We start from the raw sequence: 288,358 nt of genomic DNA on the forward strand, positions 1-288,358 counted from the left end.
AATGATGTATCTTTGCAAGATTGATGTTTTTAGGAAGTAGGGCACCGATTTTCAATGGATATGCTTCTGTGCAATCTTTGAAACTTAGATTGCCGTTGGGGTAAATTTCATGTACTAATGAATATACTTAGGCTGGAGCAAATACGTGAATATTTTTTTCTTTGTTTGTATTGCTTCAATTTGTGATATTTGATGTAGTTTCCCGGGTGTTTTTGGACTGAAAGATTTCCAAACTGTATATACTTCAGTGGTTTTATATTTTTAAAATGTGAACATTCCTGGTTTTAGAATAATTCAAGGGAGGTTCTAATGTCTCCAATCAATAGGCATGATTAATTAATACAGATGAGTTGTTGCTAGGCTATGCAAACTTTGACAAGGTTTGAGGATGTCTCTGTTACATGAGGATACAGTATATTCATGAGATATGACTACCCTCTGAATTTAATTGCTTGGAATTACCACAAGACTTTGAGATGAAACCAAAGAGAGAGCTGGAGGGGGGGGGGGGGGGGGGGGGGAGGGAGGGGGGGGGGGCTGGTAGTGGTACTGTAGTCTGTTATCTACATGTATCTCTTGAAAATAAATGACACTTACTGTCTACACAATGAACATTCTAATACTGGTTGTCAACTATGTAACAACAAAAGAACCATACCTGCTATAGATAGTATCAAAATGTCAATATACACAGCTGTACCAGTGCATGGACAAAAGTTCAGACTATTGCAGGCCCCCTAAAACAAAGGGAAAACCAACAAAAACAAAACCCTTTTATGGTCTATAGTGAGTATACATTCCCTGATATACACAACTCAATGCAATTGTTTGTATACTTTTGGATTTTGTTGAAAGAGGTACAACTTTGTGAAGAAGTAAAAATGTCAAGTAAGAAGTTTTATTACTTTTTGTGTGTGTTGATGAAATGTAAACAGTTGTACACTGCTTTGTGAATGCCCTCTGAAGAATCCTTGCCTTTATACATATTGTATCTGAACATGTGTGCCTCTTTCTCTTTTTTTCTGTCGTTTCTGTGACCAGATTCTGGGAAGATTTCTGATTAGAGGTGGAAGCCCGAACCAAGATGTCCGCTCATTGTATGCCGACGATCTCACATTGCAGCTGAACTGTCATCAGTGAAATCAATCTCCGTAAGTAAGACATTTGTTTGACATTGCATGCATGTGTAGAATACAGTAAGTGGCACGGCTTACCCATTACACTACCCCTCTGTCTGTATAAGGGTTACATTGTTTCTAAAATTAACCCTTTGAATACAATGCTCAAGTGGGTGCAGAAGGCATTATTTCATCAAACAGTCTGATTAAAGAATGAATTCAAACTTACACCGAAGAGAGCTTTATCTTATGTTGATAATATGTTTTGCAGTAACAATGCTATAAACATCAAAAGATAGACTGAAATTAGATTTAGATAACAAGTCCTTTGCAACAGTTAGTGTAACATTTACTTATTTCCTAAGATAAGTATGCTTAGTTTTAGGTGTTTGTGTTTGTGTAAATTTTATAGATTTTTCATCGGGAACTCTTCTTGCTATCGTGAACGACTTCTTAGACCAGCCTGCCATCCTGTTCCTGAGGTGGTTCCATCATGTTGGTATCACAGCTCTGCCTGGGGGCGTGTCACCTCCCGTGGCTCTCATTGGTCGTCTTCTGCCTGAGCATTGTGGGAATGTACTGCCTGCCCAGCGAGCCGATGCTGATATTCTCCTACGATGACAGTAAGTTTCAGCGAATAGTGCATTGCAAGGGAGGCAGAGTCCAATTGCCCTTGCAGAATTCTTAAAGGAAAACTCTGGACCAGTGAAAAGTTATTCTGATAAGAAAGAGTAACATTTGTAAGCACAACAAATGAAAATTTGATCAAAATTGGATAAATATTAAGGAAGTTATGAAATTGTAAAGTTTTGCAAATTTTCACAAAACAGTTCTTGAACAGTCAACATGAATAATCCATGCAAACGAGTGTCATCTCCTTACAGTTTGTCAAATAGTTTGTACACAAAATCCTGAAATTCCAATTTTTTGTTTAAATGCAATTATACACCATTGTCTTATCCTTATATATCTGACTGAATATATTTTAGAGTTATTCAGCCAGGAATCTGACTTTGGTGATATTTCTGTAGCACAAAAATGTAATTTTTGTCTCTTTTTTGGTACATGAGTATTATGGAAAATTGTGATTTGATGACATTGTCAGCTTGCATATTCATATTAAATGTTTAAGAACTGTACAAAATGAGCAAAACTTCACAATTTTATAACCTCCCTACATATTTTCAAAGTTGTGCTCATAAGAAGTTTACTCTTTCTTTTCAGACTAAGTTTTACCCGGTCATGAATTCTCCCTTTCTGCTCCATGTAGGTGGTAGGTGCAGGGAGGTGGAAGAAAGACACCTCCCTGGTAGGTGGTACCAAAGAGATACTAGGTGAGCTTGTCTAGTACTTCCTTGGTGATAGTGAGGCTCTCATACTTTTTAGATATGTATGATCATACATTTTTGGGGAAAAATAGTGTTAAAAGAAACAAATGTGTGACAGTAGTGGAGGACTTTGCAGAGCATATGCCAACTGAATTGCGACATAACTGTACACATCAACATAAACGCAATTTCCAAGTTAATGCCAAAAATAATGCACTCTGCTCTTCAGTGTCAGATGCCATGGCACATTTGTGGCCTGAGACTACGAGTCAAAAAGAAAAATACATTTTTTTTGTAAGTGTGAAAAAAAAATTACAAGTAGCAAATTTGCCCTCACACAGTGTGACTCTGGCACCCCTGGAGAGATTTTTCATTTCTTTCTTTGGTTTCTTCCAATCCCCTTGGGCCCCAGGATCTCTATAAGCCGTACCCTTTCTCTACCCCCCCCCCCCCCCCCCATCCACCCCACCTCATTCCAAGTTCAATTTGATCTGCTTTAGCAGCCAAGAGGTTTGCAGGGGTTTGGGGAAACCGGAGACAAATCTACCTCACCAGTCATAAATTTGTGACATCGGATACGGGCCTCCGATCACTCCCGCGTCGATCATCCATCTTGACACGCTTGAACAGGTTCAGAGACAGGAGACGTAAAGACATTTGCTCCTCCTTCCAGGAGAATTAAAAAAAAAAGAAATATAAAATCCATGTATGAATGATTTAGGAGGATGCATAAAAGATTCCATACCTCCATGGATGCACAGAATCAGTCTTCCATGTGATGCAGCAAAGTTTCATACAAATCAGGAGGCAGTTATCATTTTTTTAGAAAAAAAAATATTTAGTTTGTCTTACCTAGTATTTAAGCAGATTTCTGAGATGATTTCAAGACCCTTTGATATATTTTCACTTACCGTGGTATTTTAAATCATTATTACAGGTGCAAAAGGGAATGCAGGTAGCACTTTAAGGATTCATACATTTATACATTGATACATAAATCTAGTACTGTATTGATTTGCTGCTTGGCCATAGCACTCTTAGCATTGGTTCTTCAGTCATTAAAATTTGTTATTTTAGTACGCCTTTTTATTCTCAAAATACTTTCAAATCTCAGAAACCTAGAAACCCCTAAACACTATACAGCTGTATGCAAATCTTTGATGTAAAGGGAGTTCTGATAGGACCTTGTCATTACCAGTCAAAAGAGTGTCACAGTTACCATAGAAAGCAATAGCCAGAAGGAGAGCTATTTCAGAACAAAGACATAGATTTCACCCACATTTTCATTACTTTCTATAAAAGCATCAGGGAAATCAAAATGTGTGAAAATAGAATGATAGCCAGTGTCTGTTTGAGGAGAATAATGAATTTGAAAGTGGGGAATGAGGTCCTCAGACGTGCAGCTTATGTGTGTGCATGTGTGTAGTTAGCATTCCAACCATGTGTGGAGCTTGTGAAAAAATGTATCTGCTCTCAACACAGGTAGCTTCTTAGGTTCGCTGCCATATGTTATCCATTTTAGGTGGGATTTCTCCAGGCGAGGGAGATGGAGGGAGAGAGGGAAGGGGGGAGAGAGGACAGCATATGTTTCATGCTTCGATGAAGCAATTTTTTGCTCACCACTCGTCTTACGGAGAGTGCTTGGATCCATCTTTCAGATTTTCACAGTTTGGGATGTCAATGCACTATATGGAATATGTACACTTCATATGCGGTATTATGCTTTACATATGGTTTTGCAGGTTCTCTGCCTTTCTGTTTTTGCTTTTGGTCTCCATCTTTGGTGCATTACCTCAGCTTTCACCTACATATATGATAGGAAGACTGTCAACTGAAAGTGTAAAATTAATGCTCTTTTTGATATTTAATTGTAATGGTACAGTTCGATAAACTATATGAATTTGCATGGTTTACTAGCTTTGTTGGATATGATATTATTACACATATGACATTTTTTCCGTAAGTCTTCCCAGAAAAACTCCAACATCAAGTGAAAAGACCAGACAGTAATTTCAATAATTTTTGTTATCTTTTGTAAAGAAGTGCTGTGCGATGTCATACAATCATTCATGTTATTGTGTCATGTATTTTGATTAGAAAGATAATTGATTAGACTGTTCATTATACCTATTTCCAAAGGAAAATATACTACATGAAAGTAGACTAAAATATGAAGTGTTGATACATTTAACTGAAAGCAGCACATTTGTGGAAGTTATAACAAAATTTGCTTGATACCGGTAGAGTCATAAACAGCCCTATTCGTGTACTGGTATTTATATGGAAATATATTTAGTTACAGGTGACTGACAGCATCAATATCATTTTTTTTTTTTAAATTCCCCTCTGTTCATCGTGGAATTCAACAAATCCACTTGGAAAGAAGAGTAGGATATTTTGGGGGATGAAGACTGATACAAAGTGTGGATTACAGAAAATATGTGTAATGTAAAAAGAGCATTTAAATCCATAAGGATGGAAGTTTCCTTGCAAACACGCCCACACCTCATGTAGAAAAAAAAAGTAATGACATCAAAAACAGTTTAGTGGTGAAAGAGTACTATCTCACACGCTGCATGGTAATACATATATACACAGCTGATGTGGCTCGGTATTGATGGAAGCTAGGGAAAACATTTCGCACAGTCCGCGCGAGATTACCACTCAGGTGATATGGAAGATTCCACATCTCCATCAAGCGTCGGCATTTCCAGCTTGTTGCCCCGGCCGGCCGCTTCTGCACTGAGCCGCTAATCTGCCGAATCCCACCTGATATGGGTCCCCGTTTCATTCTCGTTCCAGCAGACGCTCGTTGTGTGGGCAGCGTTGCTCCGCTACAAGGGTAGCTAGTCTACCTTCAAAGCTGATATTCCAAAAGTGGAAATCTTACGTCAGCAATTTACAGCGTACTTGTACTATGAAAATGAGATTGTAAAACAGTATTTGTCACACTCAGCATTACCCTTGGTGTCTTCCAGCAATTAACCATATCAATGCGCAGACCATTCCAAATTAATCAATATTTGTAGACTAAATATTGAAATTATCACAAAATCATTACTTGTAGTATTCAGAGGAAAATGATGTAGCAGAGGCGAGGATATTGTGGATGCCCTTCCTTATCAAGGGGAGCAACCCAGCTCACACAATCTACTGCTTTGTGGAGGGGATATTGTAATTGAAATCCCCTGCCATTACATATCTATGTAGGAGTTTTGCTGGAGCATCAGTGAATCCCCCATGTGAGATTTGAACTGAGGACCTGCCATGGAGATGCCAATTTAACACACAATGCACTGACCGAGCAATCTTTTGCTGTGTCTGTAGTAAAAAAAGCAGTTGGCTAAGCTGTAGAGATGAGCTGTAAGAGAAAATTAAAGCTATTGCCGAAATGGGGTCTGAATTTGGGGAGACTAGCAGTGTACCTGTTTCGGGCAGGTTTGCCCATGGTCTTGAACTTGGGGAGTACATGTCAACTTTGGATGTATTTTCACCCCAATCCCTGGAAGGGTTGTACCAGATGGTGTGGCCGCTGTGATGCAAGACCATCTCTCATCTCCTGATTAAATCCTTCCCCGACCCCATCAGTCCACCGCTTGGATCCTGGTTGGGACTCTTTTTCCCCTCTCTCTTTCTTTCACTTTTTCTTCTCTTTAGGAATGTCGTAGACTTGGCCCTTGTCGAGAAAAGTGAGGCAAATGGTGCATGAAATATCTGTGATGGGCTCTAGAACTGTCTGATGTGATTTATGGCTCGACAGAGCAGCCCTCAAGTCTATCAAAGTCTTGTTGTTGTTGTTGTTGTTTTCAATTCATTTTTTTTCTTCTAAAGATTGTTTGCTTGCATATGTCAGATACTGTATGAATATCCATGTCTATTGGCATTGTCATACATGATTGAGACTTTAAAAATTCCTTTGTATTTGTAAGTGAATTTTAATGGATGGATCAAATATGACAGAGATAAAGGGATTTGGATATACAATTTCAGCAAGCAGAAGTAGACAAAAACAACTTTACTGCTCAATATTTCCTTTTCTTTGTTTTGGAATACATCAAACTGCATAACATTTTATACAGACTGTACCTACAGATTTTAGTGTTGTTAGGATGACCAATTGCCCAAAGGGGTAAACACACAAAACAATGTTTAGTAGCTAATTATCTGTTATAGGTCTAATATTTTGATATAATGTGGTTCCAATATCATTGATAGTGAGTTATAAAAGAAGACTTTAGGTGTGTTAGTCAACAGTGAAGTGCTGTTTGTCTGTTGCTTCCACAACTGATCATACCATTTGAAAGTTATAAGATTAATAGAGATTTTTGTATTGTAGGCCAGTGTATGTATTGATTAATGTTTTACTGATGACATATTGGAATATGATAGTGAAATATGGTCATGATTTTCTTCACTGAATGAAAAGTTTTTGCAGTTCTTCAATCTCTCTCCTCTCTCTTTCTCTCCTCTTATTCAATCCCCTCCCCTCTCTCTCTGACTCCATCTCCTGTAAGATGCAATCATATACCGGGGTCCTCCTCCACACCCAGACATCCATCAATCTTAAAGGGATGGTATACACTGTAGGTTTGGTTGAGATGAGGATTCAGGTTTTAACTTTATGCGAAAATCATTATGAATCATTTACTTGAAATATCAAAGAGCATACAATTCTAAGAGGAATTAAAAGTTTACATGATCAAAATCAGTTTTGAAATGGCTGAGATATCCAAAAACAAAGAAAAACAAAATGATTATAATAAAAAAAATGTTGGTCCCACCTTTCATTAGGTCCTCTTTGTTTTGGGATATCTCAGCCATTTCAAAACCAATTTTCATCATATAAACTCTGGAATTCCACATAAAATTGTATGCTGTACAATATTTCATATAAATGATTTCCAATTATTTTACAACGAGTTAAAACCTAAATCCCCATCTCAACCAAAACTATACCATCCCTTTAACTGGCCATTCTATGGCTCATTTATTTCAAGTTATCCTCTTCAGCTATATGTCCCTCAGCTCGTTCACAGTCACATAATGTGGGAATTCTTTTCTTGAGTCAGTGCAATGTTAACAGTTGCCATTTTGCATGAGTGGGGGCATTTGTCAGAGTTGAATTGTTACGAGTTCAGGGGTCAGTCGCTGACCCATGAACCTCCAGGTACTTGGATCAATCATTTCTGCACCACGATGAAGAGAGTCAGTAGGAACAAGCTCTCTTTCTGTCCACTCTACCCAACCTCACTTCCACTTGAAGAATTGCTGATCAATTTTGAAATTGTATTTTTTTCTTTCAGCGGAGTGCTGTCCCTTGCGTTTATCATTCCAATATTGTGTCTTGAATATTAATGGTTTTTGCTTTCTTTGCAGCAGGCATCATTTGTGGGGTTTTTTTTTTTTGGTGTGTGTGTGGTTTTTTTTTTTTCAGTTCACACTGTATTGTACAGATGTTTCTGTGATAGATTTTTCAAGAATTGCTAATTTAAAAATTTTTTTGGGGGAGTATATACTGTATAAGCTGTTATTTTCACGAGGGTTTAATTTTCGCGAATTTCGCAAATCGCAGTTGGACCGTGAATTTAACAACACACGAAAATGTCACCATACGCTGTGGTAGTAGTGCGCTTTATGAAGGCCTCTGTGTCAATTTGCGAAAATGTCTGTGACCTCGACATTCGCGAAAATAACAGCATATACAGTATACTGTTTCGCTATCATATAAGAAGTTCACTCAGCTGTTATATCTTGCATGTTTCTTTTCTTTCACAGGTTGTTCTTCTTCTCCCCGTTTATCTCTCCTTCTTTCTCAGTTGCTTTCTCTCTTTGCTCTCAGCCAATCAGACGCAAGGATTTCGGTAGCTTTTAACATTTTGTCAGACTTTCTCTCTTCTACCCTCTCCCTCTGTGAGAAATACAATCATCATCTTGTCCCTCTGTCTTTTTTGTTTCATTCTTTCTTTCATGTACACACACACACACACACACACACACACACACACACACACACACACACACACACATACACAAACACACACACTCTGATATTCCATGTACATGTAATTGTGCCTTCTTGATACTGGTACTTCAGACCCTTATGCAGGAAAGTCATATGTTGGCTCGAATGATAAGATTAAATTTGATTAGATTGGTCTAGGTCCCATGATTAGTTGGTTCAAGTTTCATTTCCTCTGTTGTTGTTATATATTTTTTTTCTCTCTTTTTTCTTTTCTTCTATAGCAACCCCATTTCCAGATGCAATCAAGTGTTTCACTTGCAGTAACAAGAAGAACAACCAGGAGTGTAACAGGAGAGCGTATGATGCTTTTTGCCCGCAAGGTAATTGATGGAGTTAGCCTTTGTTCAAGGTGTAAAGATATCTATATGGAGACCCAGCTTTTACTCAACATTCCATCGCAGTGTAAAGACATTGCTTGTTTGATATATTTCATAGCAGATATATTGTGGACATTTTCATCACTATTTGTGTACAATGTTTATTGATAATTATGCACTTTTGGAAACAGAATATCACTTGATTTCAATTTCAATAAAACTATCCCCCACTATTCTTATTAAATCATATAATGTCAGACATTTTGCTCTTACATATATCATCAAAGAGGCATAAAGTCTATTCTGCATAGAAATGCAAGAAACTTCAAATTAAGGATTTCTTAGCAATTATAAAGTGATGCAATGTTGTGTTGTACTCTTATGGCAAACACAGTAATGGTATGGTAGCCAATGACTGACATGTTTGTGATGTTCTGCTGACATCAAAACAGGAATAACTTCCATATTTGTTTAATTTCCGCCAAATTTTAACGTGTTTGTTGCCTGTTATACCTGGCTGCTTCCTTTTCTTGAAAAAAAAAAACAACAACCAAGGGGTAGGGGGATTCTGTATACTGAAGTAAGTTTTCATCCTGTGGAACTCATCAAAATTCTTGGCTACCAGAAGTCTTTGTGAATAGATGTAGTTTGTTTGTACCCCTATTGGGGTATTATGGATAGCATCAAATACATGACGTAATGGCAATAGTTTGAAGTTAGTTACATTTGAACTGTTTTTTTGATAAAATCTGTGCTCACTACATGTAGTTTAGTGATTTTTATTACCAGAGTATGTTCGGGATTGTATTCCCCCTCCCCCTCTCTCCCCCTCTCCCCTCCCCCTCCCCCTCTCTCCCCCTCTCCCCCTCTCCCCTCCCCCTCCCCCTCCCCCCCCCCCCAAAAAAAAATGCAGCTCTGTATGCAAAGTGCATTTGCTAGTTTGTGACAGTGTATTTATATGCTTATTTGTAGAATGTCAGGGAGAAAAAAACCAACTGTCTAACAGAGATAGGTTTGTCCCAAGAAGGAATGGTTGCCTGCTGGTTGATAGGACGTGCAAACTCCCGGGAGGACTTTTTCCCTGATAAACAGACGAGGGCAGCATAACAGTTTTGATTGGACGTAGACGTGTTCACAGTCACACCATGGGATGCCTGGCTCAGATAACAATGTAGCAGCTTAATACTTACTGTATAAACCTGGATGGTAGAATATCAGGTGTTCAGGCATGTTTTCCATCTGCCCAAGGTAGAAAGTATTATTCTTGTTTGCTTGCCAGGGGCATCTGTCTGTGAGCATGTTTTAATAAACAGTCTCAATCACCAAAGAAAAAGATTGAATTTGTTGTTGTGCTGATCGTCTGAAATCATCAAGACATATAATGTTCCTTTCTGCGAATATACTTCTTGTCTTTCTTCTCTAGGATTAGTAATAAAGATTAGAAGCAGTTTTTCTGGTCAGAATTTCCAGGAGAGTTATCTTACAATACCTCCAACATAATTAAAGGACAAGTTCACCTTCATAAACATGAGGATTGAGAGAATGTAGCAATATTAGTAGAACACATCATTGAAAGTTTGAGGAAAATCAGACAATCCATTCAAAAGTTATGAATTTTTGAAGTTTTTGTGCAGTACCCGCTGGATGAGAAGACTACTGCAGTGTATGAAAAACTTAGATGTCACATGCGTACAACAATATAAGGAAAATATAAAGAGAATTTCACAAAATTCCATCTTTTGAAAAAAGTACACATTCCCCTGACTCGTTACCGACAAATGTTATGGGTAATATTATTCCCCCTGCCTTTAGAAAGAGGCAAGTCAAGTGCTCTTTTATTATGCGAAAAAAGTGAAAATATGTTGAATTTTCTTTTACATTTTCTTTATACTGTTGTACGCATATGACTCACAAACTGTAGTAGTCTCCCCATCCAGCGGTTCCAACACAAAAATTTAAAAAATTCCTAACTTTTGCATCGATTGTCCAATTTTCCTCAAACTTTCACTAATGTGTTCTACTAATATTGTTGCATTTTCTCAATCCTTATGTTTATGAAGGTGAACTTGTCCTTTAAACTCATAGACATGGTTTTCGAAGATGATTTGATGCCCCAAACCACTTAATATCTAAAACTTTTAACTTTCATGCTCTGACCAGTTATCATTGTTGGTTTTGTATACTGTACATGCCATAATTTTTGGAGTGTTTAATGATTTAGCCCCTAACAAATGAAGACGACATTTTGCAGAAATCAGTCGTTCAGAAAACAACAAGAGCTGAAATTGCATTTTAGCTCTTGTTGTTTTGTAAATAAGTAGTGCCTGAGTACAAAATTGTAATTTGCATTAATCATTTTAGGGGACTGCTACACATGCGAAGTGTATGAGGGTAACAAACTTTCCCATCCCACTAAAGGAGAAGCATGCAATCAATTGATTTTAATCCCCTGAGTGTGCTGTAATTGATTGCTATGGATTATGTGGATGAATGAATTGTGGTGCTGGTATATGTATCCGATAGATTACATTACAGTGCTTCGACCTTTACAAATTATGACTCTGTCAGTCAGACAAATAACCTCATGACCCTATTCTTGTTTTTTTTGGACTGCCATTGTAAATCTTGGATGCACATTTCCATGTACTGTGCCCACCCAACTGGTCCTATTTCATGTCATGTTCTGATAACTGCAACATCAGGTGGAAGCATATCTCATAATTCTCAACCAGGGGTCCTGGTTACAATATGATATGTTAGTTGTCCTAAGTTGAAGTAATCTTGGTTGCTATGGCAGTAGCCAAGAACCAATCAGCTGGTAGAATTTGAGTTATTGCCATTGCAATTTAAACTTGCATCCTGCTATTATTGCAATTTTGCCTCTGAAAGACAATTGCAAATATATTATATACATGTACAGGTATATAGTATTGGACCCAGGCCTCTGCAACAATCAAATAAAATTTTGTGTAACGAGCATGATTTATACCATCAAGTTATAGATACTACCAATTACAACAAGAATGGTTGTCATGTTCGATAAAGTAAAAGCTTGTGTACCCTTTGAGTCATGTACAGACGTAGAGTGTAGACTAAAATCTAATTCTGTATCTTTATGTGTTTTGCAGGTACAAAATACTGTTTTACAGCCCACCACTTAAACCATGTTTCCGGGGAGAGTGTTTTAGTCCAAAAATTGTGTGCTACCAATGGGGAATGTACGCCAGATGCTGTTGGCTGTTTTGACACCTACCAATCAGAAGTAAAGGTAAGACAAATCTTCAGATATGACAAGAACAAAAAAAAAATGACTCAAATATCACAAAGATTTCAGAAGTAAGATGTTTCATGTAGAGCATTCCAATATGCAGAAATGCAATACTCGGGTCTGAGTAAATCAGGGATGCTCTTATGAGGATGAATAATGACTTCAAGAGCACTTTTTATTTTTCTCCAAGCAAGGTAAGAGTTTTCATTCACACAATAGTAACAGAGGCAACCTAAACCACTTTAGAATTTAACTCTTTGATCATTCATGTTAAAGGAAAAAAAATCAATTCTACTCAGAGAGTAAGAAAACAAATTCAACTTTTCACATACAAAACAAATGAAGATTTTTTGGAGTGTTTTTCTCAGCTTTTACCGTTACTTGAACTTTTGTTTGGAAAGTTGCTGTTTACAGAGACTCCAACTCCAAGCACCTTCTGATCTGGAGATTCTCCCGCCCGAAACCCCTAGCAAACGGGAGACTCCAAGTTGATGTGTGCAAAGCGCGAAGTTCTTAGGGTTCATGGTGCTATCTAAGGCTAATTTTTTCAACATACGATAGCAATAAGTAAGAAATGCTTTCCACCGGGAGACACAGAGCCAGGGCGGGAGAAATCAAATCTTCAGCGGGAGAACGGGAGATTCTACAAAAATGGGCTTTCGGCGGGAGATCTCCCGTTGAAAACGGGAGAGTTGAAGTCTCTGTGTTTAGCTTATGCTGTTTTGATATATGATATGGACATTTTAAAGATTTAATCTCTACATTTTTTTTAGATTGGAAATTGTATGAAATGTATTAGATAGACCTAATTACCTTCTGGTGAAAAGGGCAGACTCATTGTGAATGCATAGAACTGTGCGTATATTTACACTTATCTTTTCTTCTCTCTCATCAGCGCTGTGTTTCATGCTGTGAGGGCTCACGGTGCAACGTCGAGGTCCCGACAAACTCGAGCACAGCGGTCTTTACGACAATAACGCCTTACAGCGGCGGGTCACTATTACAGTCTTCACGACTGTGTACAGCTCTGTGCTTACTCCTCTCGATAGTCCTCGTACGCGGATGGTTATGGTAACACTCCCAGCCGGGATACTTGACTGTGTTTTTACGCCCCAGCCCCGAAGGGTGCCGAGGATAATTACTTTTTTTTTAGTATGTGAAACATTACTTCTTCTCTTGTCAGAGATTGGAAGGAGAGTTAAACATTAATATGCTGACGTCATTCATCACGCACCACCGAATGTTTTCTACCTTGGCGCAAAGTGGCATGTTACGACTGCCACTCACATGCTCTCATTGTGTTTAGATTTCGCTCGACATTAAGGACACTTTTTTTTTTTAAAACTCAGCAGTTTGACTTTCTTCATGCCTGGCTACAAGTGTTTTTGCTTCTTTTCGTCTTTTGTGATAAGTGGCTAAATATATCACGCCGTAGTCTGAAGATTGTTTTATCCTGTGTTCACGTGCATCACAAGAGAGCTGGAATCATGCTTCATCACAGTGGAGAACTGGTGCATCACTGGTTGTGGATGTTTCCACTTAAGTAGAATACTATGGAGTTGCTCGTACCGTGCTGGTGTGAGAAATTTACCAACTAATTGGGCAAGGAAGGCACTGTAACTGATATGATCACAAATGCATTCCCTATAGGTGGACAATCAAAAAGGGGCGTGCTAAATTCCCATCAACTGTTACTCCTCTGGAATAAAAAGTTCACGCACAATAAGCATAAGAGTTTACACTTCAAATTGAAAGACATATATATGTCAGAAAATCAAAGTGTATTGCTCCCTCAAAACAAGAAAGAGTGACAAAATGAGGGCAAAGGCAAATAAATGTTCCATACAAGATGACTTTGTGGAGTTTATAGATTGAATCGAGTTGTTACCTATGCCACTTTTGTCTGCTTGTCTCGACCAATGAAGGTGTGGGTAGTGAGTGACTATGTTTAAACTCTGATAGTAAGATATTTGTTCCATGCAAAGTGCAAATTACTTGTATCTGTACATATGTACCATATTTCATAACTTATATGGACAGATTTATTGTCTTGTAAATGGATATGAGAAAGATGATATGTAATTGTTTAAATAAGTGTCACTAGTGTTGATATAGTTAGCCAGGGCAGAGTGTTAGTTCATTTTTCTCTTTCTCTTTTTCAAAGCAGAAGCCCAAAGTCTTGCAAATCATTCTTATTTTATTAAAGCTCCTCTAGCTTCTCTAGTTGTTAGCATTTGATGGGGTGATATCCCTCAATATTTTCATGCCAAAAATGGAAAAGGATGTACTCCAAACTTTAATAGTGAAAGTTTTTTTTAATTTGTGTATTTTCCAATTTCCTCTATGGGAAATCAGAACATATATGAATATAAGTCAGAAAATATGCTGATTTACTGGTATCAATTCACATATTTTCTGATTAACTGCAGAGGAAAACCTGTTTGTAATGTCATATGAATATGTGTGGGATGTGGCACTACAGTGACATTGAGTGTCAGTGTTCATGTACTATGTATGGTTATATCTCTTTTAAAGACATTGCCAGGGTGCTTTCAAGCACCAGTCATTTTGTATGCAGACTTAATGGTGGGGGTGGGAGGTAACTGTTATTCTATCACAAGAAGTACTGCAAGTACAGTGCGCTCCCGTTACGAACATAGTTATAAGGAAATTCTTGTAACAACGAAGTAAAAATTCATTTTAAAAAGTTATGATCTTCATATGCTTAGGAAACCTATGATTGTACTTTACTGTTATGGCTACAACAAATTTCAATTTAAGACTGTGGTCCAGAGAATTTCTTTTAAATAATGGGAGTCATCTGTAAAACAATGAATTTAGGAATTACGAAACAAAGATACAGCAGCAAACAACAAATATGTGGTTTGCGGGACTTGATGAGGGAAAGGAAACATTATCTTTGTTGCATTGTTTTTAGGCAAAGAATGGACACAAATGAAGGCAAAGAAGTTTTTTTCCTCCCCTTTTTATTGTGAGAGAAGTATTCTTACTTTATGTCATTGATTAGATGTATGCTTATGACCTTGGCAATCGGGAGTATCCATATACAGTATGTCCCCCCCCCAAAAAAAAAAAAAAAAAAAAATACAATCAGATTTTCGCTTGAAAACTGCCAATATGAATAAACTGTCTTAATGCTATTGCAGGGTCTTAGAATTTAAAATCCAACCGCTATATTTTGCAGAAAACCCCATTCAATTTGGTTAAGTGGTTACAGAGAAATGCGATGGGTCTGATTCTTCTGAGTTTAGCAGTTGTATGCCTTTGGAACTGCATATTAGTGTGTGAACACAATGGACAGAACTTGGAGGGAAGGGATTTATGACATGCTCTACAAAAATCCTAATTTCTCTTTCACCACTGATGCAAATCAGATGCGGTTTTCTGCAAGATGTTGGTAATAAGTTTACAGTTTCATACCCTGAAATTGTATTTGGATTGATTCACTTTTTTTAAAAGTTATCATTGTGGAGAGCTCTGTTGTAATTTTTTTTTTGGGGGGGACATACGGTATTTGCCCTGGTTTATACATTGAAGAGGACATTCCAGAGGCCACTTCACTCTGGGTACTCTATGCCCTTTGATCTGAGTAATGGTATTCAAGTGTTTTTCTTTCAAAGAAAGCATCTGATGTTTGCATTATTTATACGAGGTCTTTGTGGATTGCTTCCTAAATTGTATTACAACTGCATAAAGATAGGTCCATCTTGTACTTGCCAAATGACACTGTACCATGCCATTCACTTATAGTCTATAAAAACAGAACTCTGTTTTTGTTTTTAATCTAAAGTTTATTAGTTTTATGGATTTCTTGTAAGGGTATTCCCCCAGAGTATAAATTTTGTTCACCTTATTGTTTGCCACAATGTAAACTCTGTGTGCCACATGATTCAGAGACCACAACATGCAAGCAATTTAGGAATACAGCACGTTTTTCAAAGCCTTCCAACTTTTTATGGAAGAGTGAATGCTAAAAATGCTACACAGCGGTCACAGCGCGGTTGTAGAGGAAATTGCAAGTTTTACTGTGATGTAGATTTTATGACAAAGCTACGGCCATGACACTGTCAATGTACTGTGGCATATTGCAATTTATTTATTGTAAGTTTGTGCACGGTTATGACTGAGCAAAATATGCAATGATGGCAAGCTGTTGAATGAGTCTGGTGTATGAACGTGTCACACAAAGAGATACAAAGTCCCAGAATACAACTGTTTAAGGACATATGCATTAAAGGGATATGTCAAAACCCAGCAAGACATTCAACACACGTTTACAAGCTGATAATCATTAAATTGCTGTAGGTCCTAATCATGACAATCAAATTACTAATCATTTCTGCATGTGCAGTCCCACATACCTGTATCTTTGTTTTCACTGCAGTGGTTATTTAGCATGATGGTATATCACTTTGTGTCTACTGTGCTAGTCATCCAGTACAATGAAGAATGTTTGAATGAAGGTTTGGCAGCTGTATATTCTAGATAATTAAGAACTAAATCCATCTTCTTTCTCATAGAAATCTCTCTTTCAACACTGCACTGGGGCTCCATTGTTAAACTTTGTAGGGTTTTAATGGATAGAATCAACAGGGTATTGTAATATTGCAAAAAAAAAAAAGGTATGATTTTTATTAAAGTACCAGGTATGATAGACTGTCTTGCCACTCATCTCTGTACACTTTATAAAAGCACAATAGTCTCTGTGTAGCGTGAGTCGTGATAATAAAAAGACCAATGTTTTTTTCAGAGCTGTTGCAGTTCCGGTCTCATCCCCTTCAGTGTACAATGTATGTTGTTTTGTTCTACTTGTGTTGTGGACAAAGAATATAAGTTTTAACACAAAGCCATGAGCCTGTTTGAATACACAAACTAGTCCGTACAAGAGATGATTGTCGTACGTGTCATTTGGTTCGTTGTGATTGTAGTGGAGAGCCATATTCTGCTATCTCAGGTAATCATCATTGCCCTTGTCACGATCACTATAATCATCATAAATCTTCATCATTATTACCACCATAATCATCACCAACACCACCTTTATCCCCATTATCATCATCGTCGTCATCACCATCATCATCATTATCACCACCACCATCATCATCACCATCACCACCATCACCATCATCTTTATAGCCACCCGTCATTATCATCATCAACTTTCAAGATAGATGAAAGTTGAAAGTAGTTTCTTGTTCTCGGTTACTCTAATGACTGAAATGCAAATTTCTGTTGTCTGGAAGCAGTAGTCATGGTAACAAGAATATCCTGCAACATCACGTGTCTAGCTATGGGTCCCCTTTTCCTACTCAGTGAGGCTTGTTTTACCTTACTTCCTCCTTTATAAAATCACTGCATGACTGGACCAGCGATCAATGCCGTTTGATATGCTGTGACTGTGCATTCCAAAATGTACTGTACAATGTGAAATCATCTAATGTGTTCATTTACAGCCCAAATAGATAACTGAATGAATCTATGAGGATGATAGATTTTAAGGTTCTGTTTTTCAAAACTCTTCTCTTGCCCTTTAAATGTATCAATGCTGTGTACAAATCCTTCAAATATGCACATTTTTTTTTTTGCTAGGGAAAGGCCCAATCCAAGTAACCCTTTCTTTGATCTCCCCTAAACTCTAGACTGCCTAGTCCTTTGTAGGGTACTGCTGCCAGTCCCATGGTTACTTGCTTGTAAGCATTCAATGCTTCCTTAGCAGTCACATAAAACAAATAAATTCATAACCAATTTATCAAATCAAATCTCACATTCTAGACATGTATATTCCTTCTTTAGTAATTTTTTACAAGTCTCTCTTTTTTTTTTCATGAATAACTGTATATTGAACACTGTAATAAGCATATTAGAAGATTGTCACACTCAATTGCACCTTGTATTAGCATCGTTTATTATTCATATTCTGGAAATTTCTAGAAATTCATGAAAACTGCTGGTATCACATTATAAATGTCACATTTTCACATTGCTGTTGCAGAAAGTTCTCCATTGCCAATTGTATGTTGATAACAAGAGTGAGAGTCAATACTATAAAAGTGGAAATTTTTGCAAATTTCGCGCAAGAAGAATCCAGCGAGAAAATTAAAATACGCAAAAATTTTTGTACGACGTATATTATGTTCCACTAATTAATGTCTTGATTCTGCGGAATTAAAAACAAGTGAAATTCATCTCACCCAGTCGAGTGCGAAAAATTACTTGCGGGAAAATAATCACTTTTACAGTATGCAAAAGTACGCACAATGCATTGTAATGGAATTTCAAGCATATTTCGGTGTAACTAGACATGCTGATCACAATCTCATAGCCTTCCAAATATCTTCAAAGTGTTCGGTGTTGCTAAAGCATAGCTTTCAAAATGATTTTAACCAAAAGGCATTGATATACCTATAAGGCAGTTCCCAACTCTTTATATTACTTCATTTTTTTTACCCCTTTGCATAATGAGAAACATGATATGGTTTTTAGATCCTCTTTATGATATTGCAGTTTCCTGGTATTACAAAGATCTTTTGCCTATTATTAATGCAAATTGTCTATCCTTAACATTGTCATTACACAAATAAAGTAAAATTACTTCCATTCTGATTAAAACAAAATTCTGCAGATAATATTCTAACATCCCCAAAATCTCCAGATGGGTTCAACATATCTAAAGCAGGCTTTCCTCACTTTATTTCTTTATTAAAATGATAGTACTGATCATAATTCATGTCAAATTGTCATCATATAACAAGCAGACTGTCCAAGTTAACTTACTGTATTATTAATCGATGATACAGGACAATCTGTATATAAACATGTATACAATCTTTATAATAACTTACTGCATCTTTGTACATAGATCTGCGTGACATCCCTATGTGTCAAAGAGAAAATCACAAATTCCATTCCATATGTTTGCTACACTTTCTTCATTCTTTGTATCTTTTTGGTAAAGAGAGTTCAAATAAGAGAGAGAGAAATGGATGAGGGTGGAGTGAAGACAGATCTGCATATTGTCTTCTTCATGAATGAAGGGAAGAAATTAGAGATTTAGAGCACAAAGCAATAAAAATTCAAAATAGACCAAATAGCGAGAATTCAAAAATTGAAGGCATGGACTACATTATCTACATAGACCACAGACAGTAAAATGATACAATGTAAAGCTATTTAAAAGAGTCTTACCATCTGCAAAAGTGACATCAACTGAAATGCTACCAAACACTATGCTTCATTTGACCCAGGTATTCAACATCACCATGATTTACTCGATGGCGATTGGTCAACTTTCCAATGACAAGAACAAACATTGCGATACCAACTTAAATGAAATAACTTTCATCACTTGCATGTACCCCTATGTCTACACAGTGAGACTTCAAAACTCAAGCTAACCATTCTTTCATACTTAGTTCCATCTTACGGTTGAATGTCCAGTCAAATGTCAGTTGTGGACCACGTCTCCATCACTTACATGTACATTATTGCATTAGAAGACACAATTGACCACTAACCTTCCCAAAGTTTGCACAGATTCTAATCGGTGAATCACCCCAGATAAGATATCCATGTGCTGAATTTTACAATGTAATACTGAAAAAAATATTGAGTTATTAGACATGTAAGCAACATATCAAAACTGACCCAGTTAGGGCCATCCACAATGTTAGACCAATGATGGTGCTATATATCATTCAATATGAGCTTTACCTCTCATATGTGTAAGGAAATACACTTGTATCTCATGATAGTGCAGACAGGCCCATTAGGATCTCTAGAGGACTTAATGGGCTTGAACATATTCTTGGCAGCTTCAGACGACAGGATGCAGGCAAAGCAGGTGCCTCTCATACCACTTCTACATCACAAGTCCATTTTATCAACTAGATTTGCAATTATTTCATGCTGCAGGGATAGTAGTTAGCACTATGGCCATAATCAATCAACATTAAACATTAAAGCTGCTGTGATAACTGCAGTGACATCACAAAAGGCAGTCACATGACTGGGTAATCCCCCCAGTCAGATCAGATGACTTTCTTTTGGAAGTTTTGGAGATGGCCGTGAGACAGTGACCGTGGTAGAGCACTTGTCGGACATGATGGTACTTTCTCATAGATAGTGAGACTGAGACAAACTGCCCATTCTTGCAGGCTTACTGGATGCTGTTTGCATGGAGGTGGGGCAACTCTGGCGGTGAAGTGGCTTTGAGCATTTTCACTTTGTGCTGTGTCCATTATAAATCTATATATTATCTCTCCTCCATACACCATATGCGTATATGGCTTCTGCAGGGCATCGTAAACAAAGTAAACCACCAGGTCACAATACACCCTAATTCCTGAAATAATTAAACCAAATATGCACAGCAGTCCTAGCTGTAAGTAGCCTTGTTGGCCTTCCAGCTCATTTCAGGTCTGATTCTAGACTACGCAGACATCCAAATTCATTAACATAGTAGACATGGGGTAAGTATCAAACAATCAACTTTCCCCCACCACCCCCCCCCCCCAAAAAAAAAAAGAAAAAAAGATGAGGCAGAGTACATGTATATCATTAATCCCAGGTGCGAACCCCTTGGCACTAGTGCCCCTGAAGATATCTATAGCCAGGGCCTGTTTTATCAAAAGATATAATTGATTATACATTTCCTTTACACACAGACTCCCATAGACTTATGATAGAATTCAACTACATTGTATATAATCAATTGTAACTCTTCATAAAACAGAGCCCAAATCAGCTTAAGACTGATCATTTGTCCTTTTATCTTTATTAAAATAATTTTCATGTGCTCATTATTGAAACTGACAATAGTTTATAAATAATACACATTACTGAGGGCATTAGCAAGAATGACCCACACAAGGTACCTATGGAACAGTCTAACACGCCCAATGCGATAACCGAAGGTATTTGGACTGCTTTGAAGGTACTGTGTGTAAGTAATTAACCTAATGTCCACACAAAATGATGTGTATTATTTGTTTTTATAAAATTATGAAGCAGATCCTTGTCATTTGATAAATCACTTCGTCACAAAGTCAATACGTTGTTAAAGTAAATGCAACCATGAAAAGTCGCCCCAGTCACCATTGCAATGTGAAAGTGCTAATCACCTGCCATAAGCAAATTTCTGTGTTAGGCAATATAATTGCCTGGTCATGTGAACACTCTGAACCAATCATTTGATTAGGGTCTGCTTCATCATCATATGATATTGAAGATTAGGAATGGACCCCGGTAGCTGCTTGTCTTCACCCATGGGTACATCTGTCTGGATTGACGGGATATCATGTATTCTATTCTCAAAACAGCAAGAGTCATATACCACAAAGCAGCAAATTGAATTGAATATCACAATGACATCATTCTTTCAAGAAACAGCTGGACAACAACTGATCAGCTGCATGCATTTCACTCGTTACCACGGCAACTTCAACTATTGCAACTCGTAACAACTGCCAGCATCTTTTGGTGATGCACCAAGAGATCAAACTATGAGAATGGGACTGGAGCAGCACATATGTCCTTTTTGCACTTCCAAGCAGAGATGCTCTGTACATTTTTCTAATTCTATGCGATCAAAACAGAAATCTACTGTACGAGCTGAAATTTTCGCGGTGGTTTTATTTTCGCGAATTTTCTCGAATCGCCTTTGAACCGCGAAAATAACAACACGCGAAAATAACAATGCGCAAATAGTTACGTTCAGTTAGACCTTCGCAACCGCGAAATTAACAACACGCGCAAATGTCCTCCAAGTAGCAATTCGCGAAAATATCTGTACGCGAAAATTTCAGCTTGTACAGTAATCTTATGGTCATGCCATGTAACATTTAAATGGTCAATCTGAATACTTTGTTTGAATTGAGGTTTATGAGTAAACTCCAGTGGCTTCTCAAGAATTGTTATAATCACAACAAAAGAGCAGCATTCCAGCACTACGAATATCTTCTCACTACCATGTGAGACTGTGCAGTGAGCTTCCAACAGTGTTAGCTAGCATCATACACCTATGTCACTATTTACAACAAGGTTTCTTATAAGGGAGACTTAATTTTGTCAAATGGATTGCACGTTAAACCACATTCTTGTCATGCGTACCCCTTCCATACCCTCAAAGAGCTGTGGCTACGCTTCCGTGGAACCCTTGTAGAATTCTCTCTCTGTATCTAAACAGCGAATGACTATGCAGTACTCGGGCAAGGCATCGTGGGAAGGTTGAGACTGCAGCACGACTGGTCAGTTGCAGCTCACTGGAGGTGAACGACCTTCATGGCACAGGAGGCGGAGATGGTGAGGAAGAAAGGTGACTCCTGACCGGGGCTAAAGGTCGTAGGTCGTATGTTGTAAGTTCCACCCGGAATGTCTTCGAGCTCCATAATTGTAAAAACCATTTCTGTTGTAAGAAGACACAAATATTCTATTACAGAGTCTGGCTAAGTTATAACAAATCTGTCTTTGAGTGTCATATTTGTACAGACTACTATACAACCACATACAACAATACAGTCAATTTGGTCTATGATCCAGGGCTGCCAACATTCAAACAACAAAATTAGGAAGGTTCCAAAAAAGCTGTCAGGGAATTAGTTACATGTTATAATTGAAACCCAACAAGCAACAATAATGCCAAAATAAGGGAGGCTTTTATATTTTATGTCAGGACATGAAGAAGCTTTTAATTTATTAGGGAGTTGCAATGAGGGAGACTCCACAGCCCAAGTGTTCATTGATGTCAGTCACGTAACTTGAAATCAATACAGCTGTCATTAAAAAAAAGAAAGAAAGAAGAAGAAATAAAAATAACCCCTAAAAACTAAAACAAATCAACACAGAACAAAACTAAAGCTTAACTTTTTTTTTTTCATTCCCAACTTTAATATAGGACCTGTATAAACATTCTCCAACAGATTAAGACTTTGAATGAGTTGGATGAATGCATTTTGAATGAGTCTTTTGGTAAATCTGGGAGAGTTCGAGAGTTCTGACCCACATGCTAGCAGGAAACACAGACAGAAACAGTCCCTGCAGCAACTTTCATATTTCACAACCCTACAAAGAACCAATTGAATTCTCCCCATTGCAACACAACACTAGAACTATCAATTCACAGTGATGAATTTCCTGAATTTAATGCAGGGCGACCAGACTCTGCCGATTAAAAAATATTCTTGTGCACAGTGGAGAATAAAATTTGAAGATGACGATCCCATTTTGGTTCAAACATTTGAAAACAGCACCAACTATTGAAAGCATGCTAATCAAATATGATAGCAAGGATATATTTCATTCAGTAAAGCATACTTCCTTACTTTTAACCCATTGACGATGGACTGAGTTTTGCTACAACACGCATTTCCCATAGACAGCTGCCCGAGTATACTCGGGACTCGTCCTCAACGGGTTAAATGAAAAAAGAAAAAATCCAAGAAGGTGGTAAAAATATGCTACTCAGCAATACTTTTCATTGCTATCTACAGCCCTGTTCCCTACTCCTTGAACAGATTTCCCATTGCCAGGGGTCAGGGTATCATTTCTTTCAAATCTTATCACATTGCCAATTTGATGAATGCATCCAGATCTGCTGAGATCTACATGAACTCACCGATAGTCTCCACTCGTCTTTTTCTGGAAGCGTCCGTTGCCTTTTCCATCTGCTGCTATGCAGATGATCTCAAACCCAACGTGGTAGTTTCTATCAAAAGCAAAAATGGAAAGACACACTAATGCCACCAAACAAAGCAAAGGTAAAGGTATATAGTAAATCCCTCCTTTACAGACTTCTATGAATGTCAAATGTTAAAATTTCAAACATGCTACTTTATTTAGAAATTTACCTCCTCCACCCTGAATACTATTATATATACTACTGCATAAGCTGTTATTTTTGCGAACAGATATTTTCATGAATGAGGTCACAGGCATTTTCGTGAGATGTTGTTTCCGCAAATTGACACTGAGGCTATCAGTAAGTGCACTATTACCCTGCACATGGCAACATTTTTGCATGTTGTTAAATTTGCGATCCGACAGTAATTTATGAAATTTGCAAAAATTAAACCCCACAAAAATAACAGCTTAGACAGTACACTATATAAAGCAGCAGATGTCAGTTGTACTGGACCCTACAATGAATGGGCAATTACATTTTGATTAAGAATTTGGCTTTATTTTCTCCTTCTAATCATTTTTTTTTTCATTCTGAAGCTCAAGGCATGAGAAACAGATTACTCAAGTTTCACATTCAAATCTCTACCAAGAAATCTAAGGTTATGTGACCCACAAGGAGAGCTGAATGGGAAAGAAATTCAGTTTCGTTACAGCTCAGTTCATCTTACACTTGTACATCAAATGATACTAATTGTTCGATGACTTTTGATTCTTGCTTGAACACAAGAACTACTGGAAACAGATAGAGAAGAACAGTGACAAAATGGCTTATTGCCTTATACACTTCACAGCCGGTGCCACATTTTTAAAAGTATGGTGGGGGAGGGCAGTTTATATTCGGGGTTTCATCAGCTAACAATTAAAAAAAAAAGCTTTTGTCACAACTTCTGCCACTTCCGGGTTTCATCAGCTGACAAACAAAAAGTTGAGAGCTTCAAAGTGATGCAACCTCATGCATTTTAAGTGGAAATTCAATGAAAATTACAACTTGGCACAAATCATATGCTGTGTCCATGCTAGAATCTTGAAATGACAAAATATAAGACTTTTGCTCATTCCATAATGGGGAATACAACAAGAGCAAAAAGAAAATGCATACAATGTCTGGTGGTAATGAAAGCACTTCTGATGAATTAGAGAAAATTCAGTGAAGTTTACCTGATGTACAATGCAATAAAATAGACCAATTTAACAGCAGTGCATGAGAGACATGGAATTTTACCTTTTATTTGATAGATGGTGTTACTGTTGATGCAAAAGCAGATTATTCAAATGACATGGAAAAGCAATAGATTCACTTTGCATTGGTATGGCATTTATCATGGCTTGATATGAATACAACACTCAGCTAGGAAAACAGTTGCACCTTTGAACCTAGGCATTATTTATAGGACATAGTCTGCTTTTGCTTGCCGAGTCCATTCAGTGACGTCACAAATATCAGGCATGTTTGGCAGGTTTCGTTATGTTTTCAAAATAAAGGAAATTGTATTCTTCTAGCTTTATGTTGCACAAATCTTTTCTGAGAGGCTGGGAATCATAATAACTGGGGGTGGCTTAAACTCTTTTTGCAAGTTCATGAAATATTATACATGTACAGTATCTTGGAAAGTACAGTTTAACCTTAAAGTCAGGTCTACTCTGTGAAAAAGCCCGGTCTACTCTGTGAAAAAGCCCTTACACCAGGCACATACAATGGGCCTTGTGTCAACAGCCCACATCATTCTTTTATTGCCACCTCAACAATTAACCTTTGATCATCTAACCCATGACGTGAGCACTTTAATAACAGCAAGCACACCATCATACCGTATAAGCTAATACAACAAACAGATCAGTTTGTATTATGACTTATCTCCGGCTAGAAACATGCCCAATGATAATTGTGGAGCATATCATTCTTGGAATAGCAAATTCCCAGCAATCACAGTATATCTCATATTGGAATAAATGCTGACATGTTTGGTTTTCGTCTGTTTGATATTAACATATCCATGATCTGAAGCAAGAGACTAAGAAACCACGATATCAAAGTATCAAATCAATGTGATAGGTAATACAAGCCATCTTGCATACTTTCTACACTCTGCTGTGCTACATTATTGAAATAGAGACACCACTCAAGAACATTCTCTTTCTCTGCTCCCCCCTCCCCCATCCCTGACGTGAGAAAATAATGTAGCGTACATCGAATCCTTTTGTTACTGAAGGATAAGAGAAAGTATGTCTCTAATTCTATGAAACAACAGCAAAAGTATGTGCTTGAGTAATAATTATAGCAACATGCATTGATACATGTCATGTCTAGCATGATATACTACAGTATGAGATAAGCATGATATACATGTAATGAGATAAGCATGATATACATGTAATGAGATAAGCATGATATTATGAGATACATGTAAGCATGATATATGAGATAAGCATGATATGATTATATGAGATAAGCTGGAAAAAAAAATCAAATGTATCAAGTGAGAGTTGATCAAACATTTTTATGAATGTGCACAAAGGTAAGATCATTCAGTAAGACTGGAACTGAAGATATGATGTTGGTATAAAAAGGCTACACATGGGGGAGTTTTCCAGAGGAACACCGAGGCATTCATAAATAATGGTGGGGGGGGGGGGGATCCATAGAGCCAGCATGTCTTCAGAAGATTATATACAGTCAACCTCACCTAAGTCAACCTCGCATAAGTCGAAAAATTGGCTAAGACAACAAAAACTTCTATAGATGTAACAACTGTGAGTCAAAATTTGTATGACTCAAAGAATTTTTCTCCATTCCCCTTGGATTTGACTTGGGTGCAGAGGGTGACTGTACGTCCTTTTGTCAGAAAATGGGGCAGATAGAGGGGTTGGAGGAGAGCTGGTCAAGACTTACTTGGGTCCTTTAAGGTCCACGAGGAGACAGTTGCCCCTACTAGTATCCTGAAGGGTGACCTGGTAGATTGGGTTGTTGCTGAAGGTTTCCCTGTTGTTCGCACACCCACCTGCTGTCCTACCCTTCCACTCACCAGTCATCTGCAATGCAGGCGCAGACGTCAATATTTCATTTTGCATTTCATTTTCATTCACTTTTCAATTTCCAATGAATAAATTAAGTACAATCATAGACCCAACATGATTTAATATCTGAATGCAAAATATTTAACATATTTAGATCTGTACATGAATTGTTCTAAGCATATCAAATTTAAACCAATTCATATGGAATTGATTAACATTGTATTAAAACATGGATGTGGCTGATTTACCTTGATTATAATCAAACATTCAACTTTTGTCTACTGAGATGTAGAATCACATACAAGAGTCAACTAGTGTTCATCATTAAAGGAAAAACAGATACAGTGAATTACAATGTGTGTTTTTTCCAAATGTATCTTGAAACATTGCTGCAATGCTAATATGGGACATTGCCACTTGAAAATGTTGTACCGGTATTTCAGTCAACACAAGTGTTGTGATTTGCCATAAATATCATATAATTTTATCCACAATTGGAGCTTTGTATGATGTTTGGGGCTTGCGTACTAATAACTCAAGAAAAAAAACTACTATAATTCTATTTCTACTTACCGACTTTGTGTGCTTGTATGGATCGGCTATTTTTGACAGGCAGAAGTCACACGTTCCATAGGCCTAAAAGAGATTTTCATGCACACACACACATAAATACAAAAACTAGTCTCTCAAAATTGAATTATTACAATGATAACTAGAAAAGCACTCTGAGAGCGCAGACCTCCGCCAAGCATGCAGCTCATTTCCACCACTGATCTTGTTCTTCCATAGAGATATCAGTGATTTCCACCCATATAGATACGTACATATGTAGCATTGTGTGCTGAAAGTTGCCCGATTTCCTAACTGAAGCCTTTGTTACCTCACAAACCCTCAGCTGCACGGCGCGCCTCGCCCTAGTAGAAACTAGAGCACGCACTTTAGTGCGCGCATGCAAACCTCAAATACGTGCAGCCTGAACTCCCAAGTTCATTGACCCTACTTGCCAAAACATCAAAAATCCTTCATAAATTCCCCCAAAATTCTCAGATCACTACCAAAAGTTAATTGTTTGTTACTTGTGTCATTCTAAACCTTTCCTGCAAGTTTCATCCCAATCCGTTCACTACTTTTTGAGCTATTTTGCACACAGACAAACGAACTTACGAACTAACTAACGAACAAACCAACGGTAACGAAAACATAACCTCCTCCCTTGGCGGAGGTAATTAGTCTCAAGATTACAAGCACTGTATGTTAAATAAATCCACTGTAAAATGTAAATGAATCTTTGGCACCCGCAATGATTAGGTATAAAAAAGTGCTATCAAATATACATTTCCAAATGATGACAACTGTATTGCATGTAGAACAGTACAATTACAAGAAAATTGTTACTCTCATCCACGGTGTAAGACCCCAGTTTGTATTCAATACACAATGAATAATAGTATACCAGACACGCAAATTTTGGAATAACAAGGAAAAGTAGAAATTACGCGGTGCGTAATATATGTCCCCGCCGAAAGTAGCATTTAGTAGCAAAATGTACAATATAGGTAAAAAGATCAAGGTCAAAGGTCAAAGAAGTCAAAGGTCAAAATTCTGTGTAGAAGTTTTGAAGCCCTCACCTAGTGCCATCACATAAAGCAAACGGAATCGAAATCGGGTTAGAAATGGCGAAGGAGTAGCATTTTGTAGCCAATGTACAATATAGGTAAAAAATCAAGGTCAAAGGTCAAAGAAGTCAAAGGTCAAAATTCTGTGTAGAAGTTTTGAAGCCCTCACCTAGTGCCATCACATAAAGCAAACGGAATCGAAATCGGGTTAGAAATGGCGAAAGAGTAGCATTTGGTAGCAAAATGTACAATACAGGTCAAAAAATCAAGGTCAAAGGTCAAAGAAGTCAAAGGTCAAAATTCTGTGTAGAAGTTTTGAAGCCCTCACCTACTACCATCACATAAAGCAAACGGAATCGAAATCGGGTTAGAAATGGCGAAGGAGTAGCATTTTGTAGCCAATGTACAATATAGGTCAAAGGTCAAGGTCAAAGGTCACAACTGAAATTCTGTGTAGAAGTTTCAAAGCTCCCATGTAATGCTATCATATAAAGCAAACAGAATCAAAATTGGCTCATAAATGACAGAGAAGTAGCAAATTGAACATTTTGATCACACACGGACGCACAGACGGACAGACAGACAGACGGACAGACGGACAGACGGACAGACAGACGGACGGACGGACACACAGACACACACACGTACGGAGCCCGTTTCATAGTCCCCTGCTCGAACTCGTTCGGCGGGGACAAAAACCCACAGTTTGCCTTACAAGTTTGCACACTTTGCTCTGACGAAAACTTATTTTCTGAGTGGATTTTAGTGAAAATTGTGGCGATTTGAGGATGAATGCTACACTTTTTTAGCGTTACAAGAAGAGGACACAATCTTAAATTCATAAAGAGAGGGAAAAATGAAAGAACATATATTATATGACATTATGATAGAAATAATGTCATAATCATCCTGTCATTACCCTGAGGGTGTAGTGTATGGTGTTGTTCTTTTCAAACTGGGAGACAATGATTGTGAAGACGGACGAACTCTTGTCGTTGACGATCATCTTGCACAAGTAATGTGGGCTGTTGATGCGAGTCCCATCCAAATAAGGCCCTGGATCGTCTGGGTTCCACGTAAAACAAAGCAACAAAAAAAAAAAAAACAGTGCTTCACAACAGCTTTTGCTTTGTGCATCACATGAGTTTTTAGTAAAATACCGGTGAGAGATTGGATGAACATAATATCAGTTTATTTGTAATGTTTCCACACAGGCAGAACATTTGTGGTAATGTTCACCCCAAGAGTTCATGGAAACAAATACCAAATGAGGGAAGTAGCATAAAATAAAATTGAGGCACTCAGTTTGGATATGCCATGCATGCATAGCCACAACTGGTTACAGCTATAGATGCATGGTTAGCTAGCTATGGGTTTGTGAATGATAATGGAAAAATGGCTACTACAGAAAATTTAAGCTGAAGGTAAATGTTATGAGACTCTCAAACTACTTTCACTAGATGATGACTTCTGTTGTTGGAAACATTAAAAAAATGTTCTAACCCTTAGGGTTTGACATTTCATTTCTGAGAGGTTTTACTTGTCTTACAGTAGGACATTTCAAACCCTCTAGATAGATCACACTGCGTGGTCCCTTCCACACCAGTCTTCTGATTTTACATAGTAGCAGCTTACATTGCACTGGCTGGGCAACACACATTGAATAATGCACAATCATTTGTATGTTTGTTTATTTTTTCGTTCTTACAGTATACCAGGTATCAAATTTTGTATTTTGTAATTGTATGGTCTTTAAACTACACGGACTCACAGAGGAACAGCCAATGGCTGAAGTGAGTGACCCGTAGTGAAATAAAATAAACTCAAACTCAAACGCATTTTAATTCACTGATATAGTACCTACTGCTGTACTCACTGAGAATAATTGCAATTATCTTTGTGAAACAGGGCCCTCAAGATTTAATTGCATAATGAAGGATATATGATCACACCTCATCTACCTATATGCTGTGGCACATACAACATTTGACTGTTCCATATTAATGATTTCATTTTCATGCAAAATTATCTAAAATTCACAGAAGGTTTGGTGATATGACTATAAGGAGTAACACAAGTTTTGCTTTACATTGTGATTATGTGAAGGAAAGATGTGAAATTTGGTGAAGATGGCTATCAAAAACAAGCTCTGAGAGGCTAATTCTGTCTATGACGCTTGCTTACTTGGATAGTAGACCTTCTTCCCTCCTTTGTACACCAGCAATGTAATGAACTCCTTGTTGTCTGCAAAGTCATCCTAAAGAATATAAAAACCAAAACATCATTTGACTTGGAAAAATTATGCAGAAATAACTACACAATTCAATGCTGCTATTCTGAAAGCCAAAAACTTATATGAAAGTGTGATATATACAGCCAATCTCACTGACACAAGGAAGTTTACAACAGTTCAAGAATCAGCATTTTTCCCTTTTACCCCCTCGGTACATTACACTGGTATCTAAAACATACCAGCTAGGTCTAGGATTTGATCTGAAGAAATATGACAAACCATGAAAACCATCCCAACACATCAAAGTTTTCAAGAAATACATATATTATATCCATTCTCATTACGATGGTTAACCTGTTGAGGACAGGCTGATTTTGCTACAACATGCATTTCCTACAGACCCTTGCCCGAGTATACTCGGGACTCGTCCTCAACGGGTTAAAGATCACAGTGTACAGCATAGTAGAGAACATGTTATTTGTACCAAAGCAGACACACCTGTGGCACGTTGCATAAAAGTTACTATTATGGTAACTTTGCCATCCAATGGTAACTTCCATGGAATTCTTGATTTTGATTGGCTGTTGAGTATTGTTGCCATGGTAGTTACCATTGGATGGCAAAGTTACCATAATAGTAACTTTTATGCAACGGGCCCCTGGTGAATCAGAGAAGCCTACAAGGCACAACATAATAATGCACTGCTTGCAGTCATTTGGGAGAAAGAATCACATCACTTTGTTGGATATTAACCCACTGAGACTGGGCTGATTTTGCTACAACATGCATTTCCAATAGACACCTGCCCCAGCATACTCAGGACTCGTTCTCAATGGGTTAAAGTGAAATGGCCAAACAGACAACCCTACAAGACCTTTTTTTCTTGGGAAGGGGGAGATGAAAAGTTAGACAAAAGTGAAATGAACAAGGCGAGTCACCAACATGGCTTTGTAATGTCGCTGGACATTCACTGATTGTGTATTCAAAGCTACCTTACGTACTACGCTTGATTGTATTGACCGATTCTGTGACGCGCTATGTGTATTTTTAGCATAGGCGCAGCCATAGTGGGTGTATCAGCAGACCCCCCCCCTCCGCACTCCCCCACCCCTCTCCCTACATTAGCACGCGCGCAGAATGAAAAACTGCTTTAGCCAATGGGCGTCTCGTACTGAGTGCGCGTATGCTTGCTTAGTGCGCGAACCTTTGTTACAAGTGCGTGATAAACATGTTGCCCCGGGGTGGGGGAGAGCCGGGGGGGTCGCTGATACACCCACTATGGCTGCGCCCTGTGCCGTAAAATGTCTGCTGCCCTCAACGAACCCGAATCGGTCAATACTGTGTGATTGAAGGACATGATACAATGTGACACTCAATAAACATTGCCACCAAACCTGTAACCAGTTCCTGAGTCCTAACATTTATTTTTAGCGTATTTGTAAGACACAAATATCACAGGCTTGACATGGAAGGAGATAAATTTTGAGACAAAAGAGGAATAGGTGAAGGAAAAAGATCCAAACTGTACCTTGTCTGTGATGTGTCTCGTCAGGAGGACCCAGACCGCCCCCGTACCCTTCACCTCCAGCCGGTACTGAGGGTTGTTGCCGATGTTGATGTTGTCCTTCTTTGGACCCTCTGCAGCAGACCACATTCTACGGAGAAGAAAGCCAATTTTCAGCGACGGACCCATGGGACCAAATTTTAGTAATACCACTCAGCACACTCTGATAAATTGCTACTATGTGCAGTACTTATTCAAGCAATTCTGCCATATTGGTTAGCAGCTCTTGGAAAACATTGGCAATGTTCTGCCACTGTTGCAGATATTGATATTCCTTAATCTTTTGTTCTTGAGCTCACTTTTTGATAATAACATCATTTCCATCAGCCACATACAAGTAAAAGACAGCATGTATTCATATCTCACTACAGGACTGCACTAAACCCATAATACAACATTTAAAAACATTTCCTGGTCTTAATGTTGTCCAACTGATAAAAATGGTAACATGAATATACTATCACTATAATCAACTAATATTTTATTTAACACACATTACATGTGATGCTATTTCAAGGACCTGGTAATTGTCCAATACTACTTCACACAGCACATAAACCGCTCACTATACTTTCAGGCACATATTTTGTGCAATGTACATCAAGCATGTGTAATCCAGCTTAGAAAATCATGTATCACTTTAAAACAGAACGGAGACCACAGAGTTAATGCAATTCTGCTTCTTGGCTTGGATGTCTACTTTAAACAGGTAGAAGCTGAAAATTTTAAGTGAGAATTGACCCAGCTAAAGGTTGTTACAAAGAGAACAAACTCTTTAGCAAACATTCACAAGTGTATTAATCAGGACAAAAAAATTGGAGTAAGTTTGTTGTTGTTTTTGTGTTTCCACTTAATACAATATGTGACCCACTACAACAAAAGGATCTGAAAGTCGAGGGAGGTCGATTTTCTGAAAATCACATAACATTATTCCCTTACTCTCCTGCTTTAATTTAATATATACTGCGACTCATAAAATTCATATGTTGCGGAGATATTGATGATTGTATGAGAGCATGTTGAATGGTCTAGGAAATCAGCATTTTGAGAAAACCACCTTCAAAGTTTTCTTTCCGACGCAATCGTGATAAGGGGAGGTAAAACAGTTTACACCTCTTGACAATAGAAGGTCTGCTCATAGCAACATCTGCGATGTTCACTCAAGCTTAGCGCCAAGCAGTCTACGCACAATCAATCAGTAACCATGGTGCCATGCACCGACCAATAAGATCACTCCCTTGTTGCTTGGGGCAGAGTCTATCTGCGGCGCTAAATCTAAATTTTCTAACACGTTGTTCCATTCCAAGCCGGAAAATCATGGCCCAGAAAAATGTTAATTTCTTGCCTTTCCTTTGATCATTTAGCTTCGAAATTTTGGCAAATCATAGACAAAACATTAGACTACAACATCATGCCAAAAAAAGACATTCAATCATTTTTACTGATTTTGATGATCTTACTTTAAACTTGATTTTCGGCTCAGCCATCAGCGACTTTCGGATCCCTTTTTGGCGGGTCACAGATATACGGTATATTTATGTATTTTATGTCTTAATGTTCAATAAAAACTTGACTCACCCATGCATGACATATGTGTGTGGGAAGAGGCTTGGATTCCAATTCATGTAGATGACATCAAAAAAGTGACACATAGACTCTAGGTCAATCCAGAACACACCTAGAGCATGAGGCAAACAGACGTTGGAATTGAAACATATTTCTACCAAAGTATGACACATGGGATTCAAATCTTGCCACAGAAGCAAATGAAAACAAAAAGGCCATAGACTTTTAGCATACTATCTAAATATAAGGATGTGGATCAAAGAAACAACAAGACTGACGAAATTCTATACTGTATACGCTATAATTTTCGCGTACATAAATTTTCGTGAATTGCCGCTGTCACACATTTTCGCGAGTGGTTAAATTTGCGATTGGGGGACCAGAGAAAATATGAAGTGGCAAAGAAAGTGTGAATTTTCAACTTACTAGCAAATAAGAATGATACTAGTTATACACTGCATGAAAAAAACTTACCAAACTCTGCGAACTAGTAAGTTAGAATTCAACATTTTTGAAGTGGTTAAGTCCATCGCGCTAGATTTCTGACGAGTGGTCCCCTTGCGATAATGGATTGGCTCTCTACAGTATTCGTAAGTAGACGTGGACGTGCGTAAACAAGCTTAATAGCCAGTATGGTCTGTTCGGTAAGCCGTGACATGGTATACTAGTACTGAAATGTTCGTATCATCAAGGCAAGGGATTCATTTTGGAAGGTAATATTTTCATGTGTTGTTAATTTCGCGAATAGCTCCCGACTCGCGAAATTCGCGAAAATAAAACCCACGCGAAATATATAGCGTATACAGTATTATTCCTTAACACTGTGGTCTTGTAGACTTCGCTGATTTTGCACAGTCTTATCAAAGTATTCTATGATTTATCTTTTAGGGACAAAGAAAGAAACACACAGCAACAACAATAACTAATGTTCACATTAGTCCCTGGTGTTGTATATTGAGACATACAACATATAATAAAGTCATGCTGGTATATGTCAGAAAGATAATACTTGTGAGTTCAGGGCAGTCATACCATTGTCAAATTCTTGGGCATTCTTTGGGTCAAAGTTGAGGGCCTTCTGGAGTTCCGGCGTCCAGTTCTTGGTGTCCGCCTCTGAGAATCGTCCCTTCCACCTGAGATGACTCCATGGGTTCTTCAGTTGGAAAAGTTTCTTTCCCTGTTCCATCAGGAGAACAAAACAAACATTTCTGACTCAGTTGAAGTGCAATGCAGACAGATCATAACAATTTTGCTACAATATTTTGTCATTCTTACGACATGCCACCAGCTTAAATTTCCCTCTGCTACTCCACAATATCTCTCTACATCAAAGTAATTTTGTAGTTACCTTGTGATTTGATACAAGAAAGTTCTGCTGAATACTTGATAATTTCTGGTGCAGCATATCATAACATACATGTACGTTTCCTTTAATTCATAATTACGGGGGATATCGTAACACACATGAACTCTTCCTTTAATTCATAGACCAGAAATCTGTACAGCGTATAATAACTTTGGATTTCAAACATGCAAGTTTGTCATTGGTTGGGAATGAGTGGTACCAAAAGTTGAGTCTTCCTGTTACAAGAAAATTCTGACTGACAAACAAATCTGAACCATTACTATTCTTTCACATGCATGAAATGTAATGCCACTCCATGCTCAAGTTAGATCTTATAAATACTGTAAAACACAATATTTATCGCGGCATGAAATTTTTGCGAATTGGAGCCGACGGCCTTTTTCGTGGCATGAAATTTTTGCGAGTTGCCTCTAACATTCAATGCGTATAACTATAGTGTAGACAAGAACTTTCACGTGCATTTTAATTTTGCGAAGCTTGGCTCCCGCGAAATTCGCAAAATTAAAATGCATGCGAACATTCCTTGTTTAACAGTAGTGTAAAATCAGAAGAATGAAAAAGTAGAAAAATCATCTGAAACTTTATCAACTTGCGGAAATGTGCTGTAGGATTATGCGAGAAATCAAAACAGAGGGAGGCCTTGATTTGAAATATGCAAATGGTACAGAGGAAAAAGGTGGCTAGGAATGTCATTAAAACTATGCTTTTTTTATTCATCATCATAATGCAACAAAAGGCTTAAAAATCTGGGGCAGGGACTTGTCCCTTTACAACTGGATTTTTTTTTTATGTATTCACAGAAACTTGAAGGAAATTCAAAGAAGTTATATTTCTCCTTTACAAGACTCACTGGCATATTGAGCTAAGATAATAGCAACACCCAAATCTGAGAGTAAATTCAATCTTCACATGAAAATAAATTGGTATTGAGAGGATTTTTAAAAGAGGACTGCAATTATGGCATCTAAAAGTATGTTACATTGATCTTACTTTATCAGTATGATATCATATTCCCTGTTTCATAATCATCCTCTAAACTTGTTTATGAACTCAAAGCTTGCATGTTTACCTAAACCCTTGACGAATTTCTTGTTGACCAAACGCCCACCTACCTTTATCTCCCGGATGTCCAGCATGGCGTAGGCATGCGTTGGCACGAGTCCCGCCCGGTCAGCCTCCGATTCGGGCATCACGCCTGTTGCCACGGTCGCAAGGACGTCCCCCCGATGGAAGCGATCCTTCAGCTTGGTGAAGATTTTGTCGGCGTCAAAGTCTTTTGAGTCCGGCCTGATAGCCACTCTCTCTGGAATCCAGCCAGTCAGTGCATGGAGGTCAATGTTCTAAGAAGAAAAAAAACAACAAAATTTAAAACATGAAGTCTATGTTATAAAGTATGTAACCTAGAACCAACTTTAATTGGCCTATCAGTGCATAATATCGTATTTGATGAAGAAACAACTGTTTGAAAATATGTAATTAGCTTTATTGGCAACATTTTGCATTAAGCAACAATCTTCAGACAAGTTAAAAACATTGTCATCAGACATTGACTATCAATTAGCTGTTTTGGTCTCTTTTTTCTCATGATAGGGTTTCTCTTATTCCACATATCCTCAAAATCAACCAATGGCAAGCTTTAGACCTGCGATGGGAACGGTAAGACGACATTAATTAGGCAAAAAATGGTGTTCTGCACATGCAAGAGACATCTGTTTCCATTGTCCAACCTGGGAGGCTGCGTCATCTTATAGCATGTGTGCCCCAGATTTAAAGCTCGCTACTGATCTGTTCGAGATAAATCAGCACTCAGTGTTCTTGCACATTATCTCTGACCAAGGAAGTTACAATTTGTAAATCTTTCATCATGATTACAGAACATATTCATTGCTCCTATGAGTATGAAGCTAATTAGTTAGTATGTTAATGTTGTACTTCTTTAACCATATAATTATGATTATTTTTGATGTGCCCACAGGACAAAAAAAAATACAAATAACATTTGTATCAGTTATCCAATATTACTAAACTTTTCACAGAAGGCACAGTCAGACTGGCAAGAGAAAATAAGAAGTTTCAGATCTTGAAATTTTGCCAGTGTGACCTCAAACTTTCCGCAAAACTTCCTGTGAAACTTCTCACGAAAATTCCCACTCTAACTAGGGATAGTTCCCTCGCCCCCACCAAACTTCTTGATCTTTTGCCAGTCTGACCGTGCCATTAGATGTTGCTTCCATGCCACTGTCATGATTCAAACAACATCCTGAGAGTAAAGTTCCCTCACCCTCCCCCTCCCCATGCTCTCAAATTCCAAACAAACATGTAGAATGGTAGATTTCATTTAATAGCACAATAGGTTAGACAAACAATAAGATCAATATGGTATTTACACTTCACCTGTCAATCAAATCATAAAACAAAAGAAATCAATGAATGAGGTATTGATTTTTGCAGTTCAATGAAGGACTCCGCCCAGAAATCAACAACGTTTTTGCACATATTTCTGTACAGAGGTTAACACCTGTGAAAGTCATGAACTTGAATGAAGACAGGTGCATTAATTGACTGAAGTTTGTTACATGCTGTCGAACAAACTATAAACAACTTTTATTAGAGTTCATCAAACTTTTGGGAAGTCTTCTTCTGGAAATGGATACATGACACAAACATCTTCTAATCACTCTTTCAACCATGGTTTCACTAATACAACATACTAAATTATTTAGTTCTTGAAATTATGCAAAAAAATGTTTTTGCTGCATCTCAAACTAGAAAAGTACTCGGAGAGCACAGACCTCCGCCGAGCCAGCAACTTGTTTCCACCCTTACACGCATACAATTTCCCAAAATAGAAGCCTTTTGTTACGTCATTGCGCGGCGCCTTGCCCGAGCAGAGCACACGCTTTAGTGCGTGTATGTAAACCTCCAGTACGCAAAGCCTGAACCCCAAGTTCGTTGACCTTACATGCCAAAATATGAAAAATCCATAAAAACTCCATAAAAATACCCAGATCACTACCAAAATTGAATGAGGTGTTCCTTGTGTCAATATCGACTTTTTATGCAAGTTTCATTTTAATCCGTACACAACTTTTTGAGTTATTTTGCAAACAGACATACCAACACTGACGATCATTTAACCTCCTACCTTGGCGGAGGTAATTATAGATACTGAGAGAAAAAAATCTTAAAAGTAAAAAAATACCACAAGCATAATAACACATATATACATTCTACTATAGCTAATCATGGTTGTTGCTTACTGAATTTGATCCAGGGAAGTCGTATCCACCCATGACTTTCATGTAGGCCTTCTCCAGCAGCGACACCCAGAATTCATTGCGATTGGAAGAGAATGAACACAGGAGGTCGCCACGCTTGTCCACAGGGAGATAATCATCTATGATGACCTGTAGAAACAGAGAAATGGAGACTTGAAATAATAAAATGTCTTTCAAAAAATAGTGAATGGTTGGTAATTCAATATAAAATCTCAATTAACCACAGCTCTAAAAACTTAGCATTACTAGAAATAACACCCAATTATGGAAATACGCTTTAAATCCTTGCATAAATCATTATTTAATTACAGCAAGAAATTTCCAGTCTATCCTAAAGCTTTACAAGAGCAAACTCAGCACTCAACCATACAAATCATTTTTTTTTTTTTTTTTTACTACAGACGACTAAGCTATGACAATACAAAGGACAGAGAAGATAAGTCTGGTGGTACAAAGGAAATCATTGCAAAACCATTTGAGCGATCACCTTACCTTTCTCTTGACCCCATTTATCCAGAGTATGACCATGTATTTGCCACAAGGGTTGTAAATTGGCTTGTGACTCCGGTCCTGGGGGTAGATGATGCTGAAAAAAAAAAGAACAAAAAGATTACCATTTACACAGAGAAAACATTATATATCATGCTGCCCAAGAATTCTGCTGAAATTGAATACATTATGGTATGAAATACTTCTAACAACAGAATGATAAAACAAAACTGAATATGTCTACATATATTTCAGTTACTACACATTGTATCTCTTCAAACAAACTTCACTGAGTATAAGAGTTCATGAAAAAAAAAAAATTAAACCATTGAGGATGGACTAAATTTGCTACAACACGCATTTCCCATAGACCCCTGCTCGAGTATACTCGGGACTCGTCCTCAACGGGTTAACAACATGTTCAATACTCTGAGATGTCAAGTGTCTTGATTATGTGGTGGAACAATAATCAATGTTTATTCAATTTTGAATCCTGTGTATTCACCACGGCAGGAAAAAGTGCACAAACTTACATTGAAAATGCAGTTTCTGTATTCATCAATCTTAAAGATGCCTTCTTCATAATTTTCTTCTTATCTTCTTGGTCTTATAAAGGTTAACTTTGGACTTCTGTTGCCCACTAATAGAAGCAGGTGTTTGACTTAAATGTGGGGCTAGCCATGTCTAGACTCACTTTGTAAGGAGATGTTTCTTGAACCGCCTCTCGTAGTTGGCCGATATTGCTAGGGAGGCCAGAAATGAGCAGTCCTGCACTATTGTCTGAAGAGAAATATGAACAGAGAAAACAAAGTGAGCATTAGACATCAGGGGAAGAACAATAACTCAAGACAGACATGCATACCAAAACAGGAGCTACTAGTACTCTGACTTACCAGTTTTAACATTAATCCTCTTCAGGAAAAAGAAGAGAATTAGATTCAATTAACAGCAAAGATATTGAAATAAAATAATATAGAGAAAAGCTCACTGTAAAGTCAAATGTGATGATGTACTATTAATGTGACCAGTGCTTATCTTTTTAGATTAAAAGTTGAAGGTTTAATGGCCACAAAGATTTCTAAAATAAGGAATCATAAGTGCATTTCTTTTTTTTTCAAATTTGAGAAGCTCATCCCAAATATCATGCTCACACATCAATAGCTCAGTACTTTTTAAGCTCAGAATAAATGACTTACATACAGTCAGTGATGTGTATGCGTTACTCAAGAGACTTCAGCAGCTCTTCAATAGTCCCACCCTGTTGCATTTCATGTTGGGAACAACCTTTGGGATCACCTAATGGCAAATATCTACATACAGGGTGTGCATCATACTAACCTGTCTCACACTGAAGCTGGACACAGCATAGATCAGCTTGGGGTCGCTGGATATGTCTGATGGTCGCACCCACTTCCCCAGTCTCTCTTGTTGCTTGGCACACAACACAAGTTTACCATCTTTATCTCTGCAATGAATAGCATATAAAAACACATATCAAAACCAAAAATGTTCTAGAAAGGCACAACTGGAAATCAATCTCCTGTATCAAGCAATTATTGAGTTGTATTTTTATTCCACTCTTCTATTCCTTTTACTTGCTAAACTGACAAAACTCATCTACAGGTACACTTTATATCATGTTTTTCCTATGGTAACATACTATAATTTCAGCTTTAACTTCTTTGTGAAAAGGTCATTCTTATTGTTGGAACAAAACTGCAGTTCAGGCTGAGCGCTTACCAAATTTCAACACAAACAGAAACCAGTTCACAGCACCTATGTTTTGAGAAACTTTGATGATGTGACTGACGAACAAGACTGGTCAAGTTCCGAAATCAACACTTTGCTTCGGGATCTACGCACCATTTAAAAATCCACCACTGAATTTTATAAGACTTTCATACTATGACTGACATAATAATGGCTTTAAAGTTATTGTGTTATGAACACAGTACCCATACATCACTTAACTTCTACAAAGCAACATGAAAAATGTACACCAAATGAACCAAACACCATCTAGATTGTTTGTCATCATTTACAGGCTAACAGTGCTAAACCCACATGCTCGAAAGGAAAACTCAGGGCAATATTCATGAAGCTCAAATGCTCATCAAGAATCACCTTCAAGGAAACTGTTTCAGTGAGTATTTAATTACTCTGTAAAAACATTGATTACAATCACTGCATTTCACAACCACTTCATCTGAAGTACCTACAACTGTATTACTTCTCAAAGAATGCTTACAATTTAGTTAATTTGTCAAGTGCTGCACTTTGACTGTCATATGGATTTGGGGCGATCTTGACAAATCTTCTGGGGTACAAACACTCACGTGAAAGGCACTGGATAGGCGAACTTCTCTTTGAGGTCAGCCTGTGAGATGAATGGAAGGTATGAGCGGCCATTGATTTCTGATGTTTTCCTGTAAAACAAATTGGGGGGGGGGGGGGTGAAGTAAATATGTTAGAACCACTCAGTATATTTTTACCAACACACTGATATTTCTTTCCTCAAACCATAGCCAAACACATTAAAATATCAAAAATTCTTCATCATTTATATTCAATATTTAATTATCTGCATACATCAATTTTGGTTAAGATTCATCTCCATTGTTGAATTTCATGACTGCTTTATCTTTGTTCATTAAATGTAGATATATTCATAAACAGCCTCAACGGTGGAATGCGAGTTTTTTATGCGTGTCCAAATAGATAAAACAAACAAGCAATGTTCATAGAACCATCTTTTATATAATCACATTGTTGTGCCTAGTAATTCATAAGGTGTCCAGACACCCAGGCAAGTCATATTATGTAACCTCATACAGCCAAATGCTACTGGCCTGTTCCATATGTCATTATGCAAATAGCTTCAGCATTTGTCTCAGTATACATTCCAATATTCCAAACTATTGACAATCTTGCTCAAAAGTACTGGCACATAAGTGGAGACAGAGAGCAGGGAGGTGTTACAGAGATGGAGTGGCAACTCTTCGTAATTCATGCAAACACATGTTTCGGTTCAAGGCGTTACAATGGGATGTCTAGCATTCCACTACGCTTTGAAGTCACGTTCGGCACCGCTCTAGTTGCAAGACGAAGTTCGGAGACGAAGAACGCATTTCACCTTTCGTTGAATTACAAGCTTTATTTCACCGTAAAATTTTAAATGAAATACTCGAATTGATTTAGAATAATTTAGGAAAGAATTCGATATTATAAACATGTATTTCTAGTTTCTTTGTAATGCGCAAATCGAAAAGAAATGAAAATTAGGCCCTCTTAAAAACCTAATATTTTTCTATAATGCGCACATTTCCGCATGTTAGTTTTCTATTTTTTAATCGAGGATATTTTGATCTTTCAAATAAAGTTCTCCGCTAAAGCAAGTTCCAGCGTGCTTTTAAACTATTTGCTGTTAAAATTGTCAGTTTTACATGTTACGACCAAAATCACTCTGAGAATGATCGCACAAAAGAAACAATCAACTGATGTTCAGGCGGTTTATTAACAGTAATATTGTGGGTACAGACTAGTAATCGGCGTCATACCAGTACAACAATGATCAATAGAAACAATTACAAATCGGTAATGGGATCACTTACATGCATCCAAACTATCACAAAGTCGCTACAGTTCCCTGGTAGTATCCAGATATGATGTTCGATGCACAAATGAATGATCCGCGATGCACCGATGAATGATTCCTGCGACGTAAATCCAGAGGCACAGGTTACAATAGTCCGCGTTATAAATCCAGGGTATGTCCACAATAGATCCACGGTATAATGCTCACAGCGAAATGTGCAGAATCCAACGACCACGTCCAGTCGATGCGTTGAATGATGATTCACTTTATATTGTCCAGCTAGGAATCCAGCCCGTCACAGCTTTTCCGTAGCAATGTCCATTGACATAAAAATATGGAGTCTATCTTCAATGTAGGCAAATTAATTATCTGCAGGCAAAATGTCTCCCAGGCCTTATCTCCACAAACATAACAGGTCAGCAGGTAACCCAGGACTGACTATAACAAGTCGCTTCAGAGCCAGAAGTGACGTAACTCTCAGAGCAGAGGTGTTGGGTACTCTGCCTACTGCAGAATTTCTCTAGCTTATATACTATCTATTCACCCCTTCTAGCACATTCTATAACTCTCTCCAACCTACTAGCCAGTCCGAGTTCCAGGAAACCTGGATGACTCACTGCCTAACTATGTACAAAACATCACTGCCAAGAATAACTACCAATCACATTGGGCTACAGGGACAGTGCCTCACTCAGCCAAATATGTTAGCACTTCCCAGAACTTTCTGGAATGGGTGAAATCATTCTAGATTGAGTGAGCTATAATGTATTTCCTGTTACATGCATGTACTGTATAGCTACATTGTATACCACCTAGAAAATTCTCCACTTATCTGGTCAGCCTGTGTACATACACATTAAAACAATCATGCATGCAGTACATCATACATGTACATAACTACTAGTGTGTACATTTGTGACACCATCCCCCATGGGAAAAAGAAAGCCTTGCTGTAGCAAGGGTTTCTTTTACCTTCACAATTTCTCAATAATCACATACTATCACATGCCTTTTGGATAGCTGTTAGTATTAATTCCATGTTCTCTTTCCATGGGTACTATTTACAATGATATTACTTGGATTCTCGGAGCTTATACAATCATATCAAACTGTTTTGCACACATTAATGAATATGCTAAATACATACACTGGAAATGATATACAGTGAAAACTTTTCACCTTTGATACTCTCTTCATGTTACACTCTTGACAGAGCGTCGGCAATTACATTGTTCTTGCCTGCCACATGTTTGATTTTGAGTGCATATGGCTGCGTCATCATGCTCCATCTGAACAATCTGTTGTTCTTCATTTTGAACCGGTCTAAAAAGACCAAGGGGTTGTGGTCAGTATAGACTGTGATCTCCCCTTTGCTATTTGTCAAGTACACTTCGTATTGCTGGAGGGCAAGGATGAGACTGAGAGCCTCCTTCTCAATTGTGGAGTACTTCTTCTGGTATGTGTTCAATTTTTTGGAGAAGTAGCTAACTGGTCGTTCAGTGCCTTCTTCATCTTCTTGGAGCAAAACCGCTCCCACTCCTACATCGCTAGCATCTATTGCCACCTTGAATGGCTTTGCGAAGTCAGGAGCTGCCAAAACAGGCTCATTAGCAAGGACTGCCTTTAGTTTCTCGAAGGCTCTTTGACACTCATCAGTCCAGGTGTACTTTGCCTTGTCCTTCAGCAGGTTTGTTAAAGGGGTGACTACAGTGCTGAAATTCGGTACAAATTTCCTGTAGAAACCAGCCATGCCCAGAAATCTGAGCAACTCCTTCTTGGATTGGGGAATGGGAAAGCCTAGTATAGCCTCTACCTTGGCTTCTCTTGGCAATACTTGTCCCTGACCGACTACATGCCCGAGATACACCACTTTGGCCTTTGCAAATTCACTCTTTGCCAGATTAATCACCAATCCGGCCTCCCTGAGTAGATCAAAAAGTTGCCGCAAGTGTGTAATGTGCTCCTCCCACGTGTCACTATACACTAGGATGTCATCAATGTATACTACACAGTTGTCAAGTCCGGCAATGATTTGGTTTGTCAGCCGTTGGAAGGTGGCCGGAGCATTTTTCATGCCGAATGGCATTACTTTGCATTGGAACAAGCCATCTGGTGTAGCAAAGGCAGAAATCTCTCTGGCTTTGTCGGTCAAGGGCACCTGCCAGTATCCCTTTAGAAGGTCTATTTTACTGACATATGCAGAATTTCCGACTCTGTCAATGCAGTCTTCTAGTCTGGGAATGGGGAAAGAGTCTGTTTTTGTCACGGCATTCACCTTTCTGTAATCTATACAGAATCTTTGAGACCCATCCGGTTTGGGCACCATGACGATTGGGGAGCTCCAACTGCTTTTACTAGGTTCTATTATGTCATTGTCTAGCATGTATTGAACCTCTTCCCTTACTTTTTGCAGTTTGCTCGGGTTTAGTCTGTAAGGGTTTTGCTTGATAGGGTCAGCATCTCCTACATCAACTTCATGTACAGCCAGAGGGGTGCAGCCTGGTTTGTCTTTACACAATTCTTTGTACTCATGTAACAGACTAGTCACATCTTTCCTCTGATTTTCAGGTAGGTAGTTCAGTGCCTCATCTACTTTCCCTAACATCTCTGAGTTAGACAACCTGGCACTAGAGGGCTCACTTCCATTCTCATCTTGAGCTTCTCCCTCTTCATCTACTTCTTCTTCTACCACCTGAGTTACACCTACTGGCTGACTAGCCTTTCTCTCGTAGTACTCTTTCAGCATGTTTATGTGACACACCCTCTGATCTTTTCGTCTATCTGGCGTACTGATCACATAGTTCACATCATTGAGTTTCTTTTTGACACTGTATGGGCCACTGAACTTAGCTTTCAGTAGTTCACCTTGCATGGGCAGCAGTACAAGAACTTTGTCACCTGGGTTGAAAGTTCGGGCTTTGGCATTTTTGTCTGCCTTTCTCTTCATAGAGTCTTGTGACACTTTCAAGTGTTCCCTAGCTACCTCACAAGCCTTTGAAAGCCTTTCACGAAACTTTGACACATAGTCAAGTAGGTGGACCTCATCATCCTCAGTCATGAATTTCTCTTTGATGAGCTTCAGTGGGCCCCTAACTTCATGACCGTACACCAATTCAAATGGGCTGAAACCCGTCGACTCATTTGGGGAGTCCCTCATTGCAAACAGCAGGAAAGGGATGCCCTTATCCCAATCCTCGGGATACTCCTCACAAAATGCCCTAATCATTGTCTTTAGGGTCTGGTGGTAGCGCTCCAACGCACCTTGGGATTGGGGATGATAAGCTGACGACTTCAGCTGCTTCACACCCAAACGATACATCACCTCTTGAAATATGCCTGACATGAAATTTGACCCTTGGTCAGACTGCACTTCCTTGGGCAACCCATACCTAGTGAAAAACTGCACTAGAGCATCTACCACAGTCTTAGCAGTGATATTTCGCAATGGAATAGCCTCTGGAAACCGTGTAGACATATCCATGATTGTCAAGAGGTACTTATGACCCGACCTAGTCCTAGGCAAAGGTCCAACACAGTCGACTAGAACCCGACTGAATGGTTCTTCAAACGCAGGAATCGGAATCAATGGCGCCGGTTTCACTGAATGCTGTGGTTTACCAGCCACCTGACATGTGTGACAAGTCTTACAAAACTCAGCCACATCCACATTCAACCCTGGCCAATAGAAATGCCTCATGATCCGATCCTTTGTCTTTCTGACGCCTAAATGGCCGCCAACAGGTAACTCGTGAGCAATCCTCAAGATCTCACCGCGGTAACTAGGAGGGACAACAACTTGACGGACCACCGTCCAATCCTCATCAGCTGGCCTATGGGGAGGTCTCCACTTCCTCATCAAAATGCCATCTTTGACATAATAGCACTCAGGGACCTTTTCAGCCTCAGCCTCAGAACACGCCGTCTGAGACAAGCCTTTCAACTCAGAGTCTGCCTGCTGTGCTTCAACCAAGGAAGACTTGCTAAACAGCCCATCACTGTTAGCCTCGGAGCCTAATACAGCAACCCCATCATTCAAATCCTTGAAAAAGGTTTCTGCCAACCAAACACCGGAATTCTCCTCCACATCAACAGAATCCGCATCATCTTGAACAGCTCTACGAGCCTGAGACCTAGTCACAACACAATCTGGGAATATCCCAGGAAACTCCTCCTGCAACTGCTCAGTTTCAGCAACCACCACTGGTTTATCCGAAACAACTGGAGACGCAACCACCTTGTCCCCAGCCAAGTCATTCCCCAACAAAAAGTCAATGCCTGCCATGGGCAACTCAGGAACAACTCCAACAGTAACAGGACCAGAAACTAGGTCACACTTCAAATCCACTCTATACAGTGGCACTGACATATAACTGCCATCAACAGTCTGAATCAAGACTTTTGCATTCACTGCACTATCTGGTGGAAAAGTCATACCACCATCCACCATCAACGACTGAGAGGCCCCCGTATCCCGTAGGATGACCACTGGCTTACCTGCCTCACCAGAGGTACATGGGGTCACCTCACCATCAAACAAAAAGCTACGATAGCTCTCATCCACCTGCTTCATCCTATCTTTGAATTTGGGAGATTGACTTTCAACGGCCTGTGTTTCACTGAACGGGACACTGTTTTCGGGTAGGACACTTTTTGACATGACAAATCCCAAGTCCTTCTTTGTTTTGTTTTGCAACTTCCAACATTGTGACTTTACATGCCCTGTCTTGTTACAGTGAAAACATTTGATGACATTTGCACTTGTACTGGACCCTTTGTCAGATTGAGGCTTTGGTGCCGATGAAGTTTCAGAACTCGTGCCTTTTTCAGGACCAGCATTCTTTGGATTGCTCGACTGAATTTTGTCTCTCTTATTTCCAGAGAAATTCCTGAAAGGTGGTCTGTTGTCATTTCTGTGGGTCAGCTCATACTCATCAGCCATCAAGGCTGCTTTATGCAAACTTGTCACTTTGTGATCATCCAAATGCGACCTCACACTGAAAGCAACACTCTTTTTGAATTCTTCCAAGAGAACAACCTCACGTAGGTTATCAAAATCCTGATCCACTTTCAGGGATCTGTACCACCTATCAAACATCATTTCTTTTTCACGAGCAAACTCAACATGTGTCTGGCCTGGTTTGCGGTACGAATTTCTGAACTTGTGTCTGTACGCCTCTGGCACCAACTCATAAGCATTCAACACTGCTTTCTTGACTGTAGCATAGTCACGTGATTGCTCTTTTGAGAGAGATGAGTACACATCGGCTGCTTTGCCGACAAACACACTTTGAAGGAGCATGGGCCAAAATTCCTGTGGCCAGTTCAAACTGTCAGCCACCTTCTCAAATGACACAAAATATGCATCGACTCTGTTTTCTTCAAACTTTGGCACCAATCGAATGTTCTTGGCCAAATCAAATTCAGAGGGAGCCCTTTCATGATTTCCAACAGTCTGTGCATGAGTCAATTCCATCTCACGCAATTTCAGTTGTTGCTCCATTTCCTTTTCAATTCTCTTCATTTCTATTCTTTCCTTCATTTCTAATCTCATCTTCTCTTTCTCCATTTCCAATCTAGCAAGTTCAAGCCGTGTTTGATCAGAAATTTGAGCTTGATCTGGAGTGTCAATTTCTTCTTTGAGCTCCATGTGACCAGCTACTAAGTCAAGAATCTCTGCCTTTCTTGCACCTTGTGGAACATCTACATTCAAATGCTGTGCAACAGCAGTCAAATCACATTTGCGTAACCTTTGCAAATCTTTGAGGGACAAATCTGTCCTCTGAACAAATGCCTGAACATCCATTGTACTGATTGACATTGTCACAATGTATTACACACAATATACAATTGAACAATCAACTCAACTGGTATTTTGTCTGTACCAATATTCTGGCTTCCGGAACGTTCCAAATTCTAAGTTTTGGCTTTAAATTCAATTCTCGGACACAAGCCCCCAATTTTGTTACGACCAAAATCACTCTGAGAATGATCGCACAAAAGAAACAATCAACTGATGTTCAGGCGGTTTATTAACAGTAATATTGTGGGTACAGACTAGTAATCGGCGTCATATCAGTACAACAATGATCAATAGAAACAATTACAAATCGGTAATGGGATCACTTACATGCATCCAAACTATCACAAAGTCGCTACAGTTCCCTGGTAGTGTCCAGATATGATGTTCGATGCACAAATGAATGATCCGCGATGCACCGATGAATGATTCCTGCGACGTAAATCCAGAGGCACAGGTTACAATAGTCCGCGTTATAAATCCAGGGTATGTCCACAATAGATCCACGGTATAATGCTCACAGCGAAATGTGCAGAATCCAACGACCACGTCCAGTCGATGCGTTGAATGATGATTCACTTTATATTGTCCAGCTAGGAATCCAGCCCGTCACAGCTTTTCCGTAGCAATGTCCATTGACATAAAAATATGGAGTCTATCTTCAATGTAGGCAAATTAATTATCTGCAGGCAAAATGTCTCCCAGGCCTTATCTCCACAAACATAACAGGTCAGCAGGTAACCCAGGACTGACTATAACAAGTCGCTTCAGAGCCAGAAGTGACGTAACTCTCAGAGCAGAGGTGTTGGGTACTCTGCCTACTGCAGAATTTCTCTAGCTTATATACTATCTATTCACCCCTTCTAGCACATTCTATAACTCTCTCCAACCTACTAGCCAGTCCGAGTTCCAGGAAACCTGGATGACTCACTGCCTAACTATGTACAAAACATCACTGCCAAGAATAACTACCAATCACATTGGGCTACAGGGACAGTGCCTCACTCAGCCAAATATGTTAGCACTTCCCAGAACTTTCTGGAATGGGTGAAATCATTCTAGATTGAGTGAGCTATAATGTATTTCCTGTTACATGCATGTACTGTATAGCTACATTGTATACCACCTAGAAAATTCTCCACTTATCTGGTCAGCCTGTGTACATACACATTAAAACAATCATGCATGCAGTACATCATACATGTACATAACTACTAGTGTGTACATTTGTGACATACACTGCATTTTGATTCGCTGCTCCAATTCAAGGTACACAAATTCATTGTTGCCATCACACTGAAAGAGAGAGCGAATTGCAGTAGGGGCAAGTATTTCTAGATGTGAGAGCGCTAGTCCCGATTATTGATGCTCTCTTTTGTCAAAGCACATGGGTAACACCTGTAGTTGAACGCATAACTTCTCGGCTGTGCCGCGCATGACTTCAAAGGAGAGCAGTAGTTGTCTCTCCTTCTCTAGCACCTCCCTGCAGAGAGTCTGCAATAAACACAGGAAACAACCACACCTCTTTCTGTTCCCCCCTTATTTTGGAGTCACTATAGTTATGTTCTTGTAACCCACGATACAACACATATGACCAAGCTTTGATTTGGCAATCTCTTTATGTTTTCGTGGACATTTCACCATAGTTCTGTTCGGCTCCAACACATATAAAAAAGGGGAAAAAAAGAAGGTAAGTTTACCCACCTCAGGACTGCAATCTCTTCAGCGGTGTATTTACCACCACCACCACCACCACCACCTCCTCCTCCTGCTCCTCCTCCACCTCCTCCATTAAAGCCCCCCGCCCCGCCATAACCTCTTGCAGACCCTCCAGTGCCACTGCGACCTCTCCCATCTTCCCTGGGTGTGTTTGACCTTCCCGGGGTCGCAGAAGGCACCCCCGACCGGTCATCCACCTCAGGGAGGTCTCTGGGAATGGCCGGTAGACTGGACAGTACATTGTCCACCCCGGCACTGGTCTGACCCGCAGATGGCTTTTCTTGGGGAGGGGCTGGAAGACTGTGAGTTGGTGAGGATTTCTTCTTGATTGCTTCTGCCCTGAAGTCAAGTAATATGGGACATTTACACAAAAGTTTAAATACAAGAGCTTTCATAAACTTTGACATCATCGAATGCTTGCTTGTCTATGAAGTGGTTAGCATCACTTTCAACTGTATTATCACAATGGCTTTAAGATGAATTCATAAAGACTTTAATATTGTACATGACAGAACCATAGTTATGTCCACAGGAAAATTGAAGTCTTAAATGTCTTGTTTAGTGGAAACAATCATGACCCATCTGTAATTATACGATACACATGAGGATCAGAAAGGACTAGAGGTTATCACTCATTCTGGGGAGTAATCCTAGCTTGTAAAACATTGTATCATTGTCTCGATGTCTTTATCATAAAAATTTGAGAAACACACCACTAAGTGGCATCTATTACAGTTGAGTGCCAGTTTTTAATGTCAAGTACTAGTAGGGATGTCAAACATATTTTTAGAACAAGATGGTACCATCTCAATCATTAATGTAAGAACAAAAAGTAATGATATGGAAATGCATGTTATCAGTGAATAGTCAGATCACAACACACTTACCTGTCCAAGGCCTGCTTTGCTAATTTGTTGAGTTTTATCTTCTGCTCTGGGGTACTTGTTTTACTCTAGAGGGTAAGAATAAAAATTGAGCATTGCTACTTAATAATAGCTGAATAGCTTCAGTGTCTGAGGAGAGCACTTCTATTGCATTCTCTCAATAATCACACACAAATAGAAACATAATATGAATTTATCTATTTCTTTTTAGCTGCCCATCAAGCTACCTATCGGCTGGTTGTGTACCAATCAATCCAAATCAGATTTTTAATGAAGACCTTTCGATCGATCGATCGATCAATCAATCAATCAATCAATCAATCAATCAATCAATCAATCAATCAATCAATCAATCAATCAATCAATCAATCAATCAATCAATCAATCAATCAATCAATCAATCAATCAATCAATCAATCAATCAATCAATCAATCAATCAATCAATCAATCAATCAATGTCTATCAATTGCAAGGGTATGAAGGTGTAGCTTCTTACAGCCTTGATGCAAAGTTCTGCAGCATTCATGTACAGCTCCGCAGCTTCTTCCCGACTCCCATCGTCCCCAGAGTCCTCCAGTTCGAATGCCTGCCTCACCAGGAAGTTTGCCCGCTCTGCCTCTGCGCTGGTCTTTGGTGCCACGCTGCTGGAACCGGTCAGAACACTCCCCCCTGTCTGATTGACTAGATGGAGGTCAAAGTTCAAAGTGATTGTTACGTCGCAGCAGTTTTTGGCAGACAGTGTTAAAAACTATGAAAGTTCAGCTAAAGAGGGCACTACCCGAGTATTCATCTCATCAAAGGGCAGTAGAGCTTCTTGTTTTGTGTGTGTGTTGAAAGTACAATAAAGTATAATGTTCTTCTACATCCTATAAGCTCTCACTAGAAGAAAATAATATAATGAAATGAAGCAAACAGAGTCATTATCAAGACATGCTTGATTATTTGAATTTTAGGTCATGATTTAGTGTCAAGTTTAAGGGGCATTCAAAATATGGTTGATCATATGAGTTTGACACAATCATTGACATAAAGTGCACTCCCGTTATAACATGGTTATTAACGAAATTCTGGTTACAACAAACGAAAAATTCAGGCCACAGCATTATCCTGTGTTTTTTTATTATTTGTTCGGTTATAACGAAATCTCAATATAACAAAAGAAAAATGCCAGTCCTGAGGACTTTGTTATAATGGGAGTCCACTGTAGCTCCCACTTGCTTCTTTTATATTAAGTGTCATTTAAATGTAAATGATTTGGTAAAAATAATTGTGAATGTTGAAAATATTATTTTAGTTTCACTTACCGAGTTCCTTGAGTTCTTTGACTCGAGTGACATACTGTGAGTACTTCTCTGTGATGCTGCTGTTTGGTGTGGCTAAGGCTGCATTGTACATTGCTTGAATGGCTTCCTACAAGGAGACACATCATTATAATAACCAAACCATGAACATGACATGCAATATATACATTAATTGTACTACCAGAGTTGAATTTCCTTATTTGATATTTTCTTCAACTATGCTGCCATCGCTTTGTTTGAACAGTCTTCTCAGGGTTTGTTTGTTTGTTTTTGTTTTGATTTTGTTTTTGTTTTTTTACATATACATTGTAGGTATCACAAACATGCTTTGTTAATAACATCAACATCTAGTAACCGAGTCTTTCATCCCTACTAATCCTAGCTCATTGTGGTTGGGTCATTTGTGGTTTTACAGTGCAGTGTAACTGCTATACTGTTTGTCTGTTTTATTTTTGTACCCCTTCCTTGTACCTTGCACCTTGTGTTCATCACTTCTGAATGGTCCTCTAGGAACTACACTTAATAACTCTCAATAAACCTGATGACATAAAGTTAATAAAACTTTCATCATTTGCTTTTAGTTATGTAGGGATTTATTTTGAACAATTTATTAGCACTGTATCCTCCCTTCTGTTATTACATGTACCACCCCTCTACACACCAATACACCAACCCACATCACATACATATTCACAACCACACATGCATCCATACGCCCTACCCATCACAGACACTCCACACATCACATGACATTTTCCCGCTTTCACTTCTCACCCACTGGTCCCTGTAATACTGAAAACATGCCCAAATCACCCAGTCCCAAGCCTACACATCATTTACATATTATGAATATTTAATTTTAACCTTTGTTTCCTTATTTGCATGTTTTGTTATGAACATTTATGTTACATCCCAGATTTACATGTAAACCCATGCCAAATTATGTGAAGAATAAACTGGCTACAAGGCAGTTAGCCAGGGGACTCCTTCCAAGTATATACACGTGTGTGCTGCCCTAGTCTGCTTTTGGTGTGATGAGTGATAAGCCCTTTTTACACTTGTGTTTCTTAACCCCGGACTTTCTCTGACCCAGGACTATCGTTAGTCCCGTACCAATTTTTTCAGCTTTTTATACACTGGCCAATTAGTCCCGTATTATCTCTTGTCCGGGGCTAAGGAGAAAACTGACCTTTTTACACTCGTATTTCTTAGCCCCAGACTTTCCAAACCACATGAATATTCATGATTACGCTGTGCACTGTACACGTACACGCACGCACCGGCAGCACTTGATTACCTCGTTTCTGATTGGTCAGTGGGGGTCGGACTTCGTCTCCGTCGCTTAGCCCCGGATTATTTTTTCGTTCTGTTACACTCACTTGCTTGGCACCGCATGCAGTGCTAACCCTGCTATTTTGCAGGGCCAGATATTACCGGACTATCGGTGGGGCTAGCCCACTTTGGCAAAAACGAGTGTAAACAGAAAGTGGGCTAAGGATAGTCCCGTACCAACGGTGGGGCTAAGGCCCCCCCCCCCCCCCCCCCCCCCCTTAGCCCCACCGTTGGTACGGGACTAAGCAAAAATTTACAAGTGTAAAAAGCCCTCTAGAGAGCTAAGCGAACCTGAGCCCTATAGTTACATTAATGGTTGTGCAAAAGATGCTCCACCCATCTGTCCATGTTTCATTTAACTTTCACAAATCAGGACCAGTAGAATAGAATCTAGTCGTGTACAGAACAGTAAGTTTCACTAAGTAATATCTCAACATCCAATACTGATAACTTTATTCAACAGAAAAATCATGGGATTCAATAGTTTTGCATGTTTTTCAAGAAGGCATACAAGCAAATAACATTCTATGGTAAAGAGGAAATCAAGTTATTTGCTACATCATTGACAAAAACACAAACATGACATGATCAGATGATTATCTGAATTAAGACCATGGCATAAAGATCCATCCACAACTGTTTATGCCAAATATTTCGCAAGGTTTTTATTTCTTTAAATTTTGCAAGTCAGATGCTATTTGCGAATTAAAGACACATGAAAATATTGACTCTGATCTTGATATATGAATGATTGAATGTTACGTACGTGCACGTACACTCATTTCAATATTACTGTATTTACTATTTTAGATCTACTCCGCGAACGCGGATTTAACCACTTGCAAAATCGTTGGGAAGTCCCAATTAGCAAAAATTTAGACTTGCTAAATATATGGCATATACAGTATTTCACATTTAGATCTTAATACAGCGAATAACATGGACTATATGTAAACTTTAGTACCTACGTTAAAGTTAAACACAAAATTAATGGTAGAATCCTATATTGATGGTGGTAGCTCTGCTAAAATTCACATGCACATGCATAACCATAGCTGTCTACACCAGTCGTACACGTGAATTTCCTACAGTAGTGAATTCGATCGTGGTATCTGTATAAAAACCAACTTACGACATAGTAAAAAATTGCCGTCCGAAATTGGCCATTACGATCGCATTCCGTTGCCTTCATTGCGAAATCATATGCGTCACGTAGCAGCGCGTCATAATGTCCCCGTCCACCATTACCCCCGCCGAAGCTCCCGGCGCCCGGCGGTGGAGCACCGTCGTAATCCTCTATCATCTGGCTGCTACTTGACCAACTTGCATTTGGTGAGGAATCGTTACCGTGATAACGATTGAATTCGGACCAGAACATCGGAGAGTCTTCTTATCAAGGTTCTCCAAGAGACGAAGTTATAAACAAAATCTTGTCACCGATTAATATGTAATATTCGAATGTAGTTCGCCATTAAAGTCCTCCATCATCACCACGGAAGTCCCCGTTTTCATTTTGTGTCAGTTTTGAGCAAGAGAGGGCGCCAATTCTATTCTGCGGCGGATCTCCAAAACACATGCATGTCTGCTAGACTACTGCCAGAGTTTTCAGCTTCAAGGTTTAATTCAACTGTCTTGTATACTTGAGCTCGCTGACTGACAGGACTCGACTTTATGGTAGACCTAGGTGGCTAGGAAGGTAAGACTTTTGACTTTTCTGTATTCACTAGTAAGGAAGACATGGACGACATCAACACAAGTTGTCAGCAAAACTTGACTGCATCATGTGCATACACGTGAGAGCGCGAGGACTGCAGGCGATGGGGGCGCAGGCCGGCCGCCGTCCCCCAGCCCGGCCCGGGCGCAGCGCAGGCGCGCTTAGCTTATGCGGCTGGTCTGATTTTTATGATGGCGGGCAGCCTACCTTGAATTGAAACTTGATGAGATTAAATCCCTGAAGCAGCTCTTTCAGAACTGGGATGGGATGTGGTGTGACCATGTACACAGTTAGCTCAGTTCTGTATGCTGTGGGAGCAGCCCCACCCATGGCAATGCCAAGCGTTGGGGCTGGTCGCATCTCGCAGTTAATTTACAATAAAAATAGTGATGTGTGCACTTAAATTATGTAACTTTTAGTTTTGCAGCAACATGGAACCTTGACCGAAAGATCAGCCTATATCTGGTCATCAGGGATATGTTCTGCGGAGACTGCGTCTGAAGTCTGGCTTCGCGGATCCCCTTCGGAGGAGAGCGATAACTTCAAAAAATAAAAAATAAAAGACTCCTCCGGACAGACAGATCTTTCTGTATAGAACTACATGGAACCCACACTGGCCACAGTGCGGCTGTGTGTGGTGTGGGTTCCATCAACCATGCCGGGCACAGGAGGTTTTGAATTTAACCCTGGCGCGGGGCGCTGTAAACTAGTAGTAGAATCTAGTATGTGTTGGGGTCACTGGCATGGTGCGGTTAAGGAGGTTTCAGCTCTCTAATGACAGGAAGGACAGCCTCCTCGGACCCCGTTTTCAGTGCGGGGCTGGGCCGAGCTGCGGCCGAGCCCAGCCTCAATTGCGAGGCCGGGCCCCGCAATTTTGTCCATTTACACTGCCGGGCTCGGCCGCGCTTTTGATTCAAACCTTTCAATATTTTGTCGTAGTGGCGCTCTGCTTGTAAACAAATGCAATTTGGTATTGTCTGGTTTTCAGACCCTTTTCCAAATGAATTCCGTGGCGACGAAGTCGCCGTTCGGGCAAAGGCCTTTGCCGAAGGAAAAAATCCTTTGCAGGACAAAACCAACTTAATCTATACTAGTTTTCGACGTTGAGGGAGTTAATATCCTGAACAGCGAAATAGTACAGGCAGAGGGTTTGAAGCCAGACTAAAATTGGCCACGCATTTGGCCCAGTTTACGTTTACACTGCGAAAAGGCCGCGGCTGAGACCACCTCCAGAGATTGGCCAAATGCAAGGCCAATTTTGGCCTCGCATTTGGCCTTTTGCGCGTTTACACTGAAATGAAGGTGGGCTCAGCCGCGCCCGAGCTGCGCCCGAGCCTCGCACTGTAAACGGGGTTTAAAAGGCAGCGACTGTTTGGGCAGTAACTGCCATGGTTGGCAACTATCCAAGGTCGTAAACAAGGCAGGAATGAAATCCTGGTTCTCTCATTTGGAGTTGGGAGTCTCCGATCTTATCCACTACGCTACAGCACCCCTGATGTGTACATTGGGCTTTCGGGAAGGGCTCCTGAGAGCTGAAACTGTACAGACATCTCCATATGCATTACTGTATACGCGGATTATTTCGCAAGGTTTTTATTTTCACGAATTTCGTGAGTCTGCCGCTATTCGCTAAATTAAAAACACGTGAAAATATTGACTCTAATGCCAATATGAATGTGACGTACGCATACATTTCTCCGTTCAGTACAGGACTCCACGATGGTGAATTTAACCTCTCGCGAAATTGTTGTGAAGTCTTGATTCGCGAAAATTTAGACTCGCGAAATAAATTGAATTTGTGCTGTCAAAGGTACATACAATGTTAGAATTGTTATCCTAGGGTACATGAAGATGGAGAAAATGGATTAGTAAATTATGCCATACCCTTGTCAGGTAATCTTTGAAAGTACCATCAAGTTTAACTTTGCTCATCACTCCGATGTCAATCCGATGAGCATCAGCCACAAGATTCCTTCATTGTAATTTGTGTGTGACTGCTTTTGTTTTGCTTAGTTATTTATATTTGGGAATTTTGATGGATATGTATTGTGAGAACTAACACATTTTGGGCAATATCATATATAAATTGATGATAAAAAATGATGTATTTTGTTTGATATCTCTTCACTTTTTCATAATGTAGGGCCCTTCCAAGGTGCACGAAATAATGGGTCGTCACAAGAAACCGACAAGTCTAGGATTAACTCAGGGGTTGCAGAGGGATGTTGACGGCCTCCTCGCCAGATTCATCAACTCACAGAGTGTCCGCTATGAAGAATTCTCCAGAATTTGGCGTGAGCTAAATTTTCCTCTCATCTTCTGGTGAGTCACACTGGATGCAGGCTTTAAGAAGCTCTTTCCCCTTTTTTTACTTCTTTCTCTCTTTTTCTAGTCACATGGTCAATATCAATTCAGCATGCGGACATTTGTAATAATGGGTAGACAAAAACCAGAAAAATATCAATGTTAAATTGTTTGTGACTCAACATTTTGTAGATATAAACAGACATTTTGCTTTTCTTTTATTAAACCAAACATTGCATTTCATCACATTTTAATTCGTTTAAGTATTATTAAATAGATCTCTGCAGTTATTTGCAAGGAAATGTAAATTGAACTCAAACTTTTCACAGAATGATAAATTATCACAAGACAATCTTAGAAGTGTGCTTTCATCATTTTCATTTAATTTCGTGTACATGGTGATATCTATTTAGCTTTGTAGCATTAATTTGCATACAATGTATGTGCAACAAACGATTTTGTTCACATATAATGTCATGACATACAAATATATAAAGCATGTGTAGTTGTTGAAAGTGGAATGATACCAGACTCCTGTCGTCAAGAGAAAGAATCAGGGAAATTCTGGAAGAGCATTTATTTGTGTGGTACCGGTCATAATTTTACCCTCACATTGAAATGAATGTCTATCAAACCTAATTTGATTGGTAATTTCTGAAGTGTTAATGGGATTTGAAACACAGAAACAAGCAGTGAAAAGGTTCTGAAACTCAGGAAAGACCAACCAATGATTCTGTTGCAATCACAGAGCAGGACTTACGAGGTTTTGCTGGGTGAATTTGAGATTATCTTACTTGTTGATGCTATTCTCAAAGATTTTCTTTCTCTGTTTTTTCACAGTGGTCTGAAGAACTCTACGACTGAAAGAACGGTAAGCAGGTTTGATGATTTAAAAGAAAATTTCTTTAACTAGCAAACTGTATGTGCCATTATTCAGCGAGCCTATTTTTTTTTTTTTCAAAGTGGGATTTCCCGACAGTTCTGTGGTCATGTAGTGCCAGTAATAAACAGAGAAATAATGTACACTTGCACATCACATTCATGTCGGGGTCAGAGTTGATAATTTCATACAACCTGTATGTTGTTAACCTTGCAAATACCGCCATACTCTCGAAATATATGTGTGTGCAGTAAATTGATTCCTCATTCACATGTTTTCATTTCGCTATGAGGATGTTGATACATTTTTTGTTATTTTTGTCAATACACAAAAAGTTTGTCTTTTTTTAAAAGTTTCTAAAATATTTTTTCACTAGTCTTCTTATAATTGAAAAAAAATGTTAGAATTCTATGCAGTAGACATCCCGGTGAATTGTTATGATGTGTACATATAACCCAATGCAGGATTATTACATCAGAGACTGTAGGTCAAACATGTGCTTAAAATGTGCATTAGTGGTTCTGTCCATTTGTACCTCCATTATTGTTTTTTTTTTCGTCAAGGAATATGATGGTTGGAAACTAACAAGAATTTTAGTCCGCTGTGATATTAGCGTTACTGTATTTGCAGTTATGTAAATGACTGTACAAATGTATAATCAAGATAGGCAAACGTAACCACACATTAACGTATCATGTTTGACATTGAAAAATCTTTGTGTTTATCTGTTGTTTTTGTGTTACTCTACAGTTTGCAGGGGAAGTGTTTTTCATTGCTTTGAAGTATCTGCTGCCCCCTACTGACCTCCAGAGGAAAATATTTGGAATGTATCTGCTGTATGGTATTTACTACACACAGCCATGCAAGCCACCAATGAAGGTAAAATAGGTTCTGTAATTTTACGCTGCATGCTCAATGCTTTTTGCAGTTATATCGTATGAAGATTTTTTTTTTTTTTTTAAGGTGTCTCTATCTGTCCTGGGAGGCAATTTTGATCTTAGAGTTGGATTAAGAAGTCACTCAATGCCTATAGTCATAGCAGAAAGCCAAGTATTTTGTAGGCATATGGTAAAGCAATTAGATATTATGCTTACAGGATGTATTATTTTCTAAACAGGCAATGCAACTGCCGGGTACTTTGTATTACATCAGTGTACCACGGTATATCATGCACAAATCCACCTCCTTTGTCTAACCCGTTGAGGACGGACTGATTTTGCGACAGCACGCTTTTCCCATAGACCCCAGCCCAAGTATACTCAGGACTTGTCGTCAATGGGTTAAAATGGGTCAATGGGTGCTGTAATGCTCAAAATTTGGCGTGGTATGGTATATCGTTTGGTTTGGTTCAGTTTGCTATTGACTGCTGGAACGCAGCCTAATTTGCAAACTGAGCTATTTCAGGAGAAATTTTTTCACATGGTGTCATAAGTGTGATTGTAGAATGTTCTATTTTTGCAGTGGTCATGTTCACGTGGTCACTCTATCATAAATGATTTTGTAGGCAAATTAGAGTAGATCCTACCTGTGAGCTAAGTTCACATGGTGCCTGGCATCGATCAGCAGTTTAATAGCTAATGACAAGTTCCGCATGATTTATGATTCCAAAGTGAAGTGCCCTATATGCAGTGACTCTTGTTTTGTGCATGCTGTAAGGGGCAGTGCTCATTTACAGGATATTATTCAGCACTTAAGTGGTCAAGCCAAACCATGAGGTCATTGTTGATTGTGATCACATGGACCCACTTTATACAATGCCTCACAGGGGTGCCCTAATCACCAATTTGTGATCAAGCTAACCACAAGATTTCTTGTGGTAGCCCTAACTGTAAGTATGCTGAATATGAGTTCCATTCACATGCTCTGTAACTAGTTTAGTAATTTGGCTGTGTGGAAGTGTCTCTCTCCCCCAGATCCTTTGCATACTAATATTATGCCAAATATCAGCCACTGTTACAGGAGTGGTAGTGTAAACTCATCAGATAGTGAAATTAGCAATGTACACAGTACATTATTCTCAACTGTATTGATGTGAAAGATGAAGTTTTATGTGTGTGCCTAATGCATATTAGTTTGCTGCCCTCTTGTGGTGCTTTATACATCATATAGACGGACTTTCACTTTCAGACTAAATATGAGTAGTCTCTTCCACGCACTGAACACTGTTTTTGTTAATTGTTTAGAAATACAAAAGACTCTAAAATAAATGAAGGGGTATGGAGGGAGAGCAGACTTCATAAAGTTATTGAATACCAGCTTGATAATAATTAGCTATGGTCAGTGAAGGTGAATTTCTCTACAGAATCTATCCCATTAGGAGACTGGGCATACTATCCTTCAAGCCTAGAGAAACTACAATATTGTTTGTCTCATAGATTATATCCAGTGGTGAAATCTGCAGTCCACCTGAAGAGACCTCTGCACAGGGTTTTAGGAAAAATGCAAATGAACACAGGCATGACTTATCTGAAAAAAAAAAAGTAAAGCAAGTTAGTTTTCCTGTTTCTTACTTTGATACATGGCTGTTATTGGCAACACAAAACACATTGGATCTTGCTGTACATGTATCTTATAGTATGTATTGTGTTTTATATTCTATTTTGATCCTATGTCCCTATGGCAAATAACTTACAGCTTTTAGACCTTATGATGGCACCTGTAAAAATTTCCCAGCATAGAAATGACGCACAGGTCTGAGTGCGTCAGTCAGAATTGTGTGCATAAGGTAACTATGGAATGCTTAACCCACAAGGCGAAGTCGAGTGGGTTTAGGCTAAATTCCATAGTTACCGCATGCACACTATACTCCAAATGACACTTGAAAAGACGTGTGCGTCATCTGTGTTATAGAATGGGTAATTTTCTTGCCAAAAATCCATTTTTCTATCATAAATACCCAATGACGAATTTACTGGATGCATTTCCTTTTAGCTTGCAATAGACGAGAGCCCGAAAATTATGCGTCCAGTATTTACTGGATGCATTATTTTTTTTCAAAACCATGCATCCAGGAATTACTGGAGGCATGATTTTTATAGCCAATAGGCATCTCGTACCGAGTGCGCGAACGCTTGCTTGGTGCGCGAACCTTTGTTACAAGTGCGCGTACGCTTACTACAAGTGCGCGATAACATGTTTACCACTATGACTCAGCGTGCGGCCAGTACAAAATCAACACATAGCTCTTGACCAATGAGATCGCAGGATTCTCGCTACCCATTCTATAATGACAATTGTTACTGAAGAAGCAAATGATAAAAAAGTCTTTAAGATGCACAAAAGATTTAGGGGTTGTTTGTGTCTAGCTTTTGTTAGTTTATAAAAGATTTCTGGCTTTTTTGTACAGATGAACTCTGCTTCATCGACCATGGCTAATCGTAAAACGTTGAAATAGTTGGAGTGTACTTGTTGTCTTGGAGACAAATTTTGATAGATTCTAGAAAGGTCCAGTGATATTAAAGTGTAAGGCAAATATACAAATGCATGAATTTGTCCTGTCCATTGTATGTTTTCACCGTTTATGACATCAACCATTTTTTCTTTCCATTTTGGAAAATCTATTTCAAAAGTAAGAGGGTAACCATTGTATTCATATTTTGAGAGCTAACTATGTGAGACAGAAGATAACAATGTCACATATAGATCTCTCTAATGCCAGAACACACTGCAGTCGAAAACTCTCTTACAGTTTCATGATATACAGTGTGACACTATAAAGGAGGAGGTCATGTTTTCATTACCGTTGGTTTGTTTGTTTGTTTGTTTGCTTGTTTATTTGTCCATGTGCAAAATAACTTTAAAAGTTCTGCACGGATTTGGATGAAACTTGTAGGGAAGGTTGAGAATTACACATGGAACAGATCATTAAATTTTGGTAGTGATCCAGAAATTTCTATGGATTTTATGAAGGATTTTCGATATTTTGGCAGGTAGGGTCAATGAACTTTGGAGTTCAAGCTGCGCATTTTTTGAGGTTTTCATACGCGCACTAAAGTGTGTACTCTAGTTTCTGCTAGGGCGAGGAGCGCCTCGCAGCTGAGGGTTTGTGACATAACAAAGGCTTCTATATTGGGAAATCAGGCAATTTTTCAGCATGTATATGTATAGGTGGAAATCACTGATTTCTATGGAAGAACGAGATCATCGGTGGAAAGTAGCTTCTTGGTGGAGGTCTGCACTCTCAGAGTGCCTTTCTAGTTATTAGATAATGTCATTGCTCCTTTCAAGATTAAAAATAGATAATATCCATTCTAAAAAAAAGGAAGCCCATTGAAAAAAAGAGAAGGAATCCAAGGGGGGGGGGGGGGGGGGAGGAGAAATCCATTTTAAAGTAGAGCTGAAAAGGGGCATAACAAAAGAGCCATCTCATCTAGCATATAATTTTTTTCATAATTTCTAATTTGGTGTTGTTGTTATTATTTTTTTCATGCAGATAAGAATAGCATGAAATAAATACTGAGGTGTGGATTAACTGCTTGCCCCTGTTACCTTGTGTGGGTAATTTTGATGTCCATTTAAATATAGCGTGCAGCTGTTGGAAATATCAGCCGGATTGCTTCCAGCCAATGTCTGAAAGAGAGTGAGTCGGGGTAAGGGGGTGTGAAGAGTGGGTGAAAGTTGAGGTCAACATCTGGACAGCATGTCTTATGGCTGTACCATACCTGGGCACTCACGTTGCACATTATTTATACTTTGTTGTCGTGCATGGGAAAGGTTGAATAAAAGACAAGTCCATCGTATAGCACCATGATCTCTGTATACGTCGACAGGGAAGCAATGTTACACCACAGTTTCATTCCATGGAATAATTATGTGTAGTCTTGAGTAAATTCTATAGTACATCCATCATTTGGTCTAGATTATATTTTGATTAATCAGTTCATGTCAGAGCTTTCACTCAAACTTTTTTTAGCCTTCCCTTATGAAATGTGAAGTACCATACAATTTGTACAAGCTTCAAGGATATTTTGCATACACAAAAACATACTTTAATGGGAAAGTATAGTTTCGGTTGAGATGGGGCTTCAGGTTTCCAACATTTTTTGATGATGTTTGCTGAGATAATGAGAAACTTCTTATGAAATATGGAAGAGCGTATATTTCTAAGCGGAATTCAAAGTTTATTTGATGAAAATTGGTTTGAAATGGCTGAGATATTCAAAAACAAAGTATTCAAAACAATGCGATCCTAATTAAAGGTGAGTCCCACCTTTTCTTAAGAACTCTTTGTTTTGGAAAAAAAAACAACTTTGAATTCCTCTTAGAATTGTATGCTGAGTGACATTTTGTAAAGTGAGTCTAAGTATCTCACAAAAACATACAGTTTCTTTAGTTTGATGCAGTATCTTTTTATTAATAATTTTTATTGAATTTGTTATTCATATTCTGTAAGGTAGAATAAAAGTTTCTTTTTCATTTCAGCTCTAACTTTGTTATAAATGCAACATTGTTCATTTCTGTTGCCGAATCATGAAATGCTATCTATTTATTGTGTATTCTTAAATTGGCAACTACCAAAGCAGACTGAATCCATAAATGTTCCCATCTCAAATTGGCAAATTATTGCATTCTTTTTCTGTCTGTGTGCAGATTAACCCATTGAGGATTGGCTGATTTTGCTACAACACCCATTTCCCATAGACATTTGCCTGAGTATACTTGGGACTTGTCCTCATTGGGTTAAGTCACTTGAACCAGTCACATTCAGAATGTTTCTCCAATATACACGCTGTAAGATATTCATTGACATTCAAAGTTACCAATTTGGTAATGTCAAGAGGATCATATCTGCAGCAAATTCCCCCCTGGTCCTTGATGGGTTAAGGTGAAGAAGCTGTCAGTCTTCATAGGATATGGAGAAGGGGGTCGGCTTTCAGTGAGGATGGTCTCTCTCTGCCCTTCCCCTTAAAGGTTTGTGGTATCTTCCTGTGTTTACAGGACGTCGGACCAAAACAAGTCTGCATCCAGACGTTTGGAATCCTTCCAGAGGGATGAGTCATAAGCTTTGGCCATCGCTACCTCCTACTTGATGTCATTTATCAATCTCTGTCCCCCCCCCCCCCCCACCCCCATAGGTTCCTCCCCCTCTCTCTTTCTTGTAATTTATCAATCTTCTGGAATCAATCTAGATGACTCTTCGTAAATGCTTTTTCTTCTGTCCAGTTGGCTCGCCGTTCTTCACACGTGATAAAGCTTTTCTTCATCCAGCATTTTTAAGGCCTGGCCAAATAAGAGTGTCAAATAATATCAAAATCACTTGTCAGCCAGTGCATTGTTTGTTGCTCAACCATAACAACCTCTTCTTTCTCTCTCCTATATAAATGTAAAGCTACCAGTAACGAGTATCTGGTTTTTCTCCCTCTGTCCCATCTCTCCCTCTCCGTAAACTGTCTCTCTTTCTCTGTCACTATGATACCGCTTTCCTCATGTTCAAGTGATAACAGCAGCTGTTTTTATTCCTGAATGTGAACTTCATAAAATTGAGCAGACCCAGGGGTCCTTTAAATACTTTTCCTGGAAGGATGTCATTATCCATCTTCATACTTTATGATGTTTGGGATGTGTTGGTATGCTGCTATGGTAACTTTAGCTGTTCCTGGGCGGTTTCCATTAACTTTGTGGAAAGCAAGGGAAATCACACTTTAAATTTTTTTTTTTTTTCATGAAGAAACAATTTAGATGAAAAACTTTATCAATCAAGAGTATTAGATGTCTTAAAATCAATAGTATAGGATGTCAAAAGAATTTATTGTGATGTACGTTCATATACTAGTACTTTTGGTTGACAAAACTCGCCATTTTCTCCTTACTCGGTTGGTTTTCGATTCAGAGGTTTATAGGGGCAAAAGGTTCAGTTCTGATTTACTGACAGGAAACACTTAATAAGAGAGAATAACAATGATATGATCTTATTTATCCCGGGAAACCTTTTCAGTACCTGGCATGGCTATCCCAGAGGACCCCCGATATTATTACTATCACTTTAGCATTGACAGATTTAACCACTTAATAATCATCCTAGGGCAAGAGGGACCTATTGAGTGAGACATCTTGTCCGACGATGATGTTTGTGCTTGGATTTGACCTGAGGATACCTCATCGAAAAGTCCAGAGAATTGTCCACTAAACCACAGTGTTCTAACATTTGCACCTTCTATCTTACAACATGTAAATACATTTGTTTTTTTTTTTTTTTCAATATTAGTCTTTATTTGTGAAAAGATATAAAAGGAGTCTAAATCCAAGATGTATTCATTAGTATCAGTGCAGAGCCTTTTTCCCCCCGATAGTTTTGCAGACATCAACAAAGGCCATTTGTAGATTTAACATTACAAGAATAATTTCATACAAGTACAAAGACTGCATAGCAGACGATGTTAAAGTTCACAAACTTCTCATTCAGAGAATATTGAATTTCCAGACTTTGCTTTAATACATGTTCATCTGGAAAAACTGTAGAGGAAATTGAATGTTTCTTATAGCTATACTATGAGGCTGCTTAGGTTCACAATGAATCGTGATTTACACATATGCCAAAGTTTAACAAAAGTTCTTCGAGCATATTGGCAAACTAGGATAATGGGTGATGTTTGCTGAAGGAGGGTAAACAGCAGTCCCTGTCCAGGAAGTCTTTTGGGAGTGTAATAAAAGATGATGTACAGTCCTGTATATTTAGATGTCTTCAGAAGGAGAGTCGAGGAGGATGCAGTCTGTCAGAAATCGTTTTGATGAATGCCCAACCTATCCCTCCCCCTGGCAGCTTCACAAATTAGCCTGGAGCCCGGCCAAACCTGTCTTCCACGAGCACCACTCAGGGTCGGGACCGAGTAAACTTGACAAAGTGAGATAAGAAAAGGAAGAAAACAACAGCACTTTTCATCACCCTCTTCGCCAACCGCACCCTTGTTTTGATGGGCCCTTCTTTGTTTTCATGTTGAAAGCACGGCAATTTAACATGCCTCAGATTGTCACCTATCCTTTTGAATGGATTAAGACATTTTGGATGGAAGTGATGAGTAACTCATTTGTTTTTCATCTGCAGTCTTTTTTTTTTTGGGGGGGGGTTAGTTTTTTTACTTAATCTCGGCAGAGGTGCATGCCCTAAGGGAAACAAGCAATGCATGATGGGATTGTCATTCATAACAGTGTTACAATGTGAGACATAAATTAACCTAGCTTTAGAATATAACGAGAATCTCTGTTCTGTTGCTCATTGTATCATTGACCTATTTCTGCACCAAAGTCTTAAATATGTATATGTCAAGGATTCAAACTGTTTTCTTCAGAAATAGCACAAAAGCTCATTGATTTTTTTTTTTTGAGGTAATGATAAACATCTTATTAAAAGAAAATATGAAAGAATATGTAGAGGAATTCAATGTGTATTTGATGATAATCAGTTTTAAAATGGCTGAGATATGGCTGAGATGTGATGGCCGAAATATGTTTTTGAATATCTCAGCCATTTTAAAACCAATTTTCGTCAAATAAACTTTGAATTCCTCTTAGAATTCTTAGAATTGTATGTTCCTTAACCCGTTGAGGACGGTTTGATTTTGCTACAACACGCATTTCCCATAGACACCTGCCCGAGTATACTCGGGACTCGTCCTCAACGGGTTAATATTTCATGAAATGGTTTTTAAGTATCTTGCAAAAATTTAAAAGCTGAATCCTTACCTCAACCAATACTGTACCATCCCTTTAATGCATCAAGTTTTAGGGGAAATCTTGCTGTCATCCGTCCTCATAAAACTGGCAACTTTGATGAGAATTTTACTACATATCTTAGATAATTAGAGAAAGATTTGATGAAACTGGTTAAATTAATTAAATCTGCACACATACATGAAACAAGTAAAAACATTTGCCAATTTCAGACAGAAACACTTAATCTTCTGAATTGTGTTGCCAAATTAAGGATCACATATAGATTTTTAAAATGATTTATAGGCTGTGATTCAGCGACCAAATTAACAACGGTATGCCACTGAAATAGGTCTCAAATAATAAGAGAAATGTAATTTTACCCTATGAAATACTAGAACTAGGAATGAATGATGATTGTGATAAAAAGATGCTGCATAAAGTCACTAAATATGCGGTTTCTGGGGACATGATTGGTTAAATGTCGAAGGATTGATCATCAGAGTTTTTGGACAGTGGAGATGCACCTGTTTTTGTTGCCGGGAATGGCACACCTTGCAGACTTTGTGTCCTAATCCTCTGGCAGTGAATCACTGAAAACTTGGCCTCAGTGAGGTTGCATCCTTGTGTCTGTGTTAGGCAAACCCTTTCCCTTACACCTGCTCTTGATGCATTTTAATCTTTCTTTCCAATATTATATTCATAAGATATTTTTGCCATTGTCACATGTTTGCAAGTGGTCTCATCACAGCCTGCACTCTCCCCTCTTTTTTGGAAAGAGAAAGGGAAATTACCTAGCATCGCACCCTATTTTCTTATTCAGAATAGACAACAATCAACTTACTTGGATGGGGCACCCACAGTTAAAGGGCAATCATCCCCTCACAAAGGGAGCCATTGACACTGCAGTCAGTTATTAAAATCACATTCGGGTAAACATCGGTTGGCAACTGTACGGTACCTCATGTGGCTCAAAAACATCTCCAGAGATATCGTGGACCAGAATGTGATTTTTCTAATTTTCATGATGTTTTATGTGAAATGTTACAATAAGAATGCTCACCACAGAAAAACTATGGATTTGTCACATGACTTTTTGGTCTTTCATGCATGGGCACACAGAAAATGTGTAGCTAGCCAGCCAGGCTATTGTTCTATACTTCATAATCATAGTTTCATACAGCAGACTGGCAAGTCAATCACAGACAGTTTAAGTTTTAAAAACCTGTGATATTTCTAACTGTGAATTGTAATGGTGCGTTGTGAAAGGAGTTTGAGCAAACGTCATAAATTTCTAATGTTGCATTATTTGGCAATGGAAATAGGTGTACCCCTTAACATAGATTCAGCACAATGCAGAATTATTAGTGAACCCTCGGTGAAAGTTTGATGAGAATTGGGCAGTCCATTCAAAGTTTAGTGTTGTTTTTTTTTTTTAAGTTTTAATCCCATGTGCTGTCCCTTCAAAGTAGAAACTCTACAACAGTTTGTGATGCAAAAAGTCATTTGGCTTCAAGCAAACTGCACATATTATATGCCTAAAACAAAGCCCAGAACATGACCCCAGGCACCCTCAACTAAGACCAAGGGTGCTGAGTTATATCATCTGGGATTAATAACAGTTACTGTAGTGTTGTTGTTGTTCTTGTTTTGCAGGCTGTTCACACACACGACTGTGCATGGCAAATTATAATGAGCATTAAAAAAATCAAGTGGACTGATACTTGCATCATGATGTGGATCACAAGAGTGATTCTTTTGTGCCTGGGTCCGCACAAAAGCATCATTTATATGATTTGCATCATGCCAAATCAAGCTATTAAAATTCTAATTTCAGGTGTCAGTACAAGGGCCAAAAGCATGCTACGAAATGATAGCAACCTGTCCATACTGTGCAATGGAAAGCTTTCAGCTGATTTTTTTTTTTTTTAATGGAATATTCTGATGTCTGTACCTTGTGGTAAATTTTGTGCAATTTATGTCTTGGTACTATTATTGTCTGTCTGCATCTAAATATACATTAGCTCCATTATATGAATATAACCACATTTCCTGGATACAGTAGTTGCAAAGTCTATCTCCTTGTGTAGCACATCAAGTGGTGTAAAATTACCCATGTGGCGGAGTTGCAACTCAGCTTTGGACCCAGTCAAAGTGAGGAGTCAGTCCAAACAATGTACATAATGGGATAAAATTCATCGTACATAAACCAGCGTCTAATTTCTATTACTGGCACATCATTTAGTTGAAAATCTTTCACAGTTTTTGAACTAAGAATTATCACCATTAAACTTTGTGAAAGGGGGGATGAAGTCCATTATCAAGCATTTTTCAGTTTAGTAAATTCAACATCAGTGTTGTGACACCTCAAGATTTTCTACAGTGCCCCTAGCTTCTACTCAAAGCATATGTGCACACACACTCATGCACACACAGACACACCTGTACACTTGTATTGGGGATTATGTTCATGATATAATCTTATACAGAGTAGGTTTTGTTATTGTGTGGAATGATGCAGTTAAACATTGGTTTGAGCATCCTGTCTTCATTCATTCATTCATTCATTCTTTCATCCATTAATTTATTTATGCATTCATTCATTCATTCATTCATTCATTCATCCATCCATTCATTCATTTATTCATTCGTTTTTTTTCCATCTCCAACCAAACGTGTAGAATGCATTTTTTTTTTTACAGAAGATATCTTCATTCATTCATTCATGCATTCATGCACTCATTCATTTATTCATTCATTTTTTCCATCTCCAACAAAACGTGTAAAATGCATTTTTTTTTCTTTGTACAAGATATAAAACCCTAGATATATATAAATCGGTATTACAAAATATGATAAGTGTAATTTATGGATGTACCATTAATATGGCCAAAAAAAAAAAAAAAAATCATGCAGTGACAGAGACAAGAGCATATAGGCCTATACTATTGTATATCGCATCTTTTCCATTCTAATGCTGTCCAGTAGAAATGACTTCCCTTCACCCTATGACATTTCAAATGAGACAAATACGTCGGGTAGCCGATTTTTGTACCGTGATCAACAGGAAGACTGTGCTATTGTGTCATCCAAGAGGAGAAAATTTACCCCCCCCCCCCCCCTCCCTGTAGCTAGCTGAGCAGTCTTGCTAGTACCTCCTTGCTTGCATCAGAGATGAGAATTGTATACTAGGGGACTACTGCATGATAGATTGATCAATGATTACATTGACTGACTTTCAAATATGAAGCACCATTTGTAACAAGGAAGATGTTCAATGTGTGGTTAGGAAGCATGAGTTCAAATAGCTCTAGAAAAAAAAAAAGGTGTATAGACAGTCAGACAAACATGTCAGAGAAAGAGAGAAATAGATGGAGAGAGAGAGAGAGAGAGAGAGAGAGAGAGAGAGGGAGAGAGAACTTGAATCTCGGAGATGACAACTGTTTCTTTTGTGCAGTATGTAGTAAGTAACTGTTTTTCCACCAAAATATGTTTTTCCAACCCTACTGCAAGGCTGTTTTATAAGGTTGGCAACCCTGGAAATGTAAAGCAATTTTAAACTTAGTAACTGTATTGATGGACCAAATCCAATTATACCTTTAAATTTCAAAAACAGCTTTAAGTTTCTTTCTTTTTTAATCTACAGGGACTGTGCAGTACTGGTTGAGGTGGGGATTCATGTTTTGAACATTCCTAAGTGAGATAATGAGAAACCTCTACTGAAATATGAAAGAGCATGTAATTTTAAGAAGGATTCAACGTTTATTTGATGAAAATCGGTTTTCAAATGGCTGAGATATCAAAAAAAGTGATAATAATAAAAGGCGACAGGCCACGCCTTTTATTAGGATCTCTTTGTTTCACCTTGTTTTTGGATATCTCAGCCATTTCAAAACAGATTTTCATCAAATAAACTTTTGATACCCCTTAGAATTGCATGCTCTTTGACATCTCATAGAGTGGTTTCTGAATATCTCGCAAAACATTAAAAGCTAAATCCTCACCTCAACCAGAACTGTACACACCCTTTAAATCCATGTTATGTATGTACAGCTGCAGTGTGCCTTGTTTGTTGCATTTGATTGTTTTGTGTGATTTTTTTTTAAAGATTACATTGTACTTTAAAGTGGGGTTTTTTTAGCATGTGAAAATCATGTGGACTTTGGAATATGTCATTTGATGACATGCTGTGTTCATTTTTTATCACCAATTTCTTGACATTTTGTCTGTTGGACATGTCAATTTTCTTCAATTATCTTCCCTTCTGATGGAAAATATTGTGTTATGTGCTAAAATGAACAAATTAACTATGAGAAAAAAAATAGTTCATGTTCTCAGGAAGTTCACAATAATTTAATCTGTGGTACCTAGTGGTTTTGCGTGCAAGCTTTATAGCCCCTCTCAAAACTTTTATCATTAAACGTACCCCCTGTCGCTTAACATTAATGAATTAAGTTAGTGGATGATAGAACTAAGAATGGCAGAATGATGAAATCGATATTGGTATTGACTTTTTTGTTTGTTTGTTTTTGTGTTTTGGGCATGTGTGACAGTGAGTTATGTTTGTCATTTAATGAATGCATAGAGGACATTTTCTGGTATCTTTCTGGACACAGTGCCAAATGAATGAGGTGAAGGTCGTTGTATTCCAGGAAGGTTTCCATGTAGCACGGACACAGCAAAACAAACATTTTCAGTAAACCAGACAAGTATTCATATCTATAAGATTTCTTAAAGTCTCCCAAAGACAAAGAAAGTTAATACTTTCTCATTAATATGTAAAAATTGTCTTTTAATCTTTCCTGAAATTGAATGCACTTACAAGTGACATCATTTGTACTTTGTACCATGACATATCAGTGCTTCCATAGGATGTCATTTATCTTTTCAATAATGAAGTTGCTTATGTTCAAATCATCAGCTTTTTCAGTACCAGTCAGATTCTATGGAGGTATTGGGGGAGTTGTTATATTTGTATGCATTCAACAAATAGTTGGTTCACAAAAGAATAATCTTCTGACATATGAGCTATTTGTGATCAATCTTGATTAAGTGACAAGAATCTGTGCTAGATACTCTAAAAGTTGTTGCAAGAAGTGATCATCATTATAAAAATAAGTGTTGAAGATTGCATATTATACATTGGCCTTGCGCCTCTTGCTGCTTTCGCTAACTTCCTTTAATTCTCCTTCAAACTGATTTGTGGTCTCTGCGGATTTGACTTTTAGGGGATGGCTTGTTCTCTGTCCGCGTAGATGATAATTTCTGCACATGATTGTCAGTTTGTGTTTGTACTTTTAATGAGCATGCACATGAGCAATTGGAATTTGAAACTGAATTTCAATTTTGATTATGATTTGTTTTACTTGGCCGCTAATATGAGACTGCATGACGTCGTTACACTTCAATGTTACACGTCGGAGAGAATGACAACCATAATTTGGTTGGAAACATTAATACTTGATGTTCAAGTGATGGATACATGTTTGGGCAATACGTCTTGCCAAGAATGACTATCAAGGAAATCTGTCCGAATTCAATCAATAACATGCTGGTTTACGGAGTTTCCAGTCTCCTAAAACTACCCTCATACATATTGTAGCACAGATTTAGGGACATTGCATGAGGAATATGGCCTTGGGATCAGTTAACTCTTTATATGCCACGTTCGCACGTCCGACTCAGTCGACAGCGTGCCAACTTCGCATATTCTGCTCAACAAACAAAGCCGCCAAAACCTATCGATAAATCGCTAATCCCGCGGTACAATCAAAGCGTTTCTCGCTCTTTTGTTCCTCTCACGTACGGCTTGCATTCTATGTGGTGATTGACTATCAAGCGGTGTTCCCAACTAGATTCGCGAGTTCATTCTAAGTTTTCTGTCACTATTTTATGTGCAAAAGTCATGCCTTTACAGTAATGTAGCAATTGATAATTCAAAAGAAAAATTGAAAATAGAATTGTTATGCATTGTATATGGAAGCAAAGTTTGGCATTCCTCTTTAACTTTGCTCACTATTATGTCCAGCTTAACAGAAATTTGTAGAAATTATACAGATTGGAAAACCAGAATTCTTTCTCAAAGCATGACTACCTCCGTGTCTCAGAATAACGTGGCACACAGGGGCTTTCCACCATGGCACATAAAGAGTTAATAATATATAGTATGGTAATCAATACAGCTAGTTTTTGTTTGAATCTTATTCTTAATAATCGGGAAATAAAATTCAAACAAATCAGAATTATAGATTTATATAATTGTTCCTTTGTCGCTTGCACTCTTCTGGCTTTAGCAATGCAAAAGTTTGAGATTTTACATGTAAAATCATCTCAATTATCTTTTTTATTTTCATTACAATATCTAGAACAAAGACAGTTCTAAGTCAATGCTGCTGGCTTTGTTCTAGTTATTTTAATGAAATAGAACGTAAGATTGGAATGATTTTTCACTTAAAATCTCAGACTCTTGCATCGCCTTTAAGCCAGCAGTGCCAGGGACAAAGGAGAAGTAATTGTGTTGAGGGAGGATGTATTGCATTAGGCTACTGCTTGACAGTAATAAGCCCTGAAGGCCACTCAGCTCACACTTTTTAGCTGTGACAAGTGTTACAATGAAACTGAAAAAAAAAAAATGAAACTGAGTTGAAGAGCTAGTATCTTATCCCCTTTCAGACTGGAGTTATCTCGTATAAAAATATTTTATGTGCAATGCTCGGATATAGGACGTTTGTAGGTGTTTGAATGCTCTATTATATTCATACATCATACGAATATGGTATGTCGTATATCGACACAATTGTTTAAAGGGATGGTACAGTATTGGTGGAGATGAGAATTGGGCTTTTAACTTTTTGCGAGATACCAGAAAACACTTATGATATAGTACAGAACATACCATTTTAAGAGGAATTCGAAGTTTATTTGATGAAAATCGGGTTTGGAATGACTGAAACAACCAAAAACAAAGTAAAACAAAGTGATGGTAATAAAGTGTGGGTTCCACACTTTATTAGAATTGCTCTTTTTTCGATATCTCAGCCATTTCAAAACCAATTTTCATCAAATTAATGTTGAATTCCTCAAAGAATTACATGCTGTTACATATTTCATAAGAGGTTTCTCATTATCTCACCAAAAATTTTTAGAATATTGAAAGTAGGTCTCAACCAAAACTATATGATCCCTTTAAGCATCGCTCTGATTTATCTATACAATGTTCATTAGTGTCTGAATGCTCTCATATCTAAACATCATATGAGAAGGCTGGGCTTATTCACAACGTTTGCTAGGGTTAGCATGAACTACCAAATACATGCATGGTAAAATATTTATAAACACATTGCGCAAAGCCTGTGCAAAGTTCATTTTACGCAAGGTAAAGAATTTTACATATTTATGAGCTTCCCACGAAACATGACATTGTGCGAGGTCTGATGCTGCAATACACCTTACGTATTTTGGGATATTTTGTATGAATTGTCTTTTATAAATACAATGCACAATGTATGCATTCATATGACAAGCACGAAAAGTCGCTGTGTGTGAATGCAACCTAAAACTCTGAATGGTGCGTGTGCTTTTATTTGAAGATGTTTTCACTGCATTTTTGTGTGATGAGCTTTTTCTGCAAATTCCTTCCTTTCCCCAGTTTTCAAAGTTTTGACAGAGTCTTGTTTCAAATTGCTCCCAGAATTATATCAGTATGTATTTTTTAACCTAAATTGTCATGCATCTAGGCCTACTGTATGCATGCCTAAATGGGCTATCTTATAGGAGAGATACTTGTGATTTTAATTTGTAATTATATGCCTTTGAGACATATTCATATATTCTATTGAAATATATCTCATTCTGACAGACAAAAAGCTTTAAAGGGTGTTTTTATTCAACTTCTTTTTCTTCAAATAATGTACCATTAGCTGTGTATAATAGTAACCAGTGAAAGGTTTGTCAAGATTCAGATGTGACTCAAGGCCTGCGTAATACGGAAATTGTATTCATGTTCTCAAAAAATTTAGGTCAAGCTCTTCCCTCCCCCTTTTTTTCACGGAAGGGGATTGTTAAATGCTCTTTGGATCTGACTCAAATGTTGTATGATGAGTGATTATTTGTTCAAGGATGATTTTGCTCAAGACTGGGTAATTATTTCCTGAATAAATCTGAACCAATTGATTTAAGTAAGGCCACTTCAATGCCATATTTTTGCCAGATGGTGAAGTATTTGTATCTCAAATTTTGCATGTGTTTTGAAAATAAACCTGTGTAGGACATTGCCACCCCCCCCCCCCCCACATTTGTCCCCCACCATTTTCTTCCCCCACCATTTTCCCCAAGTGAGTTGTGAGTCAGATGTCCACTGTATTTTGTTGCAGACAAACAGCAATACTTTCAGATGGTTTGACAGGGAGTTTTGGTTGCCAATGGCAGCCATGGGGTTGCAGCATCCGGCATTGATAATCCATCCCATTCAGAAGGATGCAGAATTGTAAAAATCTCTTGGAATGCTCTTCTACGGAATCAAGTATTTTCATATGTCAACCTTTGTTTCATTTTTCCATCTGACGAGATGTCGAAATAGCTCACATTGAGCTTTGTTTTTGTTGTTGTTGTGTTTTTTTTGGGGGGGGGTGGGGGAGGTGGGCACTCTAACTCTGGTGTATTAGATTTGTGTGTCTCATTTAAAAGGCATTCTCTCATATGAGTAATGGTGATGTTCTGTAACAATGGTTCTGTAACAATATGGTTCTTGGATAGTCCTTGTGAGAATCAGTGAAAGCTCCATATTATTACAATGTATGTGTGCTGTGATAATGAATCTTGCAGCATTTTTCCATTGTATACCACAGAATTAAAGGAACCCACATGCTCATTTATATTTCTTATACTGTCTAAGATTTTTTTTTTCATCAGACATCTAGGAATGCATGCATGATTGCTATGTATGTCCCCAAGTCTGTGCAATTTCTTGCACAAAAGCCAAAAGAAAGTAAAAGGCAAATGGCAGTGACAGTGTGAATTCCACTCGATTCTAATGTTGTCCTGAATGTATAAAACATGAAATCATGTGAGTAAATTGGAAGTACTAGTTTTATGGAAACTGAACATGAAATAAGACAATGTTGTGATTACAAAGTTCCACATTTTACAAATATTGATGTTTGTTATCAACCACACACTTGTATTCATACAAGATATAGAGGATGATATAGAGGATGATATTTTTTCTTCAAATCTCATACTCGCTCATAATTCTCGACTAGATTTCCTTTAAAAAAAAATAGAATAGCCATAATGAAAGTTTTTGTGAATTTAACCAATGGGAAAGTTGTAAGCTAGTTTCATCATTGTCTTTAAATGTAATGTAATTGTAACCAAATATCAGAGTTTTAAGAAACTTGTGAAACTTTGAAATGCTGTACAACTTTCTTGTTTGATATCAGGTTGTATTGACACTTCTGTCATTCTACTTGGATAATTTATTCTCCAAGTACCATAAAGCTTCAACACAGAGTGGAATGCTTTTAAAAGATTTCATTTCTGCAGCAAGAATAGGGAGCTTTAGATTTTAACGTGCGGACGTTTGAGACGACGAGTGCGCTGGACGTTCTCCTCTTCCTTGCGTCGTGCTGAAAAGTAGCTTTAGATTACGCTTGGACGCAACGTATCAAAAATATAATCGCGCCCCCATATGATCGGTGCATGAAGTAGCTCTTTATGTTGCAAACTGTGCAGACGTAAAAATAGCCCAGTACGCGTAGTGAAAAACTCAGGCGACGCAAGCTAGAAATAGATCAACTTGACGCGCGCTTCTGCGCACGCTCAGAACATGTTTTTTTCCTTTGAACGTCCGTGCATCTAAAATCTAAAGCTCCCTATTAGCTGCTTGGAGACAGTGCTACAACTTCTTCACAACATCTCCCTCTCATGTTCTCCTCCATCCCACCCCACCCCACCCCACCCCCTCAGATCCGTGTCACAAAGGAGCACTGGGATGCGCTGCTGGAGTTATACCGGGAGCTGCAGAAGGCAGAGCATCTGGATGCGGCCTACATCTTCCTCAAGATGCGTCGGAACCAGATCTTCCACTTTGTGGTTCACACAAAGCCAGTACGTTGGTCTCTCATTTGTGCGAGCCATTGAGGAGTGAGGATGGTTGGTTTTTCAACTCTTTATGTGCCACGTTTGGATGCCTGATTCAGTTGACGGTGTGCCAAGTTTGCATATTTTGCTCAAACACGCAAACCTGAACCAATCGATAAATCGCCAAATGCCGTAGTACAATTGAAGCTTCATTCATGATTCCATTCCTCTCACATGTAGCTTATATTGTGGGATGATTGAATATCAATTTATGTTCCCTATTGGATGTGCAAATAAATTCTAGGTTTCTGTCTCTGTTTTGTGTGTACATGTAAAAATCATGCCTTGACAATAATGCATCTACTGGTCATTTGAAAGAAAAACAACAGATTATTGTCCTGAAAATTTATATTGTAGAAAAAGCTTGTCATTTGCTCTACAACTTTGCTCATTACATATCCGGTGTATCAAAATCTGTAAAGTTACATGGATTTGAAAAATGAAATGTTTTCTTAAAGCATGTCTACCTTACCATCTCAGAATAATGTGGCACATGTAAGGTTTTCACCGTGGCACATTTAAAGAGTTAAGAGAGGGATGTGTAGGACCTTCCTCCAACACAGGAAAAAGACAAAAAAGAAGTGTAATCAGCTGACAAGCAATAAAAAAGTCACTTCCTGGTTTCTTCGGCTGACAAGCACAAAAATTAGATAAATAAATAAAGGCTCAATGCAATTTTCTGGTGAACAAACTTAAAGGGGGGCACACACGCCATTTTCCCTTTTTTTGTTTCCTTTATTTTAACAAAAATTAAAGGGGGGCCCCCGGATCTGCCACTGATCCAGGCCCCATCACATGAAAAGATGTCTTTTTCTTCTGTCATATGAGGCTATACAAAGGGGAGATAATAGGATTATATCCAAGCTGCCGATACAGTCCAGGGCTGCATCACTTGGTTTAGCAAGTTCTGTATCAAAGCTCTCATGGAAACTTCCAAAGGTGGCAGTCCTCTGTGATGTGATGCAGGATATGGTCAGGATGGCCGCCGTCAACTCTTGCTTCAGTGGCATGGCGATGATGATGATGATGATTATGATGATGATGATTATGATTACGATGTGGTGTGTGGTGTGGTGTGGTGTGGTGTGGTGTGATGTGATGTGATGTGATGTGATGTGATGTGATGTGATGTGATGTGATGGTGATGTGGTGTGGTGTGGTGTGGTGTGGTGTGGTGTGGTGTGGTGTGGTGTGGTGTGGTGTGGTGTGGTGTGGTGTGGTGTGATGTGATGTGATGTGATGTGATGTGATGTGATGTGATGTGATGTGATGTGATGTGATGTGATGTGATGTGATGTGATGTGATGTGATGTGATGTGATGTGATGTGATGTGATGTGATGTGATGTGATGTGATGTGATGTGATGTGATGTGATGTGATGTGATGTGATGTGATGTGATGTGATGTGATGTGATGTGATGTGATATGATATAAATATACTGGTGGTGGTGGTGGTGATGGTGATGATGATGATGGAAATGATTATGAAGGGCTGAGATTTCAGAAGCACTTGAATACCTTTACATTTCCGCCTATTGATTTCTACAGCAGAATTGAGTGTAATTAACATGATGTAGTGAATAACCAAACAAGCACACACAAAAAAATAGAAACCGTCATTGGTATGCACATATTGTATCTCAGGCTTAGATAAAAAGCCATATAGTGCCAGTGAATTTATTTCCCATGTATCTAGATTTTGCCTGTGAATGACTGCATATTTTTTGTTTCTTTGGTCTTTGATTGTTGAATATATGAATATAAACTCTCATTTCTCTCTTTCCATCTATTTATCTGTCTTCTTTCTCTCTCTGAAAGATGTTGTACACTCGCACCTATAGAGACGATGCATATGACAAGTGGAAATCAGGAAAGGAAATTCTGACTGCAACTTTTCACGATGACCTTCTTGAGGTAAGTGCATTCTATAGCCCGTTTTACACTTGTGTTTCTTAACCCCGGACTTTCTCTGACCCAGGACTATCGTTAGTCCCGTACCAATTTTTTCAGCTTTTTACACTCGCCAATTAGTCCCGTACTATCTCTTGTCCGGGGCTAAGGAGAAAACTGACCTTTTTACACTCGTATTTCTTAGCCCCGGACTTTCCAAACCACATGAATATTCATGATTACGCTGTGTACTGTACACGTACACGCACGCACTGGCAGCACTTGATTACCTCGTTTCTGATTGGTCAGTGAGGGTCGGACTTCGTCTCCATCCCTAGCCCAGGATTATTTTTTCGTTCTGTTTACACTCACTTGCTTGGCACCACAATTGAGGTGCTAACCCTGCTATTTTGCAGGGCCAGATAGTACGGGATTATCGATGGGGCTAGCCCACTTTGGCAAAAATGAGTGTAAACAGAAAGTGGGCTAAGGATAGTCCCGTACCAACGATGGGGCTAAGGGCCCCCCCCCCCTTAGCCCCACCGTTGCTATGGGACTAAGCAAAAATTTACAAGTGTAAAAAGCCCTTAAAGCATTCCATTTCATAATTCACCACAGATAAATGGTCAGAAGATAACGTATTGTGGTCTGTTGAACACGGCCTGGGAGCTTACCGTATTTGCTGCACTGTTGTTTTGAAGGATTACATTTATGGCCACGTGATACTCCTAAGAATATGTTTACAATTTCCGGACTTCCGTCTGGTGTAGAATAGAGGGAAAAAAAGCATGTTATAAAAACACAGACATATCCTGTTCTTTCAGTAAAAACACAAATCTGTGCCCGATGAAAAACTGCAGGTTCATTCAGTTGATAATAAATCATGGATCAAGCCATTATGCTAGAAACACTCATTCTTTCAGTGCTCATTCTTTGGGTAGACATTCTTTCTGTTATGTATGTGCAATGTAAAAAATATATATATATTCCAGGAATGCTTGTGGAAAAGAATGTAGCTTCTCTTTTCACATAACAAGTGAGTTTGGATATCAAAGTGTTCATGACCAAAAGATATCTAGTTTAACTGTAAACTTTTTCTTTCTTTCAAAAATCATGTTTTTGTGGATTGTAGGGAGACCTGAAAAAAAAAAAGATCTTTGCAGATTTTGATACTGACTCTTCAAAGTTAGGAAAGATTGCCCATCAAAAGTACAGATACTTTGTTTCAATGACATGAGCCAGATTTCATCAGGTCATACCTTGAGCTCTAGTTTGACATCAAAATGATGGTGAATACACCCTTACTCTGTACAATTATTATACACAATATGCTTTTAAAATGTTTTTGGGACACAATGCGGCTAATGTATGAACAGTGTCCCATTAGCCCTAGTGCACATAAGATCTTTGACATAGTGAATAACTTTATTTGCTACACTAGTTGCCATAATTTGATGAAAGGCATATAAATACAATGGCATGAAGAAGCAGTGATTAACCTATTGAGGACGGAGTGATTTTTCGTTAACACATATTTCCTATAGACACCTGCCCAAGTATTCTTGGGACTCGTCTTCAACGAGTTAAAAGTTCATCATAGAAACTTCTCAGCAGCACCTGGTCAAAGTGACATCAGGGGGAAGGTTTTCATTTTCAGGGAATTTTCAGGGAATTCCTGAAAACCATCAAATTTTGTTTATTCTGTATGTCATCAGTCATTAGCTATCACAAGATTGATTTTTATTGTAACATTTAAAAATGACACTGCTGTTTTTGTGGTTTTTGGAAATTGAATGCAGCGCATTCACTGAATGGTTGTAATGTCATGAATTCTATCCTAATGCAGCTGTAAAGTTTATAACTATTCTGTCTGTTTGATTGTGATTGATTATTAGCAGGTTGTGGTGCGAACATGTTAAAAATCTCTCACTCCAAAAGAGTACAAGTGCTCCTGTGCAAACAGTGTTCCTGGAAATGTTTGAAATCATGAAACCGTCTAAGCACAAGAAATCCTGCATGCTCCCCGCATAATTTAAAGTCTTGATTGCTTAACTCAGTGTGATGGCCTGGAATGGGAAGGCATGTTCACAGCTAAACGGCAAACTTTGAATCATCCTGCTAGTTTACTCAATTCGATAACTTGGAATTAGAAGGCACATTTACAGCACACTAGCTCTCATAAATATGTTTTACATCTCTTTAAAGTCTCGTGTGGCTGTTTCTGGTGACGGCTCCCACTGGCATTAAAAACACTTCCCCTCCTAAAGCTTGGTTTAAGGCCCCAGTAAAATTCATTTCTGGAAATGCAAGTAGTTGGGAGCTAATCAGCGCCAAATGCCCTCGTCATTTTATAAAGATTGGCCAAGATGATCAAGAATGTGACGCCTTAAAGAGGAGTTCGCCCACATCTGACATTTTACTCATCTCGTCTTGCTGTCTGCCAGAACTGAAACATTTACAGATGCTCTCAATATATGTTATGTGCACATTGACTCTTCCGCTGGGGTGTTTCCATGGAAACCAAGCATCACAGCAACACTTAGATGCCACATGGGTTTTCAATGTGAAAAGTTCACATTGAAGAAGCGATATCAGTGCAGTTTCTCTCTGTTTGAGAATGGGCTGCATACCACGCGGAGATCATCTGAGCAGATTTCATATGATTCTTCAGTTGACTCACATCACCACTAATCTTAAAATGTGACATAGGTAATTACATACAAAATGTAACTTCGTTAGTTTTTTTTTCTCTCTCCCTCTCTCTTAAATTTCCATATGGAAAACTTTACAATAGGGACAGCTTTGCTCAATAAGGGTAAGAGATACTTTAGTATCCTATTTTATGTCCCAGCCACAAATATAAATACCGGTAAGGATACCTGATCTGTAGTTTTTCTTTCCATTTTAAAGTTGTCTTTATTTTAATTCATATCAGCCATCATATTAACAATGTTTATTTAAAACAAATCATCAAAACGACTTTTATTAGCTTGATGATAGCATGAAGTTGTCCACTGAAAACATGTGTGATCATACGAAAAGAGTCTTGTGAGGTTTTGACCCTTTCTTGAGGTCAGAGATCAAGGTCTAGGCGTGAAATTTTGCAATTACCTGTACTCACAAGGACTCAAGGAACATGTAATGAGATGTAACAGCTTGTATTAAAGAGGATTTATTACAATATCAAGAACAATTCCCTGGTCTAACCTCATGACTGATCTGGCTTCAGTCAAAGAATGAAGGACAGGGCATCATGGGAAATTAGACAATTCACACTGTAACAAATACAGTGCACTCCCGTTATAACGAACACGGTTATAACGAAGTAAAAATTCAAGCCGCAAAATTATCTGCTCTTTGTTCTTCGTTTATTTGTTCAGTTATTTCGGAAATTCCGATATAACAAAAAAAAAAAACTGCCGGTCCTGAGGGCTTCGTTATAATGGGAGTCCACTGTATGCAACACATGAAGTTTCACCAATATTGGGACCTAGGAAAAAAAAAGACACCTAATAGAGCAATTTTGTAATGACAGGATTGTGTTTTTGTTTTTTAATCTTTAAAACATCAAGCCATCATGATGAAAAATTATTTGATAAAATATGAAATCAAATTAGGAGAAAATATTCATTTATCACCTAACAGTCAGTTGTCCAGGTGTAAATTTGAATTTCTGATTTGTTTTTCTTTTTGCAAACTCAAGAAATACAATTCATAAATTTTAACAAAAATTACTTAAACAGATAAAAATACAGTTTCCTGAAGGTTACTGCTGATTTTCAAGCAGATATGTTGTCTTTGATAGTATGTACATAGTCCACCTGATTGGTCGAAATTGCATCCAAACTGTACAAAATAGATTGCATATTTACATCAGTACATTTGGTTTACATTAGGAGCAGCAGGGTGATATCAGTGCACTCATCATGAAATCATTTATACCCTTATCATCACTCTTTCGAAAATTCCTGGGTACAAGTTTCCAGCAAAGAATATTATTAAAGAAAAAGAAGAAAATAACACTTTCTCATCATTGAAGTGGCAGCATATGTCTAAAACATGATGTTAATCAGCCCTTTCAAGTAAGATTAACGAAAACATTGCAATCAATAGTTGTCTTCTTCCTGTCATTTTTCCTTTTTATTAGTGAAAAAATGAGCAAAGAAAATGAGATTTCATTTTTCCTTTTTACATGATGTCCAAGAGCAACATCATTGTGAATGCTTGGGACTGAGTGACAAGTTCACTTGACTCATTTCATTGGCAGAGTGTAAAACATAGCCTCTACTGTTTTGCTGACTGTAGTCCCAGTGAGGACACAATTCTTTAGCAAATAAATTTCTACTGGATTTCTTTGTTTTAAGTTCAGGGCTCTTGCATTGCATTCTTGTAGAGTGTGACAGAAAGTAAATATTCACATGGTAAATTACTATATAATGTATTTAATACGCTGACCTCCCTTCCTGTCTAATACTGTAAATTAGGGTTGGGGATGACTTGTCTCAAAAGTTGGAAAGAAAAAGCAGTTCCTGTAGATGTGTGTAGTGAAATTATCGAGAAAAATAAGAAACTCATATTGAAACAAGAGCTGGGAATGGCCAAAATTCAGATTCTTTCTTCCAAATTCAAAATGGTTGGGAGGTATGGATAATGTGGAACCATTTAAAACTCATGACTGCACAATACTGTAAACCTTGCCTTAAGCCCTCCACACACTATGACTCATGACTATACAACTGACAGACTTTGGATCTGAAATAAATCACAATAGGCTTAGAATAAACACTCTTGTTTATATCAGATCTATAGTCTCTCAGTCTTAATAGTCGTGAGTCATATATTGTGTGGCGGGCTTAAGTCAAATCCAAAGAGACTAGAGAAAATCCTGTGACATTTTAATGTTATACAACTGTATGTTGACTTACACATTAGAATGAACACATGTTGATATCCATCTGGGGTAGACGTTTTCTTCAAGATGAGCTAGTTTTTCACCTTACGTGAGGTCAGCGTAGGTGAGGTGAGACTGTATGGACATTACTCCCAGGAGAAAAGACGTGCACAGTTGCTATGATACTTCTGCCCTTCTGCATGTACAGTCACTTTGGATTTAATGCCAGTGACAGATTGTTGTGTAGTTCAGTGGCTGAGTGGATTCCCATACTGCAAACAGCCCAACAATGCCGCACTTGTCCCATCATTGAAAATTGTACATGTTTTAAAACTAGAGAAGCACTCTGAGAGCACAGACCTCCGCCAAGCAGCTAATTTCCACCAATTATCTTGTTTTTCCATGGAGATCAGTGATGTCCACCCATACGTGTGCACGCTGAAAATCGCCCGAATTCCCAATATAGAAGCCTTTTGTTACGTCATCAACCCTCACCTGCGCGGCACGCCTCGCCCTAGCAGAAACTAGAGCAGGCACTTCAGTGCACGTATGAAAACCTAAAAAATATGCAGCTTGACCTCCCAAGTTTATTGACCCTACCTGCCAAAATATCGAAAATCCTTCATAAAATCCATATAAATTTCCGGATCACTACCAAAATTTAATCATCTGTTCCCCTGTGTCATTCACAACTTTTCCTGCAAGTTTCATTCAAATCCATTCTCAACTTTTTGAGTTATTTTGTACATGGACAAACAAACAAACGGTAATGAAAACATAATCTTCTCCCTTGGTGGAGGTAAAAAGAAACACAGCTTTTACACTTTTGTCATTCCAGGGCACTCCATGCAAAGACATGAACGACGTAACAATACAATAACCTGATGAGTCCCATAATCTCTTTGTATGTTTTCATCTCAAGGACCTAGTAGAAAAGACATAAGATGGTATTAAAGACTTTGATTCGTCCCAAATCTAGATCTTTGATGTAGTTTCTGTTCCTGATTTTCTAGTCACTGGAAACTGCATGGCAGCTAGTATATGTACAGACAGTCTGTCTGTTGTCAGGCACACATTTTTAGAAGATTGTTCCAGTATGTCCAATGTGCGTTCAGTCCTCCATTACTAACCAACCACTGAAAGTCGTCATTCGTGCCAATCCTCCGTACACTTCATTATTGCTGTGAAGTTGTAGCCACACGCGATCACCACGTTGCAGGTGTAAGAGCAAGCTGTTACTGATACCGTCATAGTAGTCATAGCCGGCGTCCTCATAGATTGCACTCACCATCTCACCATTCAGCATCAGTTTGATGTAGAGGTTGCGCGAATTCGACCACTTGTTGGCGTGCATGACGAAGTAGTACGTCCCATTGATGCTGCAGGTAAAGACGCTGCGCTCCTGGTCGAAGTCGTCGCCGATGTTCACGAACTGGTGGTCAAAGTGGAGTATCATGTCGTCATGGCTTGACGCTGTGATGATGTTGGTGTTACCGAATGAGAATGCTGACCAGCGACCGCTGGACCTCAGGTTGTGGGAGCGACGGCCACCATCGCCCGGCTCGCCCTTTGGACCCCGGTGCCCCCTCGGCCCGCGTAGTCCCTGGATTCCAGTACCTGGCTTGCCGGGAGTCCCTGGTATTCCATTTGGACCAGCTGGACCCACTGTACCCACTTTACCAGGTAGTCCAATCAATCCTGGCTCACCTTTGATCCCAATAGGTCCAGGAGGGCCCATTGGCCCATGATCTCCTTTCGGCCCTTGGACCCCAGGGGGACCATTGTTGCCATTGTTGCCATGGTTGCCTGGTGATACAAAGGAAAACCAGAAAACAATTCAATATCTTTTCTACTATTAAGGTCTGAAACACCTTTATTTAGTTTGCTCTGTTAGCCTGTAGTATGTGCACATAGACAATTGCATTAGACATGTCTGTTGAAAGCAGGTGGCCACTAAGACAGGTTTGACTTTTTTTCATTGAATGTATGATAATGATGATAGATCTTGGGTCCAATACACTTTGAGACTTCAAAGTTGAAAATGTCAGCAGTAGATCGCTGGGTCTTGAACTTGCCAGAGTTAAAAGCCATGTAATTGCTGTCTTTCCGCCGTGCCCTTACGCGCTACATTCAGCAGCCAACGGTGTTGACAGCCATCTGCGCCCCAGGAGAATCCACTCTTTTGTGATGCCTTAGCAGGTCTGATAACCCCGCAAGCCTTGGAAAAAATTTGGGCTTTCCTCTACACTCCCCCCTTTTCCCCAATTGAGGGTGTCCTGACTTTTCGTAAGAAGTAAAACGCAGCGCTGGGAGTTCTTTTAAGAGTGCGGATAGACAACGGAGTACCAGACGGGAATTGATTTGAATATGAAACCTGTCATAACAAGGGCGTGGTGATGGTCTGGCCTCATTTGTTTTGCCCAGAGAGTTTTTTTTTTTTTTTTATAGTTAGGATATGAAATATTTGATATGATAAAAGCATTTTGATTTTATTAATTCAGTTTTAGATGTTACACTTCTGTCCAAATGAACTTGTGCCATATACACATTCGTTTAAGTTACATTAAATGCATGGGGAAATGATTACCACTTTGATGAAAGTTTTCATGTTATGTCTTGGATCATCAAAGTATCTACATGATATCTGTATTACATGCCTCACCTGCATTTTTTTTTTAACATGAATTGAACCATCAGCTGAAATGTATTAACACATTGAAAACAAGTCCTGAGAATACTCGGGCAGATATATATGGGAAGTACATATTATAGCAAAATCAGTCTGTCCTCAACAGGTTTTAAAAAACAAAACAATCAGTATTGGCTCTTTTGCCAATCTGACTCTCTTTCTCTTGACATGATGCACACTTTCTACAAATGAATTAAGTTATACACAATGTCGTCACAGTATTTTGACTCCCACACACACTGATACAGCATGTTCCTCTCCCAAAATGTTTGTGGCAAGTTATTCAAAACTTTGAAGCAATATTGAAATCCCTTGCAGTGGTCTTTCAAATTGGCTACCTTTAGATATTTTTATACAGATGATGTTTTTTGAAAGCAACGGTGTAGAGATTATGTCGTCAGCATTCATTGAGATCTTATTTCTTTACACTGACACATTCTCATATTGGATGCTGTGATGAAACAGGTTGCACACATGAATTTTTCAAATTCATGAAATTCAGTGCTTATTTACGTAAATGTAGGGCAATTTGTCAATCAGTTGCTTAAAAACACCTCTCTACCGAAGAATTTCAGGAATTTGAATAATTACGCAGTACCCGCTGCATGCTATAAGGATTAGAACCAACACTTAATGTCGCGCGGAAGCTCGGTGGTCTAGTGGAGATGACGCCTGTCCGGAGATCAGGATGTCGTAGGTTTGAATCCTGCTTGAGTACGTACGCCCATGATTTTTTTTTATCATGGCTACTATAACACTGATCAATTCAGTGCTTATTTGCATCGATGAATGGCAATTAGTCAATCAGTTGCTCTCTGATTTTGCTCTATAAAAACACAAAATTTCCTGTATGACTATGTACTAATTAACCACTTTTTTTCTTAATTTTGTTTAATTTTGTTATTGTTATCAAAATGTATATGGCAGTGGAAATAACCTTTCACAAAGTTTCATGATTGTCAAGTTTTTACATCCTCCAGGACTCATAATCATTTTAGTCATATTCAGTAAAACTTTATGGTTTATGTTTATTCTATGAATAATTCATCACATGACCATAAAGGATAATTCAAAGCCCCACTGGGTGCATGTCACCAATAGCCTGACATTCAAACTGTCACAGTGGTAATTTTCTATATGCTTACTAGAATTCACTCAAATATTTGCTCATCTGCTGCATGCATTTGCCCAGTTTCATTCAAAATAACTCCCTCGGCGGGTTGATCTCTCCTTTAAGTACCTGCTTTAATCTTAATGCACCTTTTACATGTATGTCGTTGAAAGCTCATTAAAGGGATCGTACATTTTTGGTTGAGACCTAATTTCAGGTTTCTAACATTTTTTGGTGAGATAATGAGAAACCTCTTATGAAATATGAAAGAGCATGTAATTCTATGAGGAATTCAACGTTTATTTGATGAAAATTGGTTTTGAAATGGCTGAGATATCCAAAAAAGAGCGATTCTAATAAAGTGTAGGACCCACACTTTATTGCAATCGCTTTGTTTTACTTTGTTTTTGGATGTTTCAGTCATTCCAAACCCGATTTTCATCAAATAAACTTTGAATTCCTCTTAAAATGGTATGCTCTGTACTATATCATAAGTGTTTTCTTGGTATCTTGAAAAAAAGTTAAAAGCCCAATTCTCATCTCCACCAATACTGTACTATCCCTTTAAAGGTGAGACTGCAATGATCATATCTCACAGATGCTTCGAAGTGAGTCATTTTTCTTGAACGCATAACTCCAGCCCCTTCAATTTACACATACTTTTATCTCTGCGAGCAAGTTGTCATCTTGGCACCATGTGACAATTCTGATCCAACGTGCCCTCCGATTTGGCGGTGAATGGCACAGATACTTTCTCTGATTTTCCTCTCATCTCTTCAAAAAACAAAAAACAAAAAAATATGTAATGGGGGATTCACCTCAAAGATAAAGTTAAACTGAATTAATGAGAGAAAATTCATAGAGCGGGGATGGTTCAAGTTAAATTTTGGTGTGGATAAAGTTTGAACATCTTGAACATCTGTGAGTCTTCAATTGCAGTGTATGACGGGGTCCTCAGAAATTACAGTCTTCATCTTTTGACGATGCTGTTGCTGGAGTACATTTCCTTGTTTACATTTGCCTATCATAGTATGAGATATAGAAATACCAAATATATTTTTCTTTCATTTTTATGTATTGGAATCACCTATTAGATGACATCAAGAAATAATGTCTACGAGGATGCAAGATAGCACGGTAACCTTCATGTGTCCTCTGTAGAATCTTGATGATATTAGTGGTTTTCCACTCACAAATTAGATAGAGAAGAAATATCCTGCTTTTAGAATTATCAGACACGTGACCCTGGTGATCATTTTGTGTTGGCTGCCATATAGGCTTGAAGCAAAATGCAAGATTCGAAAGGTCATACGTTTTGGAATTGATTGCCCAATTATTGTCGAAATTTCTATCATTTGCGCCGACTTTGTTAGTATTGCTGACTTTAATTGAGGTTGCTAGAAACATACTTGTGCTCTTAAAGCCCAGTCACACAGCGCTTTACGGCTTAATCATGGCCAAAACACGTCAAAAAGTGGTCTCCCGTGAAGCAGATGATGTTGTTCGCGTTGATGTCGAGTTAAAGATGAGCTACGGTCGATTTATAGACGTGGCAGGATTAGGGGAAAAATCGGAACGGCGTCAGACACGGTAAAAAGTTTTGAACTGCTCAAAATTTTATTCCGCGGACAACCACGGGCGGCACACGTGTTAAAGACGTGCAACACACATGAAACACATGTGATAATCCGTGTTCCGGCAGTGATTAAAACTTGGGGAGACGCGGTAAGACGCGTAAGTTTAGCGGTCTGTCATGGGCAGAGCACGGTCATCTGACGCGTGTTACGCGTTGGTATCACGGGAAATAACGTGTGTTTAGCGACTTATCGCTGACAAATGGATTTTTACATACACATGGCTGGACGTGGTTATAGCCGTGCTTAGGCAGTGCTTCAGCATTGGAACAGCCGCCAACGGCCATACCCCTTACAAAGCACGACCAAACCAAAATTGACCCAAAAATTACCACTTACAACCACGTCCACGAGATTTTCATAACTTTTTAGACGTGATTTAGACGTGGAGTGCTGTGTGACCGGGGCTTTACCTTGAGCAATGTGCATTATGTTCAGTAGGCAAGTAAAATGAATGGGTATCTGATTTTTTTTCCGCTTGCCTAAATGCACATTGGGGCAAGCTGAAAAATGTTTATGTATTTGTCATGTTTGTTGTTGCTATACCATAAACATTACCTTTGAATTTCAGCAGGTTTTTTTTTTTTCACGGAAATTGAAGAAGTGTTAAAACCACCTTGCTTTTATGTCACTTTTTAACAGTAATGTGCTTAATAGGAACAGGTGCCAAGTGTCAGTTTTCATTAAGATTTGATGAATTTTAATGGGGCACTTGATGATCACAAATTTACACTTCCTGAAGTTCAAATTTATTATTAGGCTTCACCACATGATTTTTGTGATTGTTTGTTTGTTTTCTTCTGAAACCAGGCAACAAACTGTTATCAGATCATCTGATATGAATGAATTCAACACGCTAAATGTGTACTGAGTTTCCATGTGACAGCGCACTTAAACATGATTTTCCAAAACATATTTTTCAGCATTTAGTTAATCCCTCCCAAACCCCCCCCAAAAAACAAACAAACAAAAACAAAAACAAACAAACAGGCAAACAAACAAGCAAACAAACAAACTTTATCTCAACACGAGTTTGGCAGCCTAGACTAGGTGTGATGATGGCACAGTCCGTCACTCAAAGCCATCTGTTATACAAAAAGAGATTTAACCAAATCTCTTTTCAATTGACTGCTAGTTTTTCACATCAAGACAAGGTAAGCCAGCAGATACATCACTGTGCAAACAGTTTACAATTCGTCGGGTGACCGTGCATTGGCCGTTAACGCAATACAAATTGTATTGCATTAACGGCCAATGCACGGGCACCCGACGAATTATAACCCCATGTCACATGATTATATGAATACTCTATGGCCTGAAGTCACAGAAGAAGTTGCCCATGGATATGCAAATTTTGTCTGTTGATCCGGGATATTCATACAAATTTTGTCTGTTAAGGCCCCTATCTCACTAGGAAGGCGACCATCACGACCATGGCGATCTGTGACGATTTAACAAATCATGGCGCGATCGCCGTCCGTCTCCATTTTTGCCCTCCAAGGCGATTACACTACGATTTCTCCACGCTCAACCTGCGCTGTAGGCAATAGCGCCACGATGATAATACGACTCTGCCATGTTGTTGCCGCGTTTCCAGGCTGACAAGATGCGCTGCTTCTGCGATTGAACCGACTGTGTTGCGATATTCATATGCTTATCAAGACCTCGCTACAACAGTGATACGATCGGAGCGACAGTGGTATGTTTGCGCCGGGCTCATGCTACGATCTCAAGCGATCGGGGTATAAAATAGGTTTCATGATTGAATTTCTCCAGGCAGATGTCAGTGTCAAACCAACATGGATATGCAGAATACGGTTTTGCCCTCACATCTTAACACTCTAGAACACACTAGTTAGAACCTGATGTGAAATTGCACTATTAGTTAAGTCATCCATTCAATTAAAAGGGTGAGATGTGTATATATAATATTAAAGTACAGGCTTACGAGCAAACTACAAATTGCATCCTGCAATGGGACAATTTTATGAATATATATTTGAAAAGATTACAACTTAATTTACTTTCATTGACTTGCAATGGTATATGACAAACAAACAATTTAATAAACAGAGTAGATTCGTACTGAGTGTATGTGGAAAATGAATTTTATACGTTTTTCTCCATGTCCTCCTTCCTGGTTTGTGCATCATTTTCTGTCGTTCATGGTTGGTTTGTGTTACGTAGTACTGTACAAGTGGTAATTTTCATGGGCGATGGGAGCCACTTTCGATGCGCTTGAGTTACGCCTAACGCGTTGCCACCCGCCAGAGTTACGAATGTGGCGCTTTTAATGCGCTCGTGAGGCGATTGTGATACGCTTTAAAACCACGGCGACCTCGCTACGGAAGTTTTGGACATGTTCAAAACTTCCGTAGCGAGGTCGCCGACCATGGCGATGGTGGCGACCCTCCGTGCTTCTGAACCGCTTAAGATACGATACGATGGAGAAGATTTAAAGCGATCAAGCCATGATCTGCTGCACTTTGTTGATTTTTAATGATCGTAGCAAAATCGCCGTCTAGTGAGATGGGGGTATAACCCATTCCTCCTGCAATTCTCCAGGAGCCTTCAATTCTCCCGAATGAGATTCTTTTTGCCCGTCGACAAAAAATGGACAGGTTGGTATCCACCTGTGCGAAAGCAGTCAAGCGGTACATGTATCCCCTTTCCATGGTCAACTACGTGTACATGTGCCATCGAACAATGTAAAATATTGATCAGGCACGAGGCATGAATTGAACGTGCGCTGATGTGCTCACAAGCTCTTTTGTTTTACACAAAGTAATCACCTGAATGGGGTCAGCGAAAGCGAATATCTACTGAGCTCAGCCTTGATTGCTATGTACATCTTCATACGAGTTTTACAGCAAAACAAGACCAGCCTCAATTGGGGGGCTGAGCCCCACAATTTTGTCGGTTTACACTGCCGGGTTCGGCCGCGCTTTTAATTCAAACCTTTCAATATTTTGTCATAGTGGCGCTCTGCTTGTAATCAAACGCAATTTGGTATAGTCTGGTTTTCAGACCCTTTGCCAACTGGATTCCGTGGCGACGAAGTCGCCGTTTGGGCAAAGGCCTTTACCGAAGGAAAATTCCTTTGCAGGGCGAAACCACCTTAAACTATACTAGTTTTGACGATGAGGGGGTTAATATCCTGAATAGCTAAATAGTACGGGCAGAGGGTCTGGAAGGCAGACTAAAATTTGCCGCGCATTTGGCCCAGTTTGCGTTTACACTGAGAAAGGCTGGGCTCGGCCGCGGTCTCCACCACGGCCGAGACCACCTCCAGAGCGTGGCCAAATGCGCAGCCAATTTTGGCCCCGCATTTGGCCTTTTGTGCGTTTACACTGAAATGAAGGCGGGCTCGGCCACGACCGAGCCGCGTCCCAGCCCCGCACTGTAAACGGGGTCTAGGGACTATATTTGAATTACATAAGGTGTATGTGAGTTTGGGGATGTGATTCCAAAAGCAGACCGAATGAGGCTTACCTGGTATTCCAGCTGGTCCTTGCACCCCGGGATACCCCGGGTTCCCTGGGGGCCCAGGCAGTCCCCTCTCACAGCAGGGCCGACAGACCTCTGGCTCTTCCTGTCTCGGAGGCTGGGGCTTGGTGGGCTTGATGACGTCCTGCCCACCAGCACCAGCAGGGGCCCTCATGAGGATAAGGGCCAGGGAAAGGCCCAGGAGGAGGTGCCCCACTGGTACAAACCATGTTGTCATGGTGACCACAAGTTAAACTGCAGGAGTAGAGTAGAACATGAGAAAACTTAGTGCTACATTTGTACTTGCAGAGTAATATTTGTGGAATATTTGTGGTGTGAAACTTTTGTGCATTGGAGCTGACAGCTTTTTCGCAGCATGGAACTTTCAAGAATTGCCACCGGCATTCAGTGCATTGTATAGACAAGTCCATTTTGTGTGCATTTTACTTTTGAGAATCTTGGCCCCTTACAAAATTCACAAAAGTTTAATGCATGCAAGCATTTCTGGATTTCATGATTCTTTTAGAAAGGTTGGCTGTTTCTTCTCTTGGAGAGGAAACTGCCCGAATAAAATCAGTGGAAATTGAAGTGACAATGTCAACACAGTCTCACGAATACGATATTCAAACAAGTTTTGGACGAGAAAATATCCTAAATTTCGATATCATGCAATCCTCTAAACGTGGTACCACACATTACCTTACCTTGAAGGAATCAAAACATCAAATCAATGAATTTATTGTTTGATCCATTTTCATTAAAAAAATGGGTTTTTTTGTTCAACATTGCTCCTTTTTATTGTTATTATTTGAGCATGGAATAGATTTCTTTGCTCTTTGCTTCACACTAATAAGAAGCAAGCACTCTAATTTGATTGTTCTTAAATGATACAAGCACAGCATATGACCACATGGAAAACTAGAGAAGCACTCTGAGAACGCAGACCTCCGCCACGCAGCTAATTTCCACTAATGATCCTGTTCTTGCATAGAGATCAGTGATTTCCACCCAGATTATGCATGCTGGAAATCACCAGATTTCCCAATATAGAAGCCCTTTGTTACGTCATCAGCTTCCAGCCACGCGGCGCGCTCGCCTCACCCTAGCAGAAACTAGAGCACGCACCTAAATAGTGGGCATATGAAAACCTAAAAAATGCGCAGCTTGAACTCCGAAGTTAATGAAATTTGTTGGCCCTTCCTGCCAAAATATCAAAATCCGTCATAAAATGCATAAAAATTCCCAGATCACTACCAAAATTTAATTATCTGTTCCTTGCGTCATTTCCAAACTTTCCTGCAAGTTTCATCTAAATCCGTTCACGACTTTTTGAGTTATTTTGCACACGGACAAACAAACCAACGGTGATGAAAACATAACCTCCTCCCTTGGCGGATGTAATGATGTTTATTGGTGATTAATTTTGTATTTTATATTACTTTTTTTTCCTGAGACTGTTATCAGATAGGGTAACAGGACTCTGATATCATTTCACAGCTAGTGGTTCAGTTTACCCCTTCGATTAAATCTTGCAAAAAGTCATTCAGAAACTTTAGTGAGGTATCCCTGAAATAATAATGCTGTCAAGGCAGATTTAAATGATGTCTAATGACAAGGAATTGATTGTCATCCCGCATTGGGTACCAGCAGATGAAGTCTCATGTTGCCACAGAATTTCCTCCCCAGTGGGTGGGGGAGGTTTTCCCCGTGTCATGACCCCTATCAGTGGATATGGCAGGAGAGATCAGTGTTTCATGCTTTTGACATTTCAATATCCTTGTGGTTTGGCACTGGGAATTAAGAACACTGTTATTTTCCTCTATCAATTTCTTTTCCAGTGTTTTTCTCTCTTTTTTAAGGTAAAAGACAGAATTTTTGGTGACAGCACTGTTGTTGTTTAGTGTGTGTAGCAACTGTGGAGCAGAAGAGTGATAACCTTTTTCAATGGGAAATCATTTAAAGGATGCGATGTAGTAGCATGAGTGTCTTCATTTGTATCTGTTCTGATCTCTTAAAGGGACTGTACAGTACTTGTTGAGGTGGGGATTCATGTTTTGAACATTCTTCAGTGAGATGATGAGAAAACTCGTATGAAATATGAAAGAGCATGTAATTTTAAGAAGGATTCAATGTTTATTTGATGAAAATTGGTTTTCAAATGGCTGAGATATCAAAAAAAAAGTGATAATAATTAGAGGCGACGTGCCACAACTTTATTAGGATGTCTTTGTTTCACCTTGTTTTTGGATTTCTCAGCCATTTCAAAACCGATTTTCATCAAATAAACTTTTGATACCCCTTAGAATTGCATGCCCTTTGACATCTCATCGAGTGGTTTCTGAATATCTTGCAAAACATTAAAAGCTGAATCCTCACCTCGACCAGAACTATACACACCCTTTTTAAAATGATCTCCATGACTACTTGTAAGGCCTACTTGAGTGAGCAGTGACTCTCATCTAGAAATTTTAGGATTTTTTTCTTTTGAATCCCAAACATACCTAGAATGCTACTTATGTTACACAATAGATCAAAAATGAAAAGATAGTGTCCAATTTTTGGATGCAGTTATTAAACTGCGATGAGAGAAACATGACTTTATCTGGACCAGGAAGACTCTGATGACGTCAGAAAAGAATGAGATTTAGGAGAGATATTTGCTGTATTTCAGCACCCTGGTCGATCATACAAGGCAAGGAGAAAGCATTAGAGAACCAGTTCTGCAGTGTGTGTGATATGATCCTCGGGTACAGTGGACTCCCATTATAATGAAGTCCTCGGGACCAGCAGTTTTCTTTCGTTATATCGAAATTTCATTATAACCAAACAAATAGACAATAAAAAACATAAAACGGATAATGTTGCAGCCTGAATTTTTACTTCATTGTAACCAGAATTTTGTTTTAACCATGTTCGTTATAATGGGAGTGTACTGTAATTGTATTTCATGTACAGGTGGGACAGCTTGATGAAAACTTTGGCTGTGAGGAATTTATGACAAAAGTCTCATCCATTTACAGGGCGTTCAGACGCAAAAAATTTACACTAGAACGGTAAAGCTATACCAAAACGGTACAGCTATACGATGAATTTATACGTCTGAACGCTGACTAATGAAACAACATATAATGAAACGACGTATAGCGAAACGACAGTCAGAGCATCGTTTCGAACTAGAACTTGATACAAATCTGCATTCCATCGTGTCCATTGTGTGTCTGAACGTATGGCGATCATAGAACGGTATAACTGGGTGGGGCTTAATGGGAGCGAGCACGAAAGGTGACCTTGTACCTGTCACTCATGACCAAAGAGTAGCTTCTATACTCTTTGCTCATGGCCATAACAACATGCGCAGTGAAAAACAGCACATCTATGCGACATTTTTCTGGAATGGTCAAAACTAGCGTCTGAACGGGCTAGACGATGATTCTTTATACGTCGTTTCTTTATCAAGTTTTGGTATAAACTGGGGGTAAGTGTCTCAGTCACCCTGCCACGAAGCCCAGGTTCGATTGTTCCTTTTTCCTGCCGGAAAGTGCAGTGACCTGATGGCCTACTTTTCCCACTCACACTCTTTTCTTAGATCACTGCAAATTGTCCTGCCTGTTCCTGTGTCTTTTCTTCACTCAGAAATTTCAGTGTCATTACAAATTTCCTAGGTCTATTCCAATATTGGGCGAATCCAGGAATTCTGTAAAGGTGGGGGGGGGGGGGGGGGCAAACAATATTTCTGGTGCTACTTTCAGGTTTCATCTCATTTTTTTCTTTTATTTCTTTTGTTTTTAACAACAAATAAAGAGGGATTGTAAGCCCAATGCACCCTCCCCCCCCCTTGATCCGCCACTGAATATGATCTTTACAGCAGCTACCCAATATACGGTGTATATAAAATTTTCACTAGCTGAAAATGTTCAATGTAAACCTCAGCTTTGCCTTTTCTAATGATGATTTCCTCAAGTTTAAGCTAAGCATGAGGTGATTGGTACTGGCAGGAAGACTTGGAAGATTTGTATAAAAAAATGAGATCAGTATATTGTGTTAATGCCAGTTAAATCACTATTTCAGTTTTCATGTGTGAATTGTGTTGGAACATTTGTATTTCCACTAATGTTTCTTGTCATGTTATGATGGTATTAGTGACTTCCCTGTACCTGAGGATATCTTATAACACTGTGTCTTGCAACAAAATAAGTAGAGCCATTGATAAACGATCTCACAAGAAAGGAAAAGTGATTTTATAGGGCAGATGAGAAGAACTTCACAAGTAGCTTTGCATCCATGTGACTTGAATTGCAGTTATAAATGCTAAAAGGACGTAACATTGGTGGAACTTAAGATTTCAAATGGCCATAACATTTATTGTATTTGGCTGGTTTTTTTTTCTTCTCAAGTCCAGTGTTACGTTTTGACAAAAGCATTTCCCTATTCTTGTTGTTTTGTAAGCAGTATCTAACTACTAGTTTTAAGCAAAAATGTATTACAGCTGTTAAAGTGTAAAGTTCACTAGGGGCTTGTTACTGCATTCGAAACAGAAGGGATGTGTATTTTTGACTTTGCAGATGCTACAAATTATCTTGGCCCTGCAAGAGACAAGGAAAAGACAATGACAAATCGCCCGGATGTCAATTATGGCAATGTTGTTTACAACAGCAGGGATGAATAATTGCTCTTGAGGATTGCCAGCAGTTATGGTAGAAAATGAAAACTCTTGTGTCACGTACTCGTCCGCCTGCTATGGCCAGTTACACTGACCCAGACCGCCTTCCTCCACGACCTAGTTTGACCTCATACCTCTGTCTCCCCCACCAGTGACTTAAAGGACAAGTCCACCTTCATATACGGATTGAGAGAATACAGCAATATTAGTAGAACACATCAGTGAAAGTTTGAGGAAAATTGGACAATCCGTTCAAAAGTTACGAATATTTTAAGTATCTGTGCAGTCACTGCTGGAAGAGAAGACGACTTCAGTGTATGATGTCACATGTGTACAACTATATAAAGAAAATAACAAGAGAATTTCACAAAACTTTACTTTTTGAATAAAGTGCACATTTCTTCGACTTACTACTGACGTATGTTAAGGGTAATATTATTCCCCCAGCCTTCTGAAAGAGAGAAGTCAAGTGTTCTTTTGTTATGCGAGAAAAATGGAAATATGTTGAATTTTCTTTATTCTTTCTTTATATCGTTGTACTCATGTGACATCACAAGTTATAGTAGTCTTTTCATCCAGGCGTGACTGAGCAGAAACTTCAAAAATTAATAACTTTTTAACGGATTGTCAAATTTTGCTCAAACTCTCACTGTTGTGTTCTACTAATATTGCTGCATTCACTCAACCCACATGTCTATGAAGGTGAACTTGTCCTTTAAGAAGGTGGAGAGGCTGTTCAGCCTGTGAATGTTGTATTTTCTACCCAAATTGCATCATCATTGCACAAGGTTTCCATGGTAACAATCATGCTGACATGCATTATTGCATACTGTCATGTCTCTTGTGCCCTAGTCTGGGATATTTTTATCAGGTGATTCTTAGAATTTATAAGTGGGTGTACGTATGCATTCATCACCAGGTATTTTGAACCTGTGCCATTTCTATGTGAAGAAAATAAGCAGCCTTTCCACAATATGCAATATTTCATCTTTTAAGGGGGCATTATTGTCATCATGGGGGGGGGGGGGGAGTCATGAAGCTGTTAGTAAAGTTACGAATGACTTAAAGAACGACTGGTGATCAGTTCTGATGTGCTATACCTATCAGAATTTCCATAGATTCAGCACATAGAACTGATCACCAGTTGTTCATAAGTCATGCATAACTTTAAGAACAGCTTTATGAAACACCCTTCAAGTTGCTGTGAGTTATGGAATATTTTCCTCTGTTGTGAATTTTGTAGTCTTTCCTTTTACCTACACATATTATTTAATGTCCCAAAATTATTGAAGTTAAAGTTACTGGGAGTATTTTATCAAAAGAGGTATAACTTGTAGGTAAAGTGCCAACACGAAAATGAGACCAAATGCAAATGTGCACAAGTGAACTGTGCTGCATGGCATTTGTATACTTTTTGTTACATTAATGTTAGGGCTAGTCTACATTCGTAGTAAGATATTTGCAAAGGTACGCAAAGGGAAAATACAGGTTTTGGCTGTATTCATAGTGATTAAATCAGTAGTATTTATCGGACTAAGTTAAATTTCCTAATAAAAAAACAAAATTGCCACCTTCAATAAAGTCCCTGTAGCAGAGCCATGAAAGAGGGGATCAATTTTGAAAGCATTTGAGTATTTCTGTAAATAATGCATATTACTTAGTAGTAAAAGTTCCTTAAAGATTATACCATAATTAGTAATGGGATTCATCTCCAATCTGACTGGATTCCAAATTCAAGGTTCTTTATTGTCTGATAAAGTACTTAAAGTCACCTTCGACTAGCAGAAAGAATATACCATGTATTTAGATTGCATGCTGATAAAAATATTGTACAAGCATGAACTGTGAAAGCATTTTTTTTTCACATCCAAATTGTTACAATGACAGCTAATAATCACAGGTATTTCATTATTCAAGTGCCCTTATTCACAAGAGAGTCAGCAACAAATAGTTAATATGGAAAGAAATTTAACGTAAATGTGTTACTTCCCCCTCTTTCCTTATGAATGCTCAATGATCATTCACAAAATCTCAGCACTGGTGAAGCATGATAGCAAGCACACTTTAAAGCGGACTCTAAGGACCCCGTAAACTGAGCCATGGTTTATGGTTTTGCATATTTTTGTTTATGTAAAGCGGAATAGACGCTCTTAGGATGTGGCTAACTTATGCACGCAAGAATCATTAAGGAGTGTTGGCAAGCAATTAAATAGCAATGGTGGAACTTTAAAGAGCAATAGAGGAACTTTAAAGAGCAATAGAGGAACTTTTAAGAGCCATGGAGCAGCTCTCTGAGATGTTAAAAGTACTGTTTACCATTGGGAGCAGTGGTTTTAAAAATGTTTGAGTTATCGAATTTGATGCATATGTGTAAGTCAGTGGTATCACAAAACATTCTACCATATAAAAGTTTTTCAATTAAGCCTAAAATATTAGGAAATATCACTATTTTTTCACTAAACCATTACTAGGCAGTTTAATCTAGAAACAATATTGTTATTACTATTCATATTTTGTATTATATTCAACAATACATAACATTGATTATACTGATTGACTTTTTTACATTGGTTGTTTTTATCCCTAAATCAGATGTTAGAACTATTTTGAAGCACTAAAGCTGGGTTTTGGTTTCATCTGCAAAGTAGATAATGTCTTTAAGAGTTGTTTTGTAACATTTCCCCATTCCGCTTCATGACAATGGGCGATGACAACACCATAGTTTCATCACGTTCACTCTAAACATCTAGGAAAATATCTGACTTATTTTGATTTAAAGTCAATGGGCAAACGAGATTTACTCCTTCCGTCAAATGAGAATGGCATAGATCTTGAGCACGACTCACCTTCAAAATGTGGAAAGCAGTCAGTCAATCAGTATTGCTAGGCAGTTGTCGCCAAGGGATGCTTAAATGTCCTAATTCCGTTCCTCGCTAGGAGCGAGCCAGATTCGAAGCAGAGATCTGTAAACCCAGACAGACATCCAGCGTATGAGCCCTGGCGCGTTGGCTGGCATTGCAGGAAGTTTGTGACTTGGTAGCATTAGTCCGTGGGGTGGAATGACCAACTCCAAACACGCAGCGGCGGCATAATCCTGGAAAGAAAGGCAGAACACCAGAAAGAGAGAGAGAGCGGGAGAGACAGACGGAGAAAGAGGAGAAGAGAGAGATTGTCAAATTGTTTGGGGGGGGGGGGGGGGGTGGGCAGAGAGGGAAAAAGATAGAGGGGGAGGGAAAGACTGGGAGTGGGATGGTAAAGATAGATGTATGCACAAGAGTAATGTTTTCATCCTCTCATTAATGTCTGATGTGTTTAGGGGCCTGTACTTGATGTCATTGACAGAAAAGTGAAAATTGTCCTGAAAAGGGATGAGGAAAACAGAGAGCGAGAGAGTATGTGTGTGTACGTGTACGTGTACGTGAACGTTTATGTGTACGTGTGTGTGTGTGTGCGTGTGTGTGTCTGTGTGTCTGTCTGTCTGTCTGTTTGGGTGTCCATTGAGCGAATGTCTGTATGTTCTAGGCTTAAACATGGAAGTGATTTTTTTTTTTTTTTTTTTTTTTAGCCATGCAGTGTGAAGTTTTCCAAATCAGTTGTCACTGTCAAAGTTCCCCTTTTAGATTGTGGTTGACTTTGTCAGCATGCCCACGGGAGAAAGGCTAGTTCTTTGGTAGTAAGCATGGGGTGTGGGGGTGGGACTAGGGGGAGGATTGTCTGTCAGGGGAAAGAGAGTTCACTGGGAGGGGTTGGGGTCAAGGAAAGAGGATGTTGTGATGAAGAGGATGGGTAAAAGGAAAACAGGGTTTTAGGATATGAGGGTTGATGACAGCAAAGAGGAGCTTATGTATGATGAGGAGGATTGGTAGAAGGAAAGAGGTATGTGGGGTGCTAAGTTTTAGCAGCAGTTATTAAAAGGATGGTATAGTTTTGCTTGAGGTGAGGATTCATCTTTTAATTTTGTGAGATGTTTAGAAACCTCTGCTATGAAATGTTAAAGAGCATACGAGGGGAACTGAAAGTTCATTTGTTGAAAATCGGTTTTGAAATGACTGAGATTATGCAAAAACAAGGTATTACATAGTGATCCTTTGAAAAGTTGTGGCCTGTCGCATTTTGTTAGGATCACTTTGTTACCTGGAAAGCTCAACCATTTTAAGACCAATTTTTATCAAATAAACTTTGAATTCCTTTTAGAATGATATGCTCTTTCATATTTCATAACAGGTTTCTCATTATCTTAGAAAAAAAAAATCATCATTAAAAACATTGGAAACCTGAAGTCCAATCTCAACTGAAGCTGTACCATCCCTTTAAATGAGTGGTTGTGGGAAGGATGATAGATTAAAGGAAACCAAAACCCAAAGAGCAATGTGGATTGAGTGAAAGCATTAGTAGAACACATCAGTTCAAAGTTTGAGGAAAATCGGTCAATTGATGCAAAAGTTATGAATTTTTAAAGTTTTGTATCGGAACCACTGGATCAGGAGACTACTAGAGTTCATGGCGTATGTGGACAACAGTATAAAGAAAATGTAAAGAAAATTCAACATGCTTTCACTTTTCTAGCGTAATGAAAGAGCACTTGACTGACCACTTTCAGAAAGCAGGGGGAATCATTACTACCCTTTAGTCAGTGTCAAGTTGATGGAATGTGTAATTTTTCTTTACATTTTCTTTATATTGTTGTCCACACATGGCAGTCCACACATGGCATCACAAACTCTAGTAGTCTCCTGATCCAGTGATTCCAACACCAAAACTGTAAAAATTCATCATAACTTTTGCAGTGATTGTCTGATTTTCCTCAAACTTTCACTGATGTGTTCTAGTTATGTTGCTGCTTTCGCTCAATCCACATTTCTCTTAGGGTTTTTGTTTCCTTTAATCTGGCCATTCAGGAAGGGATTAGTATCTGGGAGTAGTTGTGAAGAGGCTTGGGTTAAAGATACTGGCGAATGCTTGTTTTTGTGGAAAGATGGAGGGGTTTAAAGTGTTATGTGGTGAGGGAGATGAGTGAGAAGAGCTTTGGAATAAAAGACTTTGGGGAAAGAAGGATAAGAAGGTTGGATTTAACCCCTCTAAGGCCACTGTGACATTGTCATATACAAACAGATCATGAGTGGTAGTAAGAGACTTAGTGGAACTAGAGGAGGGTGTGTTCTGGGAAAGAAGTTTGTGGGAAAGGTTCAAGGAAAGGAGGCTTTGTCTTGAGGAAGGCTGGTTTAATGACATTTTTTGGTGTTTTCTTATCTTTTGCTTATATTGGAAAAGAGGATACAAGAGATTTGTGTTGTGCTGCATTCATTTTAAAAGAAATAGTGGTCCTGTTCAGATTGTAAGAAAACATATTTGTTGAATTGATTTGGAGTAAGTGAAGGAAATGGGAATTTCTCTTGGGATATCTGGTTTAAAGGGAGAGATAAGGATTCTTGTAGGAGAGGTTTAGAGTGCAATTTACATGTCCAAATTGACTTAACCCTTTCTTTGCCATTAGCCGCATTTACACTTACTAACATCGCAATTTTTAAAATCGCGATATTTTGGTTCCACCGTTTACACTTGCGCATAAGCACGCGAAGTTTGAGCTTCACGAAACATCGCGATTTTTTGGTCGGTAGTGCGCATGCGTAATTTACCTGTTTTCAACACGGTAGCTGAGTGGAAGCGCGTGCTATTCTGTTTGTTTTCACTGCAGTGGAGTGCAGTATATTTTGATCACAGCTGGCTGGTTGTAACGTTGAGCCAGGGCTTTTTATCAGTACAATGCACACATAAATTTGTGCTTCTCGAGACTGTTTACATACGGTAAAACTATATAGCTTGCTATATTAGATCACATACGTAGTAGGTGTGTAAAACTTCATCTACAGCAGCATTCAGGAGGATCATGAAATTTCACCGATATGACGAAAGTGGGAAGTAAGACTTGGAAGTTAGGACTGGTATTTTATCAGGTGACAGCAAGAACTTACACCTGTTATGTACTCCTGAGTCCTGTATTCCACAATCAACGTATATCGAGAGCGTAAGGGCACTCCCACAATCTGAATCAACGCATTTCTGGGAGAACATTATTTTGTTAAGTTGTCATGGGGTGATGATACGTGGTTGGAGAACTTCAGGTTTGCTACCAGTAGTAGTTTTCACGTACAGTGTACTAGTTTCATCAGGGAGGGGGAGGTGAGAGACCACGAGCCGACCGAGGATCGGCCGTTTAGACCTGTGGCTGTACACAGCTGTCTATACCGTGTACTAGTACAGTACTCTGGCCAGTGACCGACGTGCTCTTTACACGTTCCAAAGAGGGATCGGGAGCGCGCGTAAACTCCCGGTGCAATCCGATACCGAGAGTCACGTGATGAAAAATCGCGACATTTCTGCAGCTTGGGTTTACACTCGCTAACTTCGCCTCAAACTTCGCGATGTTTCAAAAAATCACACTCCGGCTGGCGATTTTTCTGGCGATGTTTCGAGGGCGTTTGGGTGTAGTTGCTTAGCAACTTACACCCAAATGTCGCGATTTTAGAAAAATTGCGATTTTTCCAAGCAAGTGTAAATGGGCCTAATGAGTCAAATATGTACAAATTTCAAGGACATACTAGTGGACTTAAAATAAATGTGGCACACAGAGTGTTAAATAAATGGAGTTAAATCAGATGGCATGAAACTTCTGCTGCGCTTTACACTGCATGTTCTTTAACCCATTGAGGACAGTTTGATTTTGCTACAACACGCATTTACCATAGGCACCTGCCCGAGTATACTCGGGACTCGGGACTCGTCTTCAATGGGTTAAAAATACTACTTGGAAAAATTGTGATGTTAATATCTTGGATGAAGAGATTGCAAAGTTTCTGGAAGTACTGCACACACCCTGTTTTACTCATTTGATCACTCTTGGTTCACATTCACTATGGTAGCACTGGTACAGATTCAGTTTAGTGCTACACACGCACTCGTACAGCTGTACGATACAGTCACCCATGTTTATTTTTTGTATGCTGGAGGTAACGCAAAATCACATGAGTAATGTCACAATTTTTCTGCTGTACACATTATCATACAAAACACCTTCCAAAGTTTTGTGGAAAGTTTAATAGAAAAATTGGACTCTGACTAGTAATTTTTATGACAGAGTTTCTGGTGGAATTGGTGCACTAGCTATGCAACCTTCCCTGTAAACTTTGTGATAATTCTGGTACAAAGTGTATTGTGTATGTTTTTTCGATCACAATGAGAATGGCGCTGTATATTCTATTTCAGTTTCAGATCTTTCTGTCAAATTTGTATTCATCCTCAGCTTAGCAGCCTCCAAGTCTTGTTCCATTGTCAACACTAACAGAAGGATGCATCTCTTCTTGCTAGTGTTTGCCTAATTCCTTCATCATCTGCATTTTAAGGTACTTTGTGTTCTCCCCCACAGTACCATTTTTCGCACGGCGATGCTGTTAAAGGGTGTGTACAGTTTTGGTTGAGGTGAGGATTTAGCTTTTAACTTTTTGCGAGATATTCAGAAACCACTCTATGAGATGTCAAAGAGCAGGCAATTCTAAGGTGTATCAAAAGTTTATTTGATGAAAATCGGTTTTGAAGTGGCCAAGATATCCAAAAACAAGGTGAAACAAAGGGCTCCTAATAAAGTTGTGGCCTGTAGTCTTTTATTATTATCACTTTTTTTGGATATCTCAGCCATTTGAAAACCAATTTTCATGAAATAAATGTTGAATCCTTCTTAAAATTACATGCTCTTTCATATTTCATAAGAGGTTTCTCATTATCTCACACAGGAATGTAAAAAGCATGAATCCCCACCTCAACCAGTACTGTACAGCCCCTTTAACCCATTAGTAAGTGAAACACCCAGAACTGCTCATCTTATTACTCTCTAAAACATTCAAAATTAGTGTATGCTTTACCATCTGTGTTTTCATGTAGAATATATAATTATGTAATTTGAAAAAGGTCAAAGGTCAACAAAAGCATGTCAGAACTGTGACACACCGTTCTCATGGTAGTCTTAATAGGCTTTCAAATAAACATAACTTATAATAGACAAAAATAAACATGCTTCGAGCTATTTTACATCAAATGAAAGTTGTCAAAATGAGAGCAATTGCTGTACCTTCTAGGGAATCATGTGTAGGTCATGTACGTACAGAATCTTCAGTTGCTAAAGGGTTAATGGTACAATTAAAGGTGTAATATGGTGAGTTTATTGTATCTTTCCCAGCAGCTCATGATGATGTGACTCACAGCTAGGTACCGGCAGGGCTGTTTCCAATCTCTTGGTTTTTGTGGTTCTCGGTACAGCTGAGTGAGGGGGAAATGGAAGTTAGCCACAATGGGAGTTTCTGTACCCCCCCCCCCACACACACACACACAAACATACCCCACACACAGACGCACACACAAGCATACACTCAAACAGACATTCAATTGACATCCACTGCCCATGTGTTGGGAACATCAAAGATGAAATTAGTCTCATGTTTTAACATCTGATGTTGATGTATATGTCATGTGATCATTTAATCCTTTATTTGGCAGAGAGTTTCAAGCTTGTGCTGTGATGCTACCCACTGATTCCAATTTAATTTTTAGGCAAACAAAAAGGGATTGTTTTCTAGATACGAGCATTAAAGGGATGGTATAGTATTGGTTGAGGTAAGGGTTCAGCTTTTAATTTTGTGCGAGATATTTAGAAAGCACTCTCTGAAATGTTAAAAAGCATACATTTCTATGAGGAATTAAAAGTTTATTTGATGAAAATTGGTTTTGAGGTGGCAGAGATATCCAAAAACAAAGTAAGACAAGGCGATCCTGATAACATGTGGGACCAACACCCTTTTGTTAGGTTTGCTTTGTTTGGATATATCAGCCATTTCAAAACCAATTTTCATCAAATAAACTTTGAATTCCTCTCAGAATTATATGCTCTGTCATATTTCATAAGTGGTTTCTCATTGTCTCTAGAAATTATCATTAAAAAAAATGTTTGAAACTTGAATCCCTATCTCACCTGAAACTTTACCAGCCCTTTAAAAGGAAACCGTCCTCCATGTTCAACCTGAGAAAATAAAAAAAGTCAGGCAAACGGATAAAAATATGGCACAGTGAGTGAAAGAAAAAGAAAAAAAAAGAAGAAAGAAAATAGAAAAAATGTATCTTGCCTTTTCTCATATTTCCAGGAAATAGGAATACCGACTGCAGTCACATATATGCAAATTAGCTTAACCAATATGAATAATAGCCTTGATAAAGATTGTATGCCCATGATTGTTATCATGACTATTTCTCAAAACACTGAAAGATTGATTGTTTATTTGCATCGATGAAGGGCACTTTTCATTCATTTGTAATAGGAATAAAACAGACACAAGAATCATAAATGCTAATAATTCTAATTTTGGTTTCCTTACAAAGACAAAAAAAAAAATAGAAAAGCACTCTGAGAGCACAGACCTCTGCCAAGCAGCTCATTTCCACAACTGATCTTGTTCTTCCATTGAGATCAGTGATTTCCACCCATACAAATAAATGCATACTGAAAATCGCCTGATTTACCAATATAGAAATCTTTTTTTAAGTCATCAACTTCTAGCTGCATGGCGCACCTCGCCCTAGCAGAATTACAGCATGCAACTTAGTACGCGTGTGCAAACCTGAAAAAATGTTCAGGTTGATCTCCGAAGTTCATTGACCCTACCTGCCAAAATATCAAAATTCCTTCATAAAATCCATAAAAATTCCTGGATCACTACCAAAATGTAATTATCTGTTCCTTTAAGTTCCATCCAAATCCATTCACTATTTTGGGGGTTATGTTGCACAGAGACAAACAAACCAGCAAACAAACAGACAAACAAACCAGCAATCAAACGAACAAATAAACCAACGCCAATGAAAACATAACCTCCTCCCTTGGCGGAGATAATAATGAAGTTGATATGATATTGCTCAACTGTTTACTGTAAAACGAGGAATGTTCGCATGCATTTTAATTTCGCGAATGTCGCGATCGCCAAGATTCGCAAAATTAAAATGCACGCGAAAGTTCTTGTCTACACTAAATGCATTGAATGCCAGTGGCAGTTCGCGAAAATTTCATGCTGCAAAAAAGGCCGTCGGCTCCAATCTGCGAAAAATTCATGCCGCGAATATATCATGTTTTACAGTATTTTGGATTCATGCATGTTTGTATCAGAGAATTCATTGGCCGTGGACAGCATGTCATAAGCAGTCTTGGAGAAAAAAAAAGTTTTTAGAAAAAGTTTCATGTCCCCACACTTAATTTGGAGATATTTTCCATAAAAGTCATGAGAACCAATACTCAGATGATTTCACAGTTGCAAAATTTAGGAGTCCCTACCTTTCTAATAACCTCATTTTGATTGAAGATTGATGTGGTATTCAGACATACATCATAATACATGCAAACCCATTTTAAGATGATATCACAGTATCATTGAATAGATTCTTCTATAGTTTAGAAATCATTCATGACACTCTCTATTGCTTGTTCCTTCTTTCTAAGAGATAATGATATGAAAATATGAGTACCATTATACCAGAGATGCCAGTGAATATGTTTTACATTTAAATTCAGAATTAATTCCTCCCCCCCATTTTTTTTTTGAAAATAGAGAAATGCCTTTTTTATTTTCTATTTGGTATCATGTTAAGTGTGAGCTAATTTCCCCATTTTTGTTAATCTTCAATTCAGTTTTTGCTTTCAAAATGTGTGTTGTTGTTGTTTTTTCTTCAAAACTGTACATCAGTATTCTTTTGTCTTTGTTATCTGCCAAGATTAGCAGCCCTGTAATACTGTTTGACCTTGCTTGGAAAACATCAGAAAATATTGACTTCCTTAGAATGATATTATCGCATTTTACTTCCAACTTTGCCCTGTTTTCTAAAGCTTGCTTCTAAATGTAAAGCTAGCCAGTAGTCCTACTGATACCTAGATGTCACCAACCATAGGTTCTCTAATGCCATTGAGGAATTAGTATCTTCCCAACAGTGGTCTTTCAAAGTCTTGCGGTGAAAATATTCTAAAATATTCCATGACAACCACAAAAATATTTACTCTACGCAAATGTGTCTTATCATCATGCAACATTTTGCTAAGCTTGTGGCATTGATCAAGGCAATATTACCTGTTGATATATAGTGTGTCAGTGCATATTTTCAGAGTATTTGGCACTAACCCTTATCAAGGTTGTATGAATTATATATATATATATATATATATATATATATATATGTGTGTATATATATATATATATATATACAGGTGTTAATCAAATTCTGTTCGTCACTGAGATTTAAAACACTGTGCCTCAACTTTTCAGTCGGTATTCTAACTTTCATGGGCGGCAAGCTAGTTAGCGTCCAATGCGTCACACCATATCTTGTGATTTCACCCTCGTGGCAGCTATCAACTTTATCTAGCCTTCAAGCCAATTTAAAAAGTCTAGCAGTGACATGTTTCCATAATGCTAGTGCTGCCTTCACTTACATCTAGGGTACTAATTGCAAAAGCAGTTGATCAGGTCAACAAATTGTGATATGATGGTGTGCCTCGTACAGAGATCATGAAGGTGACCCCAAAATTTGGTGATAGCAGGCCGCCACAGAAGTTCCAAGTTCATGGAAGAAGGTGGGAGTGAGAATTAAAAAGTTAAAGACGACATTTTGAATCTCTCTTCTTCGTGTATCAAAGCCAGAGGTGTGATGTGTGTGGGTTGTGTGTGTCAATCTGTCCAAGGTTCATTTGTAAACATCACAACCGCAAAAACTTACCTACAATGATGAGCTGACATGGTTTAGTACAGTAGTGGAAAGTTTCTATTCATGGCATTTCATCATTGGGGGAAAAAAATTAGAAGTACTAGATAGCCATTCTCATGGTAACCCATTCAAGACTCTGCTGTGTTGGTGCTTTTGATAGGTAATTCTGTTTGTGAATCTCTGACATAAATTGTGTAGGGGGAAGGGTTTTAATTTTTGTGATACAGTTTTGCTCGATCAGAAGGATGACATCATCTGACTGTTCTGTGTCCTATTCTCTCGCCACATAATGTCTGGAGCTGATCTGGCGAAGTTGCCAGGGTTGCGGTATATTTGGCCACAGTTTTAAACATTGTTTCCACTGGTCAGTCTGGTTTTGTAGCCACTGCTTACCTCAATGATTTCATGGTTATTTTTTTTTTCTCTCTCATTATTGCTAATTGACACATCCTAATTGAAGCATTCAAATGAAGGACATAAAAAAAAGTTCTGGTCACTATGCAATGAGTTATTCACTTTGGAGGTAAATGCATGAAACAGTACCAAGAAGTTTAAAGTGAATTCACTCAGACTACATTTGATTTGCCAAGCTTTCTGTACAGGTGTTGTGTTTGGGAAGGTTGTAAACTACTGACAATCCATGTTTCCATGTTGCAAAATAAATGTATGTTAGGTTTTATTAAAAAAATAGAAAACATCCTACAGTTGTAATTACACTCAATTCCATTACCATGAAACCAGTAAATTTTTCTGATCAAGGTTTGAATTTTTTCAATCCAATTTGCTGTTACCAATTCCAACTGCAAAACAAATTATGAGAAATAGTGCACAGAGTAGATGGCAATATTTTTTCCCTTAACTTATTGTTTTGAGTCATCCCTTGACCATTACATTCAAATCCACCTGCTACTTCTTGTCTACTACCATAAGTATGTAAAGCACTTTTTTCCTTTTTTTCTTTGTTCTTTTACATTTTAGGTAGTAGGCATGGAAATTTCCACTGGCCTACCCTTGTTTGCAGTCATCTGAAAATGATTACTGGAAAACATGATATTTTCACAGCATAAAATTTTTGCGAGTTGCCTCTAACATTCAATGCATATATAGTGTAAACACGACCTTTCATGTGCATTTTGAATATCACGAATCGTAGCTCTCGCGAAATTTGCGAAATTAAAATGCATGCAAACATTCCTCGTTTTACAGTATTCCTAAATTTCTGTAGGTGGTGCCCCGGAAAGTCTTTGATCTGTTTTTGTTTAATTTTCAAGCAGTAAGTTGCAGAATGTAACTAATTGAGGAGGTATATTTGCCATTATCCATGTAAACTTCTTGTCATTTTGTTCATTAAAATTTTAACATTACACAGTTCAAACAAAATAAGTTATCTTTACAGTTGTATTGGTTGTATTGAAATGCTGTCATGTGCTGTTGCTGTGGCATTTAAAAAGTGTCATAAAATCATTAGGTTTTATGCATGAGCATAGAGTGAATCATTTTCACTGACAATGTCATTACTATAAGCAATCCATTTGTCCCTCTCCAGCACCTACTCTAATTATTATTATTTTTTTAAAGTTTTTGCTCTCTCTTTGTCTCTTACTTCTAAGCACATTCTTCAACCTGGACTTTGCACCACCAAATTCTTTATAAGGTTTGCCACCTGCTGTGACTGTATGAACAGTCAGGTGAATTCCATCAGAAGCTGGTTAGGTATCTCCTGGATGTTCCAGTATTAAAGGCTGTTCTTTGATGATATCACATTTGGAGAGAAACCTTCTTTGAATGCTTTATTTTGTATAGATAAAAAAGATACCATGGGGTCATTTTGACAGACAAGCATTGAAATGAAAAGGAGAATTAATAGAATTTGTAAAAATGATAAAGTGGATTATAGAGAAGAAGTTGACAGGTATCAATAAGGATATTAGAGAGAAGTCCTTTTGTGTTGTGGAATGGAATATTGCTCTAACAAGCCTATGGTTATCCAAATACATCTACCATGATCTTAAAATAAGATTCTGTTCGTGGTTTCAATAGAAAATATACAGTTTTCTTATACAAATCCTGAATGAAGGTGAAATATATGTCATAGCTGATGCATATTTGTGCAATATTTTATTCATATGAGCACTGTGGTTGCCAAAAACTAATAGACCAGTTCGTAATTCCACTTTGCGCTTGAGCAGCAAAAAGGTAATTTGTACCAAGAGGCATTTTGGTTTATTAATTCACTGAGATAAGCATCTGTGATGTGATGATTATTCACATGATCCTTATCTAAATAGTGCTTGCTATCACATCCACCTGACAGCAAGCCTGGTATTTGGCAATATCAAAAGAAAAAGGTTGTTATTGCATTCAATACGAAACAATGAATTAGATGCCTGCTAAAGTGTCAACTGACGAACTATTCTGGTCACCTGGTCTGAACTCAAGTTCATACTTTGTTTGAACACGAATTCCATAAATTGTTATGTCGGGCAAGCTTATGCATTATACCGCTTTGAAAGTGAGTGAAGTGCCTAACCAACTGAGAAAACACAAAGGTCATTTGTACCAAGGTGTACATGAGCTAATTACGAACTGGCTTATTCACTTCATAATCCATCAAAATATCTATGGCCTTTAACAAACAGGTATCATGATTCATCTATACCAGACAAAGAAGCAAAATATATGTGTAGATTTCCAGTTGCAGCAACGAAGAGCTAAGACATCAAATTGCAGAAATTCCGTACCTCTCCACAGTTTCAGTGGGTGGCCAATGGCTGGAGTATTAAAAAAAGAGAGAAAAAAGTCATTACCCAATTTAACAGTTGGAAAGAAATCCAGATATAGCTGTGGTCTGTAATAGAAACCACGTTTGGATCAGTGACTCATCCAAACTTATACTGAATTAGAAATAAAGATTGAATACACATGCATGGATACACAAAATGTCACACAGACACACACTCACACACACACACACACACACACATATACATGTGTATTCTCTGTATTTTATAAATATTATAATTTAGGATATTAATGATTAAAATGACAAAAATGTATACATTTTCTCTGGTGTTCATGCTCTTCAGGCTCATCTGCAATTTAAGAGAATTGTAGAAAGTGGTTCTTCCCATGGATGCAACATATTTTTGAAGATGAAAGGCGTGATGGAAGCAAGGAGATTTCATCACTTGCAATGCTATCCAGTGATCTAGTACACATTGTGACATTGTACTATTATTTACCAGCTATGCTGCAGACAAGCAAATGGCAAACTAGTAACACTCTGGCTGCCTTTACCAGTCCTTAGTTTTGCCTCCATCTTGCCCTAAAATATTGGGGAAAGTGATAAATGACACTTTAACCCATTGAAGATGAGCTGATTTTGCTATCAACACACATTTTCTGTTGGCACCTGCCAAAGTATACTGGGCGCTGTTCGTTATTCCGAAGGTTCGCTATTCCAAATGTTCGTTATTCCGAAGGTTCGTTAATCCGAAACACACAAATTCCCTATACCCAGAGGTTCGTTAATCCAAACATTTGTGGCGTTATTCCGGAGGTTCGTTATTCCGGAGATTCATTATCGGAAAATGAAATTCGGAATAACGAACCTTCGGAATATCGAATCTTCGGACTAAAGAGCCTAACGAGCTGTAACCAGTACTGTAAAAGTGGATATTTTTGCGCGACTAATTTTTCGCGCTTGGCCGGGTAAGAAGAATTTCGCGTGTTTTTAATTCCGCGAAGTCAAGACATGACGCACAGGAACATATGGCTAGCAAAAATATTCGCATGCTTTTATTTTTGCGGTAGTTTCTGGTTGCGCGAAATGCGCGAAAATTTCAACACCGCGAAAATTTCCACTTTTACAGTATACTTGTGACTAGTCTTCAATTGCAGAGGAACTCCCTGCTGTTGTCAACTTGGGTTTGAACCCCACAACCTCATGATTTTGGGTCAACCACAATTCTGGGCCTGAAATTTAAATATATTTCATTCTTTGTCATTTTGAAGTTTCATACGATAATGGGGTTGAAGTGGAAATACAAACTATATAGATTCATATGACTTGAGGTTGTGGCTTCCACCAATCTGTTAATAGTAATTTTGGTGATGATCTTTTGTCCACTGAGATTCATTGAGATTAACCCATCAGTTGGTGAAACTACACCCTAAAGGAACATTAGAGGGAGCTACAGCACAAATTCTAATAAGCAATTCAGTCTTGAGACACCAATAGGTCATGGAACACTTCTCTAAACTAGAATCTTGTGGCAAGGTATTGATTCAAGATGTTCAGTGTAAATATTTGTTACAATATAACAGTGCCCCAGCAGTTTTGCAAAAGAAGTGATTGTTCAATATTGCAGGAAATGCAGCTCATTCTAATCAAATTATCCTTTGAACTGTAAAAGCAGACTTGATCACATTTCTCCCAAATTAGTTTCTAAATCATGTTTTTGTAGTGGTGTTTTAGACAGGGCTGGACTTTAGCAGTGGCCTGGTTTCCCAGGACCACTTAAAATAGATGTCGGGCCACTAAACTTTAAAAAAAAAATTAGCATTTGGTGGCCCAATTGGGTAACTAAGATTCTAAATGGATTGTTATGTTTCTTTTTATTTTGGACTACAAAAATTACAGGTTTTAAAGGTCCTGTTTACCTTTGGGAGCAGTGATTTTAAAAATGTTCAAGATATCACTTTTGATGCATATGTGTAGATCAGTTGTATCACAAAACATCCTACCATGTACAATTTTTTCAATAAAGCCTAAAATATAAGGAGATATCACTATTTTTCTCATTAAACCATAACTGTAGACAGTTTAGTCTGGAAACATTATACTTTTTATTATAAGTATTATTCACATTTTTTGTATTTATCAATACTTAGTATCAATTATACTGGTTCACATTTTTGCATTGGTTGATTCTATCCCTAACTCACATTTTAGAACTATTTTGAAGCACTAATGCTGGGTCTTTTGTTTCATGTGCAAATGGTAAATTATGCCTTTAATATTTTGTCGTCCTGAATGGACCACCAGGGGGATAAAAACAAAACTTAGTGTTAAACCAAGTTTTAGAGTAGTTTTCTTTTGGTCCAGAAGAAAAGTGTCTGTTTTGCACATAATTATATAACACACATTTTTGAAAGGCTCAAAATCACTGAAAGATTCTTGTCAAGTGCTTCAGTTTGTGATCTGTCAAGATTTTGTTTGAGTCATGCAAATATGCAAAGTTCAATCATTTATATGTTGTGCCTTTGAAACTTATAATGGAAGGATTAACGTGGTGTTTCCATTTTTGCATTCTTTGGTTGGCATTACAGCAACTTCACACCATCCACAGTCAATACCAGGAGATGAAGCAGAACCTGGGCCTCAACAACAACCTTTCCATGAAGCTGGTCCGAGACTCCATGGCGGACTACATCGTCAAGAGGTCTGTATTTTTTCTTACTCTGACAAGAAATTATGACAATTGTCATGAGATAGAACCTCCACCCCTCTTTTGTCAAAATAGTCATCTTGTATAATGAGCTCATGTTGCAATTAATATTAAAATTTTGATATGGGCAATTACTGAAATTTACAGATGAAGCATTAGTGCTGTTCAGAAAACAATTTTCCTGGTATCGCATCGCAATTTGCTATGCATTTTTACACCACTGCTATGCAAACTAGCTTTTGTGGAGCAGTTTTCTTACATAAAAGTGTACAGGATGAATCAGAACTTGCACCATTTGTACAGGATACCATTTGAAATACTGTTCATCAGCTGAAATTGCGAATCAAATTTGAGTTCGAAAAATTATTCCCTGCTGTTCATCGAAATCTTGTCGTGTAGCAAGAACTTGTTTGATTGAAGCTTTTCAGAACAAAGGGTCTGCTAAATGTATCATGACCATAACAGCTGCACATTGGGTCATTAGCCAAAGTTAAACATGAACTTCAGAAGTGATTATGTAGATCTTCTTCTTCTTCTTCTTCTTCTTCTTCTTCTTCTTCTTCTTCTTCTTCTTCTTCTTCTTCTTCTTCTTCTTCTTCTTCTTTGTCTTTGTATCTGCCTGCTTCTATCCTGAAGATTCTTGCAGATTTTGTGTGAGTTTTAGGGGACTGGGCACGTGCAAGTGCCATGATGAAGGGTGCTTATTATACAGGGTACGAGGAAAAACACCTTATAAGTTGCTGTATACACATTAGATCAATAATTTTGTATCCATGTTAGAGATAATTCTCTATTGGTATATTGTCTCTGGTATATATGTTATCATGCTGCTGCAGCAAAGAGCCTTGGGCAAGGATCACAAACAGGTGTAGGATGTAACAGGTGGTGCCATTTTTAAAATTTTTTCCTTCTATCCATCCATCCATCTGTCTGCAGAGTGCATTCCCACCTGCTGTCGGATGAGGAGGAGGAGGAGAGCGAGGTGGAGCCAGAAGCCAACCCTGTCCAGGAGAGAGCGGCCAGGATCGCCACCCTCAAGAATAAATCCTTTTCCACCCCCGGACAGGTGAGAAATCAAGAGAGAATTCAAGAGGGTCAAAACAACCAACCTCAATTATGCTCCAACTTAAAGCCAAAATATAGCTCTCATGTCAGGGCTCGAAATTAGCGGGTGCCCGGGTGCCAATGGCAACCTAAAATGCCAGCAGGCAACCCAAAAGTCCCATATTGGTTTCCCGGCGGGCAACCAAAGCAGGACTGTCTAGCGATGTCACGATTTCAACAACTGTCGAACACTTACTCAATGCCACACCAGCAGTCATATTGAAGAAAGTCCTTTTATATTCCAAAACACGACGTGTGTCTCGCCGAAAAATGCGCGATGATCAAGACCGTATTTTGGCAATAAAACAGAAGAAACTGCCTGCCGTTTTCTGCTCGCGGTAAGCTGCCAGCAGGTGAGTCGAGTGGTGACTTGCTATGCATCGTGCGTGCTCCACATGACTGTGGAGAATAGAGCACAGTGCATTATTCACAGAAAAAAGAACATTCCCACGATACCAAGGTGCCAGACTGGGGAATGGGGAGGGGTGGAGAGAGAGAGACCAATCAACGGAAGAAACCGCGCGTACTGGCGCATTCTTGGAGGTCATGAACTGTCTGGGGTGTTGGAGATGAACAGGGAAAGAATGTTTAATTAAAAGATAGCTCAAGTCGAAGCCCCAGGGGCGAAAATTGAGAATTACAAATGTCATGATTCTTTATTTCTTTCATTTAAGCTCCTTAAAATCACTCTCCTGCAATATTTGAGGAGCCAAAAAAGGTGTTAGAATGTCAAATTTAGCTACTGCAATATGTGTAATACAATACTCTACCTATTGATTTAATAATCTGTAAAACACGAATGTGACTACCAGTGACAATTATAAACTAGAAATGTCGCTACAGCGACTGGTTATACCCCCGCCAAACAACATTTCATAAGCTTTGGTCAAAACAACATTTCATAAGCTTTGGTCAAAAAACTGAGGAAGTAGTTAAATCCGCAAGATCTTTCCTTGATCTTCTGCCATTAATATGCCGTTACCATGGCAACGTACTTTCGGGTACTGTCGAAAAATGCGTCTTGCACATCTACAACCAAAGGCACACATCTGTACCAAGTTTCATGGAAATTGGGCAAAAACTGAGGAAGTAGTTTGCAACACAAAATTTTCCATCATTTTGGCTCATAATATGTGAGCTGTTACCATGGCAACATACTTTTTGTCACTGTCAAGAAATGTGTCATGCTGACCTATATCCTAAGACAAACATTCAATATGAATTCCATGAGAATTGGAAGAACACTGATGAAGCAGTTTTGCCATGAAGCATTTTGCCCTATATTTTACCAATAACATGCCGTTACCATGGCAACGCACTTTTTGCCACTGCGGAAATATGTGTCTTGCACATTAACATATTCAGATGAACATCTGTACCTAATTTCATAAAAATTGATCAAAAACTGTGGGAGGAGTTCGCGACGCAAGATTTGTACCCATTTTTGCCCATAATATGCCGTTACCATGGCAACGTACTTTTGGGTACTGTCAAAAAATACGTCTTGCACATCTACAACCCAAGGCACACATCTGTGCCAAGTTTTATGGGAATCAGTTGAAAACTGAGGAAGTAGTTCGCGACGCAAGATTTGCAACGGACCGACCGCCCGACCGCCCGACCGCCCGACCGCCCGACCGTCCGCTGATTCCTATATACCCCCTTCAAACTTCCTTTGGCGGGGGTATAAAAAGCTTTGTTTTGTGGAGAAATTTTTCTTTTTTTGTCTTTATCCTAACACTTCCAAGTTCATATGAAATTTCTTATGCTTTTTTTTTACTGCAGCATCAACAGCCTAAAATTAATTACTGAAAGACTGTGATAATGCTTTTGAAATGTCAAATTTAGAGGATGCAAATCTATGTGGAAGATCATCAGATGTGGATGATGATCATGGCCATCCACATTGATTTGTGCCCTCTAAATTTGACATTTCAAATGAATATAGTAGGCAATGTTTCAGTAAATTCTGAAGATTTGTGAATCATGAAATTTTTGGCAACCATTCATTTGAACTTCAATAGGCATGAAAAGCTCCTAAGAATCGGCAAAAACAACTCAACAAATCAGATATAAAGTTCCTTCGAAGTAGCACGCAGATTTGCTGGGCGTGATGTTTTGAGATTGTCACAATCGTGTTGTCTGAGTATCGCTATCGGGATGTTCTCACAAACTCCAGGATCACCCCTCCCTTGCCAACTCCAACATGTTGTTCCCCAACGCAAGGTTGAATGCATGGCATCTCGATGTCACCGTCTTATAGGTACCCGAGGCTGCTTTTTAGCTCACCTGAGCCAAAGGCTCAAGTGAGCTATTGCGATCGCCCTTCGTCCGGCGTCCGTCGTGCGTCGTGCGTCGTGCGTCGTGCGTCGTCCGTCGTCCGTCGTCCGTCGTCCGTCGTGCGTCGTGCGTAAACTTTTTACATTTTCATCTTCTTCTTGAAAACCCCAAGACCGATTTTCATCAAACTTGGCAGGTAGCATCCCTAGGGGGTTAGGAACTCAATTTGTTAAAATGGGCACCATGCCCCACCCAGGGGGCCCCCAGGGGGGCCCAAACCCCCCAAAATTAAGGAATCTGTAAAAATCTTCTTCTCTAGAACCAGAAGTGATAGAGCTAAGTTAATACTATGAGTTAGTACATTGATGACTGTAGTTTCAAGTTTGTTCATGGCAGAATCAGGGGTGCCCCCCTTGGGACCCAGGGGAGGGGGGTGTGGAGGGGTTCTAATGGGGCCTAAATTGTACATTTTCATCTTCTTCTTAAGAATCCCATGACCCATTTTCACCAAACTTGGCAGCTAGCATCCCTAGGGGGTTAGGAACCCAATTTGTTAAAATGGGCACCATGCCCCACCCAGGGGGCCCCAGGGGGCCCCAGGGGCCCCAAACCCCCCAAAATTAAGGAATCTGTAAAAATCTTCTTCTCTAGAACCATAAGTGATAGAGCTAAGTTAATACTATGAGTTTGTACATTGATGACTGTAGTTTCAAGTTTGTTCATGGCAGAATCAGGGGTGCCCCCCTTGGGACCCAGGGGAGGGGGGTGAGGAGGGATCCTAATGGGGCCTAAATTGTACATTTTTATCTTCTTGAGAACCCCATGACCCATTTTCACCAAACTTGGCAGGTAGCATCCCTAAGGGGTTAGGATCTCAATTTGTTAAAATGGGCACCATGCCCCACCCAGGGGGCCCCCGGGGGGCCCACACCCCCAAAATGAAGGAATCTTTTAAAATCTTCTCTAGTATCAGAAGTTATAGAGCTAAGATAATACTATGAGTGAGTACATTAATGACTGTAGTTTCAAGTTTGTTCATAGGAGATCCAGGGGTGCCCCTCGGGGAGGGGGGGGGGGTGGTTGGGAAGGTCCAAATGGGGGCCTAAATTGTACATTTTCATCTTCTTCCTGAAAACCTCATGATGGATTTTCGTCAAACTTGGCAAGTAGCATCCCTAGGGGATCAGGATCACAATTTATCAAAATGAGCACCATGCCCCACCCAGAGGGCCCCAAGGGGCCCCAATCCCCCCAAATTAAGGAATCTTTAAAAAAATGGGACCTTATATTGTACATTTTCATCTTCTACTTGAGAGTGCCTGGTCAAATTTTGGTAGAGCTGTGAATAATTTAGATTAGTGACTGCGTGAAAGGTGAACTTGCGATACTCAGGTGAGCGCTAGACCCGCGGGTCTCTTGTTATTGTCTTGGAATCTTGATTAATTTCTTGCCATGACATGAGTATAATAATCTTTTTGCATGACTATGTAAAAATTTGTGATACTCAACTCGTCATTGAGATGTTTTTCTTTCAGTCCAACAGGAACACAAAATGGTATCATGACATTTGCAATTGTTCAAAAGGTCTGCTGTTGATAACTCACAGACTAACCCTTGTTTCCCAGGCCCTCCATCCATCGAGCAATGAACACGCGCGCAAATTTCTGCCATGTGGTTTTGCCAGCCAGCTGTCGGAATGTGCTTTGAAGTTACATGGCAGCCTGGCCTGGCTGGCATGAATGGGTGTCGAGTTTCAATCAACATCTACTGTTGTTTTATTCTTGTAGAGCTGTATTCAAACAGGTCCCACCCCCCTGTTTCACCTGATAGAAACACGGAAATCTGAGGGAGGTGTAGGGGAGAGATTTTTGTTGTGTGTTGCAATGTGTGTGTGTATTTTTTCCTCGTTTCTTCTACTTATTTTTTTTTTTCCTATGGGATGGAGGCCAGGGTGGGGGAAAATTGGATTGAAATGAGTACTAGTTCTTTTCTGGATTATTGACTGAAGAAAGATAGATAGATTTTCCTTTAGTGCTGAAGTTTTTATCTGTTTAGACCTTCTGAAGGAATGAAAAGACTTGACTAGAAAGTAAGAAATCACTTGACTAGCTAGTCAAGTATAGTTGTTGATACTGTGCCAGGCCAGGCTTTGATAGTGATAGTAGGCCCTACCGCTACACAAATGTGTAATGTCGCACGGCATGATTAACTGGATTATTGACTGAACAAAGATTGAGTGTTTATCAACACTGCCTATTAAACTGATTATCATGTATTCTGTTTGCAACTTCTAAAGGAATAAAAACACTTGACTAGTAAGTTACTAGTTGAGAATCAGAGACTTAGAATTGCTATTTCACTTTCTATTTTTCATAATTTGTAGACAGCAGTGTAAACAGCAGTGTAAACAGTCATGTAAACAGCAATGTAAACAGCAGTGTAAACAGCCCTCTTTATTATCGTCATAATTATAACCTTGCAGATAATATTACGCATTACGCAATACTCTTCGAACATTATCACTGTGGCAACCTAAAACTGCCATTTGGCAACCTAAAAAACTCTACAGGTTGCCTGGCTGGCAACCAAGGAAAAAAGTTAAGTGAAAGCCCTGCATGTGCTTGCAAAACTGTCAGTTTTTATGCCTCCGCCACGAAGTGGTGCCGGAGGCATTATGTTTTCGGGTTGTCCGTCCGTCCGTCCGTCCGTCCTTCCGTCCGTCCTTCCGTCCGTCTGTCCGTCGGTCCGTCTTTCCGTCCGTCCGTAATGAATTTTGTGGACAAGGTAACTATCAAAACCTGTTGAGGTATCCTGAAGAAACTTGGCATGTATGTGTATTAGGGGGTGAAGTTGTGCCTATCAACTTTTGGGTGCACATGCTCAAGGTCAAAGGTCAAAGGGTCAAGGTCAAATACATAAAATTTCACTATTTCCACCACATCTATGCCATGCCTGAAGATATTTTCTTGAAACTTAGTGTATACATGTATTATCCAATTTAGATTCTCTGGTGGAAGTTTGGGTCGTGAGGTCAAAGGTCAAAGGTCAAAAGGTCGAGTAAAAGTATTAAAACGTCTTTTTTTTCTCTGTAAATTGGAAAATTGTTCAAGGTATCTTCATGGAACATAGTATATACATGTACTGACTGGCAGTGATTATCTAGAGAATGTAGGGTTCATGGGGTCAAAGGTCAGGGGTCAAAGGTCAAGTGCAACACTTCAAAATTTTACTATTTCCCTCATGTTCATGCAATGCCAGCAGGATTATTATTTTTTTTTACACTTGGTGTATGCATGTGTAACCTAATAGAAATTCTCTGGAGAGTTTTTTTTTTTTTCTTTTTCTTTTTTTTTGCCTCAAAGGTCAAAAGGTCAAAGATCAAGTGAAAGTGCTGAACTAACGTTTTCCTCCATATCTCGGAAGTGGCTCAATTTATCGTGAAACTTACTGCATATTTATGCATGTTCTACCTGAAAGTGATTATCTTATGAATTTTAGGGTCAAAGGCCAGATGAACATGGTAACAATTTACTATTCAGTACAGATATTGCACTTTTTCTCCATACCGGTACCATGAAAATTACTCAATGCATAAATGTATGAATGGGTCAAAGTCAAGTTAAAGTCCTTAAATCCCCAAATACATGCTCTCCTATTCATCTAATTAAACCAAGGTCAAGGAAGGTGAACATTCAACACATTTGTGACAAACTTGTCATTTCAATATTTTGCCAGTTTTGTGAAAATGTAATCACACATTGTCCACATGTACTATCTAGACCTGTTAGGAGAATCATGCATTATGGCGGAGGCATACCAGTCGCCATAGCGACATTTCTAGTTTGCTCTAATTTGTACATTCATGTATAAAAAATGTGTAAAATAATGCCATGATAACACGATCCCCATTGGGTAATGACAAAAATGTGAAATATTAACCAAAAAGTTTCACTGAAAGTACTGCAGTTTTGGAGCTTCCCCGATCATGGTAGCTATAGAATTTTCTTACATTCGATAACATCGATTACAAAATATCAGGCCATAGCAGTATCCATTGCTTGCAAGAGTGAATAACATTTAGTTTATTCTGCGTTTGATGCAATACAAACTAGTGGAAGGTGAATGTTAACCCGTTGAGGACGGGCTGATTTGACTACAACACGCATTTCCCACAGACACTTTCCCAAGAATACTCGGGACTCGTCCTCAACAAGTTAAGGTCCTGCCGAGTACTATGTATTAGCTTTAATTTCAAACCGTGGCCCAGCAGTGCAAGCACGGTCTTGCATGCTCTTCAGACTCTCTTCAGACTCTCTTCAGACTCTCTCTTCCTTTTCTTCTCTTTTTACGTTTTTCGACTGAACTACATGTTTTAATCATCGTCATCTGACTCTACAATACCTGGAGATTGTTTTAAGACCTATACCAAGTGAGTGGATCTACTACATTTAGAGACTTTTAACCGTCATTTTTATCCTGACAAGCTGCTGAGAATCGACTAGATAGCCTTACAGTCCCACATCATCGTTCCTGTGTTTGTGCCTTCTTCCGCCTTCCTTGCCAGCTACATAGCACTGGAACTATTCATTCATCAAGCCGAATTCTTGCCCATTATGTCGACTCGCAACACCAAAGCGCTGATAAAGGAAATTTTACAGGACAATGATGTACTCCATGTGATCAAAACAGCTGTCAAGGAGGCAGTCGACGCCAAGATGAATGAGGTGATCAGTAGGCTGGAACAACAGGAGGGCAGGGTACTTGACCTGGAAAGCAAATGCCAGTCTTTAGAAAAGGAAATCAGCCAACTGAGGAAGGAGAGGGAACAAAATGCAAATGAGGTGATCCGACTGAAAAACAAAACTGATGATCAGGAACAATACTCAAGGCGCAACTGTGTCAGATTTTTTGGAGTTCCTGAGGCTGACCAGGGCAACATCGAGAACACAGACGAGACCATTCTTCGCATCGCCAAGGAAGTGATGGGTGTGGACCTCCCCCTATCTGCAATCGACAGGAGCCATCGCATCAGACGCCAGAAGCCCCCAACTGACAGCGCTCCACAGAAGCCAAGAGCGATCATTGTGAAGCTGTCCTCGTACAGGTACCGGCAGATGCTCTTCAGGAATAGGAAGAAGCTCAAGGACGCCAAAGGGAAGCACAAAGGCATCAGCATGTTTGAGGACTTGACAGACTTGAGGAGAGCTCTGCTCTGGGAGGCGTTCTCCAAGATGAAGGCCCCCGACAGCAACATCAAGCATGCCTGGACGATGGATAGTCGGATCTACGTTTCAATGACCACAGAAGCTGGGGGGATGGTGAAAAAGGTGATCCACTCGAAAAGAGACCTTGATCTACTGTAAAGGCACATAGCACTGCTTCAACATTTCATAATTTACAGGTATATATATATATAAATTATTTTTTAACTTGTGCTATTTGTTAATATGAAATATACATAAAAGGTTAATATATAAGCAAAAAGAATTTATCTCCAGGGTCCCATATGCCATTTTGATTATTGTTTATAACTATATTTTTGTATGTTTTGATTGTATGTATCTATAATTTCCTACATTTTTTATTTGTTTGTATATGGTGTGTGTGAGTGTGCATGTGTGCATTGAAATATTCGATGATGACTGACATAGAAAGATATCAGCAATCACTAAGTTCGTGCAATATTGAAAGAATTTCTGAATATTTATCTCCGATTCACAGCGATGACCATGTAATTGAGCCTTCTCATTCCTTTTATACCCCAAATGAATTCAATAATCAAAATATTGTGTCATCAAATATGTTCTCTATTTTTCATTGCAATTGTCGAAGCTTAAACAAAAACTTTGACGGTATGTTAACCTTACTTAATATGTTGAATGTGGAATTTTCAGTGATATGTATTTCTGAAACGTGGCTGAGAAGCAATGATTCATTTTTTGATATTGATAATTATGTTTTTATTACAAAAGGAAGAGAAACAAAAAGAGGAGGAGGAGTCGGATTATACATAAATGATATTCTGAATTTTAAACAAAGGCCAGATTTAGATGTAAATACCTTGTACATGGAATCTGTATTTGTTGAGATACAGAATACTGATAGAAATATAATAGTTGGTGTGGTATACCGTCCACCTGATCAATCTGTGCAATTATTCAATGATGTTTTAGAAGAAATTTTGAGAGTTGTAAATAAAGAAAAGAAATTATTTTATCTTCTAGGGGATTATAATTTAAATTTATTTAATGTTTCATTTTCTCAGAATGTAAATAACTTTCTTGATATTTGTATGACAAATAGTGTTTATCCTTTGATCCATAGTCCAACACGCATCACCAGTAATTCAGCTACTTTGATAGATAACATTCTAACAAATGACCTTGAAGATGTCTTCTCAGGTGTCATTGTAGCAGACATTAGTGATCATTTCCCGATTTTTGCAATATCCAATGTATCTTTATGCCAAAATGAGAAGCCTGATATTAAGATGAAACGTGTTATGAATGAAGAAAATATTGCTCGTTTTATTACTGAGATGCAGAATTCTCGTTGGAATGTTTATGATAATGATGTAAATGTATCTTATGATGCTTTTTTGGAAAAGTTTATGTATATTTCTGATTTGTGTTTTTCAACTACGAGAGTCCTGAAAAAGAAGTTTAGAAATAAGCCATGGTTTGATAAATCATTAAGAAAATTATGTAATAAGAAATATTGTTTGTATAAGAGATGTAAGAAAAAATATACGTTAGTAAAGATATGTATGATAAGTATAAGATATTGAGAAATTAAGTGACACAGAAAATTAAAGAAGCTAAAAGATTGTATTTTGCAAAGAAATTTGAAAGTGCTGCAGGAAATATGAAGATTACTTGGAATATCATACATGGGATACTAGGCTGTGGGTCAAAGAAAACTTTACCAACCTCAATCAAGTGCAATAACAGTATTGTCACTGAAGAACATGCAATAAGTAACATTTTTAATGATTTTTTTATTAATATTGGTCCAAGTTTAGCCGCAAAATGTCAAGGCACTGGTAATTTTTTGCGGTATGTCAACCAAAACCAATCTACTCTTTTCTTTTTGCCATGTACCCCGAAAGAAGTTACTGACATTGTTTCTAAATTCAAGAATAATAAGAGTAATGGTTTTGATAATGTTAATGTTATGATATTGAAAAAAGTTATTCATATTTTATGTTATCCATTGAGTTCAATTATTAATTTATCTTTTACATCGGGCATTGTTCCAGATCAAATGAAAATTGCTAAGGTCATTCCAATTTATAAGGGAGGGTCAAAAGAAGAAGTTAGTAATTATCGCCCTATATCTATTCTTCCTCTTTTCTCAAAGATATTAGAAAAATTTGTGTATAATCGTTTATCTGTTTTTTTGGAAAAGTGCAATATAATTAGTAATAAGCAATTTGGCTTTCGAGCTGGACATTCTACATCTTCTGCCATTGTTGAATTTATACACAAGGTCGCTGACGCTTTTGATGATAAAGAAATAATGATTGGTCTTTTTTTAGATTTGAGTAAAGCCTTTGATTCATTAAACCATTCAATTTTATTGCAAAAGCTTAGTTTGTATGGTGTAAGAGGAGTGAATCTACAATGGTTTGATAGCTATCTAAGTGGAAGAAAGCAATATGTCGTGTATGGTGATATTGAATCTGATATGATGACAATAAGATGTGGTGTGCCACAAGGATCTATCCTTGGTCCTTTGCTTTTTTTGTTATATATAAATGATACGTGCAATGTTTCAGATTCTTTGCAATTGATAATGTTTGCGGACGACACCAGTATGTTCATGAAGGGTAGAGATCCAGTTGTACTTCAAAATGATTTTAATAAAGAATTTCTGAAATTTTTTGATTGGTTAGACTGTAATAAAGTTGTTCTTAATGCAAAGAAAACAAATTATATGGTATTCACGAAAAGACAGATAGATATCAACGATATTAAGATTGTAGTTAAAGATTTGAATTTTGACCAAGTTTGTTCGATCAAATTCCTTGGTGTGACAATTGATAACAAACTTAATTGGAACAAACATACTGGTGTCGTCTGCAATAGATTGTCAAAAAATGTAGGGATATTTTATAGATTGCGATTTCTGTCAAGAAAGGTGTTGCTCCTTCTTTATAATACTCTCGTATTACCTCATCTAAACTACTGTGCAATAGCTTGGGCAAACTCAGGTGTGACCAATGCCAGGAGATTGTTTTTATTGCAGAAAAAGCTGGTCCGTATTATTCATCACTGTGATTTTCTTGCCCATACATCGCCTATATTTTTTAATCTGAAGATCTTAAAATCTAATGATATATATTATTATCAAAGTGCAATTTTTATGTACTTATGCTTTAGGAAGATGCTTCCAAAATGTTTGATGAACTATTTTCAAATGAGTGATAATAGAAGATATGATATGAGAATCAAAGATAGATTTACATTGCCTTATGCCAGAACTATGCCATCATATAATTCTATATTTTTTAATGGACCCAAAATTTGGAATGCTATTCCGGTCGAAATAAGACAGAGTTCATCGCTGAATGTGTTTAAGAGAAAATTAAGATTGCATGTTTTAAATCAGTATGCCGAAATGGTGTGATAAACTTTTTTTCTTGTAAAATATGTCAGTGTGTGTATGTGTGTGTGCGCGTATGTATGTGTGTATTAACTCATAAAGAAATGTATTCATTCAATACTTTAATATCTTATGAATGAAATAGTATGGGGACAGGACTTTTATATAAGGCATAGCCTTTCTGTCTGTCTCCGAACACTTTCAAATGTACATGTATTGTATTTTCATACTGATGCTTATTGTGATCATTCTTTATGCCTCCGCAACGAAGTGGCCGGAGGCATTATGTTTTCGGGTCGTCCGTCCGTCCGTCCGTCCGTCCGTCCGTCCGTACGTCCGTACGTCCGTACGTCCGTCCGTCCCGTTTTGTTTTTGTCGATATCTCAAGAACCGTGTGGTGGTTTTACATCAAACTTGGTATGAGGGTATATCCTTGGGGGATAATACTTTGTGTGGATTTTAGGGTCACAGGGTCAAAGGTCAAAGGTCATAGGTTATTTTGTGAAGAAAAAAAAATTGAAATTTCATGTTTTTCTCCATATCTCGCAAATGGTTCAAGGTATCTTCATGGAACTTAGTATATATGCTTGTACCGATGGGCAGTGATTATCTAGGGAAGTTGGGGGTCATGGGTCAAAGGTCAGGGGGGTCAAAGGTCAAGGTCAACTCCTCAAAATATTACTACTTTCCTTAAAATGCAATATGCCTGAAGGTTTTTTTTTTTAAAACTTGATGTGTGGCATGTATTACCCAATATATATTTTTGGGGAAGTTTCTTGCCAAAAGGTCAAAGGTCAAAAGGTAAAAGGTCAAGTGAAAGTGCTAAATTGCACTTTTTCCTCCATATCTCGAAAGTAACTCCAGGTATCATCATGAAACTTACATATTTGTATGCATGTTCAACCTAACAGTGATTCTCTTTGGAACTGTGAGGTCAAAGGTCAAAGGCCAGGTTTAGATAATGCTATTTTCCCATTTGATACTGAAATTATACTTTTTCTCAATACCTTGAAAATTACTCAATGCATAAACTTATAAAAGGGTCAAAAGTCAAGTAAAAATCATCAGTTCCCCAAATACCTGCACTCTGACATTTTAATCATTCATCCAATTGAACCTAGTTCTCGGAAAGTGAACTTTCAGCACATTTGTGTCAAACCTGTCATTTTAATATTTTGCCAATTGTGTGAAACTGTCATCACACATTGTCAAGACATTGTACTATAGACCTATTAGGAGAACCATGCATTATGGCGGAGGCATATCAGTAGCCGTAGCGATATATCTAGTTTCTTGTTATTATGGTGTTAGTTGTCAATTTTCTGTATTCTCCTGTTTGTTTGTTTTTTACTGAAAGTGTTGAATAAATCTGAATCTGAATCTGAATCTGAGATATTACATTAAGTCTGATGGAATTTCTACACCCCCAGTGACATCTGATAGGCTTATCAGTTCAAGAATCATTGCTTCGGGATGTGTGTGAGTGGAGAGCTGCAGATTTCAAGTCTTCCCCCTGGTAGAGCCAGATCTTTTCTTCAAGCTGGTACGGCGAGTTGGTCCATGAATCAAGAAGAGTTTACTTGCAGGTCACTGCTGCTGGCCATGCTACTGCAGGACGGTCTTCTGTGCTTGGGGATAGGGCTGTCGTTGATGTGGCTGTTGCAGAGGGTAGAACTGCCGCTGGGCAGACTGGCAAGGCGTGGAGTTTTGGGTTTTGACTGTTGAACGCAGACCTGCTGAGGCTGTTGTTGCTGAGCAGGTGCCTTATTTTTCATGACTAGCACAAAAGCTTTAGCCTGGTACTGCTGCCACACTTGTTTAGGGATGTTTTGGTGGATACTAGTCATTCACTGCGTCCTTGCGTCTCTTTCGCTTATGGCGGGAATTGCTGGTCAGGATGCACAGCTTGCCTAAATCACACACAAAACAAAACATACAACATACCCTTAATGAGATTTGATGGAAAACTAGTAAGAATAGCTCCAATAGTATATTGTAAAGCTGATATGGAGAACAATAAATATTCTGTAAAGTGCATACCTAAGCTAGAGCAGCCTGAGACTCCTTTAGTTCCTGCTTACTTTCCGTCAGAGGTTGACAAGAACTTCTGTCAAATTCCTGTCTTCTCCTCCTTGGCCTTCTTGGATGGCTTCATCTCGGGAGAAGGGGGCGCGGAGTCGGTGCTTTGATGTCTGGTCAAGTTCTCTACTTCTGAGGCTGATCATCTGAAGTTTCTGGCTGCTGGATCTGAAGCATATTCACGCAATAATGAGTACAAATGTAAATGTACAATTGAAATACAGCAAAATATACATAACCAAGAGGCAAGAGTGCATGGCAAGATGGGAAAAAGCAAGAAGATAAGGTATAAATGGTAACAGACCAATCTTTGAAAATGCGTACCGAACCCAAGAACTTTGAAGAAGCCAGCTTCTTGTTGAAATGGTAAAACGGCTAGAGGAAAGCTATCTCTGAATCTTCCACAGTTGGAGAGGGGTGAAAAATTTGGAGGCACCAGATCCAGACATGCCCTTGGCCTCCCTCTCTCTCTCAGCTCTGGTAGTCTGTCAGGATGTTTCTGAAGTGTTTGTATATCTTGTTGGTAATCTCGGCTGTATAGAGAATGAAAGATAACCTTAAAAGATATTTGTAATTTACTTCAAAGTACATAAAAATGGGCATAACAAAAGGTGCAATACCCTTCAATGAAAAGAAAAAAGCAAAGAAAAGTTGAAAAGGTGCTTTAATCTCAACTTCAAACCCATGAGACTTTGATAGCCAGCTTCCCCAACAGATGCCTCTCTTCCTCTTATTTTCGTAGTCGTTGTTCCCCATGTCATAAAACAGTGTGTTGTCCTCGAAAAATTGGGCTATTTGTTCTTCTGGTCATCTCTGAAGCATTTGCTGGAGTTGAGTGACTGTTAGTTGCAAGATACAGTAGGTCCTCATCCACCCCACAGTGGTTGTCCCTGCCTTCCTGGCCCTCCATGTCTCCAGCCGAGTCCTCTTGACAAGTGGACTACAAGGGCTGCAGTTCCCTGTTTCTTCTTTCCTGGGGTAGACCCTAGTTCCTCCATGTCTCCAGTCGAGTCCTCTACTGACGAGTGGACTACCAGGGCTACAATTCCCTGTTTCTTCTTTCCTGGGGTAGACCGTGGTTCCTCCATGTCTCCAGCAGAGTCCTCTTCTGACGAGTAGAATACCAGGGCTACCGTTCCCTGCTTCTTTCCTGGGGTAGACCCTTGTTCCTCCATGTCTCCAGCAGAGTCCTCTTCTGATGAGTGGACTACCAGGGCTTCAGTTCCCTGTTTCTTCCTCCAGTGGTAGACCCTGGTGATGGTTGTCTTATCTTTTTCTCTCTTCATACCTGGTCGTGACAGCCCTGGCTCCTCCTCCTCTTCTTGTCACTTTGAATTGATTTTCCTTTGCACTTTCAGCATTTTCTTTAAGTAATGGAAACTGTTTGGAAAAACAGATGGAGTTAATGACTTCGTTCAGAAATCTTATTGTTTTCTCTTGGCGGTTGCTGAGCAGTGCTTCGTATATGCCCTTTGAGATGCTGCTTGAAATCAAGCAGTCGCCATCCAGACGCTGATCCATTTTAAACTCGCTGACTGGTGACTGACTGGTGACCGACCGATCTCCCATTGGTAACCAAGCAGCCACTGCTCGGCAACTGATTTTGTCACGGCCTCAGTCTTGTTTACCAAAACTGCTCAATGGCAACTACCCATTTAGACCGGTGCCCAGGTGGTGGCTGCCCAGGCACCGAACGTATTTTGAGCAGATAGTGAAAATTCTGCGAAAGTTCAGCGCTGTCCGACACATGCCCTAGAAATGAGCAGTATCCAGTCAGTCAACGGTCGGTGTCCAACCAAAATTTGCTATAAACACGCTAACAGGTTGTGGCCATAGCCTTACTGCACTTTTGGCTTGGCAACCATGCTGTGAAACTATTTTTTTTCTGCAACAATTCCATGTTGTCATCAACTGTGCTACTCCTTTTCAACCTTTTGTTTCTAGTCGCTGTCAAGTTATCTAGTTCTTTTCTCACCAGTTTTCCTCAAAGTGACCCATGTACTGTATACATGCGATGTGAGAGGATTCCTTCTTGGAGAAGATGATGATGATGATGATCCACAGCATTTATATGGCACCATATATCTGTTATAGAAACATTCAAAGGTGCAGACTCCTCCAAGACAGTTAGCAATTGAATGCCGGGTGAAAAATGTGAGTTTTGAGTGAGGCTTTGAAGTGATCCACTTTGTCAATTTCACAGAGAAAAGATGGAGAAGAGATCACTATATATTTCATTTGTTGCCAAAGTCATTGTCTTTCTTCACTTCTCACTGATATGGGAAAAAAGAAATGGTAATGTTGCCATGACAACATCATCTGTCTTCCATGCGATATTCATTAGAATCCATGTAAGAGCAGTAATCTGATATGATTGTGCCTACTGGGAAGCCTCTGAGTATCTGGAGTTCCTTTAAAGGCGTAATTTACCATTTGCAGATGAAACAAAAACACAACATTAGTGCTTTAAGATAATTATAAAATGTGAGTTAGGGATGGATACAACCACTGTAAAAATTAGTATCGGTAAAATAGATGTTAAGTATTGTTTTAAATTATACAAAATGTGAACAACAGTAAGTTTTTGTGCCTCCGCCACGAAGTGGTGCCGGAGGCATTATGTTTTCGGGTTGTCCGTCCGTCCGTCCGTCCGTCCGTCCGTCCGTCCGTCCATCCGTCCGTCTGTCCGTCTTTCCGTCCGTCCGTCCGTAATGAATTTTGTGGACAGGGTAACTACCAAAACCTTTTGAGGTATCCTAATGAAACTTGGCATGTATGTGTATTAGGGGGTGAAGTTGTGCCTATCAACTTTTGGGTGCACATGCTTGAGGTCAAAGGTCAAAAGGTCAAGGTCAAATGCTTAAAATTTTACTATTTCCCCCATATCTATGCAATGCCTGAAGATATTTTCTTGAAACTTAGTGTATACATGTACTACCCAATTAAGATTCTCTGGTGAAAGTTAGGGGTCATGAGGTCAAAAGGTCAAAGGTCAAAAGGTCAAGCAAAATGTTAAAATTTCACTTTTTTCTCTGTATCTTGGAAATTGTTCAAGGTATCTTCATGGAACATAGTATATATGCATCTACTGACTGGCAGTGGTTATCTAGGGAATTTAGGGTTCATGGGGTCAAAGGTCAGGGGTCAAAGGTCAAGGGCAATACTTCAAAATTTTACTATTTTCCTTATATTTATGCAATGCCAGCAGGATTTTTTTTTAACTCGATGTATGCATGTGTAACCCAATAGAGATTCTCTGGGATTTTTTTTTTTGCCAAGAACGTCAAAGGTCAAAAGGTCAAAGATCAAGTGAAAGTGCTGAACTTACTTCTTTCTCCATATCTCGGAAGTGGCTCAAGTTATCTTGAAACTTAGTACATGCTGAATTTATGTATGTTCTGCCTGACAGTGATTCTCTTATAAATCAAAGGCCAGATGAAAATGATAACAATTTACTGTTCAATACAGAAATTGTGCTTTTTCTCCATACCTTGAAAATTACTCAGTGCATAAACTTATGAAATGGTCAATGTCAAGTTAAAGTTCTTAAATCCCCAAATACATGCTCTCCTATTCATCCAATTAAACATTGGTCAAGGAAGGTAAACATTCAATACATTTGTGACAAACATGTCATTTTAATATTTTGCCAATTTTGTGAAAATGTAATCACACATTGTCCACATGTACTATAGACCTATTAGGAGAATCATGCATTATGGCGGAGGCATACCAGTCGCCATAGCGACATTTCTAGTTTAACAATGTGTCCAGACTAAACCATGTACAGTTACGGTTTATTGAGAAAAATACAGTTATCTCATTATATTCTATGCTTTATCTTTAGTACAACAGTATCGTGGTACAACAGACCTACCGATATGTATCAAATGTTATATCTTTAAAAAGAATTCAATCACTGTTCCCTATGGTAAACAGGACCTTTAACTATTCAGGCTGTAAGAATGATGGCAGTTCGATTCAAGAATGGATTTGATCAAGTGATGATATCATCTGGCGTTTCCACTTTCCTTGTCAGGCTTCCCGATCACAGCGCCACCTGGGCCAAGCGTCAGCCTCTTCGGAGACGGAGGAGCCAACTCAAGCAGAACAAGGACGTAAGAGGAAGAAGAAGAAGGGGCGTGGCCGAAAGCCAGGAGTGAAGGAACTGCCACCTTCTGAGCTTGATAAGAAGAAGGCGTGGTCCATTCTGCCAAGGAAGCGGCTGCAAGATGTCGAGGAGGAAAAGGAGGAGACGGAGAAAGAGGCTGATGATGAGGGTCAGACATAAATTTTCAAAATAACCAAAACTATCATTCAGGTGGATTGTGTGGTAGATGTGTATCTGCAAGGTCTTGCCTTCTGTAGAAGCAAAAATTTTTGCATGAATTATTGTTGTTGTTTTTTGTTTGTGTGTGTTTTTAGACTAAGCTGGGTCAGATGAATTTCACTGTTTTTTAAATTTCCACTGAAGCAAATATTATATGTTGTTGCAAATCATATGAATATAACCATTTGTGATGTTGCATTATTTAGTGGGGTCAAAATAGAGTACCTCAGATTTGGGACTGCATATTTGGGCCTGTATTCTTAGTGATTGCATGAATTTTATAAATTTGTTTACAAAAAAAGATGAAGAAAAAAGACTGACCCCAGCAAGGTGCTGATGGTTTTTGAAGAAAAAAAAAAACACCAAAACACCACCTCTAATTATTGAAGCTTGTAGCATACAACCATTACCAATAGTCTGTGCACTACTTTTGCATGAGTAATTTGCAAGTTGTTTTTTTTAATCAAATTATTTGATGTCAACCGTTCTCCATGAAGTGTAACAGGGAGCCACCATGTGATCAGTTCTTGAGAGCATAAGAGAAAATGTTATACTTTAATGAAAATCATGTTGTAGTTTCATTTTCAGCTGATTTGTCATTTCGAGGAGTTCATGAAGAATTTGATTCATTTAATTCTGACCACACAGAGTTTGCACAAATAATTATTGGGGGCACTGAGGGTTGGAAAGACATAGCAAGTATAACTTAATGGGATTCTGCTCGTGCCGAACATTTTGTGATAACCATTGTTACTCTCCTCTGTCTCCCTCTTTGACTCAGCTTCTGATGAGGAAAGAAGAAGGAAGAAGAGGCCAAGGAAAGCAGCAGCCAAAACTTCTACAAAGCAGAGTAAGAATAAAAAAGGTGAGACAACTTCACATGGCTTGGCTTTCAGTATTGGTTTTCTTCTCTAGATTTGTGTCTAATCACTAGACTAAAAAACTTGCAAATCCTTTCCTTGAAACAGAATGCTTGGTATGCAACAGTATACAAATAGTGAATGGTCGCAAGTGTGATTGTGCAAGATTTCGTGTGAGGTGTTCCCTTGAACAAGAAAAGATCATACACATTTTGTTTTATACAACACCTCAGGACTTCAACAGATTCTTGAATTTAGTATAGAAGTAGCAACAATTTTTGCGTGAAAGGTGAATAAGTAGCACAGCACAGTCAATCATACGCGAAACTGATCAGTCGAAGTTGTTCACAGTAAAATGACTGACAGAATGCACACTTAAAACTGTTGAGTGCACATGGCAAAGGTTTCTTTATTGTGACATCAGAGCCGTGCAATAGAATAAAGGAGTCGATCATGAGTTCAGCACCAGAGTCAATGGAAATTGGTGATGTCAGCTGTGTGATATCCATTTCTGCTCAAACAAAATTGCATGGCTGACAGTGACAGCATGCAATGGTGTTTTTAACTGCATGTCACGTGATGGGCAGTCAACCAGTTGGACAGCTACATTCTTTTTAGGTGTTGTTTGAGAGGAAGCATTTTGTCAAACAGTTGAAAACGCTGGTAGGGCATCATCTAATAGCACTTCAGCTTTTGAGGAAAAGGATTAGGGTATCATATTTGTAGCTCCAGTGGAAAATGCTTTCTTCTACTGATGTTCGTAAAGAGTGATAATACTGCAGAAAAGATGATGGTATGGTTACCGATGTGTTGGCTCAGTGAGTAGAGCGGCTGCCCTCACAATCGGGAGGTCGTGGGTTCAAACCCTGGCCGCGTCATACCAAAAGACGTTAAAAGATGGGAGTTGCTGCTACCTTGCTTGCTGTTCAACAGTTGAAAAGGTTAGAGCAACATCGATCTGGTGCTGCTCAGTGGCTGCCGGACCCACGATCAATTGGGCAAAAAGAATTTCCATTCTTGGACAATAAAATTTGGAGTTTATATCCAAAACAATTATTCTTATTATTATTATTGTTATTATGGTTAAGGTGTAAACACAGAGCGACTTGAACCACCTTTACTCTCAACTACAGGGCATGGCAGTTGATATATGAATACCATAAACACTCATGTATACATAAGGCGCTTTCATGTATAAGGCACACCCCGACTTTCAATATCGCATGGAAAAAAAAAAGAACACGGACACGGGTACTTTTCATATGTATATAAGGTGCACCCCCGACTTTCAATATTTTTCTAGACCAAAAAAAAAGAAAAGAAAAACGGTGCACCTGAGTGTTCGCCTGAGTATATGAGTGTTTACATTACTTGTGAATTTACTGCACCTAGCAAAACACCACTTAGCACACCACGCAGACAAAAACAGTGTATGTCTAGAATACCTGTACTTACACTGATGTGGTCTTGTCTGTGATGACTCTAATGCGAAGGCCAGTGGAAGGAGCCCATAAGGGTTTTTCAGTAAATGCAAACATCATAAATGTGGATGTTGCATGCCATTTTCATTGCTTGGACACATGTGTATCTGCAATAGCAGAGAGATCCCCATAAGAGATTGGGCTGCAGAAATGTTCCTTGGCATACCTGTAATGAATGGATACCACCCTTTGTGCAGTCATATGCCTCATGTATACAGTGCTAACTGTTCATATTAAAGAACACCAAAGGAAAGACAAAAACTGCATGTATGATCGTTGTGGGCAGGGGGTCCTCAAAAACAGGTTCGTTCACCTGTAAAATATGTCTAGTAAAATATGTCTGACAGGAAATAGATTCAGTGGTGTTAATAGACAGGTAGTTGCTATGGACAGGTGGTCACTACAGCAGGTTTGACTGTTTGTGCATGGTCTTTTCTCTTGTCATTCCCAGGTAAACAGAAATCTAAGAAAAAGAACTCCATGAAGGGGAAGACTCAAGACTCAACAAATGAAGCAGAATCAGTTGACGAGAGGAAAGACTCAGAACAAAGTGACAGCGTAACACCGGAGGGACTACGCAGATTAAGCAGCAGGCGTAGAAGAGCATCAGATGAGCAAGAAGACAGTTCAAACGTTACTGAAGCCCAGACCAGAGGTGATGGAGACCGCGATGGTGAGGCAGAGATCAGCAAGCAAAAACAAACATCTGGAAGAGGGCGGCAGCAGTCGCGGGTGAGATTCAGTGAGACTGAGACCGATGGAGATGACACTCTGGCATCGTCACCATCCTGGATCCAAAGTGGTAGTGACGGGACGGGCCCTTCACCACAGAAACGGGGACGCGGTAGACCCAGGAAGGTTCAGTCCTCGGAAAGTGAAGTGGGTCGTATCATCGGTGATGCTGAGGAAATCGTGTCTCAGAAGAGAGGGCGAGGGAGACCCAGGAAAGTTCAGTCCTCGGAAAGTGAAGTGGGTCGTATCATCAGTGATGCTAGTGATCAGCCTGTACCCGCAGGTTCTGAGGTCCAAAGGAAAACACCTACTGATGCTGAGGAAGTGGTGTCTCTGAAGAGAAAGCGAGGGAGACCCAGGAAAGTTCAGTCCTCGGAAAGTGAAGTGGGTCGTATCATCAGTGATGCTAGTGATCAGTCTGTGCCCGCAGGTTCTGAGGTCCAAAGGAAAATACCTAGTGATGCTGTGGAAATGGTGTTTCAGAAGAGAAAACGAGGGAGACCCAGGAAAGTTCAGTCCTCGGAAAGTGAAGTGGGTTGTACCACCAGTGATGCTGCAGGTTCTGAGGTCCAAAGGAAAACACCTAGTGATGCTGAGGAAGTGGTGTCTCGGAAGAGAAAGCAAGGGAGACCCAGGAAAGTTCAGTCCTCAGAAAGTGAAGTGGGTTGTTTCATCAGTGATGCTAGTGATTGACCTTGACCCTCTGGTTCTGAGGTCCAAGGGAGAATTCCTAGTGATGCTTGGGAAATCATGTCTGAGAAGAGAAGGCGAGGGAGGCCCAGGAAATCATCCTGGTTGCTCATATCTGACTTAACTCACAGAGAAAATTTTTCTTCCGGAATAAGAATTGGAAACACAAAGGGAAAGTGATCAGAGGACAGGTGAAGTTTCTGTGTGGGCTGTAAAAGTGAATTGATTTTAGATAAACATTTGAAGCAGAGGGCACTATCACTTCGAGGGTAATGAACTGCCTGGAGCACAGGTTTACAACTGTGTTGTGATATTCTTTTAAAGAGCCCAAAGTGTGAAATGTTCACAAACTAACCCACCCAGATAAAGAATACCTGCTGCTCTGCCTTAATTGTGCTAAATGTCCTATAAGAGTATGATACCTGGGGGTGTTTCATAAAGCCGTTCTTAACGTTATGAATGACTTTTAACGACTGGTGATCAGTTTTTGTGCTGAATTATTGAAAATCTGATAAGTATAGTACATAAGAACTGATCACCAGTCATTTTTAAGTTGTTTGTAACTTTAAGAACAATTTTATGAAACACCCCCTGCTTATTAGCAGGAGAAAGTCATGCAAGTCATCCAGGCTGGATGTATGCTGATATGAGTTTTGTTTGTATGTTTTTGTCATTGAGAGAAACCATAAGCTGTAGGTGGGAAAAAAAAACTAATGAGTATACACAGCCAGAAACACCCTTTCTCTCCAGAAGAATTGTAGTAGGGAAAGTGCACTCAAATTAATGGATGAGTGGATATGATGCCTGATCAATAGCAATCAGGAGGTTGTTGGTTCAAATCCCATGGGAGTATGTATGGCCCATGATTTTATCATGGCTACTACTGAAAAAAAAAAAACCTGAACTAGAGAGGGGCCGTCAAAGGCGGCAGACCCACGCCTAAGTACAAAGTCGGGGTAAACATAATGTGCATTCGGTCATCTACCAGAATTCGGCCACTTAATTGCCAGTGTGCTTTATCACCAGCCAGTGAGTTCTACCAAAGATCGTACACTGAAGTGTACGATCTTTGGTTCTACAGTCACATCACACGCAAATCACATCATTACACATACGGTATTAACACTCATTCACGTACAGGAAAGTCCTTAAGTCTCCTCCAAAAATCCATCGAAAATCCCAAATTCCACCGTCAAAAGTGCAGAATCGGAACTTTTCCAAGCGCGCGCGAATTAAGTCCAGTTTTAAGAGTATTGTCTACGCGACGGGTCGCGGAAAAAGCGCTAAAAATCGAGAAATACGCCGTTTTCTTGCGGGATATTTTGATTATAGCAAGCCGAGAGTGTGATGATATCAAAGGTCGTATGAGTGTACGATCTTTGATGGTATCCACAAAAGCAAAAAAGAAAAACAAAATTTACGTACCCCCTAGGCAATTACCCCTATGATTAGTGTCTACGGGAATTATTCAATGCAAGGGTTGAATGCAAATGTCTACTGCACCAGTATTCGGCCACCAACGAGTGCCGCAACGTCCCCGGTGCAATTTTGCACCAACAGTGTAGAGCGCGATGCATTTTCAGCGGCCTTGCACACGCATTGACATTGAGCACGCATATCGTGCAGTGTGACTGCGACCGAGCAAAATGCTCCTCCAACGAAAAAAACAATCAATGTTAATTTGAAAAATCATCAAATATCAAAGGTCGTATGAGTGTATGATCTTTGATGGTATCCACAAAAGCAAAAAAGAAAAACAAAATTTACGTACCCCCTAGGCAATTACCCCTATGATTAGTGTCTACGGGAATTATTCAATGCAAGGGTTGAATGCAAATGTCTACTGCACCAGTATTCGGCCACCAACGAGCGCCGCAACGTCCCCGGTGCAATTTTGCACCAACAGTGTAGAGCGCGATGCATTTTCAGCGGCCTTGCACACGCATTGACATTGAGCACGCATATCGTGCAGTGTGACTGCGACCGAGCAAAATGCTCCTCCAACGAAAAAAACAATCAATGTTCATTTGAAAAATCATCAAAATACGGGCCAGTTTGTGATGACGGAGAACGAACTTTCATAAATCTAGAAGGACATAGTCCCTCAAATAGGCCTAAACGTAAATTTCGGAATTCTTACGAACATTTGAGCAGCGAAGTCGGATCGTTGGGGAGTTTATGTGTTCGTATGGTAGCGGAAAATCGCAAAGTGAGAAACGGGAAATTTTCGGAATGGTCACTATACCATGGGGTCAAAACTTCAAGGTCACACAGAATTTGCAAGGGTCAACCGATTATCACCAAAATCTAATCGATTCTTTCCTGTCATTATCCAAACATTCCCTGAACATTTCGTGCAAATCCGTTTACCCGTTCTCTTGTTATCTTGTACACAAACAAACAAACAAACAAACAAACAAACAAACAAAAAAACAAACAAACAAACAAACAAACAAACAAACAAACATACGGAACCCTTTACATAACCCCCTGCCGATTTTCATCGGCGTGGGTAATAATCATTTTTAGCTCACCTGAGCCAAAGGCTCAAGTGAGCTATTGCCCCAAAAATCTTCTCTAGAATCAGAAGTTATAGAGCTAAGATAATACTATGAGTGAGTACATTAATGACTGTAGTTTCGAGTTTGTTCATAGGAGATCCAGGGGTGCCCCTCTTGGGGGCAGGGGTGGGGGGTGGTTGAGAAGGTTCCAAATAGGGGCCTGAATTGTACATTTTCATCTTCTTCCTGAAAACCTCATGATGGATTTTCGTCAAACTTGGCAGGTAGCATCCCTAGGGGGTCAGGGTCTCAATTTATCAAAATGGGCACCATGCCCCACCCAGAGGGCCCCAGGGGGCCCCAATCCCCCCAAATTAAGGAATCTTAAAAAATTTGGGCCCTTATTGTACATTTTCATCTTCTACTTGAGAATGCCTGGTCAAATTTTGGTAGAGCTGTGAATAATTTAGATTAGTAACTGCGTGAAAGGTGAACTTGCGATACTCAGGTGAGCGCTAGACCCGCGGGTCTCTTGTTTGAAGTGTCGTTTTACATGTGAAACATTTAGTTGTTTCCCAAGTAGTCCAAACTATTGACAATAATTGATTGAATAGTCCTCACCTACTAGTTTTTGCTATAATCTATACAAATTTTGTCCATTTTTTCTTTCTTGACGCCTCGAGAATAAAGTTGCTTGACAAAAAAAAAAAAATCATTTGTTGAAATAAAAGGAGTTGTGTGTAACATTTCTTCAAGGGCAATGTCATTTCAAACAATGTTGCCCTCAGGTGGCCCCATCACTCAATATTAAAAAATATCTGCTGGTCAGTGGCATATTTTGACTTGTGATGGGTTTACAAAGTCCTTATTGGCAGTATTGGTGTATAGGTGAGCATTGATGTTGGGTCCACATTTTTGCTTGTGATAAGAGTGAGGCATGCACATTTGGTATCAATTGCACTCTTCCAATGGCATTGTGCTGGATTTACATTTGCATTTTCCAAGTAGGTTCACTTGTGCTTCAGATTCAGTTCAGTTCAGTTCAGTTCAGTTCAGTTCAGTTCATTTTTTTTTTTTCATTTTAGCACAGAACGTGCTTCAGCCATGGGCTGTTCTTCAGGTGGTCAGTGCCTGATAAAGATGCATACATCATTATACATTATACAATAACAGAAATAACAATACAAACGAAACCAAAAATACGATGCATTGATAAAAATACAAAGAAAACTCAAAATATTTACCCTCCCCCATCCCCTGTTCATTCATAACAAAAAAAAAAAACCCTGAATATTCACATCTATAGTGTTTTTATTCATCAAAGTTTTATTTCATATATATCCATGCCATTCCAGTATAACAGGCCTGAGTCTAACACCTTGATGCACATCTTAAATCCAGGAATTTCTTATTTTCAAATTCACAGGAAGTTGATTCCATCACCTGATTCCACTGTTAGGTAAACTCTGTTTGTTGAAATTTGTTTCACCTGATTATGTCACATGATCACCTTTTGGGGCTATGTTCTCTTGGATGTACTTGCTTTTCTGTCTGTAACATTGACGCTGACATTCATCCGATGCTCTTCCACCCATGTCCATATATGGACAAGGCCCTCTTTCTGCGTAAAGTTTGCTTTGTTTCCTCCTATTTTTTTTTTTTTTCAATATCAGCAAGTATCCTTTTGCTCTTATCAGGACAATTAACCCCTCCCCCCTCCTCCTCCCCCCCCCCCCCCCCCATCCCCGGGCTAAATACTGATTAGTAATAGGGTTAGAATTTGGGTTAGAATCAGGTTTAGGATTAGTGTTAGGGTCAGGCTCGAACCTCTCAAACATCTTCACACTAAGTATTGTTGCATTTGCTCCCGTATCTACTAAAGAGTGAATTTCTTGCCCATTGAATTGTCCAGGTATAATGATGCCGTCTGTTTCTCCACTGCAAAAGCGCGTAAACACTGTATGGGGCCGTGAGCTATCTACTGCCGGTCCCCGACCCCTGGACTCGGCTGGGCTGAGTTTCCCTGCCTGCTTTCTGCAGTTCCACCGTGTTGTGCATGCATTCTACCTCCGGGGCTCTGACTCTTACAGTCTTTCTGCAAATGCCCAAGCCTTCCACATTTCCAGCATCTCGGCGAACCAGATGAATGCCCGCCCAATTGTGTGGGCTCAGAATCTCTGTGGAAGCCAGTCTTTTTTGTCACCCCTGCCTTTGACAGCTCTGCCATAACTGCAGCTACAATTTTCTCCACTGCATCTGAAGAAATGACTGCCCCATCATCCTTTTCATTGCTCATCTTATTCCCAATGTTAACGTTACGGACCAGTTTCCTTTGCGGGAAATTTCGCCTACGCTCTGCTATTTGGAAAACCTCAACTTCTACAGCTGCCCCAATAGCCTCCGTAAGTGAAGTAGGATGAGCGTCATACACTCCGAATCGGATATCACAGTCCTGATTCACATCTATGAAATGGTCTCTAGCCAGAACATCTTGCAGCTCCACCTTTGCTGTAGGATACGTCCTCCTAGTAAGGCGCCGCACCGCTTGCCCTAGCTCTTGCAACGATTCATCTTTCCTCCTCCTCCTGTTTCTTAATTCTTCGTGATGCATCTCGGTTTGGTTTTCGGGTTGAAACCTAGCCTTTAGTGCTGCCTCCAATGACTTGAAATCATGCCTTTTCTCTGAATCAAGATCGCTCAAGACGGCTTGAGCATCTCCCCTCACACTGGCTGCTAGCTGCATTGATTTTGTCTAGGAACCCCATCCATTCAGTTCTGCAATAACATCAAACTGGACTGCAAAATCATCCCAAGCTGACGATCCATCATAAGTGGGAGCCTTAGCTGTGTTACTGCGTTTGGTTTTGGGAGCTTTGTTCTGCTTTAAGAGCCTGCCAAGCATTGTTGCCAAATCCTCATTTTCCTCCCTGTCAGATACATCTGTTTCCGATGAATCTCTGGCTTCATTACCCTCATCTTGCCTGCCTTGTGGTTGAAAAATAATTTCATCACTTTCCATGCCTGGGCTGCCAACTACATTCTCCATTATGGTAGTATGGGCTTCGTATCACTGGATCTTGGGATTTCAAAATGCTTTTCTCAACGTATTTCCCTGTATACTACAATTGCCTGTCTCAAAATCTTCCCCAATTCCCACCGCTGCCACCAATTTTTGTAGCGAAGCCGGGAGCGGTCTAAGAGCCTAAGGGACAAGAATAGTAATTCTTGTCCCTACGTGTATATGTGTACGATGTGTACTTCTTGGGAATAATGCATCAGCAGTACCTCAGCACCTTAGTCAGATAGCTCTCACTCTCCACGTCTATATACGTCCATTAGGAGTCACAAGGCGCATTAAAAAAAAGGCATATCACTCTACCATTCAACCGTACATCAACCCATTCAGCGGGGTCTAGTACGAAAGACTAGCAGTTGCAAGAAGGAGGCTGGCGTGGAAACATCAGGCCAAAATACGGTTCAGTGCAGCATGGGCTATATTCTGGTTTCTGCTGTTACAACCGTCGCTTTTCTTTCTGCAGTCACAGCCAATTTCTTTAGAAGTCTTAGACTTCTTTAACCCGTTAAGGACAGACTGACTTTGCTACAACACGCATTTCCCATAGACACCTGCCCGAGAACACTCGGGACTCATCCTCAGTGGGTTAGTATTTGGCTGATTTCCCCAATTCACAAAGAGTTAAAGATTGTGTGCAGACTTTTTACCAACGCATTTCATGAATAATGCACAAGTGGCTTCACATTGAATTATCCTATAAAGCCAAATATGCCATCATGGAAATACTACTTCCATAAGACAAAAGGAAAGGACAAAGGAAAACATGCATTGTTGGCCAGCCCCATAATATACCATTGATTTTTCAGCCAGAAATCAATCTCGATCCCGACTACGACACAAATCACAAGTATATCACTCTCACTGCCTCCGTCAGCACAATGCTCGTGGAACCATTCCTGTCAAGAAAATTACTGAATCCAGTCTTCAGTGATAGATTCTAGCTGTGCAATGCTCAGAGCAGAAAAGGCACCGATATTCTGGAGTAGTTGTAGTCTCTGCAGCATCTACCACCTTGTTAGCACCTTTTGACTGGCCCTTCCAACCTCTCATTCTCTTTCTTCCACCTTGGTCCTTGGTTAGTTGTCTTTTGATTTTGTTGACAGATTTGTAACCTTTTGTTTTCCAACTTTTCAAGGAGCTTGGCTTTGTATGGACTGCTCGTCAGTTCCTCTCCCTTTCCTGCGACACGTTTGCGTGTGTTATTGCATCATTCAACTCAAGGAGTTAGAAAGATATCTTCCATGGAAACGCCTGAACTGGATCCTGAAGGAACTGATGGAACACAAAGCCTGACAGTCAATGAACGCTAATCGTATGTCGTGATTGGTGTTCCATCATCAGCAGCATGTAACATTAATGACGATACATTTTGCGCTCTTAACATGAAGGGGGAATAACACTAATTGCAGTACAAATGTTAATTAGATATTAAATCCCAGTGAAAACATTGATTCTGTAGCGTGAAATAAGCAACCTGCAGTAATCATAGGACCAGTCACGGCGTATGAACACTAGTCTAGGCGTTTCTTGCAGCTTGCTCAAAGGTACATGGTGGTTGGCTTTTGTGCGCCTTCGTGCCCCAACGTTCATGGTGTTGTGTTATGGGGTAGGACTATGTGGCAGTTTCATAACACAAAAGTAAAGAGAGACGCAGAAATAAGGTTTGATTCGGAGACGGTACTAGAGGTACATCTTGCTGGCTTGAGGCTTTATTGGTACGGACCTCCCGGCCCTGGTTACGGTGGTGTACATGCGCGTACAATATAGTGCCATTGCCAAGGGCATACTATAACTGGTTACATTATACAACATCCCCCTCTCCTTAAAGAAAGTTACAGAGTGTACCTTTTATCACACCAAGTTTGTTTTCTATGCCAGTACCAATACTTTTGAAATTCGCTTTCAAACTAACAAACTGCAACGCTTTTGTCGTTTTCATATAACAGCTGAAACAGTATAGTGTATGCATGCTTCTCAAACTTCTCAAAACATTCCATTTAGGTTGCACACTTATGACAGTTACATAATACACATTTCAGCTAACTTCATTCATCTAGTGATTGCTAGTTGTATGCGTCGGTGTGTATGCAACCGAATGATGCAAAGGTACCTCTTTTGCTTGCTAGTTAACACAGAAACCTTCAACGTTAAACAATTCAGAGTTAATAATGAATTACAAGACTCTATTGACCAGAATTTGTCGTATAGTTAACAAAGGCTCTCTGATAGAGCTGTTCTGCAGTTAACAAAGATCAACAAAATTGATAAGTTGGGTGTCTGAAGACTGAAATGGATACTGTTTAACACATTGTGTTATCACAATTTCAACTCTTGTATTCTTATGTATATACAATTGTAAGTGTCCACATTAATCACTTCTCACATAAAAGAGTAGGACATTATAATAATCCATCAGTGTTGTTTATAACAGTACAACCTGGTATATCATAATGTAACAACAATGTTCAGGAGTCTACCCAGTCTTTGGGGCTATGCAATTATGTTGCATGACTCATTATCAAAATTTAGAACTTATATACATCATCTCCTCCCACATTACGCATTTGAAGATATCTCATCTATGCGTGTATGTACACTATGTGTCTCGATAACGCAGTGGCTTTCTGACCACTCTACCGGACCTAGTAACTGTGGTACCTGGCTCCAACTGCTGGTAACCAGTCCTTCCAGTTTTTAGGATTGGTTTGGGAGGGAGTTGTGTTGGAGTGTTCTGTGGTTCTGTTACATCTCCATCAGCGAAGCTCACACGTCTACGTACTGGAAGCATTGCTTCTGTGCTTTGTGGAGGGGTTTTGACGGAAGGAACTTCGCGAAGGTGGGAACGGTTCCTCCTGAGCCGTGTTCCATTGGGTGTCTCCACCTCATAGGAGTGTGGTTTCTTGCAGACTTTTGTCACCCGGGCAGGGATCCATGTTTGGTCCTGGGCATCTTGGAGTCTAACTCTCTGTCCCATGTGTAGTGCCGGAAGACTGGGTCCCGCCATCTTGTCATGGTCATCCTTCATTCGCTGCTGTCGTTTCACCAGATTGTCATAGATCTCATCTGAGTTACGATGACTGGAGACGTGGTGACTGGGAAGGGTAGTGCGTATCTGTCTTCCGAGCAGGAGTTCTGCTGGGGAGGGAAGATTGGATCCCAGTGGGGTTGCACGGTAGTGAAGAAGTGCAATCTGGATATCTTGACCAGTTTCCTTGCATTTCTTCATGAGGGATTTGATGGTCCTCACATTCCTTTCAGCCATCCCGTTCGACCGGGGGTATCTCGGCGATGAGGTTGTGTTCTTGATTCTTCACTTCTCGCACATGGTTTGAACGGTTGACCAGCATATTGGGGTCCATTGTCTGAAACAATCTGTGCTGGTACTCCAAAGAGGCTGAATGTTGCGCTGACTATATTTGCAACTGTCCTACTACTCGTGTTTGGGAGTTTGTGGACAAGGGGATACTTTGAATAGTAGTCTGTTATCAGCAGATTGTCTTCTCCTTCCAGGGTGAACAGATCAGTGGCTAATTTGGTCCACGGGGAAGGTGGGATCTCGTGTGGTTGAAGTGGTTCCTTCTTGTTCCTAGCTTGGTGGGCTTGGCATGCCTCACATGCTTTCACGAGTTTCTCAATGTCACTGTCTATTCCAGGCCAGTATACTGTCTCTCTTGCCAGCCTTCTCATTCTCTCTATCCCCATGTACCAACACAGCTCGCTGTCCACTGCCCCATAAGCTGGGGGGCTAGACAAGTACATGTAGGTCCCACTGGGGCTGACAGGTGCCACTGTCTGAAATTGAGGCTTATTGGAAGGTCACTCGTGGCTATGACTGGGACTGCTGCTGTTGAGTTACCGCTGAAGGGAGAGAACAAGCTCTGTCAATCTGACTTGACCAGTCAGGTGGGTCACTGAGACCCACTGGTCTAGATAGCAAGTCACAACAAGTAACACAAGTACCTCAGTAACTGAAATGAATGAAACACTGTAAGACCGTTTTCAAGAGCAAATTTACAGTTTACACTTTATTTCCATTTACTTATATTAAGTGCACTAGCATACGATGACATTTCAGCGAAACCTTGCTGGAAGTCTCACTTCATGCCTGCCTTGTGATCGATGATCGACTCGGATGGTCAAGGGCTTCTAGGTGCTTCCCAAGCTGAGCGTCCTCTCCTTAAGCGACGCAGGCCGGGCTGGCGTCGGCGCTGACACTGGTGCTTGTATCGGCTCTGGTGTTGCCGCAGTTGGACCTGGCATTGGCAGCGTTGTTGCACTAGCTTCTCGCCGGACGGGCTGGAGTTCATCCAGTGCAGCACAGGGTTCCTGTTAGATCCATATTATGAAAGGAGAGAAATCAGTCACCATGGTGTGATCATCAACGTAACTGCACGTAGTTTGTGTAATGCAAAAATAGTATACTGCGCCTATAATCAAATCTTCTTTAGAAGACTTATTTATTTGTGAATTGATTTTTTTTTTCTTTGTATGTGTGTGTGTGTGTGTGTATTGAAAATAAATTGTTGATGACATTATGTTTTGTGATGAGATTGTAAAGCACGTAGGGAACATTCATTTGTTATATTATATGCACTATAAAGATTTCATTATTATTATAGTCTACACAAGACAAAAGATTTAGCACAGTATATGTTAGCATATGAGCGAGATGGAAAGAAATGGCAACACAGGAAACATACATTACTATCTGGGGGGCGTTTCATCAACGAGTTCGTCGGAGTTTTCACCGACGAATTTGCTATCAGCCAATCAGACACAAGGATTTTATTAGCTTTTAACAGTTGTCAGTGTAAATCCTTGCGTCTGATTGGCTGATAGCAAATTCGTCGGCAAAAACCTCCGACGAACTCGTTGATGAAACGCCCCCCTGGTTAAAGATGTTTGAACGGATTTCATGCATAGGCCCTACTCTCGAAAACGGAATCAAGTGCACATATTTACAGTATTGCCATACACTGAAGAAATCTCCCATCAAAATTCTCCCGAAAGTACTTTGCGTGTAGTTCTCACCTTGGTTTCCTATGCTGCTTGGTGTTGTAGATGGCGTTTCTGATATCTCTGCGTACCTGGTCGTAGACCTCGTGACTCTTCTCTAGGCCGTTCCACTCCATAAGACTTGTGATCATCCCATGAAGGCATTGGTCTCTAAGGCTGGTGAGATTTGAACTCCCGAGGACGTCGTGTATCAGCCTCTGAAAGAACAAGGAGTATGAAAAGAGCATAGAAATGGAATTCATTTACAGTACCAAAAGAGACATGTTAAAGACGCAATGATTGAGGCCAATCACATGTGGAAAGAGGGGGAAGAAATACTCTGATCATTAATGAATGTGAAGAAGAAAAGTATGGCTTGCAATTCAGCAACAACTTAACATCACACAATGTCGACAACGAGTAGCCAAACAATTTGATTATGAAGTGGTACGTAAATGCTTCATACCTTGTACGCCTTTCTCTCCACAGACATCTTGCAGTGATGTTGATGGGGTGTCAGTACACCCCTCCCTCCATCTCTAGTGGCTGGCTGGTGCGGGGTGGATATACCATTCATGGATCAGGGTCTCCACCGCCTCCACAAATCCGTAATACAACGCCATCGTACAGTGAGAGTAAACGTTGACGAGGGTTGATAAGAGCGATGATTAAGCAGGAATGCAGAAAATGATGATTATGGTGGATTCACCAGCTCTTAAAGAACAAGTTCCCGAAACATTTCGACGACGAACACTGGGAACCAGCCGTATGATTATCATTGGCTGACGCTGTAATTACTGCTAATCTCTGCGTTTCTGTTGCTCTGTGATGCTATTGGTAATTTACGAACAAGTCGCAACAGGAACAGTTGTTAATTCTCATTGGCTGATGCCTTAATCTCCGACAAACTCTTTGCATTCCTTTGCTCATTTCTTTTCTCGCCATTTTTTCTTTGTTGTGTGTGTGTGCGTGTGGGGGGGGGGGGTCGTTCTCTTTCAATTGTATCACGCACAGAGCGAAGATGTCACCACTGTCTGCTTTGCCGCACTAATAACAACAAAAAAAGCACGTAAGATGTAAACACTTGTATGCTTATTCACACCTATGAACACGAGGAAAAAAAAGAGAGAGAGTTGCAAAATCAGTAGATGTACTCATTTTCTGAGCCTGCAATCTGTTCAAGTCTCAAGTGAGCAGAGTGGTTTGCACTTGTTGGCTTTGTTTCCTAATGTGAAGTGGTACCAGCATAGGTCTGGGAGAAGGCTCTGCAGTGGGGGAACTGTCATTGCTGAGTTGATTTGTCCCTTTGTTGCAGTCCCCAGACAGCCGACGAAACCTGGGACTATGACAACGAGCACAATGGCGACTGTGCTCACGGAGTTGTCCTTGCAGGGAGCGCACCAAATCAAATTGGCGATGGCCGATTCAAACATGGAAACAATACTAGTGTCAGTAGGGGTAGGTGGTGGGGCATGCACACTTTGCACCGCAGGAATGGGCGGGCACGTCCAAGATGTGGTCTGCAGATTCAGCTAGCTGCTCATTTTTTAGAGTAGTGCTAGCAGTCCACAGAATGAGTTGCCTATTGGAAGGCAAAGGCTGGATGAAAAGCTGCTTTAAAATGCTGGTTTCCAATTTGCGCTCACCAAGCAGCTGTTGCATTTTGTGCAGTAACTGCGAGGGTTTGCGATCCCCTAGCTCCTTTTTGGTAGGGAGGAGCTGGAAGCGCCGCTGCTCTGCATGATTCCGACATCCTGCGGAGGAGTTGCTCCTTTAAATCATTATACAGGTTATCCACGGGGGGGGGGGGGGGGGGGGGGGGGGGGGGGGTTAATTAAGGAGCAAATCGCGGACTTCGTGGGCGACTTCTGGCTGCAAAGTCTTCAAATTTTTGTTCAAAGAAAACAAATAATGCACCCCAAACACACGCAGACACAAACATATTAGTGTATTTAGTGTTTTACACAGTTCCACCATGATCCAATCATCTTACAACATGCAGGCAATAAAGAGTCTCGACAAAGCACATGATTTACAAATTAACACTGTCTGGTGTGAGTTCTAAGGTACCATGTGACAGTAAGGCATTCTGATAATTTAGAGGTAGAAGCTCCAGCATGAAGGGCCATGTACATTGTATATTGACTTCTTTGCAGCCAGCAAGACATCATCACTGTATGTTGTGCTATAGCATTTCAGGCTTCTGTTCTGCATACTTTGTTTGTGTGTGAGAAGAGGACTCGTAGTTCTCGTGCTCATATTGCCACGATGTTTCGTCTTGATCTTATCTACCATCAAGAAGACCCTCTCTGCATTGCTATTGCTGTGAAATGTCACCCAAACACACTTCATCGCTTGTGAGAGCAGGGAATAGGCCTACTTTCTCTGTTTTCTTGACAGTTCCATCATCTGCCCAATTACGTGCCACTTCTGGTTGATTATTGTTTTTTTATTTTATTTATTTTATTTATTTACTCTCCACTCATGGGATGGATTGCCCTGGTCAGCTAAAAGCTGGTTTTCACAGGGGTCCAACCAAAATACAAAACATGCCATCAGTACAAACAACAAATCAATCAATAATATACAACTGAAATTACATAAAAAAGCCAGAATGGCATAAGCTATACAATTTAACTAAGGAAAAAAAAAACTACATACTAAGAAATTAGAAACCATATAATATAATCAACATCAAAAATCGAGGAATAGGGGTGGGGGATGGGTGAGAAAAATTGTTCTTGTACAAACTCAACTAATAATCTACTGATTTCGTTGACTCATTATCCTGCAAAAATATGTATGTCGGGGCTGTGATTTACGTAGCGTTTGAATGCTTCAATTGATACAATTGTTGAAGAGGGATAATGAAGCTCATTCCAAAGTTTGGCCCCTCGATAAGATAGGGACCGTTTACCATAGTTGGTCTTCGGTTGAATGAGTTTCAATTTGGACGGGCCGGACCTTGTGCTATAAGCAGTCTGTCGAAAACAAAACATTTGATTTAAATAGGGAGGGTATAATTCATGTAATGAACGGTACATTGTACATGCTAGTTGTTTAGCCCATCTCACATGTAGCCGATCTAATTTCAATGTATCATATAAATTATCAGAAGGATGCATATAATCAACATTCATAACAATACGAAGTGATCTATTTTGTAGTATTTGTAATTGCGAAAGGTAAGATTTGGAGGCATTTGCCCAAACCGGACTACAATAATCAAAGTGACATTGCAAAACTGATTTATAGAATAACAAGGCAGTGTCATTACTAATATACGGCCGCAATCTCTTGAGAAGATACATACATTTAATAACCTTTTTCTTAACATGATCGACCTGATTATGCCATAAAAGGTTTTGGTCAATAACAACCCCTAAATACTTACAAGCTTCAACCTTTCTAATTTCACTGTCATCTATATAAACATGGCAATCATTAAAAAGGTTATTAACTCTTTGTAGCCTTTGGCGTGAACCAATAAACATCACTTCACATTTCTTTGGATTCACCATAAGCTTATTATCTTTTAACCAATTTGACAAACTCAACAAATCTTCATTCAATTTTCTTGTAATGTCCCTTGGATCTTTGGATGAGGTGAATAAACAAGTATCGTCAGCGTATAAAGCTAGATCACAACAGTGTGCATTATTCGGCATATCATTAACAAAAATAGAGAAAAGTAGGGGGCCCAATAAAGAACCCTGGGGTACTCCGCATACTATATCTTCTTCATCAGAAATGTAGCCATTTACAGAAGTGAATTGTTTCCTACCAACAAAATAATTCTTAAACCACTCCAAAGTTATTTCACTGAAACCATACATTTCTAATTTTTCTAATAATGTTTTATGATCTACCGTATCGAATGCCTTTTTTAGATCAATCATTACCACCCCAACTATATTACCATTATCAATTGCAATCAACCATTTATCACAAACATTTAGAAGGGCACTCTGAGTCGAATACATTGGCCTAAAACCCGAGTGACAATCAGATAAAATGTTGTTCTCCGTTACATAATGAAATAATTGCTTATAAACAATCTTCTCCATTATCTTAGCTAGGATAGGAATGACAGAAATCGGACGATAATTCTCCATGCATGTCTTATCACCTCCTTTAAAAATTGGGGTTACACGTGCACATTTCCATTGACTGGGAATCATACCCGTACGTAAAGATTGATTAATGATGTGTGTTACTGGAGGGGAAATAATAAGAGCTACATGTCTAAGGAGCTTGGCTGGGAGATTATCCGGTCCAGTTGCTTTATTCAGCGGCAACGTCTTAATTATATTTTCAATCTCATCCACTGTAACATCATTAAAAACAAATTGAGCCTTATAAGAACTGGGGGATTCAGTGTGACGCCTCTTTACATTACCATCAAAATTATCACGCAAAACATTACCAATTGTTACGAAATATTCATTAAAGGCATTTGACACCTCTTGACCATGAATGTAATTATCATTCACCTTGATAGAAGAAGCACCGCTGTCAGCTTTCTTTTCAGGCGCTAAGTAGCGAAGAGTTTTCCATACCTTTTTAATATCTCCTACGGCAGATTCAATATTAGTGGAAATGAAATTACGTTTTGCTTGACGAATATGGCTTGTAACTATATTTCGAGCTTTTTTATATTTTTCCCAATCATCTATGCTTTTAGATTTTTTGGCTTTATATTTCAAACGATCTCTTTTGCGAATTAATTGTAATATGTCGATTGTCATCCAGGGAGATTCTTTTTGTTTAATTCGTGTATTCCTGAGTGGGGCGTGTTTATCAACAATTGGCATTATTAATGAGAAGAAAAGCTGAACAAGCTGCTTCTGGATCTTCAATTTGATAAAGTGAATCAAAATCAATATCTTTCATATCCTTCCTAAAGACCTCCTCATCGAATCTCTTTAAACTTCTACCTTTTTTGTATTTATGACTTACATTATCACTGCAACTTAGCTTTCCTAAGACACAATATATCATGTAATGATCACTCATCGATACTTCGACCACTCCGCTTTTGCTTATCTTTGATTTACTATTACCAAATATCAAATCAACTGTTGTCGACGAGTTGCTTGTGATTCGAGTATAATCATTATCACACTGTCACATCTTTGATGCAGTCATCTGTTGTTACAACTATTTGATACAAATTGAACTCTTCCTTGAGTTAATCCATCTTGTCAGCTGGTATTAAGTTGAATCTAGAGGTAAAATATTCCACTACAGTGAACTTCGTTGTGCATCTCTGAGAAATGTCTAGCACCTCTGCATTCACAAGGACCTCCTCATTGAAAGGATAGTTGTGAATCATGAACTGAAGACTCTTTCCACTTTTCTTTGCAGACAGATGCATGAGATGGCAAGAACAACCAAAAATACACACATTGGGATTTTCCTTGTGAATATGCTTCCACTTCCTTAAGCTTGCCCAACATCACTGATGTATTGTCAGTTTCAATACTTACACAATCTTTCCAAGATATGCCTCAGTTTTTCAGTTCACTGTCGATTACTCTGAAAATATTCTCGCCCGTAGAACTTTCAGAACATTCCCTGAGTGACAGAAGTTCACACACTACCTGCTGCCAACATTCTCATCAAATGATCTTGGTAGAACAGGAAAGAGTTTGACTGCATCTTGGTCTGTGCTACCTTTGGTAGCGATGCTGTAAGGGTGATTTTTCACCTTTCTTGTCAGACTTTTATCATCATTGTCGCTGAACAATGCAGAACATGTCTTTGCAATTTTTTAGTCTGGGAACATATTACAAAACAGTTGTCCAACATGATCAGATGAATTTAATTTAGAGCCATGTTGTGCTCTACTTAAAAAAAAAAAAAAAAAAAATGGCAAAACATACCTCTGCACTAATAATGAAAGTGTCTTCCTCTTCACCGAAGAACGATGTCATTTTCTATGATATTGTAAACGCATTCACTTCAGCCTTCTCATTGTCTTGATGCTTTTCCTTCGATATGGATGTAAGATGTGCTAGATTACATTTGGAAATTCAGTAATTTTGAAAAAACCTTACCACAATCATTAAGATTTATTACCGACCATGAACACATGACATAAAATCGCCATATTGATTAAATTACTTTCCATCCACTCGGCTGAAGAAACCCGGAAGTGCAAGGAGACCAAAAGTTGCGCTGAAGGCTTTTTTTTTTTTTGCTTGTAAGCTCATGAAACCTGGAAGTGCCCCCCCCCCTCCCCCTCCCCCCCCCCCCCCCCCCCCCACTTTTGAAAATGCTCTGCTGGCCCTGCTTTGTCCCTTGGGTTTGTATCTTCATGAAAAATTATGCTGCATATTACCGCATATCATAATCATATATGTTAAAGGCATACTGGTCACAAGTTTTTTATTTCTAGAGATGTGCCCCCAGCATTTTCGAATTGATCACATTGTTATCTCCCCTGCACTTATATATACAATATATTTACATGTGCCTGAAATAAATGTCATTGAACTGAACTGAACTGAATAGCATCACTTACTGATCTTTAAATGCTTTAATGACCCTTATCTTAGATATTGCTTATGTTGACTTTTGATTATTTGACCTGCCTAAGCTTGAGTGCAAAACGTTGTTTTCTTACTTATCACATACAACTCCAAAAGTGACATTATGCATCATCACTGTGGACCTGAAAGACAAAGGGCTGACAAATTGAAATGATATTGATCTTGGGACTGACGTGTGCAAGCCTAAGGCCTCATGAATGTGGATATTATATGTTTAAGATGTTGCTTCTCGGATATGAGAACTGCCCGTAGATTTGATACCTGTAGCATCTAATATCTGTAAACAGAGGGTTAAACTATAAACATACGTCTTAACCCATGTCCACCAGAGGAGCAAGTAAAATAACTAGCTTTCAAGATTTTGTTTGTGTTGTTTTTCCTTCTAAAAACTAAATTCTTTGCCTTCTGTGAGTCATAAGCCAAAGATCAAACCATATCAGAAATATTGCAAACCTTGATTGGATGTGCTTACAAAAGTTGTTGGATTGCAAGTGGCAAATATGAGTCTTGTTGTTGAAATAAAGCATGCAAACACTGATTTGTTGTAAATGTAAAAACAGTGAAAATAAAATGTTTAAAATGTAGAATTCTATGTCTTTCTTTCATTGTGATTAGCATATCTGTGTAAGTCTTGCCAGAGACTCAAGGCCTCACACCTTCAGTCCTAGAATTTTGATATCTAATACTGGATGACAATCCTTCCAATCATTCTGAATTTATAAGAGGGAAAAAATAAATTATGACACTCCTAGCTCTTGTTTTGACAGGAGTGTTGTATTTTTCTTACTAGTTTTACTACACATTCAACTCCCATGGGAACTGCTCTTTCTTTCTTTTGTTGAGCCAATAATCCCTATCAGTCAGAAAGAATGGAAGGTATGGGATGATGAAGAAATGTGTGTGTGTGTGTGTGTGTGTGTGTCTTTTTCATTTGTAATATTGACAATGTGGAATTTATGTTGTCACTAATGAAGTTTGTATTAACTTGCAGTTAACTACATGTAATTTGTATATTATTGGTCATATGAAAAAGAAAGAAAAAAAAAAGATTGACAAAAACCAAAGTAAAAGTGCGTGCAATTTCAAATGTGTTAGTAGGCCCTCCTGTTCTCTGTTGCATGTTCAGTTTCTCCTCAAGGGGCTAAAGATCTTCTGTGAAAGTCACATGTAGGCCTGCAGCTGATATCTTGTTTTTTGTTTTTAATGAGAAGAAATAAACAATGAGTTTAGAATACACATCAAAACTGCAAAGAATGTGAACAAATTCACAGACATAATTGGTCAAAAATACACAGGAATAGAACTACATTGTAAAAACAATAAAATTGTTGGAACATTCAGAAAACACAGAAATTATTTTTACTTTTATGTTGCAGGATGAAAATGCATGGGGAAAACAGCAAGTTGAAATACTGAGTGATTCTGAGATTGAAAGAAACCAGTTAAAGAAATCGAAGATCCTTTTTTTTTTTTTGTCTAAGAGTATTTCATATCTCTATGTTATTGTGTGCTCAGTAGCCTTGGTATGTTTGCAGGTGAATTTGAATTGAATTTGAATTTATTCATTTAATTTCCAATTTTACATTTACATTGCATTGTTGTTTACATATTGACACAATATTACAGTAATATATCAGCATGAATTGACATGATATAGGGTACTTTATATACAAGCAGAAATGGGGTGACCCAATTAACTGAAAGCATAGCTTGTCAAATTTGTAGGTCAGCATGACGAGTAATAAACATAATTATGTACAGAGTAATTGAGAATATAACATATATACAGACTCCTGAAACATATTTACATAACTTGTACATATTTACATCTTAGAGGTAGTAAACATGAATGAGAAAGAGAGGGAGAGAAGGAGAGAAATAGAGGAAATAAAGTGAGAATCGAAGGGGGGAGAGAGGGGGAAGAAAAAGAAAGAAAGAAAGAGACAAAATAAACAGTAGAATTAAAATGAATAGGAATTCCACATGAATAATATACCATGTAAAAATTGATATAAGATAACCTTTAAGGGTAAAACAAGTGTATGTGAAGGTGTATGTGAAGCACCTTCTTTTCTCCTATTACTAGTAATTGGACAGTTGTCGGTAATTTCCGAAAAGCAATAACTCGCAGAAGTCAGTTGACACTTGTTCGGCGGTTGGTTGCGTCAAACTCGAGGGTTACAAACTTAGCATATATCACTGATTTCTTTGGTTCGGACGTGCACGTGCTGACAAAATCCATGGACAGGCCAATCAAATAGCCGTATTACCGGCATTTTCCAAATAAGGAAGGTGACCTTCGGTCAGGGTCCACATGTAGGACAAGATTGAACAGCGTGCGTCCGTACGTGCGTAGGGTAGGAAAGGTGACGCATACAATTTATTCATAGTTTATTCAACATCCGGGCGTCTTGCATTTTAACGTACAGCTGTCGCGCGAATACCGACTGCACAGTGCTTCAAACGGACAACATGAATTTCGTACCACATGTACATTAATGAACTTTTTTTTTTTTTTTTGAGGGGGGGGGGGGGGGGGGGGGGGGTGGGGGGGGAGGGGGGACCGCCACCGGGAGTGAGTAAAATTGGGTTTCACTCTGTCTCTTGGATAGCAAATATCAACAGTCCAATTACAGAAATTTGACTGCTGAAATAATACACAAATTTGATGAAAACATAACACATTACTAACAAATTGAAAACTTTTTTTTGAGTGGTTTTCTGATATTTCAAGTGATATTTGAGTGATATTTGAGTGGTAATTCAAGTGATATTTGAGTGGTTTTCTGATATTTGTGTGTGGTACCTGTATAATTTAAGTTTTGAACACTGTTTGTCCGTCCTTGCTATAAAAATTGAGCCTAATGATAATACCATGACGGTATTGCTAATGACCTTGCTTTCTTGTACAAATCATGGACATGGCGAGTGAAAGTCAAACCCGGAAGGTGAGCTCACCTTACCGGTACAACAGTAGTCCGGAGTCATGGTGTACTCGTTTACGGTACGGAAAATATAACTCGCCGCTTCCTTCGTGGGTATGGCCGCGTCATGACCCCAAACGTCACACATTTCGTAGCAGGACGCGTACGCCCACCATCAAAATGACACACTTTCAGCGTGTTTCTACAGAGAATCCGATAGACCTAGCATTTGCAAGCGCGTAATCAAACAGTGCGCTAACGCGGAACCGGGTTGTTTCTACAGAAAGCGCATAATCGGATTGAATCCGATTCTCCACCTGAATGCAGGTGTGACCGGATGTCTGGAAAGTTGGCTGGTGCATTGTGGGCCTGGTTCAAGGTCAAGCATCTACTGATGATGCGGATGCGATCACCGATTGAACGAAACTGAGCACAGGGCCTGCCTAGCTAGCCTAGCCCTGGGCCGGCCGGCCCGGCCTAGTGTGGGTACAAGTTACGACCGGCTGCTGGACGAATTTGTTTTCATCTAACTTAACGTTAGGGCTCCTACTCTAACGTTAGCTCCAACGTTTATATGGATTAGAAACTAGTTTTGTTTTCTACCAATTCTTTGGTTCGTCAATTTTTCACGGATCTTAAGGTTGGATTTTTATAACTGGATTAGCCTATCACATGTGACGAGACAACAGCAGTTCACAGAGACACAGCTTCTGTCGCGTCTGACTGAGTTCTGTAAGTTCTATCATCAATTTAACTAGTTTCTAGAGTAGAAGTAGAACCTCCTACTCAACTGTTGGGATAGGCCCAACGTTAGGCATATTTCTAGTCTAACATTTAACGCTAAAAAGTTAAGATAAAAAAAATTATTAGATTAGGGCCTAGCAGTTACACGTTACTTTTATTAGGCGTAAAGAGTCGTTGGGCCTACTGCGACTGGATACTAGCGTTAGTCTATCTTACTACTAGTATACGCACTAGTTACAAGTTAGCTCTAATGTTAGACTATTCATGTTAGTGATTTCCACATTTCTACTTGTCATTAGGCCTAACGTTAGATTCTAACGTTACTAAGTACTATGAATATAGGCCTAGTACTTTTACTAACGTTCTTAAAGGGGCCCTGAAATCCAATTTTATTTGAAAACATCACTTTTGGGAATATAATTATAAGGGTAGTTCTAAGAAACATTCCATATTATAGGCTCTATTTTGATTAGATTGATTAGAAATGTCTTAAAGTCAATCTAGAACTAGTTTGGAAGGTGTTTTTTTTTATAGTTTTGTTAAATATTTCAGTAGACGTACTTTTCTACTGCATTACATAGATCTAGATCTACTGATGTCTTTACCAATGACTGACAGATGAGGAATAATATTGATTAGAAATGTCTTAAAGTAGATCTAACGTTAGAACTCGTAACGTGTTAGTTTGGAAGGTGGTTTTTTTTTTGTGGGCGTTCCCAAGTAACGGCTAGAGTCTAACGTTAATCTGGACAATAAAAAGAAAAAGTCGTTAAAAATAAATAGAATGTTTCTATTACTAACGTTAATCGTGTTAGATATCCGTTTCACCACAAAAGTGGTATTGAGAACTTGAGGGTATTTTAAATCAACACAAATCAACATGCATTTGAATTTCAGGGCCCCTTTAAATTAGGCCCTAGACCTAGAGAACCACTCTAACTTAACAAGTTAAAACGTTCAGTATAACGTTTGTCTAACTGTCAGAGTCTTAAACACAAACGGCCTAACGTTACAACTAAAAGGATCGACTGTGTGTCATTGGATTTATAAGTAACGTTAGAACAAAGGCCTATTAAACGTGAGGGCTAACGTTGACTGTTTGTGTTAACTGTGTTAACTGCTGCTAGACCTCTTTCTTCGGGCAGGTAGGATTTAATTCGGGTAGAAACTCGGGTTTATGGAACATTAAAGAACTGTTAGTTATATTCCAAGTCAACGTTAGACTTTAGAACAGAAGCAGCTGTTGTTAGGATGCCTAACAAAACACTTAACGGTTAACGTTAGATAGCGTCAATTCTATTAAACGTACGGTAAAGTTTGTTTAATAGGTAGGCACCTTGCCTCTAAAATCTAACGTTAACTAGGTCTAGACATATTCTAACGTTACACCCCAAGTGGACTCACTTTTTCCACTTTTGGATTGACAAAATGTGCTTCAATTATAATATTTCGATACTCAGTAAATGAATGTTTGAATTTCCTTTCATTTTCGGACTAACGAAACGTCGTATTTTTATAGGCCCTACCAAGATCAATATTTCTATTTGATTCTTTGTCGGATTAACAAACTAGACCCTAGTAACGAACCTTTAGAATAACGACAAAAAGTTCGTAAAACAAACCCGAACACTAGTTTGCTAATGCTAGACTTTAGAGTTTGTCTTTTCCGAACTAAAAAGTATTAGGCCTAGAGAATATCTAGTTTTAATAGACCCCTACTAGATTCTATGTGCATCTCACACGTATTGTTAGCGCTAGTTAGTATAAGTATTGTCAATTAGAATGTAACAAGTTAGTCGTACTCGTAGAACTATAGGTTCTAGTAGCTCGAATCTAACGTTAAAAAGTATTAGGCCTAACTATATGAGAACGGTTACTATTAATACTAGATCTAGTGTTCTGTTAGTTGCCTTGGTTTTAAAATTAGGTCCTACAGCGCAACTGTGTAAAAATAACACCCCTGCCCCTGTTCGTGTGTATTTTCTTTATGTTAAAATTCAGAGTATTTTCTTTACAAGTTTGTCAAATCTGAGGCAAATTGTGACTAGTAACGTTAGAACCTGATACTCGGACGTTTTGGAGACACCCAACTACAGTAAAAGTGGATAATTCAACGTTCGATAGATGCAACATGCATGCACATAAAAGTCATGGCCACATTACCGTACACATGTCTGTCAAACTGGTGATTGTCTTCCGGGTCAGTATCGGATTATTGAACCTGGCGTGTTTCTACAGCGCTGACACTGGAAACTGCCCCGGAAAGAACTACCTCATTAGACGGTTAAGTTAAGCGGAATCGGTATCGGAATCTGCATCGGAAAGAAACCGTTACTGGTGTGTTTCTACAGCCCCCTCTATCGGATACAATCCGATAGACCCGGAATTTGGGGTTCTGTAGAAACACGCTGATACAGTAACACCACATGGAGAGCACGTAGTACTGCGCGCACGCAAAGGAAAGGTTATGAAGCACACTATGCATAGACTTACATTACATCAGCTAGATTACAGAATAGGAAACTTACGTGTGTGTGCGATCAGTTTAGTCTTGTGCGTACGCCGCCATTATTACTCATACACCGAATTCTGTATCGTCCATCACTACCATTTGATCAGAAGTCGAAACTCCTGAGTTGAACAGTGCGGTTGAAACTTTTTAGTTTTAGATTCTAAAGGTAAGATTTTATGTCTTGTGTTTGACAGTATTATTGAAAGTACTGCGATTGTCATTTAGATCACAGAAATTGGGAAAATTTTCCATCGAATTTTAGTTACATCAGCGTGCTTTCAGTCGGTAGCCGGCTACGTCCGCAGGGCGACCTGACAGTCGACACTGACTGACGCATTTATGCCTTCATTGATTTCACGATCACACAAAACTGTCAAAATGTCTCAGCTTGCGGTGCAAATCATATTGTAATTTAATCATACAATTCCCGGCCTGTACACCTATACTTACCTGTTTATGCCTTTAAAAAGGCATAAACAGTAACACTAGCTTAACAGAGTGTAGACGGACAGTGAGTGTAATTGTTAAAGGACAAGTTCACCTTCATAAACATAAGGATTGAGAGAATGTAGCAATATTAGTAGAACACATCATTGAAAGTTTGAGGAAAATCGGACAATCCGTTCAAAAGTTACGAATTTTTGAAGTTTTTGTGCAGTAACCGCTGGATGAGAAGACTACTGCAGTGTGTGAATAACTTAGATGTCACATGCGTACAACAATATAAGGAAAATATAAAGAGAATTTCACAAAATTTCATCTTTTGAAAAAAGTACACATTCCCCCTACTCGTTACCGACAAATGTTATGTGTAATATTATTCCCCCTGCCTTTCGAAAGAGGCAAGTCAAGTGCTCTTTTATTACGCGAAAAAAGTGAAAATATGTTGAATTTTCTTTACATTTTCTTTATACTGTTGTACGCATATGACTCACAGGCTGTAGTAGTCTCCTCATCCAGCGGTTCCAACACAAAAATTTTAAAAATTCATAACTTTTGCATCGATTGTCCAATTTTCCTCAAACTTTCACTGATGTGCTCTACTAATATTGTTGCATTCTCTCAATCCTTATGTTTATGAAGGTGAACTTGTCCTTTAAAGAGGTAGAGTCAGAGAGATAGATTCACAGTCAGTGAGTAGAAGTGGCCTGAGCTGACCTGATCATACGTGTCAAGAGTCGGACATCGCCTTTTGATTGTCGCCACTACGATAAAGGCACTAAATGTGTCATTGTCTGTATGATAGGTGATGTGCAATATGTGTGGGTCAAGGTCAAGTGTGCCGCAACTATGGCCTACATTATGTACCACCAGTTTGGGTACTGTAAAAGTGGATATTTTCGCACAACTATTTTTTTTTTTTTGCGCTTGGCCAGGCGAGAAGACTGAAGAGTTTCGTGTGTTTTTCATTCCTCGGAATCAATACATTGTGCACAGGAATGTACATATATGGCAAGGAAAAATATTTGCGTGCTTTTATTTTCGCGTTGATTTCTGGCTGCGCGAAATACATGAAAATTTCAACACCGCAAAAATTTCCACTTAGTTTTACGGTACAGCTGAACCTCTCGTATCCGGACAAGTCGGGACCGAGGCTCATCCGGATAAGGGATTTGGCCGGATACGGGAGACTCAATGCTTTATACATGTACATATACATACACATGTACTGATGTAGCCCATTGTAGTACCACATGTAGTAATGTGTATACTGCCACCTTTTCATTGTTACACTCAGTAACAGACCCCAAAATAGAGGACTGTGTTTGCAAGAATGAAATCATTTTCTTTTATAGATTCTTGGGATGATTTACCTAAATAATTATTAAGAAATGTATCAAGTATGTAATCCATGTGTGTTTGTGTAGGAGTTCTCAAGGAGTTGGGAATCCCCCTTTCCTCCCGTAATTATTTTTTTAAAAAAATCACTGCGAGATTGCGTCCGTATAATAGAGAGATCCGGATAAAGGGAGGCCGGATAAGAGAGGTTCAACTGTATTTGGACCAGACAGGGAGGTGCAGGCTACTGTTTGAGGACAAGAAACAAAAATCTCTCCTTTGTAACGCCAAACGTTGCGGTGCTGAGCTCTGTGCTGCCGAGAAGTTATGTGTTCTACAGTCAGATCTATCACTGGTGTTGCTTTCCTTTGCTTTGACTTTGAGTTGACAAAATACAACACTTCAAATGTTTTTAGACCCTCCTAGCTCAAAAGCAGCTACATGTAGCAGCCTATGGATCAAGTTCTGTTTTTTTAAATGCATCATTCCTAAAATGCAACTTACCAAACCAGCAATGCAGCTTCAATTTGCTGCCCCTTCAACATTTTTGGAAACATGAATTTTGTAATAACAGTGTGTAAAGAATGCAGGACACTTACAGAAAATTTGTAAAAGTTGCACTTCTTTAAGTTAACTCTCAACATGTGGAATCAAAATCTTCTACATTGATTCACCAATTTCACCAATTACTATTAAATTCAAAAGCTTAACATTCAAGTGCTAAACCTGCCAAACAATATTATCTTTAAGATCTATGCACAATGAAAGTGTTGTACTGAACTTGTAGTAATACTACTGTACGAGCTGAAATTTTCGCGAATTTCGCGAATCGCCTTTGAACCGCGAAAATAACACGCGAAAATAACAACACGTAAATAGTTACGTTCAGTTAGACCGTCGCAACCGCGAAATTAACAACACCCGCAAATGTCCTCCAAGTAGCAATTCGCGAAAATATCCGTACGCGAAAATTTCAGCTCGTACAGTATATAGATCTGGTCTATAGTAGATAGAAGATTAGAATAATGTTAACCTTTTTATGAGATACGATGTACTAGTAGTAGTACCTGTATGATGTACTCCTTTTTCAGCCCAGGGGTATTTACAAAATTCTTTTAAACAAGCTCTACCACAAAGTTACACACAAGATTTCAACATTTCCTGTGGAATACACCATAGAATTGTTCAAATCACAAACCTCTTCTTTGGTCTCTATTTCTAAACTCTGTGGAAGAGCGGCTTGGAGCATTGAACATCAAAGCCAGTGAGATGCTGAGCTTTCAATTGTCATAATATTATATAGTACTATAGAACCTACTCACAAATTTGCACAGAGTACAATTAGATTCCACTCCTCTAACACGTCCCTGTTTGGACTTCAAACACTTCGAGTCTATGTACACTATGTGTAACCAGATGTGGTCTACATTGTACACATGTGTGTAAAATCCTTCTGTAGTACTTTGCAAGCAACCTGTTTTTATTAGTGTTTCTGTTGTCGTCATGGTCATGTAGTTATTATAAAATTCTTTGTAGAATAAGCGGTCCACAGTTGTGACTTTTTTTTTGTTGGGAAAATGCTTGATATCTTAATATTTTAGGCTGTTAATTTATTGCATAATGCTTTATGTGGTAGGATATTTTGTGATACAACTGACCTACACATTGCACATCAAAAGTGATAGCTTTAAAAAATTTTTAATCACTGCTCCCAATGGTTAACAATACCTTTCAGAATGTGTTCCCTCAGTCCTCTAACTGATAAGAATATTTTGGTGGTAAGTTAACACCACTTCTAATTTTCTGATCTCCTTTGTTTCCCCCTGTACTCTGGTTCTTGCCAACATGTGCTTCTCCAGTGATACTAGATACCTCATCCTGTCACAATGGGCAAAACAGTAGAGCCAAACTTCGGAGACCCAGACAAGGGTGCAAAGATCTTCAAAGTGAAGTGCACACAGTGTCATCAGATTGACAACAGCGGGAAGCATAAGCAGGGCCCAAACCTCATGGGGCTTTGGGGCAGGAAAACGGGCCAGGCTGAGGGGTTCAAGTACACGGATGCCAACAAGAACAAAGGTGAGGCCAGCTGAAATTTTTTCTCTCTCTTTTTCAGAGAGCATTGTATCATGAGCGTGTAGTGTGTTGTCATATTTTTTCTTTTTGGGGGTGGGGAGGGATGGACACAGAGAAGTCTCAGTGCATGGAAACCCTGTTGACTCCTACAGTAACATTAAATGGGAAAATATTCTGGAAGTACAGCATGTGTATTCACCTTATGGGCAGGATTAACATAAAGAGAAAGTGACGTTACCTGTCCAACGGATGGATAAGTGCATTATACATGCGACCAGGAACGGCAATTTTCTTTGTCTTACATTGGAAATTGTGCCATAGCCAAACAAATTTTAGGGATCTGAATTAATATTTTGTTTGGACAAAATGTTATTATATGCGTGTTTGTTTCAATGAGAGCACACTGTAATTGTGTACTGATTTTTCTGTGCAGTTGATAAAACATGTAGGATGTGTCCTGTGAAGTGATCTGGAAGATGAATATATCTTGACCATTATTGTTTTTGTATTTTTTTTTTCTCTATCTCTCTGTTTTCCCCTACAGGTATCACATGGGGCTTGGACACGTTATGGATCTATCTGGAAAATCCCAAGGCATACATCCCTGGAACGAAGATGGTGTTCGCTGGCCTGAAGAAGCCCAAAGAGCGTGCAGACCTCATCGCATATTTAAAGGAGAAGACGACGGGGAATTATACCAAGGACAATTAATGACACGCTACTTAGTTGGTTTGGAAAGACCTCAAGCATTTCATGGAATAACTGTATTAATATATTTATACAAAGTTTTTATTGGATACCTAAATGTGTGTACATGTGACCATGTTATTAAGACTTGCCGTGACTGCTGGCAAGTCTATTTCATTGTATGCACAGTACTTGTGTCCAATTAGAGTATATTATACAGTTACGATTCAAAAATTGTATGCCATTTGCAGTGCATTGAGACAGGCCAAGTTGTTGGTTTGGTATTGAATTGAATCATGCTGGCCCCTAATATGCGATCATTTTACTAATACTTAGGGCGCGAGATTGTTTTCTTTATTCATGTATTTATTTGTTATTTATTCATTTATTCATTTATTGTGTATGTTTTTGACATTTTCCTATATGTTTTTCTTCCAGAGTTGTATACTGCTGGGACTAAGTAGGAATTGTCTTATTCAAAATTTAAAAACTTCAGAATTGAAGAACACATACTTGTTCTGTATAGCAAGTTACATGTTTGATGTGATTTATGCGTGTGATGTCTTAGAAGCCATGTCTAGGCCAGTTTTTAAAGTATATCTTGGTGGATAAAAATTGATATCTGCATTGGCTTCATTTCTGCTCAGTGTTCAGGAACAAGAAGGCATGAAGAATGATAGTTTATTCATGTTCATGTCATTGTGTTTTACATAATTGCAATAGCGGTGCATGTAGCTGCATAATTTTCAGGAGCTCAGGTAGGAATGCACATTTTTGTTTTTGTGCTTCAATTATGTTTGGAGAGTTAGTCAAATTACAGAAAGAAATGGAGCAGAGACAAAGATATTGAAAGTGAAAATGTGTAACTTTGTGTAAACTCTGTGATTCAGGGGTGTGAGAGTCCAGTTTAATCTGACTTCAGACTTTTTTTCTTTTTTTTTTTGCAGTTCAAATGCATTGAAATGTTCAGTTTAATATTCAGTCAAACCTTTGTCATAAGTTTTTGTTTTTGTTTTTAGACTTTTTTTTGTACAAGAACTCTCACACCCCTGATGATCATTCGGTATGCCATAGTCCGTGTGCCGTACATACTTGCAGACAAACTGAATATGACCTATTTTGAGGTTTTTATCAAGCCCTTCCAGTATATAAGTCATTGTCCCATTGAGCATTACTGTACTTCAAAGAAACATCACAAATGTTCACCTATGGATGTGTGTCGATACCTTGGGTCGAAACTGAATCATGTTCTTCAATACCATCATGAACGAGGATTAAAAGCCTGTGATGTTGTACAATTTATTCAGGTTGTCCCCCTTTTTTCTCGTCTTTCAACGACCTAGCAATGTTAAACATTTGTAATATACTAATTCACCCAAAGCCGTGTGCTAATGTCAGATTGGCTTCACTCAGTGTGAGAGGACAATGGATTAGAGTAAAGCTTTTACTAAGAACCTTCATCTGAAGGCAGCAGCCTATTAAGATAGATCCTTGATTCCGACAGACTGGTTTTGCTTTGTACTGTGGAGCATTTTGTGAAGGTGAGCCCTGTGGAGTCTTTGGAATCTTTCAAGGATTTGTCATTCACGGCTGGGTGACTGCCTATTGATTTTACCTTCCCAATTAGGGCAACCCTCTTGGCAAAATGCGCCCTGCTTCAGAGCTGTTTTGAACAGCATGTACCAGTATATACATGTACTACTGTATGTGTACCAAACAAGTAAACAACTTTTGTACATGTACACACATGAACTAACTTCAATGCAAATGTTGCATATTGTGTAAGCCATGAAACAGAAACGGTCACAAGATGTGTGAACACTTAGACAAACACTGCATATACAACAATAATTGCATCATGACACATGGAAATTACAGTAATTTTCTGAGGATACTGTATGTTCTGTGATTCTGTGCGGAGTATACATGTAGCTACTACAGCAATATTGCATGTGTAGATGTGTATGAGTGGTGTGTTTATGTGTTTGTGTGTGTGTGTGTGTGTGTGTGTGTGTGTGTGTGTGTGTGTGAGAAGGTCAAATCCTAATATATCAGCATTTGCTAAGTATTCAATTTTTACAAGGTTAGTACATACACAGTACATACAGGATTTCATTAAATTTGTTTGCGGAGTTACGACACTTATACATTTATTTGGGGGTTGGGCAGAAGGCTAGGGACGAAGTGGTCGAAGGTCAAAGGCTTTTCTGAAATGTTTTTGTTCAACCTGAGTACATTGTTCAAGTCGCCACCTCTATCATTCAAGTTTCAAGCAAATTATATGACTGATTCACGTGTCTTTGTATATGGTTTTATATTGACACAATCATGAAAGCAAGAAGAATAAACGTTCATTTTGCAAATGTAACCGCTTATCGTCGCTAAGTCAACACAACCTCCATTATGATGAATCCAAGGATACGATTCTAAGGCGGGTAGCTTTATTGAAACTGTGTGTGTGCTCAGGTCTTCTCTCCTCCATAACTCTTCTTTTCTTTCTGCGTCTTATTCTGTATACATGTATCTATTTTCCATCAGTCTATCTACCTACTGTACAACATTGGGCAAAATGTACAATTACTTTATACGTCGTGTAATTTCCGTCCCTGTTTGATGAGTAAACATTTGCGTCATAACTGCTTTTGATATTACAAAGCACCGTTGCTGAGAGTCATCCATTCCAGTTTGGAGATTAGTTTTGTTTCTCGTTATCGACAGGCTGTGAGTAATAATTGCAAAATTTGCGTGATAATTAACCGGGAAACGCCAATGATAGTTAGGCGATGCGTTTTATTGACACTGAAGGGTTAACAAGTCATTAGACGGAAATTTCAGATTATTCAATGTTCAAGGGTTATGGCGTTAATTGCGCTTACGAAAGACTGTTTGTCTAGAAACAGAAGAACTAACACTGCAGGGGATAACATAGTATTGTACGTTGTTGTGCCATGATATTTGATAATTTATTTCAAAGTGAGATACATGTATCTTGATACATGTATTTTCGTACAACATGTAGAAAGTCAAAACCTGCCTTATAGCGGCCACCTGTCTATAACGGGCATTGTCTCGTCGTCTTTGGATATAGCCGATATGGGTATAGGTTTGATTGTACAGTAGATGTATAACATTATGATTCACATACTGTCAGGATTTTTATTTAAAACTCTTTTTCTTCCTGAGTATAATGGCTTACTTTATATCATCAATTTGGTCTCTTAAAGTTAGTAGTTTAGAAACACTTTCACTGGTTATTTATCAAAGATAACTTCAAACAAGAGCTCAATAAACCATTAAACTGTATTTCTCTGAACATATTTTGGTAAGAGAAGTTCTTCACGCATGAAGCACTTGATATTTTATTTGAGGCGCCGGCCAGTGCATCGTCGGAAGTTGTTTGTTGTAGATAGATAAATATCAATGACGTTTCGTAAAAAGTACTTCACGAATTTTCCTCGAATTCTGTACAGATTATACAGAACAATTCAATGAAAGCGTGTTGGACAAACAAGAATGGCCAGAGGTTTACACATTCATGAACGGAATCACAGATTGGGTAAGACACTGAACAAATGAAACTTTTAGATCAGTTGCCTATTATGTATTTATCCTTTGATGTTTCAGGGATACTCAAGGAGTACAGTATAGGCCAATATACCCACATATAAACGTCATAAATTATTGCACTACAACCTTAAAGTATTTTGCGTCACTGTTACATCGGACTTGATGCGTGGGTTACCCCTTGAAAAGCAGGCGGAGATTCCATTCTGGTCGGCAAGGGGTGCTCCTAGCTCCTCTTGGTTTCGTTCTCTTGTTCAACGCTGCACATCGGATTAGAAATTTCATTATTACATATATATTTCACATTTTCCTTCATTGTAATAAAATGTGTAGGCCTGTATTTTTACCTTTTTCCGCTTTGGTAACACTTGCTTTTCTAAAGACTGTGTGGTTAACTGGTTTAACTGTTGTAAATGACAATTGTGTTTCATCAGATTTTATGCGATCAGGATATAGAGCGCGTCTCACTCTCGAGGCGTGATTTGACAAAGCCTTTTCAACTCATGTCTGAAAAACAACGGTTTGGGCGTGGCCTGGTACCTGTACCACAGCGAATCGTTTAATAAACAATGAGAGTTAAAAGCTATAGGCCTACTTATCGTTGCAGTTTCTCATGAGCACCAAAGAGGTCGGGGACTCGAGCGCCATGCTGGGGAATAATAGGATTAATTTACATTCAGTGTTTTTCAAAGCTGAAGAGGTGACGTGAAGCCAATTCTGCCACATTATCCAGTCCTTTTGTTTGAAGGCTGCCTCTTTATTGTAGAATGACTTGTTATAAGGGCGCTTAAATCTTGGCTATAGGCCTATCCCATAGTTGTTTAATAGGGTCCTATATAATACATTCAAGGTTGTCTTATCCCAACATTGCGTATTAGGCCTAATTCGAGTAAGCTGTAGATGGAAGGACCTTTATATACCTTGAAGCCTTCTTTCATTCTTGTGACGACATCATGATTATGTCTGCCTATATACTGATTGTGATCCGTAAACACAAGGAGGTATCCTTGGTATAAAATACAATCTTCAAGGCTTTCGGAAATAGACCTATGACTTCACGTCCTTTAATTCAGTTCCGAATTCGGTCAATGGATGCGATAAACTTTAGGCTCACAAGTCCTACATGCGAACTTTAAAAAACGTAGCAGATTATACAAGAAGTATAACACCTTAACTTATGGGTGATAAGAGCGACCGGAAAGAGAGAACACTTTTCGCGCTCGCAGTTAATAGGATAATGTTAAAATACAACAGAAAGGACTTTTGTCCACGAAATGTTAACTTTTTTTTAATGAACGATGATTTGGTTGCCAAAAAAAAAAAAAAAAAGGTTCTTGCTCTCAGTGACAGCACGATGACAGTCTAGCCAGTGCTTGTTATATCACAAACGACACAGTAATAGCGACTGCAAGCTCTACTACATAGTATTTAATAATATTTTAAAAGCCTATACACTGCAGTCATGCAAGCATGAAATATAAACTGACGATTTCAATATCAAGTATAAGGTGCTTGTAGTCTTTATCTTTCATTTGTCCTTTTGTGGAAAATATTTAAAGGTGAAAAAGATCAGGGAGGAGGGAATGAACCTCTCTGAGAAGATAAAGACAAATATCTGGATAGTCATTTTAAATCAGGGGAATGAGACGACTAATTAGAGCTAGCATGCACCTGTTGAAGAACAGCATCCTCGCAAGTATTTGATAGGCCCATACTCCAAAATAAATGATTTGCTGAGATATGTAGGCCTACAATATTTAATTTCTGCCGGGATGGATGCAATTTGTGGAATGACTTATATGAATTGATTAATGACCTGCGAAAGATCTTCATTGCAAAACAGAAAGTATAGGCATACTTGCATGCAAACATAAATGAGGGTTTTGCGAAGTTTCATGTGGATGGACTGTCGATCGAATTTCATGAATGACAGGGAATTGTCTTAATTCATTTCCAAGTTTTCATTCGCGCCTCGGTATCTCCTTCTATGTGATTAGTGACTTATAAACTAGACCTAAGAATTATAAATCGTGTATGGCATGAATCCGTGCTCACGAAATCATCGTCATGCGCGTTTTTCGAGTACCATTATAGTGAAGAAATACCGAAATAACTGGAAATCGGTGTTTCCAGGGAAACCAGAAATATTGTGTTTCTTCTTCTTCTTCTTCTTCTTCTTCTTCTTCTTCTTCTTCTTCTTCTTCCTCCTCCTTTTCTCCTCCTCCTCCTCCTCCTTCGTCTTCTTTGTCTTCCATTCTGCATCACTCTCAGCAGAGTATACGTCGTTTACTTCGGGACAGTAACGTGCGCGGTCACGGAACGTGTACCGCGGTAGTGCAGAATACAGTTTGTCAAGCCACACACAAATAAAAAGAGAACAAAAATAAGCCTGCAAGTGCATGGAAATACATGTAGAATATCTTCATATAATATAAATATTTTTTTTTCTTCTTCTTCTTCGGAGGGTGCTTAAAGACCTCAATGGATGGGGCCAAATGACACTGCTTCAGCTGAGAGAACATTCCAGAGCAAATTAACTGGGGAAGAAGTTATACTGCATGGTATGCTAATTAAGATTCTGCAATGATGTTGCCTGATTTGTAGAATGTCATGGTGACCTCCCTTTCCTTCTGAAGCTGGGAACAGTATATGAATTTATGAATTTAGGAATATATGAATATATTAGTATATGTATAAATGAATGTATGAATATGTTATGGAGAGGCCAAGGTTAAATATTTGATTAATACCAAATGAATAATAGTAATTTGTAATGCACCGACATAAAAGTTGTTACCAGTAGTTAATTGTAATCGGTTCGTAATGCATCATGCGTTTACATGATACAGTGTATTAAAACATTGGAGTAATTAGAGGTAGGCCCTAAAACTGTATAGCCGGGATGAGAATTTACTATTCATGGTATGCATGTAGGGCAAGTTCTGAAATTTAGGGGATTTTTTCGAATTGTATGTTGTTATGAATTTCCGAAACTAGAGAGAAACTCATCTATGGTTTTATCGAGGTTTTATGGCTCAGGGCCGGCAGAACCGGGGGGGGGGGGGGGGGGGGGATTGAGCTCGCCTCCTCCTCCCCCCCCCCCCCCCCCCCCGTAAGTGGCACTAGAAAGAAAGAAATTAAGACTTTTTTTTGGGGGGGGGGGAACTTGTCAGCTGAAGAAACCCGGAAGTGCATGGCACCAGAAGTTGATTCGCTGAAGGCTTATTTTATCTGTTTGTTTGTTAGCTTACGAAACCCGGAAGTGCCCCCACCCCACTTTTGTTTGTTAATTTCATTTAATTTCATTTATTTCCATTATTCCACAAGGGTAAAAAACACATAACATACAAATCAAAACAACATTAACACATTAATACCTTCACATACTATACAAATCAGCACAAAGTATATAACTTGTTCATAACTGTCAATGATGAAAAATGGAATAGGGAAGCCTTTAAATGGCTTGCAGGACTGTACATACCTAATAGTGTAAAGAAACACATTTGAACTGAAAAACAAAAACAAAACAGAAACAAACAAACAAATTGGCATTGTCAAAATACATAGGGATATCACCCAAAATCTAAGACTGAATATACTTTCACACGGAACTTCAATATGAACTCAGAAGAATCTTTTTATACTTCTTTTTTTTATATATTATTAAATTGTAGATTAAAAACATGGTTCACGTTCAAATCATTCCACAATACAGGTCCAGTATACCGTAATGAATATTTAGACTTATCATTTGAAAAAGACCATCGGTGAAACTGGTGACATGATCTAGTAATGAGTGTGAACATCAGCATTAATTACAAACATTTTCATAAAAAACAAGGAAGAGTTTTTGAATGATAACGTTGCATCAACGAAGCAATTTGCATCATGTTTATATCTATTTACTGAAAAGTTTTTAATGATTTGAATAATTCAGATATGGGTGTATGATATGCAGAGCCAGTAGTGCAGATACGTATAGCTTTCTTTTGTAATACTATCAACTTTTGCAAATGGGAAGATATATGACGGTGTGTTCCCCCAGATATAGAGTTACAATTATGTCAAATGTGATAAAATATAAGAATTATATAAAATAAATAATAGTATAAATAGGCTTTGGCAATTCATACTTCAACCGGTTTGAAATTCCGACTTTTTAAAACGTTTCGCCGGTGGTGTGGTTTTATCCATATTATGGAATGTATGCAGATAATCAATTATTAATTTTGTCCAACAAATTATCGAAGTCGCATGTCCAACAAATTGCTATGGCGCGCTTTGCTCCCCATCCCTTGAATTGGAAGGAAAGGCGCGCGGCGCGGTAAATACAAAGTCCATTCTTTCACGGGGAACAGGATAGGAATGGGTGGTCGGAAAGTCAGTGCGTAAAATTTTAAGTAGTTTTAGTGACATTTTTCTGAAACTTAGTACAAATGTACAATATCCTACCGTCAGGGACTCGCCGCTCGACAAGCTGAGTTTCAACGAGGTTGGCAGAAGTTGTACTTCATTATCATTCTTGATGTGATGATGATGGAATGCGCACCAACTTCCTGGACGAGAACGTTCACTCTCAAGTCCCACATGTGCTAAATGGTGTGAAGTTTGGTAAAGCGGACCAACAAGCAACATCCTGATGATCATCTGCAGATTTATCCTGGATCCTAGTCGTAAGTCCCAAATCTTCGACAACTTCTGTTTCGTTACGTAAAATTTCATATCGAATACCACTGTATAGGTCTTGTGCTTCCCATTTCAGAGAGCATTTCTAAGCAATGACAGTGTGGTCAGTGACACATCAAACTTTCAAGCAATCACTGTAAATTTATCACGACTATCACTAAGATTCTAGACTAGTATGGATTAGTAAGTACTGAAGTAGTATCACTAGTATCACTGATCACTGAAAGCAGTCTTTGAATTCAAATTTACTGTATTTCATAAATTATAGTAATACGATCAAAATTGCCTTGTATTTACAATGTCATGATACAATGTATAAATTAACTATGTTTTAGGAATTATACAGTTGAAGTGTATCTAGATATAGATTAGATAAGATCCATACTTCAATTTTTTAGTTGTAAGCTGTCTTGTAAGTAGGCCTAGTTGTAAGAGATTTGTAACGATATGACTGGAGGCCAAAGAGTTGCCTTTTAAAATACTGCCTGTGCTAGGCCTACAATCAGCCGGCAAACCATCCCAGGCACCACTAGTTACCAGTCTTTAAAGGTTCACTGACTTTGGATTTTTTGTTTGTTTGTTCTGTTTCATTTTTTTTTTTTTAGTAAAACAAAGATTTATGCAGGAAACCAATCATGACTCATGATGAGGAGGAGTTGTGGTCACATTTGTTTCTTCCAACATATTGCATTGCTTACACAAAAAAAAAAAAAAGAGTGATGTGAATGGAAGGAAATGAGAAAGTGAGTGAATACTTGTAAATGCTATCTAACATCATGATCCTTCCTGCAAGATCAAATCAGCTGATTTAACAGACTCAACAGCCTGTGTCCCCTAAAATAAGATGATGTAATTATACAAAGTCAGCCATCTCTTTTCTACAACCCAGCCGGTATTAAAGTAAGCGAGCATGAAGAAGCTATCAGGAGAGACAGTCCGGCTCATCTCCAGTGGCCAGGTTATCACATCAGTTTCCAGTGTCGTCAAAGAACTTGTGGAGAATTCTCTGGATGCAAATGCGGACAACATAGAAGTCAAATTGGTGAGAAAAGCAATTGATATTAAGATTGAACGTTACAACTGTCTTTTGCAGCCCATCCCAATGCTCGAAGAAAGGGATATTGAATAATGAGTTGCATTATCACTGCATCTGGCATGAATCCTGAAACAGTTCTTTAATCTACAGGAGTTTTTAGCAAAACTATAAAGATGCTCACCATATTTACAAGTGAAATAAGTATAGAGTCTGAGAAAATACCTGTGCTTTTACTAGAAATCATAGTCATACTGTGTGACAGACACAGATGCAGTTTCATTTTCAAAGTTTTCAAATGAGTGCATGTTCTTATTCAAGAAAAATATATATATATATCTGTTTGGGTGTCTGATTTAGTGCAGGCTTAACAATCTGACTAAAAATAATTGATGAAATGAAATGAAATTTGATTTAATTGCATTGATTAAATGTAGACTGTCCATATCTAACCATGGACCTGTGGTAGGTCCATGATCTGACAGTCAGTATTGATTTACATTTTGTTTGTAGGAGAATTTTGGTGTTGACAAAGTAGAGGTGCGGGATAACGGAGATGGTATTAGGCCCTGTGACAGAGACTTCATGGCTCAGAAGCACTTCACGTCCAAGATAACTAGCCACAGTGATCTGGAGTCTCTCACAACTTATGGATTCAGGGGCGAGGCTCTGGGCTCCCTATGTGCCATCTCCAATGTTACCATAGCAACCAAGACAAAGCTGGAGGACTTTGGGCGATCCTACGTGTTGAACCAACATGGAATGATAGCATCTTCCAAGCCAGCCCAGTATGGAACAGGTGAAATGATATTCAGCATTCCAGAGGTCATAATACCGAGCAGGAAACAATTCATTTGAAGATTCATTTTTGCCTCTGGAAAATTCATTTAGCAAGTGTCACAGAATGGACTCTTGTTACTGTTCGTGGTAACAATGGTCAGGAAAGAACATAAATTGGTATAAAGATATTATTTATTTATTGTAGAGTTTAATACATCCGTTATCATCAGCCACATAAATAGAGTTCATCATTTCAGATTAGTATAGCCAATTATCTCATCCTGTCTGTCGTTGATGGGAAATTTCTCAAACAATAACTTACGTAAGTAGATTTTTTTAAAGTGACACAACAATATCACTGGCCAGTGTCATTAACTTGTCAGCTTGAAATGAAATTTGATGAGACTCTGACCACTTCTTGAAAACACAGGTACAACCGTTACTGCCACGAGGCTGTTCCACAACATACCCGTCCGCAAGCAGTACTACGGCAGCGCCAAACGGCGTCAAGAAGAGCTTAGGCGAGTGGAGGACCTTCTGCTGACCTTTGGGGTTGTGCGTCCCTCGGTCCGATTCTCCCTCAGTCACAACAAGTGTGTCATCTGGCAGAAGAACAAAGCACCCGACCTCAGAGCTGCCCTGCTGAACACAGTGGGGTCAAATGTCATGGGTCAACTGCAATATGTTGAGAAGAGTCATGCAGAAAGCCAAGTGAGTTGTGAGGATACAAAAGACAAATTTTGTACCATGAAATTGTTGATGAATATAACAGTGCTTGTGGGCATGCAAATATAATTTATGTTTTTGAGATTTTTTCCCCTTGACAGTTCAAACATATTTGAGCAAAGATTGCATGAAACATTAATGCGCTATTATCAATGAAATGTCATGATGACATAACTACAATACTAAATATTGCCAGAGAAAAGAGAAAGTGGAAACATTTATGTAACTGAAATATGGTGACGCGTGATTAAAGACAATCAGTACTTGGAATTCACACAATATACTCTTTTTTCCAAGTCCGATGTACATAACAAAATTAAAAACGTCATACATTAAATGACATCCCAAATCATTACAATATTCAGTTGGCAGTGCTTATACACAAAACTTACAGAATTTTCTCAATTATTGGTTTGAAACAGTAGATTTTAGATTTAAACAGTTTCATCTTCGTGGGCTACACATGCAATGTTGCGATAACATTTCATATGACCGTGTAGTCGAATGTTAATCACATCAAAATACGATGAAGTGTTGCCAAAATCAAGTACAACTATATGATTCCTTTCAAGTACCATTTAAAAGTCATTGATAATATTTGCCACAATGAAAACCCTCAAAGCATGAATTGTGGGCATTATTTGGCATTCTCTTTGAATATTCTTAAACTGCAAGTTTGTACCACGTTTTAAACTGGCTTTGTTTTCAAGGAACTGATATTAGAAGCTACCAAGTATGCAACTTGTGTGAGGTGATGATGTCATGACTTAACTAGTTTCCCAATGACCTATACAGATCTTCACTTAATGTCCCCTTTAATCTTTGATAATAATAGAAATGATAAAACAACAACTTTTCTTCACATAGATTTTTGGAGGTAGCAACAACCTGGCCTTACAAGCTGTGTTTTTAATGTAGGTGGCAAAAAATGTTAGAATTGTTTATTTATTGATTCATGATATGATTTTTAGCATAATTTCTATTCACAAATTGATTAGAGAGTTGTATAATGAGTATTCAGATCGTGTTTAATGGCACTTTCATTTTTGTTAGAAATGAAATAAATGAAATTAATGAAATGAAAATGACGACATCAGCACCTCATTTAATTTCCATATGTGTATGGCGAACAGTATCACTGGACTATGTGACAAAAGCATGAGAAACATTAAAATGTCACAACTTTTTTATTTTAAGTCTAATCTTGATGAAACTTACACCATTCTCTTCATCAATCTTTCTCTAGCTGTTGCAGTTGACTTCATAAATTCCTCCTTACCCTGTTGAGGACGAGTCCCGATTATACTCGGGCAGGTGTCTATGGGAAATGCGTGTTGTAGCAAAATCAGCCCGTCCTCAACAGGTTAATGTGTCAGATCGAAACAGAATGATTCCTCTCACTCCTTTTTTGTAGCTCTTCACTTAGTTACTATTTCTGTCATTCTATAGACCTTCATTGATTTGTTTGTCAAGACAGGTTGAGATCCAGGGCTACCTACCCAAACTGCATTCAGATCCACACCTGGTCACGAGAAGCACTGATGACCGAGTGTGGACCTCCGTGAATGGCCGGCCAGTTTTCCTCAAAAATATGACCAAGGTAACAGGATGGGGTCATTAAGCAGTCTTCATCTCCGAAGCCCATCTGAGTGTCAACTTGTTTTGCCAAAAATACTTTCGCATGGAATTCTAATACTTTGACATGTTAAAACGATTACCTGTATTCTATGAAGTATGAGGTTCATGTTGGATTTGTGTCATATGTTGCAAGAAATCAATAGTGTCCTATATGTGGGGGGCACATTCATGCATGGAAACAAAACAAAGACAAGAAAGTAAAGCAATGTGACTTAACTATATTGTAACAAAAGTGTTTTCAACAATGAAACATAACATCTGGCGTTCAATGAGCTTGCATCTTCATTTACTGTTTACAAATGTGATCGCAGACCATGCTGTGTCGAATACTATATGAATGAGGCAAAATTGTTTGCATTATAGCAATTTTGCATAGCTCTGAGAGTATTGGTATGGCTTGTCATAGTCTCCATGGAACAGGCTTGTTCTTCTCTGGTTCAAGCAGAATATTTTTGTATGTGAACGAGTAATTGATCGATTGTTGTTGTTGTTTTTTGAACTGAAGAGATTATTTTTTTTTTGGTTGAATTTATTTCATTATATGGAACAGGTTGTAAAGCAGTATTACAACCAGGCTCATCCGAATGCGGTCACTGTTCGCCACCTGGTCATGTGCCTGTCAATCAAAACGCCACCACATCTTTTAGACATCAATCTGGAACCAAACAAAACCAAAGTTCTGATGCAAAATAAGGTATGGTATCATTCTCAGGTGGCTTCTTGTATTCTAATTGTGGTTGGGGCATTTAAATTACCGGTACCAAGTCACAGCGCATTAAAATCCTCCCCCCCCCCCCCCCCCACTGTCAATTGGGATAAATGAAAGAATGAAAGAGAAGCTTCAAACTGAATGGCATTTCTGTGAAAGATGGCAGTAAATCATAGGATGATCTAGAAAGATATAGAAACATATGGCGCAGTCAGGCTGGCAAAAGATTGAGAAGTTTAAGATCGCGAAGTTTGGACCATTGGTACGCGCGCAAGAAAGAGTGTGCCGTCCGATGGCTAGTGATTGTGACGTAACAATGCACATCTGTACATGACATTGGCCTCGCGCTTCGGAGGCACCGCCCGCAAACAGATTGAGAGGTTTCGTGGGAAGTTTACGGTCACACTGGCAAAACTTTGAGATCTTAATCTTCTCAATCTTTTGCCAGTCTGACTGCACCTATAGAGATCTTGTGTATTGACTAAAAAAGTCCTGTCAAAGTGGTAATGCTCAAAGAGTTGTTTAATAAGTGAAATCAGCCCCATCCTTTCTTGCCATAAAAGAGATGTTGAAATCATGGCATTGATTTCAAAGGTATTTTATGAGGTAGAGTCATAGTTGCATTGTGCTCAGGTATTCACGATGGTACTATAATAAGCATTTTGTATATTATGGAATTCCCTGAACCGATAAACCTGTTTGATAGCTGTGCTTAAAGTCTATTATGTATCCTGGTTAGGACATGTCACATTTGCCCTTTTTGAGGTGTGAGATTTTTTTTTCTCTTATCTATTTCTTTGCATTTGCCTGTTTTTACATAGGAAGCAGTGTTATCTTTGGTCACTGAAATTCTCGAAGAACTTTACAATCAGCCACCCTCGCCTACCAAAGGCGACTGCTCTGGTCAAGTTTTGGCATGCGAGCAAATGGAAAATGGAGAGTCTGAAAACGTGCAACTCGTCCCCCAAGTAGAGCATCAGCTAACATCAGACAACAACAAAATTACAGTCTCCATGGCAGAGAGTGAGATGCGAAGTGATCAAAGTGGCCATCAGAAGGAGTGTGTGAGTAGTGGAGAGGAAAAGATGGAAACCGATAGGACTGGAAACTCAGAGGCATCAATAAATGGTGGAAACGGTGTCACTGTCAATGGAATTGAGGTTAAGAACACGACAACGTGTGCTGGAGATACACAGCCCACCTTTTCCCTATCTGATGGAGAAGATGATGATTTGCTTGCCATGTGCCTGGAGGATTTCGCAGCCTTTGATTCTCCAGATTCTGTTGGCCGGGAGATGGCAGCTCTCGATGGTGTTGAAAGCAACATTTCCAAGACCTGTGACAGTGCAGATATTGATGGCGTCAAACCGTGTAGTGACGAAACAGGACACACGATGAGAAACGACAGTAGACACGATGACGGCGATGCTGTTGGTTGGAGTAAAGGTCTCGCGCTGAGTGACCAGAGTGGACGTAGCGTGCAGCCGTCTGTGCTCTTGGTCCCTGGCAAGACCCTGTCGTTGCAAGGGGAAAACGATAAGCACTCAGAGCGTAATAGCGCAGGCCCAAAGTTGCCACAGACAACCGAAGGAGACTCAGTGTCTGCTCTGCATTCACCGACCAATCAGGAAATGGCACACAGGCCCAGAGGGGATTCCAGTGGGAATGATGTTGGACCCAGTGAGGAGTCAGCAGGCCTGGTCCAGAGTAACCAGAGTCCAGGAAGACAAAATTCAGCAAGTGTGGAGGAGAAGACGTCTGGAACGAATTATGAATGCATCGGTCCTTCTCCTACCAGACACTCACAGGAGGCGTTTACATTCTTTGCAAAGGAACACAAGTCTGATGGTAAGGCATAGAAACAACAAAAACAACAGATCACAAAAACAAATATATCAGAAAAACAAAACCAGAAAACACTGGAAAGCAAATTCTGCTTTCCTGCAAAGATATCACAAGCTATATATTTTCTGTGATGATTAGTCGAACACAGAATTTATTAGGTGATCCGAGCATCCTCTCGGATCACCTTCTGTTTCTGTACGGATTCTTTCTTCTTCTTTTTCTTATTTCTCCCCAAAAGTTGTGCATCGATTAGCTCAGAAAGTACTCTTCCTATCAATTTCAAACTTATACCATATATGTATCGTCTCCCAAAGACGGCAATCGAACTAAAATCAAAGTGATCCGTCGACCGTGACGTCACTATGACGTCATTATATGAAAACACATTCTCAATCATATCTCATTATTGAAATGGAATTTTTCAATGAAATTTACGTCACATATATTTCAAGTCAAGCGCATTCTACTCATATTCTCAAAATTCATCTACCTTAAAACGTGCGCGTACGCGCGCGTTGAAATATTTGTATGTTCAAATTGAGCTCAAATTTTTTTTGCACACGTTTCAGACCATTTAAAGCATTTTTTTAAAAATTAAAAAAATCGGACGGACGCGTACGCGCGTGCGCATATACGCACGCACAGCTCATATGCAATAGAAATTTCCTGTTTTTTTCACACTTATCGGCTGCCTGAAATGTCAAGGAATATTTCTACCAAGTTTCAAGTCAATCCGACTCAATATGACGTCATACGGGCCCGTCAAAGTTGAAATTACGCGCGCGCGTCAATGGCGATATACAGTGCAACAATGCCAAAAAACCGCCAATTTTAAAACCGATTTTACTCGTCAGGATGGACGGTGACCCCCCATTTTCTTTACATATTCTGAAAGCTGATGAGTTGGAAATGTCATTTCATGGGTTGGCGATGCTGGAAAAATGATTAAAAGATATCAAATTTCTTAATGAAATAAAAAAAGTAATTTTTCAAAATGACGTCATCAAATTTCAAGTTCACTCGAGCGTATCTCCCTTATCCTTTGCCAATTTTCACCCAAATTTCAGTATGTTGTAGCTTATTAAATGATCTTTCATTAATATTATAACAACATATTGACTGGATGACGGCATCACCTCGTAAAAATGGATTGAAAGTAATATTGTCAAATTTGACCAGTTTACGTGTTATCTCTATGGGAGAGCAGTTTTTCTGGCAGTGAAAATTGACATGACTCTCTTTTTCGAGCACTAGCTCACTTTTGCTTCGGTGAATTTCTCCCAGATTTTAGTATGTTGTAGCTGAGGCTTTGGGCTATCATTGATGTGCCCTCCATTTTTTCATAGGACGTCGGCATCACGTCGAAAAACTTGGTTGAAAATGGCACGAGGCTTCGATGCAGCGTCATTTTGCTTAATACACAGGGCCTATGGAGAATGAAATAGGTCATTGCGTAGCGCATCCAACTCGTAATCCTAAGGTCCCTGGTTCGAGGCTCACCCCTGCGAATATTTTTTTTTAATTTTTAAAACACTTTTTTTCTTCTTTTTCTTTAGTTAATCTTAATCTCCCTTTCCTTACTTTATCTTTTTCTGATTTTTTTATGCTTCTTCAAATTTCTATAAAAAAACATAATTTTTTCTTTATTTTACTTTCTTTCTACTACTTTCTGTGCAATAGATGAACAACAACAATGGCTATCAATCCCATATTTTGCACATGTTTAGTACATGTCACGTACATTATTTCATAAAATAACAACTACTTGATCGGACACCATCTCGGGTATGTAAATTAGGGTCAAAGGTCATAAATGTTTCATCCTTTATCTTGGTGAATACATGTCCTATCTTTCCCATATTTTGCACACGCAAAGACCATGTTACAAGAATCATTTCATAAAATAATCACTTTTTGCTTAGACGCCATCTTGGGTGTGCAAAGTGTGGTCAAAGGTCAAATATACTTCATTCTGTATTTCCGTTAGTGTATACGGAATTCGGTACCAAAGATGGCAGGTCTCACTCCCTTTTCTAAATGAGAATCCAAATACCACACGGCCAATGTCTCTAAACAAGGATGAAACCTATATGGTCATGCCTATTGCGATCAGGACTCGAATCATTGATTAAAAAGAAATTGGATCACCTAATTTGTCAGTGTTGACAAATTCCGGTTCTAGTTGATTTTGATGTGTTAGTAGATTTTGGACACATTTTTTACTTCTCTGCATATGCCTAAATAAACGCAACCATATGTTGTATGTTTGTTTGTTCGTTTGTTACTCAAATTCAATTTAGCGCTTGTAACGATAGTTGTCTTGTTCAGGGTTGCAATTTTTCGTGTCACAGTAGTGGAACAATACTAAAAAAGATACGAAGACAGCTCAACATATATTTATTTGTTTAAGATATTGTAAGAGTTCTTGTCTTCCCTCCTACAGAAGGCAGGGGGAATGATACTACTTCTCAGCAGTTTATCAGTAACAAGTCAGGGGAATATGCGTCTTCTCCTTGAAAACACATGGTCTAATTTGTCACCAAACCAGGTGCATTGATACTAGGGTGACAATTTATGTGCTTACTTAATACAAGGACCCCAGAACACCCTACATATAAATTGAGAGGGAGAAAAAAAAAAAATGTCAAACCAGAAATACTCTGAGTAGATATATATTCATTTAGTGAATGTACTTCCAAAGTTATATATGGGTGATCCAGGGGTCGGATGAGGATTGAATGTTGGGGGGGGGGGGGGGGGAGGCAGTTTGTGTCCAGCCCACAGGAGGTGAGGGGAGACCAAGGGATCGCCTGCGGCGTCTGTCCGTAACGCTACAAAAACTTGAATAACTCTCTACTGAGGACTTCAATTTCAATCAAACTTGGAGGGAAGAGTGGTTATACAAAGTTACACAGTTTACCAAACATGAAGGTCACCTCAAGGTCACAAGTCACAGGCAGGGGTCAATGAACTGTAGGACCCAATGTTAAGTTTGTACGGCACGTTTTGATTATGGCTCATAACTTTTGATCCCTATGTCCGTTTGTGACAAAACTTGTATGGTAGATGTCCCTTAGGGAGTTGAAGTCATCACAAGGTCAAAGGTCACAGACAGGGGTAAGCAAACTTTGAGGGCCCAATGTTAAGTTTTTACGGCGCATTTCGATCATGGCTCATTACTTTTGATCCGTATGTCCGTTTGTGACCAGACTTGGCTGGTAAATGTCCATTGGGGAGTTGAAGGTCACCCAAGGTCAAAGGTCATAGGCGGGGTCAATGAAATTCTGGGAGTTTGAAAAACATTAATTTCTTCTACACGAGTGGGCGAGACACATTTTGGCACTTGCCTTGTTACTTTTTAGTCTATTTTTTTTTAACTGCATAGTCAAATTGTCTGTTTATACAGTGTACTAGTACTTGGCAGGTATTTTTACCAGTGTGATTGAATATGCAGTGCTGCCCCCACCCTCACCTCTTTCCCCCCCCCCCCCCCCCCCAAAAAAAAAAAAAATGAAAAAAATGAAAAAAAAAAAAAAAATAGATAAATAAAGGTTTCGATGTTTTCAGGTAGTAGTCTGCAAGAATGTGTGGAAGGTTACCTTGAGATACTTGGGGTGAGCGCAAGAGACCCTTGGGTTTCTTGTTTGAATTGTAGCCTTGATATCTTGCAATAGCAGCACATGGATTTCACCAAAGTGTTGAATAAACATAACCTTTGAACGGCTTGTCCAGATGTCCCCAATCTTAACTGGTGTGCTCGAATAATATTTTTGCCTTCACAGAATTCACATGTATATCTGGAGTAAACTGCCTGGGGGGTTTTATCTGCCAATTATTTATTTCATGTCCACAGTGCATAATACGCTCTCTGTTCCGTTACAAGATTTTGGTTAGACCAATCAGTCATGTTCACTGAGCTCAAGAAGACAAGGTTTATGTTTTCAAGTGATCATTTGTCGTTGATGCCAATCCATTTGTTATGCAGTGAAAAAGAAGCATCCAAACTTGGACTTTGTGGCCATCAACAAAATATTGAAGACTTGTTGGGACCAGCTGAATGAGGAAGAGAGGGAGAATTACAGGGAATTACAGCTCAAGGAAAAGCAAAGGTGAAGTATTGTAAAACCAGACATTTTTGTGTGTATGAAACTTTCATTAATTTTGCGAGAAGACAAGATGTACAAAAGCAAAATGCATGTGAAAGTGTCTGTCTCCAGAAAATGCATTAAATGGCAGGGGCAATTTGCAAAAGTTTCGTGTCACAAAAAAAAAAAAAAGGCCATCAGCTCCAACTCGCAAGAGTTTCATGTCACAAAAAAAGCCATCAGCTCTAATTCCCGACAGTTTCATGCCGCTAATTTTTCTGGTTTTACAGTATTGTAGTTAATTCATTGCTCAGTCAAATCTGCATGCATGAATTCTGATTTTATTGTGTGCAAATGTGGTTCAGTAGGTCAATGAAATTATTTGTGATACTCGATCTATTTTGTTTCTGAACCACAACACCAAACCTGAAGCAGGTATTATATTCTTGCAGCCTAGCCAACCCACCTCCTGCCATCAGAAGGCCAGTATCGCAGTTTTAGGGGGTATTGAATTATTGGTATTACATTGTAGAGCTTGATCTCCTTTACATTATGTTGTCATTTTCACAAAAATTTAAAAGTCAAGACCACAAGAATGCTATTTTTACCTAATATGTAACACAATGCTGATAAATCTATTCACTTTTGATTGAGTGAAAATTTTGTTTAATGAAAATTGATTGTTTCATTTTAATTTATGCTCAAATTTTAGAAACTGATAGCTCCTTAAGGTTCTCAGCCAACCATATGAAATGTAGTGAAGATTGCATAGTGACACATTTTAGCCTGTTGATGGTCCCTTCTTAGGTAACCCTGTACATGTACACAGGCTACATCACTTTAAATCTCCAGAGAGTATCAAGCTCATTACATCAAAGATTAAAAACTCTGTGTATATTCCAGTACTTATGAATGTTTTGAAAGTTTAATAAACATTCCCTTATTTCAGGCACAAAGATCAAATGAAGTCTGCAAAGCTTTTCTCAACATCCATCAACTCAGGTCTGCCAGCCAAGAAGAAGAAAAGAACGGAGAAGGTAAAGCAGTGTAGGACTTGTTGATTGGCTTAATGTGATTTGTAGTCACCTCGAAAGCTGTCTAGTATCCTACAGAAAATATGTGGGATAGGTTTGTGTAGACATTTTTTTTTTCTGAAATTTGATGGAGCATGCAGAATATGTGCAATGTCTTTATCCTTAACCCTAACTAGGCCAGGCTTTTTTGGGTGTTCTGTGGCCGGGGGAAGTTTGATTACCCCCCCTCGAGGTCTCGGCCTTCGATCGTGCAATCACCATGAAAGTTGGCACATGCATTACCTGTGGCGTAATCTTCCAAACTGTAAAAGAAAAAAATGAATTTTTCATTTTTTATACAGTCAAACCTGCCTTAGCGGCCACCTCTCTATAGCGGCCACTGAAAAATCCCCCCGAGAGAAAAGCCATGTTAAAGACCCTGTGTATAGCGGCCACCTGTCTAACGCGGCCAGCGGTCACAAATTTTGTTTCCCGCGGTAGATTTTAACCTGTCTATAGCGGCCAAAAACCCTATGGAGCCGTAGCCGAGCTGATAATTCAGGGTGTTTTTCTGCTTTTTAGCCGTGTTAGTCATTTCTGGGCAACATTCAGTGATCGCCACCGTTGCATTTATCACTTATTCAGTCACAATAATGCACTAATTCATGACTGTGCACATGCTACATCTAGTGTACTGTGCAACAATTTCATAAACACCGGCATTGTTCTATGCATGATACACACGTGTGCATACGTACACACATTTAATGTACATGTATATACAACGATGATACTTGTACATGTAGGCAATGCACACAAAGTTGGATTACCTGTCTATAGCGGCCACCTGTCTATAACGGCCACTTTTTCCGTATCCCTTGGGTGGCCGCTATAGACAGGTTTGACTGTATTTTACATTACATTTATATGCGTGAAATCATAAATTTTGCTCTAATTCAGAAAGTAAAGCTCCTGGAATCCTAATTTTTGGTGATAACATTCTTTGTAGCATTCCTAACAATGTACTTGAAAAAAAAAATCTGGTATCAAAATTAATTTCTTATGTATTTTATTGTTTTATGAATTTCTTATGTATTTCTTTGATTTTTGACCTTTGTTTTATCTTTTTTTTCCACAAAATTTATGACAGAACTTACTTCAAGCATAATCATGCTGAAATTAATTGATTTCAGCCTTTGACAGTGAAAATAATCATATCTTTATGAATTAAGGTGAGAAAACTAGACTTTATACACAAAATCACGTTTTTGAGCCATTTTCGGTCTGTCAGGACGTGCAGCGTCGTAGCGGTATGCGCGATTTTCCCGAAAATGGTCTCAAAAGTTGCACGAGACTTGAAAATAAAAAGTCAGCGAATGGCGTGGTCAAAAAATTTCGCACAGCGGAATAGTCTCGAAATATGTCGAGGGGGGGGGGTTGATTCAACCCCCCGCAGCCCTTTTAGGGTTGAACCAAAATGCAATCTTTGCCTTCCAATTATGCTTTTGTGTGTGTGTGTGTGTGTTTTTGTTTGTGTGTTTTCCCTATGCACCAATATGTATTTAGCACGGCAGAAGTTGATAGCCCTGATACTGTAGACATAATAGCAGAGCATCAAAGGACCCATTTCATTAAAAAAAAAGATATGATAGCAACTCTTGCTGGAATGGCAATTGTCATGGTGATGACAAGAATCCGGCTTCCTGATTGGCTGTTGCTATGGGAAGTTGCCATTCCAGCAAGAGTTGCTTTGCTATAAACATTTTTTTTGTGTGAAATGGGGCTCAGATCCCATTAAAAGCCATTACAAAAAAGCAGAAGCCTCAAAACTTTGCTCAGATACAGGTTTACAAAACTGGAATGCGTCGTTCTATTTGGAAGTATAAAATCTGACATGTTCGTGGTGTTTTTCCGTCCTGCAGCTGAGCAATCAGAGCCTAATTGATGAGATGCTTGCCTCTCAGAGAGAACGCAAGAGACAGGAGATTGAAGCCAGTCGCAAGACAGAAGATGCGGCTTCTCAAAGACCGGAGCTGACAGTAGCTTTCTCCATTAATGCTCTCCAAAGAGCTCCCTCTCACACCAGAAAGAGGTAAAGCATTTCAAAAATCAAACTCTCTTGGGAGGACTCCTAACCCTTTTCTGTATACTGGTAGTTAAACTTGTGTAATTGCATAAGATTGCATATTCATTTGCTGTGCTAAGTCATAGTCATCTGGTGCTTGGTGATCATCAGTGACAGAAAGGATGAGACATGATTAAAAAAACAACAACAACAACAACAATCAAAGCACAGTATTAAAACCAGCACCATTATTATTTCATATGATGTTTTTCTTCCCTGCATTGTTGTCAGTCAGGAAATGAATTTATTTTACAGCTTCTCAAAATTTGTTGTATTTTATGACACACTAAAGTTACCTTCAATTCTTCATTGTGCACGGTTGGCTTGTTCTCCAAGTCCAAGAATCAATGTGAAGTTTGCTTTTGGTTTATATTAATCACATGTGCATTTATTAGCTAGATCTTCCTAGTACTGTAAAAGTGGTTATTTTCACGCGACTAATTTTTCGCACTCGGCCCGGTAAGAAGAGTTTCGCATGTTTTTAATTCCGCGGAGTCAAGGGAGTAAGTACTGGAACATATGGCATGAAAGAATATTCGCGTGCTTTTATTATCGTGCTAGATTCTGGTTGCGCGAAATGCACGAAAATTTCAACACCGCGAAAATTTCCACTTTTACAGTACATTGTTGCATATTTATCTCATCAGCTACATACACATTTTACACATTGCTGACCATATATGCAAATACATGATTTGCATGTATGCAGGACATAAAAGGAAAACTTTGTTACCTCGCTTGATCAGCACTTCTTGTAACAAGTGTCACAATATTATGATACAGCAAATTCCCTCTGACATATACATGTTCCTATTGTATACTTACCAGCTTTCGTGATGACGAAAGGCATCTGATTGGACGGTTGCCCGGCTACGGGATCTGGCTGGCCATCCGAGCCAACCACCTGACCGTTTTCAACCAATATCGGGCCCAGGAGGTGGTGTTGTACCACCACCTGCTAGCCAGCCACAAGCTGCCGCGAGAGAGACTGCCGGTTCCCATCACCTTGTCCCCCAGGTAGCCCTTTGCTGTCTTACTGTCATTAGCCATTATTATCTACTACTACTGGCACTTCAAGGATGTGCTCTTGTGATGATCGCACAAGAAACCTCAGGGTTTCTCTTAAAAAGGGGGGAAAATGATGACAACAGAACACTTCAGTGCTTCCTATATAAAGGAACTGTTTAAGATTAAAATTTATGATTATACATTTGTTTAGCTTTCACTTTGTTTACTTAATTAGCACATATTTTCACCAAGTTTTGCTCCACAGCAAATTACCTTCAATTTGATACTCATCCAACCACTCACAAAATTATTCTAACATCCTAACATTTGTGAAATATTATCCTCACAAAATATATGGCATAAACAGTATAAGAGCATAAAATTCATCTCACTCAAATTAAGACAAAAGCAAATCTAGTAGCAAATGTCATGTTTACAATAATGCGGATTATGTTGCTGCCACTGCTTGTAATTCCACTACTTTGTGTGAACACCAACATCACACCTTACATTATTAATGACCTCTGTCATATAATGAGTCCATTTGTCTGATGAAAGAACTTTATCTACATCACATGTCTTTTCCGTGTCTGTCTGCCAGCATGTTTGGAGATCGAAACTGGAGTGCGCTCCTCGGAATGCGCAGTCTAGTGACCCTGGCTAACCAATCACATCCATTCATCGATAGCAGGCTGCTTGGCAATGGATTCGGAATCAGAGAGTTGATCGGTGAGGAACACTTTATAATGCTGATGCAGTCTATAATGGCTATAACATAGTGAGGTTTTGAAACACATCGAAAGAAGAATTTTCTGGTTACGGCTTTGACATTCCATACAATATTCATGAGGCTGTTGGATGCAGGAATGATCATACATTACTTGTTGGCATAAAATGTACTGGAAAGCAAAGAGGTTAAGGTTGGGAGCAAGGAAAAAAAAAAGACAGCGATATATTTCTAGATGTGAGATATTATGTGCTCAGTTATGATGTTTGAATGTGACAAGAAAGAAACGTGTGTACCAACCGTCTGAAATCTGCTGCGTTATCACATAATTAATCTGGGGTTCCAAAGAGTGTGACATTAATATCTGAACTGATCAATAAATCAATAATTTGCACATTATAGGCTTCTGAATGAATTAGTGCAATATGCACATTGTGCTTCAAAGAAAGTGCCAAAATTGGAGAGTGTTTCACACCTTAAATGAAAGCAAGAGATTATTAAGCAGAAGGGTGAAGATATGAGGTATGGGCTTTCTTCAATTTGTCTGCCCTCTGTTCAAATGAAATTTGTAAAATCGCAACTACTGATCTACAATGTAAATTGTAGATCAGCAGTTGCAATCTTACAGATATCATTCGTACAGAGGGCGGACAAATTGAAGAAAACTCATACCTCATATTTCACACCTGTTGTTTCATGTTACGGTATAATTCAGACCAGCGTGAAGATTCTTGTCTTTGTATTGTCGCACTGAATGGTGCGTGCAACCAATTGAGTAACCTGATGTTGTATCCAATAGGCACAGATTGAGAAAGTCACTTTAATGCCTTCCCTGTCATCCCCTCCCACACCCCCCCCCCCCCATACCAATTTATCCTCACATTCCCAACTCTGCAGATCCCGATGCCAAAGATGCCAGGTTGGAGATTGTTGACATGGCATCAAACATCCCATGTTACGGCTTGGACGACCTGAAGGAGGTCGTGGAAGCCGTGGCAACAAAGTCAACTGCGACTTTGGCAGAATGCAGGTCACTCAAGGTGTCCAATTACCTCATGGTAAGCAAAAACAAGTTACTGCATAGATACAATACCACACAAATCAGAATTTGATCTTTCCTGTACTTTGTTCATCGATTGGTTCACATGTTGGACTGCTTTCTTTGCTGATTTTCACAGATAGATATGTGACCCGCTACAACAAAATGATCCTAAAGTCGGGCGAGGTCGATTATTTGAAAATTGCATGACACAATTCCCTAATCTTTCTGCTTTAAATTGATATATAACACGTCTTATAAAAATAATCGGCTGCAGAGATATCGATGTCTAAAAGAGAGCATGTCAAGACGTCTGGGAAATCACTGTTTCGAGAAAAGCTCCCTAAAAGTTCTCCTTGCGACGCAATCACAATCAAGAGACACGCAAGTCAGTATTCACCTCCCGACAATAGAAGTTAAGCCCTAGCAACCCCCGAAATGCTCATTCAAAGACAGCGTCGGCGGTCTCCTCACCAACCAATCAGTGACCAGGATGTCAGGAGAAGCGGCTAGGCATAGTGCAACCCGCCCGCACGAACCAGTCGACTGGGCAGTGTGCGAGCTTCACGCTTCGGTTAGCGGCAAGCAGCAAACTGACCAATGAGATCACTCTGGTCATTGTTAGGGGCGGAGCCTATGTGTGGCGCTCAATCCAAATGTTCGAACCAGTTTCTGCTTCGTTGAAACGCCAAAAAAACATGGCCCAGAAAAACGCTATTTTTTGGTCTTTCCTTTCATCATTTTGCTTCAAAATTTCGACAGATGATAGAAGACATGTCAGACTCTAATAATATGTCAAATTCAGAAAATCGTAAGTTTTGACCAATTTTGATGCTCTAACTTCAAACTCGATTTTCACGGCTTCGACCGTGCGCGAGTTTAGGACCATTTTGTTGTAGCGGGTCACATATCTTGAAATTAATTGGCAATGAATAGAGATTGCCTAATCCCCTTAATCTCTATTGATTATGTCACCATGGATTGCCTGTGGGACTTAGACACATTGCTAGATTGCTATATCTGTATGGTGTGTCTGACACTCAGTATTCAGATATAATAATTGAATTGAATTGAATTGAATTGAAAAGGTGTTATATCGATCAATATCCATCGCAGCCCGCAGGCTAAATTGCAAACATTGATATTTAAAGGACCATGAATACATTAAAAATACACACAAGGTACAACGCAGTAATTTAAAAAAAAAATACCCCCAAAAAAGTGATCTATGCTCACATATTGAGGAGTCCATCATCCTTGATGTTTCGTGAAAACTATTTTTCCTCATTCTGTGTGACTATCTTTTTTTTTCATCTTTTTCTTTTTTAATTAAATGTAATATCTGGCTCAGTTGGGAAGCACATTATACCAGTATGTACTGTCCTAATCAGAATTACAGATCAGCCTCTTTCAAAGTTGTAGGCTCCTCATAAATTGTACATCATTTATTATCATCAATAAGTCTGCAAATCTCATTGACTAAACTTTAATCTCTTGTCCACATGTACAAGTAACAATAATTTATTGACCTCGAAAAGGAGAGGTTCTATTCAAACAATGTCAAACCTGAAACAAGTTTCACAAATTAATATGGCTATAATACCTCCAGCGCCATGTAGTCTGAAGTTTACATGAAACATTGAGGATGGTGGGCTCCTCAATTAGTGAGCTTAGATCTTTGGACTGACTGTCAGTGACATTTTACAACTCTTTGAGGTAATAAAATGTTTGGTTGTATACAAACTATTGTAAAATTGCACACTTGAACTTTGGATCTGAGTGTGACGATGAATTGCAAGAAAGGGGTCAGAGACACACAGGCATAATGGCGTGGTTAGATGTGCACAGTTATCTGTGACTGCCCTCACCTAAGGCAGGCATGTGGCAGTTGCCAATGTTACAACCTGTTAATGGACAGTTTTTCAAGCTCTGTGAATTATTAACCTATATTCATTTTTTGTTACAATGCATAAGTCATTTTATCAGTTCTCACTGACTGCAGGCTGGCTTTCCACAAAATACTATTTTTACTATTATTCACCTCAGTGTTTGTTTGCTTGGCTGAGGGAAATATTAAAGAGAAAATACAATTATAGAATATATATACTCACTTTATTTTCAGCAATTTCTGTCTGTATTAGCTTTATTCAATTCAGTTCAATTCAATTCAATTCAATTCAATTCAATTCAATTCAATTCAATTCAATTCAATTCATTTCATCTCAATTCAATGCAATCCAATCCAATAGACAGTGACCTTTTCCAACGCTGTGCGTGCTTGTCAGCTTGCCACTAAAACATTACTGATGGTGCTCATGAAATAAAATCAAGTCTAAATCTCTCCTGGTCCCTGACACTTTGGATACTAATGTATCTTTCGCACGGTGCACCCATTGCTAAATGTTCAGATGTCTGTAAGCATGCCAACCTCTCACCAGACAGGTTGTAATGTGTACTGAATGCCCAATTTCCAGTAGGCCTGAAAAAAAATATGTGTGTTACATCATCGACTGACCCACCGTCAGTTTAAGCTGGTTTCTAAAAGAGTTCAGTATTCTCCTATCTATATCTGCAGTCTCATACACTGTAATTATTGAGTGAACAGAAGTTGTTGTTGTTTAATTTTACAGGCAAGTACATTCATGTTTTTGGTTTGATTTTTTTCTGTATTTTCTATGTATGTTGTGAAGCAAAGTGCTTGTGAAAACCCTAAAAAAAGACCAACAACAACAAAAGCAGAGTATTCAGCAGCATCAATACCTTCTTTAGTCCTGAACATTCTATTTTTTGTCATGCATAATAAAGAGTCAATCATTCTTTTCCTTGAGGTTGATTTTTCTTTCTCTACTTTCAGTGTGCTGGGAGTATTGACTTTGATTGAGGTGTGTATGGGGCATACCATTTCACTTCTGAGAATCTCTTATATTATCCTGATGCATAGGCTTTAAAAGAATAATAAATTGTGTTGCGAAAATTTATTGGTTTTGTGATGCAAAGTTAATTTTTGGAAAGAAGAGCTTGACAAGACATGACATGTTGACCAATCTCCCCCCCCCCCCCCCCCCTTACAGGGAGAAGCTGTGCGAATGGCGCGGTGTTTACCAGAGGTCATGACCTGGGAGGAGGTCGTTGACATCATGAACGCCGTCGACAACCTCGCCTCCTGGAAGAGCAAGCTGTGTCTGCATGGCAAGTCATTTGAGAAGGATCTCTACACCATCCCAGATATCATTGCCTCTGAGTAGAATGGAGCTGAGGTTGTCGACCTCTTCCAGAATGGATGCATAACTTTTAACAGCTTTTCGTCTCTTCTGTGGACATTCATTCCATCAATCAAACCTTCAGGACTAGCACTGTGTGTCCATTTTACAGTGCGCTGCCGTTATAACGAACATGGTTACATTGAAATTTTGTTTCAACAAAGTAAGAATTCAGGTCCCCAGATTATCTATTTATCTTTACTGTATGACTATTTGTTTGGCTATTACCAAAAAAAGAAAGAAAAAAAAGACAGAAAATGATGCTCCCGAGGACTTTGTTGTAACAGGAGTCACATATGCGTGTCATAGCGTATGAAGACTGAAAGCAAATTTTATGTTGTCTTTACTGCCATATTCTGGGAAATGGGTTTGATGTATAATGCAAAGGCTATGTTGTCATTTCAGGACATTTTTAATACCTGTAGAATATTCATACAGTACTACTTCTTTCATTATGTAAATAATGCAGAATTTCATGCGAGTGGTCACTGGTAGTACATTGTATAAGATCCTTTGTGTGTGGCCAGACAATCCAAGCATAATCTGTAAAAAGAAAGAACTTCCAAATTTCCACTGAGTGTCATTTGAAATGGCATTGAGCATACTGTGATCAGTTGTCAAATTTCAGCTCAAATTATTAGCATCATGGGTAATTAGAGCATTCCAAAGATTCCTCTGTACCTTCTTTGATAGCTACTGTACATACATCTGAAAATAAAACTATTTTTCTCTATCAGTGGAGTTTTCTGTTATTTCTGCTATTAAAAGGTGAATGTCATTTTTCTCATCGATAATTCATGTTAAACAGAAATACCCATGCAAGGGCATTGATGTGACTTTGTAAGTGTTAGATACAAGTGCTGAGGGTTCCTTGACCTTTTCTCCTGCGACAGTTGCTCCCATAAATATCTGCTCACAAAGTCAAACATAAATTCTAGCCACAAACATAACCCTAACCCTAATCCTAATCCTCGCATCAAATTAAACATAAAACCCTTCACAACCCAAACCCAAACTCCTTGGAGAAAAAAAAAACAGGAGCAATTGTCACAGGAGCAAATGTCATGTCACCAGTGCAGAGTGCATGCTAGGTACGTATGCGTGTGTCTGTTTTTGTGAATATGTTCGTATGTGCATGTATGTGTGTTAGATTTTTCTCAAGCCTATTACTTCTGTAAATGAGACATGCCTTGCTCTATATCTCACTTTCAGAATGAAGGTCTCTGATTTGTTGACTGCTGAGTGAGGTCATAAGAAAAGGATGTTAATTTTATCCTTTCCTCGTACAAACAGCCACTCTTATAGCTGTGATACGATGCCAGTGATCACTATCTTTTCCACAGTACAGTAGTGCTTTCATTATAAATAGAATATGCAAGATAAAAATTCTTACCTTGTAAGCGAGCTAATTATGTAATGGGGTTACCCTACACCCCACTGGTGACACGACATTCCATATATAAAACAAATGTTGACCAATTTATCATTGGGGTCACAGTGCAAATCTTCAACACACATGATTCTAAGCGACATGCTTTAACCAGACTCAGCTCTGCCTCGGGCTGCAGTCTGTTTGTTAGAATCAACTTGTGTCAAAATTTTCAGTGATCACCCTCACAGCAGTCAATAGGGAGCTTTAGATTTTAGACGCGCGGACGTTCAAAGGAAAAAAACATGATCTGAGCTTGCGCAGTAGCGCGCGTAAAGTCAATCTATTTTTAGCTTGCGTTGCCCGAGTTGTTTACTACGCGTACTGGGCTATTTTCACGTCCGCACAGTTTGCGACGCAGAGAGCTTCTTCATGCACTGATCATATGGGGGCGCGATTTTATTTTTTATACGTTGCGTCCCAGCGTAATCTAAAGCTACTTTTCCACACGACGCAGGGAGAGGAGAACGTCCAGCGCAAGCGTCTGCTCAAACGTCCGCGCGTCAAAATCTAAAGCTCCCTAATATTGTAGTACAGAAGAAACTCATTATAAGGAGTTGCTCAAGACCACTGAAATTTGGTCATATCAGGTACAGGGTAACCCAATTATAATGAGCTTTCTTACAAGGTACCACTTTTATTGAGGTGAATTCGACGGATCAGATTTTTTGTTACTGTTTTACAACAAGGTACCAGTTATAAGGAGGTAAAATTGGTTGTCGCAGCAACTTCGTAATGGCGTTTCCCTGTATCTTTTTACATCAGGGATAAAAACAGAAGAATATGACAGGAATGGGACATGCTAATATACCTCATTACATCTGGTATCTCGCTATATCCGACCTCACTGTAACAGGGTTCCACTATGAATACTAATAGGCGCAAGAGTCCACTGCCCCACTTCAACTGATAATGCAAAGAGATCTATGATAAAATGGAAGAACAGAACTTCAGGATAGATGTCAATACCTCTGCCATCCACTTTCCCAGCCCACTTGAAAAGTGTGGTGTGCATTGGTAGCAAAACTTCACCTCAACAGCATTCCATTGCAGACATACTCACGCGTACACTTTCTCTACAATCACAACTGGAATATTCAGGCATGACTGACGTTTGTTCAGTTTTTTAATAACAGTATTTATTAATTAAAGCTATGTATTTCTACCCTACAGCAGTATCACCACACCCAAGTGTAAAGCAATACCTAAATTGTTGCCTTACATATTTGCATTCATAAACCCATAATCTCCAAGACAGTCTTTCTTTCTTTTTCTTTGTTAAACAATAACTTCTACTTAAATAACTGATACAGATGCTCACATCATGAAACATTAAAATATTTGCCTTCTTATAAACATGAATTACCATGGAAGAAATGTAATATGAAAGAAACATGATGAAGAAGACGAACACCTGAAAATCTATTTTGCAACAGGAAGAAGAAAAAGACTATTAAATGACTTCTGGACAGAACAGCCATAGCACACTCTTTCTGATTAAAGTGCCATAGTCTCTGGTGGTGGTCAAATAATCAAAAAATCAAATTAGTGATTTGAAGCAAAGCCATGAAGAAAAAAATAACATCAAAAGCTAGTTGAATGATGCTAACTCAAACCTTTATGGTAACCACTTAAAACGAGAAAAATGTAATGATGCAGTGATTTGAAGCAAAGCCATGAAGAAAAAAATAACAACAAAAGCTAGTTGAATGATGCTAACTCAAACCTTTATGGTAACCACTTAAAACGAGAAAAATGTAATGATGCAGAGATACTTTGCATGGCAGCATTCTTAAAACTCCAAATAGTTCAACACTGTATAGTCCCATAAATATCTACACATTTCAGGTGAAGTTCCATTGGTATGTAATCTACAGGAAATGTGACTGTGATGTCACACTTCAAACACTAATAAAGAAATTACAACACGCAACCTTGCATTTAAAACAGTACAATACTTACTTCCCTTAATATCACTAGTGTTGCGCATACATGGCCTTTACATAATGAATAATTAACAACACACACAGCCACAGACACAGAACTCTAAGAGAACAATTGTTACTGTCGTCACCAAACAAGGAAGGCACTTGATTGCTTAAACCCATCGTCGGCATGATTAAAAATAAACACAAGTACAATGTCACAAATATTACACTCTAATATAAAATGCTTTCATATCTTAGAAATGCCATGAAATCATAGAATATACTCATTTGATGAAACTTCCACAGTATGCTATTTTCCACCAGTACTTCCACATAACACTATTTTCCTTCAAATGCAGACCACGAAAGCTGTACTGAGTGTGTTTATCTACGATAAGGACTGAAATTCTGTGCTGACCCTAACATCGCATGCATTGCCTTACCTTTAATGATAAACTCAATTAAGTTACTGGCTTGTTTGGCCACTGAAACATTGGATACATTTTACACTTTAAAAAAAAAATACATAAAAGTTTATGGAAAGGAAATACCGATTACTTGTGTGGTAGATATGAAACGACACCTTTTATGCACTTATACTTCACTTCTTATCCCTCTTTGTATATTGCTGTAATTTTGTGCAACCGTTGAACCTGCTACAACCTGAACCATTAGCGTGTACATGCCAAGGTGTAGTTCAATGACATTCAACTCCCTGAAACACAACGTGTGGAAGAATGGACAGTTTGTGTCAAATCTACACGTAACAGCTCACAGAATATATAAAAGTGAATATAATTCAATCTCTTCGAATAATGCAAGCACTTGCTCAGTCGAAATGCAATTAGACAATGCCCAAATTGCATGACTTCTTTATCTAACATAGGGATATATCAAAAACAACAAACTACATGTAGTAGGACTTTTGAAGAAAAAAACAAAAAACCCACAAATGATGTGAAAGTCGTAGTTAATACCATGACATCATTCATTGCATCACCCAATAATCCAAAACAAAAATGTTCAAACCAACTACCTTGGAGTAGACTACTGCATGTATGTACTGCTTTGCATACTTTGCACAACATTAAAATTATCAAAATGCATAACTCTTCATTTTCATTTACAAATGACAACGCATATGTCAGAATAAGCTGGTATCATTATCTTGTGCACCTTGTTCATTGATTCATCGCCAATATCAAAAGAAAAATTAATCAGATGCTGAAAAATATCTGCTTTTCAAGTTGGGGTTATACACATTTCACCCAATTTTGCTGCTCTCTTTCCAAACCTTGCCGGGGTTACCTAACCCCATCTCCTTCAAAACTTCCTCTGACAGTCTTATTTTTTAAAAACCCTTTGTGTGCTCTGGGTGCAATTGACACAGGAACCTCCATAGCATTGTACACACTGTCTGAAGTCCCTGGTACAGAAAGGGTTAAAGGCTAAAACTGACTTTTCATAGGGTAATTTAAAGAGGTTATCACAAATGGATAAGAGGAGTTCTCAGTTTGTTTTTATGGAGTGAAAACAGAAAATCTTCACATTCCTTTCTGTGCAACCCAATCGCAAAATAAAGAGTTAAAATACTTTTCATTGAGTCAAAAGGGGCTTGAGCTTTCAATCCTAAAAGAATCTACATCAGAGATGTAGATTGTGACATAGATTCTGCTAGGATCAAAAGGTCAGGCCCTTTTGACTCCATTGGCTCGCCACTATTGGATAAGCAGTTTTCAGCAGCCTTTTTTTTTTTTTTCCTAATATACTTTTCATCAGTACAATGCTCAATATATACACAACCTGTCTCCCACAAAACCGACTAAATATCACGCACACACCATAAATACATGTAGCTGGCAGCAAAAAACGGTATACAGCCTACATCAGCTGTACTACATACTATTACCCTTTGGTTTGAAAAGTGTAATTTCGATGATTCTCTGGTTCAAATTCCTGGCAATCTAGCATTCTCAAAACACGACTCCATAGAGCCTGTAGAAACACCTCCTCACGCATACAAGTAGACATCTTTTCATACACTGACCATTCTCCCTAATCAACCTCGTCTTTTCATTATTCTCATTGGGGGAACTCATCAGGGGAAAAAAAAATTAACATGCTTGACTTCTTCACACATGCAAAGAGAGTTTCCTATCCAATGCTAAGGAACACACTGGAATTTCACCATGTTGTGTGTAGATACATTTGAAAAGGAAGTCATTTGGGGCATCTGAATTTATCAAGGAATTAAAAACAAACAAACACATGTTGTTGCATAACATGTAACTTTTTCCAACATTCTCATAATCAAACTCTGTCAACCACAAACCACACTGAAAATTATTCTGGGCAGAGAATAGATGTACTAATCGTTTGTACAACATTACGCAGTGTTCTAACACATAAAAACCTAATGTCATTTTCAGATCATGAAGAGGTATGTGGCATCTAATATCTGTGATCTTTGCACTATTTGAATGATTTTCCCTGGAAACTGGGACAATGCTTTGAAACTAGGAGCATTTCTAAAGAAACTTGTGCCATTTTCCCATCACCTGAGTGGGGTCGAAATCATCTCAAATTCACACACACATTGACATGTAGAGTCTTTGCAGACATCACTGGAGAAAGAGAGAGAGAGCTTAATGAGCGAGGTGAAGAACAAAGCACTTGGATGGCAAAAAGATGGAATAGGTTTCCAACACACAAAATGAGTGTTACCTAAAGGCATCGACTAGGTGACTACAGTTGTACCAACTTACGCCCACTGCCATGGCAACCAAACCAAGCACACTTTTCTAATGTTTGTATCATATTTCAGGCGCAAAAAGTGGGTTTGTCAGACTGGAACCATTCAGAGTGTGATTTTCCATACTCGTTACGAGATACGAGATCACAATAGACCCGCGGTATTGCAAGCTCAGGCGTATTTAGGGTCTACGATGTCAATACAGTTGTATTGAATTGAATACAAGAAGTATACCTCACAAAATATATACATATTGAGAACATCACCTCTAAATTAAAAGATACAAGACTCTAAATTGCGACAACACTGCACATTCTTAGTGTCTTTCATTCCTAGCCATATAACTCACAATAAATGCTGGGAAGTCTCAAAATAAAAACACTTGCAAATAAACATGGTTGAGCCCCGATTATGAAAACTGAAAGTCACAATTTCTTTACCTTCTTTTTTAAAATATAAACCCATTGAGAGGATGAATGACAATAGTAGAAGTTCTGAAACAATGTAATTCTGACAGCTATGCTGACAGTAAAGACATGAGTGTACAAACACACTTCACACACACACACACACATGGACACAGAGTTCACTATCAAAGTCAAAATTATGTGTTACAGCCATATTAAAAAGTTATTCGCTAGCATAGCATATCCAGTAACCCCGTAACACATGTACAGTTATGTTTCTCCTCTTATTTTTCACAGTACTACAAATTCAGCATTTTTTTTTTTGCTTAGAAAACACAGCATTTCATTCATTTATCAAAATTGTACACATATATACATATTTGATACAATTGACTTTATAAGACAAACATCATGTAAACATTTACTTTTACTTAATAGAAATTAGGTGAATAATATGTCTTTCTTTTAAAAAAGATGAGGAAAAAGGAGTTGTTTCTAAGTGGTGATCGATGCAAAAGAATGAGCAAAAAAAAGAAAAAATCTGTGCAATTTAACACAAAAGACTCAAGTTCACATATTTACATTCATTCAGCAATACTTGTGATATTTTTTTTGACATTACCTTGATTAAAAATTTATTACATAGACAAAAAACAAAAAATAAAAATATACATACATATAATGTAACAGCACCATATTTGAAGGTACATAGTTGGAGCCGATTTCACGACTTCCAACCAGATTTAGATTTTACTTGTCTGCACAAAGTTATCTCTTTTAGTTTTTGTTTTAAAGAAGTGGTAATACGACGGCAAAACATGGCAAATTATTGCCAGATGTATTACCAGCCAAAAGGATCTCCTTTAACTTGTTCCAGTCATGATGAATTAGTACACCCACATACTGCTATTAAAGCTACCTTGTGAATGTACGTACTGAGATTATTATTCGTCAGTCAATATCATATAGGTTGGTCAAGTACAAGAAAATGATTGGATAAATATGATCATGTGACAGTGAATCATTATCTTATATATGATTAATATTGATAGCTGCAGAAATGGCTACCATGGAAATTGCAGTTGAAGATACACATGTACCACCAATCCTCAAGTACTAAACCCTATCTCAGCTAACTTCTGTTTTCTGGATTACACTAAATGTTCTACCAGTAAATCTCAGGGTTTGACATCCGTTCTGTGGTGGGTTAAAGCTAAAATATAGTTCTCAGAAAGGCTCAAAGTTCACCTTCTGCTTTGTTCACCATATTCCTGCATCATCAACATGAGGATTTTCAAATGAATACCACCACCTTTAAAGGGCAAATTAATCACAAGCTCCTTCAACTCATAAACCGTTAGAACAATCCTATGGTACTGACAGTTTTAAAGAGATGTTATCACATATCACTGTCATTCCTATGGATGGACTGCAAAATACCAAAATACTTTGAGAGTCTTTTTCAGTACAGAGACTTATCCTAAAATCACTTTTTATCAGTACTGATATGGTGCCAGATTCCTTGTATTCTTTCCATTTTGTGAAAACTAAAGCTGAACATTATTGCCATGATTTGGTTCACAAGGATACTTCAAATTCACTTCAGCTATCACTTTTGGCACCCGCTGTCTACAAAAAGGAGATTTCAGTCAATTTAGCGTAATCACGTGCACACAGCTGTAGCTTACAAGGTAAAATTTGGCTGACCGCTCCCCTCTAGCTGAGAGGGTACTGATAATGGAAACCAAAAGTACTGATTATGATCATAACGTTTCTTTGGCTATGTAACCTATGAAAATACCATCTTTCATCTATCACTCTATTCGGCTTCTTCGAGAAACCAAAATATAAATTATTCCCAACATAATACTTACGACAGTTAACATTTTAAAAAGAAGCTCAGCATATACAAACATGAGACCTATCAGCTCTGTAGTGAGAAGAGTTTTAGACTACGAGCACAATGAAGCCAAAATCAAATCAATTTGCGGCCGATTATGTTTCCTTCTGTACATTACCTAAAAAATCTGAAAAATGTTCCAGTAATGATGGCTCACTGAAAAAAGGGAGATGTTACAAAAGTTCTGCATATACAGACAAGAGAGAGAAAGAGACGAGTATTGATATCCCAGAAGCAAGTATTAAAGGTGAGCTTGGAAGACCCACGAAGTCTCGTGCCAAACTCAGTTCATCTTGTACGTGGGGTTCTGGAAGCGTGAGGTTGATGATTTGTAAATTGGATTCTCTCCTGCCTCCCAAGTCGGGTTGGCCCGCTCCTTCTCGAACTGCTGGAACTCCCGCCGGTCGTGGATGTACGTGAGGAGTCGCCATATGAGGAGCAGGGCTAGACCCACCAGGATGATGCCGATGATGATGCCCAGGATCACCCAGAGCATCCCGGCGGCGCTGGGGCAGACTGCGATGAGTAGCGACAGGTGGAAGGCAATGGTGGAAGGTGTGGCAAGTGGGCAGAATAGGTGTGCAGTAGAGGCAGACAGACAGACAGAAGGACAGAGAGACAGACAGACAAGATGGACAGAAACAGAGAGAGAAGGAAAAAAAGAGACAATTCAAGTAATGCTTGAGAAGTTTCAACAGAAAACATATTTCACTGATTTCAACAGGTTAGGTTGGAAATGACTCAAATACAGAAGCTAATGCCTGAGATATAATTATCCTACCAGGTATGAGCATGATAAGAAAAACAGTATATACTGTATACGCCATATATTTAGTGAGTCTAAATTTTTGCGAATTAGGAATTCCTGACAAGTTTGCAAGTGGATAAATTCGCGATCATGGAGTCCCGTACTGAACGGACAAGTGTACACGCGTATGTCACATTCACATCGGGATCAGAGTCAATATTTTGTGTGTCTTTAATTTTTTGAAATTAAAACAGCACCTGACTCGCGAAATTCATGAAAATAAAAACCTTGCAAAATATTCGGCGTATACAGTATATCACAGACAATTCTGGATACTATACTTGCTATGATTCAATACTCAAGATTATGAATTCATTCTGGAAAAGCAACAAAAGGAAGCTTGAGCAAGCAGTATGGAATGTTCCAATGTACTTTTTATTTTGAAATATGACTCTGGACTCAGAAATAACAATGCTATTATGATGATTCTGTGAGTTTTCGGCTTCTCGTTATGTATGTTTTTCTTTCTTTATGAACTTTTCAGGTCAGAGACACTATTTAATCAAAAGGTTTTGTGTGTCTTTTAATCAAATATTTACAACTACAAATATTGCCATGCAACTACTGTGCAACAGCACTTCAGCTCAACATTAAATAATTGAAGCTTCTGTTAAAGACAATCCTTTCCTAAGTTTAAATGGTGTTGATATAAAAAAGAGACAGAAGATCTTGACAAAGTTAATTGCCCATAATGAGGAAAGTTACAAAGATAAAACAAGCATTGCCAGTAAATCTAAAACAGTCATACTTACTGGGGTACTCTTGCACTTCAAGGTAGTATGTGCCATTAGGAAGAATTTCATAGGTGAATATGACTGTACATCCATTGTCATCTGTATACCTGCATTCTGTATGACCTGTAATTTGCAGATGGGGGGAAGAGAGAATGAGAATAAAATGCACCTAACTCTGGAATGTCTACTTTTAAATAATAATGAACTATGTCTTCACAACTCAAGTTAGGAATGAGCTTCACTGGGTCTCATCATTCTCATGATGCATTCCATATTTATCTGTATCTGTGAAACACTAAATAGAGCAAGTCACTGCTTAGAACACCTCTCCCAAGACAATTCAACATCATCTGGCAATAAGAACTGGCCAACAGAAATAAAATGAGATGTTTTCAAGAAAATTGACCATTTCTAGAGAATTTGGTGAACCACATACAAGGTCACATCATTATCCAATATGGTGCAAGTAAAATCATATCCCCTTGCTTTTTGCTGTTCCCTCTGTCCAGTAATGTTTCATTGTCTACCAGCGCATAGAAATGACATTTTATGTTATTCCATCCGAGAGCAAAGTATCAGATAGTTATAGGGGTGGCCAGTCTTGCCATGCAGTCTCAGCCCAGCTGAGCAATAGTGTACATCCCCTGGATAGGACCTGGTGTGGAGGTCCCATGCTTGACAGAAACAAAATTCATGTTCTTAACAAAGCTCAAGTCACTTCTTGCAAGGAGTGGGATACAAACCCAGTAAAGCGGCCAATCCCTCACACACCCCATAAAATGAGTGAACAATGCCGATCCCGTTTGTAGCTGTAGTTTGCAACATGCGACTAGCAGTAGTTAGCAAACACTGATTCAAGCATGTTGTGCCAGAAGAATAGAAGAAAGATAAAAGGAAGGGAGGAAAGAAGAGAGGGAAGAACAAACAAAGGAATGAGTGAATGAGTGAATGAATGAATGAATGAATGAATGAATGAATGAATGAATGAATGAATGAATGAATGAATGAATGAATGAATGAATGAATGAATGAATGAATGAATGAATGAATGAATGAATGAATGAATGAATGAATGAATGAATGAATGAATGAATGAATGAATGAATGAATGAATGAATGAATGAATGAATGAGCAGAAAGATACGCTTACCATCCGATCTCCTGAGCTCCTTCACAATATAAATAGGATGGGGGCATTTCTTGCACTGAGACTTGTTGTATGCTCCATTGTGGAAGGCCCTGCACTGGACGCATGGCTGGTTGATCTCACACTCTCCAGGACAATCCTGCGAATGCACCACAAACAATGCTTGACAGCATGACATGATATTTGCTAATGACAACAGTGGCATGAAATACTATAATTATGATGATGATATAATTTTGATTGTCATCAATACCATCATTAGTCCAACTCATCAAAATCAACTCCAAGATATTAAAAACATGACAGTTGGGAATTTACAGAGACACAGATTAAACTAGAAAAGCACTCTGAAAGCACAGACCTCCGCCAAGCAGCTACTTTCCATTGATGATCTTGCTCTTCCACAGAGATTCCACCCATATGCATGCGTGCTGAAAAAGTGTCTCATTTCCCAATATAGAAGCCTTTGTTACGTCATAAACCCTCAGCTGCGCAGCGCGCCTTGCCCTATCAGAAACTAGTGCACGCATGCAAACCTCAAAGTGCGCAGCTTGAACTCCCAAGTTCATTGACCCTTCCTGCCAAAATATCGAAAATCCCTCATAAAATCCATAAAAATTCCCGGATCATTACAAAAATTTAATTATCTGTTCCTTGTGTCATTCTCAACCTTTCCTGCAAGTTTCATCCAAATCCGTGCACAACTTTTTGAGTTATTTTGCACACGGACAAACAAACAAACAAGCTAACTAACTAACAAAAAACCAATGGTTACGAAAACATAACCTCCTCCCTTGGCGGAGGTAATTAGTTTACCATATTGCTAATCAAAAGATTGAGTTCAATCCTTGCAATGCAAACACTAATGGTTAAAAAAAACAAGAATGAAAGGTTTTCCTAATCCATTTGGGGAACATCTTCACAAACATAACACAAAATTGACTCTCAAAGAAGCTTGTAACCTCACCATGAGAAATCAGAAAAATCTCGTGTGTAAGAGGAATGCACCATGACCTGAGATTTGAAAGACAACTTTTTTTTCCACTGAGCGAGACGAATGCGCCATCAACTCCTGTAATCATTACTGGCAAGGACACTGCATGAGAGGTCATGATCAGTGGTACCTTTACGTCGCATTTCTCGAATGGGTCACTTAATTCACTTACTGGACAGATCTGGCAGGTTGCCCCTGAGTACTTATCGTCCGAACACTGACATTCTCCACAGACACATTCCCCGACTCCGTTGCAAATCTCCTGTGAAGTCGTGATGAAATCAAATCAGTGATGCAAAGGTGAACATTTCTTCTGTGTATCTGTTTTTATGTATCTAGCACAGCAGATCTTGGGTGTAAATTCATTTGCAAATCACCTACAAATCAGTACTCTTGACAATATAGAGCTGAAATAATGTACCATGGTATTCCCTCACTTTTCATTTATTGTATCTAACACTCACCCACTTCTCAGTAGTATTTTCTTGTTTTACTTTAAAACTATTAATCATAATACCTCTTTTGTAAGAGAAAGATTATAGACCAAATGTGTCATAGAATAAATGGATTGTACGCCTTCTTCCAACAATTTCCTTTGCTCTGGGCAAAAGCAACATGCGACCATGATAAGTAGTACATCAAGGAATATTGGCCAGTTCTGCTTACTTCCTGGATATTACCTATCTAATTTCCTGAATCAGTTTAATAGAACCAGGAGGTTTACTGCTTAGTTCAAGGAAAGCAGAGACAAAAATACATCAGGACATCTGATAAGCATATTTCCTTCACCAGATCCCCTAACTGACTCCACTGTAGGAGTGGCTACAGTATCCCCAAGAAACTTGATAGTCATACATGTATGTTTGCCTACAACCAACGGTATAGTCACAAATGGGATCATCTCGTCAGCTGATATACATTTGTGATTGCAAAAAATATCATTCTTCACTGAAATGTGTGGAACTTTTAACTATTCATGTCTGATTCTGATGAAACTTCTCCCATTTTGTTCATGTGATTTATCTGTTTATCGAAGTAAATCTGAACATTGTGTGGAATTACTGTAGCACCAGAAACATTCATGCAATATGAAACTTTTGTACATTGTTGCAGGCAATGAAGTACATCCACAGTATTGCAGTGACATTCAATGCATAGTATAAACAGAAACTTCTGCATTTTTTTAATCTATTTATTTTTTTATTATTTTTTTGTGAATCTTGGCTCCTTGCAAAATTTGCAATAGTTTCATGCACTTAAAAATGTTTGGTTTTACAGTAGACTTGATTTCTCTCAACAGAGACACCAGAGCACAAGAACTAAAAGTGACATTGGTGCCAAACTGAAATGCAGAATAGATATGCCTGCTTCGAGATTTCTGATGGTTTGTTGCCAGTAGGCCTATACATGACGAATATGTCTTTTAAATCTAGTCGAGTTTGACAACAAAGTGGGCTAAAAGAATATGAAATATGTGGTTTGTGGGAATTCCTGGGTTAATTATTTAATTATTCAATTAAAGAAGGACGCTGTTAGCTTACCCCATTGGGAGCTCTGCAGGTGTCATTGGATATAGGGCACTCACAGGCCAGGCCTTCATAACCCTCTAAACAATCACAGTAGTTCTTGCCTGTATCAAGATCACACTTGCACACTCCCCTGTCTGGTCCTTTAGAATAAATCAATAAATACACAACAACTGCATTAAAAAAACAACAACAAAAAGATCAGCACAGAACATCAAACCCACTTCTTGAAAAAGGCTGTTCCTCAAATACAGCATGTACAACTGAACTTAATGTTCTTGGTCTCAAAAGGGCTAAAAAGCATACTTCACTAAAACTTAATAACAGAAAATGCATAAATGTACCAGGGATACAAATGAAAGCATGATTAAAAACATGATCAAAAGCATAAAGACAATACCCAACAAAAAATTCCTACACACTCACATTTTAAATTCTCCAGAGGCTACAATTGTATTAAGCTTTTTGATTATGTAAACTCTACTCAGAATGAATCACAGTAAATAAACAAATAAAGATGGTCACGAGGAAAACTAACATTTTTCCAGTTACAGCTAGAAAAGCAGTCAAGTGTAAAGGATATATGACATGCAAAAATTATGGTAACATGTTTGGTTTTTCTTTGTTCTTTGAAGTACTGAATACTTAAAAGGGCTGACAGGGGGTAGTTACTAAAGTTTCAGTAGGCCCTACCTGAACTAATGCCTTCTCTTTTTTTGGTGTGTTTTTTCAGGAAAAATTAAAATATCATTATAAATTGTAGTTTCCTCTGCCTTGATGTCTACATCTTTTATAAGGGTGATGTGATAATGGGTCACATATAAAAACGAGGACCATAACTCTTACCATCATGGTGACTAATAAACTTACCCCCACATATTTTTCCATTATAACTCCGGCATCGATAGTTGTCGCAGTGACAGTATGCCCCGAATATCGATTCCGTGGGATTGTCCCTGCTATCACATTCGCACTGGCCGCACACACACGTCCCGCGGCCGGAGCACTCCTCGGACGAGGAATTGGTACTGTAAACAGACGATGGGGGAAAGCAATCATTTCATTTGTCACCTTCAAATCACTAAAGCAGCAGGAGATTTTTTGAGCTAACAATGAACAGTAAACTATGACAGCACAAAACCAAAAAGATACATTGGGTGGTAGAAGGCTTAATAGTGCACCACGTACTGTATAAGCTGTTATTTTTGTGAGAATTTCATTTTCGCGAATTTCGCGAATCACAGCTGGACCGTGAATTTAACAGCACACGAAAATATCACCATGTGCTATAGTGCGCTTATGAAGGCCTCCATGTCAATTCGCAAAAACAACATCTCACGAAAATGTCTGTGACCTCCTCATTCGCGAAAATATCTGTACGCAATAATAACAGCGTATACAGTATGCTTTCTTGGGTACATATGTAGCCCTGAAAAGGGCCTACAAACTCTCCACATTTCGGTGTTAAAGCATGTTCTTGCCATTTTCTAGAGAACAAGAAAATTGAAAACGGCAATTTTTCAACATAACTATGCATTCCTTTTAGGTGTACTCACAAGACACAGCTGGGATCCAGGCCCTCCGCCTCGGCCCTATCACATTCACAGTTCCTCCCGGACCGGCCCTGGTCACAGACACACGCTCCACAGACGTATGTCCCAAAGTTACTGCAGTACTCAGGGCCCCGCGCCTAGGATATGAGGAAATACACACACGCTCGTTTCTGAGCCACTGATGGATACACCAAGACAGATACAAGCTTTGTCAACACGAAGGAAAAAAAATGAACACTGAATGTGTTCTTCCGTTTCAAGGGCTCTCTCTCCAGGAATATGTGTTCATATTATTTTGTATCAATCCATAATTATCTACACTTGTATCATGTTATTATATTTATAGGCACTTATCATTCAACCAAGTGTCAAGCAATTGACTTGCTGCTGAACTAAATATTGGTTGTCTTAATTTTATTTCATGAATTCAGTTTCATGTACACATACTGTAAAACATGATATATTCGCGGCATGAATTTTTCGCGAATTGGAGCCGACGGCCTTTTTTGCGGCATGAAATTTTCGCGAATTGCCACTGGCATTCAATGCATATCAAGAGTAGAAAAGAACTTTCGCGTGCATTTTAATTTCGCGAATCTTGGCGCTCGCGAAATTCGCGAAATTAAAATGCACGCGAAAATTCCTCGTTTCACAGTAATCTTATACACCTTGTCTTTTCCACTTTATTATGTAAAGGATTATCAAATCATATACATGTACACACACATGCAAAATCAAAGATGAAATGCAGACAGAACTTAAAGAGTCCCTTGCCAAACAACATTCAATTTAATTCATAACATCCTCTTCTTAATTCTATAACTTCTCACGGGGAAACAAAATATAATACCTGTACAAATTAAGACATGAGAAGTTCCTCTGGAGTCTAGAGAAGCATTCTGGTGAATTAAATATGCCAGGTATTATCTTCTGATCAGGGGTTTACTGTGGACTAAAATGGGTGTCCTAAGTGGTAGCATGACATTTGCGCCTGCAACAATTGCTCCGGACTTATCTTCTCCATGTACATAGGGTTAGGGTTGTGATAGGGTTTTAGGTTTAGTTTGATGTGAGGCTTAGGATTTTTTACGGTTAGGGTCATGTTTGTGGGTAGAATTTTTAAGTTTGGCTTTAATAGCGGGCAGATATTTAATGGGAGCAATTGTTGCAGGAGCAAATGTCATGGAACCGTCTTAACTACACAAATGGACTTGATTTTAAAAGTCAAGATGTCTTACCGTTTCATTGGCACAGTCACAACTGCAGATGGGTCTTACCCTCACGGTGAGCTGTTCTCCCAGTGACGGTGGTTCAATTTTGAAGCTACAGACAAATGTCAATTATTAAAGCCATAGTAATTATGAAGATGAACATGGCAACATTCAATATCAATATGAAACACTACAGGCTTAATAGACAAAACTGCTCCACAAAATCGATCTATAGGATAGAGAAAAACCAAACTAACCTATATACATGTATTAAGCTATACTACATAGTCAAGTTGATAATATAGTAGGGATCAAATACAATATAACCGCAAATGAAAGAAAGAAACAGCATATTGCAGACATATGAAGTCAAATACAACAATGCACATCTAGGGTCAAATACAGGCATTACATTCTAACCTATATCCAAACTTACCTGAGTGATCATAATGATCAGTTAACATCTACTGTAAAACGAGGAATTTTCACGTGCATTTTAATTTCGCGAATTTCGCGAGCGCCAAAATTCGCGAAATTAAAATGCACGCGAAAGTTTTTATCTACACTACATGCATTGAACACCAGTGGTAATTCGCGAAAATTTCATGCCACGAAAAGGGCTGTCGGCTCCAATTCGCGAAAATTTTATGCCGCGAATATATCCTGTTTTACAGTATAATCAAAAACATACATACAAATAAATGCAGCATTGAGATATAGTTCGTTCATCATGTGTTTATTCCCAAAGTTATTGCATCAAACTGGTTTAAAGTGCATGAACTAACTGGAGAACATCCTTATGCTAACACCAGCCCCATAAAATCTAAAGTAATGTCAGGCTGCACAGTCTCAAAGTTTGCTAGCATCGCAAGGAACACACAAACTAATGTCAATCCCTAACCCCCACAGCCACATCACAATTAAGACAACATAGTACAACAGAATTTTCGATCACAACGTAAAATATTGCGTCAACATAAAAAAACCCAACTTACATAAACTCATCTTTTTCAGAGGTACAGGCCTCTTCGTTCATGGTGACGTCCACCATGAAGGTGACGTTGTCCCCCAGCTTGAGGCCAGAGCACTCGCTGACCCCCTTGTAGACACCCCCATCCACACACATCGCTGTGTACTCCAGGTCGAAAACCGACGTCGAATTATCCTCCACCTTTACTGCTGACGTGATATTCTGAATGTAAAAAAGTATGGTTGCCAATTTGTTTCAGAAATCTTTCAGTTCATATTGGATGGCAATGAATGGGTTACCACGGAATGTTGCACCAGTTATATAATGTTGCACAAAGCGAAAATGAGCACAATTTTTCCTGGTATTCCATGAAATAAAGGAAATCCAAAATAATCATTATCTGATATGCGTAATTATTATCTGAAGAAAGCATAAGCTGCAAAAATCAGTTGTGGGAATTTGAAGCAGAATCTGCACTACATTGGACATGCATTTGTTGCAAGAGTTTGTACACTTAGCAAGCATTTCCACAACAGATGAGACAAGATTCCGTGTATTATTGCACAGCCACTTTACTGCACTAGCCTATGGAGAATTTGGTGTTACACTAAATATGGTTTGGTATTGCAAATGCAAGACAGCGGCAAAAAATTTTGTATATACCTAGGATGATAGGTACCTCATATTTGTAATGCCAAGTCACAACTCTTCCCCCATAGTATAACTGAGTAATTTGAAGACAGCCTCATGTCATGCATTCACAGCAACATGATACTGTACTGTCTTAATTCACATGTACATCAAATGAAAGGAAATTTTCCTATATGGAACTGAAATAACAATAAATATATAAAAAATTACGAATTCTGTAGGAACAAAAATGACCCTTCACCTTTTATTTTTTCATAAACTTAGGCACTGTACATTTAACTACAAAACAGTAACACTTTTATATAAAAGATGTTAATTTTATTTCTTGAATTGAATGTGAAAGCATCCTACAAACTGCATAAGAGACCAAAATTTAAACACCTACATTTCATACTTTTGAAACTAGCATCAATGCATGCAGAATATTTTCTCATATTTATGTAATTTATCATGTACAATTCATGATAAAGGAAAAAAAACCTGTGCTTCCTCTCGCAATACTACAACTTACCCGGTAAATGTCTTTAACCAGCTTAACAATGTTTGATGAATCTGCTGACAGTCTCGCTGTAACAGCCTCACTGAAATACTGAGGAAGATCCTGTACAAAAACAAAGACATACCAAAAATAGAAAATAACTAGAAATGTCGCTATGGCGACTGATGCCTCCGCCATAATGCATGATTCTCCCAATAGGTGTATATAGTACAATGTCTTCACAATGTGTGATGACAGTTTCACATAACTGGCAAAATGCTGAAATGACAGGTTTGTCAGAAATATCTTGAATTTTCACTTTCCTTGAACTGGGTTTGTTATAATTGTCTAAGAGTGCAGGTACACGTATATTGGGGAATTGAGGATTTTTACTTGACTTCTGACCAACCCTTTTGTAAGTTTATGCATTGAGTAATTTTCAAGGTATGAAGAAAGAGTGTAATTACAGTACAAAATAGATTTTTTTTTTTTGCATTCAAACCTGGCCTTTGACCCTTAACCTTTGACCTTCCGGCTGGAAATTTCCCAGAGAATCTCCGTTAGGTAATACATGTATATATTAAGTTTTAAAACTAATAATGCAAGCATTGCATACATTAGTATATGAGGAAAATAATAAAATTTTGAGGAGTTGACCTTGACCTTTGACCCCCGACTATTGACCCATGACCCCTAAATTCCCTAGATAATCCCTGCCAGTCAGTACATGCGTATACCAAGTTCCATGAAGATACATTGAATCATTAGCGAGAAAAGTGATAACATTTTCACCTAACCTTTGACCTTTTGACCTTTTGAACTTTTGATGTTTACTCTAAGTTCCAAGAAAATATATTTGGGCATTGCATAGATATAGGGGAAATAACATTTTTAGCATTTGACCTTGACCTTTTGACCTTTGATCTCATACCAATGTCACAAAAATCTACTCAACTAATTGCCCCATCATACATCATCCTTGGACCAAGTTTGGTGAAAGCTGCTTCATCCAGTTTTGAGTTATCACGTAAACAGATAAATTTTAGGATTTGACCTTGATCTTTGACCTTTGACCTCTGTCTGATTTCACTAAAAAACTAATCAAGTAATTGTCCCATCATACATCATCCTCAGACAAAGTTTGGTGAAATTTGCTCGACCCAGTCTTGAGTTATCGCGTAAACGGATACAATTTCATGATTTGACCTTGACCTTTGACCTTTGGCCTTAGGCCGATTTCACCCAAAATCTAACCAAGTAATTGCCCTATCATACTTTATACATGGACCAAGTTTGGTAAAATTCCAGTCAATATTACTCAAGTTATCGCGTAAACGAATGCGGACGGACGTACAGACGTACGGACGTACAGACGTACGGACGTACGAACGGACGGACAACCCGAAAACATAATGCCTCCGGCACCACTTCGTGGTGGCATAAAAATGTTTATAAATATCACAGTGTGTTCTAAGGAGATATCTTGAGTACAAATTACCCCATTGAGGACGGACTGATTTTGTTACAACACACATTTCCCTTACACACTTGTCCGAGTATACTCGGGACTCGTCCTCAACATTACGGCGAAGCCGAGTCCCATTTAGACGATTATTTTTGCTCCAAATGTTCATACAAAAAGGGAGTGTGAAACATCATTGCAGTATTCTGAGGGCTGGAGAGGTACAGTTTTGGTAGAGAAACAATATTTTTCACACCTTTCCAACAATAGACATGCATAGGAACACAATTTTTTTGGGGAAAATGTATTTTCCATGAAACCTGCAGTATTTTTGAAAAAAAAAAAAAAACTCTCTGTACAACATACAGTGTACCACAAAAAAAGAGTAACAGTTGGCAACTCTGTGCAAATATCAATGTCCCCTAGATGCTGAAAAAAACTACAACACGAGGTAGATATCAGAGTTTGGCTGTTTGAATGTCATCTTTATTAATCAACCAAAAAATACCTCTGACATGAAGTGGTGGAAAAACATGGCTGCCAACATTCCCTTAACCCGTTGAGGACAGGTCCTGAGTATACTCAGGCAATTGTCTATGGGAAATGTGTGTTGCAGAAAAATCAAACCGTTCTCAATGGGTTAATCAAAATATAAAGAGAGATTTAGAGAGTAGTAACCAGGAACATACTAATATGTCATATGCATCTCAACGGACAAATATGATTCCTAAATCACGCAGGTTTTTTATATTCTCCAGTCATGATGATGATGACAATTAAAGAATAAAAACAAAAGCAACCATGCGAAAAGGATAGCAGCAACAATCGGCGAAACATTCTCCAAGTGGCAGCTAGGGGGCAATCTCACCTCATAGAATACGTATGGATCTTGCTTGGTAGGACCAGCCTTTCCAATGGCAAAAATGGGTAAGATGCTCCTTTCCTGCATCGCAGCGCTGAGTCGACTGATGGATGGATAATCCTGGGAGAGGAAATGGGGGGGGGGGGGGGAAAGAACAGTTTTACAGGTCACTACTATGGGATACCAAAGCATAACTGGTAGATGTGTTTGCACTGCCCTTTATATACTGATATGCAAGAATGTCAGATCTTTCAGTTGTGAATTTAAACAGCCTTAATGCTGTGAAATTATGGCTTGCCTCAAGGATAGGAAATCTTCTTTGCCTTTCCCTAATTCAGAGATGCCAACCTTGTATACAGCATTGTAGTTTTCTGAGGGCTGTAGAGGCATGTAATTTTTGTTGGAAAAACAGCATTTTTACCTTTCCTGCAACAGACGTGTAGTCATACAATTTGAGAAAAGAATATCTTGAATGAAACCTCCAGCATTTTGTCAAAATAACAGTTGGCATCTCTGCTAATCTATCTTGTGTAATGGACTGAGAAGGCTTATTTGTGTGAAACATCGCCTGACCTCACAGGCAGAAAAATTACAAAAATGTACACAAGTGGGACTACACAAAAATCGATTGGCTATGCTAGTATACATTTTTTTTTTCTGTTGAACATCTCTTACAGCTCATCCAAGAGCGAAGAAAAATATTTCAAGTCTCCTTCTGCATACTGCATCCACCATGATGTCCTAAAGTCACACTTTGTTGTACTATAGCTCATCCCAACAGTTGAGGAATACAAGCTCTGTGATGAGCACACCACGCTTTTGGGATGACTTACTGAGAATTCCCTTGTTTGAGGAATACAAGCTCTGTGATGAGCACACCACACATTTGTTGGGGCTAATGTCACACTATTGTATAGGCAGGTATCCTATTACCGAACAGTATCCTATTACCGAACGCGTACATTTTCAATGGAAACCTGTTAAACAACTCGTATACGCGCGCATCCATTGCACTACGCACGCGCTGTTGCTCACAAAGGAGGCCGGTGCAGAAAATTGCTAAACTGCAGCAAAAAACGTTAAGTATGCAGTACAAATTTTAGTAATAATCGCTGAAATGTTGATGTTTGTTATTCTGTGTTAATAACATTGACCGAAAATGCAATGCCTAAATTTCCCCATACTGAGGGGGCATATTCGGTAAATACAATACGATTTGCGTCGGTAAAAAGACACGGTTTTTGTGGAATGGTTATTTGAAATACTGATTTTGTTAAGTGCGTGGCTTAGTTTTCAAATAATACTGTTACAGCCAAATTTATCAGAATTTTAACTATCTTCTAGGAGATCTTTAGCTAAATTGAAGCATAATGTTGCGCGTCTGGAGAAATTAAATAAAAATCGTTCGGTAATAGGATACACCTCCATATGTGCAGCAACTACTGACAGCAAAACTGGCTCCTCACAGCTCATCACTTTTTCTTTCTCTCTATCACACCCCACACACAGGAGCTCTGAATTCAGCACAGTGCTGCTTCTGTTTAACGAAAACTTGATATTCTACACAGCAAGAGAAATTTGTCTATCCAAGTCATTCTCTTTTCCCCTCACCTGTTCGTCAGCCATGGTGTACATACCATCACGCATGTGACACTTTCCATCATTGGGTGTGACAATACCACCGAGCTGAGGGGATAGAAACATGAGATAATAAAAGAAAGCATGAATAGGGAGGACACATTCTTGGAATTAAAACAGTAAAAAATGTCAAAAGTTGCCACCCAAGGGAAACAAAAAGAATGGCCATTGTAGACAGGTGGCCACTGTAGGCAGGTTCTCCAACATTTTGCATGTATCACTTTAATAAACTAGAAAAGCGCTCTGAGAGCACAGACCTCCGCCAAACATGCAGCTCATTTCCACCACTGATCTTGTTCTTCCATAAAGATATCAGTGATTTCCACCCATACGTACTTGTAGCATTGTGTGCTGAAAGCCGCCCAATTTCCCAATATAGAAGCCTTTGTTACGTCATAAACCCTCAGCTGCACCGCGCCTCGCCCTAGCAGAAACTAGAGCACACACTTTAGTGCGCGCATGCAAACCTCAAATACGCGCAGCGTGAACTCCCAAGTTCATTGACCCTACGTGCCAAAATATAAAAAATCCTTCATAAATTCCCCAAAAATTCTCGGATCACCACCTATCCGTTAACTACTTTTTGAGTTATTTTGCACAAGGACAAACGAACTAACTAACTAACTAACTAACAAACCAACGGTAACGAAAACATAACCTCCCCCCTTGGCGGAGGTAACAAGCACATTAATACGCAGGAATGGCAGTGGCTATCACTGTAACTGCATGACTGGCACAACTGCAAAGCAGAAGAAAACACTGAATTTTCAACTCGCCTGGCAGCCCTATTTCTACAGGTGTTTAATACAGCAACTCAGAAAAAATCATTAGAAACTTCTTTCAACTCATGTCAATGAATGATTTCCACTTGCAATATTCTTACAAATATGAATCTCAGATTAACAAGACTGGGATATGCCAAAGTATAGAAAAAATGTAAAAAGAAGACAAACATGAAAGAAATAATTCAGAGGGGTGAAGGTTCAGGCGCGTGTTTCTCAAATTTGTCTCTCTCTACAAATTAAATTTGTTAAGATCTCAGTAGCAGTAGATGACAGGTTCGAGTCCCACTGGTTCCTTTTTTCTAACACGTTTGTTAATTCACAGATCAGCAGTTGCGATCTTAACAAATCTAATTTTTTGAGGGAGACAAAGTGAAGAAACTCACACCTGAAGAAGACAAACAGTTTGTAACAGGCGACTCACCTTTCCATCTCCAGCTATGTGGAAACTGGCATCTGTGGTGTAGAGCAGTAAATGCCTGGCTCGATCCCGCCAGCCGATTTCTTGCTGTTGGTGAGAGGTCCAGATGCAGATAGAGAGAAATTAGTGTAGAGAGAAATTAGTGTAGAGGGAAAAAGTACTTGAAGGCACTTCAGAGAAAAGGGTATGACTTTCAATGGTCAAAAGAAATACAATATGGACTGGGAAAGTCATTGGTATATTTCTCACAAATACATGTGTCTGTTTGTGTTTTATTGTAAAGCGAAAGAGGGGAATTTTCTAATTGACACACAATGCATAGTCACATGTCACTTAATACACATACTTACTTTCATATTCTTTCCTAAAATCCTGCTCCTAGCGTATCATAAAAAGAAAATACACCATCAATAACTTTTGTCATTTAAGTTCAAAACAAGTCACGTAATCGTTATCATAATTTGAAGTCACAGAAACCTTTTTTGTGTGTTCTTGGTGCGCATTCAGTTTTATCAGAACTTTTCCTGTTTATTGCCAATTTCTAAGAATGGAGGGGGAAAATGTGTATAATTGGAGGCCTTTGTCGAACATTGTTTCTTTCAACAGCAAACTTCAAGACTGATTCTTAGACTGTAAATGAATTTTAGAAGATGTTATAAGTTCCAGCTTCTCTCTGACATTGGAACATTTTTCTTTTCAATTTGTAAAGATCTAATAAATTTACCCTCTTCTATCTAGTCTTTCTCCGAAATAAAATAAGCAAGAGGTGCCAATTAAATGATCAAATGGTGATAATTTTAGAAGCACAATTTCCAGGACTTGATATCTTGGAATCAGACTTACTGTGCATACTGTTGCCTGCATCATTGCATCCATACCACCCTCTGGGCTGTCTAGATTTCCTGAGCTGTTCACTTTGGACACTTCCTCCTGTCAGGGTTAGAAGATGATCAAACATTTCAGAAGAATGCATCACAAGTTTAACATCTAACATGCTCCTCTCTAATTATACTTTGCTCATTTTAACTTGATCTCATACAAACGACTCTTTCGTGTCAGTCTACCAGGCTTTGTACAGAAATGGAAATCATCTCTCACTTTCATTTTTCTTTTATTGTGGGTCATTAAAACAGGAATGATTTATCAAGGCATTGAAAGTCTACTTACAACTGTACAAAAATAGATCACCATGATCTCTAGTATGTCATCTCAAGCATCATTTTACAAGCATTTTGTCCAACTGAATGTCCTGCCTTGCTTTCACCACTGGTTTTGGTAAAAATCAGCAGTATGCTTCAATCTAACAAAACTGCAGTTTGTCTAATCTTGTAGGGCCTACTGGGCCTTTGATCAGTTCATTTGGTATATTTCTAATTTTCATACAATAAACTGTGCTGAACTATGCACAATATGTGGGTTAATGCAATTCCTACATCATGTGATTTACAACCATTCACTCAGTAGCAGCATTGTGCTGTTACTTCTTCAGTTTTTTCTATTTCCATGATGATTTTCCAAAATCTAATTTGTCTAAATTGAATGCTGATTCAACCAAGGAGATATCTGCTGCCAAAACTATTTTGAACTTAGTTATCAAGAATTATTATGGTTGTTGTTGTTTGTTTTTGTTTTTTGGAGAAATTGCTATCAAAATTAAGTGATGTTCTGTATACTTGGGTGATATCCCATAACTGGACTAGCATACTTTGCTTTTGTCCCAGTATTTTGGGATGACTTACTGAGAATTCCCTTGTTTCCAGAGTGAGAGGAAGAAAGTTGTGGAAGGAGAAGGCGGGTCCACACTCCTTGTTGAGACAAGGGTTCTTCACCCTGAAATCGACCACAAAATGTTGCAGATTATGTCACAAAAAACCATTAAATGGCGTCAGCATGAAAAAAAGTGGACCCATTTCCACAAAAACCTCATATTCTTTCATATATCTCCCCACCTCTCCCCCCCCCCCCAACACACACACACATACACTCACACCTTTAAAAGGAATCTGTACTGATATTTTCTTTTCAAATATGTTATTCTTCCAAGTCTCATAGACCAAGCTGCACAAATAAGAACAGAACTTCATACCAATATAGTCAATAATTTCACCTTCAAAATGAGCCTTTTTAGGTGCAATTTATGCTAATGAGCTGATGAGCCTCAATGCCGTGACATCAAAGCAGCACCAATAGATCTGAAGGACTCGGAATCAGAGCCCTGGATGTTTTATCTAGTGGGTGCTGGGCCAAATGTGCGGCTAAAGTGGATTGGCAAGCCAAAACTGTGATTACTGCCATTGGCACTGCCATTTTTGTAGTTTCTTCCTGCTGAAAATGCAGTTGGGTAGGTGCAAAATAGTATGGGATAGGATCATTTTGCTTTCTTATAGTTGCCTCTCCTCAATGCCAACCAATTAAGGGAAGTATCAGATCTCTCTTTGTACCATTGATTGTTTCTTTTTAAAGAGAACTTTGACTTAAACAAGACTTTCAGATATTCACTTACTAAAAAAAATGTACAAGAATAAAAGAAATTGGTGAGTGCTGTCATAATGAATAAATTGATGCAAAAAAAAAAAAGTGATTGCAATGTACAAAAGTTCCTGAAAAGAGCATTGCATGGATATTTCTATTAGTACATTTCTCAGAAACACTTATTACTTTGTCTGTGATAAAGAGCAAAAGATGGCCAATGGGGACAAGACAGAGTTACATAATGAAAAGGAGAACATCATTTTAAATACATGAATCTAATAACGATCAACATTTCTACTACATTTGTACTGCAGTAATGACGAAGTCATTATACTTTTCAGATAGCTAGTGAATGAAATACTAGAGTGGAAATATTTCAATGCAATTAAATTGCAATGCCCATATTGCAATCAAGTGCTGAAGAATCAACTTACTTCTTGGGGTGGATGTCAATGTATGGCATGACAGTCTTGTCAATAAAGGCACCAAAGCCAAGCCTAAAGTCCCTAGTGATGTTACTCATCTCAGCAACTAGAGGAGGCACCACAGACAAGTGACAGAGACAGACAAACAGACATACAGTTGGGAGACACACAGACAGAGAAAGAAAAAAATCAAAGTGTAGTCAGGTGAAAAATGATGTCATCTTCAAAGCATCATAGGGTTGCTATGAACATGAAAATCGTGCAAAATTTCAACAACTTATCTTGTATGCAACTTTACATTTTCTGCTACCTGTCCTTGTTCACATGTGTCCCCTTGACAAGGCATACATATACGGATCAATAAACCATAGAATAATTTTCTAGTTTTTTCACTTGGGTGTCCATGGAGTAAGTATGTATTCTATCACCCTCATGATAACTTCCAAGTTTGGTGACAATTTGCCAATGCACTTTCAAGGAATATATAAAAATGTGAGAGTAGACTCCAAGTTTATTTCATGTGTATCTTTTATCTTTAAGTATCCAGAGCTTTTATGTAATCATTTTCTCTACTTTAATTACATGTCAATTTGTCTTTTATGTATCTCTGTAAAGGTGATCATGATCTTTTATGTAATCATTTTCTCTACTTTAATTACATGCCAATTTGTCTTTTATGTATCTCTGTAAAGGTGATCATGATCTTCAAGCCACTGCCTTTTAGTGGTTTCCTTGACAATTGATTATTGTTCATGAAATATTGGATGCGTTGCTTTTATGAAATCACTGAATGGAATGGAACGGAATGAAACGGAACGGAACGGAACGGAACGGAACGGAATGAAACGGAATGGAATGGAATGGAATGGAATGGAATGGAATGGAATGGAATGGAATGGAAAGGAATGGAATGGAATGGAATGGAATGGAATGGAATGGAATGAAATGGAATGGAATGGAACTGAATGGAATGGAATTGAATTGAATTGAATTGAATTGAACTGAATTGAACTGAACTGAACTGAATCGAATTGAACTGAATTGAAACTCCCTAAGTTGCTTCTTAATATGCACAGAGACACTGTGGATGATGAGGCAGAGGCACAAGGAAGGAGATGAAGATACGCCAGAGAGTGGTTACCTAGAACTGGTCCCAGTCTCCTCAGCTCCACCAAATCATCATTCATGGAATCAGACAGGTCCATAAGATAGTAGAGATCTACAGGGAAGTCCTCTGCTTGCCGGATCTGGAGGTTGATGGGAATGGTCTCCCCTGAATCAGGGACAAAAATTATTCAAAAATTATCTTTTAAAGTTCATGTCATCAACCCCATAGAAAAAATGACTTTTATGTAAGAGTGGGTTTAAAGACCCATGACTGGTATCATTTAAAAAGATAACTTTTAATCCTTCATTTTAAAAGCTACACACTGATTGAGGTACTTCAGCCACTCTTGTATGATACAAGTTAGTTTGGCACTGTAATAAATAAACATAGGACATGCTGTCAGGCACAGAAAAAAAAAAGAAGTCGTATACTTGAATTTCAGATGGGAAAAAATACCAAAATAAATTATCAGCAAATTGCCTTGGATGTCTTCCTTTCACATGTCATCACAATCAAGAACATGACCCTTCATTTACAAACTAACTTTGTGAATTCAGGCCGACAAGAACAAATCAGCAGTATTTGCTCACCTGGCCTCATGGCAACGTTGATTGACTGAGGATAGACTTGGACCAAATCTTCTAGGGGATCTCCAGCCTTACTCAAAGGTTTATCCTGTAAAGAAACAAAAATCCCTCAATGAGTTATCATATCTGCCCATACGGTTTTGTTCTATTTTTTCATGTTTGTTATATACCAATACCTGTTTTGCACTTTATATCAAGTGTGGCATTTATTCTTCATTCAACAAGTCTATATTTCATGAAGAATTACAACTGTTGCTTTATTAGAAGAACCAAATTGTCAACTAGAATGAAAACAAAGCTTCTTACAATGAGAAAGAAATGACAGGAAAACAAAAACCAATGTTCATGGTTAAAAGTGTGTACTAATTCACATCAACAAATGACATGCCATACCAGACTATGAAATCAAGTCTCATTGTCTAAAAATTGCAACTAAAAATTTAGACATGGAATCTAACTGATCCTGCCTGTCAGAAACTAAAATAAATTATGACTGAACATGGAATGGAGGAGTGGTCTACAATGTATCAAATTCAGGCAGGCCTACTTAAAACACTGTTTCTAAGTTGGACACAGCATGTAACAAAACCAGACCTCAGAATAAGGGCCAGAATGTCTGGGACGAGACTATAATGAATACAATGTGGACATCTGTATGTACTGGCCTCTGTTTGATGTCAAAAAATACAACACACTGCCTGTATGGATATTGTACACAAGGAGTGTTTTCAGCAGCATCACGAGCCTTGCTCCTTAGTCCTTGCTTAATCCATAACAGCAGTTGACTTATGCAGGATTTCTTTCTTCTGAAAACACCATCCATATCGTCACATTTTTGCAAAATATCTTTTATAATCAAAACTACAAACTTAATTTTCCTATAATTGTCCGTGTCACTTTTTACTTCAACAAATAAGATGAAAAAACTGTTTCCATATGTCTTTAAATGCTTAAAGTTGTGCATCATTTGAATATGAAGCTCCTAACTTTAAACCTCATTTCCATCCAACAAATGTATAAAACAAGATTAAATTTATAGGGATTGTAAGGGCTTAAGTTGTCACACAAAAAGTGTACTTTTTTTTCAAAATATAAAGTACAAACATTTCATGGTCTTTTCATTCTTACATATTTTGTAAGTCTACTGAAGAATTTACAAACTTGTGAAAATATTCTTCTCTGTAATAAAGATGCAATGCTGATTATGTCCAAGGTGGGAATTCATTAATTTTTCTCTTGGAAAGAGATGATACTTTTTTCCTTGTTCCATCCACCGAGTGGTTCTCGATGGCAAATTGAGAACTCGCCAAAATTGCCTCTCAAGTCCAAATTAGCAAAATATAGCATATGATACATTAAAATTCTGTATTGTGGCAGTGTTGGCAAATGCATCAAGTACTAAAAGACAACTTACGTCTATGATATCCACTGAACTGAGTGGGTTTTCAATGTAGTTTTCCTGGCAGCCTCTCTCTCGAAGCACTTGAGGATTATCACAGCGTGCGACGTTCTCATTGTCTTGAAAATCCTGACCATTGAAACACGAAGGACACGTATTATAAGTGCATGATGAATTACAGAACAAAGATAAACTGCTGTACAGTCACCACCATTTACTAAGGACTTCTAGAAAATGGATTAGCACATTCATGAGAAAACATTGCAGCAATAATGTCAAGGCACATCGTTTCTACTTCATAAATATGACAAAATATCAGTAAAAAGAGGTATTTTCACCATAAAAGCATGAACAAATCTCATTTTTTTTCTTCAAAACAATCAAGACGTACAGAAGCGGAGATAGAGAAAATGTCGTACATGCATTTTTAAAGTGTAGTCATGGGCATTTTTTACATTTACCAGCCGTAAGAGTGGATGGATAGAGGAATATCCAACAGGAGAAATGTATGATAAATTACTTCATGGCCCACGTACAAAAACCCGTTATGGTGACCGAGCCTTCTCTTCCATTGCTCCCACTCTTTGGAATAAACTCCCTCTGTATATTCAGAATGCCTCATCTGTCGAATCATTTAAAATTCTTCTTAAAACTCACCTGTTTAATCAGTTGTAATTTTTTTTTTTTCCTGGAGGCGCACACAGTTATCAATTATTGTACCATTGTATCACATGTATTTTTCTTTTCTTTTCTTTTCTTTCTTCTTCTTTTGTTACTGTTAACGCTGATTTTGTTAATGTTGTTGTGTTTTCTAATCTATTTGTATGAGTAGCAAAGTGCGCTTAGAAACGTCAGTATGAAGCGCCATATAAATGCATTATTATTATTATTATTATTATAAATTGTTTCACAATGCATTATTTAAGGGTGTGTAAGTTAGGTTACTTGGAACTTGTCTGTATCATATGAATGACTAAATCTTTTAACTGCATTTGATCCCATAAGTGCAGTAACTACTCTTATGTGGTTTGGTGCTCAGAAAGTCTGTTCATAAGGTAGAGTCCAACTTCTCTTTAGTTTTATACCTGTTTTCATTCATACAACAGTGCAAATAGTTTTGTTTTGGGTTTGTTTGTTTGTTTGTTCTTTTTTCAATGGCTGCCCAATTATCAGAAGTTTGTAAATCACTAAACTTTCAAATTGTTATCATATCAAAAAATAACGTTCATCATCCTGTCTCAATTTAGCAAATTTCTTTTAAGTTTCTTTGAAGTGATTTTGTGGACATTTGATAAATGTACCCTGTTCTATTTAACCTTCTCCCAAAATAGGATTTGCAGGAAAAACTAAGTATTGCCAATTTGATGTGGAAAGATGGTGATCTTATAGGCAAATCTATTCTCAAAAGGCTTGATGGTTTAATTGGGATAGTTAACTAGGACAGATGTCTTACTTCCTAGTCATCCTGTACAAGCAGACTCAACTGTAACCCCTGTGAGACTCCACTGACACAATCAAGTACTTTCTCTTCTGTATGAGCACATTAATTCTGAATTGGTCTTATTGTTCAACTGAGTGGATCATAAGAAATGAAAACTATGATGGCTGTTATTCATTTCTACGTTTACAAGGGTTCTGTCTCACCAATGTTTTCTAATGAGACAGCTATTTGCCTTGAGACAGACAATTCAAATTGCACTAATGTGAATCATACACAAAATGAATATACTATTTGTTACAGGGAAAAGGCTTGCAATTCAAACATGCCACATTACAGGATTACTTAGGAAATTACTACTTGGGGTGAGCTGTTTCAGTTTCTGATTTCCATGTTCAAGTATGTAAGTTTCTGCTGGTTTCTAATTACTCAACATTTAAATTTAATTTTTCTTTCACTCATCACAGTGCAATTTTACATTGCACTCATGTTGAATTTGATAAATACAGTATGAAATTGAGGCAAATAAAAGGGGTGGATTTTTTATCACAATTTGACTCATAATGAGAAAAGAGTGTAGAACCTTAGAGTTCTACATGTTTTTATAACATAATACTGTTGCAACCATGCACACACTATTTGGCTAGTGTGATCAACTCAATCCTCTCACTGGTATGTGCAGAAAATTACTAATTTTTCTGGTTGAGTTTTACACTGCAGTTGATAGCAACATCTGTCATCCTTTGGCCTTCTATGATCAGCATTACTACACTATAGGTTTACGTTGCAAAAATAAAGAGGAAATGTTTAATGAAAAAAAACAACAATCATGCTCCCTTTCTCAATTCATGTCAAGAATGGACATTCTGTGAATATTTGTGTTGAGGTTAATTGAAGACTTGTGAGGCCATGACATCATCAATACAGCTCATTTGCATATCATCTGCTGAGAACAAGAAGGGCATTATTGCAATTTTGGGGTAATTGAGTTATTGGTATCACATTGTTGAGCTTGATCTCATCGACATCATGGTGTCGATCTTAAATCACTTTCATTTTCAGGAAAATATTAAAAGCCAAAATCACAAGGGCACATTTTTACCTGATATTTGGAATGATACTTATAGAGCTACCCACTTCTGATCAAGTAGACTTTTCACTTCATGAAATTTGATTGTTTCATTCTCATTTGTGCTCAAATGTTAGCATGTAATTTAGTGCCCTTCTGGCTCTCAGCTGATAATGATGATTGCAGCGACTAAAATATCACTGTTTTATGAAATCAGAAAACTTTGAATTGCCACAACCTTACAATCTTACAATTCTGCTCGGTTTTACTCAAGTACTTATTTTTGCCATTTATGTGGAATTGGAAGTCCTTCAGAATGCATCAGAATCAAGAGATGTGATATCTGTTTTTTTCTTTTTCCCCTGCATCAGTATTTCAGTGACTTCTGCAACCATTTCAATAAACCAGTGCACTAGTTCACACAATAATGTGATGAATTCTTGGAAGTTTATGTGCAGGAAATTACAGCAATACAGGGAATAATTTTCCAGGTATCGCATCACAATTTGCTACGCATTTTTACACCACTGCTACACAAACTAACTTTTGTGTAGCAGTTTTCTTTACATAGAAGTGTACACGATATCATTGAAGATATTTTTCACCAGCTGAAATTGCTAATCAAATTTGAATTTGAAAATTATTCCCTTCAATAACAACCCAAAATTACTCTCTTTTTTTTGTATTCATGACTTCTTCTTGTATTCACAGGAACCAGCTTGGCCATGCATCAATTTGACAAGGCATAATCATGGATCAAATTGTAAACATGAAAATTCCCATAAAGCTTATAAATGTCTCATGAAAAGCAAATGTAAAAATTTGACAAAAGGTCTACAATTCATTTTTCAGCATGCTGGTCTTGTCTAAATTTCAAAAAGTTTATGCATAACATTTTTCTTCTTATGATACTGAAAGAATATTCAATGTTGCCCATATTCAGGTGTTTAAACACACACACAAACCCAAAGTACTTGTGCTTCAAATTGCGGAAATACGGCTATTTCAAGTAAATGGCGCACTGATCACTGGCCGAGAGAATGAGTCTCACTGCTTTCTCTGCGTGCCGTCTTCCTAATGACCGGCATCCATCAGCGAGAAGCAATCATGACATCTAAATTGGGCTTGTGTTTGAACAGGGCTTCATCATGGCCCGTGTGTTGGCAGTGTCTTACTGCTCTACATATTTGCATTATCATAAGAGCACAGCACAATTATCTCATCATCAAGCCACGGGTACGGGCAAACTGGACACACACGCAACACAGCCGCATTTCATTAGCCTCATTGTGTTTCCTGCAATTTCCTGGACATCTGTATCAAATCTGTAGAGGTTGATGAATCAATCATGATTTGATAAAACCATCATTTAACATTCATGTAACTTGGGGCATAATCATCATGTCACATTCCCATAACTCCTCCATAAAAAATGCCTAATTTATATTCAAGTTGCTTCTTTGACGAAGTTTCCTTTGATCAATTCTGTGCAAAAGCCGCTTCTTGAATTCAATGATTCTTTTGCAAAGCGATGTGGAATAATTATGAATAATAATGAATGAGCATATAATTCTAAATGCATCAATTTGAAAAGATCCTTGGTGTAACAACATGACGTAACTTGATGATTTCCAAAAATATTTCATATCTATTCTTTTGAAAAGTATCACCTAAACCATGTTATCATTCTGGTCGTTCATGGCTCAATCATAAAAAATGTTGCACATTAATTGATTTTAATCAGCTTTGACAAAAGGATTTTTATTATGCAGTTCAACATACACAACACTCTTTTTCATCCTATTCATAACTCTCCTCTGAATTTCATATTCAAATTTGAGACCATGCACAATAAAAAGAGAAATATGGTTTGCTTTGAGCAGAAATCATTTCAATGATAGGAAATGCATACTTGTAGGGAGTGCATGTACATTGTATGTCAGCATATTTACTTACATATATATAAAATAAAAATGCTTCAATAGAAATTTGAGAAATCAGAGGTGTATTATGTTTAGTCTGTTTATCATTTTAAGTGTCTGAGTACATGCCCATTTTTTTCTCAAGATAAATAATGATACATCTTAGCTATATCACCCACAGCAGAAGTTTTGCAGAGTAAGGATGGATGCGTGGTAAGGTTGTTGGAGTCTGATGGAACGTCTAGCTACCAACTTCAAAAACACTCTCCCACATGTGTAAGTGGTCCTGAAAAATCATTCACCTCCCATGGGCACATCTGCATCTCTGATGGAAATGTGACAAGTGATTGAAATAAAGCAGGGTTTGGGTTGTTGTTGTTTTTTCACTGTCTTGAGGTATTTCGGGAATGTATCTATTACAAAAAGTTTCATATATACGATGCATCACCTGCCATGGAAGTGTGAGGGTTATGTGTGTTCCATAAGTCTCTCTCTACATGTAACAGTATTTTTTCCCATACCCCTTCTGACATTTGGCTTTATATACTCACAGGTTGGCCACACCATGCGCATGATGGGTTTTGAGTTATACAATCACCACATGTCTTGGCTTTGGTGCACAATGCTGAGCCTGTTGAAAGAAAATTACAAGTAATATAGCAATATTCAATATCATCAGAGTTTGACAGTTTAATCAACATAAACCATTACATGCATAGAGATAACAACAAAATAATGAAAAACAAATATACACCAGCTTAATATCTATAACTTCGTGTGAGCCTAAAAATGGCTTTGGTAAGGGTCTTTCAATGTTATTTCATAGCAGGCATTTGTTTCATCCCAGAATGCCTGATTCTTCTCTACTTGGAAGTTTTTTTCTTTAAAAAACTGAATAAACAATTATATATCCTACATTAATGAATCGCATATTAGTCAAACTCAAGTACAGGATTTCACTATATATTTGACATACACTCAACACAAAAACATACTGAAGGTGTGTTTTTTACTTTGAGCTGCCTTACAAAGGTGCATGAACGATACCGTTTTACACATTATGACTAACACAGGGTTTTCCGTGCAGAAATATGACAATGGGGCTACAAATGTATTTCAATAGTTTAAAATAGTAAATATTAACACTTCAAACATACTAAATAGTGGGGGGGGGGAACCTTCATATGGTTTTGGTTTGCTGAACTCATCTGTGTGAAGTAGGGAATTATATGTGGTTATTTCCCTAACAGACAATCCTTGGTGTGCATGGCAACCAATGCACTAGATGGGCATGGGTATTTGTGTTTCAATACTGGAATATAATCTATGATAGTATAATCATAATTTCAAAGATTTTAGATTTTAGTTGAGTGTGAGAAAGAGTGAGAATATTCCCTACTGATGGACTTGGGGAAAAAAAAAACTTGTGAGGGTAATAATCTACAGGAAGCAGAATGTACAGATCCTCATCCCAGATTACAGTGCGTAAACTCTGACAGCCTTACAAATAGACATTTTATATTTAAAAAAATTCATCAACAACAACAAAAAAAAATCGTAAGGCTTGTAGCTGTGTTTGATACTGAGTTACGAAAAACTTGACAAGTTGATGACTGGTGCATATGACAGGTACTTGCTAATGAAAGATGAAGTGCAGGCCAAAGTTGACTCTTTTGCCTAACCCTCAATTACCCTAGTAGTGGGTCAAATTTCGCAGGGCTTGCCTCTCTCTCTACATCGTACAGGACCCTGTAACACTGTGATATCAGATCAAGGAGCTACAACAGCTCCATGGTACGAGTACCTGGTACATATATAGACATTGGCTGTGTTGGTGGTATGTCCACGTCTACATTGGTTGAATTCAGTTAGTCTAGATGCACTGATTCCTGCTGAGTTTGAGTTTTGGAGACATTTATTGTGAGAGTTTAACTTCCACAAAAGGTGTATATTCGAAGAAATGGGTTGCCAGTAGCAGCAATCAAACTGTGTGATGGTCACACAGGTCACTTCTCAGCTGATTGTGCTTTCACAAAATTAATTGCATCATGTATTGTCTTAAAACAACCATTTAACTTAATGATAGCAAGCTGAGGTCAAAGATACGGTTGTATTTTGATGCATTACACTAGAACAGGTTAGTTGACATGCAACCTCTCCAGGCATTAGAGAAATGAGCAAACAAAAGTATAAAAAAACTATAAATGTCGCTAAAGCGACTGGTATGCCTCCGCCATAATGCACGATTCTCCTAATAGGTCTATAGTACAATGTCTTGACAATGTGTGATGACAGTTTCACACAATTGGCAAAATATCAAAATGACAAGCTTGTCACAAATGTGTTGAATGTTCACCTTCCTTGACCTAGGTTTAATTGGATGAATAGAAGAGCATGTACTTGGGGATTTAAGGACTTTAACTTGACTTTGACCCATTCATAAGTTTATGCATTGAGTAATTTTCAAGGTATGGAGAAAAAGTGCAATTTCTATAATGAAAAGTTCATTGTTACCATTTTCATCTGGCCTTTGACCCTAAAATTCATAGGATAATCACTGTCAGGCACAACATGCATAAATATGTAGTAAGTTTCAAGATAACTTGAGCCATTTCTGAGATATGGAGGAAAAAGTTAGTTCAGCACTTTCCCTTGATCTTTGACCTTTTGACCTTTGAGGCAAACAAAAAAAAAAGAAAAAAGAAAGCTTCCAGAGAATCTCTATTAGGTTATACATGCATACACCAAGTGTAAAAAAAAAAAAGATAATCCTGCTGGCATTGCATAAATATGAGGGAAATGGTAAAACTTTGAAGTGTTGCCCTTGACCTTTGACCCCTGACCTTTGACCCATGAACCCTAAATTCTCTAGATATTACTGCCAGTCAGTACATGTATAATACTATGTTCCATGAAGATACCTTGAACAATTTCCAAGATACGGAGAAAAAAGTTAAGTTTTAATATTTTTACTTGACCTTTTGACCCTTGACCTTAGACCTCATGACCCCAAACTTTCACCAAAGAATCTTAATTGGTAATATATGTATACACTAAGTTTCAAGAAAATATCTTCAGGCATTGCATAGATATGGTGGAAATAGTGAAATCTTACGTATTTGACCTTGATTTTTGACCTTTGACCTTGAGCATGTGCACCCAAAAGCTGATAGACACAACTTCACCCCCTAATACACATACATGCCAAGTTTCATTAGGATACCTCAAAAGGTTTTTTAGTTACGCTGTCCACAAAAGTCATTACGGACGGACGGACGGACGGACGGACGGACGGACAACCCGAAAACATAATGCCTCCGACACCACTTCGTGGCGGAGGCACAAAAAATGATAATAATAATAAAAATCAATAATAAGTTCAAAAGAAGACTATGACACTCTTCTCTATTGCTTTTACTTTGTACATAAACATACAATATATTACTTTTTTTTCTTTTTGGAGAAAATGTCATATCAACAGGACCTACTTGTACTGAATTCAATGTACAGTACGTTGTATTGATGGCTAATATACTTTTCCAAGGCATAAATCCAATGCATTGCTATTTGAAGTCATTCTTGTTAAACTCATAGCATGGACCTGGTTGAGCTTGGTAAGTACATCAGGATGATTTTTTAGTTGCGTTACTACCTTTTAGCAGAGCATACTCATGAGTCATGACTGCCTGAAAAAAGGTTGCAAAAGACCGAGCAAAACTAATGTACCGTTATGCAACATGCATGACAACGTTATAATCAACTTTGAAAAAAGGTATGACATACATTATAACTTCATGCCATGGTCGAAAAGAATCTGCATGAATGGTTTGTGCTTTGGGTTGTGCCTAATGACATTTAAAATAAAACCAAAAACTAATGAATAATACAATGTACAATGAGCTCTTTCTACTACACAATGTCAAATACATGTGCCTTATTATTCAACAATGGCAGTCAGACAAACCAAAATCGCTATTAAAGAGCAATAGAACATCATCATGTCATTCCATGTTGCCTCAACAATGGATACATGGTGGACTGAGTAAACTACTCTCAACCCTTGCCTAAAGGGATGGCATGGCTTTGGTTGAAATTGGGATTCCGATATTAATTTTTTGTGAGATAAAAAGAAACACTTTAGTGTTAAAGAGCATACAATTCTAAGAGGAATAAAAAGTTTATTTGATGAAAATTGGTTTTGAAATATCTGAGATTTCAAAAAACAAAGTAAAACAAAGTGGTCCTAATAAAAGGTGGGACTCACCTTTTATCAGGACCACATTGTTTTTGGATATCTTGGCCCTTTCAAAACCAATTTCCATCAAATAGATTTTTCATTCCTCTTAAATTCATATAAGTGGTTCTGATGTTTAAAACCTGAATCTCCATCTCAACCAAAACTATACCATCCCTTTAAAACAAACTACATGTTTGCAGAGGTGCATCTTCCTTACTTAATGAGTGAAGAGCATTATACAGTCATTGGTCTTGCTTGTGATGTTACCAATGATATTAACAAAATTCAAGAAAAAAGAATATGAAAATGGATTTTGCAAATCATGACAGTAGCTTAATGAGACCTGAAATGTGAGTGGCTTTTCTTCACCTGAATTTATATTGTTACTGTCTGGTACTTGAAAAGAGAGAGAAAAAGAGAGAGCAACAGTCACCATATGACAAGAGGTACGTAGCTCATGTACTACAACATTCCTGTACCCAACCCATTTGATTTTGCAAACAGCCTATCAAGAATTCAGTCAAGAAGTACATTTTGAGTTCAACAGATCTATTGTCCTGGAAATCTCCTTAAAATTCAGCATATCAATATTTCAGGTAGTCCGTACCCCCAGTACATTTGTAGGTACACCATGCTTTTATTTGTCTGTTTTAATATGATATAAACTATTACCGCAGCCATACATTGGCTGTCATTGGAAATCAATATCGTCTGAGCTCATGTTAGGTACAATAGACATATCATGCAGCTAAGTGCACATTACATTCAATATCACAGCATTAAAAACAGTTGAACAGAACATCACATTCAATACATGTACGAAAAGTGATGCCGACAAGCACAATAGAATAATTTAGTATCTTGCAATATTTATGTAAGTTCCATTTAGATCTCCAATTTCATGTACAGTAAAGGCACATATGTGGAGATCTTTGGCCGGGTTTTCAGAAACCACAAATTGCTTGCAACTTCATACAGCACAGTGTGTTCTTTCTTTGTTACTGACACAAACATTTAATGCAATGTACAATGTACTTCACAGCTTCTTTTCTAACAAACAAACAAGCAACAAAACACATATCTACAGTATGCTATGAAAAGCTTTAAGGGTGTGTTCACACCACTCCTTACCCGTGGTTTGTGCATCTGTATATAGTGAGAGGAAGAACAGTTCAGCCAGAAGAAGCCATCGTAATCTGCTCAGTTGAGATGTGACGTGGATCGCCATGGCCCTAGGCCTATAAGAACGGGAGCGAACGACAAGAATGCGTGGCCAGTCCTAAAAACCTGTAAGGGAAGACACAAACAAAATTATATCATGTCTATCAGGGTCTTGCACACAGGTTTTTATTGGCGTAAGATTTCAACAGTGACTAAAAGTCACAGTGGTACACAGTAACGACACATCCCTCGAAAACAGAAAGTTCTGCTTGTTGAACCACCAATGGTTGCATGCTACTTATGAACCAGATGTTCCGAAACTGTTCATCATTTTTTTTTTCTTTTCCAATCTCGAAGGGGGGAGCATTGTATTATAGGGAAGCATTGTATTTCAAATCCCACACAAGCACACGCACACACACACACACTTGTACAGACTGTATAAATGAATGTGACAAACTCTTTTTAAAGGCAGCTTACTCTTGAAAGTTCACAGAAGAGTATTTTGAATGAATTTTTTGAATGAAATCAGTAAGTTAATGCAAAAGTGTATAACCAGACAAGCATTATATTTAAAGCAAGTCTGAAAACAATAGTACAAGTAACTGCTGATATACAGTAGGTCCTTAAAGTGTCAAAAAGTTTTCCAACTTTGCATTGTTATACTGTCATGCTGAAAACCATTGGTAATCATAGATCTCATTGTGAGTGTGACTGTGATGTTGCATGGATTCATTTCAGTTATATTCAAAAATTATTCATTTCTTCTTGGAACAGATCCACAACATCAGGCAAAAAGCTCAGAGATCAAATGACCAGAATAAAGTTCTCATAATCTATAGCATAGGCCTACCCTGGTACAGTGTCTCAATTCTGAATGAAGTTAAATGCAGTGCAATACACTATGGGGTGTAGCACAACTATGAAGATTTTTCTTTGTACTCCTCTCCTCCACAACACCATGCAGGAATCATTTACAAATGACATGCAAAGAAAAAGACCAAAAAAAAAAAAAAACCACAATAATACTTTCTCACACTTTCTGCATGGGTGCATCAGTAAAACATCTGACTTTGAGCCTGACATGTGATGTTTTCTTCTCACACGATTAGCTGGCTGAATTTCAGTGTGCAAGTTAGACCCTATTGTCCACAGGAAACTTGGTCATCCGTTTAACAAGGGTCAAATGAGTAGCTTTATTCAGCTCTGGCTGCTGTAAAACCAAGCAACAATGTCCAAGTAGAGTTTTCATTCATGTAAACGTAGAGTTCTTTCTACACTAGATTATAATCTAGCTATCATCAGTAGAACCCTCTTGTAACATTGTCAATGTTAGATCTAACGTTAGATCTACAACGTTAGACAAGAGACTAAATATTGTGATCTGAACGCGTCATCCCACACATTTCTGACAGTTTGGAATTGCATTGGAAACACAAAATGGCAAGAGGTAGACCTCTTCAAGATAATGACCATATTCATGAATAAACAGTTTTTGCCTGAAAGCTCCACCGCCAGGAAATGCTGCATCCTAAGCTGCTCAAGTAGTTGACGATGTTCAATTGTCGTCTGCCCCGAGCGAAACTATCGCGAAGTCAAATGTCATGTACACGCCATCCATATCCCCACTCTACACAAAGAGGCGCCGAACCAGGGAATCCAATCCGTTCAAAGCCACACATAGCATGACTCACTCATTCACTTCGATCTCTCCACACCTCTCTTCACAGCTGGCCTCTTGCTGGCATTTTTCCTTCTCTCACCCACGTGGTCTCTCAAATAAATAGAAGCTCCCAGTTGTTGTCTTTGCCTTAACTCATGCCGATGAGGTGTCATATCCCGTTAAACTTTCATGAGCCCCGTATCAACACGGCACGTGCGATATACGATCGAGTACTACCGGCCATACGAGCTACACCATGCATGCACCGTATAGCGCACCGAGCGCAAGCTAGCCAACACAAAAAGCAGGGCAACCACGTTCTATCGATCCTTGTTCGATCACCACCAAAGGTACTTCCCCCACTGACGATAGACATAGTGTGACATTATTTTTGTGTTCAATGCCCGATTCCGCGATATTCAAGACAAAATGTATCACTATTATTGTCTCACTCAATTTGATTTCGGTGAAGTACATGGTACAGCTATTTATCACAGGTTTGGGTTCAAATGGGGATGATTTAGTTTAAAAATGATTCAAGAATATAGCTCCGCTAAAAGATGGCGGGAGAAAGAGGAAGGCTATGATCCGAGGAGAAAAAGAAGACCCAAAATCAAAAAAGACACAATGAAGTGAAAAGAGAAGAGCGAGAAATGTAATGATGATGGCGGAAACACAAGACAAAGAAAGTGAAAGAAGAGAAGAAAGAAGAAGAGATGAAGTTATGCAGATCAAGATTATAGAAGGGGGTTATAAGCTAACATATAATAAAAACTTGAGAAAGCAGGCCAGAAGATGGAAACAATTGCGGGGTGGGGGGCACTGGCGTAGCCAGGGGGGGGGGGGGGGGGGCGATGGGGGCGGTCGCCCCCCCCCCCCCCCCTAAGATTTGGACCGGGGATTTGGGAGGCGGAAAAAAAAAATGCGTGTATACTGTATGCATGCACATGAAGCGGGTCTCCTTTGCAACCTTTCATCAAATAAGATATATTCTTTTAATATTTCACTCAAAGTGTGCACCAGATCGTTGAATTTCAATTCAAAATATGCAAAATCTCTCGTGCTTGGGAGGGGGTATCCCCTCCCAAACCCTCCCCCTCTGTGCCTCTTTCCCTAGCCAAGTACACTTTTTAGATCTACAAACAATTCTGAATAATTCTGAGTGCACAAGACTTATCACTTATATTCCGAAAACTGAAGGTTCCCTCATGTATCTTAAGGGGAATTTCCCCTTTTAATCGACCCTTTCCTCCCTCAGCCCCCCCCCCCCAAAAAAAAAAATCATTGTTTTTTGTGTGATTTCTCAAATGTTGATTCCATCAAATATGCGTATACGAGATATCTCAATTTCAACCTTAAAAAGATAAAAGCTCCATCGGAAGGGAAGGGTGGAGATAACACTCGCCCACGCCTTCTCCCTGCTCGCCACCCCCCCCCCCCCCCGGCCATGCAAAGAAGTAGACTGTGGCTATACCCAGATCGCTTTATTTCAATTCTAAAAACGCAAAAGCTCCGCGAGCGGGAAGGGTTATCCCCCTTCCCCTAAGCTCTATATACCTCACTAGACTTTATACATACGCACAGATGGTGCACATTCGGAATAAGAGCTAAATTCCGTGATTTTAACACTTCGATGAAAAAGTATTGCACCAAAAATTTGCACCAGATCGCTGAATTTCAGGTCTGAAAACGCAAAATCACCTTCGTGTGGGAGGGGATATGCCCCTATCTAAACCCTCGTGTGCATGCTTTTTCTGTTTGATTGCTGAACAGACAGCGTTCATGATATTCAGTGTAAGAATTAATACAAGAAGACTAGTGTATCTAAATTATACCATTTTATAGGCAAATGGTTCAATAATAATCTACACTAAAATATACTGCAACCTTAAACAAGTGGGACTGTTTCAACTCGGTAAAACACGCAAAAACGTGCACCAAATTGCACCATTTGCAACATCAAAATACAAAAAGTTATCGCCGTGGGAGGGGGGACACCCCCTCCCACACCCTCCCCTACCCCCTCGCTCGCTCCGCTCGCTCGGGTTCAGTCGCGTTCATGATATTCAGTGAAGAGAATTGATACAACAAGTGTATCTAAATTATACCATTTTATAGGCAAATTGTTCAATAATAATCTACACTAAAATATACTGCTACCTTAAACAAGTGGGACTGTTTCACGTCGATGAAACACGCAAAAACATGCATCAAATTGTACCATTTGCAAAATCAAAATGCAAAAGTTCTTACCGTGGGAGGGGGGACACCCCCCTCCCACACCCTCCCCTCCCCCTCGCTCGCTCCGCTCGCTCGGGTTCAGTCGCGTTCATGACATTTAGTGAAAAGAATTAATACAAGAAGTGTATCTATAAATTATACCATTTTATAGGCAAATTGTTCAATAATAATCTACACTAAAATATACTGCTACCTTAAACAAGTGGGACTGTTTCACGTCGATAAAACGCGCAAAGACATGCATCAAATTGCACCATTTACAACATCAAAATGCAAAAAGTTCTTACCGTGGGAGGGGGGACACCCCCCTCCCACACCCTCCCCTCCCCCCTTGCTCGCTCCGCTCGCTCGGGTTCAGTCGCGTTCATGATATTCAGTGAAAAGAATTAATACAAGAAGTGTATCTATAAATTATACCATTTTATAGGCAAATTGTTCAATAATAATCTACACTAAAATATACTGCTACCTTAAACAAGTGGGACTGTTTCACGTCGATAAAACGCGCAAAAACATGCATCAAATTGCACCATTTGCAACATCAAAATGCAAAAAGTTCTTACTGTGGGAGGGGGACACCCCCTCCCACACCCTCCCCTACCCCCTCGCTCGCTCCGCTCGCTCGGGTTCAGTCGCGTTCATGATATTCAGTGAAAAGAATTAATACAAGAAGTGTATCTAAATCATACCATTTTATAGGCAATTGTTCAATAATAATCTACATCAAAATAAACTGCTACCATAAACAAGTGGGACTGTTTCACGTCGATAAAACGCGCAAAAATATGCATCAAATTGCACCATTTACAACATCAAAATGCAAAAAGTTCTTACCGTGGGAGGGGGGACACCCCCCTCCCACACCCTCCCCTACCCCCTCGCTCGCTCCGCTCGCTCGGGTTCAGTCGCGTTCATGATATTCAGTGAAAAGAATCAATACAAGAAGTGTATCTAAATTATACCATTTTATAGGCAAATTGTTCAATAATAATCTACATCAAAATAAACTGCTACCATAAACAAGTGGGACTGTTTCACGTCGATAAAACGCGCAAAAACATGCATCAAAATGCACCATCTACAACATCAAAATGCAAAAAGTTCTTACCGTGGGAGGGGGGACACCCCCCTCCCACACCCTCCCCCCCTCGCTCGCTCCGCTCGCTCGGGCTCGGTCGCTTCGCTCCCTCGCAGACTAACCGCCCCCCCCCCCCCTAAGATGAAATCCTGGCTACGCCGTTGGTGGGGGGAGGAGGAGGAGGAACAATGAGAAGGGCCGGATATAGGACTTGAGAGAAAAATGAACCAGTGTACCATTAAACGCCTTGACTTGCTCAACAAAGAGAGGGGTATATTTACGATCATATTATACTCGGTGATATAATGAACAATATCAATTTCATTTCTGTTTCCCTAGCCAGAACGAAGTTAAAATTTTGACAGCATGTCCGAAATTTGACCCATACTTGTATTATGCGGTAATATTGACATTGATAACACGGCGGGCCTTTGAGGCAGATTTTCTTTCACACGGGTTAAGTTTCGCATGTATAAGTTATTCTATCTATCTATTTATCTATCTATCTATCTATCTATCTATCTATCTATCTATCTATCTATCTATCTATCTATCTATCTATATCTATAAAAGTCCTAATCTATCTCGCCCCGTCATTCTAATCAACATCGCCAGCTTATTAAATACATCCATTTACTTTTTGCTCTCTTTAGTTTCTTGCGTTTTCTCTCCTTTCTTTCTCTCTTGTGCATGCTTGTCATGCTATGCTGATGTTTTGACTGCATGCTGCTCACTTACAAGACAGAAGGACAGGGACTCGAGAGAAAGATGTATCGCAATGTCTAGTATTTTCTTTCTTATAAGCAACCCGGCGTTCTTGTGATGTGACAGGGCCGTGTTGGTGATCACAAACCTGTATATGGAATATCAATCGACAACCACAACGAGGCTAATTTTTCATCGCGTAATACAGGAGTGGGCCCACGTGGTAGTTCGTTCAACTGTCTTTTCAACGATATGACCATGTGACAATTTGATGGATCAAACACAAAATGGTGGAACACGGCTCTCCCTCACCTCCATCCCTCGCTCATATTCGCGTAGTTCCGCACACACCAAGTTCATGAGGTAGTCCCTCCCTCCTCCGATCACGACGGAAAATTTTGGCTGTACATGACATTGTAATAATACTGCATATCAGTGTCTGCAGTTCGTGCTTACCTTCGACACACAATCCGATGAAGTGCGCGAGTATAGGTATACACACCACAGACTATACTATAATAATTTGTATATTTATTTTGAACCAAAATTTATCATCTAATGATTGGTTGACAGAGTCTCGTGTATAATAAGTTACATTAAATATCATGCAAAACTATCTTATTTATGGCATGCTTGAAACTTCATGATACTACATAGAAAATGACATCACTTGTAGATATTTTCCAAAAATACTCTATACACCTGTTGTGAAATGAAGATTCTTAGTGTAGAACTGTCAATAGTTTGTTTGCTTGCTTGCTTGAAGATGGCTGCATATCCATATTCAGCTACGCTATATATAGGAATACCTACTTGTATAGCTGGTTTTCCATGGGGTCCTTTGCTACTTTGATAGGGATACTTTGAGCAGGGAGGTGGTTTCTTCCACCTCCCTGCTTTGAGACAGTCGGACCACTTCACCTGGACCCTGCTCTTTCAATGCATGGAAGCGGGATCACGTGGGTGGATTGTGACCTTTTCACACACGGAGCCAAATACAAAACCTTTCCTATCAGAGGGAGAGAGTGTTTTGTCCCCGAGTTTTGTCTCTATAGGGGGGACGGCAAGATAAAACTGAACATTGCTCAGCAAGTGTCACTGGGATTCGAACCCGAACCCCGAGCACGAGCCATTAAAGGGAAAATCCAGTCTAAATATAAGTTAGTCTGATAAGAAAGAGTAAAATATTACAGGTTCAACGGTAAAATTTTGATCGAAATCGGATGAAAAATAAGGAATTTTCGCTAATTTTTGAGAAAACAGTTCTTGAACGGCAATATGAATATGCAAATGGCAAAGTGAGCATGGCATCCCCTCACAACTTGCCATACAGTTTGTACATAAAATTTTGAAATTTCCAGTGTTTCATTGAAACGCAATTATGTCCGAGGCTCAAATCCTGATATATATAACTGATCACTATTCTCATTATTCAACCAGGAATAACATCATGTTTCACACTCCAATGACAGAAACATTGAATTTTCGTCATTTTTTTGTACACGATCAATGGAAAATTGTATAGGGTATGACAATTCATGGTCAGCTCATTCATTTGCATATTCATATCCACTGTACAAGCACTGTCTTGCAGAAATTAGCAAAACTTCAAACTTTCATAACTTCCTTATTTTTCATCCGATTTCAGTTAAATTTTTAACCGTTGAACTCGTAAGATTTTACTCTATTTTATTAGACTAATTTATTTTTGGACTGGATTTCCCCTTTAATTTGATTGCAAGGCAGATATGCCTATACTGACTCACTTTATCGCCTTTATTAGACTACAATTCCTAATGTTTTGAATTGTCTATAGGAAGTCATGCGCTGCTGTTACTGTCAGGTCAATTGACACTCTATCATAACTTATTCAGGAAGAGTTATAAGTCTATACAAGAAAGAGACAATGGTATAGAAAGCTGGTTTGGTGTCGCTTTCAGGAAAGGACGTGTATTGCGCTATAACGACATCATCACAAAGAAAATAGGCGTATTGAATTATACTTCTCAGATATACCACTGAGTTGACGGACACACGCACACGCACAGAAACACACACACATGTGAATATAAATATATATATATATATATACATACATATATGTATATATATATATATATATACATATCATATATATATATATATATATATATATATATATATATATATATATATGTATAGTATGTGTGTGTGTGTGTTGCATACTATGGTACCTGTATTTATAATGATGAATTACATATCAGGGCTTGTAATTAATGTATGATTATAATAAACAGATGGGTACAATAAAAGGGAAGTACATCAAAGATGCGAATATTGTGCTTGTGTACAATGCACATCCTAAAAGTCCTGTGAGTGTTATATAAAATGATGGTGTCTTATATAGATGTGCCTTGTGATAATTGTTGGTGCGTCCTTCAGAGTGGTAGACCATCGTCTAAGCTGAGGGGGGGGGGGAGGAGGGAAAAAGGCATACCTTCCGAGTTCATCGGACTTACGAAATTGAAAGTAAATGTCAAACGTGAGAAATCTGGGAGATGTGTTATTACTGTGGACGAAGTCGGAACTCGATTTGTCTGCTCTCTCTATAAACTGGTGATCTATTTTCGTGCCTCGAAGAAATTACGCTGCAGCAGAGCAGTTTCTTCACTACAGCAAAATTACATCCGTGCCATAAACGCAGACGCTCCCTTGCGAGAGCTGACGTGAGCTGTCTACTGGAGAATGTTGTCTATACCTCTCTAAGCAGCTTTCCTTCCGTGCATGTGCCGAAGTTTCCAGATTGTGAGCTTTTTCCCTTTAAATGAAGCGACCTTATTGCTGTTTGTTCGACGGCCAATTCGGAATAAGATTGAGAAAAATGACCAAGACGCCTACGCTGAAATTCTAAACGAGTGACCTTTATAAGAGTCTCTTTAGAATTTCAGGCTTGAGAAGCAGCTCTCATGTATGTTATAAAACACTATTTTCAAAAGATTTCATAACATTTCATATCAAGACCTGTTCATACTGTGATTGTTATTGACTACGCACCCGCAGCTGATCACGGGTCAAAATCTAAAACGCGGACCACATTGTATGCGTGCGTGTTAGTGTTTCACTGAATTGTATTTTATTTGAATGGGTATAAATTTGAAAAATGAGATGCTAGGTGTTTTTTATAATCAAATCTTAATTCAAACTTCCGTAAAAAATGAAGTAGTATCAACACAGGAAGGATATATAGGCCTATATTACGGTTACAATAATGTGCATAAATTATGCGAATATAGTCTGTTATCCTTTGTACAGCGACACAAATTTAGATTGCTCTCCTTGTATTATCTGAATGGAAATAAATAACTATACCATTGAAAAAATATGAGTGGATGTGTGTGTGTGTGTGTGACAGAGAGAGAAAAGAAGAAGCAGAAGAAGAAGAAGAAGAACTACTTATGACAACCCATAAATAAAAAGATAGTCCCGTGCAGTCGAAGTACAGTGCTGAATTCGACAGACTACAAATTCTTCATTCCTGAATTGCACTGTACAGTTTTGTCTGGAGACCTATATATCGACACGACACACGATGAATTTTGATTTATTTGAACTCCGACAAAAATGTGTTGAATGCAAAACATCGGTGTAAATACTGCGAGTGGAGTTTCTCCACGTAGCTCAAAAAGATGTCAATAACCTACGGTACAGTAAAACTGACTTTTGGGAGAATTAAAGTGTCCATAATGATGTGCACAGAATGATTGATTGAAATACAAACCTCCCGGTAGTATGAATTTTGATAGGTCAGAAACGGATGTTAAAAAAAGATGAATGTAGACTATCGAATTACCGCTGAAAGACTACTTTCCGTTAATGGAAAATATAATTTTTTAATAATGCACAGCATTGTCGGTTTTTTCTTTCTTCTTACTCATCAATTCTCAGATTAAATTGCATACTAAAATAATTGTAAAGAAATCAAGAGCGTATCTTCAATACGCTGTATACGATGACAATAAAACGCACCGGTTTTTTACGAAGGGTTTTACTCCAAAAACACAAAGGATGAACAACTAAATGCCCAACATTCGATGAGAAATAACATGAAACTATTCAATGTTGGAAAGACGTGAATTGATTTGTTGACCGCGGCTCTCAGGGTGGGAAATCTTAGACATCCAATTAAACTAATGTCCATTTGCCTTGATGCCACTCTGGGGAGACGTCATCCGGCAAACAGTGCCGCAGAGGTCGGAAGTTATACATTTTGATGTGCACACGGTTGCCGAGAAAATAGTCATGGGAAAATCGCTCGTGCTTGTTGATCAAGAGTTTTAAAGGTATTGTTTACCATTGGAAGCAGTGATATAAAAATGTTTGCGTTATCACATTATTGATGCATATGTGTAGGTCTGTTGTACATTGTATCACAAAACATCCTGCCGTATTAAAAAAAAAATCGCAATAAAGCCTATAAAATATAAGGAGATGTCGCTATTTTTCTCAATAAACCATATTAACTGCAGACGATTTAGTCTAGAAACACTTTTATTATAACTATAGTTCATATTTTGTATATTTAACAATACTTCATTATTAATTAACATTTTTACATTGGTTGTGTCAATCTTTATAGCTTACATTTAAGAACTATTTTGAAGCACTAAAGCTGCGTTTTTGTTTCATCTGCAAATGGTAAATACTGCCTTTAATTTCAGTTGCAAGCCCTCGATTATGACAATTAAGTTGCAAGGGTTGCCCGCCTAATGTAGCCTGAAAATAAGAGTTCAAGCAAGCACATATACATTTATTCATTGTAGCTCGGAAATGGTGACATAATGTCCTCTAAAAATCTATGAGAGCCCTTCGTGTCATATGAATTATTCACGAACGAAAGAAATACATGTACTAGAATAATTACACGACACGCGACATGCTTCGACATAGATTTCTCGTTACTCAATGGCAGATAACAAGTGTTCAGAGTTCGAGCTGAAATGTGATTAATGCTATAATACAATTATGGTGAAACAAACGAGGGGACTAGGCGAGCTCGCCTTGTTTCTCAGTCCTTGGTGAAACCAAAGCTCATATTCAGACGGACTTTGTTCATATCAAGTGGATGAGTCTTCAAGTACGGGCATCACCATCTGAGAGATAAATGCCGAGTTCGTTTCAGCAAAAACTAAGTCCATGACTACTGCATGCTATCAACAAGACCTTGTTCAATAGTCCTTGAAGGGGCTAAGGATTGGACGATAAGTGAACGGTCTGAGTGTCAATTTCAGAGACCAGCATAACAGGATACTGCGTACTACCGGTCTGGAAAATATCACGGTGTCACCACTCTGTAATACATATTTTTTTTCGTACCTCGCTCTTCCACTCCAGTCAAAGACTTCGTCAATACATGTTCAGTGTTTTATCAAATTTCATCAGTAGACGTTTCTTACAAAGTAGCAAGTGTTATACAGTGTAGGGCTCAAGTTGATTATGGGGAAAGGAAGCGAGAAAAACCCCCTTTAAAACATAACACTTATCCTCTTTGATTGCCGACATTATGACGCATTAAGATGTCGGTATTCTAGTTTCCCAAACCGAAGCTGCAATGAACCTGTTTCGAATTGATATAAATTCACAGGGCTGGCACGCAAGACATCGCAACTATATACAGGAGAGGCCCATAATGTCTGTAGCAGGGGGCGAAATAGGCGTAATGACGAGGGAAAGAAGTCTGAAGTGGTGTAAGGTACGCGGGACTATTATATCGACCACGATGATAGGGACAGCGATAGAGAACGGGAATACGGCTCGACATCCAAGCGAACTGAATGAAAAATTACGAAAATAATTGTATAAAGAATTTGTGACTTCAGATTATTTCTATCATATTGGGGTTATAATAGAGTCTGCATGATGAGACACACTTTTATTCTATGAGACACTCAATAATCAACTCAATAAACACGTCATATTTCGTTGATACACGACAAACTCTTGCATGCTCATTTATGAAAAAAAAAAAGAAAAGAAATGACACATTTGCTTCTCGCTTCCTTTCGTCAAACTATAAGAAATACGTGTGTCAGAATACCTTCCTCATATTCAGGCCTCACGCCTGTAAAATGTAATAATGTCTTATAGAGACACGTGATAGAAATAAAAGGGTAACAAAATCCATAAGACTAAGGGGACTAAAGTCACTTTAACCTTTTTTTATTCACTTCAATCTTGAAATTTACAAGGAGTGATACTCTGCTAAAACTCTGTCATAATATCATAATGAAGTCCTTAAATGAAAACACAAAGAATGCATGGTCTTATTAATCTATATGAGCAGCCTCTTCAGTTGTTCAGTAACACTGACCTTCCAGAGGGTCTGCCATTATTGTTTTACCCCAGCATTAATGTCCTTCATTTACACACCTGGTTCACGGAGGACACTGTGACTAAACGTCTTGACTACGGAAGAAAGCATCGAGCCGAACAGGATTGGACCCTATATAAAACTTTTTTTTTCCAAACCCAGACCCTTTATCCACGATACCACGGAAGTGATTCCACATAACTATATACGATCACCACTGAAAACAGATCCCATACGTGAATCCTCATCGAAACGACAGTAACTGAATTTTACGGACAACTTATACTTCGACCTCGAACCAAAGAGGTATATTTTTTTTTTTGAAGAGGAATTCACCATCATCCATCACATCCGATCAAGTTTATTTCTAACATTAGTTATACGTTCTGTCTGTTTGAGTGTAGTTAAACTCATTCAAGTCAACTAGAATTCATGACGGAGTTACACATTCCCTTTAAGGTTTATGTATAGAGCATTAATCTTTGTAGGGAAACTCTACTCGCGAATCTCGTCTACTATTACCCAGATAATAATTGTGTTCTCCGGAGGCTTTGTCATAATGAGAAACCATCGCGCCTCCAGCATGTCTATAGGCCAGGGCACCTGGACTGCCACTTCCGGTAATGACACTGGCGCAGACTGGCAGACACACCCGTAATAATGTTCCTTCCGTATTATTCCATTATGAAGGTGTGAGGACCAACGTGCTCCCGCTATACTATACGCTTCGTTTCAATGGCCTGACTGGCTGAACCCCGCCTTCTCTCCGCCGCAACAAAGAAGTGAGCCGCCAAACGTTTCATCTCTTTATCCAAGTCAAAATCTTATATGAAAGTGGATCAACTCTAAACGCTGTAAGAAGAGAAAATTGTATTTACCAAAAAAATATAAATAAATAGATGAATAAAGACTGTGGCACAAAAACAACAGCTCACTGATATGGCAAATATATTGTGAAAATAATAAAAACGTAAAGGTAGAAGTTATAGAAATAATTCAGCTTCAAAAATATTCTATAGGCTACACGTGAAAAACGTTTTAATCAGAATCACCTCGTTCTGATAGTACTCGTAAAAGACTGTACAAGAGTGATCAGTGTTTCATGGCCATGTTCAAAATCACTTTCCTCAGCCTCGCCTGTTTAAAGAAAAGGCAGACTCCACTTTTCAGTGTTGCATGTACACTGTAGTCGCGTGAATGTCAGTTTCTCGACCTGCGTTCGTACAGATGCAAACTATACGAGTAAGAGTATACTAGTTACCCACCCCTCCCCCTCCTCTCCCCCCCCCCCCCCCTTTCCCTCCCTCCTCCGGTGAATGAGGCAATCAAGAGACGCTGACAGTCACCATCCTGCCACAAAGACTTCATTCATCACACTGACAAAGTCAACTTCATCGCAAATCAACATTTGGAAATGCAATGTTCCGACCGACAGTGCATGAGTGCTGTAAAGGTAGCGGAATGGTATGGCAAGACCCGAAGCGGATAGCGGAATATACGCGCTGCAGTGCTCAATTGGCGTTTATTTGCTGCATTGGCTGTGAAATATCGAACAAGAGAGCATATATTGTAGAAGACATTTAGTTTCGTCACCAAAAAGGCCTGCCATCAGCGTCATGATAGATCTAACTTTTTATCCTATTTTTCAAGACTTGTCCAAAGAGCTGCGCATCAGTTCTGGAAGAAAATACAAGTTTAATACAACTCTAAAAGTTCATAATAATGTGCCCAAGCTCAAGTCACATCACGGTTTGCAATATCGCGTGGCGTATCCTCAATGAGCAAGTGTACACATACAGTTTTACACTACTGTTTTGCACCATCCATCTACACCGAGATGTTACATAATGTCATATATTTCTAGATTCAAACAAAAAAAAAACGATGGCAGCTGCGCTCTCGCTAATGATATATATATATATATATATATATATATATATATATATATATATATATATATATATATATTTCTTCTCCTATTCCGTCAAGCACGTCCTTCGCTGACGGCCATCAACAAAAAGAGTCAACCAGTCCAATAAACCAGTATCAGATGTGTCTTTGTAGATTTGTTGGACAAAATGACAGGTGTCACAAAGAACTGCTAAGACGGCTTTACACCGATTTTTTTGTTCCTCTTGCCGCAGCTTCATCTGAATAATCCACGCCGCTACAAGATACCCTCAAGACATTAATCACGATAAAACATCAGTGTAGACTCACTCGTCATCACGTTCGCTTGGAATGAATAGCGGGCAAAGTCGTTTCGTTCCGAATAGGAGAAGAAATTATATTCTCGTGCATTATGTATGAATACATACAAGTTATCTGCGTACATATATATAATCATACACAATATGATAACACGGTTTTTTTTTCTGAAAAGTAACATTTTGGGGTTTACCTTTATTTCGTTAAAGCGTTCTGAAGAAGAAAAAAAAATCATATTTATGAGCCATGCACTAAACCCAAACTCACCGCACGAAATCCTATGGGCACGAAGATGACATTCCGTAGATGCAGCCACCAACCGATTCTTTAAAAAATTCTGTTATTCATGGGATCACTCCCAGCGTAAAGACTGGCGACAACCCTAAGTGACTGAATTACGTCGGCGTTCAGGGACTAGACGAAACCCCAGCCGCAGCTTAAATGAAACAAAGAAATCTCTCAGCCCTTGTCAGATGTGTCACTTTAGATGTGCTCATACTTAAGAATAAAACATGAAATGCTGATACTTAATGAATAGATGGGTTATTTTGTGCTGCATCTTTTGGACATAAATTTTCATACAGGATTTGTTTGTTGTTGTTGTTAATGTTGATTTATGTTGAAGGGCTAGCGACATTAAGGAGACTACGGACGCCCATGAGTCATAGCTATACTAGAGGGTTCTCTCTGTCCAGGGGAACACCACCATTCATTCCCCCATCCGACGGAATATTGGTGCGAATGTAGCGAAGACACATCTTGCTAAAAGCCCACATTCATTTAAGAGCCGTCAGTCAAACGGAAGATGACATCTTGTAAGACTCAAGTGATTTGGGAGTAGGGATTATTCCGTTGCTGAAACATGCACAGGATGGTCTAATATCAATGTACTGCATGCCATTCACAGGATATCTTTATATACTTAGTCCCAACCCCTCCTTTAACTTGTATACGAGCTCTCAATGTCAACAACGACAGAAGAATCGAGCTATTACATGCAAATTGGTATGAAATTGACATTTATGAAAAATAAGTTTACAAATTACACCCGAGTGTTTCAACGATGACTCGTATGAAATATAAGTGGTAACGTTATAATGAAAGCTTTTATTATTCAGTGTACCAAGTATTTCCTTCTTCGCGCTCTATCGCAACGCTTATATAGTAGCTTACAATAATATGCTGTCAGGCTTGTTATTCGTTCATCTTTTCGTCCACATAAGAAGAACTTTAAATGTATAAGATGATATAGCTCTCGGTAGTGAAAAAAACTAACTTCATATCAATTTCTTAACATCTAGGTTTAAGGAAACTGCGAATTTGTTGAGATAATGCTAGTCAGGATTCATTTTCTCACGATGGTCTTATTTCTCTACCTTAGACCCTATTTTCTACAACTTTTTTCCTACAACAACGAAAAACGCTTATAAAGACTGATTGATTATGACGTCGATTACAGAATATGGTCAAACAGTAATAGGAACAACAGTATTTCAAGAAGACATTATTCAACCAGTTACCTATCACCATATTCATTTTTTTTTATACCTACAAAACAAAAGCTGCGTCAAACAATCAGAAAGCTATTATTACAACAATTAAACATGCAAACTGGATTGTAAGCACTTACATTATGAAGTATAAGGACAGGAGACTTACATAATAGCTCCTCGCGGAGGTCTTCCGAGGCAAAATATCCAGAAACTTAAGTACAAAAACCAACCAATCTAGGCCTATACCAAAAGTTCAATAAATCAAACCCGCATTGTATAGAGGGCAAGTCTTCATCGAACGGTGACCATCACACACACACACACACACACACACACACACACACACACACACACACACACACACACACACACATTATAAACATAATACTCACACACGCATATACAAATACGCTCACTCACAAATACACATACGCGCGCACACACACACACACACACACACACACAGAAATAGGAGTGAGAAAGAGGATATCACCCTTGGGCTATCGTCACATCACTGTTAATAAACCTCTCCTTATTTCCTTGAAAGCTGCGAAGGTCGCGAAGGACGAGAGCAGGCTTGCTAAATTAATTTCAGATATCCCTCACCACCTCCTAGACAGTGGTCGCCATCTGCATACACACATACACACACACACACACACACACACACACACACACACACACACACACACACACACACAAAACACATACACAAACGCACACACACACACACCAAAACGCACAAATCCCATATAATACACACTCCGCAATGCCGGACATTAACAGAGGCGAACGTAATACTGGTCATGTATACCAAGAATCAGCTTCGTGCGGTATTAAGGCACATAATCCATGAAAATTGTACTAAGTAATATTCCGTAGACGTAATGTAGACCAGCTCAAAGCGACACTCTTTTGCATATTAGCATATACAAATATCACAGGGAAATGATGCATACACAACAGATTACGGGGGGGGGGGGGGAAATAGATAGCCTTCGGCGCGCGTGCTTGCACAGACATTGATCATTATGGTTATGGCGCCACAGGCGGGAGGGACAGCCTTAAATCAGGAGTAGATGGTAAAGTCGCGAGGAGGTTTAAACACACACTGGCGACACTGTGTCATCAAACAAGAAGGATGTATGGTGATCACGTTCAAATCTCTTGTCTTCTACGATGGCGACTTAATAAATCATATTTATGCTAGTCATGCATCTGAAGAGAGTATAAAAGGTGATAAAACTTGGACCAAAGCATAGAACATTTTTACATGGCGACAAGGCGTGTATTATCGTGAAGTAAATTCATTACGTCATCTATATTTCATCACTGTCTGTCCCATTACAAACACCATTATGCTACTTCTGTGTCGAGCGATATGACACGATATGGCGAGAGGATTTACATTACCGCACAAGACATTAAAAGAATTACGCTTTCGCTATCGTGCAAAACTCAAGATGAATATTCGGACTGTTTCAACGATGAATGTACCAAAGATCATCACCATATCTCTCTCGCAGAAAACATGTATAGGGCCTCAACATAATGATCTTTGGATAGTGAAGGACACAATTACAGACGCAGTTCCCGCTGGTGATGATGCGATCATTACTATCGGTCGAGGGTTGCTGGGAGGAGAGGGCATTCCGGAGCGTAACCCGAGCCGTCTTCTGTCAATTATTCACTCGCCAGTTTAACGCGATGCCATGGATTCTGACTCACCATCTTTTTCTCTCTCATCTTCCTCACCCCACCCCCTCTCCATCTCTATCTATCCATCTATCTATCTATCTATCTATCTATTTAGTATCTATCTATCTGTCTATCTATTTATCTATCTATCTATCTATTTATCTATTTATCTATCTATCTATCCTTATAAGTATCGTATCTGTCTATCTGTCTACCTATCTATCTATCTTTAACTATCTATCTATCTATCTATCTTTCTATCTATCTATCTTTATCTATCTATCTATCCATCTATCTATCTATTGTAATCTATCTATCTATCTATCTATCTATCTATCTATCTATCTATCTATTGTAATCTATACTTCTATCTCTGTACCTTTACGTGAACCATTCCTCATGTTCCTTATTCATTAATGCGCAATAGAAATGCGAATTCCAATCCCACAATTCAGACGCTACATCAGTCAAATAAAAAGAAAAAATAGTATTTCAAATTTACCGCGAACATTGCTACTCAATCGCCTACTTGGAGCAGGAAAGAAAATGTTATTTCTGTCGCATTATCGCTTTCCATGTAATGTTTGCAGAGATTGCACCAATTCTCCTTTGAGAGCGGGGCATGATCACGCGTTGTTCAATCCGTTTGGAATGACGCCCTTTATCACAACGTTTAGACGGTATGCGTTTCTTCTTCTAATATCAGTCTGCATATCCTTATTCCATTTTTCATTTCGTCACCCATTTCTCTGACGACTCAATGCACGATTGACGGTCGTAACTTGTTATCCACCTTCCCATCATCACTATCGATTTCAGTTGCGTTCAACAAACACATACATTGTCGTTGATGCATTATATTTTGTGTGTCCCTTCAATGCACAGCGTGTCCTCATCGTTTATAACACGCGGATAATTTAAAATCATGATAAATTATCAATCTAAAAGCGGAGGCCCCATATCGCCGCGTCGGTCGTGTGTGTTGTATCTGAATCAACAACAACAAAAAAACTGGGACAGACCTATATAGCAGTTAAAAGAAGAATCGGGTGTAATGATGAATATGCTGGATTAGAAACGCCAGCTAAGCTGGGCGTTCAATCGACAGACAGAATGCGATGGCGGAGAGTAGGAAAAAAAATCTCACCTATCATCAGTGATGCGTCGAGTCCGTCTTCAAGTTTTAATGGGTTAGGAGAACGGTCGGGCAAGTATGTGATGAGGTCATTACTCGCTACAGTCACGCCCCGAGTAATCGGGGAAGACAAGGGGGAAAGCATCTCGCATGAGAACACCACATCAGCAAGGTTTTACATCAGACAGAGGTTGCCATCATCATCATCATCGTCACCATCATCAAGCATGACATCTTAAAGGAGAGGTCCTCTTATTGTTAAAAAAATAGAATGTCGGAATCTCACATTGCATGAGATAAAATATTTGAAAATGACTTTAATACATGTATTATGTATATTATAGGGTACATGTAAATACCCACGCAACACTAAACTCACAGTCATTTTTGTTTTTCTGATAGGTCTATATCACAGAGATTATAGTACTATAGAGACTATCTCCTCGGTCTTTCTATACACTAAAATTCATCCTTTGTAAGCAACCTGTGGTTGGAATGTTATCACAAATGTTCATATACGGCACCTTGTTGTTTTTCTTTGTATGATTTAAGAATGACTCTTTCTTTCCTTTTTTTTATTTTCAATGTATAATTTCCTTTTCCATTCATTTTGCCTGCAGCAAACCCTCTAATACAGTCATAATGATTATAAAATGCGACACAGGAATTGAAACTGCATGGCACTTCATTATTTTGACGTTACTCTTCTTAATTTGAATACAGACGAAAAATAAAATGTTATATCATGTGACTTAATAGAGCATAGTAGCCACCAAAAGGGTGAACAAACTATACAGACAGCCATAATGTAGAATGCTTGAGCATGATGATAAAAATTGATATCGGGCGAAGGTGTACAGGCATCCGGAAGTATAAGATTGATGAAGTCCTGAAAGTTTAACCCAATTCGTCATATATCACGGCATGGAATACTAAAAGACATGGTGATGTTCGATTTAACATGGAGGGCCATACGCCCAACTGCAAGCAGGGATCTCATGAATAAAGAGAGTCACATACACATTTACAACGCACCACACACACACGCACACACACACACACACACACACACACCCTTGCACATACACAGACATTCGAGATTCAGGTGCGAACTCTCGACTAAATCGATTTCCTCGACGATTTATCAGCTGGCGGGAAAAAAGCGCGGGACGTTCTTGGAAGCGATATCGTCTGGCGCACGACGTTCCTGACTCACCGCTGCGGCAGTGGAGCGTGGTCAGCTCGTGGCCCGATATGTGTTCTTCCTGAGAAATGCCCAAAAAACCGGAGTGTTTTATGAAGATGACTATTGATTAAAATCAGCTTATGCCTTCCGGGTATTTGCGTTTAAATCAAATTGATGGAAGTGGAGTCGTTGTCGATGTGAACACGTCTCCGCGTCCATTACTAGAGTCCTGCTAACACTGTCATACGCATCAGCACCTTGGCATCTCCACGGGAGTGTAGTCATGACAGATTCATAGCGAAGGAATGGACGACCAAGTTCTCCGGCATTCGATAATGCTAGCGCAAGGCCACATGCCATCTGTGCCCGTATTAAGAGAGAGCTAGAATTGATTAGAGGGAGATCCAACCCTAACTCAATGCTGATTCAGGCCAGACTAATCACTAAACAATTTTGTGGTCGTCTACAGCACATAATCATATCACATCTTATCATATTGAGCAGATGCGATGATAATAAATTACGCGGTAAATATACCATGCGCTGATAGGGAAAAAAAAACCTCGCATATGCAATCTTCTGTATTAAAAGGTAATAAGATGTCACGGAAGTTTACGCTCGTATAATAGATAAACTGGACATCAAACACAGATATTACCATACTGTAATAGCCATTCAAACCACACGAGGAAATAACATTTAAGGGCTTTATCAAGGGTCCTATCCTTTTCCCTATGGAAAAAAAATGGCGTCATTTGGCGGAAAACTAATAAAATTTTCACGAGAGCGCTGAAGCTATATGTTTCAAATATCAACTCGGTAAGGGTGAGAACTGCTGAATGCTCCATTTACCCCAATCTGGCGTCATAACGTGACGAGGACGTGTGATGGCGCGACCTCAGGTGCACACGACTACAAGGCTTTGATCACGAGCGTTCACACCCGGAATATTCACACCTCTAACCAGTGAACAACCATTCAGTGCCTTCAAAATAATGTCACGTACTATGAAGGTAGTTATATTAATAGATTATTATACCTCCATTCTTGCTCTACTCATTTTCAGATGTGCGCAGGTTCCATCATCATCCAAATGACTGCTTTAATCATGTGCACTATATATCTATCATGCTGAAAAGTTTTGCATTTCTTCTTTTGTGCATCTGTGTTTGGTTTGCTTGGTCTTCCTTTTCTTACAATTTGCTTCGTTTTGCGCTTTTGGAGAAAAACAATATCCGCAAAGCACAGAAAGCGATAAACCTCCTCAGGAATCACTGTCAATTTCGTCCGTGACATTTGGATTCCTAAAAGTAGACGCCGACATTATAGTTCGAAGTAAATAAAGGAACAAGCCATATAAAGTGTAATTCTCTTCTCTCAAAATCCATTTTCCTTTGTCTGTTTCTGTTCATCTTCAAATCTACCGGCATCTAACTGCACCCGATTATGTCTGTTTATCTGCACATTTACCAATATCTACGCATCTATTTGTGTATGATATTCATCATCCTTATCTGTGCGTCTGCAAGCCACGCATCAATCTTTGTATATTCCAAAATCTATACATCAATGTTTGTCTGTATACCAACCCATATTTTTATCTATCTATCTGTCTCTCTAACAGTTTCCCACTCTCCGTCTGTCTGTCTGTCTGTCCGTCTGTATGTATGTCTATCCCCCTCCCACCACTACCATCTCTCTCTCTCTCCCTCTTCATCTCTCACCCGGCTCCCCATCAACTTGAGTAGCTTTCACTCTTCCACTTTTTCTCTCCCTATATATTCTTATCTTATCAATTGTCTTTCTGCTCTACATTATTCACATCTACTCCGGAGAACCATCGGGATGGCGCTCAAATTTTGAAAAAGCTTTCCCTTACCCGTTTATGTGTTGCTGTGGTTTTGTTTTGTTGTTATTTTTTTTTCAAGGAGGGTTCTTTTCCGGCAGACGAATTGAGCATCCCCATACAAGCAAGATAAATTGGCACTCGCGTCAGGAGTAATTTGAAAGCCCTGTCGCACCGGCGATGGCTTACCACTATCCGCCTCTTACACGAAGAATAAATGACCAGCCACGATTGCACGTAAAAAAGAAAGAAAGAAAGAAAAAGAAAAGCTTTCTCGTCCTTGTTACAATATGGAAAACAAAATCACCTGCATTTGGAGCGAGATGTCCACTTCACGATGTGAATCATTCATATTGAATGCACATGCATGCGGGTACTCGTCATATTATTATACGCACTACAATACACACACACACACACACACACACACACACACACACACACACACACACACACACACACACACACACACACACACACACATAAATACATACATACATACATACATTTCATTATGCACTTATATCATAAATATATATAGGGACCTACACACACTTAATGTGCATGGGTGCAGTGTGAAACAAACATAATCTATTTACACATTATAGTTGGTTCAACATAATACTATAGTTGGTCCAACTATTTTCTTTTCGTTATTCAAATCCTGCTTCTTTGAAAAGAAAGGAAGTTGAAGCCTTCAGCCAATTTATAGCGTCTATCACAGCTGTGTCCATCCACATTATTATGAAAGGGATTTTTACGTTTTTGCGCAGAAAAGAAAGAGTATAATTTGGACACTATATTAGTGACAAACAAACAATATATTCCTTATCTATTTGACAGACATACAACATAATGATAAGAATATGCAAGCGTCTAGTGCAGTCTACCGATCAACTCCCCAAAACGGAAAAATTAGTGGTCACAATGACGGGCACTTCACTCACAGAAGCGATCTAATGACCACCACGTGACAGAGGCAAGACGTTTTAATGTCTAGATAGCTTGCTACCTCGATGGCTCACAAAATAATGTGCACATTGCAATGACTTTTTTAATGTTCATTCGATTGCACTCAAATTTTCATCGATCGGTTGTTTTAGTTCCATTAATTGGACTTCAAGTACCCCCCCCCCCCCCCCCCCCGGCCCCTCTCCCTCATCCTCCAGGGCGTTCACTCTCCTGCAGTGCCATTATAGTGCATCTTTTCCGAGTCTGGGGGAAAAGATCATTCCGAATAAAAATCAACAACCAGCCCATGGTGGAAAAAGAAATAACACGCCGAGTGACAATAATGGATACACACATTAATACAAAACGTACATTAACGGTCTTATCATGGAAGCACTATAGCTCCATCTCATGTTTTGTGAAGTCTACCATGACTGTGCCGTCCATAAAATGATCATTCTCGTTAACAAAGTCTGTGACTATACAATGATAAGCCAACACGTCAAAAAGAAGGATTCGACGGTGGGGGGGGGGGGGGGGGGGGGGCACAGAGGGATGGGGGAGAGAGAGAAAAAAATTCGAAGTCAAACGTTAATATAGAACGCAAGTTGGCACCCGACGAGATTAGACCCCAAAAAATCCAAGGTTTGCCGCCTATATATTCTTTTAAGAAAAAAAAAACATACTAAGGCAGTTATACGAAATGGCGATCACTATACCGAAAATCCGCTTCCACAAAACGCACAAAAAGCAGTGGAGTCCCTCAGTTTTACGAAAAAGCAATATAAGTAATGAACAGGTCAACCATTATGAGATAACTTACCCTCTTTATCGTCGCTGTATACAAGATATGCCTTGTATCTCTCTCTCCTTGTCTCTCTGTAACCTGAAATTCAAAATTAACAAAACATTTTTAAGACATTCATCCTTCTTGATAATCACCTTCCAGTGTGTTATACATACTTGTGAGAGCCTATAAAATTTAATGAGTACTTCTGTATGTGCGTATACGATGTGTGTTTAATATACCACTCGCTCATAACGTTAAGATGGTTCCTGAGTTATCTAGTGAGGGTACGCACAATCATGCATCAACATCAAAGTATTTTGGCATTACATCAATAAAGTTATGTGTTACTGACACAAAGTAGCAGTGGTCTCATAGAGCATCATTCAAGATTTCATTCGATTGAAATTGATGCGTGGAATAATCATGATGATATTGTAATTCATTCACTGGCAAATTTACTGCACTGGTGGGATTAACGGCCAACACGTATCACGCGCCAGACAGGCTGTCTTTCCAAAATGTTTTTGCATTGTGTGTATTATCGCGTTAATGATGTATGCTGATCGCTCTGTGAAGACAACTTCTATTGCGACGTAGGCCTACTGGCATGGATATGGATAACACAATTTGTATTCGTGTGGAAGAGGCGCGTCATACATGAAAAACTAATGATCACATTGATATTCGGATTTTGACTGCGAATATTTTCGACTTTCTTTTCTCCTTCCTAAAATCACTTGCAGTAATATACTAGTACACCTCTGTTTTTTCACATAAGCGTTCGAGAGAGAGAGAGAGAGAAAAGGTGTTGCATTATCGTTTCGCGTGGCATCAGAAAGAAAAACAAAAACATCCTAACTGGGGCATGAACATGGAAGCCCGAGTCATAATCAATGAGGGCATGGAATGTAGCGTGGGAAATTCGCTGCTTGATGAAACAGCACAGTTATTACCAGTCTGCTGATTTTAGGCTGATGGATGGGTCGAACAATTTCGACACTTCCTTTTGGTTTGTAGAGGAATGTGAGGCTGAATGAGGATCAGATTGACATTTTACTTCAATAACGATCTCAACTGACATGGCGTTCAGCTTTTATATATACAACAGCAAACCAGGAGTACAAAAGTCTTCCATGTCCAATATCACAATCTATATACGACCTGTGAGTGCGATAGGCGCCTTCTAAATGAAAATCTATAATGGAATCAGGGTTTCCTTGCTTGGAATGGTGTATGACACCAAAGTGGTAATTCGGACAAAATGCTCCTTCGCAAGCAAGGATGCATCCACATTGTATTATTACGAGCGCCACCTATATTGGGAGACAAGATTAAATGCCGTTATTGGTCCTTAATTGGGCTCCATTTGCGTCTCCTCATCTTTTACAAACGACGAATATGGCGTTGAATCTTCCTGCAACTTACACCATGTTCTGTCCTAAGTTATTTCGATCGTCGTCACTTCGTTAAAGTAGCCGTCAATATTCCATATTTAGTCGACAAAAAGACTTTCGGCAAACGTACAACAGGTAGGCCTATATTGTTTTCATTTTACAAACATGCACTGGATATAATCACAGGAAATATAGAATACGCATTTTGAAACTTTGCGTATTTTACATCGAAATTACCATGAAATAATCCCATCGATTTATCTGTTTGCTATTCGTGAATTTTCTTAGAACTACTCATAGGGGAACTTGATTATGAAACGGGATTTCGTTATCTTGCCGACCGGTCAATGAATAAATAGGCATCACTTTGCTTGTTTGATGTGCGGGCGGGCGAGACAAGTTTTGGTTCGAGCAGTTGTTGACTGAACGTGAAATTTCGGTTGCAGACAGTGTTTGCCGTGCTCCATTTTCTCGAAGACATTGCCTGTGAAAGTGTCTATACTCTGTCCCCCATGAATGTAGCACCTGGACAAAGTAGCACGTTTACAACGTGTATACTTACCCACATGGTTTCAAAGTTATTGCACAGTATTCTGTAATAAGTGCTTGAAACGCTGCCTTTATGACAGCTTTTTAACACAAGACCATTTTGTCCGTGGGCACATCTACTATACCGTAAGAAATTAAAAGACGGATCCACTGGTTTTGTTTGTTTGTTTTTTCTCTCTCCTCTCTCCTTTTGAAAGTAAATTTTATGTAGTGCACACATAGACAAACCAAAATTAAACGGTGTTACTTTTATACCAAAACAGTCAGAAATCAGGAGGGAAAATCACAAGAAATACCCTCTCCTAAAACCACTTCCTCATAGACTTTGCAATAACACTGTGACAAACGTCAAACCCGTATCCCGTATCATTATCAATGTCTTTTTTTTTTCAAGACTTACACCGTCAAGGACTGATTGAGATGTACTCAATCAAACGACAACAAGCAAAAACAAAAACAAAAAAAAGCCCACAGAGAAAAGAGAAAGAAAATGACATTTCACGAGAAATATACCCTTCCCTAAAACAATTTCCTCAGACTTCCGTAAAAACACTCCGACGACATGTGCCAAACCCATATCCCGTGTCAATGTCGTATTTACCTTTCGAGATTCACATTACCAAGGGTTGAGCTGGGATGAACCCAAACAGAAAACCCAACAACAAGAGAGAGGGGGAAAAATACTAAAAGTGATTTTTCGCTAATGCCTGAGTCACAGGGGGTATTACTCAACAGCGCTGTTCGCGATGATTCCCCTAAGTAGATTAATGCAACTAATGTCAGAATACGTTTGTCATCCACTCTGGTGTTTTCCTGTAAGCCCTATGGGCGAGTTAATGTTCACTATACATACACTGTGTTGTATGTATGCGATTATGTCGACGCCATCATCCAAGACCAGCCCTGCTCACAGAATATTGGATTAGCGGGGGAAACAGGCACAGCGATATCTCAGCAAACTGCGTTGTACATTACCCACTGTTGAAGGACTAATTTTGCTTTGATATTAGAGCGACGTATCACAATAATCAACTGCAGCATTGCTTAGATTTTGGTATACAGAGATTATGGTAAAAACATCAAAATGTAAAGTATGTTAATCAGTATTCTACCCAGTGGTTGGTTAAGATTAATATTACATCCTATATCGCCTCGCGACGGCATTTATGTATGACGTCAGTAATTTCAAAGCATCAGTTATACCATTAATACCAAGATAATGATATTTGCACTGATTCATATTTTCATAAGGAAAGCATGTGAAAATACCGTATTTTTACTTACGCCAAATTCATTAATATGTTCTGGCGCAGCATGATTTGAATGCACTTCATCCAACAGACAAAGGCTTCATACGAACATAAAATCTCCCCCCCCCCCCCCCCCCCCCAATATACCCACGAGCTATAACAGCCAGGTTCTCGGTGTCTAACAATGCAGCAGTGGCGATATAAATTTTAATAAGCTGTACAGTTTGAAAGACCGAGCCAGGAACTCGGTAAAATATTTTGTGGGGGGACTAATCCACCTGCCCCGGGGAAATCTGTCCTCAGCTGCGGATATTAAACCTCTCACCTTCTCCTCGAATAAAGAAAAAAAAAGAAAAAAATGGAAAATACAAACTATAACAAAAACGGAATCGCACCGCTGTTTGAGCAGCAGCTATGAAACAACACCGAAAGCGTTTAATACTATTTTATTATGGCACGCCTCTCCTCCGTCACTGACTCCATCCGTCGGGTATATTAATCGTGTCAAGTTGAAATCAATCGATGAAATTTAAGGACAATTATGATCTTTTTGACAAGGATAGCCTCTCTACAGTAAGCACTGATTTTTAATACAGTTCATTTCTATTATCCCAGCATTTTCTAGGTATAACAGGCACACATTTTCAGTCGTATAACCACGAGGGACTTTGGGTATAAAAGATATTGTCCACTGACGTATCCGGCTTGGGCAGTATATTCGAACTCGGGACTGCTATTGAAATAATTTTCTAATACCACATAGCGGTATTATGATCGCAAGAGGTATACATCTGCATATCCGTCTTATCTTGATGAATATCTTCTATTTTGGCTTCAAGGTTGTCGCAGTGCGCTATAGATATTAACAGAATGTCACGAACGTATAGTGCTCTGAATTTACAACTTACTACTGAACATTTCCCCAGCGACAGTATACAGTCTAAAAGAGGAAAAAGCGCGCAGTTTACAGAAAGAGTTGCTCTATTTCCGGCAGACGGTCGTGACAAGGTTCTCTGGAAAATAGGCCAACTGCATTTTGCAAACACATTCCTTGAATAACTATACGGTTATATCTTGTTTCAAAATGAGTTAAATTCCTTGTATGAGCAGAGCACAATGAACAGAAAAATAGTTTTCTGATTTCACCACCCATTAGATATAAATAAATAGATAACTACCCATAACATATTTATCTAAAAAAAAAATAAAAAAAAACTCTTCTCATCACCTATAACATAGCATTGTCCTGTGCAGCTCGTGTTGATTTTTACAGACACGATGGACGGAAACAAAAGGTCAGGTGAGTACAACGTGTTGGCGTTTTGGCGGGATCTCGCCATAATTCCATTACAGAAAGTCGCATTCCGAATAGGTCAGAATTACAGACGGGGAGATTCAGCCCGCCGGGGACAATTAAAATGGTGGGAATATTGGACGACCTGCGACAACTCGAAAGAGTGATACTCCGACCTGTACTTTTCCTCTTATTTATTGCAAAGATGATTGGGCAAGTTTTTGTGTACGTGATTTTACCAGCGTTCTAAAACAACACAGACACACCGTCACCCCTTCCTTTCATATTGAATGCTATAATGTATCTATGCTTGTGTTCATCGTGTGTGCGCACCTGTGATTCATACGCACATTTTGTTCATGATTTCAGAGAACATGAGACTACTTTTGCTGATTAATACATAACTGATTAACATCATTGCAATGCCTTTCCTGGATGTTAATATACCGACATCATATACCACGGCGTCTTCAGCGTTTCCATGCTACTGCAAGTTTACTCCATTATCAATTTTCTGCCGAGGCAAGGGGACGGAAAAGATGATTGATGATGCCCCTTTCGGCGCTATACCCCTCCTGAGCAGGTGAGCCGAGGTGCGGGGGTTAATAAATGGCGCCACGGGGTGGATCTACCGAGTGGCGAAAATGAAAGCGCGCGCTCCATGCATCTTCATCATCGCATACATGGTCTGACCTCTGCTCCACGTTAATGGTATGATTCACAACTCAAACATTGTCGGGGCTTCAAGGAACCCATTGCCCCCTGCAGTGGACGCATGAGGACTACACAGAACTAGGCACTTAAGGAAAAAAAAAGATAAAAAAAGATAAATCAGGAGTTCGGTCCATTGGGTTATCATGTGCGTACTTGTCATGCGTATTGATGTACATTACATACTTCATATTGTAATAAATTCATAATGTATTAACACCAGTATACATAGTATACAATACACCGAGGAAGAATTTGACGTTTAAACACACGAAAAGGACAATGTACCCACTTCGCGCGATATGTTGAATACAATGAGCGTCTTTAATTACTTAAAGCGTACTTTCACTCCACGTTAAGTTTTCGTATGGTGAAGAAGATTGTATTATACTGTAGTAACTTTGAAAAAAATCACACTCTGCATTACTTTTTGCAAGCGTGGAATCGGTCGAAATATGTAACTTGGATGCGGCTAGAACATTGTGATCCGCACACCCTAAAAATGCTTGGAAAAGAAAAGATAACACACCCCCACAAAACCACACAAAGCAGAATAACACATTCATCCGAACAAAATCATGAACAAACATGCATGTACAAAGCACATAGACTGAATACACTACTAGCAGGGAGGTGGTGGTACTAGTTAGGATTCCTAACACCACTGGACGAAAAGGACAATAAATAAGGCACAAGATTAAACCAAAACGAACAAACAAAAACATTAGCACGACCGAGAACAGGAAGAGGGAACCAGCGAAGTATTGTTTTCGCGCTACTGTTACACTGCTTCACCAGATTTCCGGGCGATGAACTGTGCACTTTGCACCGGTGTGATTCCACAAGATCCGGTGTACAAAAAATATCCCATCGGCATCTCGGTATCAAAGATAGGTGACAACACCAGCCCCATGCATGGTGTCGCCACATGCCCCCTGCAGATCTCCTCAGCGTGTAAAACCAAGGTAAAACTATATACGAGAAACACAGCTCTAGAGAGTGTTTATCATTTCCACGGACACTTGATCTTCGATGGGCAGGCCGAAAAACAGGTACCGTCATAAGATACCATTACACAACACCGACACGGAGGTTACGGAAAGCAGCGCATAATTAAAGGTTCGCTATCATTAAAGGGAAGTAATATTCCATAACTTTAAACTAATTTCATTTCTATTTATTAAAAAAAAATAATCTCAGAGGCAGAAAGTTAGTGTGTTCAACATTGGCATAAAAAGCAAGTAGTCAAGCTGTCACGAATCAGTAATATCAATTAAAAAAAAAATTATCATACCACATAGGCCTAGATATGAGCTATATACACTCTCCAAGGAATTTCCGCTTAGAACCTAGGGAGGAAATATATTAAGAGTCGAATTTTGGTCAATAATTCAGCAACAACACACTTTCCCTTAAAAATCAATACTGCTTTGTCATTAAAAATGTGTTAATGATATGATGTCCATCAGAACACATTGTATCTTGAGTTCACATTAAAGGACGATGTAGTGAACATGTGTTTGTGTGTGTGCAAGCCAATGGGAGACGTGTGACGTAATGCCATCATCACCATAAATGTTCTAATTAGCATATTGTATGATTGCGACATTATCATCTCTGATTCGTATAGCACGTGGTGAAATTACTTTCTGATAATTTTCTAATGAAGTTTGTCGGTTTGGTTTTATTCTGTTCTGATTACCTGAACACGGCGTTGCGTTTCCCTTCAAGTTAACTCAGTCGTCGATCATTATCGGGTCAGACACTTATAACGCGATATCATTTTCTATACGGGGGTTGTTTGCTTGTTTATAAGGAAGTATGCAGGCTGAAACGCCGGCTCTTTCGACCCTAGGCCGGATGTGTTGTGATTTATTTCGTGTGGCATTTTTCTTTGTCTTTTTTTTTAATTTTGAAGTGTACGTATATGTCGCTCTTTATGATAGCGTAACATTTTTACGTTCCCAGTAATGACACCCACAACCGCGTATATTGCTGCTAATCATTCTTGCAATTTGGGTATTTATATATTAGGGTCTTTTATCATCACCCGAACTTTTTCTCGCCGAACTTTGTCTCGATACATTGTGTAAGGTTTCGAACTTGAAAGTTTGTACGATTTTCCTGTATCACGACATGTAACCTTATAAGATGCATTGACTTGTCAAAGAATAGCCTTTGGCTGAAGCAAGTGCCCGTGAGGAAATAAATTTAATAATAAAATGAATGGATGAATGAATGAATGAATGAATGAATGAATGGATGAATGAATGAATGAATGAATGAATGAATGAATGAATGAATGAATGAATGAATGAATGAATGAATAAATGAATGGAGATGGATCTAATTAACTTTCTTTAGTGTAAAATATGCCATGAAATCGATAGGTGTCGATTAATTTATGACAGAATGATAATTTCTGCAACAAAACTCCGCAGAACTTGATGGATTATAAAATTTAAAAGTGATAGAACATGCCCATTAACAGAACCATAAGATGCCTACCTCCGTGGATGAAGCGTTTCACCCTAATAGTACACCGAATCATGTCATGTCGGCATATTATACGTGTATTATAGAACCATGGACCTTCGTATTCATACCCATGAAATATAATCTTCACTTATCTGACAAAATGCAGTGAAAATAAGCCTGCGTTATCATTGCACTAGTCTAGTTTGAAGGCACAAATCTTTGTCGGTCGTAAAGGAGTCTATGCCAAAGCATCTCCTTCATATTCCCTCCACTGTAGCTGTAGCTGCTCCCAAAATGTTGGGAGAACCTACAGTACAGGGCCTATGGGACAGTGCTACTGGTGCGTGTAGTAGTCTTGACGCAGACTCCTTTATTACGATCGACAAGGGTTTGTGCCTGCAAACTAGCACTACTGGTCTGGCTTCCCAACACGTGTCTGAACAACGACGCTCTTTTAGCTCTAATTGCTCATTACCGCAAACACATCTCCCAGATAACAGCCATGAATCAATCAGAACCACAAGACAAATGCCTAGAAGAGCACATCCTGGTGTGCATGACTCCATCCCTGCCTGGGAGGTGGTGGAGAGACAACATCCCTGCTTAAAATATGCCTAACCGCAACAGAGGTATCGTGGTTTGCACAGCACCTCTTTCCCGTCCCCTTATTGTTGAGATCAAATTGTGTTCAAGCGGGTCTGGAGAACAAACTAACGGCACCGACCCCTCCTCCCTGTCCACATCACTTCTCCTCCCCGCATCACTTCTTCCTTGATGCTCTCTGATGGCCACCAAGCCAAATTTGACCGGAGTCCCGTCGCGATGGCTACGTCGCGATGGTGGAAAAGTCTACCGTACCGCAACTCACGGGACGTGTGTAAGAGTGTGCACATTCCTAACGTACCAACCTAGTAGGCCTCATGCACAACGTAATATACTATACCAAAATGGTAGCAAAGTGAAGGTACACTCAACACCAACATGCCGTCTATTTCGCGTAAGCTCTCGTATATGACTGTTTTATACAACCATCTAAAAATAGTGCAAGACTGCTCTCAGTATTCTCGAAAAGCGTACAAACCCGGATACAGATGATATCAATATACAGTACAAGATAAGTACAGTTATGCACAGATTAGAATCATAAATAATTTATGTTATTCAATCCGGCTTCATTATCATAAAACGCTTATGTTTATGTGTTTATGTAAAAGGAAACGAACATAAAAAGGTTCGTGTATGCTATTAACGCTCAGATTAAGGATTCTTCTTTGGCATTTTATACTCATAATAGTTGTTCCACTGGTTAAATCAAGTCATTATGTACTGAGAGTAGCACTAAGGGAATTACTGCGCAATGAAGCATTCGGGACACAGACCGACAATATCAAAGATAACTATGCTGCATCACTGTGTATACATTAACTACTTTGCTGATGTTCTAATACTAAAAGTGAAAGTGAAAAACTTTACAACAAAAGTCTTCCATACTTAAGAATGTAAACCCATCATGTAATTCAAACCAACACGCTCGAAGGAAGCTGGCAACAAACTTTCGCTTGTTATCGCATCAGACAAAACATTGCTCTATGTACGTCATTCAAGTTTGCTGCTAACGACAATAATTAGGACATACTGGTGTCAAACTGTTCACAGGTAGCAAGGAGGGCTCGAGAGTACCGCCCCTTCCTCATCTCATAAAAACCTACAAACAAACAAACAGACAAAAACAAGGATCCACCGGTCAATGGCCATGAATAGCTTTGGTCTCTTTTGGTAACCAAACACACAAGAAATGCATTGGGAGAGGGAATACCTATCAACTCTGCATGCTAAAATATGAAGCATGAAATAAGTTCATAATATCCATGAGGTACGGTCGAAAGTTATCGAAACACTCTCTTTGAATCGAAATTACAAAAACGAGACCATTAAATGCTATACGAGCACGGAACGTGGGGCAATGCACTGTGATCCATCCGTTGACAACATGATAAATACAGCTTTCACGTAGCATTTTGATTACCAAACACCGCTTAGTTTATATTTGCCGAACATAACATTTACAAAATAATGGTATGACTGTTTGTGTGTAAAAGACGCTTGTGAAAACCAAGTGACAGTGGGTAAGTTCGTAAAGTTGTCTGACGATCTCACTAAAAGTTTCAAGTACATTTTATGAGGAAAAACAAGATTAATGGTGTAAACATTGTCGAATTCTAGCTTTCAAAATGTTAAGCCTTGCAAAACAAATTTGACGTAGCAACTGAATGACAAATTGCCCTACATCGACGTAAATAAGCACTGAATTATTGATCAGTGTTTTAGTAGTAGCCATTTAGTGCTTATTTACGTCGATGTAGGGCAATTTGTCAATCAGTTGCAATGAAAACATCTCGACGGAAGAAATTCATGAATTTGAAAAATTTGACGTATTCATTACATTTCCTTGGATTCTTTTTTTTATATTGCATTTTAAAAACTTCTGATTGTGGTTGCCATCAAAATCACACGCACCCAGTGGTTGCCATCGTGATTTTTTTTCTTCTTTCTTTTCTGCCAACAGGGGCAGTCATCGTCAAAATATTCCGGTATTTATTCTAGGGTAAACACACTTGCACTTTGAACACGACAGCGTTTCAGATACAGTAGCCTTTATCATTTTTTTTGCATGTCTATGTCACATAATAGGAGTAAGAAGCCATTAAGTCTTATGTATGTATAGCCTAAGCCTTAAGTAGCCTCAGAATATGCGCTGTATTACTGAAGGTTATACATAACATGAATTTGAATGTGTTATTTGTTTTAAGACGTGGTCGCTAACGAAGAAATGAATGCTTAACAAAGTAAGCAACCACGGGACTATACGTCCCCTCCAAAGAGCTAAATAATAGGCAATAAGATGAAGTGCCTTGCCTATATATATACTAATAACCCAGCTTTTGATCTGCTACGCGAACGCTACAAAATAGACAACGCTGATGATGCCAAAAACGGTGTTCTGCACATGTGCGAAACAGCTGTTTTCATTGTCCAACCAGGGGAGCTGCGTCGTCCCAGGGTTCGCGTCGCAGACGCAAAAGGAGATACCGTCGTGCGCATGGCAATTACATCAACATATGCTGCTGCTCCTGGCATCGAACTAGGAACCTCAATCAGGGGCGTCACCAGCTTTTTTTCAAGGGGGGTGCGTTTTGACACTAAATTTTTACGAGATTTTTTGGACAGACATTTGGAATAAATAGGAAGCTCTCAATGCCTAGACTTTTACTGTTTTTTTAGGGAAACCAAGCGGGGAAAGGGCACCGGCGTAGCTAGGATTTCATCTGGGGGGGGGGGGGGGGGGGGTTAGTATGCGAGGGAGCGAGCAAGGGTGGGGGGAGGGTGTGGAAGTGCCAGAGGGGGTTGTACCCTCTATAAATGGATTATGGAATGACGATGTGAAACGACAAATTACTGGCAGCGATATCAGGAGAATGGCATAACAACTACATGCGAGCGAGTTGAGCGAGCGAGCTTGAAAATTTTGACATTTTACAGTCCAAAAACTGCCGTTTGTAGCCATATTTTTTTTGCTTTGTAAATTAAGGGGGGGGGGCGCACCGGGCGCAACTGGTGGCAATAATTGGCAGCAACATCAGGAGAATTGCATAATGATTGAATGCGAGCGAGCAAAGAGAGCGAGCTTGGAAATTTTGACATTTTACAGTCCCAAAACTGCCATTTGGAGCCATATTTTTTCGCTTTGGAAATAAAGGAGGGGTGGGGGCGCAACGGGCGCAACTGCCGGTAATTACTGGTAGCAACATCAGGAGAATTGCATAACAATTAAATGCGAGCGAGCGAGCGAGCGAGCGAGCTTGAAAATTTTGACATTCAACAGTCCAAAAACTGCCGTTTGTATAGCCATATCTATTTGCTTTGGAAATTAAGGGGGGCGCACCGGGCGCAACTGCTGGCAATTACTGGCAGCAACATCAGGTTAAATGCGAGCGAGCGAAGAGAGCGAGCTTGAAAATTTTGACATTTTACAGTCCAAAAACTGCCATTTGGAGCCATATTTTTTCGCTTTGGAAATAAAGGAGGGGTGGGGGGCGCAACGGGCGCAACTGCCGGTTATTACTGGCAGCAACATCAGGAGAATTGCGTAACAATTAAATGCGAGCGAGCGAGCGAGCGAGCTTGAAAATTTTGACATTTTACAGTAAAAAACAAACAAACTGCCGTTTGTAGCTATATTTCTTCGCTTTAGAATTTAAGGGGGGCGCATCGGGCGCAACTGCTGGCAAATACTGGCAGCAATATCAGGAGAGCATAATGATTACATTATGCTCTTTTACAGTCCAAAAACTGCCGTTCTTAGCCATATTTTTTCGCTTTGGAAATTAAGGGGGGAGGGGAACCGGGCGGAACTGCTGGCAATTACTGGCAGCAACATCAGGTGAATTACATAACAATTAAATGCGAGCGAACGGAGCGAGCGAGCTTGAAAATTTTGACGTTTTACAGTCCCCAAACTGCCGTTTGTAGCTATATTTTTTTCGCTTTGGAAATTAGGGGGGGGGGGCGCACCAGGCGCAACTGCCGGCAATTACTGGCAGCAGCTTCAGGAGAATGGCATTACGACTAAATGCGAGCGAGAGGAGCGAGCGAGCTTGAAAATTTTGACATTTTACTTTCCAAAAACTGCGGTTTACAGCTATTTCATTTTATTTTTTCAATTTGGAAATTAAAGGGGGGGGGGGCGCCCGGTGCGCCCCTCCTCCTGGATCCGCCACTGGTAGTCAAGGGTGTGGGTTTATGTTCATGACTGGGGGAGGTATGACCAGCGATGTGGCGTCGAAGTGACCAAGCGGGTAAAGGATGTCCAAAATCTGCACTTTAGAGCATCCCCTAAAGTAATTGTGCGTGTTTGTTTGTGTGTGTGTATTATATACATGGAAAAGTTAGGAATTAGCCCAGGTCAAGCCTTTTTATTGGCAATGCAAGACATTTTTATATAGTATGTAAAGCAACACTGCAAAATCAATGATCTAGCTTTGATATAACGAGCGTAAGGTATATACAAAGGTGTACATTCTACATCACATTGCGCAACATTGTAGCGACTCTTCGTTCGGATGTACTGAGTACACTGATGCGCACATCCTGCTTATATGCAGAATGCCAACCAGGAATCACAATCTTTTGTCGGGTCCGGGCTTTGTGAACAATGTTTCACACTATATACCTATTTAATTATGGTTAAAAGAAATCATAGAAAAATATCTTATATCTGGATCACCCTTTCATTCAAAAGCAGTTTACTAACACTTGAACTACTATTTCGGTAAATCTTTTTTTTTTTTTTTTTTACCAGCGGATTGGGAGGGGGGCGCAACCCCCCCCCCCTCCGTAGTTACGCCACTGCTTTTGGGTGAAATAATTGTGCAGATTTCTTGAATTGTAACAAAAAAGCAAGAAAATCTTTTCATCGCGGGAATTATGATTATGTGGGATGGGGCAAATGGTGCGCTTGCCTTCCCAATATTTTTATGGGGGCAACATTTTTGATTTCTTTCAAAAGCAAGAAAATCTTCTCATTTCGGGAATTATTGATTATGGGGGGGGGGGCAAAACTAAAATATGCTTACCCCTCCATTTTTTTTAAATTTTTTTTTATGAGGCTAAGGCTCGCTCTTGGGCTGGCAATATGGATTGGTCAGAAGTAACGTACATAGACCCTACATACTTGTAAGTAGCACACGTACATGCAAACGTGTATAAGTGCTCCGTATCGTACGGATGTACAGTACGGTCGATAAATAGTAAACACTGTAGAATACTAATAGATATGTATAAAATCAATGCTGCCAGAACCAGGGGTGCGAATTGTTTTTCCCGACGATTGTGTGTGTGTGTGTGTGTGTGTGTGTGTGTGTCCCTGGTGCAGACTGATTTTTTTTTTTTTTTTAAGGATCTGAAGGGGGGGGTGCGTTCGCACCCAACGCACCCCCCCTGGTGACGCCCATGTCAATCCGCGATGGCCTTATCCACTGGGCCACAATAGCTCTTGGATGAAGATTGGCTCAAACTCTTATCAGAGTTTCAGACAAATCATTATGAGATTTTGATACTGCTCCCTGGCCGATATGATTTCTTCCATTCGCTGCTTCAAAAATAATTATCCCGGTGCATGATTTTCAATCTCTCGCACATCAGCAATCGAGTCAACATGATAGACGAAACCATGCACTCGAGTATACCACTGGAGGCTATAATACACCCAAGTACTCTCGAAATAAATAACTAGCCGGTATTTCTTGTTCATTGCACATAACAATACACACAGTGACCATTTACGTACAGTCAGTCGTAGTCGACAATACATTTTGGCTGCTCGTTTGTAAACACGTACTATAAAAGCACTTGGCGCCCACATGATACTGTATGAACACATTCACTCACGCACAAGACTATAGGGATTGCAAACACATGTCGGTATAAAAATCATTATTCTCGTCGCGACAAAAATTCTACAAAAAGTGGTACAAGTGAGCTTTTGTTTGTCAAAACATCGGGGAGGTCTCCTGTGGAAATGAGGTCGCTGCATCATGACGTACACAACTCACGTATCAACTACACGTCTATTGTAACAGTATTCAATTTCACACAGTCATAACGTGACCATAAGGAGCGACGGAGGGGGGATGGGGGGTCGGGTGTCGAGGGAATCCATAGCCTGAACATAGTTCCCAAATATATAAAGATCATCATTTGTGCAGAGGCAATGGGACTTACAGTGTAGGTGTCTGTAAGACGACCAACATTATTCAAAATACACTGTACTCCTTGCCAGTTACACGAAGTTCATTAATGCATTCATTGTAGTGCTTTAATTCATTGCTATATTTATGATCATTTGGCCTTATGGAACTGAACTTGTAGGTTCTACATCTGCTCATCTAGGCTAAACAAAGCAAGTTCTTAGCAGTAACCATTGATTGTAGCGGAAAGGGGAGAGAAAATGTTCCGTGCGTAATATAATGTTATGTTTACTATCCCATGAGACAATATCCCGGGCACATGCATGGACCTTTAATACTTTTGTGCGATGCAATTTGCCGAATAGTTCAAGAGATAACAGTGAGATACACATTAGAGCGAAACAAAACATGACAACAGAGAGAGATTCATTCGTCTTCATCATTTTCCACATAATGATAGGCCATTCGGATTTCCGTCGTTGTATTGACCGAAGGAACATGCGCAGCCACTGGTATAACGAGGGCTCTATACAGCAGAATCACAGACATAACTCCATAAGTATAACCATTATACTTGAGACAGAGGTATCACGTGCACTTGCTTGGACGGAGTTTCACCGGATGTGGTTGAAGCTGGATATTTGTTTCCTACCGTATTTCGCACACACCGACGAATCTTGAAAAATGCAGCATTTTGTTTTGGGGTGTTTTTGTTGTTGTTGTTGTTTTTCTTTTGCAAGTACACGGACCGTTTACGTTTTCAAATCACTTCACAGCTCACAATAGGCCCTACAGAGGTGGATCTATGACCCCATAATACCTCCAGTTATATGAGTAATATACACCCCGCCCCGTTTCACCCATTTAAGGAGAAAAGAAAATGAAATAGGTGAGAAAACACAACATTGTTCCACGAAACACAACAAAACAAAACAAAACAAAACAAAACAAAACGTATTACCAATGCTTCAACTATACAGGGGCATGAATAACAAGAATCATGGTTGTTGCATTATGAAAAAACAAATGTAATTACATGTGTTCATGCTGGAAATACAATCACAAGTGGTAATCTATTTTCCAGAGTCCATTCAAGTTGATACGGGGAGGGGGGGGGGGGGGGGGATACACCAAACTCCGTAAAGGGTGACAGTCACCGTGTCATTTCACTGGTTGAAAAGCGTTTTCACATAATATTATGCCGAACAATGTAGCAATCATAAGTTTTATAGTGACTATATGCACCTTATTTTTTTTTTTTTTTTTGTCGTTTTGAGCACAATAGGAGCATAAAATGGGGGGGGGGGGTAATAGGTGCAAACCTATCGCTTCTAAAAGCCATCTGACCAGTAAAATACTGGATAGCTGACTTTCATACGCAGTCTCTTCCTCCCTCTCTCTCTCTCTCTCTCTCTCTCTCTCTCTCTCTTATAATTGAAGCGCACCCCCCCCAAAAAAAAATCAATTCAACACTAAAAAAATAATTGGCAATTGAAATGTGGGGTTTTCCACAGGTATATACGTGAAAAGATTTTGCTAGATAGTCTAAACCAGTAATGTAACTAATCCCTTCGTAAGCGGGTTATCACTGCTTTGATGACGATAATATGAAATCAAGTCATAACAGGGGCCCAGGAAGCTGTATAGGTTTAAAAAAAATGGCACACGCCTCGTTAAGAATGACTTTGTTCTCTATTTGAGTTTTATCAGTATTTATTTTGTCTCTTGTTTCTTTCTGTTTTTTTTTTTCATTATCTTGCTGGAGGAAAAAAAAAAGTACTTCCGACATGTTCTCCCTGCCGTGTGGCGCGGGTTCCTCGCGCTTTTTGCCAAGTTTACAGCGTCGTAGAAGGCGAGACAACATGACATTGGTTTACACAGATGGCGTTATGAAGCACGTAAGATACTAGAAACGAGCTCAGATTACCGGTAGTTGTCCGTGACATTATACATGGGGGCCCTGCACTATGTCTCTTCCTCTGTATCGATATACCCCTTAGGACACAACTTTCCCACGATCAATGTAAAGCGACAGACAAACAGGACCAGGATACATACCATACGGTATACAGCCTATAATACCATCTTTCAGCTCTACAGTTCCGCCTCGTATACAGAACGGCGAAAGCTTCTTTTTTTATCTTTTCTTCTTCTTTTTTTTTTTTTTTGCGGTGTATGTAGACGACATAATACTGCACCCCCGCTCGTTTATAGGAAAAAAATATTACTTTACAGGCTGTACGAAGTTTGTTCTGAAAAATAATAATGATGTGGCAGCATGGCAGTTCCTTGGATTTACATTGTAGACCTTCACTTTTTTTTTCTCCATAATCTGCCCTGACAGACACAGCTTTGAGCGGAAAGTATAATTTCCGTGTGTGTATTTTTTTTTTCATGGAAATGTCTCTACTATACCATGGTATCTCTTCAGATCACAGCATTCTGTTTATTTATTTATTTACTTATTTTTTTTTTTTTTTTTTTGGGGGGGGGGCGGACCTTATACTTATAGGCGATCCTTATCGAAATACCAGCAATTTGAAGTCGTCTTCATGACCAGGGGGTGTTTCATCAATTTAGTCAGCGCTGACAAGTTGTCAGCCTCTGACAATTTCAGCAAAATCCTTGGTTTTGATTGGCTGAGATGCTCTGGTCACTGAATGTTACTATGGTTATTGTCAGAGACGGACAACTTGTCAGCGCTGACTAACTTGATGAAACACCCCCCAGTTTAACACCTGTTCGACACCAGTTGAAGAGAAAGTTTATAATTCTCTGGAAATGTTTTTTCCAGAACAAGAAGCGTTATCATAAAAAAGAAAAACTAACAAAAGTTTTCATACATCGGATATTTCTGATTTACCAAGTACCAGTTATTCTTCAATGACATTTGGACACATATATTGTAATTCTGCACATTTGATATCTGTTACCAATATATCAATTCTTAGACCAATAAGTGAACCATTATGGAGCAATCGTCCCCGATAAAAATCGCATTGAACTGTGAAGGCACTCTTAATCGAGAATGTCTTCAGTTTAAATCATTTGAGCATCGTATACGTGCTACCATCTTGTCTACATAATAATGAATCCATGAAAAAACTATGAAGGCGGAAAATAAACGCTGTAAAGTGCTTCAGAACCACCAAAATTTGTGAGTGACAGGATCACACGCACATTTTAAACTACGTGTATATTATATCATATGGTAATTATTATATATATTGCCTTATGAAAGCGTAATTTTGAATATACGATTCCAGATAAAGTTTTCAACATGGTGATTTTTTTCATCGATCTCTTGATTAAAACAACATACACTTCTAGTTGCAGAAGAGGGGTCATGTCGTACATTATTAGACAACGTCATACATCAGTCAGCCAAGTTCGAACGTTGTGAAAGTGAGCCACATACACAACGGAAAATCAGCGTCTTTATAGAGTGAAATGAGAAGCAAAAATGAAATACTATGCGACATGTTTAGCATGCCTCAATAAGTCGAGTCTTTCTATATATGGCTATAAGTAATAACTATGCCGCATATCTCCGTTAGAAACTTTCTCTTTCAGAGCATGAAAAGCGTGAACTTGACGCGTGTCACCGTTGTTCGGTTCTCACAATACAACGCCTCCTATACGCCGCGGGGCTAAAAATCAATGTCATTGTCAAAGGCTATTGAACAGGTTAGGCCTTGCCATTCGGAGGGTTTCCTTTTCACAATAGAACTCGATCGAAGTACTTCTCCTATGTACCAGTTACGTGGGAAAGAGACCTTTCTGCTCTCCCCTTATACCTCCCATTTAAATGCATCCCAGAGAAATTTAATGATTTTTAATCAGTTTTTGAGATCACTGACCAATGAGCACATTATACGACACAAGAACCCTCGAAAACTTGACGGCAAAGATATACTGTAGGCCTACATCAAAAAGAAAATGATCCCGCTATTTATATTGTCTTGATTATGATAAAAATTATAGTTTCTCGATCATGTACATTTAAGAACATTATGTTCACAGTGCGTCATACACAGAGGGCGGTTTCTCTTGAGTTTTACAGCATAGTTACTATTTGTGTGGTGATTATAGCACGATGAATTGCGTGTAATTTATACAGATGAGTATTATCTCTTTTGATGACATTTTCTTTCTAATCAGAATACATGAAGTATACCAGGAATAGAGGTATTGGAAATAGCGGAAAGTAAACTTCGAAGTTGCGGACATGAATTAAAGTGAGTCAAACTTTAATCAACTTTTTGAAGTCATAAAATAGTTCACCTCTATTTCATTACAAGACTATTTGGTCCCTTCGAGCAACTTATGCCTCCATTGGTTTCATGATTACATAGACCTAGTGGGAGAAGAGCATACAACGACGCTATTCAGAATACCGCCGCTACATCACAGACGGATTTATCACAGTCATCCAAGACCTCCAGTTTATTGAAATGTCAAAAGGAATAGTTCGTGCCTGTAAATGTAGCAGCCTCAAGACGTGGTCTCCCGTCAAGACGGAAATGACAGTGGGTCAATCCACGGTCAAGGCAAAGGACCTGTACACAAATCTGGGTAACGGACGGCCGTATAATGTTTTGTCATCGAGCATGTCTTGGAAGCTATAATATGATATTCAGCGCTCTGTTATGAGACTAAACTGTGCGTGACTAATCGCAGAGACATCTCGTGCTCCAAATGTCGATATTACTGGTGGCTTACGAAGTCACGATGCCGTAACGATTGCCTTTGTCTCTATCGTCCGCCCCGGAGAAACTTTTGTTCTTGTTCAGTGACGATGACTTTCTTATGCAAAGTACATGTTACTAACACCATGCTCTGCATAGTCTCTCCAGCTTCCCCCTGAAAGGAAAAAAAAAATCTAAATGTGTGTTGTCGAAGAACTGGCGCGGCGGCTAGGTATATCATCACTGTGTGTCCTTTTCAATCACACAGTTATTCGTTGCTACAGGTGAGATGCATTTCACTGGTACCTATAAATCATAAACTGATAAGTGGCATATAGTCTTTGATAAATACTTGATCGAAACTACTAGTACATATAGCACGTAGAGGACCACGATTGCCGTTTATAGGATAGCGGTTTTCGTTTTCACGACATTTACGGGCACTTCCAGATCACGTTCAAGTTGGCTTGAACCAGAGTACAAATCAGGCTAACAAAAAGAGGAACTAAGTTAGACATTTTTATTGACATTTCAACGTTGCCCATGTTTCACGAATCAGTCATAACTGTCGCAGTCACATAATTCAAATTGGTACAGGTTATGATGCATTGTCATCCCTTCAAAGGTCTCCCATTGAACTATGCATGGGTTAAATAGACAAATTTACTTCCATTAAACTTCATGTAAACATGTGTGAAATCATTCAAATGCTATACTTAATATTTTAATCAATATTTATTGTAGTCTTGTTAAATAGACAGGAAAAAGATCATCTTTAGGGGGAAAAGTTGCAGCTGCTTGATTACTTGGGGAAAAAAAATCTGCACCTTCTTTGTCCATAATACCAATGGATATAATAGGCTGGAGTTTCGTCACCATTCCAATTCACGCATGCATTTGGTGAAAACATGTGAAATTTTCAATTCACTATGACTTCTGTTCTTTAATGTCCAATTTTCACCATAAACCTCCATCACTCTGCTGAAAATGACATAGAACAACACTTCAAAGATCGGCTACTCTCCTCCGTATAAAAACACGGCATTTTGACAACATATACTAGTGGAGCTCTATCTGCGTACACGGTCAGAGTTGGCGAGACTTACTCACTGATTTCACGGATATTCCTGTCATTATCCTTGCCACAAGACTACCTGATACCTTGGGCAGGACTCCAAGATGTACATTCTCCATCGAAAAGACATCTTAGGATAAACCAATCGGGCAGAATTCAAACCTGTATTGGCGACTCATGGCCCATGTCGCTCTCTGCAATTATGTGAACATGTATACAAACCACACTGGTCGCATTAACTACATCACTTCACCTGAAAGCAAAGGGTAAAAAAAATTACAAAATTACAAAATGCAATAAGAATGTCTGGGAACTCAAATATATTAATCTGACAATCCTATACAACCTCATTTCATGTGACCCCATCAAATCAAGAAACAAAACTCCCTAATTACAGGTTACTCCCGCATAGTTGCATAACAATAGCGCCAACGAACATGCGATCGATATGTAGGTTAATATGGCGGTAGGTGTCTGAATGAGGAGTGTTGTCTCCCCCGAGCCAACACGGATCGATCTCGGAAATTGACGAAATTAATCATCCATTTTCACTCCACGTGGAGACAGAACCAATGAGCAGTTGGCACAAATTGCTGCTACTCACCATGCAGTGTCGTCAAATGAAATTGTCTCTGGCAATAGGTGTCATACAAAAGGATACTATATACTTCACTTTATTATTATACTCAATTTTACGTTCACAATCGGAACTGCTATTGCAGCCTCCTATCTTATGTGGTGTATAGAGCGAGTGGTATATCACTGTAGGTCAAACGGACATGATAATTGACGGTTGGAGGTCTCGGGCATCATCCTATTAGTCCTATAGATTATATTTTGTTGAATTGTTTGTCCCATCACATCCTATACCAGCAACTTTTGTACACTGCCTGACCCCAAAAACCAACGAAAACGTAAACGTCCTCGTAAAATATTGCGACGTAAAATTGAATTGTGTGTCAGTAATTTTTGTAGACCAATGTCAAAGCAACATGCTTAATAAATACATCAATGTCATTGTCCTATGCTTGCATGTCAATGTCCTATTGCTCATGTGACTATTAAATGTTTCTAAAAGAATGAATAATCACTTGTTGGTCCGACATTTATAGATACGGATACACACGCTCACCCACATCACGATAGATACGGATACACACGCTCACCCACATCACGCACAAAACAACTTACACAGTAACAAGCATTAAACATACACACACACAGACACACACACACACAGACAGACACACAATTATTAACACATCATGTCATTTCTTTACACCATTCGTTGTAATAGCTGGACAGTAAGAATGGTCATTTTCTCAAGCGGTTGTAGCTTTCTACAGGTAACACGGCGCCACTGGAAATCATATTATCATAGTTGGTTCTGTAATAGGATAACGTAACTTTGCGTGAAACTTGGGTGAAACGGTATCAAAAGGACAGCAAGTCCGACCTAGTAGTATGTTGCTTGGTAAAGTAATACAAAATCAGCGAAGCAGATCAGTGAATGCTTGAGAAAACTACATTTTTAGAGAATAAAGAAAATTGGCAACTGTGTATGTAACTTGGTGAGTAGTTCTCCATTTGTTATTCTCCATCCAAGAGCAGGCATGACATTGTGAAGAACGTTCTTGTCTACGGAGAAAATAAAACTTCTTTCGGTGAATTTTGGTGTACAAACCAAGAACTGCTCAACACCAAGATCACACAGAGTTGGCAGTTTGTCTTCCAATCTGTTCAATTGCAATTTGTTCTTTCAATTAAAAAACGTTTTAAATCATATTTGTACCCGGTTGTTTTTCTAAAACAAACTTTAACAAAATCTACTTCTTTGATTTTTCGTGATGTTTTCACGCAAAACAACATTATCAGGATGTACTTTCCACTTAAGTATTATTGAGTGCTTGACAAGGTTCCAGAGGCGAAAAGGTAAGAGTACTTTTAAGTATCACTGCCATGAAATACGATCGAGTGGGTGACATTAGATGCCTGACTGTTTCATTGATAGAGCTAAAATATTTTCATCCTGTGTCATGTGGACAAAACGCCGTACAACATTTCTTTACACGAATATGAGGGAGAGATCTTTACTTTTTTCTTTGTAAAGCTGTTATTGATCGCTTCCATTCTGCGACACCGCAGTCTGTTGACTATATAGTTAAAGGGACTTACAGTACTGGTTGAGGTGGGGATTCATGTTTTGAACATTCCTAAGTGAGATAATGAGAAACCTCCTATGAAGTATGAAAGAGCATGTAATTTTAAGAAGGATTCAACGTTTATTTGAAGAAAATTGGTTTTCAAATGGCCGAGATATCCAAAAGAGTGATAATAATAAAAGGCGACATGGGCCACGCGTTTTATCATGCTCTCTTTGTTTCACCTTGTTTTTTGGATATCTCAGCCATTTCAAAACCGATTTTCATCTTAATAAACTTTTGATACCCCTTAGAATTACATGCTCTTTGGCATCTCATAGAGTGGTTTCTGAATATCTCGCAAAACGTTAAAAGCTAAATCCTCGCCTCAACCAGAACTGTACACACCCTTTAAGTAAATTATAGTCAAAACTAAGACGCAACTGCATGGCATGTGCTTTATGTGTTACAAGTCATGTACGAATATAATTTAATTCCGATATAATGATTATATAATGATAAATCATATTTCATACAAAGCTCGATACTAATATTTTCTATTTTGGTGGGCACATAATGAGGAAAAACATCAAATAATGAAGCAATTTAATGAACCTTTGAAATCATACAATAAAATACAGTGTATGATAATGTGAAAATTGGCAGGTGTGATAAAGTGTTCTAAATACTGTGATTACAAAGGGAGAATATTAAAACATGGAATACTGTAATTTTGTGGACAGGACACAAAAATGTACTTTTACATTCTCAACAAGTGATGTTCGCGACATCTAGATTTCTTTTGGCTCGGGGCCACTCCTGTGATGATGTCGAGCCTGAATATAGATTAATACAATTTCTATGATGGATGGCAATTTCTCTTAAACTATTCAATCGTGGTACGACGTCGATAAAAAGTCAAAGTAAGACGGGCTACTTTAAACCCAGCCCTGGATTTACCAGCACAGTCACCTTTTTTATTGTACATACTTTTTCACTGTCACCTCTTACTTCTAACCTTGTCACCTACATGTACTATCACACACACATACCAGTTTAGTTTTATGGACAAGCTGCTATCGGGATTACATCCGTTTATCTTCAAGGTTCAAGTTGAATATCTTCAAGGTTCAAGTTGGTATAGTACTGCTTGACATCTTGGTGTAAGTTGATGACATCAAAGGGATCGTTCCTTACTTTGTTTCACAAACAATAATTAGCGCTTCAGCTATTTGACATTGGTAATTCGCAGTATTTTAGTTCTTCGATCAAAATCTTAATCTCACGTCCATGTGAGAATATCGGTTGATTGGTCTTTGATGAACACTATGCACTACTGAGGCCTATACACTGTATATATAATTCAGATACTACTGCAGAAAGCACAAAATTATGCACAAGACGATAGAATATTAACGTGGTGAGGCTGATAAGGAATGTTTCAATGTTTGACTACAGGATCATCTGAGTCGAGTTGTATAGTGTCCAATTTGAGTAGGACATGGACGTCGGCATTGCTACCTAGCATTTCGGCAACATACTCGTAGTTACGAGAGATATATTGAAAAAGATGGAATATAAACACTGAGCAATCGACAATTTTGATCTGCTCACCTCATCCTATTACATGACTATCATACACACATTACAAAAAACAGAAGATTATGTCCATTTGAATGGTTTAAACGGCCCGTATCTGATGTAAAAGTTCAGATGATGCGGTGCTCAATCCCATGCGTATATGTATACGAGTAGTTCCTCTTCCATTGAAGACAAACCAGCCTATAGACAAAACCTGAAAGCTAAACACAGTATTTATACTAGTATGCTTACATTCATTCATCATTCAACCTTCGTGGGGCAGACATTTTCTAGCGATTGTTTAATCGTAATGCTTGTGCAGTCGTGTGTTTACCAAGCAGAACACCCGACACAGTGCAGCCAGACGCCCGACCGAAAATATCCCGCAGCATTCGGGGACAAGCAAAGGGCAGCATTGTACCCCGACGACCCACACGGCATGAACCACTGGTGTATGAACACATTAGGGGTATTTTTTTTTCTTTCTCCCGCTTGCCATGCCAACACCAGTTTGGCATATATGTCGTGAATAATAGAACCAGGATATAAAAGTTTCGCTGTCTCTTACCTCGTAAGTGATTTCTCCAGTTTATGTGTATAGTCACAGCTCCAAATCCTCTTTAGGAGAATATCTGCGGGACACTTTGCCGGTGGAGAGTTTATCAGATGCGGTACGCGTTTCAGATTGGAATCGTGAGCGAATGGTCGTCCCATTAGCTATCAATGGATTGCTGCGGAGCATACGTATATTACCGCACGACGTTATCGGATAGAATCATCCCCCGACTGGATCCAGCGACCGAACCCACATACGCCAAATTCCTTTGGCGAGGGCTTCCCCCGTTTGCTCTATGTCTTTGGCTGTCTGCGAGACAAACGCAGTAGCACCCCTTTTGCGCGAATGGAACATTCCAGTATCAATTCTCGGTAACTGAATTTCATTACGGTCTCTGCGTGAAGCACCTATGGGGTTCCGCTTGACTGCTCATCTGGAACGAGTTGATCGCGATATTTAACGGGCTTGTCCATTGTATGGTAAGGTTGGAATGACCTATTTCGACGGGAGATCTCAGCTCCAACGCAAGCGTCGTAGAAGGCTTCCCGTTGAGTCATGGGTTGCCAAAGCTTTTGTGTTGGCAAATGAATAAACAGATTAGAGCATTTTGTCCTGGGAAAACTATCGTTTGATGTTTCAGCTATAACCTCTAGAGCTAGGCCTGGAGAGCAAAATTTGTACTTATCGAGATATAATTCGGTAAAATTTTGGCTATCGCAAAATTCTTATTACGTGAACTTGCTTGGCATTTTCAAAGCCATACAGAAACGACCTGATTTTGTATAAAGAAAGTTTAACGACTTAGGCCTACTTGTAATCATTTCCAACCATCAAAATCCATAGCATAGATGTTTACTCTTCGGTACAAGGGCTGTTGTGAGACTTCCAGTTTCGCAATAATGATTATAAGTTGAGAAATTTAAAAAAAAAAATCTGATTGAGTTTCCATTCTAATATTGAATTTTTGCGTCTTCTATTTCGGTTCAGAAAGTGGAAATGAAGAGAGCTTTGATGTCTTTCAGTAATTATGTTTACATCACAACCCTTCGAAACAAACCTCTTTCGAAATAAATGTGGTATACTCTCCCTCTGTGTGTGTGTGTGTGTGTGTGTGTGTGTCTCTCTCTCTCTCCCATCATAATATATATATAATATATATATAATATAAAATTACAATCTAGAGACATACAATCATGTTTAATATCATATATATATATATATATATATATATATATATATATAATTTTTGTTTTGCAGGTACGTATTATTACGACATAAAGATGTATATGAAAGGAAATGGGAACATAGAATAATGGATGTAGACCTATTCGGTTTGGGAACTGCTTTTTTATTTTCAAACACAACTGAAGGGTTTAAGCATACCTAAAAAAAGAAATGCACCTGAATCGTTGGATTATCTTTCCTTTTATTTTCGAATCCCCCCAAATTATGGACGACATTGATTAGTTTTAAAGGCCCAATGAGTGTCGATCTTTACTGATGATAGATAGAAAGAGGCTACTTTTAAGCATGCGCGTCTGACTGTGTATAATACATTATGTAATATGCTTCAATATCTCAGTAATGACAAATGTGAAAATCACAAGCAGCAGTCAGTAAAAACGGTTCGAACATTATCATTTTCTGCTTGACGGGCCAAACGAATCCTCGTTCATCATTTTTTTTTTTTAGCAGCTGCATCCCGAACGACACCAAAGACGCCAAAACAAAGTCGCCGTAAGAGGGCGCGCATCACCTTCCTGTTGAGATGTGCCTCAACCCGCCATAACCACCGAAACCATAATTTGCCCATCTGCTCTCGGTGGTAATTCATAATGATAATGTTTCTAAATTTTGTCATGAATTGAAAATGTAGAAGTTCTGACATGAGAGGTTTATTGGAATTAATGTTGGGCATCGTGGAGCGAAAACTGTAACTTGTATACTATTTTGTATCGCTGTCAGTGTACTTTCCTCCCGACCAAGACACGGAGACATATGGTACAGTCATTATCCACCACACTGGTGCCGCACTTGACTGGTTTGTAAACGATCCCAAATCTCCAAATAACACGCCTCCACATCCCCAAAACCACTGAACTGTCATCTTCAAGACCGAGCGACCGTGGATTTGACTGACACGGTTGTGTGCTCGTCATGTCTCTTGCACATCGTACAGATCTGTTGTTCCTTTCAGCACTTGGCCGACAGGTTGCTCCTTCTGACCTGTTGATACATTTTTTTTTCTTCACAGAAATTAAAAAAGAAATCCATTAACAGAAGTGTGGTTCCCTTGATAAATGTTTCTGGGTTTTACCCTTATTATTACCCGGTATTCGCAATCTGTTTTTCAAATCACTTCCTCATAGTTGCGAGTCTGTTTTGAAGCATACAGTATTATTATGAACATAATTATACTCATAATATATTTTTGATCAACCTGTTTTTGTTTGTATTTACATGTACTATAATGACTGATATTGGTCTGTTGATTGTTTGATTGCATGTTGGCTTTGTTTTGTGTGTTTGTTAATGGTATTTGTGTATATGTGTGTGTGAATAATAATGAGCGCGTGTTTCTGTGTGTCTTTTTCTTTCGTCGGAAACACACATGTCATGCTGCATTATGCTTGACTTTGCCCTTCTTCCTGATTGCATCAGATGTCACTGATAGCGGATGCACCTCAGCGATAACCACTTTTAGTTGGGATATTAGGGCAAACAAGTCCCTCTTATCCCTGTGGTCAGTATTAGTTGTCACATACGTTTCTGGATCATGCAAATCACCGATCATTTCCCCATCTCGACTGGTTTTTCTTTAAATGGAGCAGTTAATAATAAAAACAACAATATATTTAAACGAAGAATTACTTATGAAAGTATAGCCAGGCTAGGTGCTAGCTTAGACACCGCAGACTGGTCCTGTATCTTTGATACAGATGATGTTAATTTGTCTTATGAATATTTTATGAAGATTTTTATCCAACATTTGGACATTTGTATTCCAAAACGTAGAGAAAAATCAGCTAATTACAAAAAAATACCCAGGCTCCCATGGATTTCAAAATCGCTCCTGCGTTCAATAAATAGAAAGAATAATTTATATTACAGATTTAAAATGAAACGTACTGAGCAATCAAAGTTGAAATACACTAGTTACAAAAATACTTTGACGAAAATTATACGAATAGAAAAGAAAAAATATTATACTAATCAGTTACAATTTTACAGGCATGATATGCAAAATACATGGAAAGTTTTAAAGCAAGCCATGAATATATCAAATGTTAAGTCAAATATTACAAAAATTAGATTTGATGGTGAAATTCTTGAAGATTCTCAACAAATTTGTGATGTTTTGAATAACCATTTTTCTTCAATTGGGGAAAGCCTGGCAAGTAATATTCCTCCCTCCACAAAACATTTTTCCGAATTTTTGGGTCCCCCAAATTCTAGTTCAATATTTTTTAATCCAACATACACTCAGGAGATAATTAATATTGTCTCTGATTTCAGTTCCAAAAAAAGTGCTGGACACGATGACATCAGCAATTTTCTTTTAAAGGGGGTAATATCGTCAATTGCGGATCCCTTAGCTCATATATTTAATCTATCCCTTTTTAATGGCACCTTCCCCGAAAGTATGAAAATAGCAAAAGTCATCCCCTTGTTTAAAAAAGGTGACAAATTAGATGTAAATAATTACCGACCAATTTCTTTGTTAAGTGCATTGTCAAAAATTCTTGAAAAAATTATTTATAAAAGAACTATTAATTTCTTTAAATTTAATCATATATTTACGAATTCTCAATTTGGATTTAGAGAGAAACATAGCACCACACATGCATTATTGAGTTTTATAGAAAAAGTGGCACATGCTATCGATAAATCTTCTCATTTGATAGGTTTGTTCCTGGACTTCTCCAAGGCCTTCGACACCATCAATCATGATATTTTACTTAACAAATTACACCATTATGGAGTGCGTGGGAAGGCCTTGGAGTGGTTCAGGAGCTATCTCATGAACAGGAAACAATATGTTTCTTTAAATGGTTGTAATTCACAAATATCAAATATCAAATGTGGGGTGCCACAGGGAAGTTTATTAGGTCCACTGTTGTTTACTGTTTACATAAATGATTTTTGTAGATCATCAGATGTTCTTTCTTTTATTCTTTTTGCAGACGACTCAAATCTATTTTTTTCACACAATAATCTTTTTACCCTTGTTAATACAATAAATTTAGAATTAGAAAATGTTGCCCAGTGGATAAAAGCAAATAAGCTATCTCTTAACCTTCAAAAAACAAAATATATGCTCTTTATTAATTCTACTGAGGCATTACCTGTTGATATTGTTTTAGATGGTACTCCACTCGAAAATGTCTCCCATATAAAATTTCTTGGAGTAACAGTTGACAATAAGCTGTCCTGGAAATTTCATATTGACAGTATATGTAAAATTATTTCACGTAATATTGGTATAATTAATAAGCTTAAGTTTTGTTTTCCTTTGTCGTCCCTGCTCGTATTATATTCATCCTTAATATTGCCACATTTAAGTTACGGTATTCTCGCGTGGGGAAATACATATAAAACATTCTTAGATAAATTACTTTTATTGCAAAAGAAATCACTCCGTGTTATATGTCATACTGCATTTTTGTCCCATACTGACCCACTATTTTATGAGCATAAAATATTGAAAATTAATGATTTGTATTTGTTTAATCTAGGACAATTTATGTATAATTATAATAAAAATAATCTCCCAAATATATTTGAAACAATGTTTCAAAGAAATCAATCCATTCATAATTATCCAACACGGCGATCAAATGATTTCCATTTGCCATTTCTGAGAACTTTGTTGGCTCAAAACACATTTATTTACGACGGGCCAAAGTACTGGAATTCACTTCCCAGTAACATTACTACTGCTCAATCTCTGAATTCCTTTAAGAATAAATTAAAACCATTTTTATTGAAACTTTACAACATCCAACAGAGTTAGTTTCCCTTTATCATCTCAGTCAAGTCATCATTTTTTTTACATAAGTCCTCCTATTAAACTATGTCCCTCTCTGTGTTTTAAATATAACGATGTGTTTTTTTTTCTCCTGCATTCTTACCAACATAACTACGTATAAAAAATGTTTTGCATTACATTCAATCCAGCTTGTATTTTATCACTTATTTTACATTATGAAATCCAGATTGCTTGCGTCCACGATGGCACATGCTGTAGTTCCCTCTTTTTTCTCCCTTTTTTTCCTCTCTTTTTTTCCTCTTCTTTTTCCTTTCCTTTTCTCTCTTTTTCCTCTTCCCAATCATTTTGATGTCAGTTGACATCGGTTCGTTTATTGTGTTTTATATTGATGTTTTGTGTATTTTTCTGAGGGTCCCATATCGTACAAGCTTTGCTTCTTAGTGGGACCCTCCACTTCCATCCTCATCCTTAGTTGACTTGTATTATACGCTTTATGTATTTAACAAAGATGTAATCACATCTACTTTTCACTTTCATAATTTTCTTATGTACCTTTTCAAGTTTTGTTCTGTATCACAAATATCCCGTGTATACGCAATGTACATAAAGTTCTTTGTTCATTTTGATGGAGGTGAAAATAAAGTTGAAAGTTGAAAAGTTGAAATCAGACATAATATTGACTCGTATATAGACTATAGTTATGACTGGTGTCTGCTGACATCTGTTTAAACTGGACGATTTTAGACTCGCTGCAGTTCGAACTCATTACTTTGTGTCCCCAAATCACCTGAAACATACGTTATTTTGCATATTCTCTTTATTCTTACATTACATCTCATTCTAACGGCTTTCACCTTTCACACTGCGACCTCACCATGCCCATACGATAATACAAAGTCAAAAGAGCGGTTTGTTTGCACTTTGATAAGATATTCACATACGGTCTATTTCACACCTTTCAAAACAAACAAACAAAGAAACAAAGAAACAAAGAAACAAAGAAACAAACAAAAAACATTAAAAAAAACCTTACCCCAGAGAACTATAGGCGCTGGATTGATTGCCAATACTCCACAAGACAATATTTGTGATTATGTTTGTTTGTGAACTTCCGACATACCGAATTGCATCATCTGGACAAAGGGCACATACGCAAACAGGATGTCCACGTATAGTCTTCCATCTTCTCACGTATATTTGTCAGTTTCTGGTGACGGACATTTAGTACAGATGGTATCCGTTCAAGCTCCAAGTCTATTTCAGAAAACAATCCTCTGCAAGCCCCTCCCACCTTCATGCACATTCGAATCTCCACCAGTTTAGATCATTGTCTACAGGTTGTTTAGACATGGGACAAAGTTTAAGAGGCTGGGGACCATCGGTTACGACGAGGAAGCGAACATTTGCATTACATAATTTAAATGTCTTATGGTGCGAAAAGGGAACAAATACTCAAGCATGTCTGATATTAATGTTACATTGCACGGGGAAATTAGATAGGGCCAGATTAAATTTAAAAAAAAAGAAGAAAATGCCAGTTTCATTGGATCGGACGAAAAGAGAACGTTAAATGGCATTGTAAGGTTTGAAACTTTTTGCAGAACATAAGTGACAACGATATCATTGTCTAATCAACTTTTCATAATTATGTGACAGCTACATACTCTATTACGTTAAACTTTAACATGATATTTTTAACATACATATTCATCTTCATTTTGTGACCAAAAAAAATAATGTTAAAGTATACATGTACATAATATTACACTTTGACCCGTTTCCTGGATGAGATAAAAGGCAATGACATATTATAAAACAATATATATATATATATATATATATATATATATATATAACGAAGAATAAACCGGTAATGCAATATTTCGCCAATATAGAGTTTATTGAGCAACTCAAATTTTCGGTGGCTTCCATCCACCTTCTTCAGGAGTCTCGACGCGGAATGTCAATGTCAAAACATAAATTGAACATTAAGAGCGCGCACTCATATACACAGAATTGGTTGCTATGAGAGTGCGTACCCTTTACAATGATGTTGCCATGTAGACGCAATGTATAGTCAAGGCACCCCACGCATAAGGAGGAGGACATTGACAAGCTTATTACGTAACAATGGTGTTCAATTACTTTGTATTAACACAAGTTATGATATCGACATACTATGTACTCATCAACGTACCATAGGTTACAAAAATAAGTTAAAGAGCGCTCCAGCAATTAAATTGTTTCATGTGATATCGACACATGTAATCATAAGTTACAAAAATAGGTTGAATAGCGCTCAAACAATTAAATGACTCAGAATACAATAATCATCGGTAGGAAGAAGTCGATATAATAATTCCTGTTAAGAAACAGTTCAGTGTCTCACTGAAATCTAAACAGATTTGAACATACAAGTGTGAAATTGATTGTATCAATTGATACAATCAATTCATCAATTGATCAATTTATCAATTCATTTTTTAATTGATAACTGTTTCACTACCACTGGTGTTTAGAGAAATTAGTGGGTTATTCTGTCTGACATGTCTGAGATTATGATGAATTATAGCGAATATTATGATTTCATGTCTCCATCTTAATAATCAATTTACTCTTACTTTGTATTATTTTCTATAGATGGATTCACACTGTCATCCTAATACTCATTTGTATGATACAATCAATTTCACACTTGTATGGATGGAAGCCACCGAAAATTTGAGTTGCTCAATAAACTCTATATTGGCGAAATATTGCATTACCCGTTTATTCTTCGTTAAATTGGAGCCAATACGTGAATTCGCAAGATGTTTATATATATATATATATGAGTTCTAAATGCTTCTTTAGAGGAGCTGGGTAAATTTTTTCTTCGATGCCATGATGATAAAACATTGTGCGAAAAAAAAAAACTATTTTTCCTTTTTCTTTTTTGTCGCTCTATTTTTATCATCTATCGTTGTTATCACAGAACTTGAAGACGAGTTCTATGATTGTTAATACATCAGGAATTACTATTGTGGAGTTCCATCGAGAGAGGGCAGCACATT

At 38.7% G+C, this 288,358-nt stretch overlaps 7 protein-coding genes across 7 annotated transcripts; 4 read left to right on the top strand and 3 right to left on the bottom strand.

The window, feature by feature from the left end:
* The first annotated feature begins 1,554 nt into the window (after positions 1-1,554).
* On the top strand, positions 1,555-13,372 carry LOC139727639 (ly6/PLAUR domain-containing protein 6B-like). The gene is made up of 4 exons (XM_071638620.1): positions 1,555-1,741; positions 8,690-8,788; positions 11,914-12,053; positions 12,949-13,372. The coding sequence occupies exons 1-4, from the start codon at positions 1,612-1,614 to the stop codon at positions 13,126-13,128; spliced, it is 549 nt and encodes a 182-aa protein (XP_071494721.1). The 5' UTR covers positions 1,555-1,611; the 3' UTR covers positions 13,129-13,372.
* An 8,842-nt stretch (positions 13,373-22,214) lies between these two features.
* LOC139727646 (calpain-7-like) lies at positions 22,215-55,114 on the bottom strand. Its single transcript, XM_071638626.1, is given in 21 exon segments — positions 22,215-22,468; positions 22,470-22,476; positions 23,686-23,775; positions 26,641-26,780; positions 27,339-27,401; positions 29,301-29,446; positions 30,566-30,638; positions 32,143-32,269; positions 33,757-33,856; positions 34,777-34,921; positions 36,223-36,450; positions 38,371-38,517; positions 38,881-38,974; positions 39,572-39,657; positions 40,216-40,342; positions 41,214-41,303; positions 49,974-50,327; positions 50,876-50,940; positions 51,370-51,554; positions 52,178-52,283; positions 54,639-55,114. Coding segments are annotated over 21 exon segments (2,757 nt in total). The 5' UTR covers positions 54,885-55,114; the 3' UTR covers positions 22,215-22,330.
* Positions 55,115-57,387: 2,273 nt separating this feature from the next.
* On the top strand, positions 57,388-118,159 carry LOC139727643 (snRNA-activating protein complex subunit 1-like). The gene is made up of 9 exons (XM_071638622.1): positions 57,388-57,542; positions 58,365-58,395; positions 59,155-59,283; positions 66,164-66,244; positions 77,017-77,157; positions 79,010-79,105; positions 114,674-114,786; positions 115,729-115,858; positions 118,076-118,159. Exons 1-9 carry the CDS (start codon positions 57,388-57,390, stop codon positions 118,157-118,159), a joined length of 960 nt encoding a protein of 319 aa, XP_071494723.1.
* Positions 84,743-93,130, bottom strand: LOC139727638 (uncharacterized). The gene is made up of 2 exons (XM_071638619.1): positions 92,899-93,130; positions 84,743-85,778 (listed from the first exon to the last, which is right to left on the bottom strand). The coding sequence occupies exons 1-2, from the start codon at positions 93,128-93,130 to the stop codon at positions 85,084-85,086; spliced, it is 927 nt and encodes a 308-aa protein (XP_071494720.1). The 3' UTR covers positions 84,743-85,083.
* Positions 118,160-160,341: 42,182 nt separating the features above from the next.
* On the top strand, positions 160,342-164,905 carry LOC139727641 (cytochrome c-like). The gene is made up of 3 exons (XM_071638621.1): positions 160,342-160,424; positions 163,897-164,116; positions 164,658-164,905. Exons 2-3 carry the CDS (start codon positions 163,924-163,926, stop codon positions 164,822-164,824), a joined length of 360 nt encoding a protein of 119 aa, XP_071494722.1. The 5' UTR covers positions 160,342-160,424; positions 163,897-163,923; the 3' UTR covers positions 164,825-164,905.
* An 8,019-nt stretch (positions 164,906-172,924) lies between these two features.
* Positions 172,925-193,032, top strand: LOC139727644 (PMS1 protein homolog 1-like). The gene is made up of 14 exons (XM_071638624.1): positions 172,925-173,040; positions 173,943-174,095; positions 174,600-174,885; positions 175,297-175,577; positions 177,070-177,192; positions 177,781-177,924; positions 178,761-179,787; positions 183,770-183,893; positions 184,819-184,906; positions 186,805-186,974; positions 187,836-188,024; positions 188,617-188,744; positions 189,640-189,800; positions 192,853-193,032. Exons 2-14 carry the CDS (start codon positions 173,964-173,966, stop codon positions 193,024-193,026), a joined length of 3,027 nt encoding a protein of 1,008 aa, XP_071494725.1. The 5' UTR covers positions 172,925-173,040; positions 173,943-173,963; the 3' UTR covers positions 193,027-193,032.
* Positions 193,033-200,970: 7,938 nt separating this feature from the next.
* On the bottom strand, positions 200,971-232,633 carry LOC139727647 (integrin beta-1-B-like). The gene is made up of 21 exons (XM_071638627.1): positions 232,483-232,633; positions 227,666-227,745; positions 222,701-222,814; positions 221,290-221,374; positions 220,733-220,864; positions 219,601-219,697; positions 218,434-218,524; positions 217,538-217,624; positions 216,698-216,781; positions 215,465-215,539; positions 213,860-213,973; positions 211,563-211,652; positions 210,426-210,622; positions 209,458-209,542; positions 208,223-208,356; positions 207,537-207,694; positions 206,682-206,809; positions 205,313-205,402; positions 204,150-204,285; positions 203,018-203,122; positions 200,971-201,973 (listed from the first exon to the last, which is right to left on the bottom strand). Exons 1-21 carry the CDS (start codon positions 232,577-232,579, stop codon positions 201,741-201,743), a joined length of 2,412 nt encoding a protein of 803 aa, XP_071494728.1. The 5' UTR covers positions 232,580-232,633; the 3' UTR covers positions 200,971-201,740.
* Positions 232,634-288,358: the final 55,725 nt, after the last annotated feature.

Source organism: Diadema antillarum, unplaced genomic scaffold (assembly GCF_040938485.1).
Source record: "Diadema antillarum isolate AM-2024a unplaced genomic scaffold, OU_Dant_1.0 seq00000138_RagTag, whole genome shotgun sequence".
In the NCBI taxonomy this organism is placed as follows: domain Eukaryota; kingdom Metazoa; phylum Echinodermata; class Echinoidea; order Diadematoida; family Diadematidae; genus Diadema; species Diadema antillarum.

Coding starts and splice junctions, on each gene's coding strand:
- LOC139727639 (XM_071638620.1), top strand. CDS start 1,612: ATGTTGGTATCACAGCTCTGCCTGGGGGCGTGTCACCTCCCGTGGCTC. Junction 8,789..11,913: donor TGATGCTTTTTGCCCGCAAG/GTAATTGATGGA, acceptor TGTGTTTTGCAG/GTACAAAATACTGTTTTACA. Junction 12,054..12,948: donor CCTACCAATCAGAAGTAAAG/GTAAGACAAATC, acceptor CTCTCTCATCAG/CGCTGTGTTTCATGCTGTGA.
- LOC139727641 (XM_071638621.1), top strand. CDS start 163,924: ATGGGCAAAACAGTAGAGCCAAACTTCGGAGACCCAGACAAGGGTGCA. Junction 164,117..164,657: donor GGATGCCAACAAGAACAAAG/GTGAGGCCAGCT, acceptor TTTCCCCTACAG/GTATCACATGGGGCTTGGAC.
- LOC139727638 (XM_071638619.1), bottom strand. CDS start 93,130: ATGACAACATGGTTTGTACCAGTGGGGCACCTCCTCCTGGGCCTTTCC. Junction 85,779..92,898: donor AGGACCAGCTGGAATACCAG/GTAAGCCTCATT, acceptor TTGTATCACCAG/GCAACCATGGCAACAATGGC.
- LOC139727644 (XM_071638624.1), top strand. CDS start 173,964: ATGAAGAAGCTATCAGGAGAGACAGTCCGGCTCATCTCCAGTGGCCAG. Junction 179,788..183,769: donor AAAGGAACACAAGTCTGATG/GTAAGGCATAGA, acceptor TTTGTTATGCAG/TGAAAAAGAAGCATCCAAAC. Junction 188,025..188,616: donor CCCATCACCTTGTCCCCCAG/GTAGCCCTTTGC, acceptor TCTGTCTGCCAG/CATGTTTGGAGATCGAAACT.
- LOC139727643 (XM_071638622.1), top strand. CDS start 57,388: ATGGGTCGTCACAAGAAACCGACAAGTCTAGGATTAACTCAGGGGTTG. Junction 114,787..115,728: donor GCGGACTACATCGTCAAGAG/GTCTGTATTTTT, acceptor ATCTGTCTGCAG/AGTGCATTCCCACCTGCTGT. Junction 115,859..118,075: donor CCTTTTCCACCCCCGGACAG/GTGAGAAATCAA, acceptor CACAAACTCCAG/GATCACCCCTCCCTTGCCAA.
- LOC139727647 (XM_071638627.1), bottom strand. CDS start 232,579: ATGGCGATCCACGTCACATCTCAACTGAGCAGATTACGATGGCTTCTT. Junction 218,525..219,600: donor ATTGACATCCACCCCAAGAA/GTAAGTTGATTC, acceptor GGTCGATTTCAG/GGTGAAGAACCCTTGTCTCA. Junction 211,653..213,859: donor ATCCATACGTATTCTATGAG/GTGAGATTGCCC, acceptor GTTTTTGTACAG/GATCTTCCTCAGTATTTCAG.